Raw genomic sequence first — 217,083 nt, 5'->3', positions numbered from 1 at the left:
TAATGCAGCCACCACCACCCCGGGGCGGGGGGAACCCACAGATCGACAGTGTTGTTTTGGTGACCTAATGCTACATTTCAAAAAACAAAGCACCAAGGCAGTCATTTGAACCGTCAGATTTAACTGGTGCTTAATTTGGTGAGCTTTGTTCTCATTTTTTAGAAATTAAGCCCCAGTTGAGTCAGACTTCTCAATTGCTAACTTGGGTTTCAAAACATGGTATTAGGCGTGCTGCGGCGAAAATAACACCGTCAAGTCTGTTTTTCCAGAGGGGCAGCTGCATTAGTTGCTGCAAAGACAACCAAGTGTCTCGCGACTCCTTAAAGGCCAAATCAATGATGACTTAGAGGAGGAAGGGGCCACATTCGGGTATTGAAATTGTATGGGGCGGGCAGTGTCATAAATAGCTTTGCAAGCAGCAAACTCTCACAGGAAGACATCCGGGTTTCCTACTGGGCAAAATCTACAGCCAGTTCTGGGTACCACATTTTAAGGAGGACACAGATAAACTGGAGCACCTCAGAGAAGGGCAACAAGGGTGTGGAGGGGGCTGAAAACCAAGCTGATGAGGAACATGGCAGTGTGGTGTAGTGGTTAGAGTGTTGGATTGTGGCTCAGGAGACCTGGGTTCTAATCCCCACTTAGCCATGAAGCTAATAGGGTGATCTGGGGCCAGTCACTGACTCTCCGCCTAACCTACCTCGTAGGGCTGTTGTGAGGATAAAAAGGAGAGGAGGATCCTGTATTTGAGCTCCTTGGAAGAAAAGGCAGGATATAAATGTAACAAAGGAATAATAAATAAGCAGTCGAAAGACCTGGGCATGTTTAGCCTGGGAAAGAGAAAGTTAAGGGGAGACATGGTAACAGTCTTCAAATACCTCAGGGGGCGTCAGACAAAAGATGGAGCAGATTTGTTCACTGTTGCTCCAGAGGGCAGGACTAGAACCAATGGGTGGAAATGGCAGGGAAGCAGATTTCAGCCAAACATTAAGAGAAAACTCCCAGCCTTTGGACGGTGGAACAGATTAGGTGGGGAAGGGGCGAGCTCTCCTTTTCTGGAGGCACTTAAACAGACTCTGGACGGCCATTTGTCAGGGACGCTGTTGTCGCATCCTGAATTGCAGATCCTGTGCTGAGTAGCTGGGCTAGATGACCTCCAAGGACCGCTCCCAACTCTAAAATGCTAGGATTCTGTTACATCTCCATTGCTGTGGCTGTGTTGCCCTGCTGTCAGGCAGCGTCCAGGTGCCAAGATGTCTTTCGAAAGAGGCTGCTTTTGCCGCGATAGTCCAACCCCAGCAGTGGACAAGCCAAGCAGGGGTAAGTCCGCAGGGTCACAGGCTGGGGGTTCAGAAGCTGGACAAAAAACTCCCATGAGGTGCAGTTTGCCCATCCCTGGACTAGATCCACACGAGATCAACACTAAATGGGTTAGCATGTCTGTGTGTTTAGTGTTACACAAACCCACGCCCCGATAGGCAAACAAATTAGGATCTTGTTTGCACAGCGAGAGGTTTTTACCTGAACAAAGGCAGCTGCTGTTTACTTTAAACCCAAACAAGAGATTGACTGGAAGCCAATTCCTTGGGCTTGCAATGCTCCTGACTTGGAAAGAGCAGTGGCTGAAGGCGGGGGTGGTGAAGCAAATAAAGATCGCGCAGCAGGGCCTGATTTCTGACACAGGCGCTATGCTAAAGCGGGAGTGGGGAACCCCTTTCAGCCTGAGAGCCAAGGCTGGTTTCGCTCTCAGGTGGTGGGTGAGGCCAAAAACAGAAGAATACAAAATATACCAGCATATGGAATACAAAAATACAAAAATACAAAATATACCAGCCCATATATACAAAAAATAAAAATGCCCAAATACCAAATACCAGCCCATATATACAAAAAATATACAAAATACAAAAACACCCAAATACCAAATACGAAAAAATACAAAAATACAAAATATACCAGCATACAAGACACAAAAAACCCAAATACCAAATACCAAAAAAATACAAAATATACCATCATGCAAAATGCAAAAATACAAAAAATACAAAAAAATATAAAAATACAAAATATACCAGCATACAGAATACCAAACTACCAAACAATCAAACAATAATGCAAAAATACAAAATATACCAGCATACAGAATATAAAAATACAAAATATACCAGCATACAGAATACAAAAAATACAAAATATACCAGCATACAAAATACAAAAATGCCCAAATACCAAAAAATGCAAAAATACAAAATATACCAGCATACAAGATACAAAAAAACCCAAATACCAAAAAATACAAAATATACCATCATGCAAAATGCAAAAATACAAAAAATCTAAAAATACAAAATATACCAGCATACAGAATACAAAAATTAATACAAAAATACAAAATATACCAGCATACAAAATACAACAAATACAAAAATACAAAATATACCAGCATACAAAATGTAAAAATGCAAAATGTACCACCCTATCGTCATTCAAAGGTCTGACTGCCAGCAACGAAGCTTTAGGATAGGAGTTGATTAGAATGGGGGAGGGCTGCACAAATGTCCAGAAACCACCCAATGATTGGTGGTTGGTGGAAAGGGGGTGGGGCGAGAGGAAGGGGGAGTGGCCACCTGGGAAATGCGGGAGTGGGGGCGTGGCCATGTTGGCTGCCTGGCGAATGCTGGGAGTTGTGGGACTTTTTTCTGCCTAAATAGGCCTAGGATTGTGCCCTATACTAACAAAGTTTAATCTAAGAGACGTAAATTGCCCTTTCTCTGCGTGAGACCTGAGAGGACCACCGTTGGTCCAAACAGACGGCACGGAGATGGGTCCATGGGTCTTCTTGATGCAATATAAAGCAGCTTCCTATGTTCATTGACATGTATTATAGCTGGCTCAGTGGTAGAGCACCTCCTTTGCACGCCGCAGGTCCCAGGTTCAATTCCTGGCATGTCCCACTGAAAAGGATCCGGGAAAGATCTCTTGTGAGAGAGACGGTACCGAGCCCTGCCGTCAGCCCTGGGCTGGGTAGACCCACAGTGTGACTGAACAAGAGGCCGTTTCCTCTGTAAAACATGTTGGCTTTTACAGAGAGCGGAGCTGGGCAGTCAGAGCTGTTTTACTGGTCTGGCCAGGTGTAAGATGCTCGCTGGTTGGCAGCTGTGCTGGGCCGGATGTCCTTAGTCAGTAACTAGTTTTACAGGAGAGCCCCTCGAAGAAGGGCGTGTGGGTTTGTCAGTCAAGGCCTAATTCCTCAACCCCTCAGGCAGGGCTAGGAAACCTCTTTCAGCCCGAGAGGCTAATTCAATTTTGGAGAAGCTCCGAGGGACAGATTCCAGTGATGGGCGTGGCTGAAGGCAAAAAGGGTGGAGCCAAAAACACAATATCTCTCTCAGACACACATGCACACCGTGGAGGCTGGTGGCTCTGATGTTAGCGGGGCAGTGAATCCGCTCCAGGTTTCACAGAATCATAGAATAGGAGGGATGGATGGGGCCCACTAGGCCATCGAGTCCAACCCCCTGCTCAATGCAGGAATCCAAGTCAGAGCATCCCCGACAGATGGCTGTCCAGCCTCGCCTTGAACGCCTCCAGTGTGGGAGAGCCCACCGCCTCCCTAGGTCATTGGTTCCATTGTCGTGTTGCTCTAACAGTCAGGAAGTTTTTCCTGATGTTCAGCTGGATGTTTCATTCAGAACCAGTCAGAACTGTAAGCTTCTGCACCTTGGGTAGCTCCTTCAGCGTTCTGGCTGAATCATGGAGCGGATTGACCACCTCACTGACATTGGAGCCACCAGTCTCCACTGCACGTGCGCGGACACACACACGGACACGTGGCCAGGTGTTGTACTTTACAGACAGCAGCCCTCTATTTGCATACATCCTCCAAGTCCAGCTGACGGATAAAGGACCATAAGCAGGGGCAGCTGGGCCTTGAAATTGCCCATCCACAGCCTGAACAGCAGGAACACAGCTCACCTGATCGTGGTTTTTCCCTGCTGGAGTGAAATGTCCCATATTTACCATTACGATGAGGGTGATGGGTGATGTGTTTCCTTTGCATTGGCCGTAGATAAATGGCCGCCTCATCTGACACACGCACTCCTGTGCAGCGGTACAGATTAGCTGGACAAGTTAAACATAGGGTGGGCCAGCTCTGTTTCCTTGGCAGAGTCACAGAGCTGTAATCGCCCTCCAAAAAAAATGTTGTCAAACGTAGTTTGGGGCTCATGGTTATCTCTACCACACCACCTAGTGTCTTTGGGGAAGGACTGCTTTTTGCAGGAAACAGAAATCATGTGTGTTGCAACATGACGTGCCTTGCCAGAAGGCAGCGTGTTTCCACTACCTGTGCTAACACTCTCAGCTTGCGCACCTTGGAAAGCTCCTTTGGAGTTCTGGCTGGTGCTGACTGAGACCTGGAGCAGATTCACTGCCCCACTGGTATCAGAACCACCAGCCTCCACACCTTGGAGAGCTCCTTTGGAGTTCTGGCTGGTGCTGACTGAGACCCAGAGCAGATTCAGTGCCCCACTGATATTGGAACCACCAGACTCCACACCTTGGAGAGCTCCTTTAGAGTTCTGACTGGTTCCGACTGAAACCCGGAGCAGATTCACTGCCCCACTGGTGTTGGAACCACCAGACTCCACACCTTGGAGAGCTCCTTTAGAGTTCTGACCGGTTCCGACTGAAACCCGGAGCAGATTCACTGCCCCACTGGTGTTGGAACCACCAGCGTCCACACCTTGGATAGCTCCTTTAGAGTTCTGACCGGTTCTGACTGAAACCCGGAGCAGATTCACTGCCCCACTGGTGTTGGAACCACCAGCCTCCACACCTTGGAGAGCTCCTTTGGAGTTCTGACCGGTTCTGACTGAGACCCAGAGCAGATTCACTGCCCCACTGGTATCGGAACCACCAGCCTCCACACCTTGGAGAGCTCCTTTAGAGTTCTGGCCGGTTCTGACTGAAACCCAGAGCAGATTCACTGCCCCACTGGTATCGGAACCACCAGCCTCCACACCTTGGAGAGCTCCTTTAGAGTTCTGACCGGTTCTGACTGAAACCCAGAGCAGATTCACTGCCCCACTGGTATTGGAACCACCAGCCTCCATACCTTGGAGAGCTCCTTTGGAGTTCTGGCTGGTGCTGACTGAGACCCGGAGCAGATTCACTGCCCCACTGGTATCGGAACCACCAGCCTCCACACCTTGGAGAGCTCCTTTAGAGTTCTGGCTGGTTCTGACTGAAACCTGGAGCAGATTCACCACCGCACTGACATCGGAGCCACCAGCCTCCACTGCCCTCTGAGGCATTATGGGAAATTAAAAGGGTGGCTAGATTAGGGATGTGCGAGAAGTTCATTTCAGTTCATTTTCAACCCGAATTTACCCAGTTCGAATGCAAGTTGCGGTCGAAATCTGCACATTTCCGAACTTGCGATAGATTCATGGAACCCTCCCAAAAATGTGTTTGGAAAATGGGTACGTATGAAAAATGTATACAAGAAATTGCTTAGTTTTGGAAAACACACACAAAGGTGCTTTCACCAATGGGGAGAGACGTGCACAAGGGATGGATGCATTTGCGGGCAAGTGTCCAACGTTGTGCACAAATTTCCGTGCAGAGAGAAAAAGCTCCAGACACGAGTCGGAAGGAGCTTGGAGATGGGAATCAGACAACACTGCCAAGCTGGGGTTTTGCCGTTTTGCGCATCCATCGGCTGGACCAACCAGTGGTGCCCAGAGCACTGCCACGGCAGGCAGGTAAAGCCGGGAGCCAGGAAGTCCTGTATTCGAATCTCTCCTCTGTCCCGATCAGTGGTGGCTCCAGGTTTCGGAGGGGCCTCAGGGAAGACACCCTCAGTGGGCCCCCTCCCTCACTGAGTCCGCCTTCTCACCACCACTGACTCAGCCGCTCTTGCTCCCCCTCCTCTTCCTCATCATGGCCACCCCTTGCTTGCTTGGCAGGCAGAGAGCCAGGGGGCAAACGGGCCGGGGCATCTCCTGCTCCTCCTTCTCACCACCTCTGTTGTCTGGGCCAGAGCGAGAGGCAAATGAACAAGCAGGCGGCAACAATGAAGAGGAGGAGTAGCAACTCCAGGGGGCTTTTGCCAGTGGGCCCCTGCTGGGGTGTGGGCTCTTGGCAAGTGCCCAACCATGCCTACCCTTGACGGCAGCCCTGGCTCTGACTGCAGTGGCCTTAGGCAAGCCAGCAGTGACAGACCACAGTGACCTCCTGCTTAGGAAACTGGGTCAGAGTATCGGTTCATGTAGCTCAATATTGTCTGTACTGATGGGCAGTGGCTCTCTGGGTCTTTCCCAGCCCTACCTGGAGATGCCGGTAGCTGAGACTGAGGCTTTTTGCATGCAAAACAGGGTGCCCTGTCACTGCGCTCTGGGCCTTCCCTTAAAAGTGTCAAGCAAGATCCCAGTCCTCATGGGTCTGAACAAAGGCTTGATTTAAATAGGGACATAAGAAACTGCCTCATACCAAGTCTGACCATCGGTCTGTCTCGCTGCGCATTACCTACACCAGGGACGCACAAACCTTGGCCACATGTGGGCCGATCAGTGTGGCCACTTCCACGTCTCTAATGGTGGCACAAAAGCAGTGGAGGCTGGTTGCTCCTATGACAAGCGGGGGAGTGAATCTGCTCTGGGCTTCAGTCAGAACTCGAAAGGAGCCATCCAAAGTGCTGAACCCTCTCCCCCAAATGGGTCCAGCACCTTGGATAGCTCCTCTAGAGTTCTGGCTCTAAACCCGGAGCAGTGATGTCCACTGGGGTCACCAGGAAGGGCAGGAGGCTAAAGCCACAAAAGAGGCCTGATGCCCAAAAAGAAGACAAAAGGGGGCACTACTCTGCATAACATTTGCATGTGTTATGTGCAAAGTTAGAAAGAATAACTATAATTTAAATAGAAATACAGGAGATCTCACCTTAGCGGGGGAGGCTGTGGCCAGGCGATCGGTATGCTTGGCGCTCCAGCCTCCACCCACTGTTCGGGTACTGCTACGACTTCGAGGCCCTGCTCTGCTCCCCCTTCTTCAGGCCCTCGATCTTGAAACCAGACTTGGACAGGAGCGCCCTTCAAATACAGGAGGCCTTCAAATGGAGGACTGCCCTCTGTAAAGTAGGCCACCTGGCCACCCTAGAAATCAGGTGCCAACTTGGAGGAGGAGAAGCTGGCATGGCGAGATCACACAGGGGATCGCTCAGTTAATAACATCAGCTCCGTCAGCGAGTCCACCTTCTCACCCCTATTGTCACCAGGTGTTCTTGCTCCCCCGCCTCGTCCTCCTCATGGCTGCCACTCGCTTGCTTGACAGGCAGAGAGCCGGGGAGCGAGGAGACCGCGGCATCTCCTGCTCCTCCCTCTCACCACCACCACTGCCTGGGCCGGAGTGAGAGCCCAACAAGCAGGTTGCGATGCTGAAGAGGAGGAGCAGCTCCAGGGGGCTTTTGTCAGCGGGCCCCTGCTGAAGGGTGGGCCCTTGGCAGGTGGCCAATTCTGCCTACCCTTGGTTCTGGCCTTGGCCCTCCTGAATTACAAGGAACAAAGGTCTGCCACTGAAAATGGCAGCCTTGAGTTCCTTTCCCCGCTCCCGCTGCCTAACATGAGGTACAATATGCACCATTTTGACAACCATTTTCAGCTCTCACCGCATTTGGCTACCGCTGGCCTAGGGTGCAAGAACACTCTTAAATGGTTTCAGGGAAAACTGAACTGTATCTTTTGGAGGGGGAGGGGGAAACATGCCATGGGGCTGCCATTTCCTGTGGCAGCCCCGTTTTTCACAGTAACATTTATTTATTTTATTTATTATTAAATTTATTAATCGCCCATCTGGCTGGTCACCCAGCCACTCTGGGCGATGTACAACACACCATAAAACAATTTAAAACAATACAATTCTACCATAAAAAATTTTCTAAAATACCCTAACCCACCCCAAATGCCTGCCTGAACAACCACGTTTTTAATGCACAGCGGAAGCTCATTAAAGAGGGGGCATGACGGAGTTCCCTAGGGAGGGAGTTCCACAGAGTGGGGGCCACCACAGAGAAGGCCCTCTCCCTCGTCCCCACCAGTCTAGCTGTCCTGGCTGATGGGACAGAGAGAAGGCCATCCGAGGCTGATCTTGTTAAGCGGCCTGTCTGGTGTTGCTAGAGGCGCTCCTTAAGATAGGCTGGGCCGGAACCATATAGGGTTTTAAAGGTCAAAACCAACACCTTGAATTTGGCCCGGAAAACAACTGGTAACCAGTGCAACTCCTTCAGCACTGGAGTGATGTGATCTCGCCAGTGGCTGCCTTTAATCAGGCGAGCCGCCGCGTTCTGTACCAGCTGCAGCTTCCGAACCGTCTTCAAGGGTAACCCCACGTAGAACGCATTACAGTAGTCTAAACGAGAGGAGACCAGGGCATGTACTACCGATGGGAGCAGATGGTCGGGAAGGAAGGGGCGCAGCCGCCGTATCAGATGGAGTTGATACAGCGCTGTCTGGCTCACAGCCGACACCTGAGCCTCCATGGACAGCTGGGAGTCCAAAATGACCCCCAGGCTGCGGACCTGGTCTTTCAAGGGTAGCCATACCCCATTCAACACCAGGTCAACATCCCTCAGCCTCCTCTTGTCTCCCACCAAAAGTACCTCGGTCTTGTCAGGGTTCAGCTTCAACTTATTCCTCCCCATCCAGCCACTCACCGTCTCCAGACATTTGGACAGGGATTCTACGGCCAACCTTGGTGAAGATTTGAATGAGAGGTAGAGCTGTGTGTCATCCGCATACTGATGACACTGCACCCCAAACCTCCTGATGATAGCCCCCAGCGGCTTCACATAGATGTTAAATAGCATCGGGGAGAGGATGGAACCCTGTGGCACCCCACAAGTAAGTGGCCATGGGTCCGAAACCTCCTCTCCCAGTGCTACCCTCTGGTACCTGCCAGAGAGGAAGGACCGGAACCACTGCAATACAGTGTCTCCAATGCCCAACCCCTCCAGGCGGTCCAGGAGGATACCGTGGTCAACAGTATCAAAAGCCGCTGAGAGGTTGAGGAGAACAGGGAAGGAGCATTCACCCCTATCCAGAGCCCTCCTCATATCATCCACCAAGGCAACCAAGGCCGTTTCTGTCCCATGCCCAGTCCTGAAGCCCGACTGAAATGGGTCTAGATAATCAGTTTCTTCCAAGTGTGCCTTCAACTGCACCGCCACCACCCGCTCAATCACCTTGCCCAAAAATGGCAGATTTGAGACTGGGCGAAAGTTGTTCAGAACTTGAGGATCCAAGGAGGGCTTCTTTAAGAGCGGTCTTATCACTGCCTCCTTGAGGGCTGATGGCATCACTCCCTCCTCAAGGGAGGCGTTCACCACCGCCTTGATCCCCTCACCCAGTCTCTCTCTGCAGCCCATAATGAGCCAAGATGGGCAAGGATCAAGTAAGCAGGTGGTCAGCCGGACCGATGAAAGCACCTTGTCCACTTCATCAGGAGGAAGAAGCTGGAACCGATCCCACAAAACCGGTTTGCCACAGGCCGCCTCTTGCTCACTAACTGTATCCACAGTGTGCAGAGTAACACACCTAATCTGATCAATTTTATCTGCAAAGTGCCAAAGTGTCAAACATGTAATTCCACCCTCTGTGGGATTATCATGCTCTGAATAAAACGACAAGGCTTGTATGGGGAAATAATTTACATTCATTGACAGTAAAATACATAAAATCTACATAGCACATCAAACACACATCATGTACAATTGAGTTAAATAGTCAGCAATAGAAACAATGTCGGGGTAAAAAGCCGGCCTGTGGCAAATGCCTCAGTGGCATGGAAATGTCCGGATGGTTTTTCTAAAACCCCATCAGGATTGAATTCGGTGGGCTTCTTTCCGGAGGGAGTACCACGCATGTGGTAACGTGGAAAAGGTACAGCTGGTGAAATTCCTCCAGGGCAGTAACAGGAAAAGGGAGGTGCAGCAGAAGTATAACTTCACTCTTACACCTGAAAAGGTCTCCTGTTAGAGCACCAATGGAGCTGTTAGTTATGTAATGTATTTATTTCCAGTGGGTTCTCTGAAATTCGTTCATGGCTTGCCTTTCATTCGAATTTCCTTCCCGGGAATATGGCAAAACATCAGCAGCTGCAGGAGTTTATACTAAGAGGCCTTCTCTGCTCTTGGCAGGCACCATGACAGGAACACCTCCATATTGCCCCGGATTGCACCGCTTCGCCTGAGTTGCCTCCCGATTGGATGTAGAAAAGCCATTTCCTCCTAAATCGGGGCCACGGGGTGATTGTGGAGAAGATGCCATCGAGGCTCCGGATTTTGTGCAGGCATAGGAAGGCACCGTGGGGGTGTAGTGTACCCTGGCCTTTGTAGTGACCACCGAAGGACAGCTGCCATGACGGGCCTCACTCTCCATGCTGCTGGAACTCATGACGGAGCTCGGATCTGCGTCTTGGGCTGGGGAGATCATCTCGATGCCTTCCTGCTCTTTGGGGGACTCATATTTGCGGCGCTGCATGAAACTGATATTGTGGGGAAGGTAACCCAGGACTGATCTCAGGCTGCTGTTTCTGCTCCCACCTTTGGCCCGTGGGGGAGCCGTGTCAACCCTGCAAGGGGCGGGAGAATAAAGAGAATTTAGTTTCATAGCTTATTCATTTACTATTTTATTGATTTCGATTTAGGCCCCCCTATAACACTGCTTTTCCCAACCTGTTGCCCTCCAAATGTGTTGGACTACAACTCCCAGCATGCCCTAGCCAGCATGGACCTTGGCTGAGACATGCTGGGAATTGCAGTCCAACACCACATGGAGGGCACCAGGTTGGAAACAGTTGCTATGCATGAGCGACTTTTAAAGGCACTTCCCCCATGACCACGTGCAACAGTGCAGCCAAGGCAATCCACTAGTCCTGTGTGTGCACTGTTTATTTATTTAGCGTGGTGCTGTATGTGCAAGTGATGCCATCCGCTCTATTTCCAGTGTCCAGCACATGGGGGGAGGGGTTATTGGCAGGTTTGGGGGAACTCCAATGTTTGCAGAAGTAGGAGAAATTATTAGAGGGGAAAAAACTAAGGGGAGGGAACCCCAAAACTGCCCAATGAGAATGGAGTGTGCTGCACCATGGAATGGTGATGGATGGGGAGGGGGGAAACAGAAAACTGGCGTGGGAGGAGCAATTAGGGATGTCCGCCACTGAGAAACCCAGTTCTTTTTTGATTTGATGAAATACATCTTGATATATGTTCGCGAGCCAAGCCAGGGGCTTTTCCCCAAACTCCGGGAACTTTTTGGGGTACATTTTCCCCCAGAGGTTCCACAAGTTGAATAAACTTTTGAGGAATTTGCACACATTTATGAGCAATTTTCCCAAATCGCAGCCACATTTGTGCAAATTGCTCAGAAATCTGCACAAACTGCTCCGAAATTTGCACAAACTGCAGAACCTATGGGGAAAATGCCCCTAAAATCCACAAACTGGCCCAACCAAGGAAAACCCATCAAACTCCACCCTGCAAATGGATCCCTCCAACATCCCTAGGAGCACTGGAATGGAGTGGCTGGAATCTTAAAGAGCTGCACTTCACGCTGCAACGTTTAGTTGCAGCGTGGCCCTTCGGAACATAGGAAGCTGCCTTCTACCAAGTCAGACCCTGGGTCCATCTAGCCCAGTATTGTCAACACTGACTGGCAGCAGCAGCTGCTCTCCAGGGTTTCAGGAAGGAGTTTTTTCAGCCCTACCTGAAGATGATGCCGGGGACTGAACCTGGGACCTTCGACATGCAAAGCAGGGGCTCCACCACAGAGCCATGGCCTCTCCACTTGTGTGCAGTAGTTGCCACAGGCAGGCATGGGCCATTAGTCTAGCATGCCTATGTGCTCAGGAAGAAACCAACAAGTGCCCAGGTGGACTGGACTAGCTGATGGATGTGAGATTTTACTTGCTACCCAAGAATGAACCCAAAAGTCTCAGGGCCTAAGATCCACTTCCACATTTCGTAGCAGGAACGGACTCAGTGATGGTAGACCCCAGCCCCAGATCTCCCCATCACCATAGCTCCCTCTCTCCCATTTTCCCTTGTTTTTCTAGTCACCTGATTTGATTGGATTGTTCCTTGCAGCGTTTCCTCCTGCAGCAGTAAATGAGCCCCATGATGAGACACACAAGGAGAAGCAGAAACAGCAGAGAGCCGAGAACTGCTCCCACTATGATGCCCACATGGTTTGAACCTGCAGGGTGGGAGAAGACAGGTGCCTTGAGAACTCCGAGCTAACATGCTTACTCAATGGCTTTTGATGGCTGGTGGCTGCTAGCTACCGGGCGGACACATACATTTCCACCTGAGCAAATGGGTGTGGTATTCAGGATTCAGACAAAGCAAAAATGCCACTCTCTTACCCTCAGAAAAGGAGATATCCAGAACGCACCGGGTGGATCCCACTTTGTTGGCCACGCTGCACTGGTAAACACCGGCATGCTCATGTGACAGGTTCTGAATTACCAGGTCACCAGGATTTGGACCTTCAGAGGAGAGAAATGCCAGGCAACAACCATTAAGTTAAATTCTGCTAAACCTGGGTTGTGTTCTTTGAAAACTGCATCGAGATAAACAAGACAAGCTTGGCACGAGATCATTATAAGCTTCACGTTCATCCAAAGTGTTAGTGTTCAGTCATTCTGACTACTTTTCTTTCCTTAGGGCAGAGATATTGAACCTTAGGGCCGAGGGGCAAACCTGGACTGCGTCGGTTCCCAATCTAGATATCAGTGCCCCTTTCCCCACCCCCCTTTTCCTCAACCACCAATTGTTTGGGGCTTTCCTGGCTTCTGTGCAGCTTTTTCCCCACCCGAAAAAGTTGAAATGCCTCTCCTAAGGCTCAGGTACTGGCCTGGCAGTAAGAGCTTTAAGCTACAATATGCTGATATTTGGGGAAGTTTGGTCCCTTTTGCCTTTGGCCACGCCCTGTTCGACCTTGGCCACACCCACCACTGGGATGTGGCCCCCGAGAGCTTCTGAGATCCACCACTGTCAAGCCCACAGCTGGGTAACTTCCCGCTGCATTTGTCACTGTTCCTTACCTTTGATGGTGGTCGGAGGGAGCCAATTCCCAAGGGGGCGATCTGTCACTTTGGCCCACTGGTACATGAAGGGGGTGGTGCCAGAGTGTGAGGTGCAGCGCAAGGCGACCTCACGGCCCAAGGCTACCTTGCCTACGATTGAACACTGGGGGATGGATGGTCTCTCTGATGGAAGGGAGAGAAAATGTCAGTTACTATGGGTGGATCAAGGAGGCGATGAGCTTTTCTAGGTGAGGCTTTTCTTAGGCACTCATCATCCCTCACTCATGGCTTTTTACAAGTGCTTTAGGAAATGTCATCATCATCCATTTTCACTTCTGGTTTTTAAAAGCAATTCCACAGGGTTTTTTGGAGCAAGGGAAAATCCAGTATTATTTGTGAAAGTGAAACCATGTGCTAGTCCCTGCTAGTGTAGTTCCATTAATCCACTATACCACACCGCCACCTAGAGGTTATATAGCAGAAAGTACAGAAAGGCAGGAAAGGAAAATAATCCACGTAGAGCTCCAATCGTAATGCTTTTATTAAAACTCAATGTGTTTTACAAGTTGAACCAAATGCAGTCAGAAGTGAATATCACTGAGTTCAACAGAGCTGACCCCCAGATACGTAGGCATAGGATTGCAGTCATGCTGATCCTAATAAACTGTGTACTATGCTACGAACTGCTGCACTTTTTTTCTTTTTTAAATTATATTTTATTGATAATATCATTTGATACAAGAGAGGAAATACAATTCCAAATTCTATTTGGAATTGTAATCCCATCAATTCATCAGTTGGTGGTATTACAATTAATACCATCAATTCATCACTGTGCTTTCTCAATTCAATACTTCTCTTCCCATTTTTCCAATCAAACTTGTACTATAAACAATTATAACTACTAAACAACTTCCAAGACCTTGTTCCTTGTATTCTCAGAGTCATTCCTTTGTCTCCAATACCGCATGGAGCTAAAGGATTCTTTTTTGTAATTTTTGTAACGTTTTACATAATATGAGATATCATGCATTAATTCTCAATGCCAAATATTACTTTCTCATTCCCTTAGAGATAGTATTTCTTCTTGTTGTTTTTCCAGGGGCTGCTGCTTGAGTGTGTGTGTGTGTGTGTGTGTATAAAAATACATACATACATACATACATACATACACACACACAGTCAGGATGAGCTCCTGCACATCAAAATTTACCACTACACAGGGCTGGCCCAAGACATTTTGCTGCCTGAGGCAAAATCCCCCTTTCATGTACAAAAGCTGGCTGGACTGGCCATTTAATCTTTCTTCGACTCTGGCAACGGGACATCGTCCTCACTACACCTGAAGGGGCCAGGCTAGCTTAGGGGGTTCAAGGCAGGCCCTGTGGCCCACAGCAGTCCCTTCCAGCACCTTGCTGCCACCTCCCAGCATCTGCCGCCTGAAGCAACTGCCTCACTCTGCCTCTTGGCAGGGCCGGCTCTGCCACTATACTACAGCAGTGGCCTGCTGATATAGGAGGGAGCCTCCTGGAATGCCTTCCGTCCAGCTCCTGCCCAAACGTGCCCCTCTGCAGGCAAACAAATTCTCCACCCCTCAGCAATTCACTCCTTTTGCAGTAGCGGGACTCACCTAGCACTGTGACGGTCACCTTGCGGGTGGCCACGGTGGTTTTCTTCACTTTGCACTCATAGGTTGCAGTGTCAGAAATCTGAACATTCTGCAGATTGATGGAGGCATCGTACTGGCTCGGATCTGGGATGGCAAAGGTCACCCGCTGTTGCAGGCCAGAGCAGCAGCTGCTGACTGAGCCCCCGCCCACCATGTTCTGCTGCAAGCCGGGGTTACCAAATCGGCGGACATCCTGGGGCACAGAACCCCCCTTCCGCTGCATGTAGTGGTATCCAGGGTGGATGACTTGCTGGTCGTGGAAGCTAAGAATCTGGTGAGCAGGAACCAGAGAACAACACTGCTGAATCAACAGAGAAAGGTTTTGGATTGGCTTATAAGATCTAGCGTGGGGACATTAGAGCAGGGCTTTCCATGATCTGCTGGAACAGCCCCCTCCTGAGAAGAATTTTGCTAGTCTTCTTAACACCAGGCTATTTCCATTAAGAACATAAGAAGAGCCATGCTGGATCAGACCAAGGCGGTGGTGGCGGGTGACTCCAGTTCCGGAGGGGCTGTGATTCCATTCAGGGTTTTAGTCACCACCAGCCAAAACTCTAACGGCACTATCCAAGGTGCTGAAAGGCACCGCCCAAGGCCAGAAGTTGCTATCCAAGGTGCTGAAAGGCGCTTCACAAGGTGCTGAACGGTGCTATCCAAGGTGCTGAATCCATTTTGGGGGTCGGGTTCAGCACATTGGATAGCACCTTTCAATGCCTGCAATACCGCAGTTAGAGGTTTGGCTGGTGGTAACTAAACCCTGAATGGAATCACAGCCCCTCCAGAAATGGAGTCACCAGTTGCACTGGATCAAGGGTCCACCAAGTCCATTATTCTGTTCACACAGTGGCCAGCAGCTGCCCAGAGGCAACCCACAAGCAGGACAGGAGTGCAACAGCACTCTCCTGCCCATATTCCCTGGAAACTGTTGCACATAGGCAGACTGCCTCTGATACTGGAGGTAGCCATCAGGACTAGCAGCCACTGATAGCCTTCTCCATGAATTTGTCTAACACCTTTTAAAGCCATCCAAATTGGTGGCCATCACCCCCATTTTGTGGTAGCGAATTCCACAGTTTGACTATGTGCTGTGTGAGGGGGTCCTTCATTTTGTCCTGAATCTCCCACCGATCAGCTTCATGGGATCACCCCATTGGGTTCTAGTATTATGAGAAAGGGGAAAAAATGTCTCCCTATCTACTTTCTCCACACCATGCATAAGTCTGAACTCTCTATCATGTCTCTGGTCCCTTGCTAATCCCTGCTTGCTCTGTCCAAAAAAGAAGAATTGCATCATCCAAAAAGAAGATGCTGATTTGCATAACGGTTGCATATGCAAATTATAGCTATAGGTGCAGGATTAGAAATAATTACTATACTTTGAATTACATTTTGTGATGGGAGGGGAGCATTAAACCTTCTGGTATTCATAGATAGAAATTCAACCTGCATCAAAGTGTTGCAGCATGAAGTGCTTCTGTTCAGAATTCCAGCCACTCTGTTCCATTCTCACTCTCTACTCCCAGTTTCCAGCTTTCCCCAACAGTCAGCCAGCATACCGTGACCACTGAACATGTTCAGTCATCATTGGGCTTGGTTTGGGGCTTCCCTGCCAACCCTGGGGTGGGCGGTAGTGGATCTCCTTAAGATTTCTTGTACTTCTACAAACCTTGGGCTTCCCCCAGGCCTGCTGATGCCTCCCTCTTGTTTGTGTGTGTGGTGCCATTTTGGTTACAAAAGGATTGGCATGCACAACCTGAGCATCGTAAATAGAGGGATTCAGTCCACCCATCTGACAATGTTTTGAAACCAAAGCTAGCAATACTGGCCAAGGTATATGTACTCACCACATTATCTAGGTTTGTGGGGTCAGAATTCATCTGTGTCCATTCGATGTCTAGGCCGTTTGGACCATTGTCTTCTGGTTCCAACTCAAAGGGGCAACCCAGCTTGACTGAATCACCCTTGGCCAGGTAGATCACCTCCCGACCCTTAGCATTGATTTTCACAGCAGGCAAAAGAGCTGGTGAGTGAAACAAAGAGAGAGTCTTAGGGCACCATAAGGACTAATAGATTTATTGTGCCAAAAACTTTGAGGTTTTCATGAACCAGCATGATGCATATTTACACAACCCAGGTATATATTTATATCCATATAAAGGGGTGGTGGTAGAATGTAAACATTTGTGGGCAAAAGGTCCAGTCTCTGAGAATTCTACTCAAAACTCAAATGCCTACTGGCCATGCTGGGGCTGATGGGAGTTGTAGTCCAACTCCTCTGGAGGGCACCAGGCTGGACAAGGGTGGTATATGAAATAAGCACACTGGGCCTTCACAACAGCAGCAACTGGCAAAACGACACATGTTTTCCTAGCATTGCTATGCTAATTTAACATCTCTGAGGGGAGAGGAAACTCTAGTCTTGATTGAGTCTGAAGTGCATAGAATCCAAACTACATAGCAAATCACAGATCATGGAGATGGATTCTGCCTGAGCTTTCTCCGTAATATGCTACATTTTTAGGTGTGGGGGTTTGTTTTTTCACAAGGAAGCATCCAGATTGTTGACACATACCCTGCAGTCCAGAGTAATAACAAAATAATAATAATAATAATAATAATAATAATTCTTATACACCTTTCTAAAAAAAAAAAAGACTCAAGGTGACCTACAATAGAACTAAGACATAGAAAATTCAAAACAGCTACAAATGTCCATTAAAATTACTACATGAAGAGGCAATTGTCACTTTCAAGCAAGAAAACATCACATCTGTTCATGTGTCCCCAGCAAGATAACTGAAATGGAGCGGGGGTTGGGGGGGATTTCACAAAAATACCCCTCCCCCCAATTTAGCTCAGCCTTAATTCAGCCACCCTTCCAGCTTCTGATATTTCACCATGCATGCCTCACAGACATTCAAACCTATATTTGTAGCAATAAGGGCTAGAAACTTGGTTGCTGTTGTTTTTCAAGCTATGCTGAGTTGCAGAACCATGAAGAATTCCTCCAACACCACCACCCGAGGCAGAAACAAAAATGTGTGCGTGTGTTTGGTCGGCAGCAACAGTGCCATCAAACCATCTCCACCCTTCTTTAAAATATATACAAGTACATATTTGTATACAAGTACATATCAGATTTACAAATATATATTTATATTCATCCTTACACATCCCACAAAGAGAGCCTTACCTGGTGTTAGACACAAAAGGAAGAGCTGCAAGCCCCACGTCCCAGCCATGATTCCAAGGTGTCTTTGCAGCTGTACACGGCGATGTTTCCACGAGGGCTAGGTAGGTCCCAGGTGAGGTGAGCTTTGCGTAGCATCCCTGGGGAGCTGATGGCTTTTAATCTGCCAGGCCTGGCACCTCCCTCCCGCTGCAGATGCCTTTGGGGTGAATGGAGAGGCAAACGAGCAACTCCCAAAAGGTGAATTGGCACAGCCTCCACCCGGTTTCCCTTCCAGTCACATCCTTACTCAGCAGTCAAGTGACACTTCTGCATCCTTTCACCTCTGCAGTGCCAGTCACAGCCGTTTTCAAATCAGGACAATTGTGGCTCTGGGGCTGTTCTCACTCCGTTTGAACCCTCTGAAGGTTGGCCATTGAGGCTCACATTCAGACATGACCTTTGGGGGGATAATGGGACCCTTCTGTTTTGCAAATTCGCTACGCACTCATCCTCTTTTTACTCTTCCCGAAATCCCGAAGACACTTCACCCAGCCGTCAAACTCTCCTCAAAATGTCACGGTAGGCAAAATCCAACGGCAACGTACAACCATGTGGACCACGCTATATAAAATGCCCCCACTATTTTCACAATACACATTTCTCCCGGTGAAATGTCCAGAAAAAGGAACAACTACATTTACCTGAAATTTTGCTCCAGGAAATTTTTAATGCTGGAAGATGTACATTATTTATTTATTTAAATACATAATTTATTACTTTATTACTTTATTTATTTATTTATTTATTTTATTACATTTCTATATCGCCCCATAGCCGAATTCTTTGGCCAGCTGGTGTGGTGTGAATAGGGAGGGGGGAAATCAGTTGATTTCGATTTCTTTTGCATTCATTTTTTTTTTTAAGCTCAAGTTCTTTTTGTCCCGAATATGAAGAGCTCTGTGAAATTTGGTGAATGCTTATCAAAAACAAACTGAAGCGAAACTCTCACCCCTCTCCACCAACCGAATTCAACAGGAACACCTCTTTCTAGCATGGAGAGGACCCTGATATACCCACCTGCTGTAGACCTGTTAATGAGGAGGCGCATGTCAGGGAAAAAAGGGGGCACCCCTATTTCAGCACCAACATCACTGAATACCCAGGGATCCAGACCGAGACTTTGAAGAACGCATTGCTCAGTTTTGATTTCTCCTACATTTGAATTTTTAAAAAAATCTCCAGTTCTTTTTGACCCAAATATGGAGCCCTTTGCGAAATGGGATGAATTCTGACCAAAACAAAACTGAAACAAAATTCTCACCGGTCCCTAGGTGTGATGGCATCTGGTGCGCCAGCGGTGGGGTAGTGATAAATTTTGAGATGCAAACACTTCTCGTGACTGTCCCCCATAGCCACAGCCCCAAGGAGAGTCCAAAAACCTAGGCAGCTGCACTGATCCATATCAACCAACCAGTTCTAGCCGTTTTTGTCTCCGGCAGGAGCAAGTCTTTTCTAAAGTGAGTGGGTCCTAGCTGCCCGTTCAAGACCCAGCCACTGCAAAACATTTAGCATTGCAACAGGGAAGAATAGATTGTTGCTGGGAAAAATCCATTTCTCCCCAGCTACTGTGAGGCTTGCAGCTCAGCTCAGAGGGAACAGGGACTTCCAAGGGAGCTGGCAGATGAAATCAGCATCCCTGCTAATAGCGAAGTGGTGGCACTCCACCCCTGTGAGCCCTGGCTCCACGACACCCCTGTACCCCAGTGGACACAACAACCCCAGTCTTGCAATAGCCCCTGGTCACCCCGATTCGCCATTGCAGCTTTCAGAAGGGGACCCGCCACAGTGCTTCTCGGCTTGCTGGCTGTCCCAGACCTGGCCCCATTTCCATGGGGAGAGGGTGCGGCTTCCTCCTTTCGAAGGGCTCTTTGGTGGGCAGCCAGAATGCCCCCATGCCAATATCGTTAAAGCCAGGCCTCGTTCATGTTTACTTCCAGCCATGCTGTGGAGCCATCAGGAGTAGCCCACGAAGCATGCTCGGCCCACTTCGGGCTGCTTTGGGGAGGGGTCCCCCAACTTAGGGATGGGGGTTCCCTAAAGATTGTTTTATACTTCCGCACAGTTTCCCTGAGCCTGCAGAGACCTCCCTCCTGTGCAGGGGTGGTGCTATTTTGGGTATGTATGCAACCGCACTCAGCGGCTAAGCATTGGAAATAGAGGGAATTATGAAACCCCTGCGTTCCACGGACATTCGATTTTGTGCATCAGACTAGGAAAGGGGCAGGGGAGCAAGGTTTAAATCTCGAATGGGCATGGACAGACGTCAGGCTTGCAGGACCAATTTTTTAAATTATTATTGGCACCTAGAGTTGCACCAACAAAAGGAGGTTAGAGTGTTGGACTGGAACTGAGGAGACCCGGGTTCTAGTCCCCACTCGGCCATGGAAGCTCACTGGGTGACTTTGGGCCAGTCATTGACTATCAGCCTAATCTACCTCACAGGGTTGTTATGAGGATAAAATGGAGAGGAGGAACATGTATGTTGCCTTGAGCTCCTTGGAGGAAAAGATGAGATATAAATGAAACAAACAAAATGGTGGCTTGAGGGCAGACCCAATTCCCTATGGTGTATCTTCATATTCCCTGGGATTATTTGAACAGCCTGATTTTTTTATAAGCTTTTTTGTTGCTGCTATTGTTAAACAATTGGAGGTCAGAAACTCTTGCTGATCAACTGCAAATAATCCAGCAGTCTACCAGAAATACTACCTTTTGCCCACCGTAGAGCCAATCACTCTCTTTTGGTCTTAGCTACCTCACAGGGTTGTTGTGAACATAAAACAGGTAGTGGGTGGAAAGAACCACATATATCACTTTGAATCCCTTGGAGGACGGCGGGGATATAATAAATATCCATGAATAATAATAAAGCAATGTAGTTTCAAAGACTCTGAGGCCAATTGTATGAGCTGCCCAGCCTGGCCCAGAGAGGATGTGACTCTCCTTTAGTGTCAAGGAACAGGCCGGAAACACATGTTAGAGTCAGCTGTACACCTGGAGATGACTTCACTCACTTGTAATAAGTGAGCCAGGGAGACTCCCTCAAAGTTTCATTTTGGGTTGGGATACTAGGGAAAAGGAAACGCTTCCCACCAAAGTGCCATTTCCATGTCTGTTTTGCACCTGCACACGTGTGCAACACTTTGGGCATATCTGTACTACAGCCATAAAACTGGCTGAAACTCCCTGGGGAATGCTGGGAAATGTAGTTCTTTGAGAGGGGCTAGGGAGCATTAACAAAAACTTCTCTGCTATCCACCGAAATGACGGTTCGCAAGTTTCTTTGAGAGAAGCCGTGACAGCTAAACAGCTATAAAAAAGACCCCACCTCAACAAACGGTATTTACATTTTACAGCATTGATCAATCCCTTGTCTTTTTATCATTGTCGCTATTGTTGTTTTGGCTGTCTACCCAGTTCCCCCGAGATCGTCTGAAAAGTTTTAGATGATCTCTAAATCATTTGCAGCGCCTCCCAGATTGATGTCGTTCAGCCTCAGATGACATTACCCGGTAAACGATGTACTCACAGGTAGGATGACCGTAAAGTGTGCATTTTTAGAGATGCGATTATTATGGTGTGTGACTCAGTATAAGGCAGCACTTTGTTTCCACAATGCTGGTGTCATCGAGTAAAAACCATGTGAGGGGGAGACCCAAGATCTCTCTGAACCTTTTCGAAACTGAAAACCAGTGTGTCTGGGTAAATTAGACATAGACAATGGCCCTAGAGGAAGGGAGCCTTTTTAACCATTCGCGGCTTTTCCCACTTGAACTCGCCTCCCCAAAATTTCCCGTTAGCCAACCTGGGGGGAAAAACAGAGGTACTTCTATTGAGGGCCAGCGTGGTGTAATGGTTAGAGTGCTGGACTGGGCCTCGGAAGATCTGGGTTCTAGTCCCCGCTTGGCCATGAAGCTCACTGAGTGGCTTTGGGCCAGTCACGGACTCTCAGCCTGATCTACTTCGCAGGGTTGTTGTGAGTATAAAAGGGGGAGGAGGATCACATGTGCCACCTTGGGTTCCTTGCAAGAAGAAAAAATGGTGGGATATAAATGTGATAAATAAAGAATGAAGAATCATTCCATCTCTCATTCGGCTTTGCTGCAAGCACATGCGTGTGGTTTGGGGTAGATGGATTTAAATCAGGAAACTGGTGTGAGGGGGAGAGTTAACACCCCTCCCCTGGTGCTGCTGCCCTGATCCAATTCAGCCCCAGGACCTGCTTTTAAATTAGGACGTTGTTGTTTTAAACACAAGAGATCCAGTCATGGATATCTCACATTATGTCTGCCCTGGATGTGACATACTGCAACATTCCTCCCAATTGCATTTTTTATTATTTATTTATTTATTTATTTATTTATTATTATTTATTACATTTATTAATCGCCCATCTGGCCGGTCACCCAGCCACTCTGGGCGGTGTACAGCATACAATAAAACAGTTTAAAACAATACAATTCTACAGTAAAAACATTTTCTAAAATACCCTAACCCACCCCAAATGCCTGCCTGAACAACAACGTTTTTAATGCACAGTGGAAGCTCATTAAAGAGGGGGCATGGCGGAGTTCCCTAGGGAGGGAGTTCCACAGAGTGGGGGCCACCACAGAAAAGGCCCTCTCCCTCGTCCCCACCAGTCTAGCTGTCCTGGCTGATGGGACAGAGAGAAGGCCATCCGAGGCTGATCTTGTTAAGCAGCCTGTCTGGTGTTGCTGGAGGCGCTCCTTAAGATAGGCTGGGCCAGAACCATATAGGGTTTTAAAGGTCAAAACCAACACCTTGAATTTGGCCCAGAAAACAACTGGTAACCAGTGCAACTCCTTCAGCACTGGAGTGATGTGATCTTGCCGGCGGCTGCCTTTAATCAGGCGAGCCGCCGCGTTCTGTACCAGCTGCAGCTTCCGAACTGTCTTCAAGGGTAACCCCACGTAGAGCGCATTACAGTAGTGTAAACGAGAGGAGACCAGGGCATGTACTACCGAAGGGGGCAGATGGTCGGGAAGGAAGGGACGCAGCTGCCATATCAGATGGAGTTGATACAGCGCTGTCCGGCTCACAGCTGACACCTGAGCCTCCATGGACAGCTGGGAGTCCAAAATGACCCCCAGGCTGCGGACCTGGTCTTTCAAGGGTAGCCGTGCCCCATTCAACACCAGGTCAACATCCCCCAGCCTCCTCTTGTCTCCCACCAAAAGTACCTCGGTCTTGTCAGGGTTCAGTTTTATTATATTTTTAAGGGGTGATTTCTCAATAGCAGCTGTGGGAAAATACCGTTCTCTTTGGTTGTTCATCTGGAAGCACAGGCAGCTGAACATACTGACGTTGCAGGGGCTATGATTAGAGGAAGCTGCCGATACGCTGCTTTGGGGAGCTGTGCTGCAACCCGGCTTTGCCCCAGGACTCTGAAGCCTGCTCCTGGCCCATGAACTGTTTTACTTAAGAACATCGGAACATCAGAAGAGCCCTGCTGGATCAGACCAGGGTCCATCTAGTCCAGCATTCTGTTCGCACAGTGGCCGACCAGCTGCCACAGGAAACCCTCAAGCAGGGCATGAGCACAACAGCACCCTCCTGCCCATGTTCCCCAGCACTGGTGTACACAGCCATCCTGCCTCTGATCCTGGAGGTCGCATGTAGCCATCAGGACTAGTAGCCATTGGTAGCCTTCTCCTCCAGAAATTTGTCCACCCCCCTTTTAAAGCCATCCAAGTTGGTGGCTGTCACAACATCTTGTGGAAGTGAATTCCACAGTTTAACTCTGTGCTGTGTGAAGAAGCCCTTCCTTTTATCTGTCCTTAATCTTCCACCAATCATAGGATGACCCCATTGGGTTCTAGTATTAGGAGAGAAAGAGGAAAAGGTCTCCCTGTCCACATTCTCCACACGATGCATAATTTGGTACACCTCCATCATGTCTCCCCTTACCCTCCTTTTTTTCCATGCTAAACAATCCCAGCTGTTGTAATTCTCCCTCACAGGGGAGTTGCTCCAGCTCCTTGATCATTTTAGTGCCCTTTTCTGCACTTTTTCCAACTCTACAATATCTTCTGCTTATGAGAGTTTTGCCACGTGTTAAGAGAAAAAAACAGTGAGTTTTCTCCTCAGCCCCAAGAATCAATCTTTGCCCTCCAAAATGCAAAACAGGTAAGGAAGCTTCACCCCCTCTTTTTTTGTCCCAAATTCCCCCCCCCCACTCCAAATCAGCTGTAAGTTCTCATTGGAGAAACCTTGGCCCATCTTCAGCAGGACCTGCTTTTGGAGGTGAAGCAAACAGATTGTCCTTAAGAAGTCTGGTCTTTTCGAGCCACCCTTAGGGTAGCCACTTACAAACGGCCCAAAAAAGAGGACCGTGACTTGCATAAAATGTACATGTGCTAATTTATATGCATAGAAGCAAATTTAGTCATAATTGTATTATAATATAAATAGAAATACAGTACATCTCACCCTGGTGTGGCAAAACTGAGCCCAGGTGACTTTTGCCTTCCTGCTCTGTCTGCTGTCCAGGTGCAAACTGGTGATGGGCAACAGTTCTTACAGTTCTTTATCTTTAAACTGGACTTGGACACGACAACACTTCAAAGAGAGGATTGTCCTCTGTAAAAGAGAACACATGACCACCCTAGATCATGACTGTGGGCCACCCTCCCCTTGCGCATTGCTCGGCACCCTCTTCAGACACTCATGAAAACTAATTTACTATTTAGGCAGGCTTTGAATGAAACGTATGACCCTTTCACTTTCATTCCTGGTTAAGGAACAATGGTTACTAGTCCTCATGGCTGTATGCTCCCTCCAGTATCAGAGGCAGTGTGCCTATGTGCACCAGTTGCTGGGGAACCTGGGTGGGAGGGTGCTGTTGCACTCATGCCCTGGTTGTGGGTTTCCCGTGGGCAGCTGTTTGGCCGCTGTGTGTGAACAGAATGCTAGACTGGATGGACCCTTGGTCTGATCCATCATGGCTCGTCTGATGTCCTTATCTTCTTAAGTGCCTTTTTAAGCTGGTTGTTCATGGCTCATTTGGTTTTGCCACTCTTTTTACTGTCGTTTCAGTTCTTGCTGTTTTCCTGGGTTAAGTTTTGGGGGCAGGATATCAGTATTTTACTTCAATGACGGTTGTGCGACTACCTGGCCGAAGGGCCTCGATTCCCCAGATCCTCTCCACCCCATCCTTAAAGTATTCATGTGACAGAAGAAGAAGAAGAAGAAGAAGAAAAGATTCTCCATCAGAATGCTAGATCAGCAGGGATGTTTGTGGTCTGGGCTTCTTTTGCAAAGCTATCCTTCACTTCTGCTTTCCATGTAGACTCCGATGACCACTTGGGATTCCCCACTCCTTCTACCCCCCCAATGGAGTGATAAAAAGGGGATTTCCTGTGGGAAAACTGGAGCCTCATCCACAAGAACTTTCTCCTGTTCTGGTTTCATTTCTTTCCCCTGCCGTGTTCCAAAGCAGTGCTGCGATGTGTTGGATCCTGCTAGCATTGATGTTGTACGCAGGTAAGAGGGTTTGCCTTCTTAAAAAATACACCTCCCTTCTTCTCCCAGTTACTTGGGGTTGGGGGGCAAGTGACGGGAGAAAGCTTAGTGGTAGAACTGTGCACTGTTAGTGACTTTGCCTGCAGAGGGTCCCAGTTCAATCCCTGAACTGATGACCAGCCGCGGGTTCGAAACACAGCACACAAGAATTTGCAAATGCGAGCAGTTTTGCTGTACTTGATGACACAATCAGAATTCATCTTAAATTAATCATAATTCATTTGAAGTGAATCACAATTCATCTTCATGTGTGTCAGAATTCATCTTAAACAAGAAACACACGTTCCAAAACTTACTTGCATTTATTAGTGAAAAATGTATGCTGTTGTTTGAACATATCTGATTCAGCATTATGAAATACATATTTATTTACTTCATTTATTGATTGATTGATTATTTACTTCTTCAGTCCAATGCATTCCTACAGCCATTCAGAACGACAACTGAATATGATGGCCATTCCGAAGGAGAGGCCATCACTAGGGTTCAGCACCTGGAATGGCTTCATTAGAGTTCTGACTGGTTCTGACTGAAACCCAGAGTGGCTTCACAGCCCCACTGAAATTGGAGCAACCAGCCTCCATTGGATGATGGAATATTGCTGCAAGTTCTAAACTGACTGACTTCTTAAGGAGCTGTGATGAAACACATATGGATTGATTTGATTTACTGGAGCGGGGTGGGGCAGGGGAGAGATGGATTTTATTCCTTGCATTTTGGAACAATACATTTCCAGATTTGGCATGCCCGTCTTTCTCCCTTTCATTACTGTAGGACAAGGGTCCCCAAACTTTTTGGGTGGGTGGGCACATTTGGATTTTTCTAGATTGTCATGGGCATGCTCACAAAAAGGCTGATGTTAAATTTATATATGGGATCAGACGTTGGTCTGCAAAGGAAGGAATTAGAGAGCTATTTACTGTTAGTGGCAAGATGGTTGATAGCCAAACACTGGAAAGATTGTAGAGGGTTTCATATTGAAAGCCGGTACCAGAGAGTTTGGCAAATTGCTCTCCTAGAGAGTTTGACACAAAACTTAAGATAGCTCAAGGGCAATTGAAGACAGATAAGTTTGAAGGGGTATGGATGAAATGTATTGAATTTGTAAATTCAGTAGAACACAGGCGTATGCCTCCGTTGGCATATATAGCGCTCTGGAGAGCGTAGATCGAAGGGAACATGACTACCTTCTCAACATGTCTGAAATGAGACTTGATGTGTCAGTGGTGACCTAGGAATTAAGAACTGTGAGCAAGGAATTGTGGAGTATAAAAGCAATTGATTAATTAATATTTAAATACTAGGTAGAAATTGAAATGTCATATATTGAATGAAGATTTTAATTTCATTTATTATATTTCTATACCGCCCCATAGCCAAAGCTCTCTGGGCAGTTCACAAAATTTAAAAACCATTAAAATACATTATAGAAAATATAGAAAACCATTCACATAATGACATAAAACAAATAACACACACAACAACAACATATATCTAAAACAATTTAAAGCAGTCAGCCAGAGACAATCAAGAGACTCATTATAGGCTGCCAAATGCCTGAGAGAAGAGGGCAATTTTAAATTGGTGCCGAAAAGATGACAATGTTGGTGCCAGGTGAGCCTCATCAGGGAGATTATTCCATAAATGGGGAGCCACCACCAAAAAGGCACTCTTTTGTTTGTTTGACTAACATAACATTATGTCACCAGAATTAAAAATTAATTTTAAAAATTTCCCTCAAAATGGCTGCCACGGGGGCATGGCCAGCCACCAAACACTCATTTCCCAGAAGGCAAACTGGTGAAATTAAAGGAAACTCACTTGCCCAAGAACCTAAGGACGTAGCAAAGGTGGGCTGTGACTGCCAAAACACAAAACCACCCCTTTGAGCCCAAATAAAGATGGTGCCGGAGGGCAGCCCTTCACTTTGCAGCATACCAGCCCCCCCAGTTAAAAAATACAATTAAAAATATATTGAGAAACAAAATAGCCATCAGGAAAGGCAGGGAGCCTGGCGGATGTGAAGAGAGGTGGCTGTTGGACAAACTTGTGTCCACAGTTGGAGACTCCAGTTGAAGGGTCATGTTAAGATTATATTCTTATAAATTATCGTGTTTAAAAGAATTTAAGATGTTGTTTGAGACTGGTCATACTTCTCTTTTGTTGTTGTTCGAAAGTGCTTCCTGTTCTTCTTTGTGATTTGTTTTGGTTGTCAGTTCTCCATTTCTGAATCACAACTGGCTATTTTATTTTTGCTATTTAATTTTTAAAGATTTTTTTAAAAGAATTATACACACACACACTTGTTCAATAGGATGAGCATCTAATGGCCAAGTCCAATTTTACTTGCTTTCCGGAGAGGACCAGTACTTTTAGTGGAAGATCTGATCATGTGATGCTTCCCCATTGTGTCTTTTTCAGAAAGAGCAATATTGCGGGGACAAATACAGAGAAAGAGAGGCAAGAGTCAGACAAAATTGGGAGGTGCAGCCTTGGGACAGGGACAGAGGTCTGTACAAGATGATCTCTGCGATCAGTTCCCTGTTTTGAGTGGCCTGTTTGCTTCCTCCAAATTCTGCTTCTGATCATTCCCTCTATCTCCAACGTTCACGTTGCGAGTGCTGTTGCTTACGTAGGTGAAATAGCACCATCCATGAACAAGAGTGGGGTGTTGCCCGGCTAGGAGGAAACTGCCAGGGTTTGTCGAATTACGAATAATATTTAGGAAAAACAGCCCAAGGGGGGCACGGAACCGCAAGAATCACCCAATGAGGACTGGAATGCTGACTAATGTTGCAAGGGGGAACAGAAAACTGGTGGGGGGAGGAGATGAGAAATAGGATATCCCTCCCTGTGGACCTGGAACAAGGGATTGCAGTGTCCTAGATACCTTGTCAATAACGCACTCTGCACATTCCCTTCTAGCTCTGTTGTCATCGATGGCCTACACTCCAGTGCAGGTGTCAGGAATTGTGGGAGATTCTGTGTTTCTGAAGGCGGATATCCCTCCTGGCTTCCATGTCAGGGAAACCTACTGGAAGTCCCTGACCCCTTTGAAAGAACGGATGGCCACCTCCTTCAAGGGAACCCAGGAGACCCGGTATCGATCCCGTTTCTATGGAAGGTGTCGACTTCATAGTAACCTCACCTTGGAGATCAGCCCCGTGGGCATGGGAGACGCTGGGACCTTCTCGGTGCTGCTGGTGAATGTAACAGGAGAGATGGAGGAACAGGTCTTTCAGCTGGCGGTCTACGGTATGGTCAGCCGGAGGAAAAGGGATGTGGCTGGTCAGTTATTTCCCAGTCTCCGATTTTTAACAAGGGGCCCTTCTTTACAACCCCCATTTATAAGCTGTGGTTTATATAGCTAGAGTAGCACATCTCTGGCCTGCATCCTGGATCTGGCCTCCCCATCTGGCCCTCTGATGTCCCTCCCCTTCCCTGAAGCTCCACCCCGTGAAGAAGGCAGGGGGAGAGGTATGCCTGCTTCAAGGCGCCCGGATCACCTGGAGCTGGTGAGCTGCTGAGCTATCAGCTCCTTCTTTGCCACTGTTCAGCTGTTCCCAATCGGCTGAGCAGCAGCAGTGGGGAGATCATAAGGAGGGGAGGTCAGGCTTGATTTCCACACAAGGAGTCTACACAGACAGAAAAGGCTCAGACTTTTCCCTCAACACGTGGAGGGCAATGAGGAAGGTGACGGAGGAGGGTGAAGCTAGCGTGCTCCCTCTCACCCCTCACATGCTCATTGTTCAGAGAACTAGAATGGATGAAAAAAAGTGAGAGAGGAAGGAAGGAAGGAAGGAAGGAAGGAAGGAAGGAAGGAAGGAAGGGCAAGAGAAAGATAAGGGACAAGAGAGAGAAGGGGAGAGAATGTGAGAGAAAGAGAAAGGGAAGGGTGGAGAGAGAAGGGAAGAGAGAGTGGAAGAGAGAAAGGGCAAGAGAAAGAGAGATAGAGAAAGAGAAAAGAGAGAGAAGGAGAGAGAATGTAAGAAGGAGGGGAGAGAATGTAAGAAGGAGGGGAGAAAGAGAAGGAGAGACAGAGGTGGAGAAAGATGGCGACATAGAGTGAAAGATAGAGAGAAGGGGCAAGACAGAGGAGAGAAAGTGTGTGTGTGTGTGTGTGTGTGTAGAGAGAGAGAGAGAGAGAGAAGGGAAGTTAGAGCGAAATGAAGAGAGAGAAGGGGCAAGAGAAGGGGAGGTAAAAAGAAGGGGTAGAGAGTGAGAAAAAGAGAGAACAAAGGGATAAGAGATAGGTGAGTCAAAAGAGAGAAGGGGAGATAGTGTGTGTGTGTGTGTGTGTATGTGTGTGTGTGCGCAGTGTGGTGAGAGAGAAAGAACAGGGGACAAGGAGAGGGAAAGCGAAAGATAGACAGACATGAGAGGGGAGAGAGAAGGGGAGGGAGCGAATGTTGTTTTAGCCACACCTACTTTTTGGTTTTGGCCATGCTCACCGCTGGCATGCAGCCCTCAGAAGATAACATGGGAATGAATCCAGCCTGTGGGCTGAAAAAAATACCCCACCCCTGCTATATATGCCTGTTTATAACAGCAAAAAATGCCCCACCCCTGCTATATATGAAAAAAAGTGAGAAAGGATGGAAGGAAGGAAGGAAGGAAGGAAGGAAGGAAGGAAGGAAGGGCAAGAGAAAGATAAGGGACAAGAGAGAGAAGGGGAGAGAATGTGAGAGAAAGAGAAAGGGAAGGGTGGAGAGAGAAGGGTGGAGAGAGAAGAGAGAGTGGAAGAGAGAAAGGGCAAGAGAAAGAGAGCTAGAGAAAGAGAAAAGAGAGAGAAGGGGAGAGAATGTAAGAAGGAGGGGGAGAGAGAGAGAGAGAGAGAGAGAGAGGTGGAGAAAGATGGGGACATAGAGTGAAAGATAGAGAGAAGGGGCAAGACAGAGGAGAGAAAGTGTGTGTGTGTGTGTGTAGAGAGAGAGAGAGAGAGAGAAGGGAAGTTAGAGCGAAACGAAGAGAGAGAAGGGGCGAGAGAAGGGGAGGTAAGAAGAAGGGGTAGAGAGTGAGAAAAAGAGAGAACAAAGGGATAAGAGATAGGTTAGTCAAAAGAGAGAAGGGGAGATAGTGTGTGTGTGTGTGTGTGTGTGTGTGCGCAGTGTGGTGAGAGAGAAAGAACAGGGGACAGGGAGAGGGAAAGCGAAAGATAGATAGACAGACATGAGAGGGGAGAGAGAAGGGGAGGGAGCGAATGTTGTTTTAGCCACACCTACTTTTTGGTTTTGGCCATGCTCACCGCTGGCATGCAGCCCTCAGAAGATAACATGGGAATGAATCCAGCCCGTGGGCTGAAAAAAATGCCCCACCCCTGCTATATATGCCTGTTTATAACAGCATTTTCACACCAGTTGCAAATGTGTGCAGCTGTCCTGACCCCACCCCCGCAGCCCAGGAATCTTGGGAAGCAAAGTTCTGAGAAAGAGCTGGAAATGTCAACACCCTCATTAAACAGGAGCTCCCAAGGTTCGTTGTGGGACAATCCGTTCCAAACAAGTTTACATCTGTCTCGTTGATGTGCTTGCTTGCGATCAGATCCAGCATGTGCAAAACACTGCCTGGCATTTTCTCAGCTTTGCTTTCTTTAGAATGTAAACTTCTAGTCCTCATGGCGGCAGGGGTACATTCGAAAGCAGAGAAGGTGGTGCTAGTAGACAGCTCCAGGGCTGAGTTTGCATACTGCAGTGTCACCTCTCCCTCCTGCATGACCTCCTGTCATTTCCACCTGCTGTGTTGGTGACATTTCCTGAAATGGGGTTTACCTCAGGCCTGCAGACCAAATCGGGCCCTTGTGTGGACCAATTCTGGCCTCCGGGGTTTCCCAGATGGGCCCAGCTCTTTCCTCTGGATCCACCCGACCACTGAACATTTGGTGGTTTCTTGGCTTTCCTCCATACAACACAGACGATTCTAAAGGCAGTAGGAATATGTCAGCATTTTTTGCTAATTTGACCCCGCCCCTTTTGCCCTAGGCCCCGCCCATCACTGGAATGCGGCCCCCGAGAGCTTCTCTGAAATGGAATTCAGCTCACGGGCTGAACAAGGTTCTGCACCTTTGGTGTAGGGAGTGGGATATGATATGCTGCCCTGATCTTCTGGCTTTTTTTCCTGACTTTTCTACTAACACTTCCAGACGTGGTTTCCACACCAGCCATCCGGGTGTTCACAGAAGAGAGAAGTCCAAATGCCTCCACTGGGTCCTGCGTATTGTTCCTGACCTGTACGATAGCTGGCGGCTCCAATGTCACCTACAGCTGGACGAGGCCAGAGAACAAGGCTCTCGCCAGGGAGGAACATGCAGTCTTCGAGAACGGCCAAGTGCTGTGGGTTAAACTGGACCTCCTGGAAGAACAGCAGGAGAGCTACACCTGTACGGCAGCCAATGCAGTCAGCAAAGAATCAGCCACCGTCAAAGTCCAGGAACACTGCTGGAGACGATCAGGTGTGTGATTATCAGGGAGAAATCAGGGGACACGCTGAACTAAGGAGGGGGCAAAGAGATTTGAGGGTGCAGGTAAGATGGCGGATGAAGTTCAAAGGCCTAGTCTTGGAGAGATTCAAGATGAAATTGTTTTGAATAGGAAATATTGAATTCCTCAAGCATCTCCGTTAGAAACTACCAATTGCCTCAAGAGTCTGTAATAAAATATTGGTAAATATTACTATTTATTATTACATTTATATCCTGCCTTTTTTCCTCTTGCAAGGAACCCAAAGCAACTTGCATAATTCTCTTCCTCTCCATTTTTATCCTCACAACAACCCTGTAAGGCAGGTCAGGCTGAGAGTCAGTGACTGGCCCAAACTCACCCAGTGAGCTTCCAACACTCTCACCACTACACCACATTGGCTCTCGTTATGTGCAAACCCTGCACTAGGGTTTAACTATGGGTCGTTAACCACAAACTTTGGGTTGTTAACCTCTGTGGGCCCCAGCACTTGCCTGATCATGCCAGGTCCTGGTACCAGGCTTGCTGACAAGTAAATCTTTGCTAAATAACCCACTGTGATGAAAAGGGCTGAAAGGTGACATAAAATAGGATAATGACATGGGGAAGTCAGTATGCTGGGTTATCCAGATGAGTGTCCTGAACTCCACAGTAATTCTCAGTAATTCTTTGGAGGGGGCCAGCCCCACCCACGCTAACTGGAGACTACACATCACATGGAAACCCTAGAGGAATTCTGTAACTTGGAACCACTTCAGAGACTTCCCCTTCAGCCACGAGGTTCCTCTCCACTTCCTGTCTCTTGGGGGGAACTTTCTGTTCACTTTTTTAAAAAAAAACACATCCATATGAGTGCACACTTGAAAACGTTTTGAAATCACTGCACGTTAGCTGGTCTTGTTCTTGTTTTTCCTTCTGTGCATGGAAGAAGAGTGCCTCTGCGCATGTGCAAAGCTCCCTTCTTACCATTGATTGAGAAGGTGCAGCTTTCCAATTGAGGGGCAAGGTTTCTTGTGTGGTTATAAAGTGCCTGATGGCACTGTACATGGTAAAAGAGGGCACCTAGCCACCCTAGAACTTCTAGAGTCCAAAACAGACACCACTAATTGGGCTTGTTCTGCATTCTCCAGGTGGCAAAGACTCTGCGTACGATTACAGAGACATCCTCCTCATAATCGTCCCCCTCGCTTCAATCCTCCTCTCAGCAGGAACCATTTTGATCATACACTGTAAGCAACACTCTGGTAAGCGCCTTTGCCCTTGTTCTGGGGAGAAGTGAATGGCTGTCGTTGCATCCTCCAACCTTAGGAATTGCTAAGATGTCTGGGGTTCTGGAGATCAAAGTCCATTTGCCCCTTCACTTAGATAAGTCAGGTACGGGAGGCATATTTCTTTAAAACTGATCTTGCTTTGGTAGTCTGGTTTGGCAACAGTTACCCATGCCCTGGTTGCATCCTGTTTAGACTACCGCAATGCACTCCACATGGGGCTACCCCTTGAAGGGTGTCCTGTCAGGGTTGTATCTGAGCCCATAGAGTCCCAAAGCAGCTCTAATTCTGAGGAGGAGAGACAATTCATGGGGGAAGATCTCTCTCAGACTTCAGAGGTGCAGCTGGTGGGGGAGCCCCCCGCCCTCACATCCCTAGGAGCGACAGTGAACCAGGCATGGAAAGGGAGGGACAACCTGAACTTTTAGACACAAGGCACAGGCGCAGGCACAAGTGAGAGACCGCAGGGACCGAGCTTTGGCGCTCAGCCCAATTGGCTCAATGTCAACAGCTGCGCCCAGAAGCATCACGGGAGAGGGGGAGATCTTCCCCTCCCACCTCTTAAGTTCAGAGATTTGCCGTGTTTTTCCCAAACGGAGATCAACTGACATCCTAACCCTTAGAAACCGCTAGATGGCTGTTCCTTTGTAGTTCCTCTGAGTCTCAAGCAATTAGCATCTGTATGCCTCATTAGGATAAATGGAATTACAGCCTTGGAAAGCAGCCCTTTTGTCTGAGTGTTGATTTTGGCTATTGGAGAATTCAGTAGGCACCAGGGGCATTCCTGACATGTCCGCACTGACGCAAAGTGCACAACGGCTAAGCTGCTAAGCTGTACAAGTTATCAGGACCATGTTATACCCGTCCTGAAAGACCTGCATTGGTTGCCAATTGCTTTCCGGGCTCAGTTCAAGGCATTCATTTTAACCTTTAAAGCCCGAAACGGCTTAAGACCTGGCTAGTGAAGGAACTGCCTCTCTCGTTATGAACTTGCCCTGTTACTAAGATCTGTGGGAGCAGCCCTTTTGAGGGCACCACGACCTGCAAAAGCCTGTCTGTCAGCTATGCACAAAAGCGCTTCCTCCTGTGTCGCTCCCAAACTATGGAAAACGCTTCCTCAAGAACTACAATTGGCCCCCAGTCAGCTTTTGCAAAGGGTGTGAAGACACTTCTTTTCAATTTAGCCTTTTATACTATATAGCTATATACTATTCAACGTTTTCCTGTTTTTAATGCTCTTATTTTTATGATGTTAAGGTTTCATTGTTTTAAATTGTTGCACGCTGCCTTGATGGCTTTTGAGCAGATAAGGTGATATATAAGTGCTAATAATTAATCGTTGTCTAACAAGCCTGCTATGATGGGAAAACGTCTCCCTCCCAGCACTATTTGCCAAATTCTACCCCACCAGCCTTAGATGGTATACCCTCTAGAAATTCCCAGTGTTTGGCAATTTCTGTATCCCCCCCCCCTTTTTGTTTTTTCTTTGCACAGGGAGAAAAACATCCTATACCATTCCTGAAAATGAGGCCATTCCTGCTTAGCCGGTTCTTTCATCAGACCGAAAGAGAGAAATAGAGACAGAGAGGGCTTCCCCGCTGACTGGTTTTCCTATTTTTGCTGTAGCTGCAGGAGAAAAGGAAACTGTATGGACTTGGTTTTGTGGGAGCTCCTCCCTTTTCCCCCCACTGGCGGAGCTTTTAGGAATCTTACGGACTGCATTTGCCCTGGTCGGGGGGTACTGGTTAGGAGTCAAAATGGAGCCATCTCAGTTTGGAACGGGGTTGCCTTTTTTCTAATCTTAAAAATACGATGTTTGGTCAGCCCTGGAGGCTCACCAGACAGGAGGCCTGTGCAAGTACCTGTGGGTTCCCAGTTCTAGTCCACTGAACCACTAGAACCAGCTAGTGGTGCAGCTCGGGGTGGAACTTGGAGCTGAAATCTAGGGCCCCCCAAGCCCTCCCTCGAAAATGGCCATCCAAAGCTCAGCAGGTGATGGGGCAATAGCAAACAGGTCCTAAATTGGCACCAGGGCTGACGCTAAGGATGTCAGAGCTGTAGCTGCAGGAGAAAAGGAAACTGTATGGACTTGGTTTTGTGGGAGCTCCTCCCTTTTCCCCCCACTGGCAGAGCTTTTCTATGTGTTTCAAATGTGTTTCTATGAATCCAGCTTTAGATTCTGCTGCAGACTGGCTTTTTCCAAGCCACACAGAGTCCGCAGACTTATGGACCAGTTTTTAAGGGGGGCGACGTGCACATTCATGCTAATGCAAGTGCTAACGCGAATTAGTGCAAGGAGAACAAAATTCTGGTTAAAAATCCGATTCCGTCAGTGAGCGGACAACAGAACAAAAGATGCTTGACAATCCAGGAAACACAGACAGAATGGATTTAGCTAACGTCCGTACATCCCTAGCTGACACTGCTCGCTGCCGTGTCCATCTTTCTGATTTTAAAACATTTTAAAGTTACGGGGGCAGCTGACTGGGCACATACATGGTTACAGATGCTAGTTTTATTCACAAATCGTAGATTTTCACATTTTAGCCAATTGGGGTGTGGGGTGGGGGAAGTGCTCACCTTTGGAAGATGTGTTCAGATACAGAACGGTGCATATTTCCTGTTCAAACGAACCGAGAAACAGAGCGCCTGTGAAAACAGGAGCAAGTTGAACCAAGCTTCCAAGTGCAGTTTGGAAAATTTCAGCAATCTCAAACATCCTTGTTTCTTCCATTCCTACTGGCTATTAACCACAGTCATTTAGGTTTAGGGTTGCCAACTGACTGGAAATTAAACCAAGCCTGCTCTTGTGCTATTGGAGTAGCTTGGTATGTGGGAATGAGAAGGGGATGCTTTTCACAGCATGGAATGGAACATTATGACTTCCAGTGTCTGCGCATCAAACTGATATTAAAGGCACAGCCACAGTGGCCAACATTAAAGTCCGCAACCCTTATGATTCCTCCTCACAATTGTTTGAGAGGGGTGTGTGTGTGTGTGTGTGAAGGAAACGGTTTTGCCATCTGAATGTGAAGGAGTTAGGAATTTGGGGGTTTAGCAACTCAGTGACAAGAAGCAGCCTTGTGGGGAAGGCAGGGGCATTCTGTTTGCTTTTGGGGGAACTGATGCCACTTCAAATTCCAGTGCTCCTTTGACTACTCAGCTTGTAAGGTGGCCACTGGTGGACTGCCCAAAAAGAGGACATGCATCACTGAAACAGAGGACATGCATCACTGAAACATGCATCACAAAGAGGACATGCATCACTGAAACAGAGGGCAAAAGAGGATTCTGATTTGCATTACATTTGCACATGCTAATTTCTATGTACAGATGCAAATTTAGAAATGATGTAAATAGATTTAAATACTTTAAATAGAAATCCAGTGCCTTTCACCATAGTGGGGGTGACTGTGACCAGGCTACCTTTTCCCCTTGCTCAGTTGTCTTCCCTTTGTGCTGCTGCTGCTGGGCAACTTCAAGGCCCAGCTCTTCCTTCTGATGGTTCTTTATCTTTAAACTGGGCTTGGACTGGACAGCCTTTTAATAGAGGAGACCTCTGAAACAGAGAACAGTCCTCTTGCAGCCCTTCAGGCAGAAGACTGCAAAACAGGACACACATGGCCACCCTGTAATATGCAAATAAAACATAGATGTTACAAAAATGACCTGTCCCCAGCACTCTCTCCTTCTAAGGGAGACGGATCCTGTCAAAGGCTGCCCACTGAAACCTCAAGACCGCACCAGGATTTTATTTTTTTTTATCACGGGTTGTTTTCCATCTTATTTTTCAGCTTTTAGGATCCGCTGGTGTCGCATTTTTAGGGCTACCTTGTAAGCAGCTGATCCATCTCCGTGTTTATCTTGAAAGGGGGGAAAGGGAAGTAAAGGGCTTTGTGTGGTCATAGGACAAAGCTCTAAGGTGTGGATGTGAGACGGGGGTGGCTAGCAATGCTATAAAGTCACAAGAGTTAGGAGAAACCAACACTGTACAGAATGAAACGGGTGGATGCCACGTCATAGGCATGCACCTTGTTACTCACTTTCACGTTTCAGTTCCACAATTTTTTCTCAAACCATGGAGTGAAACAGTTTTACGAAATGTTCTGCGGGGGGGGGGGGGGGGTGTCAAAATTTCCAAACATCCACCCATCATTCCTGGCTAATAAACAGTGCCATCTAGTGGCTATCTAATCATGGGGCGCTTACGTTCACATGCAAACAATTGCTCTGCTTAAAAAGGAAAAGAAAGTGTTCTGATAAAACCAACTTTGATAAACCACAGCTGATCACTCGAGGAAGGCTTAATGGTCTTGCAGAGGGCCCCATCTTTAGATGGCAACGTGTATTTCTTGGTTTACCTCAAAATGTAGTGAGACAGCCCTGCTGTGTTTGGGGGCCTTCACACTCATTCTGCTGAGTGGAGTCCTGGATGTAAGCCCCGGGTCTTGACTTGAAGGCATCACTGCCTTTCCATTTGTGAGGGGGGACGAGTGTGACTCAGTTAACGTTTTGCTGTCGTGAGGGAAAGCTGTCCCAGGTTGCACCATCTTGGGCTGGTAGACGAGTTCTGAGGGGATGTCCTTGCAACTCGCCAACTTCGTGAGAACGCTCTAGGGGTCCAGAAAACCACAATCTGACTCTCCAGATAAATTGTGGTTACTGCCTACACTGCAGTGTTTACACACAGCTCTCTTTACACAGTACGTTTTGGGGGTGGAACTCACTGGAATGGAGTTCCAGCACCTTTTCTTCTAAAATATATATGAGAGTTTGTCCATAGTTTTACCGCTCTTCATTAATCACCATCTACTCCCGAGGAAGCATAATCCAAGAGTTCCAGTACCTGATCAGGGACTGGAGTCGCCTAATGGAGCAGGTCTCCCAGCAGAGCCAATGCAGGGGGCCCTGCTTCCCCTCGGCTGCAGCCTGTCGTCACGGATGCTGCCAGGTGAGCGTATTCTGCCAGTTTTAAATTGGATTCTTATTTGCTTCCTTTCTATACCACCTTCTTTCCCACCCACTCAAGGCGGCTTGCAATCCAGAAGAATGGCTTCCCATTTAATAGGCACAATGCAAAGGGGACAGGGAAGAAAGAGGATAATAAGAAAGTCCAGATACCAGCGCATTCATGCTGTGATGTTATGAAGTTACATAACGCAATGGAATGACGTGGCCGCCAGGTGTGTTTTGAGAAGGGAGGATCCAAACGACGGCGAGTCCCTGCCAAGCAGACGGAGGGGGCCCGGGGCCGTCCTGTTTCATCTCCCCCTCAGAGGTGGCAACGCAGAGGAAGATCAAGCAGAGTTTGGAATTCAGGAGATGGTTTGAAAGTATCAGCGGATCCAATATCAGTCCTCTTCCTTGTATTGAGCTTTTTTCCTATTGACCAACCAAACTTATATCTTACCCCGTAAATGGGTTTGAATGCACCATGGCCACTTTCATTGGAGACTTGGTGAGGATACGATCCAGGGAAGACAGGGTAAGCAACGTGGTGCCCGTGAGCACCAGTGTGCCTCAGACAGCTTTCTTGGTGCCCACGGAGGTACCCTAGCCCCCCCTTTAATTAATAAATATTCTTACCAATTGCTGGGCTCGCTTCAATGCAAAGTGAGGGTCTCCAGCCATTGCCATCTTCACTTCCCATGAATGCCTTTGGGCCACACGTGGGGCTCAGAGACATTCGAGAGTGCTAATCCGCTGTTAATCCGCCGTATCTCCTTTCGGTTTCGTTGCAGCCTTGAAATCTGAGCACTGTATGAGGAGCATTTCCTTTCCTGTGTTTCCACTACATAACCTCTAGGTAGCAATGTGGCATAGTAGAATTACACAAGAGGAAATCACGCTTTCTTTTGCTTTCACAATTAAATGACGCATTCTCTGTGCTTTAAAAAAAACATTGTTGAAAGTGCTGGTTAGACACAGAAGTGGAACTGGAGGGTCACAACGTCATCTAAAGAACACGTAAACAACTGAGAGTAGGGGATGATGTGCACACGATAATTCCTTATGTAGAAAGTCCCAGTCCTAGGAAATGACGATGGTGGGTGGCTGCAGGCTTTCCTCTGCGGTGTGCCCAGCCACCAAGAAAGAGAAGGAAAAACAGAAAAAGGGACTCCTGCCACTTCTGACTGGTAAACTGTGGGAGGGGAGGCTAAAGAGAGCAGTGGGTGCTAGGGAGACCAGTGGGGGGGGGGGCAGGTAAGGCCAGGCAGCGTTTAGCCAGCTGGGGAGGTCAGGAACTCAGCGGAGCTGGTAGAACCAGGAGGGCAAATCACTTGTTTATTCTCTCCTCAACAGATACTTTGTAGTAAGAAAAAAAAGACAGAAGAAGCAGAGGGAAAACATGGGAGGGTTACAAAGCGGAGATAATGTCTGCCCCCCACCCCGGTAACGTTCTGGGTTTGAGGTAGGGCAATTGCACAATAAAAACTTTGTTTGGAAGCACCCTGACTGTGCAAACAGAACTGGGTAGGTGTAAGTATCAGGTTAGATGTTCAAACCCTTTAATTGTGAGTTTCTCTGACAATAACTCAGCGTTAACAGACTACTGCGCTTTGGCAAATTTGCACAAATCTCCCTGAAGGTTTCACTCACCATTACCCAGGATTAACTGGGTAATGTTAATTACCAGAGTGTTTTACTGAGGAACAATGAAAACAAATTCACTGTAAACTGAAGGCTGGGATCAATGCCATTAGAACTCGTTATCTTTTAAAACGGTGTTCCCAAGCCTGCTGCCCTCCATATATTCTGGACTACAAGATGCGTTAATGGACACCAGTTTGCATGGCTTTAAAAGGGGGTTAGACACATTCCTGGAGGAGAAGGCTCTCAGTGGCTAGGAAATCTGGTGCCTGCCAGTTGTTTGGGGGTACAACTTCCATCAACCCCCACCAGCATGGCCAGTGGTTAAGGATGATAGGAGTTGTGGTCTGACCTTCTGGAGGGCAGCTCACTCACTCCAAATACAAACTCCAAACAGAGTTCATAACAGTCCTGGATACACTACTGTCACACGGTTATTGGAGAGTTGGGCGGTGGGCGGGGGGATATGCAGCAACGAACAGTGCTTAAATGATGATCTTGAGGTCTTTTCGGTCACTTTCGAGTTTCTTCAGCTGTTTTTCCTCCCCTGGACTGATGTCAGTCAGGTTCAGCCTAGAAAAATCAGAATATAAAGACATTTATCGTCACCCCTAATGAATCCTGCCTTTCTACTATCGGCCTCCCCATTCCAGGCAAAGAAAAATGTGTTACTGGGGTTCATCAAAGCCCTACACATTATCTTCCCCTACTTGTACTTTGTTTCATTCTCACATCGAAGGTAACAGAACTAGATTGGATGCATGTGTGCCAACACTATGACTGCCAGAATATGTTGTTCAGTCGTTAAGTCGTGTCTGACTCTTCGTGACCCCACGGACCATAGCACGCCAGGCCTTCCTGTCCTGCGCTCTCTCCCGGAGTGTGCTCAAGTCCATATTCATTGCATCGGTGATGCTATCCAGCCATCTCATCCTCTGCTGTCCCCTTCTCCTTTTGCCTTCAATCTTTCCCAGCATCAGGGTCTTTTCCAGGGAGTTTTCTCTTCGCATTAGGTGGCCAAAATATTGGAGCATCAGCTTCAGTATCTGTCCTTCCAATGAGCACTCAGGGTTGATTTCCTTTAGGATGGACTGATTTGACCTCCTTGCAGTCCAGGGGACTCGTGAGAGTCTTCTCCAGCACCACAGTTCGAAGGCATCAATTCTTCGGCACTCAGCCTTCTTTATAGTCCAGCTCTCACAGCCATACATTACTACGGGCTGCCAGAATATACTCCACCCAAAAACGCGTCTCTCGCATCTGTAACGTTCTCGCCTCCTGTTGATATTGCTCTGAGGGCTGTCTCTGCCCCGTGTTTAGCTCTGACCCCCTTGTGGTTTAAACATGGAGAATTTCACAGGTGTGTGCGCAGTTTGCCACAGTTTTCAGTTTGGTGTCTTTCCTTCCCCTTACAAGTTACTGGTGCACAGGAGTCCGTATGTGCTGTGCACTGATTAAACCCAAGCTCAAATGCTATCTTGATGTGATGGCATAAAAGACGTCAGCACTGCTTTTTACCTGGCAATTCAGGACCATCACACCAGGGTAAGAGGGGTTAAACCTGCACACCCAAAAGCTCCCGCACCCCTGAATTTGCCATCGCCCCCTCACATGGGAGCTAAAGAAAGGAAAGAAATTCAGTGGGAGCCGATGGAGGGTTTCTTCTTTCTTTAGCCCCCGCATGGGGTGGAGGGGGGACTTAGGGGGGAAACTAGCTACGTGAGAAGGTTTAAGCCCACAGGCTTACACCAAAATAAAACAAGTTAGGATCAGCTATATGCTACGTATTTAACGTGGCGTCTAGTTCAGCCCCCAGTCCCAGAGGTTGGGGTGACTGGAAGTTTGGGATTCCCTGATGGGTGTACTGATGGGTGTATGTACTGATGCACATTATCATACCTGATTTCCTTAAGAGCACGACAGGTCAGGATGAGATTACGCATGTCTTCAACGCATCGATCTGTGAAAGGGTTGCCAGTCAGGTTCAGATGTCTGAGGGTGGAGTTGTCAGCGAGAGCAGAATGCAGCGGTCTACAGCATGCATCGGTCAAGGCATTTTCCTGGATCCTGTGGCAGACACACAAAGGTTAAAAGATGCACCAAACTCCTTGGAGCTTTACAGCAGCCTTCCCTAGCCTGGGTCACTCCAGATGCTTGGAACTACGACTCCCATCTGCCTCAGCCAGCATCACTTCAACCAGAGGCAAGCATAGCCCATGGGAGTTGTAGTCAAAAACCTCCAGAGTGGCCCTGATTGCTGAAGGCTGCTTTTGTGCATTAGGGGAACTCCTTCTCAAGAAACTGGACTGAATGGTGCTCATAATAGGGCCTTGTTGGTAGCAGCACCGTAGTTTAGAATACTCTCCCCATGAAGCCACTGCCCAGTCAGTTTTAGGTCTGAAATAGAAAGTGATGGAGGAGATCTGTGATTACATCTCCCAAAGGTGTTGATTTTGTTTTTTAACCTTGGAGCAGCCATGGATGTGTATGTGTTGGGGGGGGGGGTCAGGTTTTGATTAGGGCAGCAACACTTGAGGGAGGGGATGCTTAACCCCTCTCCCTCTTCCCCATGCCATTTTCCCCAACCTAGATCCATTCCCGAAACTGCTGTTAGCCCTGTCATGATCAAAAAAATATATACAGGCACAATTGAAATTCATGTACCTGTAATTTTTCCCCCAATGCAGAGCAAACAGCAGCCAGGGGCAGAGATTTAGATAGAGAAAATGGCTTGGGGGTGATGGGTTAAATCCCCCCTCCACCAGCACACTGTGATCAAAACTGGAGCATACTGCCCCTGAACAGAGAGCTTCCATTTAGTACATGTCCAGCATCCATTAATAGATCTACCCTTCATAAGAACATACAAGATACCTTTCTGGGTCTGGCCAAGGTCCTTGTTGTCCCCCCATCTTGTTCCCTCTGGTGGGTGGCCAGATGCTTCCAGGGAGCCCACAAGCAGGGCATGAAGGCAATATATCCAGAGGTATATTGCCTTTGCACATGGAGGGTCAATTTAGCTATGACAGCTAACATAAATTTTCCATGGATTTCCCTAATCCTTTTTTGAAGCTCTCTTCCCTAATGGCAGTCACCACATCTTGTAGTGGGGAGTTCGGTAAGTTAGGAAAATAGGAAGGTGCTTTATAATGAGTCAGACCATCTAACCTAATATTGTCGACACTGACTGGCAGCGGCTCTCCAGGGCTTCAGCCAAGGTTCATTTGTAGCCCTCCCTGCAGATGCTGAGGATCAAACCTGGGACCTTCTGCAAGCAAAGCAGGAGCTCTACCACTCAGCTACAGCCCCTCCCCTAAAACTAATTCAGGGGCTGTGAAGGTTTGAGGCCTACAGAGGCAAAGGGGGAAAAGTTCAGGCTTAGAGGCCTAGAGTTTTTTGTTGGGAAGGGGTATCCTTGAGAGGAGTAGTTTCAGTTTCATTTCCCCAGGTAAGTTTCATTTCTTCAGGTTTGAAGCAGTACTTCCGGTTTTGAGGGAGGAGGGTATATAAAGAGAGCAAGAGAGCCAGTAAGAGCAGAGTCAGAAGACCAGAGCCTGAAGAGGGAGCAGTAAGCACAGCTAGGGTAAAGGGGTTTTGCCACCTTTATTTTCTCTTAATGCCTTTTGTATCACTCAGCTCTATTTTGTAACTACCTTTAGTTATCATTTGCTTGCTTAAATTTACTAGTAAATTGTTGTGGTTAATCCCTGTGTGTAGAGTGTCATTCACCCTATGTCTACAGCCTAAACCAATGTCATCATCAACACAGGAAGCCTTCCACAGATAGAGCCTTGAGTTGGAAATCTACACTTAGGAAACAGAGGAAGATCCTTAGAAGTTACTGAAACATTACTGTTTTATTTGGCAGCAGGGAGAGATACCACCTTCATCTCCCAATGGGGAGAATTAATGTATTTTATAAATATGCATCATGGATCACTGCCTTGTTGTGGCGAAGGGGCTTGCGTAACTCAGTGAAGCCATAAGCTATGCCGTGCAGGGCCACCCAAGACGGACAGGTCATGGCGGAGAGTTCTGACAAAATGTGGTCCACTGGAGAAGGAAATGGCAACCCACTCCAGTATTCTTGAACATCGACATCTTGGGAATCAGCGAACTAAAATGGACACAATATGCTGCATTCAATATGCCAACAAATCTGGAACACTCAACAGTGGCCACAAGACTGGAAAAGGTCAGCCTACATTCCAATTCCAAAGAAGGGCAACGCCAAAGAGTGTTCAAACTACCGCACCATTGCGCTCATTTCACATGCCAGCAAGGTTCTGCTCAAAATCCTACAAGCTAGGCTTCAGCAGTATGCGAACCGAGAACTACCGGAAGTACAAGCTGGGTTTCGAAGAGGCAGAGGAACTAGAGATCACGACTGAACGACTGAACAACAACAACAAATAAATACGCAAATACACTTTTAAAAGTCAAAACCAATGGATCTGGAAATTCCAGGTGAGCTGCCAACCTTCCGAAACACTCAATGTACGCCAAGGCAGTGTGCTTTAACACTTACACTAGTTTCTGTATCTTGCACTGTGGTTTTCTGAACACATCCAGTAAAATGCAGAGGCCGTCATCACGCAGCTTGTTCTTGGTCAGGTCGAGACTTAAGAGGCTCTGATTTGCCGAGAGGGCCAGACTCAGATCTCCACAGCACTCTTCGGTAAGCACATTCCTCCCCAAACTGGAAAGCATACAGGAGCAAGCCCCAGAAGAGGAAACAAAAGGAGAAAAAGAGGGAATCAAGTATGTGGCACAGAATTTATTTATTTATTTATTTATTTATTGCATTTATACCCCGCCTTTCTCCCTCTCGCAAGGAACTCAAGGCGGCTTACATTATCCTCCTCCTCACCGTTGTATCCTCACAACAACAACCCTGTGAGGTAGGTTGGGCTGAGAGTCTGTGACTGGCCGAAAGTCACCCAGTGAGCTTCCATGGCCAAGTGGGGACTAGAACCCGGATCTCCCGGCTCCCAGTCCGTCACTCTCACCACTACACTACACTGGCTCTCAATATACACCCTGTGATTGTTTTTTGTGCTACTGCAAACTTTGACGTTTCCCCAGGTCTAATGATACCTCATGAACTTTAGCACACTCCGGGAGAGAGCGGAGGACAGGAAGGCCTGGCATGCTATGTTCCACGGGGTCACAAAGAGTCAGACACAACTTAACGACTGAACAACAACGATACCTCGCTTTTATGTGGTGACAGCACTGTTTTTAAACAACGGCACTCACATCTGAACATCAGAAATAGCAGGAGTGATTTTTTTTTAAGCTGCTACCCCATTTATCAGGGACACTTTTTCAGTTAATGAAAATGTGTTAACTGATTCATCAACCCCGGGAACATTGCCCACCCCGGCCACCCCACTCAACAGCACGGAGCGGGGTGTGCAGCCCGATCGAAAGCACCAGCGGAAAAGCCGGTCCGGTGTGATGCGCTCCAGCTCAGCCTGCATTTTGTGGCGGAGGCGAAATTCGTTCAGTTCACCGGCAGCCGCCAGAGCCTCTTGTTCCTGATGACTCGGTTTCCTGAACTTGACATCCGAGACCACTTTTAGCTCTACATAGCGGCTGGCAATGGGGAAACTTGGCCCCTCGGGTTGAGCTGAACTGCTGCTTTCTCTCAATGTTGCAGTTTGTTCAAGGAGAAGATTCTTGTGGTCCTCCTGCCAAACTGATCAGAACAGGACAAAACAAGGTCATCGGAATCATAGTGTTAAGCCCAGCTTACGCAAACACTATAATCACACTGCCGAACAGTTTCGGGACAGTGGCACCTCACACAGAGTGAGGGTGGGGAGCGTGTGGAAATCACAGGATTAGTCACACCTGTACTGTTAAGCAGAGGTGGGAAACCTCTTCCAGCCCGAGCGCTAAATTCAATTTCATAGAAGCTTTCAGGGGCCACATTCCAGTGGTGGGTGGAGAAAAAGGCAAAAGGGGGTTATGCAAAAAAACAAAACACCCAAACCCAACATATTTTAAAGCCTTAAGGGAGCTATTTCAACCTTAAGGGAGCTTAAGGGAGCTATTTCAACCTTAAGGGAGCTATTTCAACCTTAAGGGAGCTTAAGGGAGCTATTTCAACCTTAAGGGAGCTATTTCAACCTTAAGGGAGCTATTTCAACCTTAAGGGAGCTATTTCAACCTTAAGGGAGCTATTTCAACCTTTCGGAACCTCCAGGCCTGTCCCTCTACAACAGAAAATGCAAGACTATCACATCAGTAGCTAAATACAGCAAAGCTCATCTTGTGTTTTCCATTTGAAACATTAATTAATGTTGTGCCTCCCTTTGGGATGGAGGAGGACACAGAACAGCTCAGCCTGAGTGAGTGTGGGGAGGTGCCCAGCACATCGGCAGGCGGAAGACAGCTGCAGCATGACCCAGCTGGCCTCCCTTATCAGTCAGCCCCTGCATAAAAGACAAGCCTCAAACCCAGTTCAGGCGCTGGAAGCAGTTGTTGATGCCCATCCACAGCAGAAAACATTCCTGCCAGCTCCTGGACCAGGCTCTGATTTTCTCAAACCCAGAAGGACTCCGTCTATTCTTCAGCGTGTCCCTGTATCTGGTTTTGTGTTCCTTCACTTTGGACTGATACTCTTTGCTTCTTGACCTTGGACTATTTAATGACAGCACTAGCTCCTGCTTATCGCTCAGCTCCAGAAATTTACGACAATTAACGTATATATAGGCAGTGTGTATCTGAACAGAATTTAGGTAAAGCATACAGGGAGGGAGGCTGTCTCTTAAAGGGGCTGTACAACAGTAATCCCCTTCATGGATCACTGCCTTGTTGTGGCGAAGGGGCTTGCGTAACTCAGTGAAGCCATAAGCTATGCTGTGCAGGGCCAGCCAAGACGGACAGGTCATGGCGGAGAGTTCTGACAAAATGTGGTCCACTGGAGAAGGAAATGGCAACCCACTCCAGTATTCTTGCCAAGAAAACCCCACGGAACGTATCACAAGGCTAAAAGAGATGACGCCGGAAGATGAGCCCCTCAGGTCGGAAGGTGTCCAATATACTACTGGGGAAGAGCAGAGGGTATTTCCAAGTAGCGCCAGAAAGAGTGAAGCGGCTGGGCCAAAGCCGAAAGGACACTCAGCTGTGGATGTGTCTGGTGGTGAAAAGAAAGCCCGATGCTGTAAAGAACAATATTGTTTAGGAACCTGGAATGTAAGATCAATGAATCAAGGTAAGCTGGAGGGGGTCAAACATGAGATGGCAAGATTGAACATCGACATCTTGGGAATCAGTGAACTAAAATGGACAGGCATGGGCGAATTTAATTCAGGTGACCATCATATCTACTACTGTGGGCAAGAATCCCTTAGAAGAAATGGAGTAGCACTCATAGTCAACAAAAGGGTGGGAAAAGCAGTACTGGGGTACAATCTCAAAAAGAACAGAATGATCTCAGTACGAATCCAAGGCAAACCATTCAACATCACAGTAATTCAAGTCTATGCCGCAACCACTGATGCCGAAGAAGCTGAGGTTGATCGGTTCTATGAAGACCTACAACACCTTCTAGAACTAACACCAAAAAAAGATGTCCTCTTCATCATAGGGGATTGGAATGCTAAAGTAGGAAGTCAAGAAATCACCGGGATAACAGGCAGGCATGGCCTTGGTGTACAAAATGAAGCAGGACAAAAGCTAATAGAGTTTTGCCAAGAGAACACGCTGATCATAGCAAACACTGTTTTCCAACAGCACAAGAGGCGACTACACATGGACATCACCAGATGGTCAATATCGAAATCAGATTGATTATGTCCTTTGCAGCCAAAGATGGAGAAGCTCTATACAGTCAGTAAAAACAAGACCTGGAGCTGACTGTGGCTCAGATCATGAGCTTCTTGTTGCAAAATTTCGGCTTAAATTGAAGAACGTAGGGAAAACCACTAAAGCATTCAGGTATGACCTAAATCATATCCCTTATGAATATACAGTGGAGGTGAGGAATAGATTTAAGGGATTAGACCTGATAGACAGTGTGCCGGAGGAACTATGGACGGAGGTCCGTAACATTGTTCAGGAGGCAGCAACGAAATCTATCCCAAAGAAAAAGAAATGCAAGAAAGCCAAGTGGCTGTCTGATGAGGCTTTACAAGTAGCTGAGGAAAGAAGGGAAGCGAAAAGCAAGGGAGAAAGGGGAAGATATATCCAACTGAATGCAGAGTTCCAGAGAATAGCAAGGAGAGACAAGGCCTTCTTAAATGAACAATGCAAAGAAATCGAGGAAAACAACAGAATGGGAAAGACTAGAGATCTCTTCAAGAAAAATGGAGATCTCAAGGGAACGTTTTGTGCAAAGACGGGCATGATAAAGGACCAAGAAGGCAGGGACCTAACAGAAGCAGATGAGATTAAGAAGAGGTGGAAAGAATACACAGAAGAACTATACAGGAAAGATCTTCATGTCCCTGATAGCCATGATAGTGCGGTCACTGAACTTGAGCTGGACATCCTAGAGAGTGAAGTCAAGTGGGCCTTAGGAAGCATTAGTAACAACAAAGCTAGCGGAGATGACAGTATTCCAGCTGAGCTATTTAAAATCCTAAAAGATGATGCTGTTAAAGTGCTGCACTCAATATGCCAACAAATTTGGAACATTCAACAGTGGCCGCAAGACTGGAAAAGGTCAGCCTACATTCCAGTTCCAAAGAAGGGCAATGCCAAAGAGTGTTCAAACTACCACACAATTGCGCTCATTTCACAAGCCAGCAAGGTTCTGCTCAAAATCCTACAAGCTAGGCTTCAGCAGTATGCGAACCAAGAACTACCGGAAGTACAAGCTGGGTTTCGAAGAGGCAGAGGAACTAGAGATCAAATTGCCAACTTTCGCTGGATCATGGAGAAAGCAAGAGAATTCCAGAAAAATGTCTATTTATGCTTCATTGACTACGCTAAAGCCTTTGATTGTGTGGATCACAACAAACTGTGGCAATTTCTTAAAGTGATGGGGGTACCAGACCACCTTACCTGTCTCCTGAGAAACCTGTACGAGGGTCATGAAGCAACAGTAAGAACCAGACATGGAACAACCGAGTGGTTCAAAATTGGGAAAGGAGTACGACAAGGCTGCATATTGTCACCCTGCTTATTTAACTTATATGCAGAGTACATCATGAGAAATGCCGGGTTGGATGAATCAGAGGTCGGAATTAAGATTGCCGGGAGAATTATCAACAACCTCCGATATGCAGACGATACCACCCTAATGGCAGAAAGCGAAGAGGATCTAAAGAGCCTCTTGTTGAGGGTGAAAGAGGAGAGTGCAAAAGCTGGTTTGAAACTCAACATTAAAAAAACTAAGATCATGGCATCTGGCCCCCTCACTTCCTGGCATATAGAAGGGGAAGAAATGGAAGCTGTGACAGATTTTATTTTCTTGGGCTCCAAGATCACCGCAGACGGTGACTGTAGCCATGAAATTAAGAGACGCTTGCTCCTTGGGAGGAAAGCTATGGCAAACCTAGACAGCATAGTAAGAAGCAGAGACATCACCTTGCCGACAAAGGTCCGTCTAATCAAAGCTATGGTTTTCCCAGTAGTAATGTATGGCTGTGAGAGCTGGACTATAAGGAAGGCTGAGCGCCGAAGAACTGATGCTTTCGAACTGTGGTGCTGGAGAAGACTCTTACAAGTCCCCTGGACTGCAAGGAGGTCAAATCAGTCCATCCTAAAGGAAATCAACCCTGAGTGCTCATTGGAAGGACAGATAATGAAGCTGAAGCTCCAATATTTTGGCCACCTAATGCGAAGAGAAAACTCTCTGGAAAAGACCCTGATGCTGGGAAAGACTGAAGGCAAAAGGAGAAGGGGACGGCAGAGGATGAGATGGCTAGATAGCATCACTGATGCAATGAATATGGACTTGAGCACGCTCCGGGAGAGAGCGCAGGACAGGAAGGCCTGGCGTGCTATGGTCCATGGGGTCACAAAGAGTCGGACACGACTGAACGACTGAACAACAACAACAACAGTAATGGTGTGCTGCTGGCCCAATAGAAGAAAAACAACCCTCACTGTGGGTACCTCTACATTAATGGAAAATCCCACAGCCCTATCAGACCATTTTGCTTCCATTTCTGTGGCGCGATTAGGATTGGCTCCTTTAGATGACGAACGAGGTGGAACTGAAAACGCCCTTTCTCAGCAGCCTTACTGGGGCTTTCTATATTTTTCAATGAAACTGCACCATCTACTGGTGGAATTATCGCGGTTCACTGGCACTACATATTGTGGAAATGGCGGAGGTTTTTTTTATTATTCCAGCTTATCTCCAATTTTTTAATGGTGGGATAACTGGGAAAAACCGCAGGAGACATCCTGGAGGTTGACAACATTGTGTAAAGGACCTGCAAAAGTCTGTGAACGGCCAATCATGAGCGCACGATAAATGCCTGTGTGACTTGCCCATGAATACCTCCTGACTCACACTTTGAGACATATTACTTTAACAGCAACTGATCATCACTGCATACAGATTGGCAATATCCTTCTAGGATCCAGAGCGTAACACTAAGTAACGATATATGAAAAATGTGCATAACAACTCAGATATATCTAAAACTGTTTCACTAATCATTTCAACTTCTACCTTTCTCAGAAAAACCGAAATGAAGCCAAAATGTTTAACTAAACAATTTTAGTGGGCTAAAATACAATAAGTAATTTTTAAAATGAACAGAAAAAAATTATACAGCTATTAAGAAGTTTAAGATAATTTTTGTGAACTGCCCATAGAGCTTTGGCAGTAAAGAAATAAGTAAATAAATAAATAAGGCATCTCACACAGAGATAGGAAAAGATGCACACACCCCAAACTTCTGGTTTCCATCTGAACACTGTCCTAAACCAGGCAAACCCTCAAACCTCTATCTCATTTCTTTGCTTGGGTTGCCAGGCACATTCAATGGCAACCGAAAATGTAGCTCTAGCTTTGTTTAGTCTGCAACCTCTTTGGTCTCTTTCTGGTACCTTTCATTTCTGGGTCAAGGGTATATCCACATTCATTTAGAAGAATCTCCACTAGAAGAGGGTGACCTTAGGAGAGAGAAAAACACAATGGTTGGAAATGAAACTCATCATGGCAAAAACATCTGAGCACCTGGATTCAAATACAAATGACTCCCACCTCCTGAGATAGCACTCTTCTGAGTTATCCTATCTCGGTATGCAAAGTGACACTCCCTTCAGGCTTTCAAGAGAGCTTCAGCTATTGGGCAGTATAGAAATAAATACATACATACATAAATTTCATGGGGTCTTCTCATGGGTGAGGTGCAATGGACATCAATAGACAATTTGGATGCTCTTCTGTACAGCCACCTTGACAATGCTGGTGCCAGATTTGAGCAGGACCTTGTGATGCCCTTACATCAAGTCGGAAGTTCTCTCTCCTCCAAAGAAAACTGATCCCCTACAATACATTCCCAAATTCTTTGCAATAGGAAAACTGCTAATGTGACAACAGCAATGAATTAAAGGCTTCTGTGTGCCCAGGGTTCATCGACAGAGGAGTTTGCCTACTACAACTCCTGATGATCTACTTGTCAAGGGGTCCTTGGTGGCCTCTTTCAGTCTAATCCAGTAGCCAAGTCCAGACACAGACAAAGCGATTCTTTTCAAAGCTTTATTCCTCTTTTACAACTTAACAACTCTACTGTTAGCAACTAGCTATGAGCAGCACAGCACCTATGCCCTAAGTTGGAACAGTTGGTCCCCGTTTGAAGGAGAATCACTGGCAGACCCTGAACTTATGGGCTAGGGAGAGTCCCTCCCCTTTTCCCTTGGATCCTCTGGGCGCAACCGTTGTTTGCGCGCCAACCGGGCACTACGCCTCCTTTCCGCGCCCTCCATTTGGTGCCGCTCCCTGTGTCTGCGTCGTGCGTCCAGCAAGTCTTCTTCCCACACTCTCTCACTCCCAGGACTGCTATCTATGCCAGGAATGCCAGTGGGAGGAGTCTCTGCCAGCTGTTGGCACTGGGAAGGATGAGCGCGCTCCTCTCCCAGGAGCAGCTGCTCTTCCTCAGAATCAGAACTACTCTGGGATGCTATGGGCTCAGTGTCCACCCTGACACTACTGTTCTGGCTTTGCCTTCTTCCAAGCAGCTTCCATTGTGGAGGTAGTTGAATTCTGCCCCACATCTAGGGATGGCGGAGAATTTCTCCACGAATCTCCGGGAGGCCGAATGCCAACGCATTCGGGGGCCCAAAATTGGTGGTGAAATTCTCCGTCGCCACCCCGCCACCCCCCCGGGATGGGACTTACCTCCTTCGAATGTCCCTCTCGGCGGCGGGTCCCAGCGGCGTTTCGGCGGGGGTGGGGGCGGCAGCCGGTCTTCCGACTGGCTGCCGCCGCCGCCATTACAAAGTAAAGTTAAAAATAAAAAACAACACACATGATAGGCTACGTAACGATTTACGTAGCCTATCATGGCTAGATTTTCAAAGTCAGCCGTGATAGGCTACGTAAATCTTTACGTAGCCTATCACGGGTGACTTTGGAAAAAAGAAAAAAAAGCGCGTACGCAAATGGCAGCACCCATGGGCCCCGCCATTTGCGTTCCTTATTTGGGCAGGGGTAGTCTACGTAAAGATTTACGTAGACTACGGCGAAAATAAGGGCAACGCTATTTGCGTTGCCCTTATTTTCGCTGTAGTCTACGTAAATCTTTACGTAGGCTACCCCTGCCCAAAAAGGAACGCAAATGGCGGCGCCCATGGGCGCCGCCATTTGCGTACGCGCTTTTTTTTTTCAAAGTCACCCATGATAGGCTACGTAAAGATTTACGTAGCCTATCAAGGCTGACTTTGAAAATCTAGCTGTGATAGGCTACGTAAATCGTTACGTAGCCTATCACGTGTTTTGTTTTGTTTTTTACTTTACTTTTTTTATTTCGCAGCCGGGGAGACGGGGCGCTCCCCCCCGGCCTGAATTTCGGCCGGGAGGGGCAGGGCGCCTCCCTCCCGCCAAGAACTTCGGGGGGAGAACTGAAGTGCCTCCCCCCCACCGCGAAGCAAGCTGCAGGACCAGGTAAGGGACTTTCGTCCATACTTACCCACATCTACAGTTGGTGTGACTTGAGCCATCCATCACTTGTTTTTTATCATGAAATTTTATTTTATTTTGAACAAGGTTAACAAAATAAAGCGCGGAAGGAGAAGGAGAAGGAGAAGAAGGTGCTGCATAATAATAAATCACAATCACTAAAGAAACAAAGGATTTCATTCATGATAAATCTAAGTAGGAGCTCAATTTCCAGTGAACATAAAAATGCAAGTTCTACAACATAAGAAAGGAGCAATCGCTCCTCATGCAAAAATGCAGCAGAATTACCTGCTTGCAAAGGAGGCCGCCCTGAAAGACAGGGATGGGGAACCTCCAGGCCATGGGCCAAATTTGGCTGCCAGGCTGGCCCTTCTGACTTGTGGGGCTTTAGGCAAGGTCCCTCACCTTTCCCCAAGCTCCGCCCCTGAAGGCTAATGGGAGAGCAATCCACACTGTCATCTCCTATTAGCGATCAAAGGATTCTCGTCACGTGCCACTCCCTGTCCAAATTCGGAGGGCAAGCAGCACACTAAGTGTTTTGCTCACCCTGCGTCCTTCCCAACTGGGGAAGTCATCGGGCAAGCAAAGCCACCCCGACCAACATGCTGGCTGGAGCGGTACTCCTCCAGCCTGTGCCTCGGTCAGGGTGGCTTTGCTACACGTGAGCTTTCCCTGAGTAAAATGCCATCTGGCAGAGCTCCAGCCAGTGCCTTCAGTCGGGAACTGGATGCTGTCAACGGGATGAGCCTGTCTCGTGATGTCATCCAGGCAGCAATGGGCCGGATGGGAGGGATCATACAGCCCCAGCCCTGAGCTACAGTTCCTCACCCCTGCTGTAAGAGTTGCTGATCTGAGCTTGGCTCCTTTCAAGCAGGAGCCTGGCTCATAAAAAAACGACTCAGGCAGTCACACAGAGGCTAGGCTCCTCGGAGGGCAGGGTAGTAAAAAATCAACCTTTTCAGGTATGTGAGCAGTTGCGTGCCTCCCATTTTAACTCAGATAAAACAGTGTTTCTCAGCTGCCAGACACAATGAGAAATGTTGCTGCACTTCTGTGAAGGTTTGAGGCCTACAGTGGCAAAGGGCAAAAAGGTCAGGCTTAGAGGCCTGGAGTTTTCCATGGTGAGGGGTAACCCGGAGAGGAGTAGTTTCATTTCTCTGCTTAGGTGTCAGTTTCATTTCTCTGCTTAGGTGTCAGTTTCATTTCTCCACTTAAGTTCCATTTCAGATCTATTGCGTAAATACCTTTAGTTGCAATTTGTTTGCTTTAAATCTACTAGTAAACTGTTGTGGTTAAACCCTGTGTCTAGACTGTCAGTCACCACTCGTCTAAACCCCATGTTACTGGGAAGGGGGAAGTTTAAAAGAAGGAAGGTGGGACTCTTAAGGAGGCAAGGGATCCTTAAGGAGTTGCTCACGGGGTCCAGGTCAAAAGTGGAACCTTGACAACTTCTCACTGCTCAGGGCAAGAGGGAGTAGGAAACAGCATATTACCATTGTGGATGATTTCTTCCACCATCCCCTCGAGGTTGGGATGAGACCACCTGCTCCTCAGAACAAAGAGTCTCTTCCAGAGTCCCATCATCACCCCTACGCTCTGCGAAAGAAGGTAATCAACTAGCTTCTCCGCTGCTTTGGTTGAATCTTCTTGATTCTCCAGGTCTGCATAGGTCTAAATGGAACACAAAAGGCTCAGAATTTACACAGCTAGGTGCTGATGCATAAGGATATAGAAAGAGATACGCTGCCCCTGAGCATGGAGGTCCCATAAGGTTACCATAGCTAATAGCTATTCATAGACTACAGGCTTCTTTGCTGGTGTGGATGCTTGCCATGAAGTTCCCTCCTTTGGCCAGAGCAGGTGCGCAAAAGCCAGAATCCCCCCCCCCCGCTCCACTCACAAACATACTCCTCACGTTTTGGATTCTGTGGCCACAGAATTGCAACCCCTCCCTCCTCTTCTGATAAGCTGCAAAACACTGCTACCTGAGCTTGCTCCACTGTGATGACCCTCCTACCAATCAGTTCCTCAAGCACCAGAATAACGTCATTTTCAATAACAAAAGTCAAGTCTTGGCGGAAGTGCTGCGTGATCCTCCTTAGCTCGCCTGCTGTGAAACTCTCTAGGTATTGGCCAAAAGCCTGGATGTCCCCTAAGAAGAGAGAATGCAGCAGTCCATTACACAATCAGGATTTAGTAGTTGCTCTCATGGGGTTGGCATCCTAAGAGAACCACTCCTGAAACCCAGGAATGTGGAGTTTTCTGCAGCCACATAAACCCTGGTAACATTTGACCCATGACTTAATCCCAGCAAAAGATGGGTTTCTTTAATATGTTTGTGTCCTTGGCACATGATCAGTGCCTGTAAAAAAAAAGAAGAAGCTGGGAACACCCCAATTTGAACACAGACTAAGAGTGCACCTTCACGTGTGTTAAGTGCGCCATTGCTGGGAAAGATGAGATGATCAGCTTGAAAATTTTGCTAAAGTAACTGCAGTGTATATAAAATCCTTATGGATGGCTAGAACAATGTACACCTTGATTAGGACCAGTCACAGCAATTAATTTCACACTGCAGTCTTTTAAAAGGTAACATTTACTGGCCGTATGAAACATTTTAATGGACAAACTCATTCTTGAGCTAATCTGGTGTGTATGTTTACACAACATCACTTCTGAGCCTCCTGTGACTCTGAAAAAGCCCCACCTAAAAAAGAGAGAGCACAAAGAAATAGTATTAGACACGAGAGCCACCCCGTGAAGCTCAGTGGGTGACTTTGGGCAAGTCGCTACTTCACAGGGTTGTGGTGAGGATAAAAACAGGGAGAATATGTGTGCTGCCTTGGGCTCCTTAGAGGAAAGACAGGATATATTAACGTAGTGACTTAGCATATCCCAGGCACTTCATTATCTTGTACTCCTTACAAACACCCTGTAAGGGAAGCTGCTGGTTTTTATCTCTACATTTCAGATGTGGGAGAGAGACAGTTTTTTAAGCATATTAAACTATTTTGCACTTCTTTGACCAACATAAGGATTGGAAAACAGTTATCTCTCAGTTTGCGCACATCTATGGAATTTGCAATGCGGTTCTTGGCACAAAAATGCCTACAAAAATGTTTATTTTAGGGGAAATGCATATGAAAAAATGTAAATGTTTGTGTTTTTGTGAAAAATTCTCAGACTGAAGCAGAAATGGGATGGAACGGACGTATCATTGAGCATGTGTAAAACTGACACAGCCTGGAAATATTATAGGCTATTCTTATCCCGGTGACAGGAACTCATCCATCAGCCATACACACACACACACACACACACACACAAAGAGGCCTACCTTCAGGTACAGCAGTTCTGTTCTCTGAAGCCATTTTGGAGTGACCCCCCTACAATGCCACTCAGGAAACTCTGAAAAGAGAGACAGAGAAAATGAGTTCTGGAAGAGCGTTAAGATGGCACTCATTCTGCCTCATCTATGCTGTTGCAAACGCATAACCTATTTCACACAGCAAACAAGGAAATGCTTGCAACACACCCCACGCCTTAAAACCAAGGATTACTGCCTGCACAGCCCACTATGTCCCTATTCCATTTTGCTGAGGGCTTTACTCCTCCTGGTGTACGCTGTTAGGTTGCCATCAGTTCCCGATTTCGAAGAAGGGCTCCTTATTTTGTATTAAAATGTAGTGTGACTTTTCAAGCTAACGTGCAAGCGTGGGGTGGCTGGGTGTCCTACTTTACAGAGGACAGTCCTCTGTTTTGGAGAGCTGGGCGAAGGCAGCCCTCTACTTCAGGGTGTGTCCTCTATTTGAAGAGGTGTCCAGTCCAAGTCCGGTTTAAAGTCAATGAACCACGAGGAGTGAGAGCAGAGCAGAGGCCTCGAAGTTGCCTTCAAGAGTTGGCAACACCTGCACAGCAGGCTGAGCAGGCAGGCACACCGCTCCCCTGGTCAGCCTTCTCCGCTACAGTGAGATGTCCTGGATTTGTCCTGGTCGAGAGCCAGCGTGGTGTAGCGGCGAGAGTGTTGGACTGGGAGCCGGGAGATCCGGGTTCTAGTCCCCACTCGGCCATGGAAGCTCACTGGGCGACTCTGGGCCAGTCACAGACCCTCAGCCCAACCCACCTCACAGGGTTGTTGTTGTGAGGATAAAATGGAGGAGACGGAGGACTATGTATGCTGCCTTGGGTTCCTTGAGGTGGAAAAAAAGCGGGATATAAATGCAATAAATAAAATAAATAATTAAAAAAATTCTATTCAAATGATAGCTGTTCTTTCTAAACCTGCACCTACCTATCCGTCTGCATATGCAAATGTTAGGCAAACCAGCACCCTCTTTGTCCTCTTTTCTGGTGATGCAATTCCTCGTTTGTGACAGTGGGTAAGGGCCACCCTAAATCATATTACCCCCGTGCTATGTCAACTGCACTGGCTCCCAGTCCATTTCCAGGCCCAACTCAAAGTGCTGGTTTTTATCTTTAAAGCCCTTCACAGCTTAGGACCAGGGTACCTGAAGGACCACCCATCATACGTACACCCATATGTTCCTATCTGTACATTAAGGCCTTCAATAAAGGGCCTCCTGTGAGGGGCCCCACCATCTGGTGGCTACCAGAGCGAAAGGGCCTTCTTCGTGGTGGCACATCAATTGTGGAATGTTCTCCCCAGAGAGGTTCACCTAGTGCCTCCCCTATTGCCCTCTCAGTGCCAAAGACCTTTTTATATTCCCAATGTCTTTAAATGCAGTTTTAATCCTGCCAAGCATTTTATGCTGCTTTTATGATTTTGCGGCTTTTAACTTCTCCTGGTTTTTCGGGATCCTTCACATGGCGCTTTTATCCTGCCATTGAGATTGCTCATTCATTGATGTTTGCGGGCCCTTTTCATGACGTCGTTAACGTCCAGGGCACATCCAGAGGTGTTTTCTGCTTATTCCATCTCAAAAAGATCTGGAACTAATGAACGATTTATTTAAGTCGGGTTGTTACGCTGTTTTATGGAGTTCTATGGAACCTAGAAAATTAAGAGTTTCCCCTCTCAGCAATCACGTGGTCGCTGTCTGGGAACCTGCTGTAAATATGGAAAGGCTCCAGAATGGGAAGACTGCGGGGATTTTCTCTAGTGTGAAGGCAGCCTTTGTATTTATGTTTTAATTGTAAATGCTTGTTTTTACAATCAATAGTTTTATTCTTTTTGTAAACTGCTCTGGGAATATAATTAAAGGGTGGTTAAACAAAAAAAAACTTATAAACAAACAAACAAATGATCCATATATTATGAACTATTATGTTTGCCTTTCTTTTTAAAGGTTTCTTCTTTTTATGTTGCTGTTGCCTGAAATGTAGCAACATTTTTTTCCTTTTATATCACTGTTACTGTTTTCACTATATATATAGTAGTTTCTTATAATACTAAAAATGTTTTTAAACATTAGTAATACCAGATAAGTATAGTTTAGTTTGCTCATGGAATTATCATTATATTTTAAAACTTTTAAAAGTAAACTGTTAGTCAATTTGTAATTATTGTCTGAATTAGAACGACATTAAATGACAGCTGCAGCATCAGAAGCACCGGACTCTATAGAACAAAACACAAGCTGTCAAGAATGCACAATGGTGACTCTACTCCCATGTTGGGAAACTGAGCATAAATATCTATCAGCAAAATATACTTTAGATCAATCATTTTAATAAGCAATGGGAAAGAAAACTATGCTTACAGAGAAGATTTTACACGCTCTTATACTGTAACTGAGGTTAAATTCTGCTCTGTTTCTAGGTGTGTGCTGGACATCCTACAACACACCAAAGAATCCTCTACATTGTAACATGGAGAGACTCACTGGAAGAGATTCAGTGTGGAAAGAGCTTCCTCAGGCAAGAGAGGCCCAAGGCATTTTTAGCCTGGGGGAGGGGGGATTGCAAATGACCCCCACCTCCCTATGTCAAGCTGCAGAGCCCCCAAAGCTGGCTGAGTTATTTTGGCACCAGAGACAGAAAGCCCACAAACGCTTCTCCCCGACAACACAAATGCAGCAACGATGAATTCACCGGCTAACAAATCCCTGCTCTTCCATGATACCTCGCAAATCAGCTGCCTGAGGCTGGTGTCTCACTCTGTCTAACGGCAGGGCTGGCCGCGCCCTGGAGAGTGGAAACAAGGCCTGCTGAGCCTTACAGCAGCCTCTTTTGGGCTACCATCGTTCAGAGCAGGGAGGGCGAGGTGGGGTCGGACACTGACCTGGGTCAAGTTCCCTGCTTCGCTAGTCTTCAGAAAGCCTGTTATATCAGCTCTGCTCCGGATGCTGTCCCTGCATGCTATGGAGGAGACAAATGCTGTTGCAGATCTGCCTGGGGAGGTGAAAATTCAGTTCTCCAGGACAGGAGATACTCCTGCCTCTTCTTTTTACAGCTTGCAGGGAGTAGCAAGAGGCATTTCAGAGAGAGAGAGAGAGAGAAACCTGTGTCTGGTTTCACTTTCAAGCTTCACTGTCTTTTCTTTCCTCTTGGCTGCAGGTCGGGCTCTCTCTGCTGGCAGCCAAGGGTGCGGCAAGTCAGTTCTCTAAGGGCCTTTCCGACCCAGGCCCTTTATTGTGCAATCACGCTCGCTTAGGTATGCTGGAGAAACTGGAGATGGACTAAAATGAGCTTGGATTTCTAAGACTCCGACCTGCAGAATCCGCTGTGGAGCAACCCGCTCAGGCTGCGCAGAGTCCGTGGACTTTCAGCCGATTTTTTTACTTTCCCGAAATTTGCACATTTTTATTTGTAGGAAAAGCCGCACGTTTCTGCTCAGGAAAAGTTGAATGGAATGGGGGGATAATATGCTAAATGCTACGTACGAAGGTGAATTACGTGAATTGTTACAAAACCTCTTAGGTTATTATTTGCGTATTTTTCCACATGCAGGAAGAAGAAAAGTATCCGCATCCGTCTGTGAGTGGATGATGGAACAAAAGGCGCCTGACAACCCATGGAACACATCCTTCTGAAATTTTGCGGGGCCATGGGTGCACCCGGGGGACTTTGCAGATGGTAAAGAGCTGTTTTTAGGAGGTGTCAAAAGCAGCACAGTGTGGGTGCCTGCCTGCCTGACTTCCAAGGGCAGGGGGTTCCAAAGAAAGGGGGCCGCCACACTGAAGGCTCTTCTCCGGGTGGATTCCAATCGGGCCATAGGCCCGTGCGGAACCACCAGGGGCATGCGCTCTGATGACCTCAGTGACCGGGCAGGTTGATAGGGAGAAGGCGCTCGCTCGGGTATTCTGGTCCCAAGTTGTTTAGGGCTTTGTGCACCAGTACCCAAGCCTTAAAACTGGCCCAGTAGCGAATAGGTTGCAAATTATGGCTCCCACTTGCTTTTTGACAGGCAGAGAGCCAGGAAGCAAGCAGGCAAAGGCATCTCATGCTCCTCCTTCTCACCACCTCCGTTGTCTGGGTCAGAGCGAGAGGCAGGTGAGCAAGCAGGCTGCCATGGTGGAGAGGAGGAGGAAGAACTCCAGGGGCTCTGGTTGCTGGGCCCCTGCTTGAGTGAGGGCCCTGGGTAGTTGTCCGACCACGAGGACCCTTGACTCCGGCCCTGATCCAGGCTCTTCCAATGGAAACCCAACCAGCATGCGTGCTGCACTCTTGCGGCCCCCACTCTGCTCCAGGAATTGGACCCAGGCCCGAGCTCCTCCTCCTCCCAGCCGCTCCTGCCCGGTGAGCTGCCACTGCTGGAGCAGCGGCCTCGAGTGTGCTCCCCTCATGGCCACTGCTCACCACACGTGGTGTGGAGGGTGGTGGGGGACGCAGCTGTGGGAGGAAGGAAGGTGATCAGTGGCTGGTCAGCCACACTGCAGCTGTGGGGCCCACCCATGCCATGCCTTCCTGCCCCCCAGCCTCACACAGCCGAGTCATAGAGCACGGAGGAAGTCCCAGGTTCAGTCCCCAGCATCCCCTGGTAGGGCTGGAGAACAGACCCCTCTCTGAAGCTGTGGAGGGCTGCTGCCCATCGTCCAATTCATTTCTTCATTCATTCATTTATCATATTTCACTACCGCCCCATAGCCGAAGCTCTCTGGGATGTTCCCAAAAATTCAGACTCGGTTCCCTTAGTTTCATGCACAACATTTAATCTTGGTAAACTGCCCAGAGCGCTTTGGCTATGGGATGGTATAGAAATGTAATAAATAATAATGTTTGGAGCCACAGTGCAGCTACAAGGCCATCCACTGGCTAGGAGAACCTTCCAAGCTCCTCATAACACCTGAGGCAATATTTATTTCCTGAGCTAATGTATTATTAGTAGTGTTGTTGTTGTATCCCACCTGTTTTTCCCCTTGCAAGGAACCCAAGGTGGCTTGCACGGTCCTCTACCTCCTCTCCATTTTCTCCTCACGACAACCCTGTGAGGTAGATTAAGCTCCTGGCCCAAAGTGCCCAGCCCAAACTCACCTAGTGAGCTTCTTGGTCTAATATGTATTTAACTATCTAGATGATTGTTGGCGGGTTATTTTGAAAACACAGCCTTTGCCCCTCTGGGCTTAGGGGAGAGAGAGACACGTATCTCTCTGAAAAGAAACATTTTGCGCCTCTTAATCTAAGGCTTTAGAGATGAGAGGGGGGGATCCTTCACTAGGAAAGTACTCCTTTGTCTCTGCTCAGAGTGGTCACCACTCCTGTTTTTGAGTGGGATGATGTCTGAACTTATTTATTTATTATTTATTATTAAATTTATTAATTGCCCATCTGGCTGGTCACCCAGCTACTCTGGGCGATGTACAACATACAATAAAAACAGTTTAAAACAATAAAATTCTACAATAAAAACATTTTCTAAAATACCCTAACCCACCCCAAATGCCTGCCTGAACAACAACGTTTTTAACGCACAGCGGAAGCTCATTAAAGAGGGGGCATGACGGAGTTCCCTAGGGAGGGAGTTCCACAGAGTGGGGGCCACCACAGAGAAGGCCCTCTCCCTCGTCCCCACCAGTCTAGCTGTCCTGGCTGATGGGACAGAGAGAAGGCCATCCGAGGCTGATCTTGTTAAGCGGCCTGTCTGGTGCTGCTGGAGGTGCTCCTTAAGGTAGGCTGGGCCGGAACCATATAGGGTTTTAAAGGTCAAAACCAACACCTTGAATTTGGCCCGGAAAACAACTGGTAACCAGTGCAACTCCTTCAGCACTGGAGTGATGTGATCTCGCCGGCGGCTGCCTTTAATCAGGCGAGCCGCCGCGTTCTGTACAAGCTGCAGCTTCCGAACCGTCTTCAAGGGTAACCCCACGTAGAGCGCATTACAGTAGTCTAAACGAGAGGAGACCAGGGCATGTACTACCGATGGGAGCAGATGGTCGGGAAGGAAGGGGCGCAGCCGCCGTATCAGATGGAGTTGATAGAGCGCTGTCCAGCTCACAGCTGACACCTGAGCCTCCATGGACAGCTGGGAGTCCAAAATGACCCCCAGGCTGCGGACCTGGTCTTTCAAGGGTAACTTCTCCGCATGAAACTCCTGAGTCCGTCATGAGACGCTTCACCACCCCTTCCTGTTTCTGAGGGGGAAGGTACCTCAATACTCTCCCCCTAAAGGAAAGTTCCGGAATGCTTGTGTTTCCTCATGAGACACTTTACCACTCCTTCTGTTTCTGAGTATCTTAATACTCTTCCTCAGAAGAAAGTTCTGGAATGGCTTCGTTTCCTCATGGGACACTTCATCACCCCATTCTGTTTCTGAGGGGGAAGTTATCTTAATACTGTCCCCCCAGAAGAGTTTTGGAAGGCTTGCTTCCTCATGAGACACTTTACCACTCCTTCTGTTTCTGAGTATCTTAATACTCTTCCCCCGAGGAAAGTTCTGCAATGCTTGTGTTTCCTCATGAGACACTTCATCACCCCATTCTGTTTCTGAGGGGGAAGTTATCTTAATACTGTCCCCCCAGAAGAGTTTTGGAAGGCTTGCTTCCTCATGAGACACTTTACCACTCCTTCTCTTTCTGTGTATCTTAATACTCTTCCCCCGAGGAAAGTTCTGGAAGGCTTGTGTTTCCTCATGAGACACTTCACTTCACCACTCCTTCTGTTCCTGTGTATCTTAATACTCTTCCCCCGAGGAAAGTTCTGGAAGGCTTGTGTTTCCTCATGAGACACTTCACCACTCCTTCTGTTCCTGAGTATCTTAATACTCTTCCCCCGAGGAAAGTTCTGGAAGGCTTGTGTTTCCTCATGAGACACTTCACCACTCCTCCTGTTCCTGAGTATCTTAATACTCTTCCCCCGAGGAAAGTTCTGGAAGGCTTGTGTTTCCTCATGAGACACTTCACCACTCCTCCTGTTCCTGAGTATCTTAATACTCTTCCCCCGAGGAAAGTTCTGGAAGGCTTGTGTTTCCTCATGAGACACTTCACCACTCCTCCTGTTCCTGAGTATCTTAATACTCTTCCCCCGAGGAAAGTTCTGGAAGGCTTGTGTTTCCTCATGAGACACTTCACCACTCCTCCTGTTCCTGAGTATCTTAATACTCTTCCCCCGAGGAAAGTTCTGGAAGGCTTGTGTTTCCTCATGAGACACTTCACCACTCCTCCTGTTCCTGAGTATCTTAATACTCTTCCCCCGAGGAAAGTTCTGGAAGGCTTGTGTTTCCTCATGAGACACTTCACCACTCCTCCTGTTCCTGAGTATCTTAATACTCTTCCCCCGAGGAAAGTTCTGGAAGGCTTGTGTTTCCTCATGAGACACTTCACCACTCCTTCTGTTCCTGAGGGGGAAGTTGTCTTCATACTCCTCCCCCAGAAGAGAGTTCTGGAACGCTTTCGTTTCCTCACTCCTTTGTCAGTAATGCAGTTAGACAATTTCAGACGCTGGACGTAATGGTCAGACAAGGGCGGCAACCTGGGTGGGTCAAGGGGCTAATTTCCCCCTGGGGCCCAGCAGGGGCTGCACCCCTCCCCACTGCCGAAATTACTGCTTCCTCACTGCCGATTTTGCCTAGACTCTTCCAGCAGCACGACTCTGCTTCCCAACATGGCGCACTCTCCCCATGCACCTTGTTTACAAGACAAATTGCAGCTTTTTTGGCTGTTACAGTGCTGGTGGCAGCAAATGCAGCAGGGGCTACAAAACTAGCCAGAGGAGTGCATTTCGCCCACCTCTGCTTTAAGGTGGCAACTTATTTATTTTATTTACAGTACGTGCATACCGCTCCACATCCAAAGACCTCAGAGCGGTGAACAGCAGACAGGATAAAGAATAAAAACACCATGCTATTTTTTTTTTATTTTTATTTTTTTAAGAAACAAGAGTTCTGATAAAACCAAGCGTGATCAACCGTGGCCGGCCACTCGAGGAAGGCTTAATGGTCTTGCAGAGGGCCCCATCTTTAGATGGCAACATGTATTTCTCGGTTTACTTCAAAATGTAGTGAGACAGCCCTGCCGTGTTTGGGGGCCTCCGCACTCATTCTGCTGAGTGGAGTCCTGGATGTATGCCCAGGGCCTGACTTGAAGGCATCACTGCCTTTCCATTTGTGAGGGGGGACGAGTGTGACTCAGTTAACGTTTTGCTGTCGTGAGGGAAAGCTGTCCCAGGTTGCACCATCTTGGGCTGGTAGACGAGTTCTGAGGGGATGTCCTTGCAACTCGCCAACTTCGTGAGAACGCTCTAGAGGTCCAGAAAACCACAACCTAACTCACCGGATGAATCGTGGTTACTGCCTACTCTGCAGTGTTTACACACAGCTCTCTCTACACAGTGCTTTTTTTTTTTCCCCCCTGTGGAACTCACCAGAACTGGGTTCCAGCACCTTTTCTTCTAATAGATATATAGTTATAGTGTTTGTCCATTGTTTTAATGCTCTTCGTTACAATTTAATCGCCATCTACTCCCGAGGAAGCGTAATCCAAGAGTTCCAGTACGTTTTCTCCAGAAAAAAAGCACTGGCTCCGCATAACACTTAATCCAACGTAATCTTAACCGTTCATCACTTCCTTGGTGGATGACAAGGAGGAAGATTCATTACAACCTGTGGTGTACTTTAGCTTTACACTACACCCTTGGGCCAATTAATTCAGTTCCCCGAATCCCTGCTTATCACCCGTTTTATCCAGCTGACAAAACTCTGGGTGAAGGGATGTAACATTAGCTATTAGGGCAAAGAGGGAAAGCGAGCTTATTTGGGGGGGAGATCTCCCCACTTAACTCATGCTTGGCTCTACCTGCCATTTCACACCTGAATTGGTGCTGCCTCAAAACGGCCGCTGTGCTAGGCCGGGGCGCTGGCATCCGCAGAGCACAAGAGGAAACCGCGCTTTCTTTTGCTTTCACAATTAAATGACGCATTCTCTGTGCTTTAAAAAAAACATTGTCGAAAGTGCTGGTTAAGACACAGAAGTGGGACTGGAGGGTCACAACGTCACCTAAAGAACACGTAAACAACTGAGAGTAGGGGATGATGTGCACATGATAATTCCTCATGTAGAAAGTCCCAGCCCTAGGAAATGACGATGGTGGGTGGCTGCAGGCTTTCCTCTGCGGTGTGCCCAGCCACCAAGAAAGAGAAGGAAAAACAGAAAAAGGGACTCCTGCCACTTCTGACTGGTAAACTGTGGGAGGGGAGGCTAAAGAGAGCAGTGGGTGCTAGGGAGACCAGTGGAGTGGGGGGTAAGGCCAGGCAGCATTTAGCCAGCTGGGGAGGTCAGGAACTCAGCGGAGCTGGTAGAACCAGGAGGGCAAATCACTTGTTTATTCTCTCCTCAACAGATACTTTGTAGTAAGAAAAAAAAGACAGAAGAAGCAGAGGGAAAACATGGGAGGGTTACAAAGCGGAGATAATGTCTGCCCCCCACCCCGGTAACGTTCTGGGTTTGAGGTAGGGCAATTGCACAATAAAAACTTTGTTTGGAAGCACCCTGACTGTGCAAACGGAACTGGGTAGGTGTAATCATCGGGTTAGACGTTCAAACCCTTTAATAGTGAGTTTCTCTGACAATAACCCAGCGCTAACACACTGCTGCGCTTTGGCAAATTTGCGCAGATCTTCCTGAAGGTTTCACTCACCATTACCCAGGATTAACTGGGTAATGTTAATTACCAGAGTGTCTTACTGAGGAACAATGAAAACAAATGAAAACTGTAAACTGAAGGCTGGGATCAATGCCATTACAACTCGTTATCTCTTAAAACGGTGTTCCCAAGCCGGCTGCCCTCCATATATTCTGGACTACAAGATGTGGTGATGGACACCAGTTTGCATGGCTTGAGAAGGGGGTTAGACACGTTCCTGGAGGAGAAGGCTCTCAGTGGCTAGGAAATCTGGTGCCTGCCAGTTGTTTGGGACTACAACTCCCATCAACCCCCACCAGCATGGGCGTGGTTAAGGATGATAGGAGTTGTGGTCTGACCTTCTGGAGGGCAGCTCACTCCCTCCAAATATAAACCCCAAACCGAGTTCGTTACACTCCTGGATATACTACTGTCACACGGTTATTGGAGAGTTGGGCGGGGGGCGGGGGGGAAATGCCGCAATGAAAAGTGCTTAAATGAAGATCTTGAGGTCTTTTCGGTCAATTTCGAGTTTCTTCAGCTGTTTTTCCATCTCTCTACTGATGTCAGTCAGGTTCAGCCTAGAAAAAACAGAATATAAAGACATTTATCATTACCCCTAATGAATCCAGGCAGAGGAAAATGTGTTACCGGGGTTCATCAAAGCCCTACGCATTATCTTCCCCTCCTTGTACTTCATTTCATTCTCCCATGGAGGGCAACAGAACTAGATGGGATGCATGTGTGCCAACACTCCGGGCTGCCAGAATATACTCCACCCAAAAACGTGTCTCTCGCATCTGTAACGTTCTCGCCTCCTGTTGATATTGCTCTGAGGGCTGTCTCTGCCCCGTGTTTAGCTCTGACCCCCTTGTGATTTAAACGTGAAGAATTTCACAGGTGTGTGCGCAGTTTGCCACAGTTTTCAGTTTGGTGTCTTTCCTTCCCCTTACAAGTTACTGGTGCACAGGAGTCCGTATGTGCTGTGCACTGATTAAACCCAAGCTCAAATGCTATCTTGATGTGATGGCATAAAAGACGTCAGCACTGCTTTTTACCTGGCAATTCAGGACCATCACACCAGGGTAAGAGGGGTTAAACCTGCACACCCAAATGCTCCCGCACCCCTGAATTTGCCATCGCCCCCTCACATGGGAGCTAAAGAAAGGAAAGAAATTCAGTGGGAGCCGATGGAGGGTTTCTTCTTTCTTTAGCCCCCGCATGGGGTGGAGGGGGGACTTAGGGGTGAAACTAGCTACGTGAGAAGGTTTAAGCCCACAGACTTACACCAAAATAAAACAAGTTAGGATCAGCTATATGCTACGTATTTAACGTGGCGTCTAGTTCAGCCCCCAGTCCCAGAGGTTGGGGTGACTGGAAGTTTGGGATTCCCTTATGGGTGTACTGATGGGTGTATGTACTGATGCACATTATCATACCTGATTTCCTTAAGAGCACGACAGGTCAGGATGAGATTACGCATGTCTTCAACGCATCGATCTGTGAAAGGGTTGCCAGTCAGGTTCAGATGTCTGAGGGTGGAGTTGTCAGCGAGAGCAGAATGCAGCGGTCTACAGCATGCATCGGTCAAGGCATTTTCCTGGATCCTGTGGCAGACACACAATGGTTAAAAGACGCACCAAACTCCTTGGAGGTTTACAGCAGCCTTCCCCAGCCTGGGTCACTCCAGATGCTTGGAACTACGACTCCCATCTGCCTCAGCCAGCATCACTTCAACCAGAGGCAAGCATAGCCCATGGGAGTTGTAGTCAAAAACCTCCAGAGTGGCCCTGATTGCTGAAGGCTGCTTTCACGCATTAGGGGAACTCCTTCTCAAGAAACTGGATTGAATGGTGCTCATAATAGGGCCTTGTTGGTAGCAGCACCGTAGTTTAGAATACTCTCCCCATGAAGCCACTGCCCAGTCAGTTTTAGGTCTGAAATAGAAAGTGATGGAGGAGATCTGTGATTACATCTCCCAAAGGTGTTGGTTTTGTTTTTTAACCTTGGAGCAGCCATGGGTGTGTATGTGTTGGGGGGGGGGGGGTCAGGTTTTGATTAGGGCAGCAACACTTGAGGGAGGGGATGCTTAACCCCCCTCCCTCTTCCCCATGCCATTTTCCGCAACCTAGATCCATTCCCGAAACTGCTGTTAGCCCTGTCATGATCAAAAAAATATATACAGGCACAATTGAAATTCATGTACCTGTAATTTTTTCCACAATGCAGAGCAAACAGCAGCTGGGGGCAGAGATTTAGATAGAGAAAATGGCTTGGGGGTGATGGGTTAAATCCCCCCTCCACCAGCATTCTGGGATCAAAACCGGAGCCTTCATCCACCCAAGGGCTGCTTCAAGGTAACAAGCAAAGGGAGATCAGATCAAGAATCTCCCACATTGAACCAGTTTGGGGCCTTTGGTACAGTGAAAATCTTACTGTACTCTGAGGCATTTTTCACAATATAAGACGAGCCCTGCTGGATCCATCCAGTCCAACATCCTGTTCCCAAGTGGGACCAGGTAGATGCTTTCAGGAAGCCCAGGAAGGTTCTCCCCTGTTGGCTGTCCCCCTAGCATACCGAGATAAACTGCCCCTGAACAGAGAGCTTCCATTTAGTATGTGGCCGGCATCCATTAATAGATCTACCCTTCATAAGAACATACAAGATACCTTTCTGGGTCTGGCCAACTTCCTTGTTGTCCCCCCAATCTTGTTCCCTCTGGCGGGCAGCCAGATGCTTCCAGGAAGCCCACAAACAGGACATGAAGGCAATATATTCAGAGCTATACTGCCGTTGTACATGGAGGATCAACTTAGCTATGACAGCTAAGATGAATTTTCCATGGATTTCCCTAATCCTTTTTTGAAGCTCTCTTCCCTAATGGCAGTCACCACATCTTGTAGTGGTGAGTTCCATAAGTTAGGAAAATAGGAAGGTGCTTTATAATGAGTCAGACCATCTAACCCAATATTGTCGACACTGACTGGCAGTGGCTCTCCAGGGCTTCAGCCAAAATTCTTTTGTAGCCCTCCCTGCAGATGCTGAGGATCAAACCTGGGACCTTCTGCATGCAAAGCATATACTCTACCACTCCGCTACAGCCCCTCCCCTAAAGCTAATTCAGGGGCTGTCTGTGAAGGTCTGAGGCCTACAGAGGCAAAGGGGGAAAAGTTCAGGCCTAGAGGCCTAGAGTTTTTTGTTGGGAGGGGGTATCCTTGAGAGGAATAGTTTCAGTTTCATTTCCCCAGGTAAGTTTCATTTCTTCAGGTTTGAAGCAGTACTTTCGGTTTTGAGGGAGGAGGGTATAAAACACCCTCTCTGATTGTTTTTTTGTACTACTGCAAACTTTGAGGTTTCCCCAGGTCTAATTTTTCACAATATAAGATGAGGCCTGCTGGATCCATCCAGTCCAACATCCTGTTCCCAAGTGGGACTAGTTAGATGCTTTTGGGAAGCCTGCAAGCAGCCCATGAAGATTCTCCCCTGTTGGCTGTCCCGCTGGTATACCAAGATATACTGCCCCTGAACAGAGTGGTTCTATTTAGTACGTGGCCAGTATCTCTTAATAGATCTACCCTTCATAAGAACATACAAGATACCTACAGAGACAAAGGGGGGAAAGTTAAGGCATAGAGGCCTAGAGTTTTTTGTTGGGAGGAGGGGGTATCCTTGAGAGGAGTAGTTTCAGTTTCATTTCCCCAGGTAAGTTTCATTTCTTCAGGTTTGAAGCAGTACTTCCGGTTTTGAGGGAGGAGGGTATATAAAGAGAGGGAGAGAGCCAGTGAGAGCAGAGTCAGAAGACCAGAGCCTGAAGAGGGGGCAAGAAGAAGCAGCTTGGGGAAGTCTAAGCACAGCTAAGGTAAAGGAACTTGAGTTTTGCCACTTTTATTTTCCCTTAATGCCTTTTGTATCACTCAGCTCTATTGTGTAACTACCTTTAGTTGTCATTTACTTGCTTAAATTTACTAGTAAATTGTTGTGGTTAATCCCTGTGTGTAGAGTGTCATTCACCCTATGTCTACAGCCTAAAAACACAGGAAGCCTTCCACAGATAGAGCCTTGAATTGGAAATCTACACTTAGGAGACAGAGGAAGATGCCGTATAAGTTAATGAAACATGACTCTTTCATTTGGCAGCAGGGAGAGATACCACCTTCATCTCCCAATGGGGAGAATTAATGTATTTTATAAATACGCAAATACACTTTTAAAAGTCAAAACCAATGGATCTGGAAATTCCAGGTGAGCTGCCAACCTTCCGAAACACTCAATGTACGCCAAGGCAGTGTGCTTTAACACTTACACTAGTTTCTGTATCTTGCACTGTGGTTTTCTGAACACATCCAGTAAAATGCAGAGGCCGTCATCACGCAGCTTGTTCTTGGTCAGATTGAGACATAAGAGGCTCTGATTTGCCGAGAGGGCCAGACTCAGATCTCCACAGCACTCTTCGGTAAGCGCATTCCTCCCCAAACTGGAAAGCATACAGGAGCAAGCCCCAGAAGAGGAAACAAAAGGAGAAAAAGAGGGAATCAAGTATGTGACACAGAATTTATACACCCTGTGATTGTTTTTTGTGAGACTGCAAACTTTGTGGTTTCCCTGGGTCTAACGATACCTCCCTTTTATGTGGTGATAGCACTGTTTTGAAACAACGGCACTCACATCTGAACATCAGAAATAGCGGGAGTGATTTTTTTTTAAGCTGCTACCCCATTTATCAGGGACACTTTTTCGGTTAGGGAAAATGTGTTAACTGATTCATCAACTAATCATTGCAGCCCTACTTGCAAATGTAGCGTACCAATTCAACTCTGTCTCTTGTGCCCTGCCTGAACTTAACAGCATCCACAGCTGTATTTGTAAGAGGCTGGAAAACAGGAGAAGGAACTAATATTTAGAAGCCAAATCGAGTCAGGCGAATGGCTTCCCTCAACCTGATTTCGGCTCTAAACCAGTCCCATTATACTGAGGAGCAGTTCCCCACCACCGGCACTGACTGGAAACCTACTTCAGGCTCTCCAGTCGACAGTCCGGATGCTTCAAGGCAGCAACAACGTACTTCACTGCTGGATCCTTCAGATAATTCTTGCAGAGGCTGTGGGGGAAACGTGGAAGAAATAATCAGGATTGCAGAGGCATCTGGAAATTCCTGTGCTCCTGTGATCCAGGCCAAAATGTGTCTAATGTGCCGACTCCTTCTAGATATTCTTGACGCAGGCCTTGAAACACACTGGAGATGGTCTCTCAGAGGATTCATGCCATGTGCCAAATCAGAGCAGCAAAAGCAGCATTCTGTGAGTCAACTTGTGTTTCCACTCAAATATAGATTTTTTAAAACTTTATTTTGTGTATTTTTATATTTATACCCCGCTTTTTCCTCTTCCAAGGATCCCAAGGCAGCTTACGTGGTCCACCTCCTCTCCATTTTATCCTCATAACAACCTGTGAGGTAGGTTCACCTGAACCTTTGGGCCTGTGACTGGCCCAAAGCTCCATGGCCATCCCACTTTTCTGTTAACATAGTAACCAAAGCAGCTTACAACAAACAGGAAAAACGCAGTATGAAAAACGGGCGCCGTGGCTTGGGACTGAGACATACTCACTTAGATATCTGAGAACATATACGCATTGTAAGGAAGTCCAGAAGGAACAGGGCTCTGCAATATCAGGCTCTGTGATGGCTAGACAATATAAAGCCCCTGGATTGGCCATGCCTGATACGAAAACTAGGGGACTGGCCTTCTTCCCAAGCCTGGCCAAAAGGCAGAACCGTCAGCCTGCTGTGGTCCAGGCACTGGCACCAACCCTCCGCTCCAGCCACTCAACTGCAGGGAACCTGGACGGTCGAACATCCCAGCCAGGTCTCGTCCCAAGTTCAGCTGCCCATGGACTAGCCTGGCACTCAGAACATTTGCTGCGATTATTTCCTTATCTGTCTAGATCACTTGGAATGTTCAATCAGTCCTTGATATTCCTTCCATCCTTCCCCATTTTACATCAAGAATTCCACACCAGGCTCTTACCTCAGTTCTCTGACTTTGTGCAGATGAGGGCCAAGCTTCTCCAGTCCCTCGGTTTGGACGTAGCAGGAATCAAGGTTTAGGAGCTCAACCTCTCTGCAACAACTCAGGACATAAGCGAGGATGGCACAATCGACAGGCATGAGGATCAGCTCTGAGAAGTCCACACGAGCAGCACCTCCCATCATCTGGCGCACAAGCTGGCTGCTTTGAGCCTCAAAAAGCAAACTGAGGAAGTTCAAGGCTTTCCTTTTGCCATCCTGGCTCTTGGCGCTCAGGAGGGCTTTGCAGTCCACTGCTGTGATCCTCTCAATGACTCTCCTAGTGGTCACTGCCGACAACGTCCCCAGAATTTCCTCCAAAGACGCCCTGGTAGTGGGATCAGACAAGCCAGACAAGAAGCGGAGAAAAATTTCATACTCGCCACCTTGGCTGCCTTGGACTCCTGCCATTGTTTCTTCAAAATTGTCCTTCTGGAAATCCAAGTAATGGACAAGGGCAGCAAAAAACTCTTGAACGGTGAGGTGAACGAAGGAATAGGTGACCGGGGAGGATGAGGCGTCACCTTGGAAGTTCTCCACCAGGAAGGCTGTGGGGAGATGACCCACGTTCACGTTGAAGATCTCCAAAGGATTCTGATCGAAGACAAGCATGTGGTTGTTAAGGCCAAAGTCGGCCAAACTGCCAAGGTGACTCAATACATCCCGTACCGCTGCATTCCCAGGGAGCCCCCTGGCGTGGTTGGCCACCATATGCTTGACATAGCTTATGAAGAGCTGAGTCACGGTTTTGGGAAGAGGTTGTGGCTGTCCAGCACTGGAGGTGAAGCAAGGCTGCAATGCAGTGCAAGTAATCCAGCAATAGGAGGGATTGTAACACAGGGTGTACAGTACCTGGCTCTCCCTCACGTGGGCCAAGGCCCTTCGTGCAATGGTGACGTCTTGTCCGAAGTAGTTGTGGAAGTACCTTTCCCTTTCCCGAGAGAGGAAACCCACAATAGTGGCCACTCTGTGGAGGGTTCCCGTCTCCAACTGGACGAGTCTCCTCGGGCGGCTGGTCAGGAGAACAGAACAGCCCTTCAATAGCGTTTGTTTCAGCAAGCTGGCTACAATCACATTAACCGGCTTCACGTCTCCTGGCTGTGCACACAGGTCTGGGGATTTCAAATCCAGGATAGTGTTGCTCTCATCCAAGCCATCAAAGATGAAGAGGAGTTTCTCTGGCTCCCTCAGAATTTTCCCCAGTTTGTCACGTAATTTGGGGTACCATTGCTGGATCAGGTTTTGCAGGGTGGTCTTTGACCCCACAGCGTTGAGGTCTCGGAATTTGAAGAAGAAAAGAAAGGCAAACTTTTGGTAGTGTTTCCCCTTTGCCCAGTCAAAGATAAACTTCTGCACAAGTGTGGTCTTGCCCACCCCGGCCACCCCGCTCAACAGCACGGAGCGGGGTGTGCGGCCCGATCGAAAGCACCAGCGGAAAAGCCGGTCCGGTGTGATGCGCTCCAGCTCAGCCTGCATTTTGTGGCGGAGGCGAAATTCGTTCAGTTCGCCGGCAGCCACCAGAGCCTCGTGTTCCTGATGACTCGGTTTCCTGAACTTGACATCCGAGACCACTTTTAGCTCTACATAGCGGCTGGCAATGGGGAAACATGGCCCCTCGGGTTGAGCTGAACTGCTGCTTTCTCTCAATGTTGCAGTTTGTTCAAGGAGAAGATTCTTGTGGTCCTCCTGCCAAACTGATCAGAACAGGACAAAACAAGGTCATCGGAATCACGAAGTTAGGTAATTCTAGACTTCTTTCAAATGCGTTAAGCCAGCCCTGCTGTGTTTGGGGACACGGCTGCTTATTCTGCTCAGAGAGGCCCAAGACTTCTGCCCCAAAGTTCTGCCCTAATGGCATCATCACTGAATGAGCTGTTCATCAGGAAGCTCTCAGTTTGTCTGCTTTGGTCTGCTATGACATCATTAGGGTTCCTGAGGTAAATCATGTGTCTGCTATGACATCATTGGGGTTCCTGAAGTAAAATGCCCTCTCATAGCCTCAGCGTTCCCATCTGCACAATGGGTAGGATAATACAGCTGTCCTTTTTTACAGGGGTACATAAAGATTACCACAAGATAAAGTGCTGAGAAGCATTGTAGTGCAGTACACGAAGGCTGCTATCCTATACGCACTTACCAGGGAGGACAGCCCACTGAAGTCATTGTGGCTTACTTCTTGAACCTATATCTGCAGGATTGCACCCTAAGTCTTGTACTAAGACCAGGGAAACAGACGCAGGTTCAAATACTGATGCTGCTATACAGCTCACTGGATGGCCCTGGGCTAGTCACTGTCTCTCAGCCTCGCCTACCTCACAGGATTGTTGTGAAGGTCCAAGGGGGAAGGAATAAGGAAAGGCAGTATAAAATGAAAGAAATATGGATTTTCCCCCCAAATTAATGCAAACAAATTCCCAAAAGTTCATGTTTCACCGAGTAAAGATAAAATTTAAGTGCCACACCCTCTCTCACACAAGGAGATAAAGAGTTCCACACAGCCCAGTTTCCACATCAATGCTGACATAAACCAGACAGCGCCATAATGCAGAAGGGAGGAGCCGTTCTACCCTCAACTCTCTACGGTGTCCCGTCTCGTTTCTTGGCTGAGGTTGCATGGCTTATCCAACCAGAAGCCGAAAGCGTCAAGTAGATGTGTTGAGTATGCGATCCCCCTCTCCGCACCCCAGTCTCTTCTTGGTACCTTTTACTTCTGGGTCAAGGTTGTGTCCACATTCATTTAGAAGAATCTCCTTTAACAAAGCTTCACCTTAAGAAGAAACAAAAGCAGTTCAAAATGAAACTCAGCAAAATCTCACCCACCTGACAAACCGCGCACCAAGATTCACACTTTTTTCTTCTCCTGGCACAGTGGCCTTTTTTGTTTTTGCATTTTAACTGTTTTATATTCCATCCTTCCAACATGTTTCTAGGGCAATGGGCACAAGACTGAACACACAATAATATAAACATACAAAATGAAAAAACTAAACATATTGCAATTAAAAAAATTAAAAACACCCCCAAACCACTGCAGTGTTCTGGTGCAGCCAAGTCGGGGGCCAGTCAGGCCTCTCTAGGAAAGGAATTCTGCAGACAACACATCCCCACCGAGGAGGCTGCCTCCACGGTCACCACCTCCCTTACCTCACATGATTGTGGCATCTGGAGGAGAGCTTGTGAAGATGGGGAAGGGCTGTAGCTCAGCGGTCGAGTGCAGGCTTTGTATGCAAAAGGACCCAGGTGCAACTCCTAGCATCTCCACGAAGGGCTGAGAAAGAGTCCTACCTGAAATTCTGGACAGCCACTACCAGCCAGTGTGGCCAATATGGACTAAATAATGGCCTAACGTAGCATAAGGCAGGCATGCATCCGGCGTTCCTGCGCCTTCAGCGTACAGTCGGGCTGAGTGAGAGAAGATGTTCCCTCCAGGATCTAGCTCCCAAGCCAGGCTGGGCTTTAAAGGTCGACACCAGCACTTTGAATTGTGCTCGAAAATGCAACGGAAGCCAGTGGAAGTCTTCACGTCCTGGCGAGACCCAACTTTTGGTCCCCATTAGTAATCCACCTGGAGTTTCCAGACAGACTTCAAGGGGCAGCCCCACATACAATGCGTTACAGTAGTCAGTCCTGCAGGTTGCCAGAACATGGGTAACGGTGGCAGCTTGAACCATCAGCCTCAGCTGACGAGAAGGCACGCCATGCCACAAAGGCCACTCGGGTCTCCTGTGGGAGAGCTGGATCTGGGAGCTCTAGAAGGCCGCAAACCAGAAGTGCCCACAGGCATTTGAGGGCTCTTATTGGAACGCATCTTGAGTCACATTCACCTACCTGGTTTGGGGGGGACAGGAACCAGTTTTTCCTGGGAATACTTATGCAAAGAGGGCAGGATGGGACCTGGGTTTGTACTAGGAAAGCCTGGTCTACCCTTGGTGGGACAGGAGGACTGGCATTGCTTGGGGTGTTCTGCTTGTGCTTTCATGGTGCCTGCTCAGCGTGTGCCTTTGTAACCCAACAGACTGCGGCATTAAGTCTCTCGTTTTCTCTCCTCCACAAGAAAGCGTCTCTGCAACAGTAATCCCCAAACTCTTTGCAGCGAGAAAAGAAAATAGAGGTCCTTTTGTTCCGTTCGTGTCTTTTCTTTTGTTCCAAAAAGGCGTCTTCCATTGTCCACCCACTGACAGAACTGGATTGTTTTTAGGGATGTACAAGAATTTCATTCCACGTGCACAAGCGCACATCAGCCCTAATGCACATCAGCGCAAGTGCAAATTTGTGCAAATCCTCCCCCACCACCCCAAGTAAAAAACCAGTCTGCAAGTCCGCAGAATCTAGGTGACTCGGAAAAAGGCAAGCTACTGCAGAATCTGCAGGTTGGATTCATAAAAACCCGAACTCATTCAAAGCCGTTGCAGATTTCTCCAACATACCTAGGGAAACCCCACATGTGATGTGGTTGTCTTGAGTATCACCCGCACCCCCCAACCAATATCTGGTATTTGTAGCCCAGGACAGAGAATCACATGACGAACAACAGGTCCCGGTCTAAATGTCTTCAGATGTAAGAGGGAAGGTGTGTGCCTCCCATTTTAATTCAGACGAAACAAGGCTCCTCAGCTCCCAGAACAAAATTGGGAATCTGTCTCTGTTGCTCCCAGGGTCCTTGGTGACGGGTGCACCTCGCCCCCCGCACACACACTGTTTTTCAATAAGGGGCATTTTTCGCGACCTATACTAGCCTATGAAGAAGAGGTTTATTCAGGGAGCAAGAATAGCTTTCTGGGTGCATCCTTTCTTCTCAAACTGTCAGATCAATTTCACAGTTTTTTATAAGAATCCCTGTTACTTCTCAGTCCTAGCTTCTACAAGCTGTCACCGCTCAGGGGAAAAGGGAGTGGGAAATAGTACATTACCATTGCGGATGATTTCTTCCACCATCCCCTCGAGGTTGGGATGAGACCACCTGCTCCTCAGAACAAAGAGACTCTTCCAGAGGCCAACGGCCACCGCTGTGCTCTGCGAAAGAAGGTAATCAACTAGCTTCTCCGCTGCTTTGGTTGAATCTTCTTGATTCTCCAGGTCCGTATAAGTCTGAACAGGAAACAGAGGATTCAGAGCTTAAATACTCATCAGCGGCTGGCTAAGAATATCGGAAGAGCCCTGCTGGATCAGACTAAGGGTTCATCGTATCCTCATTCTGTTTCCAACAAGGACTAGCTGGATGTTTTGTCCACAATCATATTCTGAGATACACTGCAAATGAAGCAGGATGTAATGCTTAACAGTTTGATTTCAGCCTAAACCTCCCCTTCAGAGTCCCCTTCAACCCGTGTGTGTCTGTGTGTGCGTGTGCATTTGACATGAAATTGCCTTACATCAGTGACATTAACGAGGCATCAGGGTTGAGCTGTGGGCAGCTATCAAGCTGGTGTTAGGAGCTAGGAGGTAAAGCCAGGAGTCAGAGCAGAGGTCAGCCCAGGGGTGTTTCCAAATGGGTCTTTTATTTATCATGTTGTTTATTTTCATTTATTACATTTATAACCCACCTTTTTTCCTCTTGCAAGGAACCCAAGGCAGCTTACATTATCCTCCTCCTCTCCATTTTATCCCCACAACAACCCTGTGAGGTAGGTTGGGCTGAGAGTCTGTGACTGGCCCAAAGTCACCCAGTGGGCTTCCATGGCTGAGTGGAGACTAGAACCCGGATCTCCCGGCTCCCAGTCCAACACTGTAGCAACACGGAATTTTATGGGAGGTCCAGATGACGTCTTCCATCTGTAACCCTCCCATGTCTTCCCCCCACCCCTTCCCTCTTTTTTCTTACCAGAAAAAAAAATCAGTTGAGGAAGAAAAGGCAGAATAGGCGCACAATGCCTTCTGGTTTGTAGCACTAGGAACCTTCCATCTGGAAGCACCACCAGACTCATAGCACAGCAGAGGCAGAAAGGCAATTGTTACCCAAGCAAAGTCCCAGCCTAAACAGGAAGCCTTTATAGTCCCTCCTGCTCAAAAAAGCCAGTGGCCAACGAGGATGGGCAAGGCCAGTGTACTACCCAGGAATCACAATTCTTTCAGGTTTATCTACACGAGGCTGCTAATCCGCTGCATCTACTTTCGGTTTCATCACAGATCTGAGCACTACACGAGGAGTGTTTCCTTTCCTGCTTTTCCGCTGCTTAACCTCTAGGTGGCACTGTGGTAGAGTGGAATAGCACAAATACACCAGAGGAAATTGTGCTTTCTTGCACCATCACAAATAATACCCCATTTTCCCTGCTCTAAAAAAAGTGACTAGTGAATGGTGACTAGTCCACAAGCCTGATCCAGAAACCTTTATAGGGATGAAGAAGTACTACCTGACCAATTGCTGTTAAGAGGCTTCCTTTCTGGGGTGGCTGTTTGCCCTACAGTTCACTGAGCCAGAGTACAGGGAGGGTGCAAAGACTAACCCCCACCCCTCTATTAACACTCCTCACATTTTGGGTTAAGGACCGACTCTGGCCTCAGGATTGCAGCCCCCCCCCTTCTGATGAAATGAAAACAACTGTTACCTGAGCTTGCTCCGATGTGATGACCCTGCTACGAGTCAGTTCCTGAAGCACCAGAGTAACGTCATTTTCAATAACAAAAGTCAAGTCTTGGCAGAAGTGCTGTGTGATCCTCCTTAGCTCGCCTTCTGTGAAACTCTCTAGGTATCGGCCAAAAGCCTGGATGTCCCCTAAGAAGAGAGAACGCAGCAGTCCATTACACAATCAGGATTTAGTAGTTGCTCTCATGAGGTTGGCATCCTAAGAGAACCACTCCTGAAACCCAGGAATGTGGAGTTTTCTGCAGCCACATAACCCTGGAAACATTTGACCCATGACTTAATCCCAGCAAAAGATGGGTTTCTTTAATATGTTTGTGTCCTTGGCACATGATCAGTGCCTGTAAAAAAAAGAAGAAGCTGGGAACACCCCAATTTGAACACGGACTGAGAGTGCACCTTCACGTGTGTTGAGTGTGCCACTGCTGGGAAAGATGAGATTTCCGGGTGAATGACTGGCTACGAAGGTGGCGCCGACGAGAGAGATTTGGATTCTGGGACCACGGGCTATACTTCCTGGAAGGTGGGCTGTTGGCTAGGGACGGGTTGCACCTCACAAAGGATGGGAAGAATGTGTTTGGCCACAGCATGAAGAACTTCATCAGGAGGGCTTTAAACTGAATCCCACGGGGAAGGGAGATGTAATGATGGTGGTAACAATGGACGTAGGCGCATGCACTGCAACGGAGAGAACAGCTCTGATAGCGCCCAATAATAGTCTTCAGACACATGTAGGAAGAAAGCCAGACTATGAAGCACATGGTCTTCGATGTCTATATACTAATGCCCAGAGTATGGGAAACAAACAGAACGAACTTGAACTCTTAATACAAGAGGGAAATTATGACCTGATAGGTATAACTGAGACTTGGTGGGATGACTCTCATGACTGGAATACAGCAATTGAAGGATATAACTTGTTCAAAAAGAACAGGAGGAACAGAAAGGGAGGTGGGGTTGCACTGTATGTGAAAAATACATATCTCTGCACAGAAATACAGGAGGAGGAGCTTGGTAGCCCCATCGAGAGCATCTGGGTGGAAATAAATGGAGCAAAGAATAAAAGGAACCTGGTGGTCGGAGTCTACTACCGGCCACCCAATCAAGGAGAAGACAAGGATGAAACTTTTGAAAAGCAAATAGCCAATGTTTTAAGGAAGCATGATGTAGTAGTAATGGGGGACTTCAATTTCCCCGATATTTGTTGGGAGACAAATTCTGCAAAACATGGCCCCTCCAGAAAATTCCTGACTTGTGTGGTGGATAACTTCCTCCTACAGAAAGTAGAGGAAGGAACTAGAGGATCGGCTGTCCTTGACTTGATCCTAACCAACAGAGATGACTTAGTGGCTAAAGTAGCAGTTACAGGAACTCTGGGGGAAAGCGACCATGTTGTACTTGAGTTCTTGGTTCTAAGGGAAGCAAAAGCCGAGTGTAGTCAAACGCGTACCCTGGATTTTAGGAAAGCTGATTTTCATAAACTCAGAACAATGGTAAGTAAGGTCCTATGGCAAGCGACACTAACGAGAAAAGGAGTCCAAGATGGGTGGGAGCTTTTAAAAAAGGAAATTCTCAAGGCACAATCACAAGCAATTCCAACAAGAAGAAAAGGTGGAAGACAACAGAAGAAGCCAATGTGGCTTCACAAAAAGCTTAGGGATGACCTGAAAACAAAAAAGGACACATATAGGAAGTGGAAAGAAGGCCAAGTAACAAAGGAAGAGTACAGGCAGGTAGCACAGAATTGCAGGGATGGCGTCAGGAAGGCTAAAGCTGAGAATGAGCTGAGGTTAGCAAGGGATGTTAAAAACAACAAAAAGGCTTTCTTCAGCTACGTGCATAGTAAAAGGCAGAGGAAAGAAATGGTGGTTCAGCTATTAAATAAGGATGGCAAAACGATAACAGATGACAAAGAAAAGGCAGAGGTGCTCAATTCCTACTTTGGCTCAGTCTTCTCCCAAAAGAAGGTCTATGACCCCCCTGGCAAAGGCGAAGTACAGGCTGAAGGGGCAGGATTGCAGCTTGAGATCGACAGGCATATGGTCAAGGAACACCTCATTACTTTGAATGAGTTCAAATCTCCAGGGCCAGATGAACTGCATCCTAGAGTCATAAAGGAACTGGCAGAAGAACTCTCAGAACCGCTGTCTATTCTCTTTGAGAAATCATGGAGGATGGGGGAAGTGCCAGATGACTGGAGGAGGGCTAACGTTGTCCCTATCTTCAAAAAGGGTAAAAAGGAGGAACCTGGGAACTACAGACCAGTCAGTCTGACATCAATCCCTGGGAAAATTCTGGAGCAGATCGTAAAGCAATCCATCTGGAAGCACCTTGACAACAATGCCGTGATTACTCGAAGCCAACATGGATTTGTCAAAAACAAGTCCTGCCAGACAAATCTGATCTCATTTTTTGATCAAGTCACCTCCCTTGTAGACCGTGGGAATGCTGTAGACATCATATACCTCGACTTCAGCAAAGCTTTCGACAAAGTGCCCCATGATATCCTGATGAGCAAACTAGCTCAAAGTGGGCTAGATGAAACAACGATCCAGTGGATCCACAGTTGGCCTCAGAATCGGACTCAAAGAGTGCTTATCAATGGGACCTTCTCAAACTGGGGAGAGGTCACGAGTGGGGTACCGCAGGGCTCAGTCCTGGGCCCAGTGCTCTTCAACATTTTTATTAATGACTCAGAGGAGGAGGTGCAGGGAATGCTGATCAGATTTGCAGATGACACAAAATTGGGAGGGATAGCTAATACTTTGGAAGACAGAAACAAAATTCAAAGTGATCTGGATAGACTGGAGCGCTGGGCAGAAAACAACAGAATGACATTTAATAGGGATAAATGCCAAGTTCTGCACCTAGGAAAAAGAAACCAAATGCACAGTTACGTGGCTCAACCACACTACAAGTGAGAAGGATCTTGGAATTGTTGTCGATCACAAGCTGAATATGAGCCAACAATGTGATGTGGCTGCAAAAAAGGCAAATGCTATTTTGGGCTGCATTAATAGAAGCATCGCTTCCAAATCCCGGGAAGTACTAGTTCCGCTCTACTCAGCACTGGTTAGGCCTCATCTGGAGTACTGTGTCCAGTTCTGGGCACCACACTGTAAGAAGGATGCAGACAAACTGGAGAGGGTTCAGAGGGCAACAAAGATGATCAGGGGACTGGAAACAAAGCCCTATGAAGAGAGACTGAAAGAACTGGGCATGTTTAGCCTTGAGAAGAGAAGGCTGAGGGGAGATATGATAGCACTCTTCAAGTACTTGAAAGGTTGTCACAGAGAAGAAGGCCAGGATCTCTTCTTGATCATCCCAGAGTGCAGGACACGGAATAACGGGCTCAAGTTACAGGAAGCCAGATTCCGGCTGAACATCAGGAAAAAATTCCTGACTGTAAGAGCAATACGACAATGGAACCAATTACCTGGGGAGGTGGTGGGCTCTCCCACACTGGAGGCCTTTAAGACGAGGCTGGACAGCCACCCGTCAGGGATGCTCTGACTTGGATTCCTGCACTGAGCAGGGGGTTGGACTCGATGGCCTTGTGGGCCCCTTCCAGCCCTACTATTCTATGATTCTATGAGATGATCAGCTTGAAAATTTTGCTAAAGTAACTGCAGTGTATATAAAATCCTTATGGATGGCTAAAACAATGTACACCTTGATTAGGACCAGTCACAGCAATTAATTTCACACTGCAGTCTTTTAAAAGGTAACATTTACTGGACGTATGAAACATTTTAATGGACAAACTCATTCTTGAGCTAATCTGGTGTGTATGTTTACACAAACATCACTTCTGAGCCTTCTGTGACTCTGAAAAAGCCCCACCTAAAAAAGAGAGAGCACAAAGAAATAGTACACTCAGGGCCAGAAATATTGGAACAAGGATAACTGTTTTGGCAGTTGGCCTCTGTACACCACCACATTGAAGTTGAAAGGAAACACACCCAGATGGGAGGGAAGTCAGGACTTTCAGCTGTAATTCAAGGGGTGTGACAAAAGTGGGGCACTAACCATTCAGGAAGGACAGCCAGTGGCATACACCCCCCCCCCCCAATCGGTGGTGGCTCATAAGTAATGGAACAAACCGACATCATTTCAAACGTAAGGATCGCCTTTAATACCTGGATGAAAATCCTTTGCAGTCAATGACTGCCTGAAGTCTGGAGCCCATGGGCATGACCAAATGCTGAGTTTCCTCCCTTGAGATGCTTTGCCAGGCCTTGACTGCAGCTGCCCTCAGCTGCTGCTTGTTCGTGGGTCTTTCTGCCTTCAGTCTTGTCTTCAGTAAGTGAGAAGCATGCTCTATTGGGTTGAGATCAGGCGACTGACTTGGCCATTGAAGAACATCCACTTCTTTGCCTTGAGAAACTCTTGGGTAGGTTTTGCTGTATGTTTTGGGTCATTGTCCATCTGCAATATGAAGCGGCGTCCTATCAGTTTGGCAGCATTTGGCTGAATCTGAGCAGACAGTATAGCCCTCTACACTTCAGAATTCATCCTGCTGCTTTTATCAGCAGTCAGGTCATCAATAAACACCGGTGACCCGGTTCCATTGGCAGCCATATATGCCCATGCCATCACGCTGCCTCCACCATGTTTGACAGATGATGTGGCATGCTTTGGATCATGAGCTGTTCCTTTCCTTCTCCATACTTTTCTCTTCCCATCATTCTGGTACAAGTTAATCTTGGTCTCATCAGTCCAAAGAATCTTATTCCAGAACTGGGCAGGCCTTTTTAGGTGTTTGCTGGCAAAGGCTAATCTGGCCTGTCTGTTCTTGAGCAGTGGTTTGCACCTTGTCTGTTCCAGTGGTTTGCACCTTGTTGTGAAGCCTCTGTATTTACATTCATAAAGCCATCTCTTGACTGTAGATGTTGACAATGACATGATTACCTCCGCAAGAGCGTTCTTGAGCTGGCTAGATGTTGTGAAAGGGTTCCTCTTCACCATGAGCAGAATTCTGCGGTCATCCACTTTAGTTGTCTTCCATGGTCTTCCAGGACTTTTGCTGTTGTGGAGCTTGCCAGTTAATGTCTTCTTTTTCAGGATGTTCCAAACTGTTGTGCTGGCCACTCCCAATGTTTTTGCTATCTCTCTGATGGGTTTATTTTGTTTCCTCACCCTAATGATGGCCTCCTTCACTCGCATGGACACCTCTTTGGACCTCGTGTTGGGAGTTCCAGTGAACAGCTACCAAATGCAAATGTAACACTCAGAACCACCTCCAGGCCTTTGATCTGCTTGATTGGTCATGGGGCACCCAGGAAACAGGCCACACCTGGTTAGTGCCCCACTTTTGTCAAACGCCTTGAATTACAGCTGAAAGTCCGGACTTTGCTCCCATCTGGGTGTGTTTCCTTTCAACTTCAGTGTGTTGGTCTACAGAGGCCAACTGCCAAAACAGTTATCCTTGTTCCAATATTTCTAGCCCTGACTGTATTTGACACGAGAGCCACCCCGTGAAGCTCAGTGGGTGACTTTGGGCAAGTCGCTACTTCACAGGGTTGTGGTGAGGATAAAAACAGGGAGAATATGTGTGCTGCCTTGGGCTCCTTAGAGGAAAGACAGGATATATTAGCGTAGTGACTTAGCATATCCCAGGCACTTCATTATCTTGTACTCCTTACAACCACCCTGTAAGGCAAGCTGCTGGTTTTTATCTCATTTCAGATGTGGGAGAGAGACAGTTTTTAAGTGTACTAATCTATTTTGCATTTCTTCAACTAACATGAGGATTGGAAAACAGTTATCCGTCGGATTGCACACATCTATGGAATTTGCGATGCGGTTCTTGGCTCAAAAACGCATACAAAAATGTATATTTTAGGGGAAATGCCTATGGAAAAAAATGTAAATGTTTGTGTTTGTGAAAAATTCTCAGACTGATGCAGAAATGGGATGGAACGGACGTATCATTGAACATGTGTAAAACTGACATGGCTTGGAAGTATGATGGGCTATTCTTACCCCAGTGACAGGACTCACTCATCAGCCATACACACACACAGAGAAGACTACCTCCAGTTACAGCAGATCTGTTCTCTGAAGCCATTTTGGAGCGACCCCACCACAGTGCCACTCACAGAACTCTGAAAAAGAGAGAGAAAATAAGTTCTGGAAGAGCGTTAAGATGGCACTCATTCTGCCTCATCCATGCTGCTGAGAACACGTAACCTATTTCACACAGCAAACTAGGGGAATGCTTGTAACACCCACCCCTGAAAACCAAGGATTACTGCCCGCATACCCCACTGTATCGCCATTACACTTTCCTGAAGGTTTTACTCCACTTGCTGTTAGGTTGCCATCTGTTCCCGATTGTGAAGAGGGGCTCCTTATTTTGTATTAAAATGTAGTGTGACTTTTCAAGCTAACGTGCAAGCGTGGGGTGGCTGGGTGTCCTACTTTACAGAGGACAGTCCTCTATTTTGGAGAGCCGGTTGAAGACCGCCCTCTACTTGAAGGTGTGTCCTCTATTTGAAGAGGTGTTGTGGCAAGTACTACCATAATGGAATGCCGGGAAGGAGCAGGATGGACAGTTAAGAGGCAGCTGAAAAGAGGGAGGAGAGTTCATCCTGATCGGGTGAAGAGGGTGCTGAGTTGGCCAGTAGGACTGGGAAGGGACTGGATTTGGAGTACTGCAGACAGTGCGGAACTGGACGTGGAGAGAATGATGTGGGACAGAATGGCTGTGAGGAGCCGGTTGATTGGGGGGCCTGCTGTCAGGTCCAGCACATGAGCGGCAGGCGTCCTCGACCAGAACTCCAGGGCCGGGGTGACGGAGCGGGGTGGAGAACCAAGGTTCCTCAGGCAAGGATCAGACACTGGCAAAGCGTGACAGGGCCGGAAGCGAGAGCAGTGTCCAGAGCAGGCTAAGGCCTATTATCAGTAAGGTGCTGTGGGGCCACAGGCAAAGGTGTCGTCAGGAACAAGCTAGGGTTGAGTATCAGCAAGGCGGAGCAAGAGGCAAAAACACAGCCCTGCCACCTCGAAGACTCGTGTTGCTGTGGCACAGCTTGGAGGGAAGGGGAGGCTCTTTACAGGGCTTCCTGAGGCTCCCAGCTGGTCTGCACTAGAGGCCCTGCGAGCAGCTGCAGGCCCAGCGCTTAATCCTGCAAGTACTGCAGTGTGGACCAGGCTGCCTACTGTATCTGGCCACCAGGTGGAGCTGCGGAGCAGCCCGGGTCCAGCAGATGGTGATGATGGTAATGATGATGATACGTATTTATATCCCGCCTTTTCCCCAATACTGGGACTCAAGGCGGGCCCTGACACCCGCAGCTAAAGAGGGAGACCGAGAAAGACACAGATCACCAGCTGTCTTACAGAACAAGATACAGATCTTCAAGGACAAGGAAAGCTAGAAAGCGAACTGCTAGAATAGTTAAAGGGATATAGAGATTAAGGGGATATTACAGTCCTTTCAGTTTTGTGGTATGGGGAGCATTGGGTCCAATTATTTTCCCTACGCCTGCTCTCCCCTACCGCCAGCCCCACATCTACCCTCCTACTTTTATGCAAATGAGAGAGGCGCAGGGTGGATGTTGGTGGATCAAATCCCATTGAAATGCACTGTGCTGCTATTTATAGCACCAGAGAGGGAGACAAATAAGGACATGCCAAGGCTTAGTCCCATGCAGTGTCTTCCATGACCACTAGGGGCATATAGGCAAGTTCCATTCATCACCACCAGGGGGAGCCCACCTGCTTAGGCCTCTGACACAAAATGGCGGACGACGCACAAAATGGCCGCCATGTTTCGGACTTCTGAATCCGAATCGGTGCACAGGCCTAATTAAGATCTTCAATAGAGGGCAATCTGTTGGCTACCAGAGAGAGTAGGCCTTCTTTGTGGTAGCACCCCAACTGTGGAACGCTGTCCCCGGAGAGTTTGCCTAGTGCCTCACTTACTGCCCTCTCAGTGCCAAAGACCTTTTCATATTCCCAACCTCATTAGATGCTGTTTTAATCCTGCCAGCCATGTTGTGCTGCTGATGATTTTGTGGCTTTGAGCTTATTCTGTTTTTTGTTTTTGTATTTACATTTTAAACCTAAACACTTGTTTTCACAAATCATTTTATTCTTTTTGTAAACTGCCCTGGAAGTATAACTGAAGGGTGGTTAGAAAAACTTATGAACAAACAATCTCTCCCTATATTATGAATTGTTACGTTTGCTTTTCTTTTTAAAGGTTTCTTCTTCGTTGTTGTTGCTCTTGCCTGTCACGTAGCAATATTTCTTTTATATCATTATTGTCTTTATATCTATAGTAGCTCTTTATAATACTACAAATGTTTTAAAAATTAGTAATACCAGCAAGGATCCTTTCCTTGAAAAAGGAATGGGTGGCAAGCCTGTCTGATATATATAATTCAAAGTCTAAAATGAAACTTTATAGTATGCTGTTAGAGAAGATAGCCAAATTCTTTTTTTTAAAAAAAAAGCTTTATGGACATAAATAAACTCCCGCCTTTGAATTATACTGAAATCCAGTGTTATTCATGGAATCTGCCTGTCAAGAGCTTTCCAATGAAGTGTTTTGCATGAGAATACGTCATCCCTTTGTGACTGCCTTCCTGTTGACCAGTTCAATGTCTTTGTCTTTAATATGATCCTTTAACACTCTTTTAAAATTCTCCACCTTCAGAAATGCATTTTAAGAAAATCACCCAAAGATATTCATACTCCTGGGAGTCCTAGAAGAGCCAACCAGATGCACTAGTGAGAAACCTGCGAGCAGGACATGAGCGCAACCCTCCTGCCCATGCTCCCCAGCAACTGGCATACAGAGGCATACTGGAGGTATTATATAGCCACCAAGACTAATAGCCATCGCTAGCCTTCTCCTCCAGGAATTTGCCTCCTCCTCTTTTAAAGCTATCCATGTTGGTGGCCATCACTACAGGGACTCCCTTTTTCACCTGCTTCCTTTCCCCTCTCCCCTTTCCCCCTCCTTCTCCCCCTATCTGAGTCTCCCGTATCTTTCATTGATCTCGCTCCTTTCTTTTCCGCTTTTCCTCTTTTCACAGGGGGAACTGAAGCAGAACACAACGGGGTAATTTGGCAGCTCACGATCTGCGATCTATTTAAAAAGGGAACAGAGGACATTTAGCGCAGGAGACGCCTTGGAGGATCACGGCATCATGTAAAGATCCCGCAAACTTCCATGAGGAAGCAATCCTAATCGCAGGGTAAACGCTCTGTGTGAAGAAAACCATAGTCCACAATATACTTTGTCAAATACTTTATGCAGATCAGGTCTCTGGACTCTTGTATATTCTGCCCTTTAGACTCTGCTTTCTTATCTTTATTTCATACTGTGGGTGGATGTGAATTGCAATTTTATTGTTTTAAACTGTTTTATTGTACGCTGTACATCGCCCAGAGTGGCTGGGTGACCAGCCAGATGGGCGATGAATAAATTTAATAAATAATAATTAAAAATTAGCATTAGAAGCAGTGGTTCGACCTGCACTGAGAGCCATCGGGTGAAGTGACTCAAGTGTTGACCTTGGGCTCGGCAAACCTAGATCTGAATCCCCGCTCAGCATTGAAGCAGTCACCCTCTCTCTCAGCCTAACATTCTCTCCAGGGGAGAGAATGCCAGCATAAAATGGCAGTGTGTGCGTGCATGGCGGGGGGAGCAGACCAATGTACACCTCAATATCCTTATTTAAGAAAGTTTAAAAAATATAGTACACGCTTTGTGTTGAAGGAAAAATGCACTCCATGCATGCTCAGAACCCTCATGTTTTTATTAACTGGCAGGTTCCAAACATCACCCCTCACAACTCAAAGACGTCCCCAGAGCCCTAAGGTGTGCGGACACAAGACACAGTTGTTTGCTTGACACATTCTTCTGTCATGTGGGGCAATGGCCTATCGCCTCACATGGACAGCGTACACTCGAGAACATCTTCCAGAAGCCTCTACAACACACATGAGCTCTGTCACAGAAAAGCGTCATCACAAAGTGATCCACACGCATGCTCTTAAACTATGGCTGAGGTTAAATTCTGCTCTGTTTCTAGGTGTGTGCTGGACATCCTACAACACACCAAAGAATCCTCTACATTGCAACACGGACTCACTGGAAGAGATTCAGTGTAGAAAGGGCTTCCTCAGGCAAGAGAGGCCCAAGGCATTTTTAGCCTGGGGGAGGGGGGATTGCAAATGACCCCCACCTCCCTATGTCAAGCTGCAGAGCCCCCAAAGCTGGCTGAGTTATTTTGGCACCAGAGACAGAAAGCCCACAAACGCTTCTCCCCGACAACACAAATGCAGCAACGATGAATTCACCGGCTAACAAATCCCTGCTCTTCCATGATACCTCGCAAATCAGCTGCCTGAGGCTGGTGTCTCACTCTAACGGCAGGGCTGGCCGCGCCCTGGAGAGTGGAAACAAGGCCTGCTGAGCCTTACAGCAGCCTCTTTTGGGCTACCATCGTTCAGAGCAGGGAGGGCGAGTTGGGGTCGGACACTGACCTGGGTCAAGTTCTCTGCTTCGCTAGTCTTCAGAAAGCCTGTTATATCAGCTCTGCTCCAGACGCTGTCCCTGGATTGCTATGGAGGAGACAAGTACTGTTGAAGATCTGGCTGGGGGTGTCAAAATTCAGTTCCCCGGGACAGGAAACTCCTTCTTTTTACAGCTTGCAGGGAGTAGCAAGAGGCATTTCAGAGAGAAAGAGAGAAACCTGTGTCTGGTTTCACTTTCAAGCTTCACTGTCTTTTCTTTCCTCTTGGCTGCAGGTCGGGCTCTCTCTGCTGGCAGCCAAGGGTGCGGCAAGTCAGTTCTCGAAGGGCCTTTCCGACCCAGGCCCTTTATTGTGCAATCACGCTCGCTTAGGTATGCTGGAGAAACTGGAGACGGACTAAAATGAGCTTGGATTTCTAAGACTCCGACCTGCAGAATCCGCTGTGGAGCAACCCGCTCAGGCCGCGCAGAGTCCGTGGACTTTCAGCCGATTTTTTTTACTTTCCCGTAATTTACGTATTTTTTTTCGTAGGAAAAGCCGCACGTTTCTGCTCAGGAAAAGTTGAATGGAATGGGGGGATAATATGCTAAATGCTACGTACGAAGGTGAATTACGTGAATTGTTACAAAACCTCTTAGGTTATTATTTGCGCATTTTTCCACATGCCGGAAAAGGAAAAGTATTTGCATCCGTCTGTGAGCGGATGATGGAACAAAAGGCGCCTGACAATCCATGAAACACAGATGGAACAGGTTTCACATAGTCCGTACATCCTTATGAAATTTTGTAGGGTCATGGGTGCAGCTAGGGGCTTTTGCAGAAGGAAAAGAGCTGTTTTTAGGAGGTGTCAAAAACAGCACAGTGTGGGTGCCTGCCTGACTTCCAAGGTTACGCAATTTTGCATGAGTGTGCCTAGGGGTGTTTGCAGACGGAGGGCTCCTAGAGCTCAGTCAAAAGGCACAGTACAGCAATCCCATCTTCTCTTCCTTGACAGATTTTCTGCCTGGTGGAAGAAACAAGGCAGAAGGAGCAGAGGGAAAACATACGAGTGGAAGATGACAACGTCTGATGTAGGGGGGAGCCAGGGCTCGCAGGGATGAAGCACTGGCACTTAGCATTAGCAGGGATGCTGAAGTCATCTGCCATTCCCCCTGCCACACACTGTGCCACCCCAGACTTCCCTGTTCCATCTGAGCTTTGCTGCAATCTTTACAGTTGCTGGGAGGAAAAGAATTTCCCCAGCAGCTACATATTTTTCTTTGTTGGAGTGTAAATAATTTGCAGGGAGGCGTATTCTTGAATGGGCAATTCAGATCCATTAGCTTGACAAAGGACCCACTCCAAGGAGAATGAAATCTCCTAGAACTGGTTTGTTGTTGCTATAGATCCACACAGGGCCCACATTTTTGGCCTCATGATGAGCACCTGCATTTCAACATTTACCACGACACCGCTGTCTGTAATAGCTCACAGCTGAAGAAATAAGTTGGGGAGCCAACCCTGCACTGAGCAGGGGTTGGACTCGGCGGTCTTATAGGCCCCTTCCAACCCTACTATTCTATGACTCTGTGGCTGGATCTATACTTACCGCCTTCTTTTGCTTCCAATGAGGTTTCACCGCCCGCCTTTCACACTATGTAGTACCCGCCTCGAATTGGAACCGGAATTTCCCACTTCCGTGCTCCCGCTTTCAATACCCTAATATCCCGGTATTTCCCCTTAATGTGTTCTGATTTTCCGCCTTCGTTACCATATCTAGTCGTAGTCCCCTCCCCTGCCTATCCCTATATGGCGGTGTTTGTATTTCCCTCCTGTCCAATCACAGCTCTCGACAGCCCCATGTCTTCTTCCAGCTACTGATCGCATAGCTTCCTCAACAACAAGCGAAGGGCTGGGTGTGCGTGCGCTTATCTGAACTCGGAAGCTAAGCAGAGTCGGTCTGCTTAGTGAAGCTTCACAACTTCGAATCTTCGAAGATCATGCCTGAATTAGAAAAAAAAACATTGCGGAGAAGCCCCGGTTCTGCGAGGATAATGCCTTAATTTTTAAAAAAACATCCAGAGCAGGGGGTAGGAGGGGGTAAAACTTAGTCTCATTTGAAGGGATAGAACAACCCCCTGCTCAATGCAGGAAGCCTGATTCCCAGGCGGTCGCCCATCCAACTACTGACTGGGGCCGACCCCACTTAGCATCCGAGATCAGACAAGCGCAGGCAGGAAAACAGCACAGCGCTCGAGTGTGAACCGAGCTCACGCATTCGATGAAGCACTGCAACGGGGAAAACGGGTGAGTGTGAATAATCACGTTTTAATGCGAGAGCGTTTAACCCGACGGGACACCGAATTCATTGCGATGGCGGGCGCAATGTAGATCGACCCTATGAATGCTCAGAAGCAAGAGGAACGTTGCTATGCATTAGCTGTGCTTTTCAGGTGTCCGTTCCCTGCCCGCCCCCCCAGTCCAGTTAGCCCATTGGAGCTTCTGGTTGGCCACTGTGGGATCAGGACTATGGGCAAAATAGGCCTTTGGACTGATCCAGCATGGCTCTTGAAAAAGGGGAAGGGGGGAGGAAAGAACTGCCAAAAAAAGAAGAAATTCCTCAACAAAAGAAGAGGACCCCAATGTGCAGAACACCTGCTTATGTTTATCTACATGTATCAGTGTAAATTTAGAAATAGTCACCATAATTTAAATAGGAATACAATACATCTCGTTATCATAGCTAGGAAGACTTTGACCAGGTGAGCTGTGTGCACGCCGTTTGGGGGATAGGGTTCAGCACCTTGGAGAGCTCCTTTAGAGTTCTGGTGTGTTCTGACTCAAACCCAGAACGGATTCACAGCCCCACCCCAATCGGAGCCTGTGGTCGGGCTGGAGGGGTTTTAGTTTTAAACAGCTGTTGTGATAGTTCTGCTTTAAACTTGCATTTAGTGTATTGTTTGAATATTGTATTTTTATATTTTTGTGAGCCGCTTTGGGGGCCTTTTGGCCGAAAGGCAGCATAGAAATAAAGTATAACATAACACCAGCCACTGGATCAGTCTGGTGTCCCATGGTGCTAACCGTGGCCGGGCAACTTTAAGCCCTCCTGCAGAACCCCCTTGGGGTTCTTTCTCTTTAAACTGAGCTTGGACTGGACAGCCCTTCAAGCAGAGGACACCCTCACAGAGCGGCCTGTCCTCTGCCAGTGCCTCAAACAGGGGACGCCCTCACAGAGAGGCCTGTCCTCTGCCAGCGCCTCAAACAGGGGACACCCTCACAGAGAGGCCTGTCCTCTGCCAGCGCCTCAAACAGGGGACACCCTCACAGAGAGGCCTGTCCTCTGCCAGTGCCTCAAACAGGGGACACCCTCACAGAGAGGCCTGTCCTCTGCCAGCTCTTCAAAAAGAGGACTGTCCTCTGCGAAGTAAGACACTTGGCCATCCCACAAGCCTGGCAGGGAGGAAGAGGTGTGAAGACGTAAGTGAAGGTGCGGTGCGGCTCCAGGCAGCCAGCTGCTCACAAAAGGGAACGGCCCAGGCATGATTTGCAGCCAACCCACCAAGCAAGGCAGCCGCGCTCTGGTGCCCCGTGAGCGCCCAGGCCAACGGGAGTGCTGCCCTGATGCGGGCGGACCATCCCTCCAGCGCCGAGCATCACTCACCACCCCACCTGCCTCACCTGTACAGGAATCCAGTGCCACGCTCACCAAGGTGGGGGCAGTCGGGGTGCAGCCACAAGCCTAAAGAAGGAGCTGCACACAGAGAGAGGCTGGCAGTAGAAAACTGTATTTCTCCCCGCAAGGAGGGAATGCACAAAAGGAGGGGGGCGGGCAGCAGGGTGGCCAAGAGAACAAGGGACATTGGCAAGGCCCAGTAGGAAAGAGGGTGGGCTCAGGCTGACGGACAGCTCCCCCTGCCCACCGCAGACAGGGTGGCCCACTTCACTGCCTCCACCACTCGCCGGCGGCTGAAGACGTCCACCTGCTGGTGCAAGACAGTCCCTTCCGGTGCCACAGGACAGCTGCCCTGCTCCAGGGCCTGCCAGAGGTGGGACAGCTCATGATTTATGATCCCCGTCTGGTCCATCTGCTGCTGCACCTCCCGGCCAGCGGCATTTCTCACGAGGCCCCAGACCAAGTTTTGATTCTCATTGTCTCCGTTACACAACTTTCAGTCCATCGTCTTCAGGATCGTAAGGAGACACCCATGTCATCCTCACATACAGGGAATCTTTACATTTGAATGTTTGACATTACAAGATGATCGGGTTGGATAAAAGGCCAAACTGTATTTGGGGGGGGGGGGTTCCTCCCCCTTTTGCTCAGCTCCAGGGACCAGATCCTCTCTTCCTGCAGTCAACAAGTCCATGAGTCCAAAGGATCTCTTTTTACATGGTGCGAGAAGGCCACTTGACAAAATCGCATGCACTGATGGTCACTTTTGCAAACATCAACCCTGCAGTGGTAACTGCAGCAGCCAGTATCACTGAACGGTGGCTGTCAGGGGAGCCTGATGAACCTTTAAAAAAACAACAGCGTACTCGAGACATTCCAATAATTGTTGTCTCGCAGAAGAAGTCCCGAACAGGATCAGGTGGGCCCAGCGTCAAGGGTCGGCATGGTAGGGCAGCTGGGCCCGCTGGCAAGAGCCCCCAGGAGTTGCTCCTCCTCTTCACTATCGCAGCCCGCTTGTTTGCCTGCCTCTCACTCAGACAACGGAGGTGGTGAGAAGGAGCAGCAGGAGGTGCCACGGCCTGCTTGCACCCTGACTCTCTGCCTGTCAAGCAAGCAAGCAAGCGGCGGCCATGATGAGGAAGAGGAGGAGGAGAAAGAGCAGCTGGGGACCATGGGGGTGAGAGGGCAGACTCACTGAGGGAGGGAGCCCACTGGGGGTGTCTTGCCTTCCAAAACCAGGAGCCATGGAGATGAGTAGAGAGATGTCCTGTAGACCCCCTAACCAGAAATTCTGTAGTAGGGAAAGGGGAACTATGGGCACGTTGGGGAGCAGGGAACGTTGTTACATCAGTGCAAAATAACAATTAAATTCAATAGAGGTAGTCTAATGAGTTTAAAGATATTTGATTCATTCAGTCAACCTATACTTCCTCCAGTTCTAGGATTATCGTAGACCTTTTGCTAGACCAGGATTAGTCAATGCATTCACTACATACTCATCTCTCCTGGGTGAGAGATAGCAATTGGGAGGAGAGAGATGAGGATCAGGGCCATGCACACAAGCGGGGGTGACCCTTTCCCCTGCTGCTGTTTGCCCCTGAAGGTACCGCTGCAGAAAACAGAACCTATGGGGGCAAAGGATTTAAGAGGTGATATCAAGGCAATCTTCACGTATCTGAATGGCTCGGAATGGTGGAAAGTTTCTTTTCCTGTTGCTCCAAACGCCTGGATCCAAACCAACAGGTTCAAATTAACAAGAAAGGAGATTTTGACTAAACCGGAGGAAGAACTTCCTAGCGGCGCAAATCGTTCAGAAGGTGGTGAATTCTCCTTCACTGGAGGTTTTAAAGCAGAGGCCATAAGACTACCTGTCAGGGAAGCTGTAGCTACCGATTTTCTGCATCAGCAAGGGGTTGGACTAGATGACCTCTGAAATCTCTTCCAACTCTATCATGCCACAAACAAGGGCTTCCAGGGGGGCAATTTTCTCTGGGAAAACAGCAGGGGGGAATGGTCATATCTCCGATGCTCTTTATGTTTCACTATCAGGGTTCTCCGATTTATGGAAGAGGAAAGCAAGCTGCCTGCCACACGGGGACTCTGCTAGTCACTACTTCTCTCAAGCAGTTAAAAGGAGAGGGAGAGGGAAAACAGTAACCTGCTGATCAGATAGAAGCCCGTACAACTATAAAGCCCTTTGTTTATAACATTAAAAAAAAGAAGTGTGGATTTCCTGTAGAGCCACAAATCTCAGTAGTTTACTCTACATTTACAATCAGCAGAGAATTCAAAGCTTCTGACAAAAAGAACATGGGAAATGTAAGTATTTACCATAGACGATCACTTGTGACCCTTTACTAGAAAAAAGGGAAAATGCTGCAATACCAACGTAACAGAGACAGGTTCCAGAATCATCTAGGCCAGCTGTCTTCAGAGTCAAATCACTAGATTTGTCTTTTAGATTCATGATATAAATTCGGTTTGAGTTATATAATCCCACCTACCTATCACTGCTGTTTTTATACCACTGAAGAAACCACTTGGAAGAAATGCTTCCATTGATTTTGCACACCACGTTCAGCGTTGATCCTTCCATCACGTTCAAAGAGGCCGGGATCTGAATCATGGAAAAGTGTGGATCATTCATTGTGGCTGCTGAAAACGGCACTGAAATGGTGTAACAAGAGGAAAAACTTAACCAAAGCAAATAATTTGTGACCAAGTATCTTGACTGTGTGTGGTTACTATGCACCTTGACCTAGGGCTTCTTCACACAGAGCTTTTATCCTGCTATTGTGATTAGTTAGATGACGTTGTCAACCTCCAGGGTGTCTCCCACACTAAATAACCTTTATTGTTTTTTAAAAGATCGGAGATAATCAGCTATCAAATCACAGCGCTTGAGTTCCCTCGTCAAAAGAGGGAAACCCGCAATAAGAGAGAGACCACAGCACCATCTAGCAGCTGTATAATGAACATAAAGCTGACAAATTGTAGTCCAAAACATCTGGAGGGCCAACATGCTGCCCACCCCTGCTGTAAGTGAAGGATGTTATTTCTGGATCTGTCGCCTTCGCTCTGCAAGAGAAAAATTAATTGGGTCTTAGAGGTGGTATTTCAGTCCATTTTCCTGCTGTGCACATTTCTTATTCTATGGAAGGTGTTTAGCTATGGAGAATAAAGTGAAGAGTATGGAGTAGTGGTCAGTGTGTGACTAGGATAGGTTCAAATCCCCACTCAGCCTGGAAGCTTATTGGTCACTTCCTCTCAGCCTAACCAACCTCACAGGGCTGTTAGTAAAAAAAAAAAAAAAAAACATGGGCGAGGGGTGAAAACCATACACACTACCTTCAGCTTGTTAGAGGAAAGGTGATATATAAAGGTAATACATGTAACATTTATGCTTTAAACAGAATGTTTCATCGGAAGCATTCATGTTTTGAATTTGGAAATAACTTCAGCTCTTTCGTAGTTTCAACATCGTATGAATTTAAACATAATGAAATTACAGATGAGGAGTAAAACGAAGCAATCTTTAATGCAAGTTTTTATTTGCTGTATATATATAATTCAAGCTATTAAAAATTATACAATTTTTACAAAACATTAAATTATCCAAAACCTCCTCTGCCCCCATGTAACACGCAGCTGAACAGAAGCTGTGAGGAAGAGAGGCCGTAAACATCGCTTTGCTGAGCTTCCTCACCTTTCAGTGTCAACTCCGAAAAGGAGCCAAGTCCGATAACAAAAAATTGTGGTGGCATTCAACCGACCCTGCGGCAAACACAGCTGACGTTAAAAGAAATCAGAACAACCTGCTGATGAAAATACAAAACGATGCTTAGTTTTTTGAAAAGAGGACAAATTCTGGGTTTGGCATGTCACCGAACATGGCATCTCTATCATTTCGCTCTTTCACACCAGACTTAAATTAGATGGGGATTCCAAGAAATGGTAGACTTTGGGATGGAGGTGTCACACCCTTGCTTTTCCTAGTCATCTCCCTTTTTGTTAATGAACTAGAACATTCACAATTCACTTTTCTTGCTTTACAGAAATGTGTGCTGCTACTGCTGAAATATCGCAGGCGAGGGCGAGAGGCAGATGGCCAAATCTGAAACAGTCACCTCCAAACATGCCGCTTTGGAGGAGCGAAGGAAAGGCCACTTGGCTCTCAGAAAGAAAAAAAACTGTGTGCATGAAATCAAAGCCCTTAAAAAAAAAAAGTGTGCAGGGAGGAAATTATACAGGAAATACCACACAAAGCAACTGCAAACAGGCAACTTATCTCAGTCTCTTTGTATGCCTTCAGGAGTCACCCTACAGTCTTCTCCATTTCAAATTGCAGCCTCAGTGATCGATTGTGTGTAGTGACAAAGCAGGGAACACACCGCCAAGACAGGACAATCCCTAAGACACAGCTCTCCCTCCCCCTTCAAGTTTTCCTCCATTTCAGCTCTTGCCCCTCACATGTCTGACTTTTCCTTCTCCCTCCTCCAAAAAGTTTTCCTTTCCTATGGTTTGGATAGAAGAGGACACACATGGGCAAAGGAATCATTTACTTCTCCGAGCTCAAGGAAGTTGGCTACCTAACTTCTAACTGATAGGCAACGGCGTGCTATTTGAGGATCAGTTAAGTTCCTAGCCAGCCTTTAGCAAACCAGTATGACTGGCACAGCTGACAACTGCTACTCACAAGCACCAGCCGGCTTGGAGGTTTGCATCTGCACTCCCAGGGTCACATTTTGGTTTTGCAGAACCAGAAAAAGGTCTGGTTTCAGTTCTGCCTGCTCTCTCAAAGATGAGCCCTGGTATTTTATACACAACACACCTCCAACACGTTGGAATATGCACTCCTTGGGTGGTGAAACAGCAGAGACGGCCACCCTATAATCTATGGAATGAAAAGAGTATTCAGGGGATGTGAACAGCAGAGAAAAGCAAGAAATTGGAAGATGTAGTTTCTAGTGGCTGCCTTATGCTACCCATGACAAGCACCACACGCCCCCCACAAACATTCGCGTTATCACCCGTTAAGATGATGTCATCTGATGTTATAATTGATGTTTTCCAAGATAGCGCTACGTACTCCATTTGGGATTCTCTTTTTCTGGCCCTGTACAGCTTTCTGGAACGAGAGCCATTAGAGCAGCCTTCCCCAACCTCCAGATGTGCTGGACTACAACTTCCAGCATCCCCAGTCAGCCACAGGGGGATATTGGGAATTGTAGTCCAAACCATCTGGAGGGCACCAAGGTTGGGGAAGACTGCACTGGGGGTCCATATGCACCCTCGCTCTGCCAAACCAACTCAGCATTGCAATTTGTGTATAATTGCAGGACTTCTTTCCCTCTAGGGTGGTTCTTTCTTAGCAAGTCTCAGCCACGTACTGATCGTCAATACACTTGCCCAATAGGGAAAGATCCAGTTTACCCTTCTAATTGGCTTATGGGGAGCACCAAAAAAGGTAACCACTTATTGTTTCCTGTATTCTTCAACAGAGTCCTCTGGTTTGCAGAGACATCTCCCCCTGCCCCGGTCAGATTTATGACACCCCATTACAAAGCACAACCTGGGTCAACTTTCTCCTGCCTGACCATTCTGTAAATCCAACTCAGGAGATGAGCAAGAGAGAAAATTGCATTCCAGTGTCTTTTCAAAACCAGGAAAGATTAAGTTAACAGAGGCCTTGGATCAAAGTCTTTTATTGAAATCAATACTTCCAACCACCCCTGCTGTGCTCTTTCTCTCCACCCCCTTCCCCAAAGTCTAAATTGCTCAGTTTCTTACTCACTCTTCTGCCAGATAGCCAACATTAATACTGCATTTCACAGTTCACTAACCCCTCTGAAAACACACACACAAACAAACCCAAACTTACGAAGATGTGGTTGGTCAGTCGGTCTGAAAAAATAGAAGTGGCCTAGCATAAAAAAAAAAAAAAAAGCAGTACCCGAAAGTTGGTGTACCAGGAGTGAAACCATCGTCAGGATTTAGGAAGCTTCTTGGAGGCAAGTTATGGGGCGCTTGTGTAGATCTCTGCCTCAAATCAGAGGCCGTACACAAGTGTTCCCCCATCAAGCACGTAGAGCAGTAAGGACGCCCCCAGAGGGCAAACAGCTTCCAAGTGTGGGGGAAAACACAGCTCATTCCAGCACGGAGGCTCCTTGAATGCACCCCAACTCTTTCCATAGCCCCTACAGCCACCTACTACAAGAGAGAAGGTATCCAGTCTTAAATTCAGTCTCCAGCCCTCTATGGATGACACACAGAGAGCTGAAGCAAATTCTTCCACGTTCTCACCTTGGGGACTTCCTTGGGACTCGCAGCTCCCGGCACCAACGTGCTCGCCCTTCTCACAGGGGTGCTGCTTTTAGGAAGGGGGGGTGCCCTAAGAAGCCCCACTACATGCACAGAAACCCTAACCGCTGCACTCAGGGAATCAGTCCCACTCTCAAAGCTGTCAGTGGATGGAAAGGTCAGCTTTCAGGACTTCTGGTGGAATCCACCAGAGAGGGGAAGGGAGAGTGACGGTGAGGGCCCAGAAATGAAGGCAGACCAACACAGGCAGCCAAAGCCACTTTTTCCAACGCCATCGTCTTCTGGAGCTGAGGAACAGACGGCCCTGCGCTACCTGCAAGAACCTTCGGATGAGCAGCGCTGGTGCCGAGCGTTCAGGAGACAGACTGAAGAGGTGCTGCAAAGAACAGCAGGCCCAGCTGGATTAATGGAAGTCCAGCAGGCTCTGAGGAGGAAGAGGGTGCCAGAATCATGAACTGAGAACCAGCGGGAGCACAGGGGGACCAGAGCTCTACTGAGCCAATGGGACGGAAACATGCTGTAAGGATGCTCCAGGATGTCAGTGATTTCTGCAAGGGGTGTGTGTGTGTGTGTGTGTAGCTTTCTCTGGATCACACCCACTGCCTGCCAGCCACAGTGGATGCTCAGAGCTAAAAACTCAGTGTTAGGAACTGCACAGCCCGCAGGCTGCAGTTATTGTCAACTGAAACTTTGTTCCCAGTCCCCAGCTCTCCGGGAACCAAGAACACAGCTGAAGGAGATGAAGCCAAGCCCTCTCGCGGCGACAAGTTGCTTGCTTGCCCCCGTAGCTACTGGAATCCTTTTTGTAAAGAGCCAAACAAGGAAGCACAAAAGAGTCTAGTCACAAATTTACTGTGCGGCGAAACCGACCCCCTCCACCGAGAAAGAGAGAGAGAGAGAGAAGCACAGTGACCTCAGAATCCGGTCTGCCGTCAGGAACGGAACGCCTCCTCCGATCCTGGCTCAAGAGTCAACAGAACTTCATTCTAAAGCCTCGTGACCTTGCTGGTTGGGGTTCAGGGAGGGGGGGCTGTGGGCAGGCAAGGGGCTGCAGCCTGTACATTTGAGGGCTCCTGCTCTAACGCGATCCTGCGCACTGCACCTACAAAAAGGCAAGTGGACGTTCCAGGCAGCCATCACCGAAACGGGCACTGCTGCTTTGCTTGCAACAGGCAGCCAAGAACGCCACACACAAAAAGCCCACCGCTATGGAACAAGTGAGGGAGGAGAACTAAAGTAAGAGAAAACTAATGACGTGTAGGAAAAGCCACCTCCCTCCCCCCAGCTCTCTCAGCTGATAGTGCCCTCATTGTTTAGGTGGCATCCAAAAAAGGAAAGAAGGGAGGCCTTGCCCAGACTGAAATGCGCTGCTTCTGTTGAGTATGGGTCTGTCCAGCCGAGATCTAGATTAGAGAAGTTATCGCCCTGGCGTGGCAGGAGAGATGTGTATGGTAGGGACAGGCAGCTGTCTCCTCTTAAGAGGTATGAATCAAGGCAACGTCAGTTCTGCAACACATCCCCCCCCCCCCCCCCCGCAAAACAGCGTCCCTCAGCGGCCTCCAGTCACATCGGCACTTGACAGAGCAAGTTAAGACGTCCGGGTCCCATTGGTCTTGCCCCTTTACACTCACGGCATGCTGCCTTTCGGTGTCTTTTCTCCTCCTTTTACTGGAAAACGGACAGAAACCCGCCGGATGCTTGACCCAGCCACAGCGCGAGGCTCGCCGGAAGGGGGCAGCAGGGGCCGTCAATGGGAAGAGGATGGGGGCAGTTCCAGTTTCTGAAGTCGGCGCCTGCGCAGCTCCGCTGTGTCGGGCTCCTCCGGCAAAGGGGGCTCTGCGTCCTCCTCGAGGCCAGACAGCTCTGTGTAGCCCTCCGCGCCGGCCACCAGGGGTGGACCTGAAAGCACACAAGAGGGTCTATAAGAAGCGGTACACAAACACTCCACAGCACAGCGCTTCTTCGCGTCAAGTTTCTAGTCCTTAGAGTTCAAAGCCATTTCGCCGCTGGAGTTTTAACGGAATTGGTTTTAGTGGCCGATTTCTATTTTCATGGAATTGTAGGGTTGGGAGGGGCCTACAAGACCCTCGAGCCCCACCCCCTGCTCAGTGCAGGAATCCAAGTCAGAGCATCCCTGAGCCTCTTCTTGAATGCCTCCACTGTGGGAGAGCCCACCGCCTCCCTAGGGAATTGGCTCCATTGTCGTGTTGCTCTAACAGTCAGGAAGTTTTTACTGATGTGCAGCTCCTCTTAGCACTGTTGTCATCTTTGATTATTCTCAAATTACGACGATATTTTAACTTTCATTCTTTTCTGGCCATGATGCAGTCTGCTTGAGGAAAGGCGGGGTAGAAATATTTTAAACAAAACAAACAATAACCCCCCAACTGACCACCATAAAGTTATTTGTCCTTTGCCTATCCTTTCTCTTATTCCCTCGGGCGGGGCCATAGCTCAGGGGTAGAGCTCCTGCTTGGCATGCAGAAGGTCCCGGGTTCGATCCCCAGAATCTCCAGGTAGGCTAGGAAAGGATCCTGCCTGTAACCTTGGAAAGCCGCTGCTGCCGGTCAGTGCCAATACTGGGCTAGATGGACCCAGGGTCTGACGCAGGGTAAGGCAGCTTCCGATGTTCCCTTGTTCACCCACTACCATCCAGACCAGTCTTATTATGAGTTCAGAACTGGGGTATCTCATTAAAGAACCCGCAGAGTCGCTTGTTTCAGATGGTTTCAATAAACGGAATTTCTCGTAGTTCGATTCTGCTCTTCCAGTGAAACTCCCAGCTGTCAATTCAATTTCTGTACTGCCCGTAGCCAAAACTCTCTGGGTGGTTCACACGCACAAAAAAATCACAGTATCCCTCCAAAGGTGACTTCTTATCAAGCCAATAAATGCTGTCTACCTGCTTGACCCGATGCGTCTGTCTCTGCTGCTGGGGAAGAGGTGCTGTTAGCAGACTGGAAGGTGGCGGGGGCTTCGCTGGTGCCAGGTTCAGGGCTGAGGGTCTCCGGAGGGGATGTCGAAGCGGCCGAAGCACTTGGTGGCGGTGCAGTTCGGGGCGTCCTGTGCAAGAGAGAGGGGCACAGTGGGCAGAATGCCAGAACTGGGTGAAGACTCCCAACCCCACCTATGGCTCAGTGGCTGGGCTGGGGCATCAGGCTGTCCTCAGTTTCAGTTCCCTTTTGGCAGATGGGAAAAAACAGTCTCCTTTAGAAAACCAACTTACTAAACTAGAAACAAAAAGGACAGCCAATGGTTGCACATACAGCCTGGACCTCTGTGGCTGGAAAAACAAAATCAAGCAGCAGCAGCTATTACCTTAAGCCTTTGGGCAGCGTCATGTTTAGGACCATGCCAGAAAAATAAATATTCATGCAACCAGGTAAGCCAAATTCTAAGGCCGGTACAAATAATCAAGTTCAACATATGTGCCCCATTCCCTCTAGTTGCAATGTTCAGGCATGCATGCTGACATTTATGAAGCCAGAACGTCATCGTGTACAGGAGGGAGATATCAGCCAGCTTGGAAGAACCCCAAGGGTTACAGAAGTATTATTATTATTGCTATTACTATTATTATTTATTACAGTTCTATACCGCCCCATAGCCGAAGCTGTCTGGGCAGTTTACAAAGGTTAAAAACATTAGGAATACAATATGCAAAATTTTAAAACATAAAGAACACAGAGACAGACATGAGCTGCTTCTTGCAAAATTTCGGCTTAAATTGAAGAACGTAGGGAAAGCCACTAAACCTTTCAGGTATGACCTAAATCATATCCCTGATGAATATACAGTGGAGGTGAGGAATAGATTTCAGGGATTAGACCTGATAGACAGAGTGCCTGAGGAACTATGGACGGAGGTCCGTAACATTGTTCAGGAGGCAGCAACGAAATCCGTCCCAAAGAAAAAGAAATGCAAGAAAGCCAAGTGGCTGTCTGAGGAGGCTTTACAAGTAGCTCACGAAAGAAGGGAAGCGAAAAGCAAGGGAGAAAGGGGAAGATATACCCAACTGAATGCAGAGTTCCAGAGTATAGCAAGGAGAGACAAGAAGGCCTTCTTAAATGAACAATGCAAAGAAATCGAGGAAAACAACAGAATGGGAAAGACTAGAGATCTCTTCAAGAAAATTGGAGATCTCAAGGGAACGTTTTGTGCAAAGACGGGCATGATAAAGGACAAAGAAGGCAGGGACCTAACAGAAGCAGATGAGATTAAGAAGAGGTGGCAAGAATACACAGAAGAACTATACAGGAAAGATTTGAATGTCCCTGATAGCCATGATAGTGCGGTCACTGAACTTGAGCCGGACATCCTAGAGAGTGAAGTCAAGTGGGCCTTAGGAAGCATTAGTAACAACAAAGCTAGCGGAGATGACAGTATTCCAGCCGAGCTATTTAAAATCCTAAAAGATGATGCTGTTAAAGTGCGGCATTCAATATGCCAACAAATTTGGAACACTCAGCAATGGCCGCAAGACTGGAAAAGGTCAGTTTACATTCCAATTCCAAAGAAGGGCAACGCCAAAGAGTGTTCAAACTACCGCACAATTGCGCTCATTTCACATGCCAGCAAGGTGATGCTCAAAATCCTACAAGCTAGGCTTCAGCAGTATGCGAACCGAGAACTACCGGAAGTACAAGCTGGGTTTAGAAGAGGCAGAGGAACTAGAGATCAAATCGCCAACATTCGCTGCATCATGGAGAAAGCAAGAGAATTCCAGAAAAACGTCTATTTCTGCTTCATTGACTACGCTAAAGCCTTTGATTGTGTGGATCACAACAAACTGTGGCAAATTCTTAAAGTGATGGGAGTACCAGACCACCTTACCTGTCTCCTGAGAAACCTGTACGAGGGTCAAGAAGCAACAGTAAGAACCAGAGATGGAACAACCGATTGGTTCAAAATTGGGAAAGGAGTACGACAAGGCTGCATATTGTCACCCTGCTTATTTAACTTATATGCAGAGTACATCATGAGAAATGCCGGGTTGGATGAATCAGAGGTTGGAATTAAGATTGCCGGGAGAATTATCAACAACCTCCGATATGCAGACGATACCACCCTAATGGCAGAAAGCGAAGAGGATCTAAAGAGCCTCTTGTTGAGGGTGAAAGAGGAGAGTGCAAAAGCTGGTTTGAAACTCAACATTAAAAAAACTAAGATCATGGCATCTGGCCCTATCACTTCCTGGCATATAGAAGGGGAAGAAATGGAAGCAGTGACAGATTTTACTTTCTTGGGCTCCAAGATCACCGCAGACGGTGACTGTAGCCATGAAATTAAAAGACGCTTGCTCCTTGGGAGGAAATCTATGGCAAACCTAGACAGCATAGTAAGAAGCAGAGACATCACCTTGCCGACAAAGGTCCATCTAATCAAAGCTATGGTTTTCCCAGTAGTAATGTATGGCTGTGAGAGCTGGACTATAAGGAAGGCTGAGCGCCGAAGAATTGATGCTTTCGAACTGTGGTGCTGGAGAAGACTCTTACGAGTCCCCTGGACTGCAAGGAGGTCAAATCAGTCCATCCTAAAGGAAATCAACCCTGACTGCTCTTTGGAAGGACAGATAATGAAGCTGAAGCTCCAATATTTTGGCCACCTAATGCGAAGAGAAAACTCCCTGGAAAAGACCCTGATGCTGGGAAAGACTGAAGGCAAAAGGAGAAGGGGACGGCAGAGGATGAGATGGCTAGATAGCATCACGGATGCAATGAATATGAACTTGAGCACGCTCCGGGAGAGAGCGCAGGACAGGAAGGCCTGGCGTGCTATGGTCCATGGGGTCACGAAGAGTCGGACACGACTGAACGACTGAACAACAACAACAATGCAAAATTTTAAAACATAAAGAACACAGAGACAGACAGTATACGCAGAGACAACACGCATCTAAAAACAACTTTGAGCGATCAGCCAAACCAGAAAACAAATCCAGGATGAATTAAAACTTATCACATGCTGCCAAACGCCTGGGAAAAAAGAAAAGTCTTGACCTGGCGCCAAGAAGGTTATAATTTTGGCACCAGGCGGGCCTCATCAGGGAGATCATTCCACAATTGGGGGGCCGCCACCGAGAAGGCCCTCTCCATTGTTGCTGTTAGGTGCTGAATCCAACACAGACTAAAGACACAGAATCTTTAGTCAACACCCCTCCCCCCAACAACCCAATCTGGACTGAACATTCTCAGTGGCCACAGAATGCTGACTGAATACTGGGGGGAGGAGAGAACAGAAAATGGGGTGGGGAGAGAGAATGCCATAGAGTAACCTGGAAGAGAGCATGGCTGATTGTCTGAAACAGGGATCAGGAGTAGTCCACGCTGCAACATTTTGTTGCAGCCCTCACTGGTGCTATCTTAATTTGCATGTAAAAAGTCATACCATTCCATGGTTTCACATAATTAATTCCGCTCCCGCTCCGCATGGGGAGGGGACACAAGCTATACAGCACACCAAAACCTTGTGAGGGTAAAATGGAGAGGTGAAGGACCATGTAAGCCACTTTGGCTTCCTTGCAAGAGGGAAACAGGCTGGATATAAATGTAATAATAAATAAAATATCCTTCATACAGCTTTCAGTAATTACTTAACTTGCTCAGAGAATCACTTTTACAATCCACTTACACTTCCTTCAAAATACTTCCTCGAATTTTCTTAGCTGCTGTTGCACATAATGCAACTTGATAGGATATATATTTGTACTCATCTAAAAGCAAGTGTGCCATTATATATCATTTGTTAACCAGCCCAGCACATCGAGACACAGAAGGTAAAAGTTCTGTTCTGCCAGAGCCACGTAACAGACAAAACTATTAAAAAAATGGGCTAACCCCTCTATGCAACCACCTCAGATGCATAATCCATCCCTTGCAGGAATAGGACGGTAGGTGTGCCTTCCAAATAAACTGCTGGAACCTCGGTTCCAAGGAGGCTTCTCTCAGTGGTGGAAAAGTAATATTCCATAAATACGTTGCAATTTGGTGATCTTATAGTAGCAAACCATGGAGAAGAATTATTCTTAATCACTTCCCTACCCATAAGTGTATGAAGCGTCGCAATCTGTTCATCGAGTCCAGAATGGAAGCCAGGCAGAGCTACACGGTCTACTCAGCAACTGCTCTAATCCCCAAACCAAGACTCACCGACCACGCCACCTCAAAGGAAGTGATGTGTTGCTCTAAAGCATCCTGGTCGCAAAACTAAGAGCTGCCGCTTCAAAATATCCCATTGGTTTCTCGTTTTATTTTAAGCCTTGGCTGCCGAGCACAGCTTTGGGGGGAAAGAGCCCGCTATTTTACCCGATGGTCGCCAGCACCGTGAGATACTGGTTGATCTGCAGCATGGCCGCGTCGAGGAGCGTATGAATGTTCTGCAGGCACTGGAGCCGGGCTTCCAAGTGCTGCCGTTCATGGCCTTCCATGGCCCGCAGTTCTTCTTCCGTCAGCCCTGCGAATCCAGAGGGCGGTACCGGCATAGGAGGGAAACCTATGGGAGGACAGGGGGCGGGGGGCAGAGACTGAGCGGCAGGACACGGAGCTGGTCGCTAATTCAGAGAGCTATTCAGACAACGCTAGGAAGGGATAAAGAAACAGTTGCAATGGGAGCAGCATTTATAGCGTAGCATTTCAAGGCAGCATCTGCCATGCTGCGACCCATTGGATCAAAGACGCTCGACCTTCAGATCAGAGCTGCTAAAACTCAGCTGTGGTCTAGGGTCAGGATACCTTAAGCACCATCTCCCTCTGTGTTGTTTAGCTTAGGAAAAAGGATGAGTGAGCAGAGCCGTGATAGCGTACCAATAATGTTTTCATATTTGGGGTTTCCTTAATTGTGATTTTATAGCTGTAAACATTTAAAGTAAACTTCTCCTAGGTCATTGTGGGAGCTTCATAGCCAAGTGGAAGATTTGGTCTTTGATTCCCTTGTGCCTAAGGTGTCTCGCCAGCTTTGCCTGCCTGCCTGCCAGCCTCCTCCTCCTCCTCTTCAAAATACCGCACAGTAAGGCTAGCAGCCAGACAAGGAAACATGCACACAGAGGCAGGGTTGGTTTGGGTTCTGAGACTTACCAAAGAGAGGCGGGAATGGCATCCCCATCCAAGGAGGAGGGAAGGGGAAGCCTGGCACCGTCCCTGCAGGGGCCGTGGCATCTGCTGCAGAGGCTGAATCACCACTGGGCCTTGCGGTGCCTGCTGGAGAAGACAGCTACCTAAGCCTCATGGCTGCCCAAAACAGCCGTGGCAAACCCACAGGCATCAATCCCACATACTGTGCTGTATTCAGTTGGCGCACACACATAGCCCACTCCACACAGGGCTGGAAGCGCCCAATCTCGTCTGACCTCGGAAGCCAAGCAGGGTCAGCCCTGGCTAGTACTTGGGAGACTGCCGGGGAAGCAGGTTTCCTGCACTGAGCAGGGGGTTGGACTCGATGGTCTTACAGGCCCCTTCCAACCCTACTATTCTATGGTTCTGTACTCGACTGGGGAAGAAGCGGGAGGCTTCAAGGCTAATCGACACATCACACTTCCGTTGGGATCCAGGAACTAGGGTCACCTGCTAGGAAAACGTAGCCTGCTGCTTCCTTGCCAACCCAATCCACCGCACCCCTGTGGACTGTAACGTAAAGAACACAAACCGAGGAGGAGCCGTGCGAGAGTGTGGTGCTCACATAGTGTGCAGGAAGTGGAAAGGGAGACGGTTTTCTGCCTCTCACGTAATCCTAGAACCCACTGGGGTCCTCCCATGGAGCCGATTGGCGGGGGAATCAGGACAGAACAAAGGAAGGACGTCTTCGCACAGCACGTGGTTAAACTATGGGATTCGCTACCTCGTGTGATGGCCACCAACTTGAATGGCTTTCAAAGGGGGCTGGACAAATTCCTGGAGGAGGAGAAGGCGATCCATGGCTCTTAGTCCTCATGGCTCTGTGCTGCCTCCAGTCTTAGAGGCAGGATACCCATGAGCATCAGTTGCTGGGGAACGTGGGCGGGAGGGTGCTGTTGCACTCCTGTCCTGCTTGTGGGTTCCTACAGGCAGCTGGTTGGCCACTGTGGGAGCAGAATGCTGGACTAGATGGACCCTTGGCCTGATCCAGCAGGGCTCTTCTTATGTTCTTATGTGGAGTCAGGTAATCTTAGACTCAGGGCTGAATGGCCTTACCAGCAAAGACTCTTTAGATCGGGGTCCCCAAACTTTTCTTGACCCATAGGCACATGTGGGAATTTGAGAAACTGCTGTGGGCACTACCACAAAAGGCCTAATCGGTGAGTGCATCATCACTCTTCTGGTCAAGAGCATGTGCTCCTCTTTAGCTGGTGAACACAAATGTCATCTTCGGAGGACTCTTAAGAACGTCTGACGATCCTGTGTGAAGTCGATCGTGGACAACCTTGCACAGAGGGCCGTGAGAGAACAAAGGAGAGCTCGCCCTGCCTTTTCAGTACTTAAACCTCATGTGCAGATGATCCCGGAGGTGGGAGGACCTGTGTCAGAGCCGTGCCACTGCAAACTGAACAGAGGAGCTCACAGGAAGAAGCGCTTATTCATACAATGCGCCCCCTTCCAGACACACATACACCTCTGCGCACAGAAAGACTAGCCTACTCGGAAGAAGGTTCAGCTAGAGCCCGTTCTCCTGCCACCACGCCTGCAGAGTGAAGTGGCACAGCCCAGACCCAGGCTGAGCAACTCAGTGAGAATGAGGCCAGTCTGCACCCACAAGAGCAGGAAAGGAGAATGTGCTTGTCTTGGCCCAGGACTGGCACCCCTCAGAGACTGAAGCCTCCAGTGACAGTGACTCTGGGCAGGCGTCAGAAGCCATTCCTGGTCATTCGGAAGTGGAGCCCACTGCCTCGGGCTCCATGCCTTGTCCACGCAGCCGTCGGGAGATGCCACTACCCTCTCACTCTGAGGAGTGGACTTTGGACTCCTCTAGTGAACAGGGAGACCCTGGGAGCACTCCCAAACCTGGCTTCCCAATTCTCCATCCATCATTCCCTAGGAGAAGTCCACGCCTGCAGGGGAAGGCAGCCCCTGCAGGGGAGGAGTTTCCAGAGAGACTCTCCTGGCTGGACTATAAAGCCTGCCAGCTGCTCTCAGACTCTGCGGGAGTCACTGGTTAGTTCTCTAGCTTCAGGGTTGCCGGCCAAGGCCCTGAAACCGAACCTTAGCTCCAGATGTGACCCAGCCATCTTGACCACACTGAGCCTCCTTGCCTGAGCTGCTGCCCAGAACAGACAACAGGTTTCCTGATGGAGCACGACAGTCCTAGCCCCGCCAAGTGCCTCGAACAAGGAAAGGCCCCAGTGGTGGGGCGTCTCACTCACCTGCGGGTTGCGTTCCCGACGTGGAGGGGGTTGCTGCCACTGCAGCAGCGTTGTCTGTGTTGTTGGGTGGCTGGACGCCAGGCACAGGAGGGAATGGAGCCATGGGGGGCCACAGAGGAAACATCCCTGGAGGAAAAGGTGGCAAGATGCCTTGGGGAACTGCAGAAAATAAGAAGGAGCAGATACAGCACGGGGCCAAGGATATTTAGTGCTTCCCAGGAGCACATGGCTTAAGATGTGTGGTAGTTTACAGCCCGCTGGAAAGAGAACCAGCCCACCCCCGGCCCCCAAAGTCTTCTGACAATTATGCAAGCCAGGGGAAATGCACTCCCTTTTTTGGATCTGCAACTGGTACCCACTTTCTCTGCATTCAGGAAGGGGTGGTGGTCACGACACCTCTTGTTAACTTAGCTTTTTTAAAATTATTACAGTTTTTAAGGTTGTCCTAAACACTTTACTATGTTTCTATTTGATTCTTTAAAATTTTCCGAACATTTTATAAACCGCCTTAGTAGGCTTCAGAAAGGCTACTAATGAAGTGGTGAAATTCATATGTCCTGCCACAGCGGTACGGAAATACAAACCCATAAATAAAGGTCTTTATATAATGTTAACAATCAATTGTTTAATCAACAGTGGGACAGCAGAGACCAGTCTTCCTCAACCTGGTGCCCTCCAGATGTTGGACTACAATTCCCAGCATCCCCAGCCACTCTGGGGGATGCTGGGAATTGTAATCTGCCACATCTGGTGGGGGGCAGGTTGGGGAAGACTGGTATAGCCAGTTAACAGTGGGTGTGTTCAGTCCCACAAAACATGGCTGTTCTTTGTACCTCAGTAAGTACCTTACTATAGTATAGTAAGGTACATAGTATAGTATTAGTATTTAGTATTAGTATTAGTATAGTATAAGTATTAGTATAGTAAGTACCTTACTATACTAGGGTGGAAAAAAAGTACTTTGTGTTACAAGGAACCCATGTAACAAAGGCAACTAAGCATCCAGATCTGGGGGGAGGGGGCATAGATCAGTGTGACAGAGCACATGCTTTAAATGCAGAAAGTCCCAGATTCGATCCCCGGCTTCTCCAGGCAAGGCTAGGAAAGAATCCTGCCTGAAACCCTGGAGAGCCACTGCTGCCAGGCAGTGTCAGCAATACAGGGTCCGGCTCAGTATAAGGCAGCTTCCGATGTCCCTGTGTTTCTAGCTCCAGTTACGGGAGCCACGGCACTCTGTTCCCAGTTATTGTGGCATCTGTAGAAATCTCACAGTACCACCTATTGGGGGGGAGGTGGGGAAATTGTGTGACTCAGGAGCTGCCCGGGGCAAGGACCAGAAACTGGCTTTGAGATGCCTCGCCCAGTAGCGCACAAAGCAGACTCACAGTTTGGCGGCTGGGGAATCTGATGCGGTGGCAGTGGCGGCTGCTGCCCTCCCTCCTGCTGCTCGGGGGGGGTCTGGGACTGGGCGGGGAGGGAGGCTCGGAGGACGTCCATCCGGCATGTGGGGCAGGTCTGCTGGCGCTGGAACCACGACCGCAGGCAGCTGAGAAAGGGGAGAGGCCGCCTCCGTCACAGCAGGCCGTTGTGCTGCAACGGCTGCCTTATTTATTTCATTTCTTTGACACCCGAGAGCTGAAGCTCTCTGGGCGGCTCACAAAATGCAAACCACAAAGATACAACAGAAAACGCAATGTATAATGGATTAAAACGACAGCATAAAAATGCAAGCGGAGTAAAACCCTAGCAGCAATGAAGACCTTTAAAACGCAATGGCAGATTTAAGACAGCAGAGCTCAAAACCTGGAATGCGAAAACGAATGGGAAAATAGAAAGGTCTTCACCTGGCGCCACAAAGAGGACAACTAGGCGCCAGGCGAACCACTCCAGGGAGCTCACTCCACAACTGGGGTGCCACAGCAGAAAGGCCTTAGCACGATACATACTCAATGCCTGCCATGGGCTGGACCCTGGTTGTCCCTTCCGTTCCTCCCACCTATAGGCCAATGATCCTAGCTGGGTCATTCAAGGGAGAGCATGTGGTCCTAGCCACCTACACCCGAAATGGCAAACCTCAGGGCCACCACCTGTTGTCTGCTCACTGCTGCTCGGGGTGGGTGCGGTGCCTCAGGCCCAGCTGCTGTTTCCCTAGCACAGGGGTGTACACCTTCAAAGCCGGGGTCCCAATCAGGTCCCCCAGAAGGCCCCACCCCTTCCCCCTGGCCCCACTCCTTCCCCCAACAACCATTTGTTTCCTAGCTTTTTGTATTCCCCCACCCCAGTCTAAAAGGTTTAAATGCTGCTCCTAAGGTTTAATTAGTGGTCAGAGGAGCTTGGTCTCAGGCAAGCCAACTTCAAACCACAGAGACTGAGGCTGCCTTCTGGGTGCAAACGACATTTGCGTTGAAAGGGAAAGCAAAAGCTCCTGAACTCCGCCTCCTCTCCCTGGCCGCGTTTAATTGCGAAACGGTAAGGGGAGCACGACACGCAAACGCTGCCAGTATAAAACCGGCTCCCTACGTTCAATCATGTAAAAGCCTGGATTTGCAAAGGGTGGCCAGCCTTCAGCCTTTCCCCACCTGGTGTGGAAGATGTGATTGCAGGGCAGGCGTTTGGCGCCAGTCACCATCTCCTCCCGGCAGATAATGCACACGTTGTCCATAGCCTGCAGCTCTTCCGGGGTGGCGTCGGGGTACCTGAGCAGGAAAAGGTGGCCATGAGTCTTCCATATGTATGCAGGAGCCAATACATGGCATGGACCTGACGGCCTGTGAATAACTGCTCCTCAAAGCTTGTGCAAAAAGACATTAGCCCAGCCATCCCCCGCCTGGCGCTCTCCAGAGGTTTTGGACTACACCCCCCAGCATTCCTGACCGCTGGGGAGGCTGGCTGGGGCTGACGGGAGCCGAAGTCGAAATTATCAGTGGGGGGGACTAGGTGGGGGAATGCTGGATTAGTCTTTAAAGTGCCGGAGAACTCTTGGCTGGCCTTGCTGGCCTGCCCTCAGTTTCTCTGTTCGATTCCTTAGCCCGCCCAGCTGATTTCTTCACTCAAGGTTGCCGAAAGAATCCTTCCCTCTGCCTGCGGCGGAAGGGCCGCTGCCTTACGCCACCTCCTTGCCCGCGGCATGGCGAATACTCACAGGGTGTTCATGTTGCGGATGGCCCGGCGGGACATGACAGCGTCCGTCACAGCTTTCTTGAACTGCCTGGACAGAGACAGGAGAAGGTCGGTCTGAGCCTGCCGCCGATTTGAAAGCTTTACAAAGATGACGTATAAAGGGCATCTCTGAGAACTACGATAGTCTGGGTGCGACAGAAGATGTCAAACTAGATATCCGTTAGGAACACACAGGCAGCAAAAGTGCAACGGTTGTAATAAACTGTTAAGGTTGCTTTTGCTACCCTACATACAGAAGATCATAGAATCATAGTATAGGAGGGTTCGAAGGGGCCTACAAGACCACCGAGTGCAGCCCCCTGCTCAGGGCAGGAATCCAAGTTAGAGCATCCCTGGCAGATGGCTGTCCAGTAAAGTGTGTGTGTGTGTGTGTGGTGGGGGGGGGAGTGCACAGAGAGCACAAAGTCCACACCCCAAAGCAAAGCCATAGGAAAAGGAGCAAGAGGCAATGTTCTCCATGTTTTAAATCTAAGGGGGTGGGCAGGTGCCTAATCATCATCATAATCACTTCACAGTTATATACCACTTTAAAAAGAGTTTAAAGCAGTTAACCTTCATTCTCTTGGTGATCCTTACAACAACCCTGTAAGGTAGGCCAGCGTTAGTGGCACTGTCTACGCTGACTAAAAGGCCAATCATTTCATATTTACGTCAGCGGGTTTACTCTATACATTAAAAAAAGTCTGAAAACAATTATGTCGCTACTTTCTTAAAGCGGAGGGCAAAAAGCATCAGCTGGTGATCCAGATGCAAGAGATAAAGTACAAACTTTATTTATCTCCACTTGCCATCAAACCATGAAGCAGGCTTCTCCAACCTGGCACTCTTCGGATGTGCCTAGCTGCAACTCCCACCACCCCCAGCCATGCTGGCTGTGGATCATGGGACGTGCAGTCCGACACCTCTGGAGGGCACCGTGATGGACAAGGCGGCCATAAAGATTCTCAAGGAATATTTGGAAGCGATTTTCGAGTCAGAGGACTTGTATTCTGCACGCATCAAAGACTGCAGATAGACAGAGTGGTGGGAGATTCAGGACAGATCAAAGGAAGAATGTCTTCACAGAGCACATAGACAGACTATGGAATCCGCTCCCACAAGATGGGGTGATGGACACCAATTTGGGATTAGACAAATTCCTGGAGAAGGCCACCATGTGACCTCCAGTACCAGGGCCAGTCTGCCTATGCACACCAGTTGCTGGGGAACATGGGCGGGAGGGTGCTGTTGCGCTCCTGTCCTGCTTGTGGGTTTCTCCCGGGCCACTGTGTGAACCGAATGCTCGACTAGACGGACCCTTGGTCTGATCCAGCAGGGCCCTTCTGATGTTCGTAGATGCATACAAGGGCACGCAGATGCGTGTGCGCCTCACCTCATAGCCAGATACATGGGCCGGATGGCAAACAGCGGGAAGGTGTGGACCTTGATCATGATGGTCATGAAGGCCATGTACAACAGGACCTTAATGAAACCTGGGGGGGAGGAGAAAGAGGTGGGGTCAATCCCAGCCCTGTTTTCGATGCTCAGCAACCTGCTAAACTTGCGTGAACCGAAGGCGCGAAGGCACCTGAAGCACATACAGATTTGAGTCACATTTCACGGCTGGGCAACAGAACTCCGCAGCCGGCACAGAGTCAAGAGAAGCAGCAGTGCGAGCCAGCACAGGAGCCGCTGCTGTACGTCTGGTAGGAGCAGCAGCATCCAAGCCACCAGCCTGATGCCTTTCTAGCTGTACCTTCTTCCCAGGAAGGAACAGAGATAGCAAGCTGGCAAAATCCGAGGCTGGAAGACCCGGAGGCAGTCGTCCCTGTGCAGGTGGGTTCCCGGGGCAGGGCTAGCTGCCAGCCAGTGTGAAGTTAGGAGGGCAAACCAGAGGAGGGTGGATGTCAGAAAGCAACACGCACATATGCAACTGAGGGCAACAGCGCGGGCTCCAGGAGCCACTAATGGTGGGCTGAAACGGCAGACAGGGCAAACGCTTTGCCAGGCACGCAGGCAGGCCCCAGCCTGACACGGACAAGAGGCGCTGGCCCAACCTTCTCTTGTGCGTATGCAGCACAGCAACAGTGTACGCGACGTGCCATATTTTCAGAGTGAGCTGCAACGACAGCATTTTGGCCTCCCCATTTCCCAGAACTGTAACTCCAAGAGGACAAGAGAGGAAATGCCCCAAACTAATCATAGGTGCGCAGCGGCCACAAGGGTGCGCTCACTGTCCGTCTTGTTGCCATGAAGTCGGGTCTGTTGTCACAAATCAACCCTCCCAGTATCGCAGCCTCCCCCAACCAGGTGCCTTCCAGATATGTTGGACTGCAACTCCCATAATTCCCAGCCAGCGTGGGCCCAGGAAGTTGCCGACATTCTTTTCAGCGACAAGTCAAAACCTCTTCATTTACCCGGGCATTTTAAGCAGGGCTTACCTTAAACTGGTTGATGCAAGCTCCCCATTTTATAATATTTCCTGCCTTTTATTGTTGCAGTTGATACTGTCCCTTTATTTTATTTTAATTTGGATTTTCAATTACATTTTGTATACCGCCCTGGTATCATTCAGATGACAGGCAGGGTCCAGATATTTTAAATAAGTAAAAATACACCAACTGAGAACATGGGGTCCACCTAACCCACTTCTGTTGACTAGCAGCAGCTCTCCAGCGTTTCCCTATCCTACCTGGAGAAGCTGGGGATCAAAAGGAAACCCTTCTGCATGCAAAGCAGGTCAGGCGAGCTTTGCACGCAGCCCATCCTTAAAGTAAGGTTCTAGTCCTCATGCTTCTGAATAAAGGCCTCAGCTCAGTATTGACCGGCAGTGGCTCTCCAGGGTTTCAGGCAGGGGTCTTTCCTGGCCCTACATGGAGAATGAACGTGAGGCCTACTGAACCTAAAGCAAGCACTCTACCCCCGAATCCATCACCTGTGAAGAGTTCTGTATAGAGCATGTAGACGGCCTTGTTGTCCCAGGGGTTCTCACTCTGGAGGTCAATGGAATGCAGGATATATTTGATGAAGACGGTGAGCACCATCGTCATGAGGATGGCATACTGCGGGAACGGGGTGCGGGGAGGGAAAAAATATGAGTGAGTTCGCAGAATGAGGCATCCACTGGTTTACTTCTCCCTAATCTTGCATAAAATAACTGGACGTAATTGCTAGGATTTATTTAAATTTCACAGGAGGCGAAGCCAGCCAATTAATTTCTCACCCAAATGATCTCAAATAAAATAAATTTGTCAACTACTGACGGGAAAAAGGGGTTTTAAAAAGCTTAATTGCCACGCAGGGGAATATTTGGGGGCAGAGCATTGCAGCATCTGGGAAGGGGAAAGTTAATCCTCCTCGCCCTGCTCCCCGCTGCAACTGCCCATGAAAACTGCCCTCTACACGTCAATCAAGCTCGGGGGAAAAAGCTTCCATTGGCACCAATGGACATTCAGGATTCGATGGAATAGGTCCGTGGCCCTGGGAACTGGATTGGGGGCTGGGGCCCCATGGGTCCAAGGCAGGCCCCTGACACCACATAACCTGCTCTACATTGTGAAAAACTCAAAGGCTACAGCAAGAGAGGGGCCAAATGCCTTCCCGTGCTTGTATTTAGCAGTAAAACCTGCCCAACACGGCAGGCAGAGGACACAGAACGAAGACCGCTAACATATCCCCGCAAACGCCGGCCCAGTTCTGTCTGGAAACCGGCAAGGTTTCCTGTTTAGAATTTTAAACCTCTCCTGGTTGGACATTCTCTTACATTCAGTCTTAATCACTGGCTGTTTTCTTCTGTTTAACCTAAAAAAGTCTGTCTTCACTCCAGCTTGATGCAACCGTTCTAAACCCGCTCCTTAGCTCAGAATGGGAGGTTCAGCAAGAGAACATACATGGCGGCTGCAGGCATAGATAGAGTCAGGAGCGCACAGCAAGTGTGCCCTTCTGCCTGGACACGCACGGGTCCCCATAATGTCACACTTGGCCCTCTTCTCCACTGCTCTTCTACCGAGCAATAGTGCTTAGTAACTTAGCCTTGTTACTAAGTCCCCACCCCCAAAACTTACTAGCCCGCAAACGTTGTTTTTCCTCCCAGGCTTCTTACTCATAAGACGGGCACCCTCGTACGAGTAAGAAGCAGGCTAGTAAAAAAAAAAAACACACACACACACCCTGTAGGCTAGAAGCAGAGCAGACTGACAAAGGGGAAACAGAGAGCTCAGTTTCTCTACTCCACTGACTTCCCATGCTGGCCGTGGAAGAGTCTTTGGTTCCTCCATAATCAGCATAGAAGCCAGTTTGCCGGGGGGGGGGGGGGGGGGGCGGGACGGGACACAGAGATATCCATTTCTCCTTCATCAACTTTCCTGGCTTCCATACTGACCGCAGAGGCAATACACCGGAGCAATCTGTCTCTCTTTCTCCAGCCCATTTAAATGCCTAGAGGGAATTCCACACCCTCGCCTGCATGGAATTCCTGGTCGCCAAAGGTGACCAGGAGAATGGTTAAATATAGCACTACAAGAGTCGCTCTCCTGCAGAGGTGGGGAACCTCTTTCAGACTGAGGGACGGATTAAACTTTGGGGACATTCCTGGAGGCCAATGGCAAGGGGTGGCGGGGGGGGGGAATACAAAAAGGATCAGCCTGTTGTAGCTTCAAGCTTCCTGCCAGCAACTAAGCCCTAAGAGAGGCATTCCGACCTTTTAGAATGTGGGGAAAAGGTGCACAAAGCTGGGAAATAACCAAAGGATCAGTGGCTGGAGAAAGAGGTGAGGCTAGGGGAAGGGGGCATGATTTGGACACCAGGAGGGCTGGATCTGACCCCCGGGCCTGAGGTACCCCACCCCTGCTCTATCAACTTGTCCAAAAACCAGGAATGGGTGTCAGGGATGAGTCTAAGCCTCTTGAGATGTCTGACGGCTCCAATTCTGGGTCAGAGTTGGAATAGGTAGGTCAGAGCCTGGGGGAGGGATCTTCCCTAGAGCCCGAAGACACTGGGAGAGATTCCTCTGAAGGCCTTGACAAACATACAGCCCAGGCCGAGTCCTTGCCTCCTCCCTCCACCATCAGAACTCAAGTTTCGGAGGAGGGATGTGACTTGAGAGATGCTAGGGCGCGTCGCAAAACGAAGTGGGAAAAGTTAGGGGCAGGTCTCAGATGCTCCACCTGGATAGCCACTCTTGGAAGCCAATGTAGGAGGGAGCCACCCCGAGTGAGGGGCTTCGCTGCGTAGCTAGCTTGGCAGGAAGGTTCATACCCAAACTGCCAGCAGCTTCTCTAACCTCTGGTTCATCTCCTCTGGTTAGAAATTGTTGCTTGGTTGTTAGGGACTGGGGCAGTCTGGGAGTTTACTTGAATCTGCATTTGTAGAGAGACTAGCCTCTAGCAAAATAAAGTCATATTAGCCTCAAGCATTGTCTACTGCAGTGTCGGATGCGAAGGGAAAGGACAATCCATTTCTGACAATGGGTCGCAAATTGTAGAAACTAATTAATCGGAGCTGGGAGACTACACTTCCCTACTCTTCACTCCACACCCTGCTATCCCTGGGCTCAGTCACAGGTGAATGAATGCACAGGCCGGGGATTGCAAAGAGAAGGGGCCCATGCGCCAAAGGCCCTGGGGGACCTTAAGCAGCCACTGCGGACGCGATCCCGCACATCCGCCAAGAGCATGCATTCACCTCAAACCCAAAGACCAGCTGGACAGAGGCTCCCCGCGTGAGGATGCTGTGGTAGGCGTGGCTGACAAAGAGGAAATCCATGATGCCCAGGAGCAGCATCAGAGCTGGAAAACAAGAGGGAGGGTTTCACCACCGGGTCAGCGAAAGCAAGCAGGGCAAGGGTGGCACAGAGGCCACCTCTCCGACCCCACCACGCTCTGCACGTGCACCGCATCTTAAGGGAACTCTTCACAGGTCCCCTGGCCCTGAGAAAAGATACAGCGAGCAGTTAAGGCAAAATCTGGGACTCCAGAAATCCCATCACGGCTTTGCAGATCAAGCACAGGACATCGGCTCTAGCAGAGAATTTGTTCCCTTTGGCATTTTCACTCAAGGTAATAATGTGTAAACACTAACATAGGTCCTACGTAGAGTAGAGTAGAGCCATCGAAATGAATGGGGCCTAAGTCAGTCGTGACTAATTTTAAGTCCTATTAGTTTTCAGGGGTCTGCTCTAAGTAGGACTTATGTTGGCGTTTACCCAACAAAAACAAAAAACCTTGCATCCAGTGGTCGTGGGGGGCTTTGTACTGAGGGAGATGAGAGGGGAAGCGGGGCCGTTCCACCAGCCCTGCTGAAAGACTTAATCCCCCCCGCCCCGCTTCCTTTTTCTTTGTGCGTTGTGCCTTTTTAAGATTGTAAGCCTACAGGGGGACTGCCTTTTTTTTTTTTTTTTTTTACACCAAAGAAGAGCAAGATAAAAATACTACTACTGCTACTAATAATAATTTGTGCCAGTGCATCATATGCAAATAGCCATCTGAAATTATCCTTCCTGGCTAACTGCTGCCCTGGGCATGCAAATGGCCACCTGAAATTATCTTCCCAAGCCACCTGCCTCCTTTGCAGAGTCACAGGAAGGAAGTGCTTAAAATGGTGCAGAAGCCACCGACGGAGGACTGGCGTCTGCTCGTGCTCACTTCCCCCACCCTCCCTGCCATTTTGTCCGTCCTTCTGCAACGCCAGGACAAGCAGATCCTGCAGGCAGAAGCTCTCTGAGGTATTTCCAACAGGGCACGCGCTCTGCCACCGAGCTACTGTTCATCCAGATTTGTGCAGAATGCATCTGGCCCCAGCTGCAGTCACTGTCTTCTGCAAGAAACGGGGCGAGATTTGTGGCGGCCGCAGCACCGAAGCACCTAAATCAAGGCACGAAAGAGGACAGGTACTTACATACAATGCGGAAATGGAAGAGCCAGGAAATGTTAGGGCTCCTCTCCATCTAGAGAAATGAAAACAAAGAACGGGGTCAGCCAACTCCCACTAAACCCTCCCTCGCCCTTATGATGGCCACCAGACAAGCAGGAACTGAAATCTTGATTAACTGGCCGAGCTTATGCCTCTCTTATGCCTTATAAGAGTGGCTGGGTGACCAGCCAGATGGGCGATTAATAAATTTAATAATAAATAAATAATAAATTATGCCTTTCTTATGCCTTATGCCTCTACTAATGCCTCTGTTACATATACGACATGCTCGTTGTCACTGCATTCTGGCGCTCTGCCCTGCACAAGGCTGCTCTGCATTCAGGACAAATGCCCTTCGCTCTGAGGAACCCAGGAGCCTGCAGAACAGCAACTGCTGCAGCTGGAAAGACCGAGGCTTGGTCCCCGGAACGGGGAAAGTCCCCAGGCTCTTTAAGGTCTGGCATTGGCACCTAAGAGGTGGTCCCCCCACCCCGCCCCCTATTCCTGGGTTGATGCTAACAAGGAATTCTGGTGACGAGGAACTGGAAGTACGGTCACTGGAAGCACAGCTGGCCTCAGTGGCACGGAGCACCTTTCCTCAGCTTAGGCTAAGATAGCAACGACGACCCTATCTGGACAGAGATAGCCTAGCTACCATTCACCCCCCTCTGGTAACCTCACATTTGGATTCCTGCAACGCTTTATATGTGGGGATGCCTTTGAAAGGGGTCCGGAAGCTCCAGCTAGTCCGAACTAGGGCAGCATGACTGTTAACAGAGACTGGCCGATTTCATCCTATTACGCCAGATCTGCACTGGCTGCCAGTTCATTTCCAGGCCCAATTCAAAGTGCTGGTACTAACCTTCACATTATGCTCTCTAACCCCCCTCCCATAACTGTCCTTTCCTGTAAGACTGTACTGAGAGACCTCAGGGCTTCCAGGTGTAAAAGAAGTCTGAACAAAGCCAAACTGCACTGCTTGAATGTTTCAAGAAATAAAACCCCCCGCCCCATCCACCACCACCAAATTCAAATGCCTTTAAGCGAGGGGACCTTCAGCCTAACCTCGTGTGTTTTTCAGGCTGCTCATGCTTGCGTTCTCATACTCACAAAGTCCACCCGGTCCTCAGCCAGCCAGTGGAAGCACTTGAGGAAGAGGAGGAGGGTGAAGAGGGCGACGAAGCGGGGGCTGAAGTCATCCCTGAAGACTGTGAAGGCAAGGCAGGTCTCGGTCACTGCATACCATGACCGCTCAAGCAGATGCTGTGTGAGAGAGATTGATTGAAGGCGCTCTCTCTAATCCAGGATCCCTCCCCACACCCCCAGGCATCCTCTCCTCCCACAAAAAAACCTCTGCAACCTCTTTTACTTTGCTTCCAAATAGCTGCTGTTTTGTAGCCAGCCTAGACAACTGCCCATCTGCAGTTACAAGACACAGGTTGAATCCAGCCAGGAGCTGGGGCAGAAATCCCAGAGCCCCCACTTCATGTGAACAAGAGGGCGTTTCTAGCCCTTGAGGTATTCAAAAGGCTCAGGAATCCGATGCCACACATCTGGAATGTTTGAGGACAAGGCAACTGAACTTCTCGCCTCTCCCCTTGATGTCTTCAAAACCCTCTTCCGTCCATTGCCCCTCGTTCCAAGTTATGGGGAAACGGTGGACATTACTGCCCCATACACATCATATTTATGACTGAATTCTTCAAGAGCAAATGACGCAAAGCTCTCTCCCCTTTTGAGATGGCCGTTACGAAAAAGAGAGCAACGTGAGCAAAACAAGGTCCCCCTCCATGTTCACAGGATGATGCTGCCCAAACAAAGGAGACCAGAGCTTCTGGTTCCTTGATGAAGCCCTTAAGACGGACAACCCCACAGATTTCTGGGTCCCTATCAAGACCATGGTCCAATGGCTACCACCATAGTTCCCCAGCATGGCTCACCTCCATTTCTGCTGCTCGGAGCTGCCCGAAAAACACTTTGCCCATGAACTTGCCTAACAGGAACACCAGGACAAAGGCCTGAATGTACAGCACCTGGTACAAGAAGTAGAAAAATGACAAGGAGTGGGAAATCATTTTTAGCACACATCTCTGCGAGTGGGAAATCAGTTTTAGCACAGATCCCTGCACTACCCAGATGAGATTTATCAAGGTACTCTCATCTTCGTTACAGTCCACTAATCAGACACTAGCAAGATAAAGTGTTGCCAAGCACCACTGCTGGCAAAAGAGGATATTTTAATCTGTTTGTGGTCCATCAGTATCTCCTTGCAGTGCCCCACACCAAACACTCTTTTCTTCAAGTATGTAACAGGAACTGCTGTTGCAGAAACCAGCAAACATGAATGACAGTATTCCAGGCTACCCAAATGCTTACAAATTGATGGAGCACTTCTGAACAAGCTAGTGCAGGACAGCCAATGCTGACAACATCCATTTTCATGACGGTCACGTTGCAATATTTTCACAGTTCTGCATTCGAGATGTTCACTGGTGGCACAACTTTATGAATCTATTGCACCCAAAAGGAGAGCTGGAGAAGGGAAGAGACTCTGAAAACTGCTTGCCATGTGGCTTTTGCCAAGGGAGATGGGGTCAAGACCCCGGCAGAAGAACTCTTATTTGACTAAGAAACCCATTGGCTAAAGGCTCCCTCTGGGGTTACCACAGGATGCACCTCTATCCCACACTGCTCTGGCAAGACTGAACAATCCTGGGTGACATGGGAGAAGCCTAGACTTCAAGCACGTCCCACACCACTGTCCTCCATCCCAGAAACTAGAGCAAAACTGGTGTTTGAAGGAGACACTTTAGGAGTTCCTTCTGCACAGCCTAGAATGTGCCGACATAAACAGAATTTTGCAGGATGGGCATGTGCACCGATACCGGGTCTTTGGGGTATTCCCATATGCTCAAAAATTCCACGGGACATTGGATAATTGCTATTAACATGCCTGGTTTTTGTTATGTGCAGAGCAGTCTTGCAAAAGGCTGAGACCACGGAGATTGGGAATAGGAAGTCTAAACCCCCCCTCCCCCCAGCCTCAACGATGACAAATACAGTCCTCTCTGAAGGTGCTGTTTGAATTGCAAGGGAAGACTCTGCTGGCAGCAATGGAAGACTCCCTCGAAATGCAAACAGCAGCTTTGGAGAGAAGATTTTTGTTGGGACCACCAGGGGGGGCCAGGGGGGTAGAGTTAAACTTCCCCATCCCATCCCCCGTGGTCCCAAAGCTGCTCAGGTTTCCCCAAGGCTGCAATTCACACAACAAGAAACATGCATGTTAACTGCGTTCATGCAGTTAATGTTGCGTCCAGCTTGGCCTTTGAAAACAGCCCCACGGATACTCTCAGTTGCCAGTTAAGACACAAGAACACTGGTTTTCTTCACACTCTGCTTCAAAAGAACATATTCTCAGCTGCACTTGCTGCCGTCCTCTGCACTCCCCGCCACCAAAGGATGCGAGAGAGGGAATTTGTTACCTAGAACGTAGCACGTTGCTTTGCTGTAAACGTAACACTAAGAACCTGAATGTGCGCAGGTGTAACGAACTGCAATTGCTTCTTTCAGAATACAGCTCCGTCGCCCCAAGCTAAGTCTGCCAAATTTGATAATGCCCACCTGGAGGGGGAGAGACGGTGGTGCCCTGCCATCTCACTTCATTCAGAGAGGATGCAGTAATTTCACAACATGGGCTAACGTGGGGCCCATCAAGTCTTTGGGCCACTGCAGCAGCCAAACATTACATTTTTGTTCAAAAGTAGTCTCTCTTTACCAGTACCCAGGGCTGAAAAGTTAGTTAGAAGTTCTTTGGCACTAGTACCAATTTTTTAAGCACAGGGGCAAGCAAGCCAACTGATTTTTTTTCCCCAGGCTTGCTGGTTCTCTCAAACATAGGGAGCATTTTGTCACATCTGCCAGCAGCTGGAGCAAGAGCCAAAGGACTGAAGACGAGCTGTGTTGTGTGTGAACTGACTGTTGTTGCAAAGCTCAGATGGTGGAAAAGTTGAGCCAACAACATCCCATTTAGAAAACTTTACCGTGAAATCAGTTACACGTAACAACGCTGCCACAAATCTATAAAAATAATAGCTTGTCCTTTGACCCACTCTAATCCTTGGGCCCAGAACAACCTCCCTTACCCTAGCTATCAAAATGCTACCCTTAACAAAACAAAGCCCTGCACTGTTCCCAGTAAATAGTGGGGAAAACTGGAGGATATGAGAGAGGAACAGGTACAGAAAAGGATTTGCAGCCTGCAGGGCTAGAAAAATGTTTTCTTTCTTTTTCAAGTGAAAGCTGAAAATCAGAAGCCACTACTGCTGATCCAGAGGACAGAGCTAAATCCAATAGGAGTAAGTGGCAGGAAGGCCGATTTCAGCTGGACATTTGGAGAAACATCTTGACAGCCAGAGCAGTTTGACAATTCCGGGGGGCGGGGAGGGCTCTTCCTCACGGGGGGTCTTCAAACAGAGGTTGGTCAGCCATCTGTTGGGGGGTCTCTACCTATAGATTTCCTGCACTGAACAGGGGGTGGACTAGATGACTTTCAAAGACCCTTCCAACTCTTATCATCCTTTCCTCAAAGCATTACTTCTTTTAAACCAAACTACACTCCCCACCCCCACTTTCCCAGTATGTTCCCAATGTCACCTGGTCCCTCTATGCCCACTGCACATTTATCAGTCCCTAGCTCATGTTTCAAGGCTGCACGTCACATGTACTCCTGAAAACTTCCCACAGAAAATTCTGCAGAAATATAGTAGTGGGAAGTTTTACTTTTCAGAAAGGTTTCTGCAGAAACATTTTCACCCCGCACCACTGGTTGTCAGTGCTGAAGAGATGTTAAACGCACACACCAGTAGTCTCAGAACTGCAACAATCAGCCATTCAGGGCACAATCCTATACAGAAAATGCACCAGCTAAAGTGCTACAGGATTTGATAGACGCTCCATTATACTGGTGAAACACAAGACACACTGCTGCCAAGGAACACAGCCAGTGGAACACCCCAGATATATTGGAAGACAGGCTAAAACAGGGCGGTGTTGTGCTCCATTAGACCCACAAGAAGAGGCCAATGTCATTGCCAATTCAAAGGCAGACAAACGAGCAGGGGAGAAACTGCCTGACACAATCCAGGAACAAAATTCATTTCCTCAGGGGCAATCTAAAATGCATCAAGATACATGCAGATGTATACTTTCAAAAACAAAACAGGGCAAATAACAACCATTTCACAACATTAAAAGGTTCCGCACTTCAAAGAACAGTTTCTCACTTTCTCCCCTGTCATTTGTCACATTTAGTGTCTTTCCATTTTGGTTTCTTAATTAAAAGTGGGGAACCTTCATCTATTTCTGTCAAATCTCAGTTAACCAGGCAGAATTATGAAAACCAAGAGATAGCAACCTGTTCTCCTTATCCCCATTTACTTCACCTACGGCAGGAGTGGGCAACTGTGGGAGGCCCGGGGGCCATTTTTACACACACCCCGACCCACCCCATGTGACCAGCACTCTGTGGGGCTGCTGTGTGGTCTGTGGGGCGCCCAGGAACCCCCCCCCCCACCACCAATGGTGATTTGCCACTGAAATTCATCAGCAAACTGCTCCATGGCACTAAAATCTTGTTCACCAGCTACATGTTCCCTTGGCTATCCAGGTTTTTGTTGTTAAGGTACTAGCCCAGATGTTGTACAGCTCAGAAGTATGAATATATGAAAATTTTGGCCCACTGGAGACTGTGCAAACCAAATTCTTGAGAGCAATATTTGGTATTCCAAGCTGTGTGCCCAATGCAATTATACAATTAGAGACAGGGCAAATTTTGGTAGAGGCCCATGTATGGCTACGCAAGATTTATTTCTAGCTAAAAATGATGCTCTCGCCTGTAGGACTGCCTCCGCTTATGTTAACTGATTGCTTCCAATCAAAGTGGAAAAATTCACTGAGTATGAAACCGTTAGCCTTAAGTTTCTTTCCTACTGTTATCTTAACCTTAGGTTATGCCAGAGTAAAAATGAGTATTTCTCAGTGAATTTGGGATACTGAACTTCAAAATCATTTAAGTCTGGCAGCTTTATACCCTGCTTTTAGGGATAACAGAGGGGAATTTGCGCCTGCTAATTATTTAGTTAATTTGACCTTTTCTAAACTCAGAAAAGCTTTTATGTTGGCTAAGTTGAATGTTTTACCATCTGCACTTTTCGAAGGTAGATCCAAAAAGATCCCTTACAGAGAACAGTTATGGCTCTGTGAAGTGGGAGAAGAAGAGGCAGTGGGACATGTCCTACTTTACTGCCACTTTTATCGAGTTCTTCGATCTTCTCTTATAACCCCGATTATACAAAAATGCCTGGAAGAACCAATCAATTTTATTTTACTTAGTATCTCTTGTCTGACTGGACTTCTCAGGTCACGGTTAAAGTGGCTAGATTTTGCACAGCAGCCATCATCTGTCAGAGAGAGGTCACAAATCAACACTGTAGAATGTTTTTTAGTTGGGTTTTTCTTGTTCCCTTTTAGTGGAGTTTGTACAGTTCCATTTTTAATCTTTGATTTTTAACTGTATTTTACTGTTTTAACTGCTGGTTATTTACCATAAACTGTACTATGAGTTTATATGCAGAGAAGCTACATTTCACCCTTTAAGCACTCTGTAGCGCCAACAGCATCGTGGAGGGGGGTGTGGGCACCACCAAAAAAATGGCTCCCACAGTGAATGGGGCTAGTTGCATAATGGCTGCTGTGGGGGCCTGGCTAGACAAAGGTGAGCTAAAGAGATGGCGTGTGGGGCAGAGAGGGGAGAGGAAGAGCAAGGCTAGAGGCAGGGAGGGAGGGAAAACAGGAAGGCAAAGGGGTAGAGAGGGGAGAGAAAGGGCAAGGCTAGAGCTGGGAGGGAGGGAGGGAGGGAGGGAAAACAGGAAGGCAAAGGGGTAGAGAGGGGAGAGAAAGGGAAAGGCTAGAGATGGGGGGGAGGGAAAACAGGAAGGCAAAGGGGTAGAGAGGGGAGAGAAAGAGCAAGGCTAGAGCTGGGAGGGAGGGAAAACAGGAAGGCAAAGGGGTAGAGAGGGGAGAGAAAGAGCAAGGCTAGAGGCTGGGAGGGAGGGAAAGAAGACTGCCCTAAGATTTCCCAAGATTTTTCTTAACTCAATGTTTTGGAAGGGGGCAGGGAGAGGAAAGCTTTGTGGGTGGCGCATTGAGGAGCGGTGCTCTAGACAGTCAGGTAGACAGTACTGAACAGCGCAAGCTCCCTTTTGTTTCGAACTGAAGATTGAAGCTGGAAATGTACAGTCCTAAACCACATGCTCAAAGACTACGTCAAGTCCCCCAGCCCTGGTAATCGGGGCATGCAGACTTACCGCCATGCTGGGACTGGACTTGGTCAGATACACCACGGTCGGGTAGAACTGGTGCTTAAGATAATAGGCGTGAGCCACCACTGCAGAGGTCAAGGCCAGGCTGGCAGCCATCATGATGGCTGTTCGGAACATCGCCCCAGCCCAGCGGCCAGCAGCCTGCACAAGAGAGAGAAGAAACGAGACTGGGTTAGAGATGCAGGCTGAAGCAACACTTCAGACAAAAAAACAAAAACAAAAGAAACTGAACAAGCTGCCCAATTTGCATTGTAACGGTCCAGTACATCCATGCTGCTATTCTTAGCCATCTGATGAGCAACATTGTTATTGTACACACGCGCTTTGCTGGCATGCTAGCGTACTCTGGCACTGCTCACCTAGGGCGAGAGTAAGGTGCCTCACAGTAACCAACCCGGAAATGCTTTACAAAAACATATCTATTCTTTGATGCCGCCACATGGCAGGCGGGGGGGGGGGGGGGGCTTTTAAAATGTTTTCCAAACTAGCAACTTCTATGGTTGTATTTCCAGGGCTGGAATAAGACAGTGAACGCTGCAACAAGGAAAGCCAGCTTCTGACCCCTGAAAAAGACATTGCCCAATGCCCACACATTTTCAAGTTTACCTTAGGAGCCAGGAGGGTTAGAAACACAGTATTGCTAAAGAATAACTGAGAGGATTTAGTTGCTGAATTCCATGCCCTTGAACACCATTTACATTAGCATGGTGCAACACACACAGCCCTGCTTATGAGGAATGACTGAGCTATGCTAACTGGAAAATGTGACAGTTTGAAGTGCAGCTGAAATGTAATTGGCAGGATCAAAGGCAATGTGAAATACACTTTAATAGCCTCTTTGAGCAGCTTGGTTACAAGAGCCCTGGCGTACCTACAGATAAGATTATTTGCTGGTTTAAAAGGTTGCTTCTCAGGGAGTCCCACTGCACACTTCCCACAGCAGTTCCTGGAGCAGGCAACCAAATGCCACCCAAAATCAATTACAGCAAACGCTAATGTGGAATTTCGTTTTGGAAGCCCACAAAGCTCTGCTTTAACGGGAGTAAGCTGAAGTGCGCACTGCAGGAGTGATCCAACCTATTTTGGCACCTGAAGTTGAAACCCAAACGGCAGCCGCATGAGGCACAAGCCACCAGAAACCTCCCGTGCACAAACCCAGCCCTGCACAAGAGCACAGCTGCTGAGTTAATTCGGGGATGGTGCAGAACAGCCAGAGCAAAGCCTAAGAACGGTTGGTTGCTTGCTTTGTTTTTAAAAGTGCATACTACTCCACTCTGGACAGCCCACAAGCAAAGGGCTGGATGAGCCTGATCTCATATGCTAAGCAGGGTCAGCCCTGGTTAATACTTGGATGGGAGACCGCCTGGGAATCAGGCTTCCTGCACTGACCAGGGAGTTGGACTCGATGGTCTTGTAGGCCCCTTCCGACCCTAGGATTCTATGTGGTTTCTATGTGGAAGAGACTGGCTTGCCCTGCTCAAGGCCATGAGCCTTTGGGGAACAGAATTCTATGCGTGCCAGAATGCCAGAACTTCCCTTGCAAGCTTATTTCTTACACGATCATTGCAACCTTATTTATGACACTTCTATGCCGCCCCCTAACATTACGCTCGCCCTTCCCAGCTGGAATTCAAGATCGCTGCACACAAATGAACACAGACACACACTCCAGGCCCACCCCCATTTTATTCTCACAACTCTGTGAAGTAAACGTCAGGTGAAGACATAGCAACTGGCTCAAGGTCGACAGTGAGCTGCTCATGGCTGGTTGGGAATTTGAACCCATGTCTCCCTGGTATGCGCAACTCTAGTTACTACACCACACAGGCAACTTCTTGCTATAAGTCTAGAGCAGCCTGGCTAGCAGACCAACAAACCTGGACAGAACCAGTTTAGGGAAGAGAGAACTCCCCCCTTGCATCCTTCTGCAAATTCACAAACGCCTGCTACACTCGTTGTTCTCTCCCGTGATCTGGACTAACCAGCTGGAAAATGTTCTGTTGATGGTAGGCAGCAACAACCGGTATGTGGGATGGTATTTGCATAGACGGTCCTCCTGCATGTTAGGAATTTGTTATCTTCCTCCCAGGAGATACCAATACCTCCCCCTCTCAGGCCTACCTGGCAATGCCGGGGATTGAACCTGGGACATCCTGCTTACATAGCACGTGCTTGGCTGCTAAGCTATAGCCCTCCCCTATCTGAAGGTCCTGTTCAGCAATCCTGACTCATAGCCACAGACAGACCTCTCCTCCAGGCCTGTTCTCTATGGACAACCTTTTAAAGGCATCATCACAGCAAGTTCTCTCCGCCCATTTTCTCCACATCATTCATATTTCTGAAGAGGTGATGTGGCACAGCAGCAGAGAGGTTGAAGTACGAAGTCCCCAGTTCAACACTCACTTCTGCCATGGACTTAACTAGGTGGTTTCTCTCTTTCTCTCTCAGTTTCCCCGTCATCTTTGCAGTATGCTGGTGCAAGGATGACACCCAGACACCGTACATAAACACTCTGAACACCCTGAAACGCTATACAAGGATTGCCTCCCCCCGTCCCCTATATACCCACCCTACTGGATCAGACCAACTCTCAGATCACATCACATCACACACCCTGCTTCATGTCAGCATTCTCAGTCCTCACACCCAAGATGAATAGGGCCCACCTGGCTATATCATTATTGGCCTTCAAATGAATGTCAAAACATGACTCTTTAGGAAGGCCTTTGGATGGCTTTCCCCAACCTGGTCCCCTCCAGATGTCTTGGACTACAACTCCCAGCATCCCTCAGCCAACCATGCTGGGGGATGCTAAGAAGGCTTGAGGAAGGCTGTCTCTGAGGATAGGGCCTACTGTTAGCCTGTGATGTTAAGAAGATTCCATCCCCCTTTTTTACTTAACTGTTATTGATCAGTCTTAAATTTGCGACTGACTGTTTGATGACAGTCAGCTGCTTCAAATGTTCTCCATACGGTGTAAGTAAGTACACCACCCCGGCTTCCTGTCCATTCCTGGATCCCGCACAAGCTTCTCATCCTTCTTTTCAAAACCCTCCCTGGCCCTGCCCTCACATCCATCTCTTTACCTTCATTGTCTTGACACAAGCATTCTTGTGACTTCCATTCCTCCAGCTCCAGTACCCTCAGCAATCTGAAGGTCTCCTGCTCCCCCAAATGACTCTGCCCTTTCTACCTTGCTACCCCTTATGCCTAGAACTACCTCCCAGGGCATCCTGCGTGAGACTTCCTTCCACCCTGTGTGAGACTCTTGTTCGCATATAACGACAACCCAGAGTGTGGGTTGTTGTTGAATCATGGGTTGACATCATGTGCAAACCTTGCACTATGGTTTAACTATGGACTGTTAACCATGAACAAGCCAGGAAGAGAACCCATGGTTTGTTGTTGGGTTGTGAACTCTGGGCTGTTTAAACAATGGGTTACCATTACATGTGAGCCAAAACTGGGGGTTGTTTCGCCAGGCTACTTCTTTTGAACCTCTCCCTCAAAACACACCTTTTCCATGAACCCTTTCGAACAACCTCCTTGTTCCCATACCCTACTCTAGTGTAACTAAGCTGAAGACTGTGCAACTTAAGCAACTGCAGATTCTCCCTGCTTTTTGCCACCTAAGTCCATTTTCCTCCCCTTCCTCTGCTAACTCCCTTCTGTCTATTCTTAGACTGTAATCCTCAGGGCCATAGGACCTGTCCTTTCATTCAATGTAAAGCGACATGTACATAGATGGCACTATATAAGTAAATAAAAAACATAGTAAGTCAGTCAATAAGCATCCATTAGTATACATTCTATAAACCTCAATCATGCTGGGGGAGTAATATATGACTACTTTAACCTGCTACTAATATATATTACATACTTTATCCTATTTGAAGCCACCATGGGTGTGTGAAAACCCAGGCAGGATATAAATTGAAATAATAATGTGCATAAAATTAAGCCTCTATTGTATATTGGGGAAGTAACATATGGAAATTTCAACCTGATACTATTTTAGCTATTTTCATTATTAGCTTTTATTCACATGATTTTATCTTGATATTATTTGATTATATTTGATATATTTATTCATTTTATGAGCTGTCCTATAGCCGAAGCTCCCAGGGTGACATACATAACAAAAGCAAACACAATAAAACCATACATGTTGCAAGCCACCTTCGGGAGGCATAATATAAATTGAAATAATAATAAAAACAAGTAATTCAGGCGTGTATGCATAGAACTAAGTTTCCATCATATTGGGGAAGCAACCTACAATGATTTTAACCTGCTGTTGCTTTTATTAGAGCTTTTTACTGACATAATTGTATATCGCTATTAGTCAACTGCATCTGTTGAGAGCTGGTGAAGCATAGCCACCAAGAGACCGAGCTGAGAATTGGTAAGCCCCTAGTTGGAATCTCACTTCTGCCATGAACTTAGTGGGTGTTGTTAAGCAAGCCACTGGCTGGGTTCACACGTCACTTTAAGCCAAGAGTAAACCAGGCTGTGAACTAGCAGCATGCCGGTGTAATAGCCGGTTTGCTCTCGCTTAGCTCCTCTTTTTGCACAAGTGGGTAAACCAGCCAAGAAAGTGATAGTTTGTCATGACATCCAACCCCGAAATTATGGTTCAGTGTGAGCCCAAACACGCCAGGAGAGCAAGCCAGTTCTAAACAAGGGGTTGTTGTCAGCTTATGTATCCTGGTTTGTTTGGGTGCACCAAACGATAATCCCACAATAATCTTTGTCAGTTGTGACAAGAAGCTATCCCTTCCTAGTTCGTTTACCTGCATGCATGAAGGGAGGAGAGGACAGGCTCCATGAATCCTCATTTATTATCCCATAATTTTTGGTTTGAAGTAACGTGCAAATACAGCCACTCTCTCTAAGCCTCAGTCCCTCCCCTACCTGCAGTACGGGGGATAATGCTAACTGACATGACAGGGTTGTTTTAAGGATTATGAGTAGATAATGCATACGAACACTTGAATGCGCTATACAAAGGTTACATATTATTACATGGTGAACATGTAAGCTGCCTTGAACGTGTGAGAACAGAAAAGCAAGATGTAAATTGAAATATATTCTGCCTCTCTGCATTTTTACACAATGAGGGGGGGCTCACAATACATGTTCCAATAATATCAAGAAACCACACCGGATCAATCCTTCCTCACAGCAAACTCAACTGGCGTGCACCAAGAGGATGGTAACCAAAAAAGGGCCTCCTGAGAAACAAGAGGAAGGTATCAACTTGATCAGGGGAAGCTTTAAGGTTTCCAGAAATACCCACACAGACACACACACACCACTAACGCTGGGGCAGGGGCAGGGGAGGTACGGTGGCAACAACAATTAAAAAAATCCAACACCACCCCCAAAAAACCTCCAATGAAGACTGGGCATACTTAGTAGCCACAGAGTGCTGAATGCCAGCTGGAGTGGGGTGGGAAGAGGGAGAATGGAGTATCCTGGGAGAGGTACAGAAGAACATCAGAAGCTGCCTTATACTGAGTCACACCCTGGGTCCATCTAGCCCAGTATTGTCCACACTGATCAGCGGCAGCAGATCTCCAGGGTTTCAGGCAGGATTTTTCCCTAGCCCTATCTGTAGATGCTGGGGATTGAACTGGGAATGTTCTGCATGCAAAGCATGTGCTCTACCACTAAGCTATGGTCCTTTCCCTAAAAAGAAGGGTTCCAGGCCTCATGATTTGAAATAAAGGGTGGAATTAAATGAACAGAAAGTTGCCTTTTACTGAGTCAGCAGCTTAGTTTCATGCACACATACATTTATATGATTGGTAAGTCATGGGTGCATAAACCTAAGCTTCTAGCATGTGTGTGTCCCCCCACCCTCACCTCTCCCATTAGCTACCTTCCATGTAGTTTCACCTAGGAAGCGCTGCAGGGGGGAGGGAAATAGATTGAACATAAGAATGTAAGAAGAACTATGCTGGATCAGACCAAAGGTCCATCTAGTCCAGCCAACCAGCTGCCCCAAATGGAAGCCCACAAGCAGGACATGAGTGCAACAGCACCCTCCCGCTCATGTTCCCCAGCAAGTGGTGTCCATAGGCCTACTGCCTCTGATACTGGATTCTGCCTCCGGTTCCGGTGATATTAAATCAAGTAACACCGCAGTACAGAAGGAGAAGGCACTTAAGAACATAAGAAAAGCCCTGCTGGATCAGACCAGGGGTCCATCTAGTCCCACATTCTGTTCACACAGTGGCCAAGCAGCTGCCCACAGGAAACCCACAAGCAAGACCTGAGTGCAACCGCACCCTCCCGCCCATTTCCCCAGCAACTGGTGCATATAGACAGGCTGCCTCTGACACTGGTGATATTAACTCAAGTAACACCACAGCACCCTCCCTTCGCGTTCCCCAGCATACTGCCTCTGAGGGAGCATGCAGCCACCTAGACTAATAGCCGTAAGGTGCAATCTTATCCATGTTTAGACAGAAAAAAGGCCTACAACTCACAGGATGCCCCAGCCAGCATGGCTGGCTGGGGCATGCTGGGAGTTGTAGGCCTTTTGTCTGTCTAAACATGCACAGGATGGCACCCTTATTAGCCACTGACAGCTTCGGGGTAGGTAACCAATTTGCCCTCGATACCTTCTGGACTACAACCCCCATCAGCCCCAGCCTGCACTGCCAATGGCAAGGGATTGTGGGAGTTGTAGTCCAAAACATGGGGAGGGGGCCAGGCTGCCCACCCCTGCGACACAGCCCTACCCCACAACCGTGACAGCTGCCAAGGGGGCTTCTTCCCCCGCCCGGGCCTAGCCCCCCCCTCTCCCTCCCCACTGACAGCTGCCCCGGCCTTGGCCCCCTCACCCCATAACTCACCCAACCCCGGAAGCGTCTGCGCCCACCTCAGGCTCCACCAGCAGCTCCTCTTCTCTCCCCACCCGGAAGTTCCGAGGCAGAGGAGACACCTCACTTCCGCTCAGGACGTACCAAGCGCTCCCCTCAGCATGTTGTTTTTTTTTTTACTCTCTCCCCACGGTAGCCAGACCTGATTTATTCGCATCAGCTATGTTTTTAAAGAAGTATTGTCAATGCCTTTTTTTGTTATTAGAGCCTCTCTTTTCCCTCCCTTCGCCTCCTCTTGTTTTATTCACACCCCTCTTCGAGTCTTCTCATGGTACGTTCTAAACATCGCCGCTCGGTGTTGTCCTCTAAGACCGGACGGGCGAAAGAGGGTCCCGTGGCTCCCGCTGATTGGTCCAAAGTCAGGAGTCTCCTCCAATCAAAAAATTGTTGCCGAGTCGGGCCAATTGGGATGGAGCAGCCGTTGCTAAGCCGAAAGGCGGAGTGAGAAGCGGGATGCGGGGGGGGAGAGTTTGGAGCTCGTGTCTTGGGTTCGAATTCCACCTCGGTAACATGAACTCTGGGCACGTCACTCTAAACTTCCTCTGCCTCAGTGTTCTCCCAGATCAGCACGAGCTTACGGTGTGAACACTACAGAGGGACCAATACATTTCTCTAGAGAGAACCAACTTAAATCTCAGCCACAAATATAACACCTGGACACTAGACCTCATGAACTTCTATCTCACACCCATTTTAAGGAGGTTGCACCATCTTCAGCACAGTCCTGTGTCTTCTGTGTCAGAAGTAAAACCGATTGAGTTCAATGAGATTTACTCCCGTGTCAGTGTGCTAGGATGTCAACTTCATTGTCTCTTATTTATGTGAAATATATATATATATATATATATATATACTGCACCTCTCCCTCAAGGAGCTCAAGATACCTGGTTTTCCCACCCCATTTTTTCTCATAACAACCCTGAGAGGTGGGTTAGATTGAGACAGTGACTGGCTAAGAGTCATCCCTCCATTTTATTCTCACAACAAGCCTATAAGGTGGGTTAGGGTGAGAGAGAGAGACTCGCCTGAGATTCCCTCCTCACAACAACCTTGTAGAGTAGTTAAGGGTGAGAGTGACTGGCCAACGTTCTCCCCTCCATTTTATCCTCATAATAACCCGGTGAGGCAGGTTAGGCTGAGAATGACTAGACAAAGTTTTCCCATCTATTTTATTCTCACAACAACCCTGCGAGGTAGCTTTGGCTGAGAGAATGAGAGAGAGAGAGAGAGACTGGCCCGAGGTCACCAGGGAAAGTGTGGATTTGAACCTGCCTCTCCCCAGTCCTAATTCAATAATCTAACCACTACATCACACAAAAAGAGACAAGGAGTAACTATACCCATTAAAATCCATTCTATCCTGGAGCTGTAATCCCTCACAGAGAACGAAATAAGTATTTACATATATTAAAATATTTTCTGCAGATTATGATTTTGAAGCTCAACTGACTGCATGGTGTTGAGCAATCAGATTTTTCTTCCTTGGGCCAGGCTTAACAGAATTAAAAGCTAAATGTTATTTGTTTATTTGAAGTATTTTTATTCTGCCCCATTAGCCAACAAAAAAAATAAGGCTTCCAGACCTGTTTACAGGCAATCCGTAAAGCAAGACAGGTCCTGCCCCACAGGCTTATGATCTAAAAAAGACAGCACACAGGGAAAAAGGGAAGGAGAGGAAATTAAGTACATATTCCTATGCATGTTTAGACAGAAAAAGTCCTACAACTGCCAGCGTTGTAGGAGTTGTAGGACTTCTTTCTGTCTAACCATGCATAGGATTGTGCCTTAAGTAGACTTCCAGCAGGACTGGGGAAATGGCCCTCATCCGCTGTGCAGCATAGCATGAAAATGTTTGTTGTCTCATTCGGGGTTGAGGTGGGGGGATTTTTGGCAGTAAAAAAATCATTTGCCACTAATAACATTTCCTCTTGCATGTTTACTCAGAAGTGAGTACAGTGTGACGCAAGTCCCATTACATACTCTCTATCTGTCCCTATTCTAAATATTATAAATATTTGGTATGAGCAGTTCCTATTTTATGATACCTGTCCCTGGTACAATAGTGCCTCCATTTCAACCATACTTTACAGAGGACAGTCCTCTATTTGAGGACTTTTTACACACATCTGTGTCTTTTGTTCACTTTTTTGGGTGATGTGTTCCTTCTTTTTTCTGGCAGCCACCCTAGCCTCAGCACCTTAGCGGTGCTCACCAGCACCAACAACCACCCCGGGCCACTACATCAGACAGCTAGGTCCACAGAGGTAACGGCCATTAAAATATCCCACAATGCCCCAGAGCAACTCTTTGTCAGGTGCATTGTGGGATATTTAAAATGGCAGTTCATATCTATCCGCCTCTACCACTGGGCAAGCTTGTAGCTGGACCCTCTCATACCTGAAGCAGGTCCTGCAGAAGGGCTAGTCTTATGCTGTTACACAAGTCAAGGTGTTTGTTTATTTTTTTTATTTCTATACAGCCCAATAGCCAAAGGTCTTGTGTTCCTTCCCTTCCATTCTCCCACATAAGAAAACATTGCTGAAGTATTTAAGTTGCAACTATTCTATATAGCCAGATCCCTGGTGAAATTAAACATTCCTTCACAGTGCAGTCCTATGCATGTTTACTAAAAAAAATGTCCCACTGTGTTCAATGTGGTATACTCCTGGGAAAGTGTGCATAGTAAACTGCAAACTTAAACTTGCTTAAAGTTCTGTTGAAAGGGAAACAATCGTTGGTCAGTTAACTAAAATGCTCTTCCTTCGGAAGCCAGGGCAGGCTTTTGCCACACACAAAAAAGGACATTCGTTAATATAACACGCCATTCTTAATCCAGCCCTGCTAGGTGGCCCAAGGAAACACAGAATTTAGCCAAACACCAGAGTAGCCAGCATGGACTAAAAAGTCCACCTTTGTGATAGCCAGTGTGCGACCTTGGCACCTGGATTGATGATAAGGATGAGAAAAACATTGGATCTGATAAGAGGCGGAGAAGAACATCGTGGAGTTGCACAGCAGATGGTGAACCCATAACATGCCTGGGTTGTTTTGCAAAAAATGCTGGTAGGAACTGTTCCGTGTGACCATGGGAAGCTAATTGCCTTTTTCCCCAGGAAGATTTTGGGCATGTATAGAAGGTGGGAAAGTCCTACATCCACTTCCAAAATGATCTAATCTCTGATCATTGTAAGGACGGTTCAGTCTCTTACACTTGGGCCTTTTCCAACTGAGATCTTTTCCCTCCTTTCAGTTCTGGTGAGATTTTGAGTGCTTCCAGGCGAACATCTCTTGCCACTAGTACCCATCTAAAGGCACCGTGTAGCTATTCCGTCTTTCAATTTTTTGCCACATGGAAAAAGACAGAAGTGGTGCGGAAAACAAACCCACAGGAAGGCTCCAACTAGAAGAGGACATAGTTAATTTTTGTGAACCACCCAGAGAGCTCCAGCTATTGGGCAGTGTAAAAATGAAATAAATAAAACCCCTGGTGAGATTGTGCAGATGGTGAAGGGCAATTGCACAATCAAAGCCTCACCTGGAACCATCTCTCTAGATGATCGTTGTTTTTTTCTCTGGACGTTGGAGTGGTAGCTATGCATTTCTATTGAATTTAATACTAAAAATGTGATGCGTTTAGAATAGCTAGGATACTAACAGTGCAGTCCTATGCATGTCTACTCAGAAGTAACTCCCACTGAACTCAATCAGATTTAACACCCAGATCCGTGTATATAGCACTTACCCAGAGACACATGCCCTTGTGGTAGGGTGACCACTCATGCATTGCCAAAAAAGAGGAAATGCATCACCCAGAAAGAGGTGATGTGATCTGGATCCTAGCATGGGGGGGGGGGGGGTAACTCTTTGCCCCTTGCTGCAATCTTGATCTGGATCTGCCCCTCACTTTGCATTGCAGCCTCAATAGGTGAAATGTTGGAGAATATGCCGTTGAATTAGAGGGTCTTACTTCCAAGTAAATACCTTGAAGGAGCACGTTTGCTCAGGCTTTTCTCCGATGTGTAATTGCACTGCTCTGCTTTACTGGTTCTCTTATGTTTCTGATGTATTTATTATTTTATATTGCCTTTTATGTATCTCTTATGTCAACCCCGTAGAGATCTTATGATATCAAGCAGTATATAAGTAGCTTAATTAAATAAATACATATGCAAGGGATCTCAATGCAAATAGGATTGCTAACCAAGAAGAAAAGAAAAATAGCCCAGCCAGAGAGGTTTTTGGCTGTTGAACTTGGGTACCTAGTGGTATCCAAGTTTTCGGAGGTCAGTCCATCACAGCTCAGAATAGGGCCTTTAGTATTGTAGCACCCACTCTCCAGAACTCACTACCACTACAAATTAGACACGTACCAACCCGTCTGGGTTTTCAATGCCAACTGAAAACATCCTTTTCCCAACAAGCCTTCCCAGGAATATAGTATTTCATTATGATCTTTTACTGTCCATCGCTTAGAAACTTATGTAAGCAATTCATAAATTGTTGTTGTTCAGTCCTTCAGTCGTGTCTGACTCTTCGTGACCCCATGGACCATAGCACGCCAGGCCTAATTCATAAATACTGTTAAGTAAATATATTAGCTGCCTTGGGTTCCTTGCAAGAGGAAAAAAGGCGGGATATAAATGCAATAAACAAATAAATAAAGTTCACTGGGGTGACTTTGGGGCCAGTAATTCTCTCTGCCGAATCTTACCTAACAGGGTTTCCGTGACAATAAAATAGGTGCAGGCAGAGAACCATATATAATATAAACTATGTACTGTACTCCTGTATTGTGCTCCTGTATGGCACCTCCTTTAAACATCTTTATTTCAGAAAGCCTTCCTTGACTACGGTTTTTATTGAAAATGTTTCTGTTTAAAAAATTGTAATAATTTTTAACGTGGTGTTTTATTTTTTTATCCTTTTTTTGTATCTTGCATTGCTCACCACTCCAGAATCTGTCTTGATGTGGAGCGGTATATAAACGAACAGTTTTTAGCTGTTTAAAATTGTTTTTAAATTCTGTATATTTAGATTTTTATGCTGTATGTTATTTTGTGAATTGCTGTGAACCATCCAGAGCTTCAGTTATTGGTCAGTACAGAAATGAAATGAATTAATAATAATAATTTAAAAATGCGGTCCTTTGAGGTCCGTTGAGAAACAGGCTTGTTTATTTATTTATTTATTTATTTTATTACATTTCTATACTGCCCAATAGCCAAAACTCTCCTAAACGTAAATTAATAAATACAAAAATAAAGAAAAATTGGACTTAGTTGCTTCTGTTTGTGGGTGGGATGAAGCTATATATGCAGTGAGCATAAAAAAGGAATTATTTTTTTTTTTTGCATATACTAATTTAATCCAGCCAAACCTTAATTGATTTCAAAAATTTAACTTCCTCTTTGCTGCAGGAAAGCTTATTGCACATTGTCTCAAAAATTAAGTCCCACTTACATCGCAACCCTACACATGCCTACTCAGAAGTAAGCCCCATTGGGTTCAACGGGACCTACTCCCAGGTAAACGCGCCTAGGATTGCAGCCTTGAGCATTCCACGCAATTTGCTGTCCCACCCGGCTACACCGCACCTGTCCCCGCAACACTTGATTGACAGGCTGCGCCAGGCACGAAGGGCCTGGAGGTAGCATAGCGAGAGCCTTTATCCCGCCTGCCTTAGCGGTGATTGGCTTAGCAGGAGCGGAGGCCGAACCTATAAAAAGCAACGCTGCGTGAGTGGGCGAGGTCAGCGTGGTCCCCTAGCTGCCCCGCCCACCCGCGGCTCCGGTTCGCTGGGCGGGTTTGCTCTGCTCAGGTGCGAGCGGCGGGGGGGGGAAGAGTGGAGGAGCGGGAGAAAAAGGCGGGAAAAAAAGGCGGGAAAGGGGCTGCTAGAGGAGAAGGCGACGCCTCCATTTTCTTTTATTTTCTGGGGAGTGTCTGTTTCCCCTCACAGTAAACCCACCTTTCCATTCCCCAGAGGACAGTTAATGATTGTCTTTTTCTCAGCATTATAATGCCCCAGGGGGCTATTACTCTTCAACTGCATCTTAAATGTATGGGATGTTTATGATACAAGATAAACCACATCTAACTTAATAAGAGGGAGGGAGAGAGAGAGATTTTTCCCCTGAAAAGAAAAAGTGCTTGCTCAATATTAATATAAAACTGGCCTGCCTTACAGGGCTGTTTGTAAGGTTTGCCACAAGGTTACTCACAAAGCGAAGGTGGCTGTGGTGAGAATCACCATGAAGGCAATCTCTTTTTCTTTCTTTTTTATTAGAAGAAACTAAAAGTTCACAAAATAGTAGGCCATATTTTGAGTTCTCAACTCTTCAGCAGACAGGACGTTAACTAAAACAGAGAGGGGAAGGGAAGGGGAGAGAGAAAACTGGCGATGATAAAGTTGTGCCACCGAGTCTGAAGTTTATTTACATATCTTTGTAAACTTTACAAAGATAGGGAGTGCTTTGGAGATTTGGAAGTGCTATATAATTGGATGGTTAAAACTGTTGGGTTTTATATGCAAACATTGGGAATGACTCCCAAGTTATTTTCTGTTACCCCAGCTTTCAGTGACTCAATTTGTATTTATTGCACATAGCAAAATCCTTGTTCCCCTACCTACTAATGGTCTCTCTTACCCTTTGGCTTGTTTTTTTGAGGGGTCCTTATAATATATAAAAATACAATATCTAACCAAAGTCAAGCCCATCTAGGTAACGCCAATTTCAGTGGGAGTATTAAGCATGCTCCAAAAGCCCTCCCATTGAAATCAATGGGATTTTAATGCTTATTTTTAAATGGTGCCTATGCATGCGTAAGTAACTGGTTGAGAAAACAGATAACTTTAAGCCTCATGCTTATTTCTATATTTGTGACCGATGCTAGGATCCAGACCCTACTTGAATTTAGCACTGGGGGGGGGGGGGTTCTATAGATTAATTCCCCCCATCCTAGTTTACTTACGAAATAATGGAGTGTGTTTATCCTTTTCTTCAACACCCATGTCTGCTACCTGTTTGTTTTATTGCTAGGTCTTGTCTGCCCTCTCTTAAGAAAGTTCTTGGAAAACTACCAGGCACCGGGTTGTCAGGGTTCTGTGAATGACCATGATTATGGTAATATCTAGATTTATTTATTTTTTTTTGAAACATTGCCTTTCTTTTCTTCCTCTTCTTTCCTCCGTCCCACCCAGTTCTCTAAAATAGGGAGAAAAGGTGAGGCTGGTGCCACAAATTGGAATTCATTCCCCATCCATTTTTCTTTCAGCCTCAAAGGAGTGTATTTGACTCCTGAGGATCTGTGGTGTGTGTGGCCGCCATTCTGTAATCTGCAAAACCTGATCGAGGCGACAGGGGTTTGCGCCATGTTGTGCAAACCTGGCCGCTGTGGGTTATTTGAGGGTTAAACAACCCTCGCATAACCCTACTATAATCGAGGGTTGTCTAATCCTCAAGTAACTATGATGGCCAGGTTTGCACGACATGCCATAGTCCCCGATTGCCCCGATGGGGACTGCGTATTGCAAACAGCGGCTGCACACACACCCGCATGCACTCAGGCTCATCATGGGTTAAATACCCATGATGACCAAGTTGCATCATGTGAAGCAGATTGGTGTGTTGGGGAGAGGGGTCAAAACATGGTAACAAGTGATGTCAATCTCTCCCCTCCTTCCCACTACCCCTGACTGCAGTACAACTTATTTTTAACTAGCTGTGAAGTGGGGATGAAGGGAACATTGTCCATAAATAGCGATTTTGGAGGAACAGTTGTGTTAGTCCATTGCAGCAAAAACAAGGCTCGTGGCACTAAAGACTAATACATTGTAGTGTTGTAAAGTTTACGCCCCGAGAGCCTGTGGGTGCTTCCAGATGAGCCTTTTACTGTAAAATAGCTCTGTCTTGTTCAGGGAATTCTACAGGAGAGGGGGATGTCCAGATGATGATAGCTTCCAGTTGTAACCCTCGTGTGTCTTCCCACTGCTGCTTCCATCTTTTTTTCTTACCACGAAAGATCTATTAAGGAGGGAAAGATGGAGCAGCTGTACAATGTATTTTGATTCGTAGTGCTGGGAGCCCTGTCTGGGAGCATCCTATGGAAGTATGCCATAGCAAATCTGTTAGTTTAAGGCAGGGATGGGCAGGCATCAGCTTTGCGAGGTCTACTTCATTTTTTACTAGAATTCCAAGATCCACCAACCAGAGCTAGGTGCAATGTAGTGGCACAGGTGGACATACACGAGGAATTAAGGAACAGGGTGCCTCTGAGCACATGCTCTGCCCAGGAATTTGTGATCAGTTCCATAACCAAGCACACGAGTCATTTCACACAAAACCCATTCCTCGTTTCCCCCCCGAGCATTCTTTTTTCAGCAGTGTTATTTGGCTATTAAGACAGCTGGGTGTCAAACGCTTGCAGATCTACTGTAAATCGCCTAGAGATCTGGAAGCACTCATGCTCTTATAACCGGGAGTGCCAGTTTAGATAGGACCTTGAGGAGGAGTGGTCACCTGCCCTGTGCTGCAGACCATGCTCGATCCAGTTTTGGCCATGCTCATATCCAGGCCCGTAGCTAGAAGTTGCAAGTTATTCTCTCTCTGAAGCCCTACTTTCTTCTGTAGTTATGCCCCCGCTTGTATCTCAGAGCTAGCCATCATGATGCAATGAGTTATGTGGGCTGGAGACATACCCCAAAGGGGAACCCAGGTGCTCTTTAGCCTTTCTGCAAGCTTTCAGCAGGATTCCACTTGCGTTAATGTTTACGTAGCAGGGGGGATATGATGCTGAGAGGGCTTGCTGTCCTTCCCACGCTCCACAATTCTCCCAGGGTCTTACAAGAAGCTAGCTTTTTATCTGACAGTTCATGGTTGATGCCAAGTTTACATAAACGTCTTTTCCAGAAAGGCCATTTCTGAGCCTCTGCTGTCGCCATTCAGGAAGAACAATGAGAGACAACCAGAGTGCTTGTGTCCCCCCTGCGGTCACCACAGGGGTGAAGCCAGGGAGCACGAGGCGGCGGAGGCGCAACATGCAGGGTGTTGGGGTATCCGGCGGTGGTGCGCAAGGGCCTGAGAGAGAGCTTTCCACAGCAGTCCTGAAAATTTCACAGCCGTTCTTCCTTCTTCGTAGAGAAGAGCAAGAGGCCTTCTTCAACCTCTTGGGTGAGATACTTGACTCTGTGTGCTGTTTGGAGATGCTGTCCTGGTACAGACTGGCAGTGTGCAAGTTGTAGCTAGCCTGCAAAGTAAACTTTCTCTCTGACCCCCTAGCAGCCCTACCAACTTTGAAATGGGTGTGGTAAATGGTTACCCAGTGTTCACCTGACCAGGAAAAGAGACTGGCTTTTCAGAAATGGGTACGGATCTTGCTATTTAAAGTTTTCACATGTGTCCCATAACCGTAGACCCTTTCTGGTAGGAGGCACTGACTAGTGGTGTCTAACTCAAATGGGTTGGAGGGCCAGACTCACTGTGAAGGTGATGCCGAGGGAGAGGGCCTTTTCTGTGGTGGCCCCCACTCTGTGGAACTCCCTCCCTAGGGAACTCCGCCATGCCCCTTCTTTAATGAGCTTCCGTCGTGCATTAAAAGCATGGTTGTTCAGGCAGGCATTTGGGGTGGGTTAGGGTATTTTAGAAAATGTTTTTATTGTAGAATTTTATTGTTTTAAACTGTTTTATTGTATGTTGTACATCGCCCAGAGTGGCTGGGTGACCAGCCAGATGGGCGATTAATAAATTTAATAATAATAATAATAATGATGATGATGATGATGATGCCAGGGCCACACCAAAACTCTTTACAAAAAAAAAAAGTACTGACTGGAAGCATTTGATCCTGAAATGCCTTCCCCATCTGGCTTCCCCAGATGCTATTACCAGCACTAGCCCGATCATCAGATCACCCGTGCAGTTGCCAACTCCTCACTATCTAAGCAGCCTTCCTGCATACCTCCACTTGATTTCCAGAACACACTCAGAGTTGAAACAGCTTTCTTGGCCACCTAAGGGTCAAAATAGAGTTTTTAAACAGCAAACCTTTTAAAGCAGCCATGACAGGAGGAAATGCCCTGGATTTGGCTGCATCGGCGTGGGGAGTGGGGCAGTTTGTACTAGCTCTTCCCCCTATGTTGTGTCCCCATCGCTGTTTTCCATCCATTGGATGGGGAATGTCTGAAGCAGGGAACTTGCTCTATACAGGGCAGCCAAGCCAAGTGATGGAGATGTGACAGAGAGGGCAGGACCAGTTCTCCCCTCATCACGTGAGCAACTGAACACTAGTTAGCACAAACCGCCTCATGGAGCTTCAAGGTATCTTTGTCAGCAACAAATAATGAATTGTATAGCTTAAAACGGAATTGTTTTGCTTTCTCTCTCACCAGAGGATGGCTTGATACAAGACTTCTTATCCATGGATACATGCTACAGAATCTCAGATAAGGTAGGTTTTTTGCCCTATGCTCCACCAGACTCTTACAGTATTACATCAAGATGGCATTCCCAAGCAGTTTTGCAACCCAAATATTAATTCATACTATTACATGCTCATTCTCCCAAATTCTAGTGCAGTGCTTAGGGGTTTCATTTTTTTCAATGAGAGTACTGGAGACTTATGGTTCTTATAATATTCACTGTATTTACAAATATTACATCCCTCCTCTAAATTCTCATTTTATGAGAAACCTTTCAATAATCCCCCTTGCCCCTATACCTTATTATACTATACCTTATACCTGGGTACAAGTAACTGAAATAATTACATTTTTCCCCTGGTCACCAGTGCCTCCATTTCCCCCTTTCTCTGTTGTTTCCCTGTGTCTGTTTTAGATTACAAGCTCCTTGGGGTAGGGACCTGTCATACCTGTTCTTTGTAAAGTACCGTGCACATAAATGACGCTATATATATAATACATTGAGGGACTGCGGTGGCTTAGTGGTTAAGACGCTGAACTGCAGACCAGAAGGTCGGCAGGACAGCAGTTCAAGACCCGAGTGCTGCATGATGGAGTGAGCTCCCGTCTTCAGTCCCAGCTTCTGCCAACCTAGCAGTTCGAAAGCAAGAAATTGCAAGTAGATAAATAGGTACCGCTTCGGTGGGAAAGGTAACAGCGTTCCGTGCACCTCGGTGTTCAGTCACGCCGGCCACATGACCACGGAAGCGTCTTCGGACAGTGCTGGCTCTTCGGCTTAGAAATGGAGATGAGCACCACACCCTAGAGTCGGACACGACTGGTTGGGGACACCTTTACCTTTTTATATAATACATAGTAACAGTACAATACAAGCAGAGCACAGTGGAAGCAAATGGGCTGTTCTTCAGTAGCTCCATTGACACCTGCCTTCAGATTACTAGAGTGTAACCTGCCCCCCAAGGCTGCACCCCAGTTTCCAATAAAAGAAACTCTAGGCTCTTGCTTCTCTTTCACACTGTGTCTCAGAAAATGCCTGTGTTACCATCCACAGCCATTAAAGAATTATTAGGTGTGTGGGGCTTGGGGGTCTAATCCCTGACTTCTGTCAGCCAGAATATCAGGCAAAATCATAGCCAAACTCAAAACAATACTTCGGTTGAACTTAAACAGAAAAATACAACTTTCCTTTATAAGAAACTAAAAAAAAGTGGGGTGTGACTTCGGGCGCTTCCAGACGAGGCTTTTATTCTCCAGTCACCCTGCCTCATTCATGGAATCCTACAGTGGGTCTTGACAACGTTGTCTTCAATTGTAACTCGCGTGTTTTCTTACTACTTATTCCATCTTTTTTTTTCTTAGCAGAAAAAATCCATTAAGGAGGAAAAGAGAAATTAGCTGCACAATGCCTTTTGACCCGTAGTGCTAGGAGCTATCTGTCTGGAAGCACCCTTTGACGCTTTGCTTCTATTGCAAGAATGTCTCATACCTGACATTTCAACCCTCCTAATCCTTTCTCCTTCCCCCCCCCCCCATCTCTTAAATTATGATTGTGGTCTAGGACAGGCTTTATTAAAGCTAGCCTTTTCATTCAGTATCTTATAGCTATGACTATGATGTACTTCAAACGTGCTGGCCTGCATACGAGAGAATACACACGGATTAATCTCTTCATAGCTCTGTAAGTTTCTTGGGGTGTGGGTTGGGGGATGACCTGTAATTGGTGGTTTCATTAGGTTGGGAATTAGTCTGTGTCACCATCCCACCGGAGCAAGCGAGATGCTTAACGGGGCAGTTGAAGCCCTCCAGTTCTTGTGAACCGAAAAGGTGTACCACTTCAAATACCTTCAGGTTTGCAGTGAGCTAAGGCTGCAGTCTAACCTGAGTATAAGTCCCATTGAACTCGGTGGGCCTTATTGCACAATTTTCTGTCTGTCCAGAGTTTATTTTAAAAAAAAGAGCCCTATTTATGGAATACCTGTTCATGAGAATATTGCCAGAGCTGAGGTCCTCTGCCCATCCTAGAGGGCGACTGCAGTAGTTCAGGTACACATGTGAATCACTTGATTTCTTGACTCTCAGTGAACAGACTTCATTGACAAGTATTCTGAGAGGCAAGTTGCATTTGTGGCAATGGTGCATTTAGGTTATTTTCAAACTTTGGGCTCAATGGTCTTATCAGGGTGGGAGGGACTCAAGACCCTCTTTAAATGGTAAGTGTATATCTTCATAATGTGGTAACCCAGCCCTGCTGCATTTGGGAGTGGGGGAGCTTTTGCTCATTCTGAGCCATTCCCAGCTTCTGTCGGCTTTCCCCCAGGGTTTAGTTTAAAAGCTGCTCTGCCACCCTTTTTATGTTTAGGCTCGTTTGTGCATGCATGATGCCTCGTGATGCTGCACTCAGAAGTGATGGAACATGCCTACTGTGAAACAATTGGCCCTTCCTTTTTTGAGAAAGGGCAAAGGAAGTTCTGGATTCCTTGTACAATGTCCTGTTTCTTTGTATAGTTAAAAGCAAGGAATGTGCTCTTGAAAGGGTGGGCAGCGGAGGAAGAGGAGGAGGCCGTGACCGTGTCCCTGATGTCGTGCTGAACTTCAGAGGCACAGGGCGCACCTTTGTTGCCCTGCACAACTGTGGGGAAGCCTCCTTCCAAGCTGCACCCAGCTTCACACTTGTTGGGAAAAGATGGTGGGGAGGGGAGGATGCTTGCCATGGTGACAATGATGAATAAATATGTGACCCCTTGGTTAAGGTGGAACATCTATCCAGCTAACTCTCTGCTTCTTGGGAGATGATGCCATGCTTTGTCTGTGAAGGAATTCTGGAGGCTTTCCCTTGTCCTGAATACAGGTACCTAGCGAATGACATGGAAGAAGATACAGAAGACTACAAATACGAGATCTTCCCCTGGGCACTTGGTGACAACTGGAGGAAGCTATTCCCACAGTTCTTGAAAATGCGGGATGGCTTTTGGGCTAAAATGAAGTACAGAGCATTTGTTACCCGCCGATGCTGTGATGAGGTTAGCTGCAGCTAGTTTGTCTTACCATGCCGTTGGTACTGGTGATGGTCATAGTAAAACAAAAATTAAAAGTCAGGTGGCCTGATGATGATGGCAAGAGTGGAATGATCTCCCATCCTGCTGAGGAACCTACAAGCATTGGCTTCTTGAGGGTGAGGGCACAAAATGGGATGGTTGAAAGAAATTGGCAGGAAATGGTTGAAGGAAGTTTAGGGAAGGGACATAGCTCAGTGGTAGAATGCAAAAGGTCCAGGTTCAATCCCTGGCATTTCTAGAGAGCGCTGAGGAAAAAACACCTGTCTAAAACCTTTGCCATTCAGTGTAGCGACAACATTGAGCAAGCTGGACCAATGCTCTTACCGGGCGTAAGGCAACTCCCTATGTTCCCTTTCCCCAAAGTATTCTGTTTTTGGTACTCTATATTTTTGTGACTATCAAGCTTCCTATTATCTAGATAATGTTGAGGGAGCCCTCTCACTGGGCCTGGTCCCGCGAACGAGCCATCCACCACAGTGGGGCGCTAAGGAGCTACCTGAAGAATGAAAATGACTTCTTCCCTAGAGGGCCTGGTGTTACGCCCCCAGTCTGCCTTCTCTGTGCATTTGATCTGGTAGAAGAGGATGCTGAAATAACTCCTTCTGCCAATGATATTCCTGCCAGTGACCTGTTGCCTTCCACAGTGTTGAACCAGGATACGAGCAGCTTTCCTCTGCTGATGCTGGATCCAAAGGCTGACTACAGCATGCAGAGTAAGTGCTAATAATGCCCACTGTCAGCTTTAGAAAGTCTTTTAATTTGTGGTACTCCCTCATGCTTAATGTGTGTACTACATTCTTACTAAAATGCTCACCTTTAAATGTATGTCAGACTTTCCCTATTTGGGGTGGGCAGGGCAGGATTTAGAACTGAACTAACATTAACTTCATAGAAACCTGTACGTCGAGTGAGATTTCTGATTACAGCCAGGCAGTGGAACTTCCTCTGTTTACATATGTGGGTTTGATAAAAGGCTTCTAGATCAGTATCATGTAACGTCCTAATCCCAGACGATATGAGTAGTAGATCTTTGTAAAAAGGGACCTCTGCCCTCATGCAGTGGTAGGGACCCTTCCCCCCCCCCCCCGTAGAGGGCCACATTCCCTTGGGGGTAATCATTTTGTGGGGAGAGAACATGCCAGCAGTGGGCAGAGCCATTCCTTTTCTTTCCCTCTTGGCAGAAGTCTGAACTGATTGCTTGCAGAGGACTTTTGAAATTAGATCAGCGTTCCTCACCCCTGCTTTGAGGGATGTTTAAAATGGAAAAATACTTGAGAGCAATCACGGTTCAAAATTCTGAATGGGCTCTTCTCACCATACTGACTGTACAATTAGGTCCCTCTATGACATTGTATGGGGGTAACTTCCTCCTAGTATCATCATAAAGTTAAGGGAGAGACTGCTGGTCTAGTCATCTACCCAAACACATACTCTTATGCCTGTCAGTCCATACAATCTAAATTTTGGGCTGGCTCACGCATGATACTAACCCATGGTTTATTTAAACCATGGTTCATTGCCCTGCCTAGGGTTTATCCGGTAATGACTGAACAAACCATGGTTTGTTTTCTCAATCCCTGGGTTGTATCTTCCTCCCCTGTATCCCAAATGCCTTTGAGGCACTGTAGTACTGGCATATAGAGCGGCTGGGTGTTTTGACCACTCCTGCCCCCACTGCCTCTGTAGCTTGGCAAAACAACCCACAAACAACTCATGGTTCTGGGTTCACAAATAACGACAACCCATGGTTTAAACTACTATAGTTCACAACCCAACAACAAACCATGGGATTTCTTTGTGGTTAACAAACTGGTTTGTTAGCACAGCCCTGTTCACATATTACAACTACCCAGGATTCAACAACCCATGCCATGGGTTAGCATTATGTGAAAACCAGGCCTTTCTGTCAGTATCTTGGTGTGTCTCTAGGATAGACTGTGAATTTATCCTGGGTTATTGCATGGAAGAAACCAAATTTTAATGCTAAGTGTGCTTTGGCCACTTAACCTAGTGGGGGTTTGAGTATGTGCAAGCTTTTGGTAAGCTGCCAGGTGGTGGAGAGAGCCTTACCAATCCCATTTTCCCAGAATTCTGGACACACATGTAGTAAAACATTCCTCCAGCGTGTGGTAAACTAGTTGCCTGTATCCTCCTGGTAAGGATAATGCGCTCACACCTTGGTGAGTTACCAGTTAATTAAGAGTCACCCTCAGTTCTGTCCTGTTCCCAAGAGTCTCTGTCTTCCCCCTTCCATGAAAAAAGAAAACTAGTGGTGGATACTGAGAATGCACTTCCTGACAAACGTTCACATGGAAAGATTTTAGGAAAGTTTAAAAATTCTGTTTAGGCCCAGGTACTAGTTGGGATCAGGATTTTTCCCCCTCTGGGAGTTCTTTCGCAGCATATAAATTGTTTATATGCTCCACAATTACCTTTGTGGTACACCTGCACTCTCGCCCGCATTGTATCAAAATTTAGGTTGTACAGACTGGCACAGGAGTGTGTGTTTGCATAGGTGAGGAGAACTGGACGTGGCGATCTTTCCCTTAGCTTTACCAACTGTTCTGTTTTAATACGTGGCTTGTAACATGCTGTGTAATGTGGGTTCAGCACTCCCCACCCCCAGTCAGAACTCTTTTATCCTCAAGGGATTCATAATCTAAAATTTCACAATATTATGATTATTTCTAGCCAAATGTATAGCTGTTAAACGCCCCCACAGTATGGTTTCAACCTAAATCTTTTGGTGGACAGTCCTGCAGGAACCTGCGATGGAAGCCGATGGAACAAGCAAGGACTGGCGATTCTTGGGATAGTATCTGCTGGCTAAAGATCCCCTCAACAGATACATTATTTCCCTCTTTGGAGTGGTATTCATTGGCAGATGTTCTTATTCTACATCTACAGTGACCTATTTATTAAGCACTTTATCTTCCTGTTCACAGAGAGGACATAAAGCAAGGCCTGTATTTGTATATATTTAAAAAAAGGGTTTCAGAATGACTTGTGCAATGCCAAATGTGCCAGCTGGACAGACTCTTAATAAAGATGTCTAGAAGAACAGGCTTCAGGATTGTTTTTGGAACATTTAATGTCATTTTACTCTGGTTCACCAGTTGTGGCCCATTCTTTTATTTACGTATATTATAAACATATATTTATAGATACAGATATTTAAACACATCACATTTTTTACCCTGCCCTTCAGCCAAAAAGTCTCCCAGAGCAGCTCACAGATCAGTCAATAAAAAAATGGGACAGTCTCTGCTCTCGGGCTTATAATTTAAAAGACATGGCACAAGGAAAAGGGGATGGGGAGGAAGGAAGGAAGGAAGAAAAAAGAAAATGTAGACACGGATTTGGACCACAGGCCTGAAGGTCGACACCCCCTGCCCTGGAAGCCTTCAAAGCAGCTTACACAAGATTATTAAAATAAAATCACATGCAGAGTACATTACAGTAGTCTAGTCTGGGTATCACCAGTGCAGGGCTAGGCAATCTTGTGCCCTCAGATGTTTTGGACTGTAACTCCCATAATCCCTGACCATCAATCCTGCTGGCTGAGGCTTGTAGTCCAAAGCTTCTCGAAGGCACCAGGTTGCCCACTACTGCAGCAGTGCATGAGTAAGAGACCAGAGTAGGATGTGTCTATCACACTCTTTAAAGGAAGGGACGGGGAAATATCAAAACAGAGTAGCAGCTCTTCCCAGATTGCATGCAACAGTGGGACCAAGTAAAGGCAGCATCACTCCCCTAAGACTCACATGGCTGAACAAGGACCCTCTGCTAACAGGTATTCACCTCAACTATTTTGGGTGCTGGTTGGAGGCAGGCTCCACCTACCCCAGAATCCTTTTCCTTCCTGGAACCTTGTATGTGTGTACACACACACACACCCCGGAGGGGAGTGCCCCACAGTTTGAGAACCCCTGCCGTAACAGTATCATTGATGCTGACAGCTGTTTAATTCACTCCCTAATTTGTGTAGGAAACTGAAACGTGTACCCCATGTTTGAGACCACTTGCTGACAGACTCATCTATCACAAGTCCACCTACCGATTGCTGAAAACAGGCAAATTAAGTTAGAAACATATGTAACTACAAGAGCCAGGTTGCTTTTTTGGATCCCTCCCTATCCCTCTCTTGTCTGCTATCAGATTTAAAGCTTCATCGTGCGGAGCTTTTATCCTGTGACTGAGATTGCTCCTTCACAGAACTTTGCCGGCTCTTTACATGATGCCGTGACCCTCCTGCAAATTACCCCGTTGTGTTCCGCTTCAGTTTCCTCCATGAAAAGAGTAAAAGCGGCAAGAAGAGGAGCAAAATCAATGAAAGATAACGGAAGACTCAGATACGGGGAGAAGCGGGGGGGGGGAGAGGAAGCTCATGTAAAGGGAGTCAGTGGTGGTCCTGCATTTAAAACGGAAGCAGAAGGCCCTGTTTTAAATGCAGGATTTTAGGCTGGTGTAGATATGCCTTTAGTGAGAAACCTATCTTCTCGCTACTCTGTTACTGCAGTTGTAGCAGCAGGGTTAAAAATATCCAATCTCTTACAAATATCCTGTGTGTTATAAACTGAGCAGCAACCAATCACTATTCTGAGAGAAATTTTATGTTAGTGTAGCCAACTGTAGTAAAGATAACAGGGAAGAGATTAAGCAAAGATAGATAAGGAAGAAAGCACTTTATGGTTTTGCAGAACAGGGAGATGGGCAACAGTACAACATCCAGTGCTCCCTATGTCTAACAGTGCCCCCCACATCACTTTTTAAAATTAGAGGCCCATTCCCCACCAAGAAGTTCCTATCGGTTTACATTGAACATCCTATGGAGCGTGCCCCATATTAGATTAGTAAGAGGGGCGATATTTGGATTTTCCACCTGAGCTACCTTTACCTCTTGGACTGGTCCCAGATGTGGCACCTGTACTATGACATGCTGTTGCTGGAAGATACAGAGTCCAGGTAGGTCTGGGAATGACTGAGCTAGATGGACTGATGGCGTGATGCAGTGCAAGGCAGCAGCTTATCCAGCCGTCTGAAACAAAAGAAGGTTCCAAGGTATGATGTGAAGGTACAGGGTAGAATAACCTGGTGTTTCTTCCAGAACAAGCATTTACTGTGAAGTGCTCCTGTCTTTTCAGACCTCAGAGAACCAAACTGTTGTTGTTAAAGAATGCCACAGTAGTGACATAATCTCGGCAAGTGTATAGATTGCTTTAGTCAGTGCTACCCTTCTTTTTCCCCTTCATGGATCACTGCCTTGTTGTGGCGAAGGGGCTTGCGTAACTCAGTGAAGCCATAAACTATGCCGTGCACGGCCACCCAAGACGGACAGGTCATGGTGGAGAGTTCTGACAAAATGTGGTCCACTGGAGAAGGAAATGGCAACCCACTCCAGTATTCTTGCCAAGAAAACCCCACGGAACGTATCGCAAGGCTAAAAGAGATGACGCCGGAAGATGAGCCCCTCAGGTCGGAAGGTGTCCAATATACTACTGGGGAAGAGCAGAGGGTATTTCCAAGTAGCGCCAGAAAGAGTGAAGCGGCTGGGCCAAAGCCGAAAGGACACTCAGCTGTGGATGTGTCTGGTGGTGAAAAGAAAATCCGATGCTGTAAAGAACAATATTGTTTAGGAACCTGGAATGTAAGATCAATGAATCAAGGTAAGCTGGAGGGGGTCAAACATGAGATGGCAAGATTGAACATCGACATCTTGGGAATCAGCGAACTAAAATGGACAGGCATGGGCGAATTTAATTCAGGTGACCATCATATCAAAAATCTGCCATTTTTGGGCAAGGTGATTGAGCGGGTGGTGGCGGTGCAGTTGAAGGCACACTTGGAAGAAACTGATTATCTAGACCCATTTCAGTCGGGCTTCAGGCCTGGGCATGGGACAGAAACGGCCTTGGTTGCCTTGGTGGATGATATGAGGAGGGCTCTGGATAGGGGTGAATGCTCCTTCCTTGTTCTCCTCGACCTCTCAGCAGCTTTTGATACCATTGACCATGGTATCCTCCTGGACCGCCTGGAGGGGTTGGGCATTGGGGACACCGTATTGCGGTGGTTCCGGTCCTTCCTCTCCGGCAGGTACCAGAGGGTAGCACTGGGAGAGGAGGTTTCGGACCCGTGGCCACTTACTTGTGGGGTGCCACAGGGTTCCATCCTCTCCCCAGTGCTATTTAACATCTATGTGAAGCCGCTGGGGGCTATCATCAGGAGGTTTGGGGTGCAGTGTCATCAATATGCGGATGACACGCAGCTCTACCTCTCGTTTAAATCTTCACCAAGGTTGGCCGTAGAATCCCTGTCCAAATGTCTGGAGACGGTGAGTGGCTGGATGGGGAGGAATAGGCTGAAGCTGAATCCTGACAAGACCGAGGTACTTTTGGTGGGAGACAAGAGGAGGCTGGGGGATGTTGACCTGGTGTTGAATGGGGTATGGCTACCCTTGAAAGACCAGGTCCGCAGCCTGGGGGTCATTTTGGACTCCCAGCTGTCCATGGAGGCTCAGGTGTCAGCTGTGAGCTGGACAGCGCTGTATCAACTCCATCTGATACAGCGGCTGCGCCCCTTCCTTCCCGACCATCTGCTCCCATCGGTAGTACATGCCCTGGTCTCCTCTCGTTTAGACTACTGTAATGCGCTCTCCGTGGGGTTACCCTTGAAGACGGTTTGGAAACTGCAGCTGGTACAGAACGCAGCGGCTCGCCTGATTAAAGGCAGCCGCCGGCGAGATCACATCACTCCAGTGCTGAAGGAGTTGCACTGGTTACCAGTTGTTTTCTGGGCCAAATTCAAGGTGTTGGTTTTGACCTTTAAAACACTATATGGTTCCAGCCCAGCCTATCTTAAGGAGCGCCTCCAGCAGCACCAGACAGGCCGCTTAACAAGATCAGCCTCGGATGGCCTTCTCTCTGTCCCATCAGCCAGGACAGCTAGACTGGTGGGGACGAGGGAGAGGGCCTTTTCTGTGGTGGCCCCCACTCTGTGGAACTCCCTCCCTAGGGAACTCCGTCATGCCCCCTCTTTAATGAGCTTCCGTCGTGCATTAAAAACGCTGTTGTTCAGGCAGGCGTTTGGGGTGGGTTAGGGTATTTTAGAAAATGTTTTTATTGTAGAATTTTATTGTTTTAAACTGTTTTTATTGTGTGTTGTACATCGCCCAGAGTGGCTGGGTGACCAGCCAGATGGGCGATTAATAAATTTAATAATAATAATAAAATATGTACTACTGTGGGCAAGAATCCCTTAGAAGAAATGGAGTAGCACTCATAGTCAACAAAAGGGTGGGAAAAGCAGTACTGGGGTACAATCTCAAAAACGATAGAATGATCTCAGTACGAATCCAAGGCAAACTATTCAACATCACAGTAATTTTCATTTTCATTTTCATTTTGCATTTATTACATTTATACCCCGCCTTTTTTCCTCTTGCAAGGAACCCAAGGCAGCTTACATTATCCTCCTCCTCTCCATTTTATCCTCACAACAACAACCCTGTGAGGTGGGTTGGGCTGAGAGTCTGTGACTGGCCCAAAATCACCCAGTGGGCTTCCATGGCCGAGTGGGGATTAGAACCCGGATCTCCCAGCTCCTAGTCCAACACTCTTGCCACTACACCATACTGGCTCTCAAATCTATGCCCCAACCACTGAGGCCGAAGAAGCTGAGGTTGTTCGGTTCTATGAAGACCTACAACACCTTCTAGAACTAACACCAAAAAAAGATGTCCTCTTCATCATAGGGGATTGGAATGCCAAAGTAAGAAGTCGAGAAATAACCGGGATAACAGGCAAGCATGGCCTTGGTGTACAAAATGAAGCAGGACAAAGGCTAATAGAGTTTTGCCAAGAGAACATGCTGATCATAGCAAACACTCTTTTCCAACAGCACAAGAGGCGACTCTACACATGGACATCACCAGATGGTCAATATCGAAATCAGATTGATTATGTACTTTGCAGCCAAAGATGGAAAAGGTCTTTACAGTCAGTAAAAACAAGACCTGGAGCTGACTGTGGCTCGGATCATGAGCTTCTTATTGCAAAATTTCGGCTTAAATTGAAGAACGTAGGGAAAACCACTAAACCATTCAGGTATGACCTAAATCATATCCCTTATGAATATACAATGGAGGTGAGGAATAGATTTAAGGGATTAGACCTAATAGAGAGTGCCGGAGGAACTATGGACGGAGGTCCGTAACATTGTTCAGGAGGCAGCAACGAAATCCATCCCAAAGAAAAAGAAATGCAAGAAAGCCAAGTGGCTGTCTGAGGAGGCTTTACAAGTAGCTGAGGAAAGAAGGGAAGCGAAAAGCAAGGGAGAAAGGGGAAGATATATCCAACTGAATGCAGATTTCCAGAGAATAGCAAGGAGAGACAAGAAGGCCTTCTTAAATGAACAATGCAAAGAAATCGAGGAAAACAACAGAATGGGAAAGACTAGAGATCTCTTCAAGAAAACTGGAGATATCAAGGGAACGTTTTGTGCAAAGACGGGCATGATAAAGGACAAAGAAGGCAGGGATCTAACAGAAGCAGATGAGATTAAGAAGAGGTGGCAAGAATACACAGAAGAACTATACAGGAAAGATCTTCATGTCCCTGATAGCCATGATAGTGCGGTCACTGAACTTGAGCCGGACATCCTCGAGAGTGAAGTCAAGTGGGCCTTCGGAAGCATTAGTAACAACAAAGCTAGCGGAGATGAGAGTATTCCAGCTGAGCTATTTAAGATCCTAAAAGATGATGCTGTTAAAGTGCTGCACTCAATATGCCAACAAATTTGGAACACTCAACAGTGGCCACAAGACTGGAAAAGGTCAGTTTACATTCCAATCCCAAAGAAGGGCAATGCCAAAGAGTGTTCAAACTACCGTACAATTGCGCTCATTTCACATGCCAGCAAGGTTATGCTCAAAATCCTACAAGCTAGGCTTCAGCAGTATGTGAACCGAGAACTCCCGGAAGTACAAGCTGGGTTTCGAAGAGGCAGAGGAACTAGAGATCAAATTGCCAACTTTCGCTGGATCATGGAGAAAGCAAGAGAATTCCAGAAAAATGTCTATTTCTGCTTCATTGATTATGCTAAAGCCTTTGACTGTGTGGATCACAACAAACTGGCAAATTCTTAAAGAGATGGGAGTACCAGACCACCTTACTTGTCTCCTGAGAAACCTGTACGAGGGTCAAGAAGCAACAGTAAGAACCGGACATGGAACAACCGACTGGTTCAAAATTGGGAAAGGAGTACGACAAGGCTGTATATTGTCATCCTGCTTATTTAACTTATATGCAGAGTACATCATGAGAAACGCCGGGTTGGATGAATCACAGGTCGGAATTAAGATTGCCGGGAGAATGATCAACAACCTCCGATATGCAGATGATACCACCCTAATGGGAGAAAGCGAAGAGGATCTCAAGAGCCTCTTGTTGAGGGTGAAAGAGGAGAGTGCAAAAGCTGGTTTGAAACTCAACATTAAAAAAACTAAGATCATGGCATCTGGCCCCATCACTTCCTGGCATATAGAAGGGGAAGAAATGGAAGCAGTAACAGATTTTATTTTCTTGGGCTCCAAGATCACCGCAGACGGTGACTGTAGCCATGAAATTAAAAGACTCTTGCTCCTTGGGAGGAAACCTATGGCAAACCTAGACAGCATAGTAAGAAGCAGAGACATCACCTTGCCGACAAAGGTCCGTCTAATCAAAGCTATGGATTTTCCAGTAGCAACGTATGGCTGTGAGAGCTGGACTATAAGGAAGGCTGAGCGCCGAAGAATTGATGCTTTCGAACTGTGGTGCTGGAGAAGACTCTCACGAGTCCCCTGGACTGCAAGGAGGTCAAATCAGTCCATCCTAAGGGAAATCAACCCTGAGTGCTCATTGGAAGTGCAGATACTGAAACTGAAGCTCAAATATTTTGGCCACCTAATGCAAAGAGAAAAGTCCCTGGAAAAAACCCTGATGCTGGGAAAGACTGAAGGCAAAAGGAGAAGGGGACAGCAGAGGATGAGATGGCTAGATAGTATCACTAATGCAATGAATATGGACTTGAGCACGCTCCGGGAGAGAGCAGAGGACAGGAAGGCCTGGTGTGCTATGGTCCATGGGGTCACGAAGAGTCAGACACGACTGAACGACTGAACAACAACAACCCTTCTTTTTAAATAGGAAGGGTTTTGATATGAGCAGCAGCAAAGAAACAGCAGAGACTATTGCCAGATATTTACACTTCAGCACACCTGCACTATTACTTTTCTGGTCAGTGCCATCTTACCAGCATGTGTGTTTGTTTTTAAGTAATCTTCTAATTTGTGTTAAGATGCCCTTTTGCTTATGTTCAAAAAATTCTTTGAATATTTGCACAACTGTACTTAAAAGAAATGAACTTGAGCACACTCTGGAAGAGAGCGGAGGGCAGGAAGGCCAGGCGTGCTATGGTCCATGGGGTCACGAAGAGTTGGACACGACTTAACGATTGAACAACAACTTAAAAAAAAAGGCACTTTGGTGCAAATTTTAAAATTGATATTTTAAATGCTGCTTTTCTGGTTGGCACCATTTTAACATCATGTTTATTACCTCCCGCTGGATGTGTTATGTAGTGCTAAAACACACTTTAGCCTATCCTTAAAAAAAGTTATTCTAATTGAATAATTAGTGCTTTGGTGCAAATTTTTAAAATTACTGAAGCTGATTCTAAAGTATGCTAAGGTGAGTTATGCTTTCCTCTCCTACATCATGTGCACTACCGTGGATGGAGCATAGCAGGATGCGCATACGCGCACACAGACACGGAATGATACCTCTCAAGCTGAAAAGTCAATTGCAATTGTCCGTGCAGCTCACAGTGGATGGGCAAAGATTACATAGCTCTAGGAGCCACCAGTCTGGGTCTGGTCAGTGCCTGGATAGAGTTTCCTGGGATCCTTATGTTCTCCTCGACTTTGATGGAAGAAAAGCAGCATATCAACTGGCCGGAGAACTAAGGGCCACTGGGAGACTACACCCCTGCCTCCCAGCAAGAACATCACAGCAAGGAGGAGACTATCCTGGCCCCATACATCAAACAGGGAAGGAGGAGCTGCTGGGAGCTTGCTTCATCTCTCCCTGCCAGAAGGAACGCATGAAATTAACTGGTACCCAAGTTTTGCTGCTCCTTTTTTCTTCCTCCTCCTTCCCTGTTCCTTTTCCTTTTGTGTCATGTCTTCAGGGCTTCTCCACACAGGGCTTTTGTCCTGCTATTGAGATTGGTTACTCAAGGAAGTTTGTGGGTCCTTTACATGAAGTCATCAATCTCCAGGGTGTCTCCGGTACTTTATCCCGTTTTTTAAAAGATCGGAGATAATGAGCTATCAAATTACAGTGCATTGAATTCCCTCCGGAAAAGAGGCAATCCTGAAATAAGAGATGCTAGACCACAGCATCATCTAATGGCTGTATAATGAAATGTAGAACAAAGTCAATAAGGGGTGGGAAGGGAAACGCAGCATGTGTAAAGGGAGCCCCCTGTGATCTGGCATTTAAAATGGAAGCACAAAGCCCCTGTAAAGGTGTGGGATTTTAGCCTGGTGTAGAAATGCTCCCAGACTGAGGGCAGGGAGTATCTCGTTATACTTTGTAGCTGCTCTGGGAGCCTTTTTATTTGGTATATATGTAGTAAATAAATGTAATAGACAAAGTAAAATATTGTCATATGATGTAAAAACATTGTGGCTCCCACATTGCACTTCAATGTGGACCCTGCTTGTGAAAAGACTAGTAAGTTGGGTATACACGTTAAGGCTGCCGTCCTTTCCACACTTACAACTTGATCCTATGTATGTTTACTTGAATGCAAGTCCCTCAGTAAGCAATGGTTCTTACAGGCAGGTATGTGCATAAAATTGAGGTCTTAGTTGCCGGTAAAGCCGTAGTATTTAGCCAATGGGACTTAACTCTCAAGTAAACACACCCGCGCTGTAAAATAGTGCCATATGTTTCCTAGCACAAAATTATAACAATACATGAAACGAGGAGAGCAAGCAGGCTTTGGCTGCCCTTCGCTCTTCTGTTCTGAGAGGATAGTGTGAGGGCCACAGGTTGGCAACTGGTAGGACAAATTAAGAGCTCCAGCCTGCCATGAAGTTGTGCATTTGAGGTCTGACATGCAGAAAGGAGCAGGTGACACTTGCTGCTTACTAAGCCTGCAGTACTGTGCACATTTCTGGTCACCACACCTAAACAAAGCGTACTGTAGCGTTGGAGAAGGTCCCAAAAAGGGCAACCAAAATGATCAAGGGACTGGAGCAGCTGCTCTATGAGAAAATGTTGCAACATCTGGGACTGTCAAGCTTAGAAAAAAGGTGAGTAAAAGGAGAGGTGTTCAGAATGATCCGTGGTGTGGAGGAAGTGGACAGGGAGACATTTTTCTTCCTCTTTCATAATGCTGGAACCCAGTGCGGTCATCCCATGAAGCTGAATGGTGGGAGATTCAGGACAAATACAAGGAAGGACTTTTTCACACAGCACATAGTTAAACTATGGAATTCACTGTTGTGAGATGTAGTGATAGCCACAAATTTGGAGGGCTTTAAAAGGGGATTGGACAAATTCATGAAGGTTAAGGCTATCAGTGACTACTTGCCCTGATGGCTATATGTGACCTCTGCTATCTGAGGCAGTATGCCTCTGAATTTCAGTTGCTGGAGGACATGAATGGGATGGCACTATTGCACTCATGTTCTACTTGTGGGCTTCACCACGTGAACAGAATGCTGGACTAAATAGGCCTCTGGTCTGATAGAACATGGCTCTTGTATTCTCACTCAGAGATCTGCCAGTAGATCCAGCTTCAAAAATCCTCACTAGGCTATGGAACTCACTGGGTGGTCTCAGGCCAGCCACTGTCCCTCAGACCAATCTACTTTACAGGGTTGTTGTGAGGTTAAAATGGGTGAAGGAGATTAACCCCGGACACCACTGTGGAGAGAAAAACATAAGACAAACCACCCCTGCTGCATCCAGGGTTGCCACCTTGCTCCTGGAGTGCCCCGGGCAGAAGTTTCTGAGAGGCACAACTCAGCTTAAAATGTTAAAAGCATGATCGCTGGCTCATTTGTTCCAGAGTGCATAGCATGGAATGACAACCCAGAATATGGGTTGTTGTTGAATCATCAGTCATCGTTTTTATTTATTTGTTACATTTATATCACAACCCATAATTACACCATAAAGTAGGGTCTGCATGCAAGGCCAACCCATAGACTGGGTTCACACAACACACTAACCCACACTCAGTGCTTGAGTGTGGGTTGTTGTTGAACCGTGCGTTATCGTCCTGTCTGAACGCAGCGCATATTCCAGAGGGTGGCTTGTTAACCATGCAGTGTGGCTTACCTTCCTCAAACAAGACCCCTCGAGAACCCATGGTTTGTTGTGGGTTTTGTTCAGGGTGATTAACAAGCCACCCTGCATAGTTAACAAGCCACTCTGAGGAAAACGTGCTGCGTTCAGACAACATGATAACCCACGGCTCAACAACAACCTGCCCTTAACCACAGTGTGGGTTAGGTTAGCGAGTGGTGCGAACCCAGTCAGCGCCAACTCCCCGCGCTCTGGGTTGTCCTCACGTGGGAACCAGTTCCCCATCTGCCCTCACGCCCGGCTGCTTGCCTCGTTGCGATGCCAGCTCTCTCCCGTGCGTCTCTCTCCGCCTTCAAACGCCGCTGTTGCAATGCAGAGGGGAAATGCAGCGGGAGGAGCGCAGAAAACCTGTCTTGTCTGGAACCGCAGCTGGTGCTGCAAGAACGGGGGCGACTGGTGGCCAGCCGAACTCCCGGCCCCCGGCGGGATCTCCCCTTCCTTTGCCACGGCGGGACCCCCTCGGATCTTCCCTCTCCAGCTCGCCTTCCTTCCCCCCCCCCAAACGGGATCCCGTCCGCGCTCGGGCGGACGCGCTTTTGGCTGCTCGTCCTTCGGCCCGTTGGGAACGCCCGGCGAGTGAAGGAGGAGTTTGGCAAGGAGGAGTCGTACTCTGCGAACTAGCAGCAGCGGGCGGGCGGAGAGGCTGCACCCTCCTGCGCCTCGGTCGCCGTCCCCCACCCCCGCTCGCCTCTTACGCTTTCCTTCCGCAAAGATCACCTTCGCTTTTACGCCCAGCCAGGCCGAGGCCACGATCCGGGGGACAGGTACACGCGTTGGCAGTCGTCCGGGAACGGGGGGTGGTGGGGGGCTTAAGTGGGTGAAAAGCAGGGAGCGGCACTTTCCTTTTTAATGCCTGCCTCTTACGCAACACCCCCCTCCGCCCCCCTTACCCTTCTTGGAGACGGATCGGGCCCTCCCTTTCCGCGCTGCCCGAGACGGATCGGGGGCCCCTCTCCCGCTTTTCCAGTTGGCCCCCGTGTCTTGGGGTGGGGGGGTGGGTAAGGAACCCGGAGCCCCCCACAGTTGCATGACTCCAACTTGCGCGAGAGAAGCTTTGCTCCGGGGCTAAATCCGAGCCAACGCGCAGCCCCGGACCTGTGCTTCCTCGGGCCTCTGCCCCGGAACGTGTGTGGCTTTGGTCGTTTGTTGTTGATTTCTTCCATTTCTGCGTCGCCCTGTGCGGCCGGAGCTCGCAACGCAACGCTCGCAACAAAAAACAAAGGCAAGAAAGCCCGCGCTAAAGCACGTTAGAAGAATGTTTTGGCAAGCTTAGGGAAGAGAGCACCTCTGGGCATGTGTAGAGAGGCGTTTCTTGCCCTGTCGGTGCTGAGGTGCTATTACCAGCCCCCCCCCCCCCACACACACACACATACACACTGGGCACACTCACACGCACGTTGGATTGGGGAAGTCAGTGTGACGCCCTCCAAATGTTTTGGACTGCAACTCCCACCAGACTCAGCCAGTGTAGCCAGTGCTGCACAGTGATGGGAGCTGTCGTCTAAAACATCTGGAGGGCACCAGGTTGGGGAAGTCTGGATTAGGGCAAGAGAGAGCGGCTTGAACAGTGCAAACTGTTCTTAGAAACTAAACAGTGCTGATGTGGTTTTAAAAAAACAAACCTATTTGTTACTTGTCTGACACTTTAGGGCACAAATTCTATGCATGTTTGGACAGGAAAAAGTCCTACAACTCCCAGCATGCCCCAGCCAGCTGTGCTGGCTGGGGCATGCTGGGAGTTGTAGGACTTTTTCTGTCTAAACATGCATAGGATTGTGCCTTTAGAGGGACAAAACCAGAAAGAAGCTTGTAGCACTATTTGTTCAGTCTTTTGGGAGCCCCCCCCCTCCCCCAAGATGCTATGCTGGAAAACATAACCTGGAGAAGTGGATATAAAAGCCGCATTCCTTTGTCGGAATTCTTTTGAACCATCGTGACAGTTTCTTCCCATGAAGTTTCTTCCCTGCAATATTCCCATCGTAGATAGAGCTGGGAAAAAATACCGAAAAAGGCAGCCCAAATTATGTATGTGTTAATAGCGCGTATATGCCACTTAATATAATGATATCTCTATGCGGTATGGTATGATATGATATGGGTGGTGGAGGGGAAGCAGTTTGCAAAGGTTCTTTTCCTCCGACTTTTCTTATGAGGAAAGGCTCAAACCATTCAGTTTCTTGGCCTGCAGTCCTGTCCCCATTTACCTTGGAATAAGCCCCTTTGGATTCAATGGGACTTCTGAGTAGACATATCTAGGATTGCACAGTAAGTTCCAGGGGGAAATGACTGGGGTGAGGGAGATGACAGAAGTTTTCAAAACCGTGAACAAGAGAGAGAATTCGTGACGTTCATCACGTTACAACTTTACACGCAGTTGATTAGCGGTAGTGACAAAAGTAAGCACTTCTTTCACCCCACATGGAATGAACTTTTGGCAGTCTTCCTCAACCAGGCGCCCTCCAGATGTGTTGGACTACAACTCCCATAACCCCCAAGCCAGCATGGGATTTGTAGTGCAACACATCTGGAAGGCACCAGGTTGGGGAAAACTGACTTTAGGATATTCCCTGGCAGAAGATGTAGTAATGATCACTAGCATAGTTGGCTGTCTAGGGGCACTTGGGGACGGGAAGCCTTATATGCATTCAATGGATCCTCCAGGTTCAGAGGCAGTATACCTTTGAATACCAGCTCCTGCAGAGCAAACAGCAAGGGAAAGCTGTTGTGCCTTCACGCTTTGCTTGTGGGCTTCTGGGCTCTTACATTTGTGGCAGAGTGGTCTCTCAGTAAGTACTGACTGTGAAATATAAATAATAGCTCCTTGTATGGTGCCTGAAGCACTGCAGTCCCCCAGGAAAAGCTAGTTCAGAGGCACAGGTTGTATTTATTTATTTAGTACGTTTCTAATCCACCCAATAACTAATGTTTCCTGGGCAGATTACAGCCAAAAAACCCCCTAAGATGCCATTTCAGAACACAGTTAAAAGTATAAAATACAATACAAATATTTCAAAGAATAAAATGTTAATACAATGTCGTCATCAACACAGGAAGCTTTCCACAGAGAGAGGCTTGCATTTGAAATCTGCACTTAAGAAACAGGAGAAGATGCCTTATAAATTCAGACCATTAATCCATCTGGCTGGATATTCTCTACAAGGACGACCTACACTGACTGGCGGCAGTTCTCCAGGGTTTCAGGCAGGGGTCTTTGCCATCCCTATCCGGAAATGCTGGGGGTCCAACCTGGAACTTTCTGCATGTAAAGCAGGTGGTCTTCCACTGAGCTCTGGCCCTTCCCCTAACAAGAAAGCAAGATTCCTGCCCTCATGGTTCTGGAATAATAGGCTGATTTAAACAGGAACATAGGAAGTGGCTTTATAGCAAGTGAGACTCTTGGTCCATCTAGTAGAGGCTTGATTAGTAGCAGCTCTTCCAGGTTTCATACAGGTGTCTTTTCCAGTCTTACATGGAGATGCCAGGAACTGAACCTGGGCTCTTATGCATGCAAACACATGCTTTTTCCCCGAGTTGCATCCCTTCCTCTACTGTTTAATCCTCATTATACTGATCGATGGAATGCGCAAATGAAATGTGGAACGCTTTTAAATCCAAAGAGAACTGAGTTAAAAATTGTAATTGACTGCCTCATTCTGAAACTTCCTGGATTACACAGAGGCAAACTTGTTATAAGGGTGGGGGAGAGAAAAGCAACAAAGAGATCTCAGGTGAGCTCTGCAGCAACTCAAGTCAGTGCCCAAGGGTAATGAAGTGTTCAGTGAAGCAGGTAGATTTTAGCCCACAAAAGCTTATCCCTTAATCTAGCCAAAGTTCAAAATAGCTAGTCGCCTAGGGCAAACCAGAAATGCCTCCAGGCAAAGAGGTGGGTAGCTCAATGAAGACGTCAACTTGGTGTGCAGTGGGCATGAAAAAGGCACATTCCATGCTAGGGTTATTAGGAAAAGGACTGATAATAAAACAAGCAGTGCTGTCCGTACCGGAAACCTACAAAAACATAAATATCTGTGGTGCGGCCTCATTTGGAATGCTCTGTCTGATTTTAGTTGCCTCATCTCAGAAAGGATATTATAGAGGAGGCTGGAAAACTGGTGGCCATCAAGATGTTGTTGTATTCCAGTATCAACCCCAGCCTGCATGGTCAGTGATCAAGAATGATGGGAGTTGTAGTTCATCCAGCAATACCTGAAAAGCCACAGGCACTCCAACCTTGTTGCAGAGCTAGAAAAGTCATGTGATGCTTTTCCCTATGAGGAAAGTTAAATTTAGGAAAGCTAAATTATCTGGGGCCTTTAAAAAAATGATTTAAGGGAGAATATTTTTCAGCCCAAGGGCCAAATTCCATTTTGAAGACGTTCTTGGGGGCTGCATTCTAGTGGTGGGTGGGGCCAAAGCAAAAGGGGTGAGGCTAGAAATTCCAGAAATACCAGCGTATTTTAGCTTAAGGCGCTTCTGCCAGTAAGCAAGCGTTAGGAGAAGTATTTTAACCTTTTAGAATGGGGAAAACCTGCACAAAAGCTGGGGGACCACAAACCAGTCAGGTAATGGGAAAGGGGGTGGGGCCAAGGGAAAGGGTGGGGCCTGACCTCCATCACCCCTGTGATAGAAATTTGTAAAATTATGCATGGCATGGAGAAAATGAACAGAGCAGCCTTCTATAATCCAGCACCTTCCAGATGATTTGGGCTAAAACTCCCAATGGCTGAGCTCTCTGGGGAGTTGTCGTCGGACACCTCTGAAGGGTGTCAGGTTGAAGAAGGTCAGGATAATCTCTCTCTCTCTCTCTCTCAAACCAGTAAAGTTGTTCATCCAATCAGACTGATGAGCTGTAGGTTCAAGATGAACAAAATAAATGGCCTCTTGACACAGAGCAGAGTTAACGGAAGTCACTGCTGCAAGATGAGGAGATGGCCATGACTTAGGTGAATTTAAAACAGGGGTGCCATGGGCCAAATCCACCCCATTTGGGGTCTCAATTCGGCGCTCATGCATTCCCCATTTGGCCACTTCCCCTTCCCCCAACCACTGATCATTTTCTGGTTTCCCAGCTTTATGCACAGTTTTCTCCCTCATTCTAAAAGGTTGGCAGTAAAAGCTTTAAGCTAAAACATGCTGATATTTTTTGGCCCTGCCCCTTTTGTTTTTGGCTCTGCCCACTACTGGAATGCGGCCCCCGAGTGCTTTTCTGAAAGAGGTTCCTCGCCCTTTATCTACTGCAAATCACCTAGAGATTTACTCCATCAGTTGCATGAAATGTAATCCACACAGATAGCCCACACATGCGTACAAAGTGGGGGGAAGACTGTAAAAAGGGGGCTCCCAAGTAGGGATGTCCATTGCTGGGAAATCCACTTCTTTTATTGCTAGATGGAGTTCTGCGCCATGTACAACTTGCTTTGTGTTTGTGAGCCAAGCTGTGGGCTGTTCCCCAAACTCCAGGAACATTGGGGGGAGGGAGTTCTGCAATTTGCACAAATTTGTGCAAATTATGGCCAAATGCAGCAGTAATTCACACAAATTCGGCCATAATTTGCACAAATTTGACTGCAATTTGCACAAATATGGCTGTAATTTCTGCAAATTGCTCAGAAATTTGCACAAATTGCAGGGCCTCTCCCCAGCCACTAGAAATTGTGCAAAATTCCCAGATATTCCATGAACTGGCCTGACTCTCTGCAGATTGAGTCGGACGCCGCAGCGGGAACCGAAATGAAGTCTGAGAGGCCGAGCCTAGGAAAACTCGATGAACTCCACCCCCCAAATGGATTTCTCCAGCATCCCTGCCCCCAAGGCTGTGAATTGCAAGAGATACAGAACCGTGGCAGCTCTGTGCAAAGCTGCAAGGGATGCAAGATATGTGCAGTGTCATTCATAATGGCAGTATCGTCCATTGCATAGCAAAACTAGGAAATTGTATGAATTTCCTGCCTGTAGCAGGAGAGAGAGCTCTGGTCTCAACCAAGGCCTCTTCTGTTGTCAGGCTTCTAATGTAAAGAGATAAAAGACTGTATCAACTTGCAAAGAGGAATATAACTCCAAATAATTTCGGAGCCGTTAGCCCTGCTGGTTCCTGCAGGATACGTTAAACCTGTTCCCCCTGAGAAAGAGTAGCTAATACTCGCAATGTGTTGCTGTCATTTTTATTGCATTCTCGCTGGAATAACCTCATTCGCTTCTTTCCAGAGTTTCCATCATGTTTTTTTCCCCTCCTGTTCAGGCTGTTAATGTGCCGCAGATGACTTGGAGTTGTACGTTCTAAGCAGGAGGAGTTAGCAAGGAGTTGTGTAAACTAGACATCTTCTGTACATTTGCTTGCAAGCCTTATCAGTCGGGCTGTTCTCGAACTCTGGCACTTATCTAATTGCAACGACTTTCCCCCGAAGCTGAAGAAGACGCTTTGTTTCTACTCGGTGTAGCTCAGCACCAGTGACTTAGTTGCAAACGGCCCCATTTCCTCCCTCCCCACCCCACTCCTGCCTTTTATGAAAGTAAGTTGCCAAATTGGAGGGTTCCTCCGACTTCATGAAAGTAAAGTGCAATTTAGCAAGCACATAGCCAGTGTGCCGTAATGGGGGGCTTTGAAACCATGATGGACTCGCTTTTGCAATGTCGGGAGCTTCCGTCATCAAGGGTGATTTTACGCTCTCGTGACGAAACTGGGTACTGGTGTTTTATTGTTGTTGTTGTTGTTCATTACTCGTTTTGTATTTTAGGAACAGGCTTGTTTTCTTGCCAAAAATAAAAGTGCTATTATGAAAGCGAGAGGCCGGAAGCCCCTATTGGTAGTGGCCAAGTGGCCTCTCCTGGAATGCTTGGCTGTGGTCGCTGCAGTCCTTTTCTCTCCAAGATGGTCTTTGTCTCCCTCAAAGCGCTGCTGCAGCTCCTGCCCTACTGCTCTATAGTGGAGGTGCAGAACCTCAGGCCCAGGGGCCAAATCTGGCTCTTCTAGATTTCCCAGATGGCCACGCCCCATTTCCCTGCCCCCACCCTGTTTCTCCCGACTGCTGGTGGTTTGGTGGCATCCCAGCTTTTGTGCACTTTCCCCCCGTTCTAAAAGGTTGAAATGCCTCTCCTACGGCCAAGTTCATGGCAATAGGAGCTTTAAAGTACAATATGCTGCTATTTTGGGCCCCACACCTTCTGCCTTCAGCTCCACCCATCACAGGAAGACAGCCCTCCAAGAGCTTCTCTGAAACTGAATTTGGCTCTTTGGTTGAAAGAGGTTTCCCATCTCTGGAGGAAGGCAATAACCACGGTTTAAGCGTCACCACTGCACCACGGCAAAAAAGAATGCTTAAAGTGCTTGGAGGGTAATTTAGCAAGATTTAGCTTTCCTACCAGTCTGATAACCAGATTGATTATAAACCAATCATATATAAAGCTGCATGTAATCTAGTTGTGAGGAAATGAAGGAAGAAGGCTCTCCCGATATGCCCCCCCCCCCCGGCTTAAAGCATTTGCTTCCGCCTTGCTTTTGGGCCATGTCATTGGTATCAGAAGTAATTTAATGCAGAGCACTGCTGCAAACATCGTGCTTTGCAATCCTTTAGCATTGCCTTCCCCATCCTGGCACCCTCCAGTGGTTGTTGGACTGCAACTCCTGTCAGCCCGTGGTTGGGGGTGGTGGGAGTTGTAGTCAAATCGTCTGGAAGGCACCGAGTTGAGGGAGGCTGGTGTGATGTCCCTCACCAGATGACCTCGAGGATCAAATGGGTCTACAGGAGAGAAGGTGGTCTCTCAGGTGACCAGGTCCCAAGGTCTTTAGGGGTTTATATACTAGCAACAAAACCTTAAACCTGGCCTGGTAGCAACTAGGCAGCCAATGCAGTTCTTTCAGCACAAGTGTAATATGCTGCCGATAGGTTGTCGCGCTCAGCATCCTAGCCGAAATGTTCTGCACCAGCTGCACCTTCCGAACCAGCCCTAAAAGCAGCCAGACACAAAGCACGTTGCAATAATCCCACTTTGAGGTTCAGAGTTACAGGTGTGATAAATCTCCAAATGTCTGTAGCTACATTTTCCAAGCAGGAGTAGATGACCCTGAACAGACGGTCGGAATGCAGTTGCTCCCTTCTGTGCTGTTTGCAAAGAAGGAAGGGGGCTTAAATTCTTGTGGGTCGTGTTTTGCTTTGGCTCTGGCGGTGGCAGAGCCGAGGGGGGATGCAGGGGAGCGTAGCTCCAGGACTGTTTGCAGACCAGCTGTGGTGAAGCCGTTTGACACAGCAGTAGGATAATCGAGGGACCTTTCGGCAGATGTGAGAGGTGATAATTTGGCTTTCAAGTTTTACTTTTGTTTTTGACCAATTAGCAAAGAGGATATGGAAGAATGAGGAAAATAATTGAGCAAGTTCTTTCTTCTTCTTTCTTGTTCTTTGATGGGGTTCAACACAACTGCCTGCATTTTGGGGCTCTCGGGGGGGGGCTTGGTTATAGGTTCTCCTCGGGCGCATGGCTGTGGGGTCTGCCATGATGCGGGGTGGGAACAGTGAGTGAAAGAGGTGCAGAGGGGAGAGAAACGGTGAGGCTAGAAAGAGAGAGAAAGAAGACTGACCTAATACTTTCCAAGGATTTTATTCAAAGAACTGTTTCTTTGAAGGGGCAGGAAGCGGAGAGTTTCATGGGTGTCCTTGGAGGTGCCCATGGGTGCCCTGTTGGTGACCCCTGCATTATATCATCAGGCCAGGCTATTTGTCCATCTAAGCCAGTTTTGTCTGCTCTGATTCCCCAGATTGCAGGCCGAGGGGCGGCCATCACCTGCTCCCTGATCCTTTTTAAAGTGGAGACACCGGGGTCTGAACCCGGGACCCTCAGTATGCAAAGCACGCGCCCTCCCATTGAGCCACTGACCCTCCCCTATCCCTCCTTTGTCGTGAAATCGCTCCTCTTCCTGTTTCCCTCCCTCGACGTGTGACACAGTCCTTGTCTGGTCCCAGATCTGAGATGCAAATTCACCCGCAATGTCCAAATGTGTTTCTTGGCCAAGCTTTGCTGCTTCCTGTTTTGAGGTGTCTGTGGGATTTCGTTGCTCTCTCCAAATGCTTTAAAAGCCTTTCCTTGTGGTAAAGCTGCTCCGGTTCCCTGCAGACTTTTATTCCTCTTGACTTCGTAGAATAGCAAGGCTGGGAAGAACCCAGAGCAACATTGGCTGCAAATCGTCCTCCCACCATGGAGTAATAAATCCTAGAACCAAGTCAGGCTGGTGTCTCTTCACTCCTTTTCTTGAACACCTCCTCGAAAGTGAATTCCAGAGCTTCCCTAGCAGGTTCCATTTCTCCTCCCACTCCCCTTCTTCTCCTTCTCCTGTAACAATAATAATATTTATGTACTGCTTCACACGGAACAAAGCCCTTATAGTAAATTGGCATTTCCTGCCACTTCCCTGCCCACCTATGGCGAATAAGGGTCTGTTCCAAGGGTACACCTATTAATGTAGAGTGGCTGGGTGACCAGCCAGATGGGCGATTAATAAATTTAATAAAAAATAAAAAATAAATGATTATTACTTTTCGCAATTTGAATGAAAATGGCTCCTCTCCCCTCCCTTTTCCCCCCAGCAGGGGTTGTATGTGTCAGAATGACTTGCATTGGCCAGATGGACTAGAGTACTTGAGGTCTAGTTACTTTAGTCAGTGGCATTTTTATTTTTTCCAAGGCTCCTCTGATGTTAAATTTCATCGTTATTGTTCTAAACCCATTGGCCTTGCTCCACATTCAGCGGATGAAGTAAACAGTTGTGGGGTCATTTTCTTCCTATTTCCTCCTAGGGCTGCAATCCTGCATGCTTTTACTTGGAGGAAAGCCCCCACTGAACTTGGCTCAGGTCTGGGTAAATATTTGCAGGATCGGGCTGTATGTTGATCAGCGTACCTCTCTCCTTGCAGGTTGCTCTTGTGCCCAAATCCCAAGGAATCCCTGCTGCTCATTACAACCTCAGCCTTTGCAATGTAGCAGGCCTTCAAGGTCACCCTCAGTACCTTTCCACCATTTGGGGAGGGGGGAGCAAAAGATCTCAAATCTGTGCAAAGGTGTCTTGCCGATTCTTGTGTTTACCCTCTGAAAGTCGCCTTGTTCCATGTTTGAAGATGGGCTGGTGGGGTTTTATTCCTGTAAATAACAGATGCCAGATTGAGAGTTACAGCAAACGTTATTTATTTATTTATTTCATTTCTATACTGCCCAATAGCCGAAGCTCTCTGGGTGGTTCACAAAAATTAAAACCAAATGGCATACAATAAAAAAAATTTAAATTAAAAAAAAAAAATTTAATTACAAAAAGTTTTTTGTAAATGCCATGAGAATAAGATGGGCGAAATGTTGATTTAATGCAGCCTCTCCCAACCAGGTGCCCTCCAGATGTGCTGGACTACAACTCCCATCACCCTACCCATGCTGGCTGGAGATGATGGGAGTTGCAGCCCAACACATCTGGAGGGCACCTGGTTGAGGAAGTCTGATTTAATCCATTAAATTCTGGTTCTAGTTGTAGTCATGCTGGTCTATGATGATCATAACCAGGGCCGGCCCTACCATGAGGCAGAGTGAGGTGGTTGCTTCAGGTGGCAGATGCTGGGAGGTGTTAGGAAAGTGTTGGAGGAGAGAGTTGTGGGCCACACGGCTTGCCCTGTGCCCCCTAGGATCCACTGGAGGAAGAAGTTCTGTCCCTGGCATTGAAGCAAGAGTCATCTGATAGTTGAGCTGGCTTTTGTACATGGGATGGGAGTGGGTGCCATCTTGTTCTTTGCTTCAGACAGCAAAATTGGGCCGGCCCTGATTGGAACAAATCTCTGACTTGATTCCTGTGTCTCGTTCACCTTTGCTTGATCACCCCAGAGCGAGTCTGAACCCATCCATTCCCAGCTAGGGTGTAGCTTCCAGCACAGTTCAATGGGCGCCTCCGTTTGTTCAAGAGGAAGCTAAAACGGCCGCTTTGCCGTGACTCACTTGCAGGGCTTATCTTGATGCCTGGCGTTACCGCCAAGATATGTTGTGATATTAATGCAAATGGCAGGCGGAGGTCTCCACGGCGATACAGGTTTGTGGGGCTCTGCTGTTCTGACCTCCTCCCCTCGCAGTGTATTGTTGCCTCCGTCCTGTGGCTTGCAAAATAGGTGGTGCCATATTTGCTTCCCCAGGTGTCTCTGTGGTCCAGAATGTTCATCCCAGCACTGGCTGGCCTCTGGGAGCTCAGAAGCCAGGTATGATGTCTCCCTTCTATTGAGCATCCAGTGTTCAGCTGAATACTCCCTCTAACATAAGAACAGCCCTGCTAGATCAAAAGGCCTATTTTGTCCAGAAACCTGTTCCCACAGTGGCTATCCAGATGCCCCAATGGGAAGCCCAGCAGGAGGACATGAAGGCAATAGCAGTCTTGCACTGTTGTTCCCCAGCATCTGGGATTCGGAGGCAGGGCCAGCGTCAAGGGTAGGCATGGTGGGGCATCTGCCAAGGGCCCACACCCCAGCAGGGGCCCACTGACAAGAGCCCCCTGGAGTTGCTCCTCCTCTTCGCCATTGCAACCTGCTTCTTCCCCTGCCTCTCGCTCCGGCCCAGACCACGGTGGTGGTGGTGAGGAGTAGGAGATGCCACGGCTGACTTGCTCGCCGGCTCTCTGCCCATCAAGCAAGCATGTGGTAGCAGTGATGACAACATAAGAGCCCTGCAGGATCAGACCAAGGGTCCACCTAGTCCAAACTTCTGTTCACACAGCGGCCAACCAAATGCCTGTGGGAAGCCCACAAGGACATGGCTGCAATAGCACCCGCCCGCTCATGGTCCCCAGCAACTGGTGTGCAAGGCATACTGCCTCCAATACTGTAGGTAACAAGTAGCCCTCAGGACTAGTAGCCATTGAATTCTCCTCCATGAATGTGTCTACTCCCTTTTTAAACCTGTCCAAGTTGGCAGCCATCACTACATCTTGTGAAAGCAAATTCCATTGTTTAGCTATGTACTGTGTGAAGTACAATTTCCTTTTATCTGTCCTAAATCTTCCACTATTCAGCTTCTTTGGATGTCTCTGGGTTCTAGCCTTATGAGAGAAAGGGGAAATGTGTCTGTCTCTTCTTTCTCTCCACCATGCATAACTGTATATATAATCTATCGTGTTTCCCCTTAAGTTGCATTTTTTTCTAAACCATAAAGCCCCAAATGAGAGAGCCAGTGTGGTGTAGTGGCAAGAGTGTTGGACTGGGAGCTGGGAGATCCGGGTTCTAGTCCCCCCTCGGCCATGGAAGCTCACTGGGCGACTTTGGGCCAGTCACACACTCTCAGCCCAGCCTACCTCACAGGGCTGTTGTTGTGAGGATAAAATGGAGAGGAGGGGGATAATGTAAGCCACCTTGGGTTCCTTGCAAGAGGAATAAAGGCGGGACATAAATGCAATAATAAATGAATGAATGAATGAATGTTTTGGTGTTAATTTTTTTGAACTGCCCAGAGAGCTTCAGCTATTGAGCGGTATAGAAATGAAATAATTAAATAAAAATAAATAAAAATGTTGTAACCTTTCCTCCTAGGGTAGTTGACCGTGGGGGCTCAATTTCAAAATATTATTATTAATAATAATAATTCATAATAATAAAAAATAATTTATTATATGTATTTATGTTCCACTCTTCTACAGATGTTGGCTAACAGCATTTTAAAAACCCACACAGCAATAATCCATAAAATATAATACAACAAGCAGCTTGATTGATCTCCATGGCCAGCATCAGAAGCAAAACGTGCTACCACATTAGCAGCAATTGAAGTTTCCAAACAGTCTTAAAGGGCAGCCCCACACAGAGTGCATTGCAGCAGTCCAAAATATGCAAACCATGCTTAGCCACTCTCTTTCCAAGTTTGGGAGCCTTTTTTTGGCTGAAGATCAGGGTAAAAATGCTGTAAAGAAATAAGAATATGTTTCGAGATGGAGAGAAAAGACCTTCGCCCTCTCCTTTTAGCTTTATGTAACCTTCCCAGAGAAGTTTTGATTTTGGGCTGATTAAAAATGTCATTGATGATGAGGATGATAATTTAGTGCAGCCAAACTGGAGCAAATAGGAGTCAGCAGGTACCCTATTAACAAAACCTTCCCAAGCAGAACAAAATATTTGCAAATGCAGTTTTGTTTGTATTGCAGAATCTTGACATGACTGGTCTCTGAACATTGCAGAATTTTGAACTTACTGGTCTTGGCGTGTGTCGCTTCTTGCTGTGTGTTTGCTTTAATTCCAGTTGACAAACCAAAAAACTCTAGCCACACAGAGGACTGGAAGCTTACACATTCTGTCCTGTGCAGGGACGGAGAAGATTCTGAAATTATTAGCTATGGGGATCCCAAGTCTTTAGGCTCTCGAGTGATAGCTAGTCCAGGATTTTTCTAGCCTTTGGTATTGAATATCTTTTCTGCCCTAAAATGTACAGCTGCTGATCTCCTTTTGCTGCAAGGTAGCTATCTGTGAGTGTGTTGGGTTGGTCTCTGTGGGTCTGCCAAGTCTGCAGGTAGGACATTTTTTCCTCACTTCATTAAGCCGAGCTGATAGCTGGAGGGCGCAGTAGTGCAGAACTACACTTGGGCTTCTGGATTCTGCTTGCCAGGGATGTTCTTTCTGTGCACGCCGGTGTCTCACCAAGCCGACTCATGTCGGATGGGTTTTCTGCACATGCACAAACTGTAAACTTCCCCAGACGTGGCAAAAACCAAATATCTGCGTGGCTTTTTTGAGTAGTGCCCCTTCTGTTTCTCCACAGAGAATAGGACCTGACCCAGTGGGTTCAAACTGGAAGAAAAACCACTTTGACTAAACCAAGGGCCACGCCCCTTCCCCAGATGGCCACGCCCCTTCCCCAGATGGCCACGCCCCTTAGTGCTTCTGGTTTTTGTGCAGTATTCCCCCATTTTTAAAAGCCGAAATGCCTCTCATTAGGCTCAGTTCCTGGCACTAAGAATGTTAAGCTACAATAGGCTGGTATTGTTTATCATCTTGGCCCCGCCCCTTTGTCTTAAGCTCCGCCCACCACTAGAACATGGCCCCCGGGAGCTTTTCCATTTGGCCTTTGGGATGAAAGAGGTTCCACACCCCTGCTTTAGGTGTTCAGTCTCCTCTGTTGGGGGACAGAGCTGCGTTTGCCTCACATGGCCTGTCTTGGCCCCCCTAAACAAGATGTGGTGGAGGATGCTTTTCAGGGGTGTGGCTAGGCACATACAAGATTGAGGGCCCAGGTTCATAGGACACAAATCTGCATAGAATCTGCATATCCTGATTTATACGCAAATCTAGAAGAACGACTAGTGTCTACATACATTTCACGGGAGGCAAAGCCAGCCAATTAATTTCTTGTGCAAATCATCTCAAATAAAATAAGGCTTAGTTATGGGTACTAATAGCTTTAAGCTACGATAGGCTGGTATTTCTTGTAATCTTGGCCCTGCCCTTTTTGCCTTTGGCCACCCCCCCTTTGCCTCCAGCCCTGCCCAATGCACCCCCAAGACCATCTCTAAAATTTAATTTGGCCCTTGGACTAAAAGAAGTTCAACACCCTTGCCTTAAAGGCTTTAAAGGCTGAACTGAGATTTTGAATGGGGCCCTTTGATCAGCAAAAAGTCTGATGGATCAGACTATCAAATTTGCTGGGCCGTACCCCCCTTTTTTCCTGTTCTCCAAGGACAAAAGAAGGTTGCCCTTTCCAGTGGTAATAAAGCTGGGCCGAGCCCCAGAACTTTATTTTCTAGGGGTAGCCGAAAACATTGAGCTGCCTGAATCTGAAAAATCTGATTTAGCGTTTTTCCACCAGCAGCCCTTTCTCCCCCCCACACCCACTCAGAAGTAAAAAAAAATATTAATTTATAGTGGTTTTGGAAACTTCAGCAGGTGGGGCCACCATTTTCTGAACTTTCCCCCCCAAAAACCATGAGCACTAGAGACTTAACATTTTTTAAAAGAGGATCATTTGTCCCTCTTTAATGGTACCCCAAATCTGCCTCCTGGGGCCTCACTCTGCAAAAATGGCAGGGTTGACTTTGATATTTTCCATGCCTGGGCTCAGTGCTGAAATATGCAAAGCAGTGCTTGAGAGGGGAGTAGGGATGTCAGAGAAACTGCAACAGCTTCTAATGAGATCAGATTTCTGTGAGTATGACCTGCAGATTCTGCAACAGACAAACTTTTTCTGAGTTGTGCAGAATTGTGGACTGGTTTTTTTTTTTTCCTTTTGGGGTAGGGTGGGATTTGCGCAAATGCACAGCTGCTCATTAGCGCAATGCGCATTTGCAAATGAACCAATTCTTGTACAAAAAATCCGATTCTGTCAATGAGCAGATGACAGAATGAAAGATGCCTCACAATCCATGAAACAGACAGAATGGACAAAATCCGTACAGCCCTAGAGGGGAGTGCCTTTGAACATATGCAGAGTGCATTTCATCTTGCCCCCGCATCTCCCCCGAGTATGCACAGCTCACTGCCACACATCTGTGAAGGGGCCCATTCTAGGCCGGCGTATGTGCATAAGCCCCAATGCTTCTGTTTTAAATATGAACAGCTGGATGAACTGGCTCATGGGAAAACGATCTATCTTGGGATTGATTCTGTAGGTGTAAGCTGTGCATGCAGTGTGGGTGGGGGTGGGAGGAGAGAGAGGCCAGCCTGCTAATACCATTTTGGGCTTCTGACAGCTGGGCTCTGGAATGCCAAGCGTCAAACAGATGGCATTTTGCAAGCATAGAGAATAGCAGGGACTGTCTGTACTCCACGCTCCTTCTTTTTTAAACCCTGTACAATCCAAAGTCTGCTTCTTGGCAAGCTGAATCCCACAACCGGCCTCAATCAAGCAAAGAAACGATGCAGATCTCACCAATTTCTCTAAGTTCTCTTCTTTCGCATGATTTCAAAGCCCCCACCCCATTCCTGGCTCTTGAAATTTCCCCTGGCATTACCCCCACACACTTCACAGCCATACCAGTTAGAAAAATCTGCTTTTTAAAAAGGAAGAAAGAAAAAGGGGAGTTCTTCAGGAAGTCCATTTCTGGGCCCAGTTCCACAATCTGCATTTATCTTTCTGCATTCCTGCAGTATCCACTCATTTCCAGATGACTGGATTGTGTGTGTGTGTGTGTGTGTGTGTGAGTGTGAGTGTGAGTGAGTGAGGGGGGTGTAATAGCTTAGTGATAGAGTGCAGGCTATGCCTGCAAAAGGTCTTTGCATTCAAGAGTAACGGACCGATTGGCAGCGGCTCTCTAGGATTTCAGAGGGTTTTTTCCCAGCCCTCCCTGGGATGCCAAGAATTGAACCTGGGACCTTTCGCCTGCCAAGCATGTGCTCTTCCATTCAGCGGTGTTCCTTCCCCAGGGCAAGCAACGGTGTTTAAAACAACAGCAGCAGCAACAGATTCTCCAACACATTTGGGGCCGATGTTGGTCTTTCCAGAGGAAAGATCTTCTTGGCAGGCAGTGCTAAAATCCAATGGATTCTGTAGGAGTGCTTTGTTATGCCCAAACAACACACAGTCCTTTCGGTTTTAGAGCAGAGGTGTGGCAGCTCAGGTCGGGGGCCAAATTCGGCACTCTGGGCGCTCTCAAAAGCCACCCCCCAGCTTTTCTGACATTTTCCCCCCATTCTAAAAGGTTGAAATGCCTCTCCTAAGGCTTAGTCACTGGCAGTAAGAAATTAAAGCTAAAATATGCTGGCATTTGGGGGGGAGGGGGGCTGGCCGTTTTAGCAGCTCAGCCCGCCACTGGAATGTCCCCCCTCCCCCCCTGAGCCTCTCCGAAATGGAATTTAGCCCCCGGACTGAAAGAAGTTCTGCACACCTGTTTTAGAGACTTCAGCTGGTACACAGGCAATGTTTCCTTGAACTTTTCTCCCCTCAGTCACTATGAGGGCTAGAAACATAACCATTTTTATGAGGCAGGAGGGGATTTGAAGCGGCAGGGTGCGTATACTGATGCTGCTCTGAGCTCCAGGGTTTTTTTTTACTGGGTTGTCGCCATATCGCTCTGAATGATATCCTCTTCTTCTTCTTTTTTAATCCTCCCTTTTTAGGACTGCCCTTCTCTGTTCCAGGAAGGGTTCGCCCACTTCCGTGATTGCCGGAGATGTCGGAAGAGGTCATCGTCCCCGTCTATTGCACCGGCGTCTCAGCTCAGGTCCAGAAGCAGCGGGCGAAAGAGCTGGGCTTGGGAAAACACGAGAATGCGGTGAAATACTTGGGCCAGGACTACGAGAGGCTCCGGAATGAATGCCTGCAGAGCAGAGTCCTGTTCAGGGACGAAACTTTCCCCGCCACGGCCTCTTCCCTGGGTTTCAAAGAGCTGGGGCCAAATTCCTCCAAAACCCACGGAGTCAAGTGGAAAAGGCCGACGGTGAGACTCAACAAACAATGTGCTCTGTTTGGTGTCCCAGGTCTGCTTCTGGGAGACGCCCTTGGAAAGTTATGTAGACCAGCCTGCTTCAGCCTGATGGCATCCAGATGTGTTGTCTTGCAACAGGGCACAGAAACTCAGGCCCGGGGTCCCAATCCAGCCCTCCGGGATTCCCCGGAAGGTCACGCTCCCTTCCCCTTTTTCCTGACCGCCAGTCAGTTGTCGGTTTCCCGGCTTTTGTGCCGTTTTCCCCCATTCTAAAAGGTGGAAATGCCTCTCCTGATGCTTCGTGACTGGCAGGAAGAGCTTCGAGCTAAAATATGCTGGTATATTTGGCCCTGCCCCTTTTGCCTTGGCCACGCCCACCACTGGAATGCAGCCCCCGAGGGTTCAGACCTCAGGCTGAAAGAGGTTCAGCACCCTGGCTTACAATTTGCATCATGCCCTAGTCGGCCCTTTTGCATGTAGAGCAAGTCCTCTACCATCGAGCTACAGCCTTTCCCTAAGTGTGAAACCTAGAGGAATAGGAGGCCCGCCCACCAATGAGGAGGAGGAGGAGGCCTACCCAGACTTTCCCCTAAAAATAATGTAAGGTTCTAGTCCTCGTGGTTCCACATAAACCGTTGATTTAAACAGGAACATTGGAAGCTAGCTTCTACTACGTCAGGCCATTGGTCCATCTAGCTCAGTGTTGTGTTCACCGGGGATGGGGAACCTCTGGCCAGAGCACCTAATCCGGCCCGCAGAGGTTCCCCCATCTGGCCTGCAGAGGCTTCAGCCGTCTCTGCAGGTCCCTCCCCAAGTTCTCACACCTGCCGGCTATCAGGAGCATGAACCACCGAGTTATGACGCGTCTACTGCTGAGTGTCCTTTATGGTGGTACCAGGATTGTGGGCATTGAATAACACGCCCTCCCCTGTTGTGCGTTTCAGGAAATGAGCCGAAACCCACTCTTCATTGTGGATGGAGCCACCCGAACGGATGTTTGCCAAGGAGCTCTGGGTAAGGACGTGTCAGCCAAGCCTGCATTGCGAGGCTGCTGCCCAGAGAAGCTGCTTAACGCCTTGAGAGGCATGGAGGTGGTGTGTCTGCTGCTGCCATGATTCTCACACCCTCCACGTTCCTCTTCTGGTTGTTTCCCAACCGCCTCTTCTACATGCTGCGGGGCAAGCCAGGAATCTTTATGGCAGGGGTCCCCAGTGCAGCGCCCACGAAGGGTTCCCCAAGGTGTTGCCCATGGGCACCCAGAAAAAATATTTTCCCCCGTTTTTTAAAAAATACGTACAAGGATTTGTATGAAATGCATACAACTTTCCAGCAATTATACATGGGCTTCAACAAAAGTGGAACAAATATCCAAATAAATATCAGTTTGAAGGTAGCATCTATATGCCACCCGTTCAAATACTGAAAGCGTTGTAAGGTTCCTGGTCCGTTACATTATAGGGGGTGAGCATTTATCCTTCCAATGTGGTGATAGTCTTTTAGCTGTCAAAAGGGCACGGAGAATCCATTTACACTGACTGCGTTAACTTCTAGGAAGCAGGTAGATAATTTAAAAGAGCGTGTGCATCAGTGAATATTAAAGGCTGTTCCAGTACAAAATTGATCTGTGGAGTAACCTCCCCCCCCGACTGAAAGAAGCAACTACTGGATGTTGCCAAAACATACGTTTAAAAGAAGCATTAGCTGTATTGCACCACCACTGATTAGATGAATTAGACAATCCCTTATTAAAGAGATATTGCGGTGTCCAGTAAACACAGAACAAAAGTTTTTGCTGAATAAGCCTAAGATCCGTAGAGGTGACAGGTGGATGCCAAAGCAGCGATCCACTGAGTAGGCATTTTGTGGCAGTGCCAAAAGGAGTTTCTCAAATTCCCAAATGTGCCCCCAAAGGTTTGGGCCCCCTGCTTTATGGTATGGTAGGAAAAGCGGGAGGGCAGCCAATGCTGGCTGCAAATTGTAATTCAGAAGCCGGGGCCTGTGAAAACTCAGGAGGTCTGGAGGAAATTAGGCGCATCCTCCCAAGCCAAGTTTTGTGATCCTTCAAGCTGCAAAAGGGGTGTGGGCAGTCTCCCTCGCCACCTAAAGCAGGGGTGGGGGACATCTGGCCCTCCAGGCCACACCCCACTCTCGGTTACTGGTACTTTTTTATTCTGTCTGGCTCTCTCCCCCAACCGCAAAGCTGATGGAGGGAACGTTGCACGAATTGGGGAAGGAGAACGCCTGGATGCAAGGGTCTGTCGTGTACTGAAGAGTCACATTTGTAACTCCGCCTGCATTTCAGTCTGGCCACGCCCACTGCTGGAATAGCGCCCCCGCCCCAACAGGGTTCTACCAAGGTAATGCAGGCCTGGACAGGAAAAAGGAGTCGTTGTCCCCGACCTGGAGGGAAAGGGATGTGCACCATAGTGCACGTTTGCTCCAAGGCCTGTTTTCCTTATTCTAGGTCCCCAGGCAGTAGTGTAGTGGCAAATTCAGAAGTGCAGGGTCCCTTCGTGACAGTCACAGCCACGCCCCTCACAGCCATGCCCCCTTCTAAGATTATCCAGCCTTGTAAGATATATGGCTTTCAACTGAGATCCAAAAACTGTGCAGCTGAGAGTAAGGCAGTGGTATTTCAATTGGGCATCTGAGAAAAAATGCAGGGGTGTTAAAATCTTTTTCACTCACTCAAACACAAACATTTTAGGTTTTCAAAATATGATACTGTATGGAAACTTCACCCTCTCAACTCAGCCTTCATGGACTTCTCATTTAAACAGCCCCCTTGCACACTCCCTTAGCCCCCCAACATTACCCATTAGCCTTCCCTAAGCTCCTTCATTATATCTCCCCCCGCTCCTCCAACAGAAACGTCCACACACCCAGCTGGATTGAAACACACACACACAGTGGTGTAGTGATAATTTGGAAGTGCAGGAGCTCATTGTGACAGCCTCCAAGGGCAGTCCAAAAATTTCAGGCAGCTGTGTCTATCCATATCAACAAACCACTTCAGGAGTTTTCATCCCGACCAGGAGCACGTCTTTGGTAAAGCGAATAGGTCTTACTTGCCCATTCCAGACCAAGCCACCCCAAACACTTTGCATCCCAACGTGAAAGAATATATTGTTGCTTGGAAAATTCATTCCCCCCACAGCTACAGTGAGGATCGCAGCTAAGCTCAGAGGGAAGAGGGAATTCTGAGGGGGGTGGCAGATGACATCAGAGCCCCTGCTAATGAAAAAATGCCGGGGCTCCGTCCCTGCGAGCTCTGGCTGTACGACACCACTGCCCCCAGGAGGAATGAAGCAAGGAGTGGGCCGTTTGTTCTCTTCAACCCACCCCACCACTCCAGTTCTGGCAGTAAGAGCCTTTGGTCCCACCCATAACTGGAGTGCCCCCGCCCTAAGAGTTTCTCCAAAATTAAATTCTGCCCTCAGGCTGAAAGAGGTTCAATGCCCCTGTTCTAATCTTTCGATTCTTTTCTGCAATAGTTGGAAGTTTCTAGCTTTGCTTAGCCTCCCCCAACCTAGTGCCCTGAAGATGTTTTGGGTTGCAGCTCCCATCAGCCCCAGCAAGGTAAAGGATTATGGGCGTTCTACTCTAAAACATTTGGAAAGCACCAGGTAGTAGAAAGCTGGGCTTTATCCGGTCCGCAGTAGTGGTTAAGAGCATCAGACCAGTGAGAGCCAGGTTCAAATCCTGCTCTTGGCTGTGAAACTCACTGCATGGCCTCAGGCCGGTCATGATGTCTTAGCCTAAGCTACTTCACAGTGTTGTTGTGAGGATAAAATGGAGGGGAGGAAGGTGTACACCACTTTGAGCTCATTGGAACAAAGACAACCTATAAATGAAATGAATAAGTGAATAATAAAAGTCTCTCCTAGCCTTTTTTCCTTTCCATTTGGCCTCCCAAGGTATCCCCCGCTTTCCTAATCTAGGGGACGGTTACAGATTTTTGGAACTGAATTTTATTTTTTCCAACCCCCTGCTAGCTTTGTGTTTCCTTTTGCAATTGTCACAATTCTCTTTCCCCGTTGCAGTTCTAAAATGTCTAAAACACTCGATGGTATATTTGACAATAGATCACTGGTCAGTTGACTATGTATTGCGGGGGGGGGGGGGTTTAGGTGGTGTTTTCTGGTTCAACAGAGTGTTGTGTTCCAAAGTCCAGGTCATAGTTTGTCGGATCACAGTCAATTATTCTGAGATAACAACCTCTGAATTTAGGTGACACCTCCAAAGGGTCTAGATCGAAGTTCGGAGGGAGCTGAGAAAGATTTGCCAACTGCTCCTTTCCCAGAGGGCTTGTAGGAGAGATAGCTGTGCAAGTACCACTCCGCAGAGATCTGGAGAGCTCAGCGCTCGCCGCAGGGAAAGAACAGGAAACTCCTTTGGTGTTTGGGGAGAGGAAAGGAAGAGCAGGCAGTCAAAGGCAAACCTCCCACCCACCCAAAGGGACATGAGTCAAAACTCTCCCAGAAAGAGGCAACTCAGCGGCTTGGTAGGCAGAAAAAACCTTCAACAAAAAACTTTGTGCCTTGCAAAGGGAATCTTCGGAGCCTTCTGGCACTCCTGGATCCGTGTGGGCGTTGCGCAACTGCAAAGCATTATGGGGGTCCCCTGGCGCATAGAACGAGACTCTCTTTGGCTGTTCTGCCCTTGCTTTGCTCAGCTGTTTCAGGCTGTAGATCGTGGCAGCCAGGCAGGCTTCGCTGAAGGAAACTCCCTGACAGCTGCAGGAAACACACCCTCCTCTCTCTCTCTCTCTCTCTCTCTCTCTCTCTCTCTCTCGTTCTCTCCCCGCCACACGCACACACACACCCCAATTATCCGATCAGAGTCCTTCAGGCACGGCTTGTGTGTGGTCCACCCCTCCCTGTGGCAAAGCGCCAGCGTCCGGACGAAGAAACGGAGTGGTGTCGGTGCTAATCCCTAAGCAGTTGGTATTTCCCAGAAAGCTTTGAGGGGGAGGATGGCGCCCTCACTCTACATCGCGAGCCAGTCAAGCAGCTTATTTGTTTGTTTAATTTTGAGTCTGCCCAATAACCCAGGCTCTCTGGGTGGACTGCAAACAGTTACTCCATTTCGGCTAAGGAGTTCTGCGTCACCGGGTTCCCCAGTCCGGTGTCATTTCATTTATTACGTTTCTATACCTCCCAATAGCCGAAGCTCTCTGGGCGGTTTACAGAGATTAAAACCTGAAAAGTATGTCATAAATACCATTGACGTGCAAATGTCTCAGCAGATGGCACACGCACAGACACGCGTGTATCCAAAACCATTGTAAACAATCAACTAAGAAAAATCCAGGACCAGATTAAAACCTTGTCCGAGGCGACCAGCTCGGGGTTGCATCACTAATTTTGGAGGGCAGCATAACTGTCCTCCAGATGGGTTGGACTGTAGCTCCCATTATCCCCAGCTAGCATGGCCATGCTAACTGGGGATGCTGGGAATTGCTATCCAACCCATCTAGAGGGTGCCGGGTCAGGGAAACAGTTGCTCTGTAAAAACACTTGGTGCCGATTCACTTGGAGTTGTCAGGGTGCATTCACAGCTGGAAACCTTGAAATTTGCGACGTTTGTCATACGGGACACCCAGGATGCTAGAAAAGTCTGAAAATGGTGCGTGTGTGTCACCTTTGAACAGAGGCCCTGTAATGCAGTGTGTATCCCAAAATAGTTTTCATATTTCCACACCGGTTCAGAATATTTTATTCTCCCAGATGCTTTCAGTGAATTTGGAGATTTCCGCCTGTTCTAAGCATTGCACGGTTTTTAGCGCCGTGTTCGTGTCGACTGTATTTTATGTCATGGCCCTGGGATCATTTTGGTGAAGGATGGTTTGTAAGTTTTCTAAATGAATAAGTAAAGACAGCAACCTAAAATTTGGAACACAACTTGATGGTGATGATGAAAATAATAATCATCATAATTAATAATATTATTAATAATAATAGGGAGGAAAGTGGAACCAGGAGTAGACGGGTAAAAAAAGTTTACTTATAATTATGCATGCTTCAGTTTAGTTATATCAGGACAACCTTCCTGAATCTAGTGACCTCTAGACAGGCTGAACAAAGCTTCAATAATCCCCAGCCAGCGTTGGCCACCACGGCTGGGGATTATGGGAGGTGTAGTTCAACCCACCTGGAGGGCAGAGGCTATAGTAGGGTATGGGGACTACATGGTGAAATTATATCACATGCTCCAATATCTAGGAAAGTCTGAGCCATGGAGTATCTTCACATCTCCCCCCACAATGGGGGCTGTGAATAGCGTGCGGGGGGGAGCAGCCTGTTTATTTCAAACAGGCTTCAAGTGGACGTTTTGGGGGGTCAAAACGCAGGATCCCGATTTTGCTGTATGGTACCAACCCTTGTGGTAAATGAAAATATTTTCTGTAAGGGGTATTCCTTTTTCGCTGCCTGCCTGCCTGCCTGCCTGACTTTGCTTTTGTGTGTCTGCCCAGGTGACTGCTGGCTCTTGGCTGCTATCGCCTCGCTCACACTGAACGACCCCCTCCTCCACCGTGTCGTCCCCCATGGGCAGAGCTTCCAGAACGGCTACGCTGGCATCTTCCACTTCCAGGTGAGCCCCCTGCCTTGTGGGTTTTAGTGTTTACCCACGTGTCAGGCGTTGTTGTCGTTGCTGCTGTGTGTGTGTGTTTTGAAGGTGTCTTTTGTGAGCAAGGACTAGAGCAGGGGTGTTGAACCACTTTCAACCCGAGAGCCAAATTCCTTTTCAGAGAAGCTCTCGGGGGCCACATCTCAGCGGTGGGTGGGGCCAAAGGCAAAGGGGGCATGGCCAAACCCCAAACATACCAGGATACTTTAGCTTCAAGCTCAAATTATTGTGAACTGCCCAGAGAGCTCTGGCTATTGGGTGGTACAGAAATGTAATTAAGGGCGCAATCCTATGGGGATAGTCGTCCGCCTCCAATCTCGGAAGCAACGGACTATCCAATGCAGGGCGGGCGGAGTGCAGAGGGGATCCTCTCCTCCGCGCTCCAGCCGCCCTGCATTTGTGGCTTGACAGCTGATTTAGGCTGTGTAGCCGGGGGTGGTGGTGGTGTGGAGGCTGGACGGTGCATAGGAAGCGTGCCACCCCTTCCCTGCCCCCAAGAATGCCCCCTTTTCCCCCGGACTGCGCTGCTCTTCCACGCATGGAGCCAGGAACGGACCGCGCCTCCTATGAGGGGGCGGGAAGGCGGTTTCCTGGGAACCGACCTTGGTGCTGTGGTTCCAAGGTTGGTTCCCCTGAAAATGAAAAATCCTATGGCCGTCTAGCTGCTGCCTAGCGGCCATAGGATTGCACCCTAAGTAAGCAAATAAGTAATATTGCCAGTAACTAAGCCTCAGGACAGGCATTTCAACCTTTTAGAATGGGGAAAAAAGCTGCACAAAAGCCAGGAAGGAACCAAACAATGGCCCATTAGAAAGACTTCAATCCAAATTTATAATGGCAATTTTCCGTATGCCCAGTTGTGTTTCTAACGCTAGTATGTGCTTAGAATCTGGCCTGATTAAAATAGAGGCTAGGGTAAGCCTTGCCTCTGTTAACTCCTGGCTCAAATTCAATTATTGCCCGCAAGGATTAACTTCTTTAATTCTTCGGGACAGCTTTCGTTTTTCTTGGCTAACTGCAGTCCATCAAAAGATTACATTGTTGGGATTCTCTCCACAGACTCTCCTAACAATGGGATTGGATAAGGCAATGGTAACTACCAAACAGAGAGTGTTAGATATTGAACAGCAGTGTGATATTAGCAGAGTACCAGACTTTCTGGCACCGGAAGACACCAGATACACTGTAAAAATGGCAAACTATGTATTGTTTTTGGAGTCTCCTACTCTTCACAGGGCTTTCTCTTTAGCCAGATATAGTAAGACTCCAATGGCAGAGAGGATTTGCCCTTGTGGTGTGGGAGTGGTTGAAACAACCGAACATGTTATCTTTTCTTGTCGGTTTTATCAAGAAATTCATGTAAAGTTTATTTCTCCTCTGCTTAGAAGGTTTCTGGGCAGATCTGATGTTGAGGTTGGCAGGAAGCTTCTTTTAGGTGCTAATATGTAGTTAACAGATCTGTGTGCAAGGTTTTTTGCTGCCGCCTGTGGGGATATTGTATATAATGTTTAAAAATCCTAATAATATTGATTTTAATCTGTAATAGGTAATCTTAAATGATGTTTTATTGTTCATTTATTGTTTATATTGTTCATTTATTTGTTGTTTGGGAACATTTCAGTTTGTTGTGACATTTTGGGGTTGTTTGTGCATGTGAGCTGGTCGTGGACTGTACTATTAAAATCTACTACACCAAATGATGAGTGCTTGGGGAAAGGGGGCATGGCTATCTGAAGACACACACACACACACCCGGTTGAGAGCCTCTTTGCTCTGTTCCTTTTCTTCTTCCTCCTCCTGATGGCACTCCGTTTTCCCTAAAAAAAATAAAAATTAAACCCTTTAGGTGCAAAGTTTCAATTCCAACAAAGCATTTCTTGCATCAGTTCCTCTCTCCTGTCTTCCAGTCCATTTACGAAGAACGGATTTGGATTTCTGGCCCCTGTCCGTATTTTTATCCTGTTTTATTTCTTAGGAGAGATCTTGGGGATGCTTTTTAATTATGTTATTAATGTGAATTGCTGGAGCTGCTGCTATTCTGGCTTTGCCTCGGAGTATTCATCCTGAATATGTTCCTCACCGTTTCATACCTTGGAACTGGAGAAATCCCTCTTTTTAAAAGTTGGTGACGATACTGAAGGACAATTTATGTTGCCACTGGAGGTTTTTTCTTTGTTTTTATTCCCTTCATGCCGTGGGAGGCAAATTTGTGTGTCGGGGCGGGGGCGGGGAAGCTGGGGGGGGGGGTTAAACTTTCCCGATCTGTGTGTGGGATTCCCAGTCTGGGTTGGGCTCTCGTGCACTTGCACAGGGGTAAATAAAATAGTGAGATTCAGCTGCACACTCCATATTTGATGTAGCATGTAACTTAGCCCTTAGAGTAGTTTAGCACTGATTTTGTCCCCATCTCTGTAGCTCCGCCGTTGCTCTGCATCTCAGTGCTGCTTCCAGACAATCATTGGGCGCCCTCCGTTCACCCAAAGCCTGTTCCTTAACAGTGTGAACGCTCTTCCTTGCCACTCCCCACCCAAGACTCTGCTTGGCCTGTTGCCAGCAGTGACAACCCTGCCAGTTATTTCAGTCCGCCACACCTGAGACTCCACCCCAGCCTGGAATCTGACCTCGCAGGCGAGATACACCTTGGTATTTCGAGACTGCTTCTTTGTGGAGGTGGCTGATCGGGAAGGAAATCCTCCTGCCTCTCCCATTTAGAGCACGGCCCACATGCTGGCTGGGGATGCTCGGAATTACAGACCAACACTTGGGGTGGGCAGCAAGTTGGGGAAAAGTTGGCGTAGCCCATTTGATCCCTGTAGATTTGTGCCCGCAGGTGAACAGCTGAAGCTTGAGCTCATGAATTGCCTCACGGGGGGAGCTGCCCTCCTGCCCTGCCCCGGAATGCCTTCCAGTTTGTTAAGCTCGGGGAGATCTCGGCTGGTGAGGCTGGGAGGCAAAAATTGGCTGGGTGTCAAATCCAGCGTTTGTGTAGAATGCCGGGCCTTGACCTTGGAACATGTGGACGAAGAATAAAGGCTGCTTTTGAACATGTGCAGAGTGCCACCACTGAGGAATCAAGGGCCGTAGCTCTGTGGTAGAGCCTTGGCTGAGCTAAAGTATTTTGGTGCCTGGGGCAAATAACAAGATGGCTACTCTTTCCATGTACAGAGGCCAACTGGACTGGTAGTTGAATCTTACTCCAATACTGGATAGCGTCGGGGCGTCGCTAGGCCTGGGCCATTTGGGCCTGGGCCCCAAACAATCTCCCAGCACTCCAGAGCTATTCCACCGAACCCTGAGTGTCCATTGGTACCAATGGAAGGTTCTTTTCTCAGCTTACTTGCCATTTTTCATTGGTTTGGGAAGATCTGGGCCACCGTGTAAATGAACCGACGGATTTATTTTATTTGAGGTGATTTGCACGGGAATTAATTGGCTGGCTTTGCCCCCTGTGAAGTTTAAATAAGCATGAGTCTTTTCTTCTTCTTCTTCTAGATTTGCATGTATCGGTATAAATCAGGATATGCAGATTCTGTGCAGATTTGTGCCTTGTGGGCCTGGGCCCTCAATCTTGTGTGTGCCTAGCCACACCCCTGCAAAGCATCCTCTACCTCACCTGAGACAGCAGGCTTGTTTAGGGGGGCCAGGACAGGCTGTGTGAGGCACGCACAGCTCAGTCACCCAACAGAGGGGAACGAACACCTAAGCAGGGGCGTGGAACCTCTTCCATCCCAAGGTCCAAATTCCATTTCAGAGAAGCTCTCTGGAGCGGCATTCCAGTGGTGGGCGGTGCATAAGGCAAAGGGGCGGGGCCAGAAATACAAAACATTCCAGCATATTATAGCATGATGGTCGTTCTGCCAGTAACTAAACCTTAGGAGAGGCATTTTGACCTTTTAGAATGCGGGGGAAAACTGCACAAAAGCCGGGAACCCACCACTTGATCGGTGGTTGGGGGAAAGGGGGTGTGGCCAGGAGAAAGGGTGTGGCCACCTGGGGACCCCAAGCAGCCCAGACTGGGACCCCAGGCACGCTAGATATGGGCCCCAGGTCTGAGGTTCTGTATCCCTGATTTAAAGCATTGCTGAAGAACTGGCTACAACCCAAGATGTGAAACCATGGTTTGCTGTATCGAACCATGATTCGAGCTTCACATCTCACTGGGTGTGTCCGTGCGCCTGCCAGCTGGGCTCAGCTCGGCAAGCTAAACCATGGTTTGTAAGTTTTGGATCCTAACCAGGTGTAAGGGGACAAATCTAGGTTAACCGTAACGGTGTGATGTTCTCACGGGGCCATGCTCCCCCTTTTCACTTTTTTCTGTCTGCCTTCTTGCACCCGGCATAGATCTGGCAGTTTGGCGAGTGGGTAGACGTAGTGGTGGATGACCTGCTCCCAACGAAAGATGGCAAACTGGTGTTTGTGCACTCTGCGGAAGGCAATGAATTCTGGAGCGCCCTGCTAGAGAAGGCTTATGCCAAGTAAGCATCTATTCTCTCCGCCGGGGGGTGGGGGTGTTGTTAGAAGAGTTGGCCTTGGTTGTGGGAAGACTTGGGTGTGTCCCACCTCTGCCAAGGACTGATTCTGTGACTGTTGGCAAGTCGCTATTTCCCCTGCCTCATTTTTCCCCATCTGTGAAATGGGCACAAATGCGTTGGCCCTGCCCGGCTCAGGTTCATTGATTTGGAAGCAGCCGACACTCTGCCGCTTCTGTCCTAGGGTGAACGGCTGCTACGAGGCTCTCTCTGGGGGAAGCACTTCGGAAGGTTTTGAAGACTTCACGGGAGGGGTCACCGAGTGGTACGACCTCCGTAAACCGCCCAGTGACCTCTTCCAGATCATCTTGAAGGCCTTGGAGAGGGGGTCTCTCATGGGTTGCTCCATCGATGTGAGTATGTCAGTAGCACACCGGCTCCGTGACATGGCTGGCAGCAGGCACACCATCGGCTGGGATTATAGTCGGGCTTACTCTTGGATGGGGGTCAGATCGGCAGCGGCAGCTGGGCTTTTGAGCTGCTGTTACGATCCACTGGGCACCTGGGCAGGCAGTCAGCAGCTTTGTGCGGGCACCTCCTGCTAACTAGGCCCAGCACAGCTGATGGGCTGTGACCCCCCCACACTCCACAACGCCTCTTGGTGGTCCAGTGGTGGTCCACCACTGAATGGTGGTCCTCTATGCATCGAGCATTTCAGTTTGCTCCAGCAAAGTCTTATGGGCTGTATCCAATGTTAGTCTAGCTTAAGCCCCATTCATTTCAGTGACTAAAATCCAACATAAGTCTTATTTTGAGTAAACCTATTGAACTGAATGGGACATATGTTAGCTATGATTAACGCAAGCCCCATTCATTTCAATGGCTAAAATCCAACATAAGTCTTGCTTTGAGTAAACCTATTGAACTGAATGGGACTTATGTTAGTTATGATTAGCGCAAGTCCCATTCATTTCAGTGGCTAAAATCCAACATAAGCCATGCTTTGAGTAAACCTATTGAACTGAATGGGACTTATGTTAGTTATGATTAACGTAAGCCCCATTCATTTCAGTGGCTAAAATCCAACATAAGTCTTACTTTGAGTAAACCTATTGAACTGAATGGGACTTATGTCAGTTATGATTAATGTAAGCCCCATTCATTTCAGTGGCTAAAATCCAACATAAGTCTTGCTTTGAGTAAACCTATTGAACTGAATGGGACTTATGTTAGTTATGATTAACGTAAGCCCCATTCATTTCAGTGGCTAAAATCCAACATAAGTCTTACTTTGAGTAAACCTATTGAAATGAATGGGACTTATGTTAGTGATGATCAACATGAGTCCCATTCATTTCAATGGGCCTACTTTAAATAGGACTTATGTTGGATGTTACCCATTGGGTTTACTTTTTAAAATGTTTTTAATTATCAATCCCCTCGTGTGTTGGGGGGCTATTTGGGTCAAAAGGCGACTCATAAATGTATAATAATGTACAAATCATACGTAATGTAATGTATAAATAATACAATTACAATGAAAACCCTGCATTCTTGCGGACATTGTGAAGCTGTAACTTAGATTCTCTTTCTTCCCTTCCCACCTACCCCCAATCCCAGATCACAAGTGCTTTTGACATGGAGGCTGTCACTTTCAAGAAGTTGGTGAAAGGCCACGCCTATTCAGTCACCGGAGCTGAGCAGGTGAACGTTTGCGTTTCTGCTATTTAATGTTCATTTTATGCAAGGTGGTTGGTTGGTTGGTTTTACCCAGAGAGCTCGTAGTCACTCTTAAAATCGGCAAAGCGAAGTCAGGTGGGGAATTACGGGTCCTTGTGTTAACAGCGTGGCGAGGCTGGGCTTTGCAGGAGTGTTAACTGCTAAGAAACGGAGGAGCGGGGAGACAGTGCAAAGGGAGTCTGTAGTCTAGAAAGGTTCAGGAAAAATGGGACCCAAATAAATCCAGGCAAAGGAAGCAAGGATCAACCCTAAAGGGCTTTGTGGGAACGTTTATAGAGAGAGAGGGTGCTTCTAGATTAGACTTTTATCATGCAGTTGCCCTGCCTCAAACATGGGATTTTCTGAGGGGTTTAGACATTGTTGCCATCTTCTGTTTGTAACCCTCCTATGTTTTCCCACTGCTTGGTGAGTGTATGTGACTGTGTGTGTGTGTATGTGAGAGAGAGAGCGAGAGAGAGAGAGACAGGGGCTGGGTTCACACAACATGACAACCCAGAGTACGGATTGCATATGGGTTGAGTGTGGGTTGTCGTCGTACGATGGATTGCTGTTGAATCATGGGTTGTTGTGTTGTGTGAACCCAACCACACTAACAACCCACAATTTGTTAACCACAAACAACCCACAAACAGAACCCATGGTTTGGTGTTGGCTTGTGAACTGTGGGTTGTTTATGGTTAACAAACCATGATTTGTTAGCGTGGCTGGGTTCACACAACACAACAACCCAAGGTTAAACAACCCATAGTTCAGTGACAACCAACACTCAACCCGTACTCTGGCTTGTGATGTTGTGTGAACCAGGTCTCAGAGAGCGAGCGAGAGAGAGAGATTACGTGTGTGTGTGTGTGTGTATGAGAGATTGTGTGTGCGCCCATGCCAGGTAAACAAAACGTCCTTACCACTGAGAAGCCACCCCTATTTTATTTAGCTATTTAGCTATTTAGTTATTTATTACATTTCTATACCACCCAATAGCCAAAGCTGTCTGGGCGGTTTACAAAGATTATTTGTAAACCATCCCATTGCCGTTCCATTTGGACGGCTTTAAAAAAGATTAGATTGATTCCTGCTCAAGTCAAGCACAGACATGTAATCTCCTTCTTGAGTGATGGAGTACTTCCTAACTGGCCTCTCTTTTTATCTCTGCGTTCTCGCAGATCAACTACCGAGGGCAGAGGGTTAGCCTGATACGGATCCGAAACCCATGGGGAGAGGTGGAATGGACGGGCGCTTGGAGCGACAAGTAAGCAGCAAACCTGTGAAGAGTTTTGCACGCCTGCTATGGAAGTGTCGGGGTGGGAGGCGGTCGAAAGTCACCAGGTTAGCATAGCTAAGGTGACACGTGCTCATTTTCACTCACTCACTCTCACTCACTCATTCACGCGAGCGACGTGCTTCACTCATTTCCATGGGGATCACGATATCTGGGCTTCACTTCCAGTCCTCCTGCATCACAGGCTTGGTGATAGAGAGACCTATCTATATAACCATTTATCTGTACTATTTCTCCTCCCCACCCACCCCCGGCCACTCCACTCTTCCAGCAAAAGCTCAGAGCTGGTGAACACAGCTTCCTTGTCTGTCACCAACAAGTTAGGGGGCTGCACGTGCACATCAGAGACCCCCTCAAGCACCTCGGCCAGCGAGTCTGTCACACAGCGGGGTGGGCCGTACACGAGCAGGATCCCCAGACTGCCCTTCAGACCCAGCCTCCAGTACATGCAGTCAGCAACCCTGGTCTCCCGGAGAGGGAGTCTGCTGAGAACCAAGGACTCCCGGTAGATAACACTCCCCATCCCTGACCCCCAGCCCTCGGCTGCTGCGCATCTGAAAATCCAGCCAGGCAAATGGCCGCAAGACGGGGAGCATCGGCCTCATCCAGCCAGGACTCTGTAATACATGCCTGGCCCGCACCCTCATCCAGGATCATGTCGTGGATCAGAGATGTTTTATGGGCAACGGACCTGGCATTACACAGCAGCAGACGAAGGCCAGAGGATGGAGTCACGCATCCCCCAGCCATCCTTCGGCTCTGGACAGGCCCGGGATAGGGGACAGATATTGCGCATCTCTCCCCTGTTCCCCTTGTCTGGCATGGCCTGCCTCTAGCACTCTGCCAGCGTCTGCCGCCCAGCCTTGGTATGTTCTTGCCCCCAGAACTCGCCCCTGCCAGGTGGACACATGCCTCCCTCGCTTCCGCCTATCAGGCGGGCACCCCACCCCTAAAACCACAAACACAACCCCAAAGCCCGCCACCCACCAACAATTTTTAAAAGCTACAACCAACTGCCCTCTGCTCCCTTGTGGCTCCCCTGAGTGGTTCACCCAAGTTTCGGGGTCGACCGAAAGCTGCGTGTTCTTTCTAGCAGGGAGGGGTGGAGCGAGCTTCCTGGAGATCCTCCTGCTCTGGCCGATGTGTAGGACCAGCTTGGCCTCCCCCCCGTGACGATGTTTCACTCTCTTTCTCTTCCTTCCCGTAACCTTCCTTAGCCTGTACAAGCCCTGTGTTCATCCCAAGAGAAACAAATTAAAATCTAATCAAATGAAATAAAGTGAATGAAAAGCAAATGAATGTTCATCCAGAAGTTACTTTTTTGCATTTCCATTCGTTTTGATAGCTGAACAAAAGTCGTTCATTTTTGTTTTCCATGTGTTTTGAAAACACACACGCACCTTTATCCTACACCAGGGTCCACTTGCCATTTTGACCCGGCCTAAACCCCCTCCATTTCCCATCTCTTGTAGTGTGTGTTTCTCTTTTTCCTTCCTTGTACAGTTCTGGGGAGTGGAACACAGTGGATCCATCGGTGGGTCAGCAGCTACGAATTAAAATGGAAGATGGAGAATTTTGGTAGGTGCCGTTTCGGTGGGCTTGAAGGGCTGCGTTTTTAGAACGTTTGCACGTGCACGGAGAACTAAGCGAGCGTGAATTCTCTTCTCCCCACAGGATGTCCTTCCAAGACTTCCTCAGGGAGTTCAACCGCCTCGAGATCTGCAACCTCACGCCAGACGCGTTGAAGTCGCGCAAGTTCCGAAAGTGGAACTCGATGCTGTACGACGGGACCTGGCGGCGCGGGAGCACAGCCGGTGGCTGCAGGAATTTTCCAGGTAACTTGCGTTGCGTGGGAGGTGACTCTCGCAGCAGAGGGAGAGTGAGGCCTGGTTCACACACACACTCAGCAAATAGGGATGACGCCACGAGTTGGCACGGTTGGGCATCTGCCGAGGGCCTACGCCCCGGGAGGGCCCCACTGACAAGACCCCCCTGGACTTGCTCCTCCTCTGGTTGGGATAGCTAAAATTGGGTGGAATATCTAATACCCTGGAAGACAGAAACAAAAGTCAAAGTGATCTGGATAGGCTGGAGTGCTGGGCTGAAAACAACAGAATGAAATTTAATAGGGATAAGTGCCAAGCTCTGCACCTAGGAAAAAGAAACCAAATACACAGTTACAAGATGGGGGATACTTGGCTCAACAATACTACAAGTGAGAAGGATCTTGGAATTGTTGTCGATCACAAGCTGAATATGAGCCAACAATGTGGTGTGGTCAAAAAAGGCAAATGCTATTTTGGGCTGCATTAATAGAAGTATAGCTTCCAAATCACGTGAAGTACTAGTTCCCCTCTACTCAGCACTGGTTAGGCTTTATCTTGAGAACTGTAGAGCAGCATCTCTCAACATCATGCCTGTCAGGAGCGCCCTGGTGGCCTCTTTCAGTCTACTCCAATAGCCAACTCAAGACACAGACAAAAGGATTCTTTTCAAGGCTTTAATTCTTTTTACAACTTAATGACTCTTTCAGATGCTAATCACTAGCGACTAAGCAAGGAACAGCAGAGTAGCCTATGCTCCAGGTTAGGCAGTTGGTCCCCATTTGAAGGAGAACCACGGGAAGACCCTGAACTTATGGGCTAGGGAGAGATCCTCCCTCTTTCCCTTGGGTCCTCAGGATGTGACCGTTGCTTGCGCGCCAAACGAGCGCTATGCCTCCTTTCTGTGCCCTCCAGCTGTCGGCGCTGTCGGCGTCGAGCATCCAGCAAGCCCCCCTCCCACACTCTGTCGCTGCCAGGGTCAGTCTGTCTCAGGAATGCCAGCAGGAGGAATCTCTGCCAGCTGCTGTGCCTGTGAGGATGCTCCTCTCCCACGGATTGCTGTTCCTCCTCAGAATCAGAACTGCTCTGGGGTTCTATCGGCTCAGTTTCCACTCTGACAATGCCCTCCTGATGTGTTGGACTACAACTCCCATCAACCCCAGGGAAGGTATAGAGTCATGCAAACCACAGAAGGACCATCCCTTGACAATGACAAAAGCCCTGCTCAGAATCCCGCTCCGTTGCCAGTTTCTGGATTGCCTGGTGTTGTTCATTATCTTTCAAGCCTGTCTTTGCAGTCTTAGGGGCTAGAAACTTGCTTTAAAAAAATTAAAAGGCTAAAAAATCAGGATGCCTATTTCATACTCCGTCAGACTCTGGCTCTTGCAGAGCTGAAAGCAGAGCAAGGAAAAGGCACTGTGCAGCTGGGAAGCATTTAAAGGGGTCAGGGACTGTCAACTGACCCACTTGGCTTGGAGTTTTCCTTGGCTGGTCACCCGGCTGTTCTCTTTTGTGGCCAGAGCTGGATTACTAGTGTGCAGGCAAAACCCTGGTCTGCCATTCCTCAAGTCCCTTGGGCTCACGGTGGGGCTCGATTTCTGAGGGGCTTGCACGTCATGCCAGAAGAGCAAAGGGAAATTTAAACAGAACAAAACTCAACCACAAAGACGTTTCGTGAGTAAGCTGACGGAAACATTCTGCGGTGCAATTCCTTCTCACCTCTTGCCTGGCTTGTTACTCACTAGCAAACAAACTTCCCTGGGGAATCAAAGGCGCTCAGATCTAAAGTCTTGCAAGATGCGGGAGGAAGGTTTTGGACCCAGTGACCTTTCGGCCAGTGCCGGCTCCGGATTGGGGCAAGACGCCCTCGGTGGGCTTGTGTCAAGGGTGGGCATGGTCGGACACTGATGACAGCTCCCTAGAGCTGCTCCTCCTCTTCCCCCTTGCACCCTGCTGGTTCCCCCGCCTCTCGCTCTGGCCCAGACAACGGTGGTGCTGAGAAGGGGGAGCAGGAGATGCCCCGGCCCGCTTGCCCCCTGCCTCTCTGCCTGCCAAGCAAGCAAGCAGTAGCTGTGATGAGGAAGAGGAGGAGAAGCAAGAGCAGCTAGGGACCATGGCAGTGAGAAGGTGGACTCACGGAGGGAGGGGGCCCTTGAAGGGGTCTTTCCCAAGGGCCCTCCAAAACCTGGACCCAGCACTGCTCCTGAGGTCCTAATCTGGCCCTCTGGGGTTCTGCTGCTGGCCACGCCCCCTGCCCCCAGACCCCTCCCCCTGACCATCAGTCATTTGGTAGTTTCCTGGCTTTCATTTTATTTCATTTAGTTATTTATTTACTAACTACACTTAGATTCCCCCCTTTCTTCCATCGTGGAACTGAAGGGGGCTACAGGCGGTTCCCAGGCGGTCTCCCCTCCAAGCACTGACCAGGTCCAGACCTGCTTAAGTTCAGCATGGCTGCTGCCTCGTGTGCCTTCCGACCGTGTCTTTTGCTCAGTTTTCTCCCCGTTCTAAAAGGTCGAAACGCCTCTCCTAAGACTTAAGTTTACTTTCAGTAAGATCTTTAAGCTAAAATATGCTGGTATTTGTGTGTGGGGGGGGTAGCCCTGCTCCTTTTGCCCCACCCAGCACCGGAATGCTGCTCCCGAGAGCTTATCAGGAACAGAATCCCCCCCTTGGGATGAAACCGGTTCAAGGGCCCTGCTGTGAGGGTTGGCAGTCGGCCTGGCAAGTGCCCGACAGTCCCAGCTCTCCTTTCAGCTTCTCCTTTCTCCGGTCTGTCTCGTTTCTTCATCCCTTTTCTCTCCTCCTCCTCCTCTTCCAGCCACATTCTGGATTAACCCCCAGTTCAAAATCCGCCTGGAAGAGGTGGACCACGACGATGAGGACGGGAGGAGAGAACCGGGGTGCAGCTTCCTGCTGGCCCTGATGCAGAAACACCGGCGCCGGGAGAGGCGGGTTGGCAAGGACATGGAGACCATCGGCTTTGCGGTCTACGAGGTAACGCCCGAGGACGTGGTAACCCTCCCAGAATCCAGGCTGCCCTCTTGGCTTTGGGTTGGTGCTGGTCTTCTGGCTTTGGGGAGTCGCTGACTCTTCTCTTTTGTGTCCCTTTGCAGGTGCCACCCGAGGTAGGTATTCAAAAGCCAGCTCCAGAAAGGAAGTGATGCGCCCATCTTTTCAGAACATTGGGAGCTGCCCTATACCAAATTAGACTGTTGGGGTACTTTATTTATTTCATTTCTATACCGCCCCATAGCCAAAGCTCTCTGGGCGGTTCACAACAATTAAAACCACAAGGTACAGCATGAAACAATATAAAACATGAAAGTTTAAAACCACAGTGTAAAAGTACAACCTTGCAGCAATGCAGGGATTTAAAATACAAATTTAAAACGGTGGAGCTGAAAGACTAGAGTGCTAAAATGCCGGGAAAGTAAAAAAGTAAAAGTAAAATATTTCAAGTTTTCACCGGGTGCCGAAAAGTATAACATGTGCGCCAGGCAAACCTCTCCAGGGAGTTCATTCCACAGCCGGGGTGCCACAGCAGAAAAGGCTCTCTTCTGGTAGCCACCCGCCTCCTTTCCTTTGCTGGGGGCTCCCGGAGAAGGACCCCTGAGTTGATCTTGGGGTCTGGGCAGGTACATATGGGAGGAGGCGGCCCCTCAGGTAACCTGGCCCCAAGCCGTTTAGGGCTATGAATGTTAATTCCAGCACTGGCCCAGACATGGGCTGGTATCTCTTCCCCCTTGCAAGCTGCTGGTTCCCCTGCCTCTCGCTCTGGGCCAGACGACGGTGGTGCCGAGAGGGAGCAGCAGCAAATGCCACGGCCCACTTGTTCCCTGGCTCTGTGCCTGTCAAGCGAGCAAGCGGTGGCAACGGTGGGAAAGAGGAGGAGGCGCAAGAGCAGCTGGGGATGATGGTTGTTGGAAGATAGACGCTCTGAGGGAGGGGGTCGATGGAGGGCACTGCCCTCACCCCGTGCCGCCTTCTCCCTGGCAGTACGTGGGCCAGTCCTCGGTCCACCTGAAGCGCGAGTTCTTCCTGTCGAACTCCTCGCGGGCCCGCTCGGAGCAGTTCATCAACTTGCGCGAGGTCAGCACCCGCTTCAAGCTGCCTCCCGGAGAGTATATCGTGGTGCCTTCCACCTTTGAGCCAAACAAGGAAGGGGACTTCGTGCTGCGGGTCTTCGCAGAGAACAAAGCCGGGACAGTGTGAGTCATCCGTTGCCAGGGCTGGTTCTTTTTTGTTTTGTTTTCCAAGGTGAGAAGAGCGACCACGGTTAAACCTGTCTGAAACTGGTTTCAGCGCGTTGTGCAGTGCTCTCGTAGTATTGGTAGTGCGGCTGAGGCAGAAACCTGCACTCTGAGCTGTAGAGGCAGTGGTTAAACCTCGGCTCTTGGGGGTGGGGGGTGAGGCACGGCAATTCTCTGACAGGAGAGGAACACTTTGCTCGTGCTCAGGGGCACTCTTCTCACCCCCCAAAAGCCCCAGAGGCGTTATATGCGAACCAGGCCACTGGCTGGGTTAAACTTAAATTAGGTGTAACTTTTACTCTTTCCCCCTCTCCTTGGCTTAGCATGGCTCCCCTCCCTCCCACTTTAAATTGCAAGTTCTGTAACATTGACTCACTTCTGCAAACTGCGCTGGGCAGCGCTGTGTGTTCCCCTGAGATAGTTTTGTTGTCGTTTTTGTCCTTCTGCAGGGAGATGGATGATCAGATCCAAGCTAACCTCCCAGATGAGGTAGGAATCCTCTGGTGGCAGCCCCACTCCGCCTTTGGGGGGGGGGGTTACTTGCACGAAATCTAGATTTGTATTCTACACTTAATATCTGAGAGGAAAAATAACACGCACGCTCCTTCTCACCAGAACTTGCAGGAAATCTAGATTTGTAAATTTGTAATTTGTACGTTTGTAATTTGTATGTTTGTAATTTTACTTGCAGGAAATCTAGATTTGTATTCTATGCTTTATATCTGAGAGGAAAAATAACATGCACATTCCTTCTCACCAGAACTTGCAGGAAATCTAGATTTGTAATTTGTAAATTTGTAATTTGTAAATTTACTTGCAAGAAATCTAGATTTGTATTCTGCACTTAATATTTGAGAGGAAAAATAACATGCACACTCCTCCTCACCAGATTGTACATTCCAAAAGGATGGCTCCTTTATCAGAGCCCTTCTCTCACTCCTCTCGGCTAGTGCTGGGCCAAAGTATTCAGTACTTTTGGTGGGGCTGTGAAAATGACCCCCTCTGAAGATTGGATTGGTTTTGGGGGGCAAAACTGAAGAACCTTTAGGGGGGTGGTAGGCTGAAGGAGGTGGCAGAGATGCTTTTTTTTTTTTTTAACAAGAAAAACCGTTGACGTGGCTTCAAATCCCAGCTTGGCTGCTAATTTCTTCAGGCAGGCGAGTAAAATTTTTTGCAGGCTAGTCACTGTTGTGAGGTGTTATTTACAAGGTCGGCGTAGCTGCTGCTGTGCCATGAACCTACCACTTGCCCCTTCCTGCATGATGTCTGCTCAGCCCCCTTGCACACCGTTGGTTGTTAACCCAAAATAAAATAACGTGAGGCAGCCGTAGCAGTTGTCAGAGAGGTTTGCCATCGGCCCGTCCGTCCGAGAATGCAAACCGAAAGAACTCGGTGTGTGAACTCCGTTGGCGAGCCCAGCCCCTGACCTCTTTGTCTGATGGTTGTTCTTCCTCTCTTCTCCTGCAGAAAGTGCTTTCGGAGGGCGAGATCGACGAAAACTTCAAACAACTCTTTAAGCAGCTGGCTGGAGCGGTAAGCGTGTGCTATAAAGGTTAGGGTGGCCCTGTGTCCTGCTTTGCAGAGGCCTGAACTCTGTTTGACGGGCTGTCAGAGGACAATCCTGCATTTGAAGGTGTCCTCTTATTTGAAGGGCCTTCATAATTTTGTACACCTCTGTCATGTCCTCCTGTACTCACCTTTTTTCTAAGCTAAACAGTCCCAGATGTTGCAACCTTTCCTTGCAGAGGAGCTGTTTCAGCCCCTTGGTAATTTGGGTTGCCCTTTTCTGCATCTTTCCCAACTCTGCGGTACCCTTTTTGAGCTGCAGCAGTGACCAGAACTGTACAGAGTATTCCATGGGTTAGGGTTTTGCTTGCAAAAGCAGAAATGCCAGTGGTCTCTGAGGCCTTGTAGAGCATTTGCCCCCTCTTGGGAGAGCCAAAGCACTCTGCGTGTGCCCAGAGGGTGAGGCCATCTTCTAAGTCAACTAGTTCATGTTGAAGAAATACACAAACCACAGCTAGCCCATTTGGGAGAGGGGCAGCTGGGTGAAAACTGGTTCCGGAGCTGTGCAGTGGTGAACAGGCTTTAAGTTTCAGAAAAAAGATCGGGAGCGCATGTCAGCCTACAAACGCCTGGATTTCTCCCTCCAGGATAATAGAAAATAGAATGCATAGTTTGCATGCAGAAGGCATCTGCAGATGGGGTGGCAAGACAGGTTGCAGGCTCCAGCAGTTTAATTCATTTTATTTTAAAAGATTTTTAGGCAGCCTTTCAAGGTAGAACTGTCTCAAGGTGGCATACAAGATAAAAACAATACAAAAAATGTGCAAAAACAAATAGAAAAGGAATCAATATTCAATAAAATACTATGGGTAGTATCCACTGTTAGTCCTGGGTAAAGCAGACCCATTGAAATGAAGGAGACTGAGTCATGACTAACAAGTCCCATTCATTTCAATGGGTCTACTCTGTGCAGGACTAACATGGGAGACTACCCAATAAAAGCAGATAGAATCATAGGGTTGGAAGGAGCCTACAAAATCATCGAGTCCAACCGCTTGCTCAGTGCAGGAAGCCTGATTCCCAGGCACCCATCCAAGTACTAACCAGGGCTGACCCTGCTTAGCTTCCAAGATCAGGCACATCCATCCTAAGTAACACCAGTTAAGGCCTGCTGCCCACACATTCAGGAAAGGCCAGTGAAAACAGGGGAGTCTTCCTGAAGACCTGCGAAGAATGGGCCTGGTGAACCCCCAATGGAAGCTGATTCCAGCGGTGCAGGGCCACCACTGAAAAGGCCTTGTGCTTCTCAGCCTAACTGCTCTTGGCGGCAGCAAGTGAAAAGAGTGCTGCAGAGCACCTCAGCTTCACGTTAAAGCCCTGAGTCGGCCTGAGCTCAGGTCTGTCTAGTGTTCACCTGCTAGAGCAGCTAAGAGTTGTGGTTTAGAAAATGTTGAGCTGAGCTTAAGAATCTGTCTGTCTGTCTGTCTATCTACCTATCTATCTATCTTATTTGCTTTTCCTTCCAGGATATGGAAATCAGCGTCCGCGAACTGCAGACCATCCTCAACAGGATCATAGGAAAACGTAAGCCCCAAACCGAAGCCCCACTTGCCCCCCATTCCTTTCCATTAAGAACAAAGAATGAAGTCAAAGTGCATGTTGCATTTGTAAGCTCCTGCGAGAGCTGTTCCCTGGCAAAATGCTGAGCGTTGCATGGTAACAATGCAACAGTAAATAAAACCAACTGGTGACGGTCGGCCTGTGTTGCTCAGGGCAGTTGGCAACAAAGGCCTTACAAGATTTCGAAATGAAAATGTGAGGTGGAGGCCGGCAGCCCCCACTGTGACAAGCCCTGCACAGCTCCACAGCCGGTTTCTGGTGGTGTGTTCTCTTGTTCATATTTCCTTTCATCGTATCACCACTGGCGGTCGCATTGAATAGGTTTCCTTCAGTGCTTTGACTGTGACAGGACCGTTTTCTGTGCAGGGCCTGCCCCTCGGTACGTTCACAGGAAAGAAAGGAAGTTCGTTTACCTTTCTTTTTCTTACTTTAAACTGCAGATAAAGACCTTCGCACAAAAGGGTTCAGCCTGGAGTCCTGTCGGAGTATGGTGAATCTCATGGATGTATCCTCCCGCTCCAATTCTGGGGCCTGTGTGTTTTTGTTACTACGAATCATAATACTATTATTTAGTCATTTGCCACACTTTTACCCTGCTCTTCAGCCCCAAAAAGGCTTACAGAGATGGCTAATAAGACAGTCCTTGACCCCAGGCTTACAATCTGAAAGACACGGCACAAAAGGAAAAGGGAGGGAGGGGGAAACAAAACTACCAATAACAATGAAAGCAGTAGTTACTGAGAATCTGAAATGCTTCATATCAAGGATGGACAGACGTCAGGCTTGCAGGATCTACTTCAGTTTTGTTTTACTTTTTTACTAGGACACCTGAGATCCACCAACTGGAGCCTGTTGCGCAAAAGACACCCACTTACAGTGAAAGAATTCTGAGCCAGGAATCTGTTTTGAGGCCCAGAACTGAGGGGTGTTCACAATCCTTACACGTATGCGAATCCACTCCTGGTTACCCCAGCCTTTCTTCATTTCAGCAGTATAATTTACAGCAGGAGTAAGCAACCTGATGTCCTCCCGCTGTTTTGGACTGCAGCTCCCATAAGGGATCGCGGGAGTTGTAGTCCAAAACATCCGGAGAACGTCAGGTTGCCAAGCCGCGGTTGACATTCCCATCTGAATGCAACCACTTCGCATATCGCAGTGGGCCAAAAATCCTGGCTTAATAAACCAAGATGCAGATAAGCAGTTCACAGTGCAACCCCTTTCTTCCTACTTCACTTCTCTCTCTGGGAGAATGGCGAAGCGACCTGGGGCATGGCACTTAAGCACAGCTCCCCCGTGAAGTGCAAATCCAGGAGTGTGGTTAAGTGCTTGCAAACCAGCCAGGGCTGGAAGCCAGCTTTAAGGAAGGGTTTAAAGTTGGCTCGTGAATCCTGGCTTGTTTTTAAACACTCGACCACGATTCCTGGTTCGCATGTCGTGAGGACGTATAGTTAAAGTGCCGAATCCCGGCTTGTTAGTTCACTTGCACAAAGCGAGGAGTGAAGCCATGTGCATGCTATTTGTTCACATCTTGGCTTAGCGTGATGTGCAAACCGGGTCATCAACTCCTCTTTGGGGGCGCATCAAGGGAGTTACAGTTCTCAAGATCCTGACCAGAGTGTTTGGGGATGATGATGTCGAAGGGGAGATGGGGTAATGTTGGAAGGTGGAAGTGTGGTATCTCGACAGGAATGTCTCCTTAACAGCTCCCTCCTTGATCAGAGAGATGGAAACGGGAAACTTGGATTGGTGGAATTCAATGTCCTTTGGACCAAAATTAGAAATTATTTGGTAAGCTTCCATCCCATGCAGTTACAGCAGGGGACAGGGAACCTGTGCCCTTCTACAGGTTTGTGGACTACAACCCCCATTCTCCCTCACCATTGCCCAGTCAGGGAGGGGCTGAGTTGGAATCCAACTTCTGAAGGGCCTGGAGCTCTCCACCCCTGATTTATAGGTAAAAGAAGGAATGGGAACAAATTGTAATTTAAAGTTTGTTTATTTTTACACCCCAAATTCTCCAGGTATGTGAATCTTTCTGCAAATACTTGATGTTCGTCACTTGGACATTCGGTGACTTTTTCAGTTGCAGACAATGGCTGCATTAACACATAACAAACAGTAAGCCAGGATTCCTGGCTTATCCTGGTTTACTGTAAACGAGGAGCTTACAAGCAGATAAAACAAACCAGGAACTGATAGCTTATTGTGATGTCTGAACCCAGGATCCTATGTTTTGGGGGGAGGGGGAGATGCTCCAAACAAGTCAGGAACAGGCCAGGGCTTGTTGTTGGCTTACGAATCCTGGCTTGTTTGGGAGCTACAAACCAGGATCCTGGGTTTCGATGTCACACGCAGAAAACAATTCATTGGTTTAGCCACTTATGTGAGCTGGGGAACACAGCGGGAATGAATGAGTTTCATGTACCAGCAACATAGCTAGTTCAAGGTAAGCCAGCAATCCTGGCTTACCATTACATGCTAACACAGCAAATACTTAAAAATAGTAATGGGAGAAGGTAAGGGAAATTGCAGTTATAATTCTTTTTGTTCTTTGTAGGAAGGAAAGGGGGAGTTCACTTATTGTTTTTCCATTATGAAAAATCAACAAAACAACTAGTTGTAAAAAAAATGCATCGGCATCTAGCACATTTTGCATTGACTTCCTCGATTCAATAAATCGGGAAATATCCCTGCAGAAAGGAGAGAAGAATCCAAACAATCAGATTTTGAAATGTGGTATCGGGTTTTGATTCTGAAATGTGAATGTTGATGCCCAATTTCAGAATGTGAGCATTTGGGGAATTTTGAACCTTGTTTTGAAATTTATTTCCTCCTTGATGGGTCTGGTGCCTCAAGAATTTGGGCTTGGTAGTAATAGGCTCCCTTGATGGCTATCTGGTCTCTTGCAACGTTGTGGTTCTTCTTTCTGGATCTCCCTCCAGTGGTTAGACAGTTTCAGTGGAGCCTTTTACAGAACAATTTCTACTGGAACCATGACAATTAGACCTATTCCCCCCCCCCCCCCCATTACATGTCAGGTTCTTGGGAACCAGCCATGGTTCACCGTTTTTGTAAACGTCTGGTTTGGGTGTCTCATCTCTTCTTTCTTTTAACTTTTAAGACAGTCTTTAGGAAGTTTGATTTAGACAAGTCGGGAAGCATGAGTGCCTACGAGATGCGGATGGCTTTGGAGTCTGCAGGTGAGGTGCCCTTTTAATTTCATTCAGTTCCTAGGCCGCCTTTCAACCAGACTAGTCCTCAGTGTGGAATTTTAAAAACCAATCCACCTTTACAAATCAAGGAACGGAGCTAACAGTTGGGACCCTGTCCAGTTGTCAGTCTGAAAATAGCAGCAAGGCCATGTACCTGAGGGATCTGGCACTGCTTATGGAGGAAATGGGATCCAAAACAATATGTCAGAAGAATAGTAGAAAACAGGAGCATGATAAATGCTTTCTTTTCTGTCACAAAATTAAAATCTAGCATTGTCTTGGGACCTTTTGCTCCAAAATGTATCAGCTGAGCTGGAATCCTATACCCACTTACCTGGGAATACGCCCCATTGAACTCTTACTTTTGAGTAGACATGTATAGGATTGTGCTGTTGCTTTCTTCGCTTTACTTTGGGTTGCAAGACCTTTTTGGCACCTGAGATTGAAAATCCAAATGGTACCTCCTTCTTCCTGTACCCAATAAAGGGCATAAATCTACCAGTTAAGTTCTCTTGCATGAGCTTCACAGAAACGAACAGGAGCTGCAACTGTCCTCTTGCGCAACTGCTCTTCATTTCTGCAGCTGTTCTCTTGCACAGCTCCTGTTAAGTTTGAAGGAGGCTTGTGCAGGAGAATGTACTGGTAGATTCCTGCTCCCTGGATCCAACCTGTCCATCTCCCCCTCTCCCCCTAAATCCATCACCTATTGTAGAACATCTCGCTTTGACTCACAGTAAGTCCACCTCTTGAGTCTCACGTGTCCCCTTTTCATGTGCATCTTTGTGGGAACCACTTATCGTTGGTGGGATCTCCCAAGGCTGGAGCCACATTCTTTTTTTATGACTGATGTTGCTAGAAATATTGCGACCAATGTTGGTAGAACAGTAGAGATTTATTGATTGATTGATTTAAAACATTTGTATCCCGCCCTATATCATTAAGATCTCAGGGCGGCGTACAGATAAAACCGATTTAAACAGTATAAAACAATAAATAATTTAAACAGCTCAAAACACATTAAACCATTAAACAAGCTAATACCAATTAAAATTGAAAACAATAAAACAGTTTAAACAGTGTGCTACTTTAGGGAATGCATTTAGCCCGCAAAAGCTTTGGTAAAAAGCCGTGTTTTTACCAAAAAGAGACCAATGTCTACGCCAATCGGGCCTCCAAGGGGAGGGCATTCCACAGCCGGGGTGCCACAGCAGAGAAGGCCCTCTCCCATGTCCCACCATAGTGTATGTCTCACACTGGTGGGATGTACAGGAGGGCCCCCCCGCAACAGATCTCGGCCCTCAGGCAGGCATATATAGGGAGAGATGCTCCCTCAAATATTGAAGTCCCAAGCCGCTTAGGGCTTTAAATGTCATAGAGATGGTATTGTAGGGGAGACCCACGCATCACTAATGTGCAGGCCTCAGCCCACATGGGATTGTGGAGAAGAGAGGCGCCGTAGCTCTGTAGTAGACCACATACCAGTTCATGCTTGTCCAGTTCTCTAGCCGCTGTACCACAGGAGCGATGTCTAATCCGACAGGGCTGTGAACATCTCAAGCAACTAGGTTGCCTGGATGCTTGGAAATGAGAAGCGGGACTCCTGCATCCCAGCAATAATCCAGATCCACTCAGTGGCAGAGCATCTTCCTTGCCTGCAAAAGGTCCCAGGTTCAATCCCAGCATCTCCAGGTAGGGCTAGGAAAGGATCTTGCCTGAAACCCTAGAAAGCCACTGCCAGCCAGTGCTGACAATACCGGACTAGATAGACCAATGGTCAGCATAAGGCAGCTTCCTATGTTCATATTTCAACCAGCCCCTTATTCAGTACAATGAGGACTAGAACCTTACTTTTGGGGGTGTCAAGGGCTCCTTGGAGGCCTCTCTCAGTCTAATCCAGTAGCCAAGTCCAGACACAGACAAAGGGATTCTTTTCAAAGCTTTATTCCTCTTTTACAACTTAACGACTCTACTGTTGGCATCTAGATATGAGCAGCAGAGTACCTATGCCCTAAGTTGGAACAGTTGGTCCCCGTTTGAAAGGGAATCACTGGCAGACCCTGAACTTATGGGCTAGGGAGGGTCCCTCCCCTTTTCCCTTGGATCCTCTGGGCGCAGCCATTGTTTGCGCGCCAACCGGGCACTACACCTCCTTTCTGCGCCCTCCATTTGGCGCCGCTCTTTGCGTCGGCATCGCGCATCCATCAAGTCTGCTTCCCGCGCTCTGTCACTCCCAGGACTGCTATCTAAGCTAGGAATGCCGGTGGGAGGAATCTCCGTCAGCTGTTGGCCCTGGGAAAGAGGAGCGCGCTCCTCTCCCAGGAGCGACTCCTCTTCCTCAGAATCAGAACTACTCTGGGATTCTATGGGCTCAGTGTCCACCCTGACAGGGGGTGGGGGAAGCTCAGTGGCAGAGAACCTGCTTTGCATGCAGAAGGTCGCAGGTCCGATCCCTGGCGTCTCCAGGAAGGAATGAAGAAAGTCCTGCCTGAAACCCTGGAGAGCCGCTGCTGCCAGTCAGTGTCGACAAGACTGGGCTAGATGGACCCAGGGTCTGCATAAGGCAACTCCATAGCAGGCAGCTCTGTGCATTCCTAGAATTGTCTGTTGCGTAGCTGTGTGTAATGAAACCTGTTCGATTTCAAGGCACGCTGCTGCCTGAATGCACTCCCCACCCCGTATGGCTCCACAGCAGAAGACTTTGGCCATTCAGGGATGTGGGCAGTGTTTGGGGCTTCCCAACGCAACCACGGGGCTCTTTGTATCTCGGCAGGCTTCAAGCTCAACAAGAAACTCTACGAGCTGATCATCACCCGCTACGCCGAGCCCGACTTGGCCATCGACTTTGACAATTTCGTCTGCTGCTTGGTGCGGCTCGAAACCATGTTCCGTGAGTGCCGTTCCGTAAGGAGGTCTCCCCGGGGAGGGGCTGCTGCCCGACAGCGCCACCTTGGGGGAAAGCCTGCCCCGTTGTAACCCACTCTTCAGGCCCCCTCCAGTTTGCAAAGTGGTTTGCCATATGGCTGCAGGAGGATGGGCAGGGGACGAAATGCAAGTCCAATGCTCCTTCGGGCGCACAGACCCCATTGTGCAGTTGTACGGACCCCGGTCACAGAGTGGACAGGCTCGATCCTCGTCTGTTTCCCAAAGAAGCTCTGTGGCAAGATGGCCAGTAGAGGCAGGCACAGACAAGAACATCAGGAGAGCCCTGCTGGATCAGGCCAAGGGCCCATCCAGTCCAGCATTCTGTTCACACAGTGGCCAACTCGTTGCCCATGGGAAATCCACAAGCAGGGCACAAGTGCAACAGCACCCTCCCACCCATGTTCCCCAGCGACTGCTGTACGTGGGCAGACTGCCTCTGATACTGGAGGTGGTAGCATAGAGCCATCAGGACCAGTAGCCACTGATAACCTTCCCCTCCAGAAATTTGTCCAACCAAATGCAGTGCTTTGTTGGACTACAACACCCACCAACCCTGTCTATTGGCCATGTTGCCTGGGGCTGATGGGAGTCAGAGTTCAAGAACATCTGGAGTATGCCAGCTTCCCCGCCTCTGCCTCACATGTGACATTATGCCCGCGGTGATTGGTGCAGTGCTGTAGTGGATCCAAGGTTCACAGGGACACAGCACCGGCATTTTTTTTTTATTAGCAGGGATGCTGACATCACCTGCCACCCCCGTCAGACTGCCCTGTTCCCTCTGAACTTAGCTGCAATCCCCACAGCAGCTGTGGGGTTTTCCCAGCAACAATCTATTGCTCCCTGCTGTAATTCAAGGTCTCTGGGGGTGGCTTGGTTTTGAATGGGCAATTCAGACCCATTCGCTTTAGCAAGGCCTGCTCCTGATGGAGAGGAAAACTGTTAGAACTGGTGGGTTGGTATGGATCGACACCGCTCCCGGCATTTTTGGACCTTCCTCGGGGTCGTGGCTATGGGGGCTGTCATGCCGAAAATTTACCACGACGCCACTGGTGGGGGCTTTTGATGTAATTCCCTCCTCGTTCTTCTCTTTTCAGGGTTTTTCCAGGCTCTAGACTCGGACAGGGATGGCATCGTCACTTTTGACTTGGTGAAGGTAAGGCCTTTCCCATCGTAGAATTGGTGTCTTGCTGAGGACTCTCAGACATTCAGACGCAGGGGACAAAATCTCACAGCACTGCTAATAAAGCACACAACTGGAAATTAATCGGAGTTACAAGAAACCGCGAGTTTGTAATTATGGGGACACTCAAAGGAAACAAACACGTTAAAAAAAGCAAATTACTGAACTAACACATAACTACCATAAATCAGGATATTAGAACAGACTAACTGATTATGTCCCCATAATTATAAACTCACTGGAATTTGGCCCCTGAGAGTGTCTCTGAAATGAAATGTGGCCCTGTGGTTGAAAAAGGTTCTGCACCTGTGTTATGGAATGAGTGGTTGGCAGGCTTTGAAAGGGGGATCGCCTGGGCTGGCGGGGGTCATTTGGGAGCCCCTCAGACAGCACAGTCAAGCCTCGAAACCCAGGCTTGAGGGGTGTCAGGATTGGGCCCAGACTCCCTGCAGAGACTGTAGAAGAGGACTCAGAGTTTGATGACGGACAGGGCGAGCAGGGGAGGAACTCAAGCCGCACAGAGCTCAAGGAGACAGAAACAGGGAAGAAACTTTCCAAGAGCAGAATAAGGAGCTGGGTCAAAGCCCAGCCAAAACTTCCCCTTCTGTGGGAACCCAGCAACTCACAGAGGTGGAGGAAGTGATCGCGACAGACTCAGAGTCAAAAGGGAGGAGCAGCATAAGGAAGTAAGGTGTTCTACAAGGTCGGCCCATCACAGGAGGTCTATATGGAAAGAGCCTCCCTGAGGGCGGGACTGAGAAAGCCTTTCAGGTTCTGTGATGTCAACTAGTGTCAGAACTGCAACAACTTCCTCTTCTGCTGGTGTGCGTTCCTCAAAAGGATCTTTAGATCAGCTACTCAGTGGTAGCTTAATCAGGGATCTAGCAATGGGTTGTCAGAGAATGACCAGGACTGTAACCTGAATTGCTGATGGACTGGTTGCTTTGCATAATGAAGTCTATTTACTTGGAGATCGACTTCTTTGCTCGACCACACACACAGTCGGGAGGGCTCGAGACCTGAGGTGGTCTCATTTTGCGGTCAAGTAGTCCATCCCTCCATCCGTGTAATGACATTCCTGATGATGGATTATCTTTCTCTCCCTCCCTCCTCTGTAGTGGATACAACTAACCATGTTTGCCTAAAGAAGATACGGAGCCAACCAACCCTGCACGGCCGAACGGCCTCCCTTCTCCTGGAATACCTTTTGTTATTTTACCTGCAAGTGCCTTGCATCACGACATGGTCGCTTCTCGCTGCCTCCGCTTCAAATAAAGGAATACACACACACGCTCGTGCATACTCACACACAGCACCGCTCCGCCTCCTGCCTCGCATCCCGAGATGGACTCTCTCTGCTCCCACCGTCGTGCCTGGTCACCCCAGAAGCCTTCTTTCAAACTCGGCACCACCCGCAGCCGCTTCTTGCTTTCGATAATCTGGAGTGTGACTCCGCCGAGGAACTTGCATGGCACAGAGCCAAAGACACACAACAGGCCTTAACCCCTTTGATCGCCGGGCCGTTGTCTCTAATATGGAATTTATCACAGTGCCATTGTGACGGACAGCATCTCTGTGGCACAGCCCTGGGCAGGCAGAGCATGCTGGGAAAACTCTGGCCTCTGACAGACAATATTTCTATGGCTTTTGGATTTGTTTTTCTTTTCAGGCTTTCTCCTCACGTCACAGTGGGTGGGCCTCCTGCTGCGGTAGTCTTTGTGGTCTAAGGCAGGGGTGGGCAAGATGTAGTCCCCACCACGCTCACTGGGGCAAACCCCCCCACCCAATTTTCTCTTGCCAAAAAAAAATTAGCCACGTTCGCTTCGATTTAAGCTAAATTTGGCCTGTTCAGTACTCCATAGCAGTAATGCAGCCATTTTTTCTGGAAAAAAAATGAGGGGTACCTCCCCCCGGGAGGGCTTGCGGGGTAAAAATGCCCCCTAGCCCCCCAAAAGGTGCCTACCCCTGGTCTAAGGTGCGTGTGGAGAAGGGGTAAGAGAGCATGGCCAATGAAGCACCATTTTGTAATATGCAACATGTGACTAGTTGGGCACGCATCCTGAAACACGCTTGTCCATCAGCGCCCTCTCCAGGACACTTTGCAAAGACGGGTGTTTCGTCTTCGACCTTATTGCTGGATGCTTCTCTAACCTCCCAGTTTGTGACCATCGCAGTCTGGCTGGGTCCAGCCCTGTCACAGCACAGCGCATGCCAGGAAACGGCAACTCTGCTGGGCTCGCTTTCTAGACCCCTTTTGCCGTATGTCCGCCTCTGGGGCTTGCCGCAACGCCACCGATGTTTTGCTTTCTGCTGGTGAAACGCCTCCGCCGCAGGGCTGAACACATCAGTGCCGGGGGCTTCTGTCTCCACTGTACATATTTCGGCCTCTGTTTAGATTTGGCTTCGGACAAATGCACAGGGAGGTGGTTCAAGACTTGAGGCCTGGTGGAGAGCTTCGAAGTCCCCGTTCTGCAGATGGGCCGGACCCGTGTCCCTGTGGGAAGGGCTGAGCATGATATGTGTTTCAAGCACTCTGCTGCAACACCAGTGTCTCAGCACCTTTTCTTTCCTGACCCCCTTTTGCAAGGACGGGTCTTCGCTCTGTGATGGAGCACGTGATGTGCAGGCAGAAGGCCCCGGGTTCAGTCCGGGTAGGGCTGAGAAAGACCTTGCCTGACTCTCTGGAGAGCCACTGCCAGTCAGTGTAAAGAATACTGATTTAGATGGACAATGGGTTTGACTCCGTATAAGGCTGCTTCCTCTCTCCCTGTTTAAATCGGCCCCTTAATCATAACCATGAGGACCGGAATCTTGCTCTCCTTTTAGAGAAAGGGCCACAGCTCTGTGGTAGAGCCCCTTCGTTGCATGGAGAAGGTCCTATGTTTGATTGCCGGCTTCTCCAGGTAGGGCTGGGAAAGAAATCCTGCCTGAAACCCTGGAGAGCCGCTGTCAGTCAGTATCAACAATACTGGACTATCCGGATCAAGGCTTAGTAGCTTAGCTACTGCCTTAGCAGCTCTGGCTTAGTAGCAGGCAACGTCCTATGTTCCTGTTCAAATCAACCCCTTTCTCAAAACCATGAAGACCGGGATCTTTCTTGATTTTCCCCCGTTTTCCACTCTGTATCAGGCTCCAAGTTGCTTAAGCCCCTTTGGGGTTCTCCAGTGTTGTTTCCTCCCTACTCACCTCGGGTGATCCCCTCTCCCCACCTTTCAGCCTGTCCAGATCATTCTCGTCTCAAGAGGCTGACTGAAGCGGTCTGCTTCTCTCCAAGTGCTGGCAAGGGAGGTGTTCATATGTGCAATCTTTTGCTTTCTGCCTCCCCTCGAGGGGGTCTTCTTGGGTCTTGTAAGCACTCAGAGCCCACCTTTTGGTGCCAATGCGGTCGAAGAATAGCAGCTTTGGGCATCCCGCTCCCTGTTCCTGCAACAATTGAGAGGATCTGGGCACCTCTCCCCCCGAGCCTCAAGTTATCATATTGACGGCTGCTAAAAATCAACAAGCGGGCCTCAAATTTATCAGCAATCCTATTTACCACCTTGAGGGGAGCTGATGGAGTAAACAATCCATGTAATTTCCGATGTGCGTGTGTCTATACATACATACACATAATTTTTCTGGAAGCTTCCCTGAGCATTCCAGCGCCTCGCCTTCTCTCAAGCCTTGAGGCGGAGAGTTTTCCTCTCGCACAAAGCCAGTTTGGGAACACGGTACCTAAAGACTGCAGTGGCTGAACGCTCTCTCCCGTTTCCTACGCTTGCTGCCAAATTGCTTTTGAGGTGGCACGGACACCCTGGAATTCCCCTCTGATGCTACTTTATCCCCCACTGTGCCATAATGGGAAACTGAGGCAATGAGGGAGTCGCTTCTGCAAAGTCGGGAGGTTCCGTATCAGGGATGATTGTACTCTCTCATGATGTAACTGGGTACTACTGTTTTATCTCTTTCTCTTTTTGTTACTTGTTTTGTTTTGTATTGTAGGGACAGACGTGTTTTATTGCCAAAAATAAAAGTGCTGTTATTGAAGCGAGAGGCCGGAAGCCCCTATTGGTCGTGGCCAAGTGGTCTTTCCTGGAATGGTTGGCTCTGGTCGCTGCAGTCCTTTTCTCTCCAAGATGGTCTTTGTCTCCCTCAAAGCGCTGGTGCAGCGCCCGCCCTACTGCTCTATAGCAGAGGTGCAGAAACTCAGGCCCGGGGGCCAAGCCCGGCCCTACTGGATTTCCCAGATGGCCCACCCCTTTCTCCTGGCCCCACCCCCTTTCCCCCCAGCCACTGATGGTTTGGTGATGTTCCAGCTTTTCTGCAGTATTTTTCCCCATTCTCCAAGGTTGAACGCTTAGGGCGCAATCCTATGGCTGCTAGTCAGCAGCTAGACGGCCATAGGATAGTTCGGTTCCCGGGAATCGACCTCCACCCCCTCCTACGCTGCCTCGTAGCCCCTTAGGATTGCACCCTTAGTGACTGGCAGGAAGGGCGTTACGCTAAAATACGCTGGCATCTTTAGCATTTTTTCACGCATTCTCATTCAATTTGATAGAAATGGCTTTCGAAAAGAAATTCGATGGTGAAGAAATTTCAGAGAGTCTCATGGGTTGGGGTTGGGTTTCTTGGGCTTGCCTTACTTAGGAGGTGGCCGAGGAGGAGCACAAGAATCCTGTTTTTCATTGCACAATCATCTCTCTGGCTGCCTGTAGCTTCCTCAGCTTCCTTCACTTCAACTAAAGCCCAGTTTCAGGCACCAAGAGATAATTCCTCCCATGGGGCTTTTTCAGATCAGGACGTGCAGGCAGCCCAGGAGGCTGGCTGTGATGAGGTAAGCTCAACAGCACCACAAAAATAAATTACAAAACGTCCTGAATGAGGCAGAACAAGATAAGCCTCTTTCATGGGGGGAGGAAGTTTTCAGGAAATTGGAGGACCAGTTTTGGCAGAGCACGAACTCCGCCTCGTCCCTGGAGCTGGACCCCACTCTGCCCCACAAAGCAAGAAGCTGTGCTACGAGCCCTGCCAATGGGGAGCCCTCCCTGGGAGAAACGGTGGAGAATTTCTCCTCCCCCTGGAGAAATTTGGTGAAATTGTCTCCCCAGTTTCTCTGCTCACAAGTAATGTGGAGAATTTCAAGAGGCTGCATGCGCACAGCCCTAAATCCAATGCTCTGTTCAGTGCAGGATCCGACCTCAGCCTCCCTGACAGGCAGCCGTCCATCCAAGGGAGGCTGGTGACTCCGATGTCAGTGAGGCAGTGAATCCGCTCCAGGTTTCATTCAGAGCCAGCACCTTGGATAGTTCCTTTAGAGTTCTGGCTGGTCCAGAATGAAACTCGGAGTGGATTCACTGCCCCACTGACATGAGCCACCAGCCTCCCCTCCACCTATCCTCTGCTTAAGAACCTCCAGAAAGGGAGAACTCGCATTAGGACGTAAGAAGGGGCATGCTGGACCACAGCAAAAACCTAGCTAATTCTACATTGTTCCCACACTGGCCAGCCAGGGAAACCCACAAGGACCTACCCGCAGGAAACCTAGACGCATCTGCCTCACCTCCCGAGGCTGGCTGTTTCACCGTCTGTTTAGTTTTACCCCGCACCGCAGGGGTGGCAAAGTCCCGCTTGCTACAGCAAGAGAACAGGCAGGAAGGGAGGTTGGGCAAAGAGACCAGTAAATCAGCAGGGTGGGAAATGCTGTAACCATGTCGTCTCTTCATTCTTAGTAGAACTGCAAGCTTTAAATAGTTTGAAATGGAATCCTATGCATGGCAGTCAGTAAGTCCCATTGAATTCAATGGAACTTACTGTGTAGGGTTGCAGCTGCATCTTCTTCTGTGGAGTTCTTAATAGAGCTGCAAGCTTTAAATCATTTGCAATGGAATCCTATGTGTGCCCAAACAGAAGGAAGTCCCACTGAATTCAATAGAGCATCCTGTCTAGGATTGCAACTGCATCTTCTCGTCATACTGCGGAGTTCTTGACAGAGCTGCAAGCCTTAAATAGTTTGCACTGGAATCCTATGTGTGCCCAGTCAGAAGGACGTCCCATTGAATTCAATGGAGCTTACTGTGTAGGATTGCAGCATTTAATCAGTCGATTAGTCAACTAAAGCTTTAACTGATTAAGTGGTGTGGGGGACCAATTCGATTTTGTTTTTTGGAATATATACTTTCCAGTCACAGCAACAAACAATAAAATGCCCGTTCATGATCTTTCTTTACGAATTGACCTTTATTTGACAAGCATATGCATTTAGAGTTAAGGACACCCCATCTATATTTTTTAAGCTGTTTTGATGCCGGTGTTAAAATAACAGGAAGTTTTGAAAAGAAAATACTAAAGCTGGACTTTTTCCTAGCTTGCAGTTTAATAAAGGAAAGCTATCTAGGACGTCCTTCAGCCTCAAGAAAAGCTTTCTTGTGCCGCGGTCTTTTTGTGATGTACACATCTCTTTAAATGTCATCGGTGAATGGTTGGAGCCCTGCTGAAAGACGGTGCCCCCCATGAAGGCACCTCCTCCCACAGTTAGCACTACCAGCAGCCATTCATAGAATCATAGAATAGTAGGGGCCCACAAGGCCATCGAATCCAACCCCCATTCAAGCAGGCTGTGCGGAGGAAGGTGAGAGGGGAAGCGGAGACATCTTGCTGAAAGACTTTAGGGTGCAATCCGATGTACATTCAGACAGAAAACAGACCTACAACTCCCAGCATGAGGAGCAAGGACAGGTGAGGGCTCTTCCTTTCAAATGTGGCATAGTGGTGACTGTTTTGGACTGGGACTCGGGAGATCCGGTTTCTAGTCCCCACTCGGCCATGAAGCTCACTGGGTGACTTCAGGCCAGGCCCTGACTCTCAGCCTAACCTACCTCACACGGTTGTTGTGCAAATGGAGAAGAGCCATTTAAGCCACCTGGGGTTCCTTGCAAGAGGAAGAAAGGCGGGATATAAATGTAATAATAAATAAAATGATAAATAAATTCCTCTTTCTCTTCCAAACCCACCTCTTCCATGAAGCCTTTGACTTAACCCTTTCACCGTCAACCACAATGGCAATGAACCCCGTGTACATTTACACCAGTTTTAGTGTGTGTGTAACATTTACACGGGGGGGGGGGTGTATGCCACTGGCTGTCCTTCCTGGATGGTTAGTGCCCCACTGTTGTCAAACCCCTTGAATGACAGCTGAAAGTCCTGACTTCGCTCCCATCTGGGTATGTTTCCTTTCAACTTCAATGTGGTGGTGTACAGAGGCCACCTGCCAAAACAGTTATCCTTGTTCCAATATTTCTGGCCCTGAGTGTATATTAGACGTGCGCTTAGACTCGTGTGTGTGTGTGTGTGTGTATATATATATATATGTATGTATATATATGTATATATATATGCAAATTTGTGTTATGGGCCTGTGCCCCGGATCTTTTAAGACCCTAGCAATGCCCCTGCCCCTCACCCTCCTCCTCTTCCAAAACCGATGACATTTAAAGAGATGTGTGTATATATATACGGTGGAGGAATGGGGGAGCTGTTCAGCCTGGGCCATCTGTGTCAAGGTCTTGGGAAGAAAGTGTCACCATCTCTGGGCTCACCAGGGAGGGTGCCTTGCTCGTTCTGCCTGTTCCTATTCTGATTCCAAATCTGAGCTGCCAGACACCTCCACACGCTCAGATTCATTCCTGACAGAAGCTGTGGCATCTCCCGCTCCTCCTTCTCACCACCACCGTTGTCTGGGCCAGAGTGAGAGGCAGGGGAACAAGGAGGTTGCAATAGTGAAGGGGAGGAGGAAGTCCAGGGGGCTGTGGTCAATGGGACCCTGCTGGGGTCTGGGCCCTCAGCAACCTCCCAACCATGCCTACCCTCGACGCCGGGTGGTTGTGGGTACTTGTAGAGACTCAGTCACATGTACTTCTTAAGTCAGGTATCCCATCTTTAGAGACTCAAGCAGTGAAGATAAGGGGCTCTTGTCAACAGGCCTCCCACTTGAGCGTAGACCCTCAGCAAGGGCCTAGCCATGCCAACCCTTGATGCTAGCCCTGGTCTCAAGCCCCCACCCAGGAAAATCTGGGACCCCAATTTGGATATCTGGGTAGCTCTCTCATCCTCTCCACCTCACCCATGCACATGAGATATGTCCAGATGAACAAAGGGCAGTAGCAAGAACATAGGAATGTAGACAATCTACAAAGAATATGCCAAGTTCAAAGCTTCTGCTGTCCTCCCAAAGTCTAGATATGCTGATGAAACTGATAGGAACATAGGAAGCTGAGAAATTTGGGCATTCCATTTTTTCTGTGTGTATCCATCCACCCATTTTTCCCCCTATGCCTTCATATCTATAAACCTCACTCACAGTTAATCCAAGGGGGCAGTCCTCTGTTTGCTCCGCCAAGATGCAAAAAATGAGTGCATTGCAATGCAGGCTCCAATAATACCTCCCAAAATAGTGTATTTTAAAACCTGATCCAGCCAATAGGAACGGCAAGAACACAATCCCAGCTGCTGGAATG

The 217,083-nt window shown here is 48.0% G+C and overlaps 7 protein-coding genes and 1 long non-coding RNA gene across 36 annotated transcripts; 4 read left to right on the top strand and 4 right to left on the bottom strand.

The window, feature by feature from the left end:
• Nucleotides 1-9,051: 9,051 nt before the first annotated feature.
• Nucleotides 9,052-36,691, bottom strand: VSIG8 (V-set and immunoglobulin domain containing 8). 4 transcript variants are annotated; one of them, XM_084824625.1, is made up of 11 exons: nt 36,670-36,691; nt 35,824-35,892; nt 24,429-32,162; nt 17,940-18,135; nt 16,591-16,766; nt 14,924-15,047; nt 14,708-14,830; nt 13,096-13,260; nt 12,415-12,537; nt 12,110-12,245; nt 9,052-10,623 (listed from the first exon to the last, which is right to left on the bottom strand). In XM_084824625.1, the coding sequence occupies exons 4-11, from the start codon at nt 17,986-17,988 to the stop codon at nt 10,158-10,160; spliced, it is 1,362 nt and encodes a 453-aa protein (XP_084680751.1). In that variant the 5' UTR covers nt 17,989-18,135; nt 24,429-32,162; nt 35,824-35,892; nt 36,670-36,691; the 3' UTR covers nt 9,052-10,157. The 4 variants fall into 4 exon arrangements, with proteins under 4 accessions (XP_084680751.1, XP_084680748.1, XP_084680749.1 ...); XM_084824622.1 differs by having other exon boundaries at nt 14,708-15,047; XM_084824623.1 differs by having other exon boundaries at nt 14,708-15,044.
• On the top strand, nt 25,375-36,429 carry SLAMF8 (SLAM family member 8). Its single transcript, XM_084824627.1, has 5 exons — nt 25,375-25,481; nt 28,446-28,775; nt 31,660-31,968; nt 33,106-33,219; nt 34,738-36,429. Exons 1-5 carry the CDS (start codon nt 25,445-25,447, stop codon nt 34,785-34,787), a joined length of 840 nt encoding a protein of 279 aa, XP_084680753.1. The 5' UTR covers nt 25,375-25,444; the 3' UTR covers nt 34,788-36,429.
• Nucleotides 36,692-36,782: 91 nt separating the features above from the next.
• On the bottom strand, nt 36,783-89,362 carry LOC146334345 (NACHT, LRR and PYD domains-containing protein 12-like). 4 transcript variants are annotated; one of them, XM_084824607.1, is made up of 13 exons: nt 89,090-89,301; nt 84,623-84,693; nt 78,552-78,718; nt 76,914-77,091; nt 74,705-74,770; nt 71,966-73,697; nt 70,951-71,037; nt 70,243-70,413; nt 67,378-67,545; nt 44,363-44,533; nt 41,734-41,901; nt 40,315-40,407; nt 36,783-39,131 (listed from the first exon to the last, which is right to left on the bottom strand). In XM_084824607.1, exons 2-12 carry the CDS (start codon nt 84,654-84,656, stop codon nt 40,320-40,322), a joined length of 3,030 nt encoding a protein of 1,009 aa, XP_084680733.1. In that variant the 5' UTR covers nt 84,657-84,693; nt 89,090-89,301; the 3' UTR covers nt 36,783-39,131; nt 40,315-40,319. The 4 variants fall into 4 exon arrangements, with proteins under 4 accessions (XP_084680733.1, XP_084680732.1, XP_084680734.1 ...); XM_084824606.1 differs by lacking the exon at nt 36,783-39,131 and having other exon boundaries at nt 39,503-40,407; XM_084824608.1 differs by lacking the exons at nt 36,783-39,131; nt 40,315-40,407; nt 41,734-41,901; nt 44,363-44,533 and adding an exon at nt 65,613-66,519 and having other exon boundaries at nt 89,090-89,362.
• LOC146334347 (uncharacterized) lies at nt 44,540-59,393 on the bottom strand. Its single transcript, XM_084824626.1, has 6 exons — nt 59,166-59,393; nt 56,262-56,332; nt 54,910-55,076; nt 54,418-54,595; nt 50,851-50,916; nt 44,540-45,535 (listed from the first exon to the last, which is right to left on the bottom strand). Exons 2-6 carry the CDS (start codon nt 56,293-56,295, stop codon nt 45,129-45,131), a joined length of 852 nt encoding a protein of 283 aa, XP_084680752.1. The 5' UTR covers nt 56,296-56,332; nt 59,166-59,393; the 3' UTR covers nt 44,540-45,128.
• LOC146334346 (uncharacterized) lies at nt 69,742-88,042 on the top strand. The gene is made up of 3 exons (XR_014786342.1): nt 69,742-69,798; nt 87,252-87,406; nt 87,634-88,042. It is a non-coding gene; the product is annotated as an uncharacterized LOC146334346 (long non-coding RNA).
• Nucleotides 89,363-96,041: 6,679 nt separating the features above from the next.
• Nucleotides 96,042-133,759, bottom strand: SYVN1 (synoviolin 1). 13 transcript variants are annotated; one of them, XR_014786338.1, is made up of 17 exons: nt 133,696-133,759; nt 126,818-126,973; nt 121,394-121,486; nt 120,564-120,716; nt 119,439-119,487; nt 118,227-118,330; nt 115,480-115,606; nt 113,938-114,037; nt 112,528-112,593; nt 111,965-112,081; nt 110,771-110,931; nt 109,386-109,544; nt 107,128-107,250; nt 106,360-106,546; nt 101,958-102,118; nt 100,687-100,954; nt 96,042-96,549 (listed from the first exon to the last, which is right to left on the bottom strand). XR_014786338.1 is itself a non-coding variant. In XM_084824610.1 (16 exons), the coding sequence occupies exons 2-16, from the start codon at nt 126,947-126,949 to the stop codon at nt 100,803-100,805; spliced, it is 1,884 nt and encodes a 627-aa protein (XP_084680736.1). In that variant the 5' UTR covers nt 126,950-126,973; nt 133,696-133,759; the 3' UTR covers nt 99,892-100,802. The 13 variants fall into 13 exon arrangements, 11 of the variants coding, with proteins under 11 accessions (XP_084680736.1, XP_084680738.1, XP_084680741.1 ...); XR_014786339.1 differs by having other exon boundaries at nt 107,128-107,247; nt 109,386-109,511; XM_084824610.1 differs by lacking the exon at nt 96,042-96,549 and having other exon boundaries at nt 99,892-100,954.
• A 3,093-nt stretch (nt 133,760-136,852) lies between these two features.
• Nucleotides 136,853-150,258, top strand: SPDYC (speedy/RINGO cell cycle regulator family member C). Of its 11 annotated transcripts, none has more exons than XM_084824087.1 (8): nt 136,853-137,309; nt 140,760-140,843; nt 142,665-142,889; nt 144,107-144,165; nt 145,729-145,814; nt 146,985-147,156; nt 147,611-147,905; nt 149,947-150,258. In XM_084824087.1, exons 1-8 carry the CDS (start codon nt 137,276-137,278, stop codon nt 150,006-150,008), a joined length of 1,017 nt encoding a protein of 338 aa, XP_084680213.1. In that variant the 5' UTR covers nt 136,853-137,275; the 3' UTR covers nt 150,009-150,258. The 11 variants fall into 11 exon arrangements, with proteins under 11 accessions (XP_084680213.1, XP_084680210.1, XP_084680211.1 ...); XM_084824084.1 differs by having other exon boundaries at nt 137,226-137,309; nt 142,629-142,889; XM_084824085.1 differs by having other exon boundaries at nt 137,240-137,309; nt 142,629-142,889; nt 149,884-150,248.
• A 10,951-nt stretch (nt 150,259-161,209) lies between these two features.
• Nucleotides 161,210-212,637, top strand: CAPN1 (calpain 1). Its single transcript, XM_084824082.1, has 22 exons — nt 161,210-161,374; nt 177,653-177,972; nt 178,905-178,974; nt 184,436-184,554; nt 188,932-189,065; nt 189,304-189,472; nt 190,680-190,763; nt 191,960-192,045; nt 193,579-193,653; nt 193,750-193,910; nt 196,720-196,895; nt 197,015-197,026; nt 197,898-198,109; nt 198,601-198,640; nt 199,619-199,684; nt 201,184-201,241; nt 201,718-201,782; nt 202,997-203,065; nt 204,399-204,477; nt 207,260-207,376; nt 208,506-208,564; nt 209,710-212,637. The coding sequence occupies exons 2-22, from the start codon at nt 177,706-177,708 to the stop codon at nt 209,734-209,736; spliced, it is 2,145 nt and encodes a 714-aa protein (XP_084680208.1). The 5' UTR covers nt 161,210-161,374; nt 177,653-177,705; the 3' UTR covers nt 209,737-212,637.
• The last annotated feature ends 4,446 nt before the right edge of the window (nt 212,638-217,083 follow it).

The sequence above is a fragment of the Heloderma suspectum genome, chromosome 17, assembly GCF_057233095.1.
Source record: "Heloderma suspectum isolate Gila_16-S chromosome 17, 16-S_ref, whole genome shotgun sequence".
Classification (NCBI taxonomy): Eukaryota; Metazoa; Chordata; class Lepidosauria; order Squamata; family Helodermatidae; genus Heloderma; species Heloderma suspectum.
Note: the sequence above shows the minus strand (reverse complement) of the source record. Positions and strands in the feature narration are given on the sequence as shown.

Excerpts from the sequence above, each read along its gene's own strand:
- VSIG8 (XM_084824622.1), bottom strand. The coding sequence starts at position 17,988 with ATGGCTGGGACGTGGGGCTTGCAGCTCTTCCTTTTGTGTCTAACACCA. Across the intron at positions 13,261-14,707 it reads GGTGACCGTCACAGTGCTAG|AGAGACCATCCATCCCCCAG; the intron begins GTGAGTCCCGCT and ends CCCTTCCATCAG. Across the intron at positions 10,624-12,109 it reads GAACAATCCAATCAAATCAG|GGTTGACACGGCTCCCCCAC; the intron begins GTGACTAGAAAA and ends CGCCCCTTGCAG.
- SLAMF8 (XM_084824627.1), top strand. The coding sequence starts at position 25,445 with ATGTGTTGGATCCTGCTAGCATTGATGTTGTACGCAG. Across the intron at positions 25,482-28,445 it reads AGCATTGATGTTGTACGCAG|CTCTGTTGTCATCGATGGCC; the intron begins GTAAGAGGGTTT and ends ATTCCCTTCTAG. Across the intron at positions 31,969-33,105 it reads ACACTGCTGGAGACGATCAG|GTGGCAAAGACTCTGCGTAC; the intron begins GTGTGTGATTAT and ends TGCATTCTCCAG.
- LOC146334347 (XM_084824626.1), bottom strand. The coding sequence starts at position 56,295 with ATGGCTTCAGAGAACAGAACTGCTGTACCTGAAG. Across the intron at positions 54,596-54,909 it reads TCACAGTGGAGCAAGCTCAG|ACCTATGCAGACCTGGAGAA; the intron begins GTAGCAGTGTTT and ends TGTTCCATTTAG. Across the intron at positions 50,917-54,417 it reads GGAAGAAATCATCCACAATG|GTCACCCTCTTCTAGTGGAG; the intron begins GTAATATGCTGT and ends CTCTCTCCTAAG.
- LOC146334345 (XM_084824607.1), bottom strand. The coding sequence starts at position 84,656 with ATGGCTTCAGAGAACAGATCTGCTGTAACTGGAG. Across the intron at positions 77,092-78,551 it reads TCACATCGGAGCAAGCTCAG|ACTTATACGGACCTGGAGAA; the intron begins GTAACAGTTGTT and ends TTTCCTGTTCAG. Across the intron at positions 73,698-74,704 it reads CCTTGACCCAGAAGTAAAAG|TTTGGCAGGAGGACCACAAG; the intron begins GTACCAAGAAGA and ends TGTTCTGATCAG.
- SYVN1 (XM_084824610.1), bottom strand. The coding sequence starts at position 126,949 with ATGTTCCGAACAGCCATCATGATGGCTGCCAGCCTGGCCTTGACCTCT. Across the intron at positions 118,331-119,438 it reads CTTCCATTTCCGCATTGTAT|CTCTGATGCTGCTCCTGGGC; the intron begins GTAAGTACCTGT and ends CTTGTTTTCCAG. Across the intron at positions 106,547-107,127 it reads GCCATTCCCGCCTCTCTTTG|GTTTCCCTCCTATGCCGGTA; the intron begins GTAAGTCTCAGA and ends GTCCTCCCATAG.
- SPDYC (XM_084824083.1), top strand. The coding sequence starts at position 139,739 with ATGCCCCAGGGGGCTATTACTCTTCAACTGCATCTTAAAT. Across the intron at positions 140,844-142,628 it reads TGTGAATGACCATGATTATG|AAAGGCCATTTCTGAGCCTC; the intron begins GTAATATCTAGA and ends CGTCTTTTCCAG. Across the intron at positions 142,890-144,106 it reads GGCCTTCTTCAACCTCTTGG|AGGATGGCTTGATACAAGAC; the intron begins GTGAGATACTTG and ends CTCTCTCACCAG.
- CAPN1 (XM_084824082.1), top strand. The coding sequence starts at position 177,706 with ATGTCGGAAGAGGTCATCGTCCCCGTCTATTGCACCGGCGTCTCAGCT. Across the intron at positions 190,764-191,959 it reads CAGTCACCGGAGCTGAGCAG|ATCAACTACCGAGGGCAGAG; the intron begins GTGAACGTTTGC and ends GCGTTCTCGCAG. Across the intron at positions 198,641-199,618 it reads AAGCTAACCTCCCAGATGAG|AAAGTGCTTTCGGAGGGCGA; the intron begins GTAGGAATCCTC and ends CTTCTCCTGCAG.